Source organism: Falco cherrug, chromosome 13 (genome assembly GCF_023634085.1).
Source record: "Falco cherrug isolate bFalChe1 chromosome 13, bFalChe1.pri, whole genome shotgun sequence".
Taxonomy (NCBI): Eukaryota; Metazoa; Chordata; class Aves; order Falconiformes; family Falconidae; genus Falco; species Falco cherrug.
The window spans coordinates 21,041,829-21,330,186 of NC_073709.1; the positions used below are offsets into that span (position 1 = coordinate 21,041,829).

Consider the following 288,358-nt stretch of genomic DNA (forward strand, 5'->3'; position numbering starts at 1 on the left):
AAAAGGCAAAAGCTTGAAAAGAAAATGTGCTGAAGAACCTGTGCAACGTAGGGCCTAAAGATGTCTAGACTTGGAATGAAATTACAGATTTCTGTTTTATTTTTCCAATACTTTAGCAAATATTGGCAAATCAAACTGTTCAAATTTTCTCAGCCTATTAAACTGCCATCTACACTGAGGATAACGCTATCCTAATGTCTCTCAAAAGAATATCATCACCATGAAATCAAGCACCTTTTTTAAAAAAAAGATGCCAGAATAATGATTTTCTTATGAGAGCCACAAGAAAGCATGCACTTCTAGATAAGGCAGTTCGGTTACTTTGCAAATGCAGGCAGATTTGCAGGCTCTTGTTGTTAGGGGGCATAAATGACGCAAACTGCAAGTCATAAATGTCTGTTGCCGTGAAAGAGTGGGTGCAGTTTTGGGTGAGCTGTGGTGTGATATTTCCATCTGATACCTAGAGCCAGCCAATAGCAGCAGGTGACGAGAGGCTGAAGAGCACAACATGTTCCAGTAGCACCTGAGGTTTGATCTCTGTGGCACACTTGCTGCACGCTGCACAGTAAGCCTCTGTCATTGCTTCATTGCTGCCTCTGAATTTGGTGCATACAAAACAAAAGTACATTTATTTTGTTCAGATGTTCAATAAGTAATGACCATTTCCTTAGAAGTATGATCCACTGAACCATGAAATAGTTCTCAGATGCCCTGGTGCAGGCATTGATGATTCTCTAACATATATGTAATTACTGCTTTTCTTTCTGGTTTGCATTCCATTCAGGAGTTGTGCCTTCTGCAGGATTTCACTCCCTACTGTCTGCAGTACTTACAAATGACGGGGGTTTAAATAATTAGGCAATTTATGTTTTTTTCTCTGTACAATTTAGAAAATCGTAACCTCCATGATCAGACAATAGGTAATGTTGTGTAACCCAGAAGCAGGGTGGTTGTTTCTGTTGCCTTTGTGGAAAAAGAGAAGGTGTGAACAGTGTTATCTCAGGAATTGTAAATGTGCCTACCCATGCTTTTTTACTGTTTTTAGCAGGATGTTCTGTTGAGTGAATGCACTGTGCTGGGAATGTGTTTAGGTTTTGATTTAGGAATGGGACTCAGCTGCTACAAATGAATGGAGAGTATCTAAAATCCAGTTTTGCTCTGGGTTCCTCATCTGTGAAATGTACATCTTTGGCAAATTGGAAAAAACAGTTTTAACAAAGGTGATTTTATAATTCAGCCTTGGGGTACATGGGACTGTGGTGTGATGCTCACTTCACAGAGTCCCCAGAGGCAGAAGATCACAGAGCTCATTTTGTACAAGTGGCTGTAAATCCAGAGGGAACGTTTTGTGACAGCTTTCTGTAGATGGAGCAGTCTGGAAAAGGGTCACCTTCCACTGAATCCAAGCAGAGTTAGTTTAGGGTGTTTAGGTGGTGAAAACTGCATTGTAAATAAGAGTTTTGACCAGAACTGTCCTGCTTACTTACTTCTACACTTGCCGGGTTTTGCACATTATTTTTGGAATATACATGTATGGGTAGTTTTTGCCTCTCTTTTCCTGGCTGGTTTGGTTTCTTTTTCTCTTCCTCTCATAAAATGCAATCGTGCTTTCATGTTCCTAGGGAATCTGAGAACCTCTAAGTGGCAAGAACCACAAAAAAAGTGGCCCTACAGGGTTGTAAAAATTTTGCAGAACCAAGAAGAGGAATGAGTCTGGTTGGGTTCTGTACTTTCATTTATTTCAGGATGCTGCCCAGGAGTGATTGCTGCCATACAGTTATTGCTGCCAACTGAACCTGCTGATGAACTGTGCTATCAGAAGACCTCCTCAGCTGCATGAGGTTGTATTGGTCTAGGCAGTAGACACTCGTAAGTTGCAGAGAGGGGGAACTGTTTCTTCAGTACTTTCTTCTGATATCTTCTAATGCTGGCTGTAACATCCTCTGGATGTTGTGGGTTTCAATCTTGTTTCAGTTTTGGTGGTTATGTTAGTTTGTTGCAAAGCTCTTTTCCTAGTGAGGCTAAATTAATTCGCAAACTGTGAGCTCTAGGAGAATCTAATATCTGTGTTTAATTTGTACCCACTAAATCTGTGTGGCCATATGTGCCTTTTAAATCTCAAATGTGTAATAGAACAACTGAGTGAAAAAAGCTAATTGCAACTTTCTGATCTTCTGACACATTGGAAAAATGTTTTTGTCTTTGACACAAAAGGAATCTAGCCACATTTCTGCAGAAACCCCAGTTCTGGACTATAAGTTAGATCAGTTTATACCCCAAATACCCAGATGTAGGTGTTGCTATAATTAAGATATCACTTGATAATTTTTCTTTTCAGTGAAAGTTCTCTATTTTCCTTTGCATTTCATCATGTACTAGCAGAATTTCTATCTACACATTGATTGCACAATGCAAACAAATGGTAAGTCATTAAAGACAGTCTTTTGAAATTAATATAGAGAAGCAAAGTATATATAAGTAGATTTTTAAAGTGTATTCTCTAGATGGAATTTTGTGACTGTCAAAGAGAAAATGAAAATTGATTATAGCTGAAAAAGTAATTTGATATACTTCGAATGTACAAAATCCTTCAGCTTGTGCCAGGAGAAGGGAGTGTAACTGGCTTATACTTAGTGGGAAGGTGCAAAGCTGAAGTGAGATTTATGTCTTAACTTACACATACTTCTATGACATTATCAGTTGTTTTCCCTACCACATTTGTCTCTTCTGTTTTTTTGGCATATCACTGCATTCTGTACAAAGGACCCCAACTAAAGAAAACATGTAAGATTTTAAGTCAGGCTGAGGCGAGACTGTGCCTGATTAAGGACAGAATGGAGTTACGTTTTGTGGTTGCTATATCCCTTTCTTGAAATACTCTACGTGTATTGAAGAGCTACATATACATGACATCTTTTCCATAGGGTGTCTGAACTGCTCTGTGAGATGGTGCCAGTGCCTCCACACCCTTTGGGAGAAGATCTGTTCCTTTATTTCCAGCAGAAGAGAGGCCCAGGGCCTGTACATAAATGGGACCGGGCATCGGAAAGCTCTGTAACTCCTGCTAATCTGGTAATGCTGTGAAACCACATAAAGGCCAGTCATTGCCTTGTCCTGAACTGCTGTAACAGTGTGCTATGACCAGTTGCAAAGAGGATCAGCTTACGCCAAACTCCAGAGTCATGAGGCATCCAACTTTCACATTGCTCTATGAGCCGGCTTTCTCACTTTACCCCTGTAACCCTTAGCAGAGGTAGATGTGAAAGCACATTTGCTTAGGAATTTAAGACCACAGAGGCACCCTGTCAAAGGCAGTTTTCTGCAGTCCTTCGGAACATACAGTTTGTTTATGATAATGCTGCAGGAGTAACTTGATTATGAGCTATGTGTCTTCACAGGTCATATCATTATTGTTTCAGAAAAGACATTTTTTCTGCTTTCTTCTTCTGGTGGAATCCTGGTGGAAATAGAGTTGTATGGTGTCATTGTTAATAGACAAAACTTGGCTTACCTGGACAACACCACTCTTAATGATCTTGGTCAGATACTACTTTGTCAGTTCATTATAGCTGTGCATTAGAGATGTTAAGCACTCCAGAGAGTTTTGTGTTGTGATTGTATGGCAGAGATCTCCACAACCTCCTCTGTAGTGGTAGAGCCATGCTAACAGCCCATTGCTAAACATGGAGGTAACAAAGCTACTGGCATCTTAGTTATGTCTAAGGCAAAACTGCCCCAGCTGTCAAAAAACCCCTATTGCCTCCTGAGTTACAACTTTTCATATTGCTTTGTGAACTATTCTATTGGCTGGCCTAGATGAAAGTGCTTCCTATAGCAATATAACAGTGCATTTAAGTGAGTATGCATACCCTTCACTTGTTCTAAGGTGATGAGAACTACTATTACACACTAGTTTCAGTGAAAATTCAGGGTCCTTGTTATGTTACAACACTATGTCAATAAATTAAAAGCTTTGGGGGCTACTCTGCTTTAGAGTTTTTGAAGTCTCCTACACATCTATAGCACTGTGTAAATAATAATCTTTAGTCTAGCAATATTAGCTTGTAATAAAAATAAATACATAGTGGAAAGCCAGCTTCAATAGAGAGGAATATCTTTAAGAGTTTTTCTCACACCATTAGGAAGACCCACATTCATTCTCAATCAAAAGAGTGAGACTGCCTGTGAACTTTTAAGTAGTTCCCTTGTTTCAAATTTAATTAAAGTTTGTAATCGCTTGTTGGGCTAACAGAATATTTCTGTAGTTAAAATAGAAAGCCCCACATTAATAACTGTAGTAAACGCAGATGATATTATCCAGCCATGTCAAAACCCAGTGCTGTACCCAACATCACAGCATTAAGAACGTGGCAGTGAAAGAGGCAGTAGCAAAGCATGCTGTCTGCAGCTCAGTTGGTCCTGGTTCCTTATGCCCAGTCCAGGGCCAGTCTGACACCACCACAGCTCTCACCATACACCTGCCTTCTGAGGACAACCAGGTCGGAAGCATACGATGGGTGAGGGAAGCAGTGCTGGGGGTGGTCCTACCTGAGAACAAGGTCAGGATGTGGTGAGAGGGCATGCCCTCCTCTGGGAACTGCCATGCCCTTCTGTGTCTTGCTGTCTAGCTACAGTTTTTGAATTTGCTTTGCGAAAACTGAGGAATATGAACTCTAAAGGACTAGAATAGCAGAAGGTAAATTACATTTTAAATAATTTTGTTTAGTTACTGCCAAAAGCAAGAGAACCTGTGCATTTACAATGTGCAACATATTTACTAGTGCCTTAGGAACTGGAGTGAATAAATTCTTCTCCCTTTGAGAGATAATGCAGAGTATATTCTACTTTTATACTCTTGTCATGGTTTGACCCTGGCCATGACTAAGTCCCATGCAGCCGCTCATTCAATCCCCACCCCCCACAGTGGGATGGAGGAGAGTAAAAGTGAGAAAACTTGTGGGTTGAGATAAAGGCATTTTAATAGGTAAAGCAAAAGCTGCGCAGGCAAGCAAAGCAAAACAAGGAATTCATTCACTACTTCCCATTGGCAGGCAGGTGTTCAGCCATCTTCAGGAAAGCAGGACCCCATCACATGTAGCAGTTACTTGGGAAGACAAACATCATAATGCCTAATGTCCCACCCTCCTTGTTTTTCCCCTCATCTTATATACTCAGCATGATGTCATATGGTATGGAATATCCCTTTGGCCAGTTCAGGTCAGCTGTCCTGGCTGTGTCCCCTTCCAATTTCTTGTGCCTCTCCAGCCCTCTCCCTGGCAGGGCCTGAGAAATTGAAAATTCCTTGACTTAGTATAAACATTACCTAGGAACGACTGAAAACATCAGTGTGCTATCAATATTGTTCTTACACCAAATCCAAAACACAGGACCGGACCACTACTAAGATGAAAATTAACTATATCCCACCTGAAACCAGGACAAACTCTGTGAATGAATGGTTCATTATATAGCTTTACTTCTACATGGTAGAGTATATCACAAGCAGATAATTAGCTCAAGTCCTAGAAAGGGAATCATGATTTGGTGTGGTTCTGCAACAGAAGTACAGAAACTGAGCTTCGGCAAACCTTACTGTGGGTATTTAGGAAGCTACAGCATAGTGACCCCAAACTTTGCACTGAAATTCCAGTGCATATTCCTGTCTGGTAGTAATTTCGTATTGGGGTGGTAGCACTAGTGCTGAGAAGAGCTGGCTGAGTTTGGTGTGGAACTGTGCAGATACTACGTATTGCCCCTCAGCTACTGTTTGGAGCCAAATGGGGTACGTCCCCGGCGTACCTCATAGCACATTGGTCATACACGCACTTTGTGCCTCATAGTCATAACTAGTTCTTCCCTGAGGTAGCAGGTTTTGGTCCTCTTTCACCACTAGTTTGTTGAGACTCATACAGCGTTGCTGCAGAGTTTGTGGCTAAGTCTGGAATCAAACCAGCATCTTTGTGTCCCAGCCTATTGTCCTATTCACTCTCTGTTCTTTGGGGTCTGACACAGCTCTCATCAAACATCGCAATTTCCATTTTGCCATTTCTTCCGATTTTACATTCTTCTGCGCCCCCCCCCCCCCCAACCTTTGCCTTCACTTCTATTTTCCCTTCTTGCCACTCTTATTCAATCTGTAAATATTCAGAAAACTCAATGAATGGCAATACAACATTGTGGAAAAAAACTGTTACAGTTGGATGGTGCTACATAATTTCATTGCTTATTTTGTTAGAGATGATTTATTCTGCTTTATCAGTTTGTGAATAGGTTGCCCTTTTTGAAATACTATTATGTCTTTTTTTGATCTTATAATTGATCCTGTAAATTCAATACTATTTATTTTTTATTTATTAAAATTAGTCTCCTTTTCAGGGGGAAAGCAGAGGATACTGAGTTATTGTAGAGGAATGAAGGCAGGTTAATTAGCATTGATAATATACAACTGTGGGCTGGCTTCAGGGGTGGCAGGTTGGCTGATGTGGATAAGGTGCAGCTGTGGCTGATCCTGTGACAGGTTGGACAGCTAAGGAAGAGGGAGCAGCCAAGGAAGGGGGAGGAGGAAGTAGAAACAGAGAGTGCGTCCTGGGTGAGGAGGGACAAGGAGAAGGCAGCAGAGGGACTGGCATGAAGAGTATGTTGGTATGAGATGGTAAAAAGACCTTGTTGCAGCCGTCTAGTTTGGAGAGTGCTGTGGCAAGTTATCTCTGGGTAAATTTATAGATTTTGCCAGTGTGCAGACTCTTCAAGTTTGGACTGGAAAAAATGTGGAAATGATAAAATGTCATCCAAGATAGAAAAGAAATGGAGGGATTCCTTTTAAGCATGGTCATAAGAAACAAAAATAATCTTTAAAGATCTTCTACCCCTTCACTTTTTGGGGAGGTCATTATAACCAAAGCCAGAAAACTCTGGTTGTAAACTATTGATGAGACCAACATTGAAAGGAAAGAGTTTGTTTTGGAGGATTTCAGGCTCAAAGGCATTAATTTCAAAGCACACAATGTTACTAGTAAGAGGAAATATTACACCTCACTTGACATCATCGCATTGTTTCATGAACTGTGTTTTTGTTTCATCTCCATGCTGGTCTGGGAATGTCTCTTCTTTGCAGGTTAAAATTATGACGTGTTGGCATTTAGCTGGCATCCTTTTGTTTTCTTTGTTTAAAAACCGTGGTCAGAGCAACTTGCTTTGGAGAAATAGTTTGATTTAATGATACTGGCACTAATATTCTACACAAATGTATTAGCAACTTCTATGCTGTGTAGGTGCATTTCAGTTTGGTGAGAATTGGCCCAGCTCATTTGTCCATTCAGTCCTATTGAAATATCCCTACAGAGTCATGTATGGTGCTGTGCATACGTTATCGATAGGAGAGGGAAGGATAGTCTTAACCCCTGTTTTCTGTAGTCTGGTTTATGGACAGCACACTGGATTTATTACAGTGATATTAGTGTTCTATTTTTTCTCTTTCTTTTACCACCGTTTTATCTTTGTGGAAGTTGGATGTAGGAAACAGACTTTTTTGTTTGTAATTTTTCTAGTAATTTTTCCCATCTTTGATGGGAAGCTGCAAAGTTATTGCTTGCCAGCAATAGTAAAATCTTAATGAGGTATTTGAGAAGTCCCAGCGGAGAACCTGCCACATGTAAAGAAAATATAGAGTAAATGCAGGAAATATGTAGGCCAATGCTTTGCTTTATGGATTGTGCTGTCAGACATAACACAGAACTGTTCATTTAGTCATTTGTATGACTGTTCTTGAGAAATATTTTTCATGTAATTATACTTTTCCTAGCAATTCCTCACAGGAAACTAGGTAGCTGGTTTCATCCAGGCACTTGATCAGAGCAGCCCTGCCTTCAGGTCTGTTTTGGAGATTTCACACCTACTTCTAACCTTAACCGATCATGTATTAATATTTGTTTCAACAGTTTTGCAGAAACCTATTCTTTCTAAAGTCTCCACATTTGGAGGTTGTTGCTGAAGGTGAGGGCAGTGAAGGGTAAGAAGCTGAAGCCCCTCTCTCCCCATCTTCTTGATGCGATGCTTTTCTTACTGCTAATTTCTGGGCTTTGACAATGACTGAGCATTCAGCAAATCAGTGCATGTTAGCACCCTCAAACCAAGCAAACCAAAGCTAACTTGTGCAGCTGTAGTGCTTTAAACAGTCTGAAGAGTGACTTACTTTCTATATCAGGGTTATGCTCACACTGCTGTCTGGCAAACTGTAAAGGTGAACGCCCAAAGAGGGGAAGGCAGTGGCCATGGGGTGAGCTGTAAATACAGCAGTCTGTGAATCAAACCACTCTCTCTCTCCCACCCTTTCTAGAAATCTATCAAGCTGGCAGGCTGCCCTGCTTGAAATAAATGTGGAAAATATTATGTAACTTTGCCCCGTGCTCTGCGCTGACAGCGTAGGCACTAGGCAGGTTTTAGTTACACTATCTGCCGTGGCTATTTTTGGTGACCAGAGCCTTCTCTCTTTAAATTTATGTCTCTACTTCCTTTCCTCCCACCCTCTCATTTATTTTTTTTCCGTCGACAACTGAATGCAACTCAACATCTGCAAACAGGAAAAAACAACATCAGAGAAGCTGTTCAAGAGCAGGCAATTCCCTTTTTTATAAAAAAACCTAAAACACAGACAAATACAAACAAAACGAAAAATCTGCTGGAGGAGGGATACATTCCCTCCAACTGTATCCAAGCACTGAAATAGTCTGTCTCGGATCCCCTCCCCTAGAGTTATATGCTGTGTCAATACCTCCCTCTGCTGAAAGCTCTACATTCTTCCTCTCTTGCTTGACTATTTTTTTTCCTGTGACAGGACTTGCATAGATCAGGAGCAATCTGTGATATATAATAGAGCAGCCTGCTTACAGCAACGCAGCTGCCCTACCAAGATTACACACTCTGGGGAGTGCATAAACTTAAACTGTTCGTCCTTCTGCAGCCTGACTGCTTGTACGCTAGAATCTGAGATTAGGAAGAGATGATAATACAGTCAGATGACTTTTAAAAATATTCTTTAAGGAACCCTTGTGCTGGAATTCAGCCATTGGCAAGGGACATTCTGTTTAAAGACAATTCTATGTGCGTGTGCCTTACAACTTCAATTTATTTCCTTCAGTTTTAGTCACTTAATTAGGTTTTGTTCTGGAAGTAGTAAAATTACAGCATGGTTTGCGATTCATTGTGCTGCATAAACTACCATGTAAGACTTTAAGTGTTGTGTTACTCTAACAGATTGAATTATCTTAATGGTTGGAAAATCTATGAATCATTTCAACTACAGCTGGTGTGGTTCTTAGGGAGCTCTAAGTCAAGACTTCAGTTTTTTGGAGGCTGCAGGATTAGGGAGCCAAGATGGACATTTCTCATCTCAGTTCGTTCTCAAATAAAGATTTTAAAGTGGCCAGCAGATTTAATTTTTCTGCTTCAGTTACCCCAAACTGACAAACCAAAAAGGGTAGGGATTCTTTTTAGAAGTGAATTATCTAACTTAGTGGAGAACTTGGCAACTTCAAAATATCTCAAGTTAAGCCCTTAACTTTAGTAGGGGTCTAGAAGCAAAGCACCCTAGTTTATAAAGAGTATTTTCCTTTATGTCTGCACACCCCTTCAGAAATACTGCTGGCATTGCAGGGAAGGCTAATGCACTGCAAAGCAATAGCTAAGCTGCAGCAGTTCAAAGCTTTTTTTAATTAATAATCCTTAATATTTCCTCATTCTTTTCAGCTGTTTCAGAGGCAGTTGAGTTTTCCCTGTATTTGATGGCAGATGTCAACAACCACTTTACATCAACCTTGTTTTGGAAGAAGTACTAATCAGGTCGTTCCTGTTAACTTTTTCATCAGCACTTTTTAATGTCTTCAGGGACTTTAGTAATGTTAGAGGTGAGAGGAGGAATAACTCACCCAAGCAAATAAATATCTAAGGAAAAAGAATAAATTCTGTGTACAGACAAATTCTCCTGATTGGGTGGGGCCAAGAAAAACAACACACAAGGCAGGGAAAAATAGAAGGCAGACAAAAAGGTGCAAGAAGGAACACAGCTGCAGGGAATAAAAACACTCAGGGGAAGGTCATATAAAGAAGAGAAGAAATCATCATCACCTGGGTCAAGTTTTCAGGAAGGAGACCTGACAGTATAAAGAAAGAAATAAAGAAATACTTGCTACAAAACTGATGGTAGGAATTAAGCTTTGGAGGAAGAAAGGTATGTTTGACTAGAAGTATGCTGTGAGGCTGAGGTTTTATGGCTCCTTCTAGCAGGAGAAGGCTTGGTCAAGGAAGCATAACTTGAGTAATGGCACCCTGTAGAGGAAAAGAGGTGACAAAGCTACTTGTGTGATTCATTAAGTATCAGGGTTTTTTTTTATGGAAGTTTGCTCATTCTTAATTACTGTGCAGAGTGTTGTATCTTTTTTTTGCCTCATATCTTGGATATTTATAACTGGTGAAAAAATATTAGCAAAACTACTAGGTATATGGAATAAAAATCTTGGCATGTGTTTGTACTTGATGCTTCAAAATGATATATGATGTTTAGAGTTTATTTGGATATTAAGTCACTCATACGCACGTTCTGTAAGATACCAGATATGTATGTGATCTCCTGAGCCAAACCTGAGAAGGAGAGGGGCAAAATTACTTGATAAGGAAAAAGGGATCCTTACTGATTTTTCTGGACTTCAGGGGGTTTTGGATATGCCAAGATTTCTAGCATTACATTGGATGTTATTGCTAAAGTAAACCGCATATTTTTACCACTGACTTCTTGCTTTTTTCCCCAGATTGTGGTGCACAAGGGTCATTTAGAAAGAGACATGTAGCATTGACTGAATTGTTTGTTAATTAATACATATGCATTGCTGAATATTTGGGTAGTGCTCTGTGAGATATTTAGATGGATGCCATTGAGACAAGGTCCCTTTCTGTGCTTTGGAGTTTGCTTAGCTACTGTGAGTGCTCAGAGTTAGATTTAGATGGGGGAGGCAGGCTACAAAATGTGTAACAGGACAGTCAGAAATGCACCTGTAACACTGTGGGTATGTAGTTGTTTGCAGGGAGCTGAGTGACAAAAGCCTAAAGCAGTGACTCAATGGGAATCTGCTGCTGGCTTTGGGCATTCAGAGCTAAGTTCAATTCTGTAAGCTCTGGAAAGTTTCCCCATGTTCCACAAGACTCTTTGGGGTGAAAGTCCTTTATGGAAGGCAGATAAAATAAGGATGTGAAAGTTCTGCACTGATAGTGATAAAAATTGAGTGCGTTATGCTGTTTCAGACAACAAGGTATATATTTCTGTACGCTTTTTTTTCTCAACACAGTGGCTGAAAGCTAAGATGCCTTCTAATGAAGCTATGTTTTAAATATCAAAAATCTCTGAACTAGCTGGACTTACAATGTGTGAAACATGAACGTGCAAGATACTAAGAACAACTTGCTAGGGGCACACTTCTCTTGCAAAAGCAGTGTCACATGTTTATGTTGTCCAGCCATTAGAAAGTAAACAAAAAAACTCGAGGAAATAGAGCATATATTAGAAGGGATCGTTATCAGTTAAGCTAAATGCTCAGCGAAACATGAGACCAGGCAAATCTCAACTGGTTTCAAGTTTTCTTACTGTTGAAACTCAGATCAGGTTCCTTGAGAACTCAAGAATTTCTGAGCAAACCTAGATCTGCTGAATACTTAGAACTCAAATAACAGCTTTACAGTACATGTTCAAAGCACCTGCTCTAACCATTAATAAATCCCCACAGCACCCATGTGATTTAGGTAAGTTTAATTAGCCTCCTTTTACAATTCAGTCTATAGGCAAATGAAGAAGCAGATTTGTTAAGGGTTTAAGTGTGTAGTGATGCAAGTTGAATATCTCATTGGATGACTAACCTCCATAGGTAGGCCTTCTAGGTTCCTATTTGGCTTTTAAGGACCTACAAACCCTTAGTAGTAAAATACTGAGCCAGTTATCTTGGTGAAGTCTGGTTGCAATGAGAGCTAGATGAGCTATCTGCAGTGAATGCTTTAAGACAACAGTATAGGTCCTATTTTTGGTTTGTAAATTGATTTTTATTTTAGTATACCTGACCATTATGCAGACAGGTGAGACATTAAATGGAGCATTTGTGGATGGATAAAGTTTTGTTCTGTAAACGCTATGGTTTGAATCCTGGTGCTATTCTCACTACCCCTCAATCCAATGGCTCCAAAGCCTGGTGAGATGTGCAGTGTTTTGATGTGAATATTTGGGCTGAACACATACCAACGTACATCTTCTGCTAATCGTTTATTTTTGGCAGGGGCCCTATAGAAAAATGGTCTGTATTATCGTATAGAGTAGTTCACTTGGATATGTATAGGTGTGTGTATGCACGCACATCTCCTCTCCCCTCGGTCCCCAAAGGAATTACACAATGTACATGTGCAGTAGAGACAGGATGGCCTCTTCATTAAGTCACTGAGAGGAAGCCAGGAGAGTTAACTCCTGTTCCTGACTCTGTGAAATTTTCTGCCTGCAAATCTGGGAAATGCACTTAGGAAAACTGAGGCACATGAAATCTGTCAGTAAAACAGGAGACTGGAATAATTTCACTGTTGTGTCTGGCATGGCAAAAACCCCATGGAAGTGTCTTAAAAATACTATTAAAACTGACCTTGAAATCTTGAAACACATGTGCCTAAGCACAGAGTATACTTTAAAGATATGCTTCGGGATTATAGAGAAATGTTGGCCCCTGAAGATGTTGCCTTGATTTCTTTTCAATAGCAAAAGCAAATCTGGCAATATCAAAAGACAGGTCTGTATTTATTATATTAATTACTCCTGAAATATTTGTAGAACTCTCTATCAAAACTTAACATTTTTGCTTGAAATTTTTCTTTTTGACATGGGGCAAATGAAAAATGTTGCTTTTACCTTGGCTTTTTTAGTGATGCCTCAATTTGTGTTGTCTTAGCTTTCTGCCAACACAAAATAAGTTGTCTTTTCAAAAGCCATCAGGCAACTAAAACTTCTCTTATCCTTTGTTCTGATTAGTTATATGGACATGCTTTTACCACCTGTAAATGCTTTGGATACTCTATTTTAGAATCAGGACTTCACCATGTTTCTGCTTGTTTCATTGAGGGGGGATTATATTCAAATGTGTAATCCTAGAAGTCCTAGGAGTAATGAAGCATGATGCCCTACGGTTTTATTTTGTTAATATGGTTTGGAAAGTTTTTGTGCACTACGTGTTCATAAACTTTATCTCCTTTCTGTGCAGATTCCTGGGTGTCTTACGATGTGTGAGCTCATTGTTGCTTTTCCATTAAAATGTCTACCAGGAAGTGTCCCTGTTTTCTTAAGGGAATGTCCCATGTATACAAGAAAAAACCTAATGCTAAATGACTTCTCCAGGTTAATTGCCTTAAAAAAAAAAAAAAAGGGGATACTTAGCCTGCCTCTTTGCTCTACCTAGCTGTCCACTTTAAATCTTTAAATACAAAATCTGGAATCACCTAGGCCAGTTAATGTCATGGGAAACTTGCCTTAAAACAGATGAGGTCAATAATGAGCTGTTAGATCTCTGGACTTTTTTCTTCTGAAGCTGTAAAAGACAATATACTTTGAATTCTGTATAAATTCTTGAGCAATACTTCAGGAATACAATTTTTTCTTCTAAAGGAGAAATTAAGGTAGATGTTTAATGGATGACATCTTTTACTAACTACAGCATTTGAATTCTAATTGCAACTTGATCCACTTCTCTAGATCTTCCTTCAGTTGTACAAAATGTCATCTTGCTGGTTCTTTAGCAGCTAGGACTTCAGGCACCTATTTTTGTGCATCTGTTCCTCTGTCAAACCAGAGTTCCAGCTCTGGACTGGCCAACATCAGGTGCTAGGGGGTGAAGCAATCAGCACCTGCCTTTCCAAACACCAGGGCATCCATTCTGTCTGTCTGGCACGAAGATGCTGGGCTGGCTTTGTGTTTGTAAACCTTGATTGATAACTGCACCTGTGCAGCTGCCAAGGTCAGGCTGTCTTTGGAAGAATGTTTTATCACCATGGGCACCTGGCTTGGCGTAAGATTTAGGGACATGGCCTGTCTTTGATGACATGGTTCTGGCAGTCTGAAAAGACTTTGTTGCAAGGCACTGGCTTGCAAAGTCTATCCAGGTGACAGCTTTGCTTTTTGACAGCTATCAGGAACTTTGAACAAGGAAGAAAGTCTACACCCCACCTAGTGCATCAATAGTACCTAATAAAAGATAATGACTTTTTTCCACTGATGAATATGCTGCTTTTGAGGGCTTGGGGTTAAAGAGGTTAAAGATTCCTTGCACTGTTCTTGTTTTGTGAAGCAACTACAAGTATGACTTTCAAGATCAGTGTATTTTGACTTCGGGAGGGGGGATGGTTGGGAAGTCAGGTGAGGTTGTTCAGGGCTTTACCCAGACAGATGTTCAAACCCTCTGTGCATAAAGACTGCACAGACATTTTGGGCAACCCACTTCACTGTCCTCATGGGGTGGAGAGTTTCTCCTTGCACCCAATCTAAACTTTCCTTGGTCTAATTTATGCAAGTTGTCTCTCATCATCCCAACACACATCACTGCGCATCACCTTGCTCCATTCCCTCAGCAACCTCCTCACAGGCACTGAGGAACTGCTGTTGGCCTCCTCCAAAGTAAGCTCTTCTCCAGACTGAGGAAGTTTGCATTCCTCAGCCATGGTGGCCCTCACACTTTTATCAGCAGAGAACTGAAGAACAGATATTTTGAGGGGAAAAAGGGAAAGGGATATTGCGAGGAAGACTAGGGTGGATGGATAGAAAAGATAGCCTTTGAAAGTAAGAGGTTATTCTTTCAAGGGTGGGAGTGAGGAGATACTAGAAGTAGTGGAGAGATTATTTGTAAAGAGGAATTGAGACAGCCAGAGGTAGAAGCTTAATGTGTTGACTGCAGGTGACACAGCAAGGAGCTGGAGCTGCAGAAGATAGTGCAGCTGGGAAAATATGCTTGGCAAGATGAAAGGAAAGGTGGGGAAAGCTATGTGCTGGCACTGTTGTCATTCTTCAAAACTTTGAGCTGAGACTGAGTTGGTCATAGTGATTATCTTCTAGAACTGGTATTGTTTTTATGCAGATATTTAAGTATGCTATAGTTCTTTGGGCTGTGTTTAGCATCCTCAGCTGTCACTTACTGAGACTAAAGCTGCATAAATCTACATGCTTTCTCTTGTGTTACCAGGTACTGAACTCCCAAATATATGCTAGCCTCATATTCCTGCAAGCTGGACTTTCAAAGCACTGATATAAATCTAAAGTAAGAGACTGCCAAGTACTTCCTGAGGCTGCCTCTCAACTCTTCCAGAGCCTTGGCACATCTCTGCAATGACAGTGTTATGTCATTGCAGATGTTATGTTTCCCCCCGCCCCCGGTAATAGTTAGAATGTTCTGCTGTGGTTGGAAGTAAAGCAAGTCAATAGGATAGGATGCTTAAATGCTATGTTGCATTAATCTGTCTTGCAGTATTTTCAGTTGTACTTATACTAAGGCAACCATTTCAGAACAGAACATTTTGTTGCTGTAAGGTCTGGCTAATGTAGGGGTTAAACATATCAGGTTACGTGATATGTTTGAATTTTTTGTGGTGGTTTATGGTCCCTTGATATCCATAAAATCACTGCTTGTACTCGTGACAGGACTGCTAACATACGTAAATAATATGTGCTCCTTTTTTTTTCACTTCCTTATGGGTTATTGGTGTATTGCCCAAAAGTCCAGCTCCAGCGGAAGCAGTACACTGGAAAATATAAGTCTTCCTAGTGATTTGGTAAATAAAAATGTCAATCAGGCTTAGGCAATGATGCTAAAGCTTTACTATAGAAGCTTGTGTCACAGGATAAATATGAGTGTGGCTTTTAACCCACAGTGTTTCAAAGAGTTCCTTCGGTTGGATCAGAGGAATAGCAAGCTATGTTTGGTCTCCATGTATGGATTTGGACAGGAAAATGTAGCTGAGACACGTTTATTCCATAGATTTATAGACTGTGTATTTGAAGGGGAAAGGCAAAAAATGTAGCTATTCTAAAAAATATAGGAAAGGTCTATGTTTCAGGCACTGTTAGAAGATGAAGACCTTTAGTAACCTATTATTATAAAGGTTAGCTTAACATGGGGACAAAACAAACATTCTTTTGGCAAATCTGAGAGCAAATACAAAATGTACGCTCTGCCTAGAGTTTTCATCTATATTATCAATATCACTAGTGCTTGTTATTGTGAGGGACTTCAACTTGTCAGCCGTATGCTGGAAATCCTCTCCAGCACAGAGAAAACAGTCTAAGATGTTCCCAGAGTGTGTGGAAGATAACTTACTGATACAGCTGGGATTGAGGGCAGGAGGCTCTGCAGAGGGTCTGGGCAGACCGGGCTGATGGGCCCAGGCCGGTCGTATGAGGCTCAGCGCAGCTCAGTGCCGGGTCCTGCCCCTGGGTCACACCAGCCCCACGCAGCTGCAGGCTGGGGCTGGGTTCAGTTTTGGGCCCCTCACTGCAAGACAGACACGGAGGGGCTGGAGCGTGTCCAGAGCCGGGCAGGGGCTGGGGAAGGGGCTGGAGAACAAGTCCTGTGAGGAGCAGCAGCTGAGGGAACTGGGGCTGTTTAGCCTGGAGGAAAGGGGGCTCAGGGGAGACCTTACTGCTCTCCACAGCTCCCTGAAAGCAGGCTGTAGCAAGGCAGCTGTCGGTCTCTTCTGCCATGTAACAAGCAACAGGACAGGAGGAAATGGCCTCAAGTTGCACCAAGGGAGGTTTAAGTTGGGTATTAGGAAAATTTTCTTCACCAAAGCTGTTGTCAAGCATTGGAACAGGCTGCCCAGGGAAGTGGTTGAGTCACCATGCCTGGAGGTATTTAGAAGGTGTGTAGATGTGGCACTTAGGGACGTGGTTTAGTGGTGGACTTGGCAGCTTTGGGTTAACGGTTGGACTCCATGATCTTAGAAGTCTTTTCCAACCTAAATGATTCTATGATTCCATCCTGGAGTCAGGGCAGTTCAAGGAAATTTGCACTTTCCCTCCTGGAAAACGTAACAGAATTCTCACTTTAGCAGGAAATCTCTTAACCCACCACACGGTCTAGTCTATACCTGACACTCAAATTCCATAGCTTTCCCAACTGAAGATAGCTGCTAGCAAGAGCAAGAAGAAGGCAAGAGGAAATACAAAGGCTAGACCACGTTGTCCAAATAAATTACACCTTGTGACAGAACATTTTCAACCTGAACTATTTTATGATTCTATTCAGAACCAGACAGAATTGGGACTGAATTTAATTTTACTCCACCTGTTTTTCTTCAGACTGTGCAATCTGCTTTGTCCCCTGTTGTTTTGTCTCCCATTTGGCTATTATTTCTCTGAAAAAACATGTTGGCCTTGTAAACTTGCTTACTCTCTTGACTGTATGCTTTTTTGTGTGTGCTCTTGCATCATGATTATTTGTGTATTGGAGCACTCTTGCATTTTCCGTGCTTATGGAGATAGTAGAGAAAATTGCCTGGGGAATTTTCTGAGGAAAATAATTCTTAGGCTTTGACAGGAAATTTCATGATATGCTGGAAGCCAAATTCTATCCAGATTGCTCATCTGAAGCACTAGCTAAAGATTTGAAGATGCTTACTGGGCTTTGGATAAGGCTTTTGAATCCCGAGTTTTAAATGTAATGTCTTTGAATTCAGTGGAGTTACTCCACCTTGTCACGCAAAATAAATAGATGTATTGACATGACTGGTGAGTTTTGTTTCTTTGGTATAAAAATTCTGGTTCTTCGCTATGTGTTTATGTACTGTGCTGACTATTAATTTATATAAAAATTTCAAGCATTTTGTCCCTTTTCCAAATAATAATACTGGGGCACTGCAGAATGGTATGCAAAAGAATTATCTTGATGGTCTTGGAGCCCCTGTCCAAGCAGATCTTCAGGTATGGCAGTCTGTTGTCATCTTTTTTTACATGGACAATAGCTAAGATTGCTGGCAGGTACTTTGCAATCTATAAGCACCCAGCTGCAAATTCATGACGTCTCACTATTTTAGATAAAATGAGGATGCCTAAAAAACTCTGCTGAAGAGAAGCTGGAACAGGAAATAAAAAATGAGACCATGTGTTCTGGTGTCTTCTTCAGTCTCTTTACATCTAATAGATCTCACCCCTGTTTCCACTGAAGCTGATGACAAAATTGTTTCACTTAATGGAACGTATTTGTCTTAATCGTATCCTTGTTTTAATAATATGTTCTGAATCTATTATCACTTACTTCTAGAAATCCCCAAGAGAGTGAGATTTTGTTGTGGTGTTTGCTGTAAAAAAGAATAAATGAAAGCAAGTTTTTACCCTGGGCAGCTCAGAATTTCGGTGCTGTCATTTGACAAGTAGAAGAGCTGGGGGACCAGTCACTCCCCATCTCCCACCACCCAATTTTCTGTTGGTGTGTGTGTGTTTTGTTGGTTTTTTTTTTGGGGGTGGGGAAGATTTAAAAGCTTGGAGCAACTGGTAGCTTTGGGTCACATGGAGTGATTCTTTCTAAAAATATATATATATATAAAAATAATGTTTGTGATAACACTGGATGAGATACAGTTCATTTAACTGTTAATGCAAAGCATAAATCATGCAACTTCTAGCTTCTTATTCAGTCTTTATATATATATATATTATTTCCACCACTTTCCATTTCTTCTTCTGTTGTCTGTGTGTGAACATTTACATGAAACCTTTACCTTTCCTATCTTCTATTGTTCATATCATAAGGTTGCCCCCAACAGGTACAGTTTTAATTTTTATTGTTGTTTTAGTAGAGACTGTGCAAGAGGTGCTGCGTGCCTATGCAGCGTGCTCCACAGCTCCTCAAGTGTGGCTGTGCCACGAGCAGCACGGTGTAAGCATACGGCATTTTAACATCAGTCCATTACCTCGGAAGTGTGAAACCGCATACAGAAACCAAACGGGTATGAGGTTCAAAATGTACCTTCCTGTTTTTCTACTGTTTTCTGACTTGAGCTTAGAGTGTAAACAGACCTTTGTTTTTGTTCGTTTTGCTTAGCACATGTCTTTGTGGCAGCTTTCTCCATTCAATTATCAGCAGAGAAATGAGACTTTTTTTTCCTTGAGCAACCCTGTAAATATGGCAGACTTCTGCCCTTGAAACCTGCAGGCCAGCCTCAAGCTCTTTGGTGAACCAAACTGACTGACCTCAAGCAGGAGTTTAAGGACGTGTTTTTTTTTTTTTTTTATTCTAATGAATATTTAAATAATATACATTTGTCTATTGTCCTGGCCTGACTCTGTAAAATGAAAGCGCAGTTTTGGAAACTTTCTTAAACACTCAACCTCAATATCCAAGCAATAAGGAAAAAAAGCAGGAAGTCTTTTTAAAAAAATAATAAAAATCTTACTGTATAACTTGCATTTTTCAAGTTTTTAAAAGTAGAATCAGGCCTGTGGTGCTCACCAAAGGTCTGTTGGGTTATACATATACCGCTCCTTTGGAACTGTTAATAGACAATAAAATATTTAAAATCATGCATGGTACATACCTCACCTATACTTGTTTTCACCATCTCTGGCTTTCTATTCACTAGTATTGGTGAACTTTGGTAAGAAAAAACAAGTCGGATGAGTTCATACTAAAATACTGAATACAAAACTGTAATGAAGAAGTTCAGTTTAAAAGAAACGTATATAGTGTAGGAGATTTGCCATCGGCTGAAATCTTGACCTCCACACTGGATGCCTTTCTGAAAAATATGCTTAGATTAGTCAGATGTTTTGGACTTGCTGGGTAAAATTCTTAGTTTATGCAGGACATCAGCCCAAGTGGTCATAGGTTGCTTTGTTTCTGATTCTTGTGTAACTGCCATTGACTTTCAGGCTGTGGAAAACTGGAGGTTGTATGTATTCAGATGCCATATATATAAACTTGCTGCCAAATAATTGAGTAAAAATAGGGGCAATAAAGATTGCAAAAGGAAGCACTCGGTGCCTGGTAAATGAGAGAATGCACATAGTACGAATTACGTTCATGCATAGCCATTATGAGGTAGTTTTCAAACCTGAAATCACCATGATTTTACATATAATATTCCCATCATTTTACATACAATATTCAGTCCCTGTTCTAAAGGCAGGCTAATGCAGAGTTTCCCTACAGGAATCCTCTGGGGTGTTTGCTGTATTGCTGTGCAGCCACCAGTGTGTGTTATCAGCATAAACTGAAAGGGAAGAGTCATCTCTGTTCCACAGACCAGATCTGCAGTGGGTAGAGACTTTCCTGCATTTCTTAACTGTTATTTTTGTAATGTTAACATCCTTTTAGTGCAATTTGGATGCACCAGCAGGACTTTGGAGTTACCTTGGATCAACTGGTAGTCCAACAACCGGTTGTTATTTTGTCTGGACAAGTACAAGTGTGGAATGAAATCTAAATCTTGCTAGTCAGCTCCACTAATATTGATGGATATGGAAGCAGGGGGGAATGTGTTTACTTGGGGTCCTGTTTCAGGCCTTGAAGGAGAATAGGTTTCATTCAGTAAGCCCAAACTCTTCTGCACAGTTTATGCACAAGTTTTCTTGTCTTTAAACTAGATTTTTCTTAACTTGCTCCTAATTTTGTGTGTCAGTCCTTCCAGCCACCCTTTGGTCAGCCTGGCTCTGAGCTCCTTGTTTAACTCTTCTTTTTGTTTCTCCTTCTGTCTGCTCTGAAATCGTAGATCCCTTCCTGGATTGGGCAGTTGGTGTCTTCTCACTGTAAATGAGCTGCCCCCCCCCCCCCCCCCCGATCCAACACTGTCTGTTTCTCACTCCACTGCTCATGTGTCCTGGACCTGTCAGTTGTAGCCCTCAGACTGTATAATGCTTGCTTTCATGTCCACCTTCACCTTTCTGTTTTCTTCTGTGGATCTTTAGATTATGTTCAGCCCCTCTTGATCTTTACCACTGGACTCTGCTACACTGAAACCCCAAAAGCATCATTTCTCCAGACCTTAACCACCACCTCCTTCAGTTGTGTCCCCCTGTCTTCCTCCAAGTACCCCACTGTTTTCAGTTCAAGGGAATATTTTTTAGACATATTGAAGCCCTTCAGGAATTCACTGGTTTAGCAAGAATAGACAGCGTCCTTGCCATCAGTTTACCAAGTAAAGGAAACAGAAAGAGGTAGTACATTAAGAAGTGAAAAAGTAAATCCAGATTCATCTGTCTCTTCTCAGGCTGGCATGAATTCAGATATTCTGTGGCAGTTGCAAGCAGAAGTTGTAAATGTATGGAACATGTTAAAATTTCCTGGTTTGAATAGTATACACAGCTTGAGCCAGTGAGAGATGGCAGTTTGCTAAATGAAGAGGGAGTAGGAAATGTTAACTGCTAAAATACCTCTACGTACAAGTGGAAACTTCATTTTATTTTTCATGTGCAAGAGTTTAGTGTGGCAGAAATGAGGTAAATGTACCCAGGAATCACAATGACCCATCCTTGATGCAAAGGTTTCTCTTGTAAAATGTAGTATTTCTACTCCAAGGTCTAGAAATGTTAAGGGTGCTCAAAGAAAACATCAATAGAATTTGAGCTGTGCAAGACCAGTTTACTTCTGATGCCCCTTGCTCTTAGCAGTAGCTGAGCTTTGAGCTGCTGCTTCTTCTTCTCTTTCTTCCCCCTCCAAATTTGGTTTAGTCAAACATATGGCATGGAAAAACTTCAGCCTTGTTAGTCTTACAAAATTAGAAATTTGTTTTCAATTCATTACAAAGAGAAGTCTCTGGATATAATTAAAGGTAGGACTATGTTTTCCACTGTTGCAAATACCTCTTATGATCTTCCAAGCTAAGTAAAAGTAGAAAAAGACAGAAAATAAAAGAACAAAATCTTCTTGCATTCCGGTTTCCTGCCTTTGGTTACTGATTGGATGGATGGAGGGACATTTGTGTATGTATATGTACTTAGACTGACAAGTTGGCCCCATGAGCTCTTAAAAGTGATCTTCTAAGCCCAGCTTTTTTCTTTCCAAAAAAACAATTTGAAAATTCTAGGTTTATACATTTCAGTCTTTGCTTTGTATTCTGAAAGTCATATTAAAGTTCCTTGATTTCCCTCCCCGCCCCCCACCCCCCACCCCCCCACCCCCGACTTATGAAATACTGAGTTCCATGACTCTTTGACCTCAGGTTGGGCACCCAGCAAACTACTGGTGACTTTAAAGGTTATTCTTTTTGTTAACTTCAAGATTGAAGATAGCGAAGGCTTTCTGGCAGGTCTTTAAAATTTTTTGGTGATATCCATGCAATAGGATGTTGGTTTTTTCACTGCTGTGCAAGACTTATGCAGATAGCATCAGTAAACAGCAGCTGAAGTGTCAAAACTAGTTGGATTTCTCTTCCCCAAGCAGCCGTGTTGTATGTGCAAAGTGCCTGAAAGCTGAAAAGTGCTCTACTGTTGAGAGATTTAATGGCACATGGAGTTCAGCATTAAGTTTTATTGTGAAGGGCTCCTTCAGAATTGAAACAAAATAGATTATATTTCATAATCTCTGCTGTTTCAGGTTTTCTCTTTCTTGTGCTGCTTGCTTTGTTGGTGTTGATAACCTTAGCCAAATTTCTAGAAGGCTGAGGATGTGTCTCCAGGAAACACTGGAGAAAATCTGGTAAAAGTAACTTTACATAAGTATAAATAACATCTAATTTAAATATCCCTCGCTATTAAATTGCTATTCTTACACTGGGTACTTTGGAGGCATAAAAATGGGTTGGTTTTCAGTCATTCATGACCCCTTCCCCTTATTTTGGAGCAACTAATAGGACAAGAAAAGACATTATAGCTGAAGCCTCTGGGGATGAGAAGACGCTATAGCTGAAGCCTTCAGGGAGTACAAGGATTCTGTTACAGTCTCTGCTGTAATTGATTGCATTTGAGAAATGCCATGTGTTAACATCAGAATACATAGGTTTACATTGGTGGATGCATTTTTTCCCCTCTCTTTATCCTAGCTCTAAATTTTTCAGACATCCTTAAGGTCTGAGCTGATACCGCTAATTAGAATGCAGTCCATGAAACTGAGAAATGGTCTTGCTTCAGTTACAAATCCTAAGGGAAAGGGGCAATTTGATCTTGTTGAGCGGAGGGTAGAATGCTGGAGGCTCCTTGGCCAGAAACATGTTTGTTAGCGGAGGGCAGTCCTTATTGCCAGTGTTTGTACTGGTAAACACTGCTGCGTATTTTTATCAGCTCGCTTTTTGACTTTCCCACTTCCTGAGGTGTCTCTGAAAACTGCTACTTTCAAATGGAATAAGTTACAAGAATATTTGTAATGATTCCCTCTGAGCCTTTGCACTGCATGGGCAATAACAGCTATTTCTATTAATATAGGGGAGTTTCCCCAAGACAGTTATTCATACCTCTGCACAAATGTTTTTAGAAAGTCCTGCACAGTCCCTTTTTATATTGCAGTAAAAGTTTGTGGTTTAAACCTCTTAGAGGACGCTTATATATAATAAGACTGAAAATCCCCTTATGTGAATGCTGTTAGTGGCCAGATAGGTTCTTCATATTTTTATTGTAAAGCTGAAGAACTACAATGAGGTGCTGTTTGGCAAAGATGCTAGTTAAGAAAAAGGTTTATAAAGTGTTATGTAATCCATTCAGAAGCAATGTTTCCCTAAATGTCTTCTTTACATCTAGGAATAAGTCTGTTTAAACAGCTTATGAAGCCTCATGCTACACAAGCGTGATTGCTGAAGTTAATGAGCTGTTGAACCCAGGTACTACTCTATTTCAGTAGACAATCTAGAAAAATACAACCAACCCACTGTTTGTTCTAGATTAGTCCAACAGAGTATTGTCTCTAATTGACCAAAAGTAATCCTTAGGAGAGAACTTTAGAAGATTGTATGTTATCTTGTGGAATGACTCTTCAAGAGAAAAAAAAAAAACATTAAAAATCCTCATTCTCTCAACACCTGCTACAAATTGATGTTCCTCTGATTTCAGCAAATTAGATCCTGATTTTTCTTTGACACAGGAGAATCAGATTCCCTTGTTAGATGGGAAAGGCTATTCTGGTAGTAAGGCAGAGAAAGTCAAAAAGGTTCATTTGGTACACAACGTGTCCTGTAAAAGTAACTGCAAAATCAAAACTATGCGAACCTGAGTTTTAGTTACAGCTTTGATACTGATCGTCTCTGATTTTTGGTGAAAGCTTAAACTCTTGCCCCTTTCCTGGCTTCTAACCGGCTTGTATACGCTGGCCTTGTCTCTGAGATTAAAATGTACCAAAGGGAGTGAAGCAAAAGTTGCAAACTAAGTGAAAGAACACTAAATCTATTTTAGTTTATATCTGTCTGACTTCCATTTGCTTAATTTTTTTTCTTTTTCTCTTCTCCTCATTTTTTTCACAAAAGAGTGGAAAGCTGAGATAAAGCCTAGGGATTGTCCCTTGCGTTGCTACAACTTTCCTCTGAAGAAAGTAAGTTGTTCTGAGATTTCTGCAGTTAATCTCCTGGCAATATATCATCCTACCTTCTGAAGTAAAAACTGGATGAAGTTAGAAAGATCTCAAAACCAGGAGAAGGACCACTAGGTCTGTTAGGGCCAGCAGCAATAATCTGAGCCAAAATAACAGTCCAGTTCTGTTGCATTACACCCTTGATCTCGGGGTGTAACGTTTGGCTTTTTGGGCTGTATCCAGTTACCTTGTGTCCTGCCTCATTGGAGATGAATGGTCGATGCAGTCTGAATGACGCCACCAGATCCTACTGTAATTCCAGATTATCTGAGCAACTTTCTTGTAGAAACTTCTGCCTGAGAAACTAAAAGAACAGTAGTGTTATGTGTGCCAGTGATGATTGTGTAACCGTTCAGAGTGGATGTATCTGTACTCTGGTCTCTGTGCATACCTAAGGAGTAAGAGTGCCTGAGCTCTGACGGTAGAGCTGCCTATTGACAAGTGCCAGCTGGTTGAAAATAACATTTTCACAGTATATGCTCAAGAAAATATGTTTGTTTTTTTTCTTTTTAGTTCTTGAACATATTTACAGTATATTTCTCCAAAGATCATTGTTACTGAGTTTTGAAACAGAATATCACTACAACCTAGTTATTTTGAGGAACATGGCTTTTTCTGAAGTTCCTATTCCTGTTAAAATTAACTTTTTAAAGTGGCTTAATTTGCCTTCTGTCATACTCAATTTTACTCTAGGATTGCTCATTTGGGGTTCATTTGGATTGTCACTTGTAAAAATGAGACACAAATGAGGCCTTTGAGTCTATTCCAATTTTAATTTTTATATAAGGCCCTCAAAAGCCCATAGCAGCTAACTCTTATCTCGTGTCCTCTACTCAACAAAATATTTCTAACATTATATGTACCCCCTTATCAGCTATATGTAGTGAAATTAGGTACAGATTTGGTCTTTGCTAGGTAAGCAATTACAATATCAGAATGTTAACACTGTAAGACGTTTTATGGTGATAGAAAGGACAGCAAAAAAATGTATATAGATTTTCATTTACAATGTCTCACTAAGGTCTTGGCAGCTTCTGTTAGCTTCTCATAGCAACAGCAGTGAGAGAGAACATTTGGCTCTAACAGCAATATGATCTCATTATGTGGGACAGGAATATAGAGTGAAGAGACAAAACGCTCTGTACTAATTTTAGGTTTCATTTGAATCTGTGATGTCTTTTAAATTTGTCTTCACAGCATCCTCGTTTGGGTTGAGTCTCTTCAATAACATCTGATTTGAATGGATCCCTGGTGAACAGCATAGCTTCTTATGCTGCTTTGTTTCCTGTTTGGTAGTGGAAGGCTTTTACATTCATTTTGGCACTTTCCTCTTACTGACTTTTTGCATTAATATTGGTCAGAGCAGCGTATCATCTAAAACTTGCATGTGGGGAGCTGCATGTTCAAGCTTGCCAGAGTCCAGATGACATTTTGACTGGGCCCATCTCTAATGTTTTAATCCTATGTGTTTCATAACAGAAAGTAGGAAGCTACAAGCAGTACATCCTTAAAATGCTATTGATTTAGATTAGTAATTTGAATTTTTCCTTTTTTATCATCTTAAGTCCCTTCTAGAAAATCCATACAAAGTCAGTGTAGTTATTCTAATTGTGTAGCATATTTGGTGTTAGTAATGGGTAGAAATTCTGGCAAACGTCAACAGCAGAGCCATACCCAAAGCTAGTCTAGCAGCTCGGTGCTGCTCTGATAGCTTGAAGAACTTAAAGTAGACTGATTTCACTAGCAGGGGATTTCCCAGGCACAGGGGAATCTGCAGCTGGTGCTCTCTCCATAGCTGTCTTGCTCCATGAACACCAAGCTGCAGCTGCTCATCGGGGAGCCTGTCGGGACCAGCCATCAGGCGTGAAACCTAGGGTAGCTTTGTGGCTGCTCTGACGCTTAACTGAGAGTTGTGCTTTTTGTAATCTGTCTGAAGCTTAACTACACTAGAAATCCTGCTTTAAGAGAAGAAGGGGGGGGGGGGGGGGGAACCTCCACAAATTTTTTATTGCAGTGATCCACAGGTGGTTTGGATTACTTGTGTATAATCTGAACTGTTTGAGTTATATAAGAAATATCTCCCCCTCATGCTCTACGATATAAACCCAACATAAAAGCTCAGATTTTCAGAAGGACTTAGGATGTTAGGCACATAAATCCCATCGAATTTTGATGGAATTTAGGGTATTATTTCGTCTCTCTTGAAAAATTAATTCTAAATCTGTGTAGGATTAGAGGAAACTCCCACTGTGAGCAAAACTTTTTTCCAATAATGCACACCTTTTCCTGAAGCTTCTAGCCACTGTTACAGTGTTCAAAATATCACTTCATGCCTGAGGAGTCTGGCAGAAATCTTTTAAAGTTTCCCTCAGTTCAGTAGGCTGCACACTGGTCTAATTTAGAGCAGCAGTTCCTATTGCCCCATGAAACTTTGGACTTGCCTTTCATTTAAGTTAATAGTATAAGAATTTATATAACTATATTAACAGTTGCTTGAGGCAAAGAATATATTAGATAGAGGCTACAACAGTGGGTTTTCCTCTTATTTTTTTGAAATGGTAAATGAGGTGGTTGCTGGTGATGCTTTAATGGACATTGCTGTAAAATGTATGCTTTTCTTAAAAAGTGAACATCCTCCTTCTTCATGACAACATCTCAGGCTTTCAAAATCCTAGGGGTTACAATAGCTGCCTTAAGCAATAATGCCAGTATTTCTTCATCCTAAGGCTCAGTTACCTCACTCAAACAACTGTCAGATGTCCTGCACTACAGAGCCAGCCTCTGTTTGGGCGCCTGCAACTGTGTATGGTCTCCGCTATCGTTTCCTTTCAAGATAGGGCAGTTCACAGGTAGTGTTAAGTATTGTACGAGTCAGTTGCCACATATCTCTCAGCTGCAGACAAGAGCTCTGGTCCAGATACTACTTCAGTTTTATATTGCTATTAGCTATTGCTATCAGCTTGCAGCTCTTTCCCTGTTCCTCTCCTCACTGAGCTAGCTGCATTCCTGTCTCTGAGAGGAGGAATCTCCTGGTGCTGTTTGGCTTCCAAACTATTTACACTGAAACATCCTTGTAGAAATGGAAAGAAGCAAAGGTCACATTAACAGCCCCATGTTGAAGGTCAGCAATACCATGGTAACAGTAGAAATCTACCCAGCTGCCTGCAGAAAAGTTGAACCCTTTACGAATAGGAAATAACCCAAATAAACAGGGAGGTAGATAAAAAGCAGTATCTTACTTCTGAGCCACGCGTCAACTGGAAACGTAACATTTGAGAGCTTGTTGAGTATTTCCTATGCCTAACTTTGAACTGCGCTGCTCAAAATACAAAACTGTAGCAAATATTCAGAAAAATAACTGCCTTGTAAATGTTCTTTCAACCTGAGGCTTTTTCTTTTACTGCGAGCATGTAATGCAGCCAAGTGTTGTTTAGTATCCTTCCTGTGCCTTAAAGTGTGACTTTTATGGGTGACGTTATGTTTATGGGTCTTTGTTCATCCTCGGCCTCATGTACCCCACTGCTGCTTCCTCTGAGGGTTTGCCGCCACACTGCGGGGTGTTAATTTCCTGTTTTGAGTCTGTCACAGACAAATTCAGAGCCTCGATTAAAACACAACACATAGATACATGCTGCTGACAAAGGCACTAATAAAACTCTAAAGTTTAAAGGTGGCCCTGGTGTTTCCTCACTGAGCAGCATGGGGACCTTTCACCTCTTGGAGACATGCTGTTTGCAAAGGTTTCTTTTCTTTTTAATTAGGGCTCGCCTGAATGAGTCTTAGCAAGCTGCTCTAGCATTTGGTGTGTTTGGTTTATGGGCGTATTGACTATAAAACATGCACAGCTCACTTGAGTTTGTGTTGTTTCTTTTTTTTCTTAAAAAAATTCTTATGAAACTTACGGGAACTGCAAAGAAAAAAAAAAGGCTTAAACAGAAACTGTGTTGGTTATGATGATGGGTCTGATGTGTATGGTCTCTGCAAGACACATGTATGGGTATCCAAATTTCCTGACCTCTTATCTTGGTCGCTGAGCCAAAGGGGAGGGGGAAGAGCCAACTTCTTGCTTTTGTGAAAATCCTTCCTTCTGCACTCACAACCAGTAGAGGAAGACTTGCAGAAATCATCCCTTGGAAATTAATTTCTGCAGGTTTTTTCCCCACTTGTTCCTCTAGCCCAGTTTGAAATGTCTTAACATGATTATTTTAGATCATCCTGTAAAGTCACAGATCTAACAAGCAAAGCTCCTTTCCTGTCAATTAGCATGTTTTTTCCTTTTCAATTTCTTGTGTTGTTCCTAGCATTGCTGTGAAAACATGTACCCCCTATATAAATACTGGACATGTGTTTCACAAGAGTGCATTTTAAAGTTGGATTTGTTCTAATGGGGGTCTTGATATTTTCATGTGATTTTGGGAGCTTTCTTTTTTTCTGTTCCAAATGAACTACTCGTTTTTTCTGTATCCTAATGAATTTTAACATTATGAAGTATATGTGAAAACTTAAGTTTCTTTACCTAGTCATTCTGATGTTTGACTACTAGCTTGCATGTCTGCTACAGCTACTCAGAAAGCCAAATACCTCATCATAGAGTTCTCTCATAATCCAGAGGGAAGCTCTTGAGTTTCTCCACTGATCTGTCTTACAGATCTCTCTTGCAATATACCTGAAGTTTAACTAAACTTTGGCTAATTATATATGAAGAAAAAAATTTGTAGCCAGATTTCTTGCAGATGCAGCTGTGCCCCCCTCCCTTATATCAAATAAAATACCAGCCATGTGGTCTTTATAGCCTTCAGATAGAAAGAAAGGTCTTTAAAGTCTTGTATCATCTGCTTCTGTCCACCCCTCACTGGCTATCTTTAAACCTGCCATGTCATCTTTCCCCCTTGCCCTCCAACGTTTGAGCCTCTGTGAACGAATTCCTTCTTGCCTCTCCTGTGTCCCTCCAGTGGTGCCTTGCGAGCCCTGTCCTGGCACCCAACTTTCCTTAGCCTCAAAACCAAGTCCTAGTGTGGCTGTGAGGATCACTTTGGGCCTGCTGCATGGGGAGGGCATCATGCTGGGCAGCGTGAGAGTTCGCCTGTTGCAGATGCTGCATATCACCTTGTACACATTACTTTCTGGTGGAGGAAGTTAGCTTCAAACTGCAAATTTCCTTTGCCTTTCTGCTGCCATGTTTCCTACAGCTCAGGTTCATAGACTTGTGCTGTGCCTGATGGTTTCCTGGACTGTCAGTATATGCTGTCTTGCAGTCGAAGGGAGAAACTACATCTGCGACTTGCTACTCCCTATTATCTGGCCAGTCAGGCCATAATACTTAGCTGGGGAGAACAGGAAAGGTGGTCTGGGTCACACCCTCAGTGGTTGAGTAAGTGACATCTTGTATTTCTAAAGATAACCACCTCTCCAGGCCCTGTGAAGCAAGGCTAAATACCATTTTTGTAATTTTTTTTTTTTTTTAAAGCAGTGCCATGTGCAGGGTAAACTGCTGCAGGTTTTTCTCCGGATCTGACTGAATCTTAATCTAATCTCTTTGAGCTGCTTTACTTGTTGACTCCTCCCTTCAACTTTCTATCAGCTGTGCTTTGTCCTGAGAGTTTCTCTTAATCTCTGTCCAGTTTGCTTTTCTCTTTGATATGTTTCCACCTCTCTCCATTCAGCTTGCCCCATTCCATCTAAATCCTCACCCAGAAGGGAGAAAAAACCAAACCAAAACACTACTAAGACCTGTTGTGTTTTCTGTAGTTGTGTTTGGTTTTTTCTGCAGACTGTTACTGTCCTAGACTGCCCCTCTCTCTTGTCTATTTATATGGCAGTGTGGACAGTCCATGGATAGGAAACCACTCTTCTTGCAAAAGTTGAGTATGCTAGACTTCCTCAGAATTGGTGGATTTTTGGAGCAACAAATGTGATTGTTAGTTTCATGTAAGGAGATGGTATATTAGTACAGACTATGCTCTGTATGTTCAACAAAAATGGAGCAAAGAATGCAATACTACTTCTACATGGCTCCAGGCTTAGTTGAAGCAAGCTCTGAATTCAAGCTCTGAAATTCAAATTTCAACAAAAAAATTTTGTTCTACAAGTAAGCCTAATGTTTTGCTTAAGTGCAGACAGACCTTTGGTGCTTTTAGCCCTCTATAAAACAGTGCAAAAGATGGCATAGCCAGATATGTAGGCATTCCCTCTGTGCAGGGAGTATATTGAAGATGAAAAGAGATGTAATGACTCTGTTCTCCTCAAGCTGTAACTGGAAGGAGTAGGGAGTGAAATGCTGCTACAAAACTTAAGGCTAAGTTATAGCATTCCTAAGGCATTCTTAACTCTCCCCAAGGGTGAGTTCAATATGTTTTGAAACTGTCTTATGTCTTGTCTTTACAGAAGCCCATTTCTGCTTCCAGAATGTGTCATTGTTGCTTGCTATGGCTGAGTTGACCTAAAGATTGGTAGGAGAATTAAGCTGTAAGTTTTCTGAGGCAGCAATTCTTTGATTCTGCACTATATAAATATCAATATGGGTGGCAGCCCATAAATGAGATCTAGGCATGCCTGCTATATGTATGATACAAGTGCTAGATGAGTGTTCTGCATTGTTCAGTCTTTTCTGTTCTGAAATGGTATATTTTTCATTGGTCATGCCTTCAAGTTTTTCATCTATGGGGAACAGTACTTCACAGTGATAAGTGTGGGGGGTGGTTTGGTATTTTTTTGGTGTGGTGTTTTGGGGTTTTTTTTGGTTTTTTTTTTTTTTTTTTTTAGAGCTGGATGTTAGCAGTGTGATAGTAGCCACTATGTAGCTGGGATGAGTTGTGCAAAAATAAGAAACATGAATCATGTTTTAAATGAATTAAATGTGATGAATTCCATATGCAGGATGTATATGCTTCTTTCTGCATTATGAGTAAGACACCGATCTCATGCAAGTCATGGGTTCTATGTTTTTTGCAAAACATCTGTGGCTTCTGACCTTTCCAGGCTTGTGTGAATATGAGTGAGAGCACTGGTGTGCTCACAAACTGTGGAACAATCTTCACTGACAATAACAGAGTAAATCTTGGAATGCATGAGGCAGGAGGCCAGTGGCAACACTGGCACAACAAGAAGACCAGTTTTCCAAGGCATTGAGTTGTTTTAGCTAGACCAACTGAAATGCAGGCATTGTCAGGGTTTTTCGTTTTCCAGGTTATGCAGCTGACGTTCCTTAGAGTTATTCAAGTGCAAGAATTATATGAAAGTGATGCAATGAGATAGTCCCAAGCTATTTCATGTTAAAATCACACCTAGCACAACCTGCGTCTGCAGTGCATGCACTGTTGGCTAATCTGTGAAACAGATCTGTGAGTATTTGCTGTAAGATCTGTCGGTGTGAGTGACACAGAATGAAGCATCATCATTCAAATCCTCTAATTTCACTCCCAGTAGTGGGGCATTAACAAATTCCATAAATGTCAAAGGTGTTTCTCTGTTCTGAAGTAATTTTAACTGCTCTTTGCTCTTGAATCCTTGCCTTGCTTGTCTCCTAGTTACAAAGAGCTGCACTTTTCCTCTCTCTGCCCAAGAGTGCACATTCTTTCTCTCAGAGTTCCTTCCCTGTCTTACTACTTTTTCTTTGTTAAAGAGCTCTCTAACTTTGTTCACGTCTGTTTCTGCTCTTCCCTCACTTCCTTGTAACCAAGCCCAATCACCCCTTTCACAGCTAGCCTTCATGCTTCTATTTGTGGCACTTTACCTGACCCTGTGTGTGGTGGTCATGCTTTCCTACTAAATTCTTTCCTGGCGTTGTCTTTTCTTTTTTCCTTTTTCCCAGAAACCTCCAGTATGGGCCTGTTGAAGTGAAACCACTACCACTCTCCCAGTTTGAAAAAAAACAAGAGAAAAATTATACTAAACTAAATGTCTTGAGATGGCATCTCCCTTAGGTCACCTCTGCAGAGGGGTCTGCACCAAACTCTCTGGAAAAAGAAAGTGTCTTCTGTGGTGTATACATAAAGGCATTGATTTCTAAATGCTTCAGAGTTGATCATATCTCTGCCACAAATGCATGAAGAAAGACACCGTCCTGACTTGCTGTATCTGTGACAGGTTAGAGGACAGACTGAGATTTTTGTGTCATTCTGAGGAGAATGTCTTGCAGCATGTCTTCATCAAAGCTTGCTTGGCTAATGGAGATGTAGCACAGCTGTAGGGTATTTCTGCTTGCATGCTACAAGAACGCTGGTGGATACCTTAAGTTCTTTCAATCCATTTGCACCTTGCAAGCTGAATTTAACAAAAATGTAATTGTTGTTTTGTAGCAGTCTAAGTAGGCAATGCAACATAAAAGCCTAGTGCCAGGAAAAAAATCACTGACCTTACAGAATAAATCTAATGATCTGTAGTTTTACAAGGGTCATTGCTTTGATCATGGGCAGGCTCAAGAAGGGTTGTAGCTGCTTTTCCAGAAGCCAGAGGCAAAATCAGACCCTAAAATTATTTGACTTTTTAATGAATAGTCATTTTTATAATAAGCTATGGTATGGAAAAGGTTGCAACCCTTAAACTTACACACTATGGCCCCCAGATTGAAGAAAGCCTTATAGCTGCTGAGAGTACTTGATATTGCCCAATCAAAATCCTGCCAATATTGCTATGGCAGGAGTCACTAGATGGCAACATTACCTGTCCTCTTACAAATCCGTATGTATGGGTATTGTCCAGCCTTTGGAAGAAGCATGCCTTGTTCCGTGGAAATCTTTCTTCTTTGTGCGAGCTCAGGCCAGCAATAGGGGTGAAGCCATCTTTATTTCCAACCCCTTTCTGAACGGGGAGATTACTTGAATGTTGATAACTGCACGCAGAGTGTCAAATGGTATACCCACCAATTTCTGTGTACGTTACCATGCCAGAAGTAAACGGTAGGAGTGTTTGTGTATCCTACTCAGTAGTGCCTACTGTCAGTGGGGATGTTGTAGTGGGGGATGGATGGGAGGCAGCAGTCCATTGGAGGTGTTTTTGTAGCCCACACCTAAATCTGCCAGCAAATGTGAATTAAGACCCCTTCTAGTGCTTTGGCTGGAGGCTGCGCTGCCAGGGCTTCACATCTGCTGCCTCTCAGAAGCCGAGACTGTCCCTCTTCATTCTGGGCTCAGCAGGTTTTGCATGTGGCTCTGATTTGTGTGAGGTTGATTTTAGGTATGTACCATAGAGGTTATGTTAATCTACCAAAAAAAAAAATAAAAAAAATTGTTCATAGCGTTTCAATTTAGGATTTCAATACCCCTATGAGAAGTGTGGTTAAGAATAGTGCTTGAGATTCAGCTGTTCATGGTTGATTGAGAAATTGGCTAGATAAGGTGTATGATATTAATAAATATGAGTGCTGGACTTAAGCAAAACTTAGGCAAAATAAGTTATTAGAACTCTGCAGCAATACTTTAACAAATATTTTTTGTAAATTAAAATTTTCATTGAAAAAGTTATGACTGGTTCACACAGGTTATCTGGAAACCACAGAGCTGCTGAAGTATGCAAAAAGTGTCACCTTCTCTCTGCCCTTTTTACTGCAGATATTTCTATTAAGTGTTTTTATGAAAAATCTTATTGAAAAAAAAATCTTAGGGGGACCCCAATTCAGAAGAGTCTTGCTGATGCAGTTAATTATTTCCTCTTAATTTATGCCAGAATGCAAAATAAATACAGTTCTGAGAGTAAATGCAAAATCAACCAAAATTTCCTTTAACGAACTTTTATTAAAATATCACAATTGGGGGATATTTATTTTAAATAGTGAAACCTCTATAATGATAAAGAGTATTATTTGGAATAGATTAGTTGTTTTCTTTCTTTCCATGTTGTTCGAAGTTTCCCACTGCAATGAGCACATTGTACTTTTTGTTCTTGCAGCTACATATCCTACCAGGAAAGCCCATCCCAGGCTTATGTGTGGGACAGTCTTTTCTCAACTCCATAGTCAGCAGAGTAAGTCTGAGAAACATTAGTTTTTCCTCACCTGCATCATGTTTTTTATTTGTGAACTGATTCTTCTTGAAGAAAATGTAAAGGTCTATTGTAAGTAACATACTCTTGAAGTGGGAAATGTTAGGCACAGATTCATCTTATAAATAAACAATAGAAGTGCAGATTTATTTTTTTTTTTCCCCACCAAGGAGAAAAAAAAATCCCATACAACCCCTTTGGAGGTCATTGAATTTTATCCTATTATCCTGAAACAAAAAGAAACTTGTGCAATGTAAGCTATAGAGTAATATAGATTGATAGCCACACAGCTGTGCTCTACTCCCCCTCCAGTCCAATAACCTCCTGTGCTGGTCTTCAACTCCACAGACTCCATGCATAGACATTTAGGAATAGCATCTTAAAAGATTCAAAAGAATTTTTTGCTAGTAAGGACGCATCAAAGTAGGGTAACACTGGAGGAGATGCTATGTCTATGAATTGGCATGCTTCCTTTAGCAAGTAGTAACAGAAAAAGAGGGGAATTTGTAAATTTTTTTTCCCCTCTAAAGTGCTGAACACTTACTTTTTCTGGGAGGTAAACGCTCCATAAAGATAGCAGCTGATAATAAAACATTAAAACTATATTCATTAGCAACAACACCCCTATATGAGCTACTTGCCCTATAGTTAGTGAGCTGCAGGGTGCTAGGTCCAAGTGGCATTACCAAAAGCCTGTGCTGAGGACTGATGGGCCAGCTTGCTTTGCAGAGCACCGGGATTTTTCCTGACTCTTATTTGCACTTGGCGAGGGCCCCTGGTGAGCACTAGTGCTGCTGCTCCTCATATTGAGTGAGGAAATTGAAATGTACTCGAATTAGAAACAGATGACTGGAATTTAGAGATGAGTTAAAACTGCTCTAAGCAAAGGGCAAGAGTGATATAATTAGTCTGGCTTGTGACTTATTTGCTTATGGTATGTATTAGAGCCCTTTTTTATAGCTTTAAAAAGTAACACAAGAAAAACAAAAGTAGTGTAGATACAAACATAACTCTTGTATTTGAGCTTTACAGTTCACTCTTAGATCCAAAATGTCCTAAAGGAAAATGCCAAAGCCTGATTCTCTGCTCATCCAGGTCATGAACAGGTATGATTTCACTGGAACCAGTAAGATTGTTTCAAACTGAGATGGACATTAAAGGACCACAGTGAAATTTCTTCTCTGCCTGTTGAAAATTTGGTTAGCCTCCTTGCTTTATTAAGAAAATTAAAATACGTAACAGAATCTGCCCTCCTCAATTTTGTAGAAGCTTGAGTCACTATTTAAGCTGTAGGTCTTGGATCCATCTGTTTTACAAGCTTGAATTTAATGATGGACGACTTTGTTTCTGCAGTGACCTCTTAGCTTTTTTACCAGCACCCTTAAAGAATATTAAAATGAAAACCTTCTGAGGAGGAAAGTGGTCCCCACTGCTTTCTGGATACTTTGTGTAGTGCTGGCTGTGCTCCAGGAGGATGGCGATGCTGACATCCGCTGCACTGTGTTGGCTGATGGAACACTGCTGCATGGCTCAAGGAGCCTGGGTTTTCAGAAGGCATATCACAACTGAAAACAAGATAGTGAAACAAATCCAGGAACAGATTAGTTCAGATGCTAAAGACAAATGGACCTTTTGTACCTAATGCTTGGTTCTCACCTTGTCCCTCAGAGTCCTTAGCTGTTAGCTGAGACTCACTGTGTGTTTCAATAGCATCAGTATGAATAGGTGCACTAAGGCCTCTGATGAAACGAACACAAACCCGCAGATAATTAATTCCTGTTACAGCTGCAGGAGTTGAAGTATAATTTGTGCCAAAGTATAGCAGAAGGACAGAGCAATTTTATTGCTGCAAATTGCAAAATGTTCAGCAAGTTCAGGCTCCTTGTTTCAGAGAAGCATAGGTGAAAGGGGCAATGGGAGCAGAACCATCCACTTCAGTGCCACAGATTCATCTTGTTTGGCCATGATCCGTTTAAGTTAACGGACAGAACTCTGACCTCAGAAGTGACTATGATGGAAGAGATGCAGGTTACCATTTAGTGTATATTGCTTGCTTTAACGCATCGATACTGTAGCTAGGAAAGTTGTCCTGAAGTGGTCAAGTAGTTGTGTGTGTAAAATGTGAGATTATCAGAGAGGATTTTGGCAAAACTTGGGTGGAAACTTGAGAGTGTAGTTTCAGGGCCAGCACGTTTTTTGTTGTAGAGTGATCTTCACAGAAGACCTTCTGGAGCTACTAGATGTTATTGTGTAACAGATTATTGGAGCTAGTAATGAAAATTATTTATTTGAAGTATTTCTATTTTCAGAAATGAAGTTTTGTTGAATTTGTGGTATTTCATAGGAACATAAAGGTTGTAAGCATTTGTTTTTTTCACTGGGGAAAATTTGATCCTTTCCATCCTTCGAAATGTCTGAATTTAGACTTTGTCTTTAAAATGCTAGAGAAGTTTTTTAATGCCTTGCTGGTTTAGTGTACGATACATACATCTAGTACTGTGTTATTTTTTTATGGCTATAAATTAACTTTATTTAGATCTTTCTAGACGCCATAAAAACTTAAGCCTATCACTCGGAATCTCTTTTGTTTCTCCCCTTGCAAAACAAATTCTGATTTCTGACAGCCTTTCCATATAGTAAGGGAATGTAGGGCATGCAGTCTGAGGTGTTTCTCTGCTCTAAGAAAGGGTGTGTGTCTACATGGGGGAAAAAATAGTTGCTTTTCCCGTGAAAGGTATAGGGTGTTTTTGGTAGCAAGTTGAAGCTTGTTGCTGCTGATATGGAGTACACAGTCGCAATATTAACCTGCCCAGAGAGAAGGCATTTGGCTAGATGTATTGCAGCAGTGCTCATTGGGTTTGCTTGTTTATCCCTCAGCCTTTCTGTGTGTTTTCTGCCCTGTTCAGTTGCAGAAGTTACCAGGTTGTCCTGACCCTAGTACAGCTCAGACTCCTTGATGGTGAAGGAGAGTCACTGTATTTCTCCTTTATTTTGCTCCATGCCCGGACTGATGTGCCAGGCAGCTGGTGTGGCCTGACACAGCTGAACTTGTACTGCCCTCTGTTAAGGAAATGCTTGAGGCATTGTCAGCTTTAGGACAGATTTAAGTGTCCGTTGTGCTAATTAAGTTGTGCAAAGGAGCCTTAAAAATGCTAAAGAGCTGCGTGTCTGGTTGTTAGGAATTTTCCAAGTAATTACTAATGTTTGACATTCAGGAACTGCCAGTTTTTGAACTGCTGTTTTGTTATTGTAAAATTATAGTAAGAGATTACTTTGTCTTCATAACGTTCTCTAAAATTGAAAGTATAATTAAAAAAAAAAAAATCAAATTTTCCAGTTTGATGCAATGAAGCATCTGCAAAAATACTCTAGAGGACATGATGATAACCACAGTCTGCAGCTGTTGTGTTATTGAGAGCTGATCTCAGATCTGTGGTCAATGTTGATTTCAATTTTGTACTTCATGTAGGGATTCAACTTTTACTTATATAGTCTTATCCTAAAATGTTGTATCCACTCTTTGAAAATGGGATGAATTTGAGAGTCTAGAAAGAAACTTGTTATAAATTAGGTCATTTACTAAACAGTTCTTAATTGGAAAGTTCATCACTGTGCACTACTCTTGCACACAGGATCTCCAAAACAGAATAGCAGTTGAAACAGTACTTCACCATGCTCAAATTTAATTTGAAACTTGGGGGCAGGCTATGTTTGAAGAGACATTTTTAGAAGCAAGCATGACTTGTTTCCATTACTTATCAGACTGGAACATGGTGGCAGGGTGCTTTCCACCTGAGAAATTGCCCTCTTCAGAGTTTCATGATTTTTTTTTTTTTTTTTTTTTTTTTTTTTTGTGATGATGGAGTTAGGACTTTAATGATCCTGGAACAAAGACAGCTTTAACTCAAGTTTGTACAATTAGGAGTCTGGGTTTGTAGCATTACTAATGATGATTACAGTGTAACAATTTATCATGGAAAGGCACCCAATGATTGTTTGGCTCCTTTTGAGAATCTCAATCCTCATGCATAGCTTTCCACTAGGAAACATCTGTTCCTGAGTGGTCTGACTTTGAACCTCAACTTCCTATCACATCCAAAGCAAAGATGTCGCCTGCTGGTGTTTATTAAAGAAAAAAAAAAAAGATAAAAGTATGCTTGGTTAATAATGCCATGCTTTGGGGATTTCACTTGTCATCTATGGGGTCATGAAAGAAAAACTTCCCCATGATAAGTTATAATTCGGTGTGTTTTTTAGGTTCTCTGGTCTTTCTCTTCTGAAGCACAGGAGACTAACCACAGTAAAAGAAGGGATTTAGGCAGCATACGTTTTCAGGGATCTGGTTCATGTTTTCTTGTAGACATGTTTGGGTCTAAGACTGCCAGCTTTTGGGTCAGATTCCTTTTGATTGTCAGGGTTTATTTAATATTTTTGTTTTTCTCTTCTGTGCAGATGCACTGGACTGTTAATTCCTTGAATAGGCAGAAGGCTGGTCCAATTCAAACAGAGACAAATTATTTGTCTCTGCAATTCAAATACAAAAACTTAATTCATAGCTTCTAATCTGATGTTGCAAACTAATAAGACACTTTGCTACAATGTATGTATACTGGAATCTTGTAAGTGATGGGTTCTCGTGATTTCTGCAAAAATGTCATGTAAACCTCACTGCCACTTCTAGTCTGACTGGCAATCAAACGTGATGTTGCTTCAAGCCTCTCCTTTCACGTGTGCTGAAAGGTCCAAAAGTTGCATGTAAACCTGTGATTAAAAACTTCTATTACACTTGAAGAAAAACATTTCCCAAAAGAAATGGCATTATGATTTTATGGAACCGTCAGCTACAACATAATAGATTTTCTGAGATTTGAACCTATCGATAAGGAAACACATAAACTTCTGCAGAGGTGATACTGTAGCACAGCTTAAAGGAACTGACAGAAAGCAAAAACATAGACTTAATGGTTTGCTGAGTCGTTGTATACTTCCGTTCTTCTATAAGAAAGCTTTCCTGTTAGAAGTCCAATTAATTTTGTTATACTCTCTTAGTCTATAGTTGTGTCAGACCAAAAACATCTATTTGAATAAAGACCTCTGAGTTGGAAGGTGTCTTCAGTATAAAATCTAAAAGTTGTCTAGATTTAGCTTTGGTTAAATGAGAACTAAAATAAAGTTTGTACTTAAAGTCTATTCACAGTCACTGCAGCGCATCAGCAGTTAAGTGCCTTTTTAGAGAGAAGTGATTTATTACTGCTGTATTTGTATGGGGATTCTTGAAAGGGATTTTGAAAGATGCAAGAGAAATAACTGCATAGAAGTAGAGTTAAATTTGTAGCATGGATGCTAATGCATAAAATCTGAAGTTTAGAGGCAAAAATGGATTCTTTGAACCCTGTGCTTAGAAGTGGAGTCCTTAGTGTTTTCTGTTTAATACAAGCAGTAAAGAACAGCTGCTGTTTCAATAAATTGGAGCTCCATCAAAATTTGAGGAAGTGAATATACTGTGCTTGAGAAATGCAGGACAAGAAAACAACAGGGATAGGAATTGTTTTGCCTTTTACTCTAAACCACAATCATGGTGGGGATGGAGTGGAATAAAGGAGGAATGGAGCAGAAAAAGCCCAGAGAAGAAAGACTCTGAAACTGGCCTTTATGATACCCAATGTAGATGGACTGCAGAAAAGCAAAACCTGCAGAGGTAGTCTTTCTTCTGTCTTTTCCCTGCATGATGGGTGCCAGTGCCTTTTTTTTTTTCTTCCAGTTTCTGTGCTATGTTCATACCTCAGGATATATGTGCTTCTGCTACCTGCAAATGAAAGTAGCAGGTAAGGGCTGTATGAGAACGCGCACAGGGGTGAATAAGGGCTGTATGAGAAAGCACACAGCTGGGCCAGATCCCGTTGGTCCATTATATTCATTCAAAACTCAGAGTGTCAAAATTTCCCTCTGTGTAATTGTTACTGGATCTCCCTTTTTTTTTTTTTTTTGTGGGGGTGGGGTGGGGGGGTGAGGGGTAGGGTGGGCAGGCGGGGGTGCAGAGAAGAGGGCAAAAACCAGGTTGTTACTCATACTGCCACCCTGTTCTCTGGGCATGTTTAACCTGGGCATCTCTTCAGGTATCTGAAATGAGCAGTGATCAGGTTTACTGCGCTGAATGCAGTTGCTAATATCCAGTTTCTTAACACTTTGCTGGAGTTCTTCAGAGATTAATGGATAAACACAAACCTACTCATGCTTGTACAAGAATCTATGCTTTTTAAATTCTATATAATATCACCCTAGGGAGACAGAAGGAATGAAACTCACTGTCTAATTCTCAAGTCAGTAATAGTATTTTTGAATTATTTCTCTGTAAGCTTTATAATCAGTCTTTCAGTACTTCTTTATTACAGCTCATTCTAGATTTTCAGTGGCTCCTAATGTCCTTGCCACACTATGCCCCATGCAGGTCTATGATCTGCAGGGGATTGTCTATCGAACAGAGTTTGGCTCTGTATTTTTACAATCTAAAAGCTTCTCTGTAACTACTTACACAAGAAATAGCACTGTCCCTTGTTTTCTAAGCATAATAAAAGACTGAGTGACTAATGAATTGCCCTTTTTTTTTTTTTTTTTTTTTTTTTTCCTGGAGATGTGAAGAATCAAAATTTGTCTTTGTAGTTAGGAAGTTGGATTTTATTGTAGTTGTAGCATTGACTCAGGTTCTTTGTGAAGTCTGTGAAACACTTGCTGTGATTTGAAAACCATCATTCATGTTTCATGTCCCTTCAGTACAAATTTGGTTCTGCTATCAGTATGTCATCTTTGTTCCTGTAATATCTCATGGATTATTATCAATGCTTGAAGAGTCTGTCAGCTAGGAGTATAACGGATCTGTTGCAAAATGGTGGATTTTGAATTTTCCTGGAAAGTTTTCATCTACCTCTAGAAAAAAGTTTATTTTGAAAGTCACTGTTCTCATCCCTCTGACATCCAGGTTGGTAAGTAACCTGTTACAATTGTTACAGAGAAAGAATAACTGTAATACAGGAGGCATGAGACATAGCAGACTGGATGATGGTAAACACCAGTTACCGGTCAATTTATGTTTTAGTTACGTTGACTGTCAGCTACGTGACATAGTAGCTTTAAAAGATTTTTCTCCCAGATATGACCTTGGACATATGTACTTTTTTCCTTGTAGAGTAGTTCTCGGCTTTGTTTTGTGCTCAGAGCTGTGCCATAGCAGTTTGCTTGAGACCTTATGGCAAAATAGGGAAAGACAAAGATTGTGTTTAACTTTTGTTGGCCACGTTAGTCCCAAATGGCTAAACCTTTTTGTCTTAGTCATGGAGGATCAAATCCTGAAGCAGCCCTCACTTAAGGAAAGTAAGGAATCTTAAGTCATTGGGCTGAACCCTGAATTTTGTGAGAGAGACTTGCTTTGGTTTGTAGGACCATGCTGGAAACAAAAAGACTCTTGGCACAATACAGGACTGAATAACAACTTTGAGATTTGGCCCCTAGAAATTTCCTGTTTAAAGAATGCTGGGCTTGGCCATGAACTTCATATATGTGGTGCACACAGCACCAGATGCATGTACTCTTTTGCAAAGCTGAGGGAACTGAAGGCACTCCTGGATTTTAGCAGGATCTGCAGAAGCTCTGACAGCTGATAGATACTAATGTATCTATAGCTTATGAGTTGCCGTAATAACATACACAGTACTGCATAGCAATCAAGTATAATCTGTAGCTTTACTTAGGATAGCTGGAGTTTAAATATAACTATTAATACAAAACATATTTTTTTTCTGCTTTTTTATTTGCTGTGTATGTAATTTTGAAGATATGGAGCAGAAAAGCATGATTTAAAATTCAGAAATATGTGTGTAAGTGTTCTGTGGTTCTTTGAAATAAAGTAAGAAGGATACTGCAGGATAATATTTACCTCACTTAAACTTCTTGATCCTAAGTCACTGCAGAAGCTGCTTTGGGATCATCACCTGAGTATCTATTCTTTAAAAAAAGTTTTCATCTGATTACAAACAAATTACCAGATATTTAAAAGCACATCTGGTATAGCACTGAATCCAGCAAATGTTTAAGCAGAATTGACAAAAAAGCCCAACAAAGCCACCAGGAGAAACTGTCACCCAGCTGGGACAGGAGGAACTAATGGCCAAACGCTCAGCATAGAGGGATTTGGGTAGGACTTGAGAGTGCTTCTCTTTTGTGGTTCTTGCAAATGCCCAAGTGTAGAACCTCACAACCTTTCCACTCAGCATGGAGGTATCAGATGTATAGATTCCCTTAAAATATATGGCAGATGTGCTTTGCACCTGCACAGTATGTTCTAGGGTAGGGCAACTGTTTCTGTTGCATTATTCCAGGCTGATTGGTTGGGGGCTGGTTTAGGGCTCGGGCTGAGCAGCTTTTCTGTAGTTTCATCTGGTTCACATTTCTAGTACTAGTTGGGTTTTTTTCCCAACCAGCTTTGTGTATCTCATAATTATTTCCCTAATATGTTCATTAGAATATTAACGGACTCAACTGAGACCTCAGACAAGCCAGCGGTTGTGTATGTGTACACATAAGGTACATGCATGCACTACCTTGTTATGCATGTATCTCATTACTCAGTCATCAGAAAAAAATAGATTAATGTTACTTCGTTTCTTCTTGGAAAACTTGTGCCAATGTTTCTTACTACATTGTGTTCTTTAGGCTTGTGGTACCTGCTGGTGTTTGGCGCAAGTGGTCCACACCTGACCTCCTGCCTGAATAAGTGAAAATAAAACATTTGGAAATGGTCTGACATGTATGATTACGTTACTTTTAGGGCTCCTGGTGGCCTTTTCAGTTCAAAGCTTGGGAAATGACCATTGCAGACCTGCTTACGAATTCCTTCATTGCCTATATGATACACAGATAGATGCTAACAGGTCATAGTTCCTGGTATCCTCCAGTACTGTTACTTTTATACTCCCTGGCTCTTCTCCCGCTTTTTCTCACTTTCAGGCTTTGCAGTCTTTGTTCTCTTTTGTGCTTTTGAAGACATTTGGAATTGCTGAAGCTTTCTAAAGGAAACTTGGTCCCTACTGGCTAAAATTAAACTAATTTTAAATATTAAATAATAAATATTAAACTAATTAAATATTTTTAAAGTGTTCTGGATGATATTCCTTTTCCCCTTAAGTAAGTAACAGGTTTAAGCATGTTTCACTGTTAACCCTTTGTGGTAGGAGGAGGAAAGCTCTACCTCTGTTGGGCTGTAGTAATAGTGGGATCAGCTGTAGTATGTGATACAAGGCAGGTGTGGTTTCCTACTGACTGGACATGTTTCAGGGCTGTGAATCCCCTTTAGAGATGATCATCTTGCATCACCTCCTTTTCAGCATTTCCTCTTGGCTAACTTGGGTCACTTCCTGCCTCACACTTTTTGTCTGAATTGCCATCTTTGACACTACTTTCTTCTGATGTGCTCTACAGAGATCGTTGGGTCCTAATTGAGGATTTTGGATTTCAGTAGACACAGATTGATTTTTAAGCACGGGGCTGAGCATAAGCTCGCTTACTGTTGAGTCAGGCAGCCTTGAAAACTATATTACCATTAGATGAAAAGTTGTTTCCACTGTATGTGTACTTGAACTGGCAAAACCTCATGAGTACTCAAAAAAAAAAAAAATTACTCTTACCCAACTGCAGGATGATAAAGCAATCTAATTATTTAACAAATAATGTCTTTGGGCTAAGCTGGGTATGCTTTTCCTGACAGTATCTCTTCTCAGATATTTACTGATGCCTTGTCCGTGCTTACAAACTTTGCCAACACTGGCTGAAAGCTTTAAAAATATAACAAACAACAATTTAAGAAAGTACCCTGGAACTATGCTTAGGTTAAGTGATGGTGGCTGAGAAGCCCTTTTGCCGCTACTTCTTACTTTGCTCAGGCAGTGATATATGTACAGAAGAGGACCATTTAGCAGGTGTCAGCTTTACCTCCACTTAAAGGATTTGACAGTGGAGATAGGAGCTCTGCTTAAACTGTCTGCACATGAAGGTTAGATTATATAGGGTTTCAAAATGGGTCTACTAACTTGGTTGAGAAGGGTTTCTTCCACCCATGGGTGCATATTCAGGGTTTATGAATAACAAAATGACCGAACTGCACTGGACATAATGCATCACAAGGTACACTTATACATTCCACAAGCAAAACCAACAGAAGGCAGGAGCATAGTGAAAGAGGAAAAGGAGCGAAAGTCAGTTCCTTGACTTATTGCACCTTCAGGTGATTTTTGTAGGTGGATAATAATATTGGCACCAGGCTTCCTTGTTCCTATACTTGTCATCAAATATATAGAGATGTACTGAAAACATGAGAGAGGCTTTTTAAACTGGGTCTATTTTTTTGAACCCTATTGAAGTGTGAGAAGTAAAATAAATAAAGGAGGACTAGAGAATTAAAGAAAGGAAACAAGGAACTGCAGAGAACCTGAAGGATAAATGACAGTGGAAATGGAATAATATTAAAAATGGATAAAACCAATGGCTGAGAAGGTCCACATCAGTATTTTATATATCCTTCACAGTGAATGCAGGGATTCATTGAGTATCGCACCCTCCTCCAGGGGTATGTTCTAGTTAAGTATTATAATTGTCTCTTGGTTTTCTCCCCCTTTCCCTCATAGGAGAAAAGCAGTGAAATATGGTTTTCTGGCAAAATCTTTAGTATGACTCAATAAAATATTTGCTTTTGTTCTTTTTTCCTGTCCAAATTTTAGCGACGTGAGACCTTTCTTCTGGGAATGTCAGACATGGGTAGCTGAGTCATACTGAATAAAAGGGAAGTACAGTTGACCTGCCATTGTTAAAAGTGCCCTCATCACAGCTGTTTTTGTTACCCATATGAGAGCTTTTCTTTGCACTACTATTCTTGTCTAGGTCTGCCCACTTAATTGTGTTGAAAACTGGTCCCTTTCTGTAAACCATCTAAACATTCACAGTACAAAAAAACTACAGGTGGACTAAAAGCTTAGTTGCAAATCCAAAAAGGTACTAAATATCCAACTTCTGCTTTCATAAATTTCACTGAGGATCAGAGCCCTACTGTGAACTGGAGAAGCAGCGTCAGTGAATGCTGAATTGGCGTCATCCCACACCTGAATAAAGCTGAGAGGCTGAGGGCGGTGATAAGTGGGTTCTACTTTCCTGCACCCTTGCACTGTCCCAGGGCTTCGGGACCCATGACTGTCACAGTGGGATCCAAAGAGGAGTGTGCTTCAGAGGTAGATCCCTCCCTATATTGCCTGCATTTCCCGCAAGTCCCACAGTGAGTTCCTCTTGTCATTAATACTGGAGTGCTGTGTCCATGATTTAGGTGTCTGTCCCTAAGAAATTACTCTTAATAGTAAAGAGCATCAGCTATGGTGAACTATCCAGATATGTTGTATGTGCAGCACTGAAGAAACTCATTTGCTTTTTCATGTGATGCCAGTGTGTGTAATTTATGTACAGCTGGCTGGGAGGAGTTGAGGACCACAAGTAGGCAATATAAACCCAAATGTTACTTGTGTGCAGTTCACCATGTAACAGCGTCTTAAAATAATGCATAGACAGAAAAAACGGCCCCCGAAAGAAACAAGAGTATGACAGAGAAAGATGAGTCATGTTACTGCTAGACAATACTATTCGATTTGTATTTCCTTCCACTAACAAGTGGCAATTTGGTTCGAAATTCAAAAGTGCTGTGAGAGGTTAGCATGAAATGTTATATGAGAAGAGAATTATTAGGATATTTTCAAGTTAGAAGTCTTAGCTTTTGGGGTGTGACATTGCAGATGCTTTGCAACAAAAGGGTAAAGAATATAAACTGTCGACTTAGTTTTTTAGAAACTTTGTTTTGTTCATGCTTTGTAAACCATTTAATTCCCCCCCTCTTACCTGCTTTTTCTAAGGACTTCATGGGTGCAATGGTGTAAAATTAGCTACTGAATCTTTGGAAGGAAGCTCCAGGAAACAGATGATACGCTTTCAGACTAGACTTTCAAAACACTTCCCCAGCAGATCAGATTTATTCTGTATTGGATATTCAAAAGGGAAGTAGTAAATTATGTTGCTGTGTCCCTTGGCTGAGGAACAAACCAATTTGAATTGAATGCATTATGCTGGAGCAGGGAATGCAGTGTTTCTCTGAGGTGGGCTGTGGATGAAGTCGTTCACTTTGTCCTAGATTCTGGAGTGAATGTCCAGAGAGATGATTTCACGTAACACTATAATGAATGACATTTGGAAGAAGCTCCTTCAGGAATGCTAAAAATATCTTGCTCTATTTAGCCTTTTTTCCTATTCTAAACAGGTCAGATGGCTTGACAAGGAAGAATTTGGGGAAAAAACCACAACAAACTGGGGGGTATATCCTTGCATCTGTATTAGGTATGTAGGAAATTATTGGCATGACGAATTCCTAGACCTTCATTGTCATGGCATCTTCAGCTCTGTACTTAAGAGTAGCCTTTGTTCCTTCCTCAAGGAGGCATACCAAGGACAAGGTTTATCCATGTCTCATGTTTTTCCATGCATTAGTAACATCCATACTCATTCACAATGTGTTTTTATTCCATATAACATGACAGTGTGTGGATATACTGAATCATTGCATCATTATCAGGAAGGGATGGGGGTTCAAGGCACACTATTTCTGACCTTACACCTCCCAACACAAATGGCTGCTCTAACTACAGGTTCTGGTCAGATCTCAGAGGTCATATGGGAAGAAAGTATTTATTCCTCCTTTGAAATAACAGATGGGATCTGAATACAGGCATGCAGATCATGGTGTACCCTCTTAGTACCTGCACAAGAGGTCAGGCTGTAACTGAACGTTAAGGTCACTGAAAGGGACAGGTACAAGTGGGGGTATGCTGGCATAAGGGGTTGGGTAATGTGGTTTGAAGTAAAGGTAGCCAAGAGGATTATCTGAAAAGCTGGAGGCCTATACATCTACTCTCTCACTGTGTAAACTTATCTTCATTGTCTAATTTTGTTTGCGTGTGGTTTTTTTTTTTAATTAAAATCTCAGTTGTTTGATATTTACCATTTTTCTGCATGTGCCTTGACTTAGAAATATGCAAACCAGTTTTTCTTTGATAAGAATCCTCAAGAGAATTTGTATGCGACTCAGTTTCTTGATATTTTTTATGCTGTGTCTGGAAGCAGATTCATAGGTTTTTGAAGATGGAGAGGACTGCTGGGATCACCTAGTCAGAAATCTTATGTAAGACTTCCTTGAATTATTTCTGTCTGGAACCAGAGGAAGTCTTTCAAAAATAATAAAGGCAAAAATCTTCCAGTCCTAATTTTAAATAGAGATTTCCTTTATCAAAAATGAAAAAGAAAAAAAAAAAGCTTTGATTTGTTGAGTTTGAGAGTCATTCAATCTGTAACATTTTAAGGTGGTTTAGATTGTTAATCTTCTTAAATTATAACCTCAGTAACAAATTTGGCTCATGAGCAATAGGGTTAGGAGAAGCCAGCATTTCCTATGGATACGTAGCCTTTAAACACCTCTTGCTCTTTCCTCCTCCTTAGTTACTCCTAGATTCCCTAACTCAGCAAGAGACTACTACGCTGTGCTAATTCAGAAGGGTGTATGTGTTAACTGCCCAGATGTCAGGTGGACTTGCCACTGATGGTTTCTGCCTGCTTTTTCTCAAGTGGAAAGCACTGAATAAAACCTCTTGGCCCCAGATTTTTACAAAACTTTATCTTTGAGATATCTCTTCAGCTTCTAAACTTGAAATTGCCCACCAGTTCAAAGCTGACTAGGGATAGGTACAGGCAGAAGGGGAACAGCCAGATCAGTGATGGTCATGTCTGAGCCCCATTCCCTTCTATGTCTAGCTGACACCTGGTAAAATATTAAAAGCTGGAAGTGTGAAAAATGTAATAGTTTTAATTATGGTTTGAATTGAGCCCACAAATTCAGATGTTCCCTAACTTTATCTTTCATGGAAGGTGTGAACTTTGCAGCTGGCTCCAGTTCATGGAGGATGTGAGCATTATCATCTTTGGGAAGTCTGAAACTGGACTATGTATACTGGGTTCTTTCTAATCATATTGTCCACGTCTTTGCCAATACAGTATGATTTTCTCTCTGGGCTTTTCCATGGCAAACGGAGTATCCCATCTTCCAAATTTGTTTCCAAAAGCCAAATGTGTTGTATCATTTCATTTAGTGAATCTAACATAAATTGAGAATTCAGTACCACATGGTCATGGTAGACATAGAATTTCACAGACATTAAAATGTTTTACGGCTTTTGGTTTTGCTGAGAACTATAATTTTAAGAGGCACCAGGCATTAATGAGCATGGAAACTAAACTGCTGCTATACTGTGGAAGGAGAAATTATTCCTCCAGGTCATGGGTGAAGTGATGAAGCAAGAAACTGAAAGGAGTCGACAGCATGCTGCCCATTGGCAATTATTTTTGGACTGTGGCTATAATGATTTTCCATATGTTACTAAAAAGACCTTCCATCCTTATTATAGACAGAACTGGCAATAATAATAAGAATTCATCCCATTACTGAAGGTAGAGTCTATTTGGGCAGTTATCAACATTCATTTAAACTCCTCTGCTGGAGATTTAAACTGGCACAGGCAACTATTACTGAGGTCATAAGTGAGCTGCGTTTCTCTTGCCCTAAGATGGCTAGCCAGTCTCTTGCGCTGCATGTGTACACGCTATTTTTACAGTACTGTCTATTGTTGCCAGTGTTGATGATCCAGAGCACTCCTGCCCAAAGGCAACAGGCTGTAGGAATGTAAACTATTTCATGAGTCTTTGCCTTTTCACACACAGAAATAAAAGTAATAATAGCCTTGGCTGGCTTATGCAGGGGACCATTAAAATAATCAAATAGAGAACATTGAACTCACATGTTGGAAGCCCAATTATGAATGGAAACTTGATTAAAAAAAAGTTGCTGTCATGTCCAAAATAGCAGAAGGCAAATGAATGTTTCTGCCACTGCTGTTAGAACTTTAAACATGCTTTTGCATCTACAATTTAATCCAGTGACAGGGAGACAGCCACATTAACAAGAAACAAGTGCTGTTATCCCCTTTCTGGCACTGACTTTAAATTCAGTCATGTGAGTTGTCCCATGGTTTGAAAGGGAACATGCTCATGCTGAGCATGTGTGATGATGTCATTCTGGATTGGGTCCTATGTACGTACAGGTAAGCTAGGCTATATGAGTCATAAGACCTGTGGAAGGATGTGTTATGTTCTGAAGCATATATGGAAAACTTACTTATCTCGCTTTGCTGAGATCCAACATATGTTATCCTAAGGAGGAGCTATCTGTGCTTTGTGAATTTTGGATTCCAGCTTTCTTTTGAAGTGGAAATAATATGTGAAACTGGTATTTTGGTTTGAGATCAGGTGCACGAGAATTACTATGACTGTAAACAGGTTGACCATTTTTGGATCTAGGGTCTAGCTATGCTGGCTGAAGACACTAATACCTCTAATGCTTCAGCACAGCCCACCAGTTGCAACTTGCAGTGTGCATAGTTCTCCACAGAGACATAAAAAGAAACTGAATTTGCTTGTAGCTTTACTTTTGTGGGTCTTAAGTCAGTAATTGCAAGCACGCAGATGGTGATGAGCACCACAAGATGCTTACATTTTCAGCTTGCCTGGCTCTTGACAAAATTAATACTTTTGTACAGCTTAAGCAACTGGATTTCTCTTTGAAATCTGTAACTGAGCTAGAATGCTAGAAATTCAATTTCAGGTTAGTATTAAAATATTGATGTAATTGAAGAATTTATTTTTTTTCAGCAGGAACCATAATGCTGCCTTTTCCCTGTGCTTGTATGGGTGTTTGGGTGGTTTGGTTTTCAGATCCTGTTTTTCACACGCAACTGTAACGTACACGGTTAGATCTAAGCAGTATGAAGGTGTGGAAGAGCAGCCGAGAGCAGAGATGTCTTAAGATGACTTGTGCAGTATTGTTGCTGAGTGTGACCACAAGGTCGTGTTCATGCTGCTTCTGGTGACAAGTCCTGTTTCAGAGGCTCTGGTTTCTCCTTGGATGGTGGCTGTGGGAGGGAAGGCTAAAAATAGCTAAAAGGTATTGTATAACTTAGAATAATTTATATCATGAATTTGCTGGAGTTATGACCCTGGTTTACATGACATCCTCATAAGGAAGTCAGGGAAACAGAGGATGAGATTCAGTGACAAACTAATTGGAAGGAGGACGTTATCAATGATCCTTTGTCATAATAGTGTGCCCCTGAGCAGGGCTTTGTGGAGATCTCTCTGGAACTTGGTTCTTGAAAAATTACACAATCTGCACAATGTCTTTTAAGTCTGTAGATAACATCCAAACCAAACCTGCTGAAGAATGACTAAAATTTGAAGAGAAATTGAAGAAAAAGTCTGAAGAAATGGGATGTAGCTCAATAGCAGTAAGCGCAAAGGAGAGATGACTTGAACAGGCAGCAGCACAAATGCAGGACAGAACAATGTAGGTAGCTGTTTAGTGGAAAAGTCTGGTGCTGTCATGGCTATGCAGCTGAACAGAAACCAACAGTGTCATGTGATTGCAAGAAGGAAAAAGCAGGTGCTAGAAGGGTGTAAAAAGACATGGCTTTGCAAGCTGCATAAAATGAGCCTTCTGATCTCACATGACCCTCCTGGGTTTAAGTTTTGGGTGCAGTTATAGATCAGCTGGGGAGAAGAACTAAAACAGAGTTTTAATAGATTAAAAAAAGATCTGCTTGGAGTACTGAAATCAAGCTTTCTTTACTTACATGAGAGAAGAATAAGAGGAAATCCTAGATTTGAAGTATGTACCAAGCAGCTGCGAAGAGGCAGGGATCAGTTTGACAACCATGTCCCTGATAGGAGAGGAGTTAACGGACATAAACTAGCACAAAAAGGCTCAAGTCATTTTTCCACTGGTAAAGACAGGCAGATGGTAAAGCAGTGGTAAAAATTGTCTGAGGAAGCTGTAAATTACCTCCAGTGATAGAAATCCATGAGGCAGGAAAGACATAGGTAGAGTTTATCTTGCTTTGGGGCAGTGGAATAACCTGAATGGCCTTTTGAGAACTTTTGCGGGCTAATTTTTCTATTATTCTGTAACCTGTTGCCCATACTTTTTGAGTAGTAGTGTTATTGGACAACCAAACTCCAGAAAAAAATACTGCTTCATGTGCATTTTGGACGAGACATAAGCTGCTATCTTCCACAAGTTACATCTAATGTCCCCAATGTATGCTGACTCAGTGGCCATGTCCAGAAGCTGTGCCCATTGGCACCATGTTTTCAGTCGAGAAAATCCATTACATTACATACAGGGAAAGATACAAGGAAAGTGTTAATTGAATGCTTTCTTTCAGGACCTAATGGATCAAAAACGAGTTTGTTACTTTTTAACCTGGGAAAAATATCTGTATCCAGAAATACTTGGTTACTTTGACATTTATGTGTTGACATTTTATAGAACTAATAACATGTCAAGCCAATTGTAATCCTGTTTAAATTTGGGGTGAAGGGTGTTAAGAAGACTAAGAATTGTCAGAAATATTTGATTCTTGACCTGGTCCAAACAGATTTAATTTGAAGGACTGCGTAACTACTGTTCTTTCATTGTATATACATCATACCTTTGCTAAGCACGTATTTGTGGCAGCCATCTAGGATGACCTCTGTATGGGAGCCTGATGATGATCTGAATAAAAATGGGATGTAATCTGACATGCAGTATTAATTAGTGAACCTGCAGCTTAATGGATGCGAAAGCCAGTGTTTCCTGCAATATTGTTTCCAGAAGAACGTGGGGGGATGATAAAATGCTTAAGCACAGAAGAAAACAGTGCATATGTGCTGGTTCTGTCTTAAAATGAAGACTCATAAAATATCAAGATGAAAAGAACTGGAGAATGCTGTATGATGCATTCAAATGGACTCCAAGTAGAAACATTTGAACCTTTCACAAACCAAGCCATGATTCTTGAGTTTCTGCCATATTCCCCATATTTTTAATCTATGCAGAACGAAGTTGCCTAGTTATAGTGCCTGCAGCAAATTTCTGTCACTTATTTCAACAAAGCTTTGTATTCAGGTTAAAGGTAGATTTGCCATACCAAATCATGAGTATGATTGCCTGTGGGATATCAACTCATGACGGCACTGAGTGCTGGAACGAAAAGGGTTTGTACTGAAAGCTGGTGTTTGAGGTGGTATGTGTGGTGTGAGAGGCAGTTTGCTGGAATACGGTTGCTCCTTCACAGACTCTCCCATATTGTTTTAGGGATACTAACCTTCTCATCTCTTGATCTCTTTTAAATATTTGCAGATTTATAGGCAGTATGAAGGATATTTTGCTCTTTCCAGACACACAGTGTCTTTTCTCCCCTATGTCTGAGGTCCTTATATTTAAAGACAAAACTGTATAGGCTGAGAGAATAGTTCATAGCTCAGTATGTGCATCCTTAGCTTGCTGCATGTCACTTGATCATCCTGGTCTTATGCTAGAAACCAGTGTCTTTTTCAGAATACAGGTGGATTTGTGCAAACTTAATGCTCATTTATCTTATGGCTGCCTGATAATTGTAGTGTATTTTCTACAGCAATGCTAACATTTAGCTAGTTTAATGACTCTGAATGAGCAAACAAATCCATCTTTGAGAGCTGGCAGAACAGGACTGCACGGAAAACTGTTTGTGCTGATGCTGTTGAAGTAACAAAGATGCCTGATATGCCTGGTGCAAGAGTCCAAAAATGTTAGATGAGAAAGCTGCTATCACTAGACCTCAAAAGAAAAAGATAGTTACCATACTGACTTTACGAGACGAGTCCATTCTTGCAGTGACAGCTGCAGGAAACCACGGTGAGGCTTTCCTCATCTCTTCAGATAGTCTCCTGACCCCCGAGTTGGAATCTGTTTGCTCGGTTCTATTGCAAGTTCGGGAAAATAAATTTTTGTAGCAGGAAACTATGGTTTAGGGTGCAGTGGGTGATGTAGGTAGTGCTACAAAACAGGCTGTGCACTCAATGCAGTCTGAAGCCACGTGCTGTCTCCTGCCTTGCACTGAGCAAAAGCCATGTGGTGTGTAATACTGGTGATGAGAGATGATACTTGCAAATAGTCACAAACTAGCACTGCACCTTCCTCCCCCCAAAGCCATTAGAACTGATGACTTTCTTCTAGAGGACAGTAATCGTCAAAGAGCTAGACCTTTAGACATCATAAGCAATTGTAAAGCTCTAAGCAGAAGAATCAGGCCTTGTAATAAGGCATCTTTTTCTGCAATAGATATCACAAGATTTGCTATTGAACAAAATTCCCATGGAGAGCAGTAAGAGACTCTGCCTCAGGGGTGACCCATCTGCCTGACCTGTGAGCAGCATATTTCTTTATATGATGAAAGACACAAGACTTGTACCATCATTAGGAAGCAGGAGCATTTGAAAAGTGGGAGACAACAGGGCCCAAAGCTTCTGCAGAGGGTGCTCAGGTGTACCGGAGCATGTCTGGAGGAGTGATGACTCTGGTACTCCTAAAGCTGAGGATTGAGGTTGTGCTGCAGCTTCTGCATTGGGAAGGTGTTATCTCCCTACACAGAGTTCCTGCTTGGACTGCTTGAAAATCACAGGCTGTGGCTGCCTCTATCATGATTTGCTGAAGCGTTAGCAAGCAGCCTTTTCCACTGACCTCAGGTCCATGGATGTCTCCACCCTTTCTGTTCTTTCTCTGCTTATTGCCTTCATCATGTAAGAAATTTTATGCACATGCAATGAGAAGTAAAACCAAAATCTCTGTGGATGAGACTTGGACACCTATCTTCCGACAGAGCAGTGTTTTTTGATGGTTTTTTTTTAGACACTCCTGAAATGAGTAGCAGCTTATTGCTGTTGAGCCTGAGTAAGCGTTTGAAAGTCTGCTCTTCAAAGGTTTGTCATCCAGTTTATTTTCATCTTCAGTCCTAGCACAGTTGCCAAGAGGGCTTGAAATTCAGGGGAAGTTACCTGTGGTTCTTATGGTATTGTCATTCTCCAATATCAGACTTACTGCCTTCTGAATTTTGCTTACTTGATGGACTGCATGATTAGACCTATGTGAGCATCTTATTTCATTATGAAACACACAAAGAGTATCTAGTGATTTAATAATAAAAAATGCATCTGAACAAGATTTTAAATGCACAGCACACATTTTCTGCTTTAGAGATTTGTGTTGCTCTGAGCCTTTGGCAGATGTACCAAAACCTATTGCAAGTCTGTGTACCCCGCTGTGATATGGGGAAATAAACTGGGAACATATTTCTAATGATACCAGTGCAGTAGTGCATAGCCGATATGTACATCTAATACTGAAGTGAAAAAAACAGTTTGTAACTTGTTCAGTAGGTACTTGATGCAAAGCACTCATGAAATCTAAATGGAGATCAGCAGATTTTGAGATGTACCTGACCATATTGCAAATAGCTTACGCAAAATGTGGTTTTTGAAAGCTGTTACCAAGCTGCAGATTAGGGTTGGTGAGTCTTGTTTATTCTGTATGTGGCTTTTCTGGCAAAGTGAGGAATTGGACTTCTATCTAAAGCCTCTTTAATAAAGCATGGTGTTATTACTTTATTACTTTTATTACTTAATTGTCAGCAGATGCTATTAGGCAGGAACAATTAATAACTATTTGGAAAAAAGAAATCTAAGCCATGGATATGTTTTAACCTCCAGCTGAGGTCCCTGGGTGCTCAGTAGAACAAAAGAAAAAGTGTCTCCTTGCATGCACATTATCCTTCTTCCCTTTGTCATCCTGCATCTCCCTCAACCCTCAGAAAAGGAAAGAATCAAGGATATTTTCTGTGAAAAATGAAATAAGTCTCACAAAGTCTTGAAGGAATTCTAGTTGATCAGTGTGAAGACAGATGAACATTCATGTGACACCATTTCTGCTAAACTATTCCTGTGCTGTATTTTGGGTCCAGTACTTACTAGTTTGCTCCCTTGTTGTTTGGAAAGCTATTATAATTGCTACAGGAGAGTCGGAAGGGCAGAGGCAGTATGTGAAACTAAGAAACAGGCCAACAAAAATTCTTTAAAAGTCTTTTCAGAATAAATGTAGAAGGCTGGAGCACCTGTGACAGTGTGTCTGCAGCGTTGAGGGATTTAACTGGTGCTTTTCAAGCTTTTTAAGTTTCAATAATAGCAGTGGTTGTAAGTGGATGTTTCTGTGGTGTGACACAGGACACAGCCAGTACTAAAGCTACCCCTGCTTTCACTGTAGTGTAGGGCAGCACAGCTTTAATGCACCAGTGTAACAGCTTGCACCCCAGAATTCAGCAAACTGGAAGAATTCTGAGGCTGCACAGTTTACAGACTGTAGGTTCAGAGTATGGAAAAAGATATTTCAGTATATGTAAAGATAAGTCAAAACAATCTGTCAACTAGGCATTTCTGTTTATTAAAGGAAGGGTGCAAAAAATAAATACTTCTCTTGCTGGGAATAATTATCTCCAAATTTGGAACAGCATAACGAAAAGTCTGAGCAAGACCTTCACTCTATTTAAACTTAAGTTACTTTTGTCTGTGCTGCTGGTGTTTTATCTAAAATGCGTCACTGCTCACTGGATTCTTGTGGCTGAGAATAAAGGTGATAACTTGTAGATTAGTGATTTTATATCTGCAATGATATATGCACATGCACATAAACATATACAGAAACCATTGAGACAAGTTTCATCCAGCCAGTTCTGCAAATAATCTGCACAGAGATTTCATTTCTCACTTTGCCACAGTTACCAGATTAGCCTGTCAAATTTGTCAGGTTGCTGTTTACCGATGAACACTTTGTTGTGACATCTAGATTTATAGTTCTGATCCTTTCATTCTCAAATCTTGCCTACAGCCAACCTAAAGACTAAGAAACTACACAGCTGCTTAAATTCAAATGTTCTGCTGGAGTGGAAAGCCTACCTTTCCTATCCTGTCATAGAAAGATCCTGAAGCATCATAATGGTGATACTCAGCCACTTTCATGTTGCAAAAGATATGCCATGCCATGGTGTATGTTGCTAACATTTTAGTATTAAAATAATTATTGCTGAATTTCTGCCTCCTCCATAATTGCTTCTCTGTGAAACAATTTACCAGGTTTCTGTCAGCTTCTTGTGTTACAGCTGGAGGTGGTGGTGTGTGCTTCTGCCTTGCAGTAGATTGCAGCTACTCTGCTGCTCCAGTCAAACGTGGACTGCATTTGTTTTTAAATAATAATATGAAATATAGTAATGTGGATTTTGTGCATCTCTCTTGAATTTCAACTCTTCAGCAGCAGTTGAGAACAAGACCTGCCATCTGATTTACTCTTCCCCCAATACCTGTACACTGAGTGTGCAGTGGAAAGGTAGGAGCAGGAGACATTTTGGGATAGTGAGGGCAGAGCTGTGGATTTTGGAGACCAAAAGAAAGTGAGTTCAGGAATTGATTTCCCCTCTGTGCCTTGGGCAAACATGAAGAATCATAGAATCATTTAAGTTGGAAAACATTTTTAAGATCATAGAGTCCACCTGTTAACCCAGCACTGCCAAGTCCACCACTAAACTACGTCCCTAAGTGCCACGTCTACCTGTCTTCTGAATATCTTCAGGGATTGTGTCTCAACCACTTCCCCAGGCAGCCTGTTCCAATGCTTGACAACCTTTTTGGTGAAGAATCTAAACCTCCCCTGGTGCAGCTCTTGCAGAAATATGGTTTGCTTTTTACCCATAACCTGTGGGTTATACATGTGAAAACATTGTGTTGAATATTTCTAAATCGCATGTGCTTTGGAAAGCTGCAGAAGATCAAGATGACAACAATGCTTGTGTGGAACTTATTTGAACCCGATATCACAGAGATGCTTACAGGACTCAATGGCAGGTGGCTGAATGACCTTGACTTCTGTGAATACAAAGGACTCAGTCCAGTTCTTGTGCTTTCTGCTGGGAATCTTGATGATAGGGATTACAGCTGGAACAGGTTATGAGGCTTTCTGTAACACAGGCCCTTATCCTGTTACAATGCTGTGGGGAGGGCTTGCTTTGGTAAGACCTTTCTAGTACTTTTCTTTCAATTCAGTTCTTGAAGGTGAGGTCACAGTCTGTTCCTCTGCATTTTACTCATGGACATGATCAATACAATACTGAAAACTTTTGTTTCAGTAGAGTTGCCTTTGTGATTCTTTACAAGATCAGAGCTCCAAAGGTTTGGTTGCCTATTCTCTAAAACTGTTTTTTTTGTTGTTTCAAAGTAAAATAAATGAGTAGAGCCACAGATGTAGACCTGTAAATGGATAGACATTTACAACAAAGATTGACAGGATCAAAACAACAAAAGGGTAAATTTAAATCTGCATTACTTTATTCATCAAATAGGCTTTGAAGCATTTACCAGCAGCTTTGAAATGTTGCTAGCAGGCTATTCAAAATAATACCGAACAATGATTTTTCACTTAGAGTTCATGTAAATAATAACAAAAAAACCCCAACCCTCAACTTTTCAGCATTTTTCCCCCTCTTGACAGCAGCAAACCTACTATATTGCTTTCTCACCAGTAACTGAATTCCCCCCCCCCCCCCCCCTTTATTCATCACACTGTTTCTCATTAACAATGTCTTGCTGGCTACAGTCTTCTATTTTGAGAAAACAAAGAGCCTTGAAGATAATTGCCTTATTTAATGTGTGCAAAATTGTGGTAGGTCAGCTTTCTGGTACACCACCCTTGATATTTTCTCTTGACACTTCCCTCTGTGTTAAAAATAGAATGACTTGGTATTGTGGTAAGGAATGGGTGAGAGGGTGAACAGAAGACCTTTTATGAGGTGAAGTCAGGGACATGTCTGCTCAACATGGCAGAAAAGAGATACTCCTCCTAGATGCTTTATATTATAGAAACAGTGGTCAAGGCTGCAAGGTGACTTAGCTATGGCATAGAGGTGACTTAGAGCAATTTCCAAAGTACCTTGAAGGCATTCCTTAACAAAAAAGGGTGATGATGAATTTGGATGGTTGGTTGTTTTTTTTTCTTACCTGTTTACTGCCAAAAGTATTGCGTAGATTTTGGCTGCTGGCCTGTAGCACTCAGACTGAGAGTGCATATTATGAAGATCACACCAAGTGCATAGTTTAAGCTTGCATATTCATCTTTTTTTTTTTTTTTTTTCTTAATGTGTCATACATCCTGTATTTCTGGAGTCTATCAACTGCAATTACAATAATACAAAATGTCCCTCTGTTTTATTTCTTATGATCATTTATATACATAAAACATCTGTGACTTTGGTTGGCCAACAGTGCTTGTGATTTACTTATTCCCTACAAAAAAGATGGAAAAATGTTAGCTAGTCTTACCCAAGAAGTCTTTACTAAAGACTTTTAAAACATCTGGTCAGTGAGCATCTATTTAGGGGCTGAAGCTTGGCTTGGGTTTAGTGGGTGAACCCCAAATCTCCAGGATTTGCTGATTGAACAAGTTCATTAAAATTTGGATGCGCTCTCTGCATCAGGGCTTTGTCTCCCTTTGGACACTTTACATTTGTCTCTGACTTATAACTCTCAGTCTGCTTGGTCTGTCTGCTCTTGAATTGGCCTTGAGAAATTCTAGGTGGCATTGCCAAGTGTCTATCATCTCAAGGAAGGGTTCTTTATTTTTTTATTGTCTCTGTAACATATTGTGAATGGAGGGAAAAAAAAAAAGAGCATTGGTTTTGAAAGGTTTAGAAGTTTAAGGAAACACTCTGCAGATTTATTGAAACAGTTTCGAAAAGCAGCAGCTGCTGACAGTGCCCCTGTACTTGATACCACAATTGACAAAATCACATGCCTTTAATTCAGGGTGTGATCCAAATGGGATTACAGTAGGTCACTCTCAAACTTTGTTTAATTTCAGAACCAGGAACTCTATTCTGTCGATGTTAAAAACATCCTGGTCAGTTCAGGTGTTATCCAGAAGGCTCACCTAATATCCTGCACAGAATAAAGAAGAGGGAAGAATTGGAGCAATTCCTCATGCAAGGAAAGAAAGCTATCCACTAGGTGCCAAGAGACGAGCCGTTCAGAGCACATCTACCAGCTGTTGTTGGGGTGATACAATAGAGAAGTGAATCAGGACAGGCGGTGACCCTGGCTCAAGTTTTAAATGGAATTTAAGCATCATTTAAAGTAGTGAGGCCAAATGACTCTAGGGTCTGTCTGATTTTGGAGCTGATTTATACTTCTGAGTGCAACGCACATGTGCATGCCATGCAAAAAGGGGTGGCAAAAAGATGCCAGAGTTATCAGAGGTGGTGCTGGAAATGGAAAATATGTAGCTGGATGAATGTGGTGCTATAGCAGATCAGGCAGGACCTGCTAAATCAGTGTACGGATGCATCTGTGCTGGTTCATGTTTGTAACTGTGGGACTGGGCTGTGTGGAGGCACTGCTCTGAGTTGGTGCTATCCCAGACTTTTTGAGCTGCAGTGTGGCAATTGCTCTGGTTTGCCAAAATGCTTCTGAAAAATAATGTTCCTGTTCCTATGTGGTTTAGACCTCAATACCATCAGAAGCAACTTATGTGTTTTATAATCTGGGCCAAGTGTTCTTTCCATTTGGGGAACTCAGCCTTTTAACATGTTTTTAACTTGGGGACCAAAATGAGTCAGAAAATATTTCTTAGCTATGTAATTTGCTAAGTAGGCCTTGTCATTGGGATTTTCTAATGTTGTTCACTTTTGAATGTAATCTTGCTGGCAGAGGCTATTCTATTCCAGTAATAAATTACTCTCCAAGGACAGTGACTGTTAATGTTTCCACCATTACCCTTCGTATTGTAGAGGATAGAAGCTGTGTTTTCACCATAAAATGGGCAATTTAGTTTTGGTTTTTTCCTCCCATAAGAATATTGATCTTGAGATAACAAGCCCACTGTAAAACTGAAGCAAAACAGAAAATCACCAGTTTCCCTCTGCCAAAAAAAATCCCCTTCTATTCTTCCCTTCCTCCCCAACAGTGTGACGACAGTTTATATGTCTGACTGTAATTATGCATACTGAGATAAAATAAGCCATGCTTCTTTTCTGTTCCTTATCTCGATGTAAAATCCTATTTTGACATAACAAAAGATATATTTCACTGTTACTGTTCTCTTCACTTAAGGGAGATCCTCTGGTCACACAGGGTGTGGGAGGTTGTTTTAGTGACTCTATATGTAAAGGGACATACTCAATACAGCAACATACAATTTTGGGGCAGCTGTGGGATTGCCAACTATTTCATAGGCCAGTCTGACTGCCTATTAGTGTTTCCATCATTGAAGATCTCTGGCAGGATGAATTCATCCGCAGTGATGTCAAAGCCCAGAATGACTTAATAAGGCAGATGCAGAAGATGGATGAAAACTGCTTTAGAAAGTACTGCATGAAAACAGATGGCACCAGGTGTTGATAGGAAGATGTAAGGAAATCCAAATGGGTAACCGCATGTGGAGCCTACCTGGGTAATATGGTCAGAGTATGTGCAAAGTGAGACTAGAGGGACTCTAGTTTGGCTTCAGAGCCAATGGGCCACTTGAAGCAGGCATGTGTGTGTGGATTGGTTTTGCAGGCAGAAGTAAATCTGAGCGAGAGGAAGGATGTTTAGATGGGCAATTGAGTTCAGAGATAGGCTTTGCTGCTCACGTGTAAACACTGTGCCTCAACTTCCCACTTAAAACACAGAACTAAGAGAGTGCCCCCCATGTCTTAGGTGTATTGTGAGGGTGAGAATGGGTTTTACTCTGACAGGGATTGTCAGAACAAGATTAAACTTTTTTTTAGAAATTATTTTTATTATTTTACCAGCATATTATCTTTAGCCTTCACTTGTGCTCATGCAATCTGCATTGTTACTGCATTTACGTCTGAAGTTTCATTTAAAGTGTTTTCACAATTCAAAATGAAACTGTCAAATTTTTCCCTATTTCACCTAGTTTTGATATGAAACTGCACCTTTCATGGCTTTTTAGATCACAAAGCTCTGCTTGAGGCTGGGCCCCAGCTGACTGAATAGTTATGCAAACATTAGCAAATTTTCCCTTGAGCTAAGTTTTATATTTGCAATGAAATCTAGACTCAGGCAAATTTTGTGTGGTTTTTCATTGCAAACATGTAGGCAATGCAAGAAAGCTGTGTGTTTCCCTGCCTGCCCTCTGGAATGATCTAATTTTTCATTTTTCTCAGGTCTCCTATGTTAATGCCATAGCAGAGTCATCGTTAATTTGCAGTTTAATATCTCCATGTTAGCCATTAGGTAAAGTGTTTGCAGTAATTTTGCAAAGCATTTTTAGTGATTTGGGCAATTAGAGTTTGACTGATGGTTTGTGTATTAAGATTTTAGCCAATGCATGAAAAAGTCTTCTTTTTCTTCTTGGCATAGTCTGAAAACCTAAATGTACTTTTGTTTGTTTACAAGCATGTGTCATTTGAAACAGAAGGCCAGCCGATTAGTGTGAATGTCTAGTCCCCTTCTGCCAGGTTTTATATTTGGGCTGCAGAAGCGGATGGCTCTTGTTTTTGTAGATTGGCAAGAAGTGTAATTACACGGAGCCCTTCCACCCCCTTATGGCACACTTGGAGTGGTTAGTGCCATGCTTTTCAGTCCACGGAAATCTGCCCTCAGTGCAGTGCCAGCCCTGAGCAGTGCTAATCGAACTTCTGCCACCAGCAGTAGTTATAAGGAGTTCTACCTAAAATTCCCCAGTTCAGCCAGTTAAGAAAAATTAATTGCTTATGCATATTAACTGCCTACAGGAAATCTTGCACCTTTCCCACCCCTCTTCCCTCCCTCCAAATGCACAAAAAAGAGTACTAGTAAGCTAGTGCACGAGCTGGTAATCTTGATTTATTGAACTGGAATACCTTTGCCTGTATGTGATTAGAGGCAAATTAGGAATTCTTGTTGGTGCTAGTTTGCAACCCCAGATGACATAGCTTTGAACAGAAAACAGAGCAGAAAAGTCTGCAGCAGTCCTGAAGCTGTGGCTGTTCTTGCCCCGTGCTCTGCCAAAGCCTCCCCCCCTTCAGCAGGGTTTGAAGAAAGCAGCGTGTCCCCTTCGTGACTTCCACACATCGTCTGATCTGTTAGCTTAAATTTCCTGTGGAAGTGGTGCATTTATGGTGAAACATAGGTGTTTGCAATGAAGTGAGCGAGGTGCAGACAGTTTTCTTTTACAGGTCCTGCTGTGGTAAGGAAGTAACCTTGTGCAGAGGAACAGGCTGGGAGGCTGAAGTTTCTTTCTGGCCCTTGTCAAATACTTCACTGAATTTCCTGGTGAAGTACTAGTTATCTAGCAGGACAGTCAACAGTGCATTAGTTTCTGAATTATTTTATCCCTTGCTAGCTAAGGATCTAACTTAGAAATGCAGGAGCTGTGATTCTCCAAATCTGACTGTTTGCATCTTAGTACCCAAGGGGCAATGAATATCCAGTGCTTTCCAGCAAGAAAAATACTTTATGAGCAACTGTTCATTGCACAATGTAACATAGAAGGTATAAATTAGACAGACTGTTGCAGAGAATCAGTTTGTGTCCTGAAGCATAGTATTTAGAGACTTATTTAGATACAAAATTGTCCTATTCTTTTTTTTCATAACATACATAATGTTACTAGCTTAACTGCATTAAAGAGTTCTCATTCATTCGAGCATGTGCACAGTAACCCTCAGTGGGGATTTTGTTGGTTATCCTTAGGCTCCCAGAGGCAGAAATGGGGCTATTTGGACTGGGAGCAAAACAAAGCTCAGAGGACAAATCCTTTATAAACTTACTGACATTATTCTTGTTTTCCAATGCATAACAACCAAATACTCTTGTGTTGCTAGTATTATTTTGTTAACTTCATCCCTATTTCTCCTTTGTCCTTATAGCTAAATGACCCTTCTCTGTCCCAAGTCTTTTACATGAATATGGTTAGTCTTTGAGATTAATGTCCGTCTGATGAAAGAGAAACAGAGGGCATCACGGTGATAAAGCTTCAGGTTTAAAGTTACTTTTGAGTATGCAGCAAATGCATAAAAGCACATAAATACATATATTTATGCTTATTACAGCTTGATATAGATACATGATTTTGTACGCTAGCTCAAACATTTTATGCTGTACACTGGTTCATCAAACAGCAACAGCCCCCTTCTCTCCCTTCCTATATGTTTATGCAAGTGTTTAGGTGATTTAAGTGGTGTGCAATGTTAAGATAAGGGGTAGATGTATGAAAATTCTGTAAAACATAAATAGAAAAGCTTGTTTATTGGTAGTCATGGAGAAAGGCACAGCAGGCCACAGTATGCTAGCTAAATACATGTAGAGCATGTATGTACTCGGGCTGTAGCTGTTAAATGAGAACCTGATTATGCCTTTTCATCCATCTGTCCTCCAGCTTCGCCATGCAGGAATGGGAGGAACTGTAACATGCAGCAGATGTCACTGCAAGGACGTTGTCTCTTAAACCTTCCTTCAGGTATAGAACCTTGCTCTCTTTGAAAGGCTGCAGTCAGCGTCAGCTAGCAATATTGGGAAAACAGGGCTCTGGTGTTTTTCAGCTTTGCTTGGTCTGTTTGCTGTTCAGGTAATAGTGGCATTTTTTTACATGTGTTTTGTTGGTTTGGTTTGGTTTAAGTTTTTTAGCAGGTCTTCCCTCCATCTTCTTTCTTTGTCTCAGAACTCTGAACCCTGTTCCTGCTGCCTCACCTCCAAAACTCACACCTTCCACCATTTTTATTACAGTGGAAAAATCAGAAGCAACGCACAACATGTCTGTATGATTGTTGTACCATACCTGGATTGTCTGCATACTGTGGCAATGTTCACTACTCCACATCAGCAAAAGCAGCAGCCTTTTATTGCTATCACTTGTGTTTTCATGAAGAAGTTAGAGATCCAACAGCATGAGATAAAGTTCCTCTGTTAGAGTACATAATGCTTTCTTGCTTTTGTTCGTGCTAGCTTTGCAAGCTGCTGTGAGTTCCTAAAAGACTTGTAAGTTTGAAATTTTTATGTAGTCCCACACTTCTGTACACAGACTTGAGCTGAGGTTCATACACCTCCACTGAATGACATAAGCTGGAGACAGTTGCTGTCTGCAATCTTTCTGCTATAGGTTCTTCCTCTAGCTGCTCAAATACCAGAGGAACTTAAGCTCTGAGTAGTTTGTTAATGTTTAAAGGAGTTCAAAGATCTCTGGTGTGAAGATGTTTTGTTCCCAGTGTACAGTTGTGTTTCTGTTAGAATTACAGATGAAAGAGGTTCTAACACTTGCAGGATATTTAATGTTTCAGATTAGCATTACTAGCTCAGCTTACTTAGAGGTCATCAGATCACTTGCTTTCTATGAATCTCTTTTTCTGTCTTCCTACACGCACTCTGTTTGTTCCTATGGTTTTTTTTTACTTATTTTTTTATTTTCATCTGCATATATTTTTGCTATTTCTTTGCTGCTTATATCAGAATTCCCCCTGATTTATCATAGTAAACAAAACCAAGGACAACATGGAAAACATCTGAAAAGATTAATGCCAGCTGCAATCATGTCAGCAGTGCAGTTTATATTTAGAGGGGAAGCGTGCTGGAGAGGAGGTGAAGAGTTCAGAGTGGGATTCAACCTGAGTGCTTGGATCCGAGTGAGGAAGGACTGATTGCTGTTAGGATCGAGCTGGCCTTCCCAGCTTACCCCAGATCTTACCCCAAAATGCATGGCTTTATTCCTATAGTTGTCTGGCCATGGAGGGAACTGTTTGTGGATCTCCAAATTACAGATGTCAGCATTGATGCTGACAGAGTGATCACAACACAGAATTCCAGCAAAGCAAGAACAGAGAAAACCTTTGTTGAGTTTTGATAAAAACATAGCTGAAATTTGACCTGTTAATAGGTTTTGAGCCTGTCATATCAGTAGTCTTTGTTGCAATATTTCCTCTACTTCTTGCTGATCATTTCAGGAGAAAAAAAATAAACCAAGGCTTTTTTCAAACATAAAAAACTTTATATTTGTGTAAGAAGAAAATTTAAAACACAGTTAAATACATAATCAAGCGTTTATTAAAAGCTTTTATTTAATATATTTTTAAAATAAGAAATTTAATTAGATATGTTGGTGAGGGAATGTTCTTTCCTTGGTATTGTTTGTACTAATATACTGTTGAAAGGGAAGAATAGAGGTTCCAGTTAGTGTAAAACTGGAAACCCTGAAATAATAGCTTTGTAATATTATGATTCAGGCAGATAAAAATCATAGCTGTTTGTCTTGTTGGCACTGCAGGTAGTCTAGCATCTGGAAACTGGAAAAGAAAGCCATTACCTCAAATGATACCATTTATTAGCTGCAGGAAGTGAAACTTTTAAAAAAGTGACCTGGAAGTACTATAACGATTTTTTTTTCAATTATTATTTTAATTTTGCATTTGGGGAGACTGGGATGAGCCGGTCTTATGCCTTCATAATATGAGAAAAGTAGCTGTCTTAATCACATTGGTATGGTTTTATGGCAAAAGACTTTATAACTACGGTAATATCCATTACCTCTTAAATAAGACTTTTAAAATTTCTAAAAAGATTAAACCTGAACGGTAGCATATATGTTGCTGTCAACCAGAAGAAACAGCCCTTCCTGAGGTTTCGTAGTGTTCCCTTGCTGCACCCCCTGCACCACCCTGTGCGAAGGTCCCTTCAGTGAAGGGGTTAAGAATGTAGAAGGGTGAGTCTTGTAGCTGAATTTATCTTGGTAACCCAAGATCTTCATGAATGTGGAACACTGTTACTACTGCAGCTATTTTTGTATTGGCTTCCCCACCAAGTCCTGACATGCTTTTGTCCATGCATGCTTCTTGAGTTTCACTCCAGGGGGAAGTTTGGGGGAGATCTGGTGACACACAGGCCTCAATCCCTTGCATGCTTACTGAATCAAGTTGTTTATACTTTCCACACATCCTGCTTTTGTTATGCTGGAACTTTTATTTCCTTGTAATTTACTATACTCTTGTGTACTAATTAAGATTGCAAATTACTTAAGCGTTTCCATTAGAAAGCAAAAAACAAGTGTGAGCCTTGAATTTTTGAAATTTTTATAATCTAGCATATAAACAAGCAGGTAAACAAAGGAAGGCTGTTGCTTTTACTCAGAGTACAGTGGATTGATACATTTAGTCATGGACTCCTTGCAGACGGCAAGTACAGATCTGCATTATTGGAGGGTCATGACGGAAGGCTGAGATTTTTCCCTAGATTTGGAAGGTCCTGGCCCTCCTGGTGATCTTCCAAGGGACGATGATTGCTTCTATGAAGACAGTAATTTCTGATCTTTATCATGTGAAAAAATATTAATTTGTTTTATTTACTGTGAATACTGGCTCATACCAAATCCTGGTTCAGAAGTTGGTGTGGACTTGGGAGAAATTTAAATTACATTTCTGCAAACTGTCTCCCTATTCTGTTAATTTTCTTGCTATTTTTTTTTCCCTATAGATTGGGCTAAATTCTAGATCCAGATATGTCCACCAAAACAGTGTTAAACTTCTGTATCCAGCTAGGCTGGCATGGGATATAGCTCTCCCTTCTCATGATGCTAAGAGATAGGCATTTTAACATCACTCTTACCGTGACTATTACATATGGGAGTGTTGCATTGCATTTGCTTAACAGAGTATTGTATTCAAATGCAACTCAACTAATGTCTGGAAGCAGTGCCTTTATGAGCCAAGTGAGCTATTGCATATGCTCAGGCTGATTTTCAGCTCTTCTTCCAAGCCCTGAAGTTCAGGAAGCAGCCAAACAGGAGCAATCTGTATCGGAACAATAAGATGAAAGGTTGGGTTTATAGATTGATCTGATACTTATCAATTGTGGGATTAGGATTGAACAGTGCTGTTGTTACTCTGATATCTGAACCAAAATTTTGATAAATCATTTGAAATCTCCTCTTGTAAGGGAATTTTGAGCTAGACTTTAATTAGATGAAACTCCTTTTATCCAAAATAAGAACATCCCCTGAATTAGATTGTTATGTTGCATTTGCTCTTAAGTGTCAGCAATAAATTTGTAAGGGAGAACAATCTTTGAGATTGGCTGAGGTGGGGGGAGCAGTGGAGGTAGGTACCATTGTCCTTGGTCCTTCTAAAAAAAATGTGTGCACAAGTCTGTGTGTTTGTGGATTGTCTTGCTTCTTTTGGGGGATATTTCTTTTTATACTTCTTGTCAAATGTTCGATTGTACAGAGTGATAATTGGTTTCCATCTTATCTGTGCGAACCAGTATGTGTGTATCACCAGATGTGAATAAATAGTTTGGGGAAACATTTTGGTTTATGCCTAAATAAAAAACTTGTGGCTAAATTATCTTTCAATTTAGCCAGAGGACTTTGAGTTAGTCTGAAAAGGATATGAGTGTAAATATTTTCAAACTATAGTTTAATACCTAAAAAGAAGTACTGAAATTCAGAGGTGTTGAATTTCCATCTTTGAAAATGGATAATGGAATTTTTCTGTCTCTGGAAAAGCAAATTATAAGCTTACAGGTCTAACTCTCTAGGCTTCCAATTTTGAAAATAATGCCAGATACTTCCTCATCTCTAAAATTTATTATCTCTTCAGAAGGAAAGTTGTGAACTTGCATATGCTCTCATTCTGAGAAGTGCTTTGGGATTGGTGGCTATGAAATGCTGGAAAGCCATAGAATAGACTTGTTCAAATGAAAAGAACATTTTTTTGAGCAGGAGACAATATTTTTAACCTGGTCCTCCAAAGCTGGCGTGATATTTGCTCAACTGCTAACGTCACTCTGGTGAAAGATACAGATAATATAAAAAGGAAAAGCAAGTGCCTTGATGAGCTCAGTAGTAAATACATCCTACAATGTCCTATTATGAGAAGACTTCCTTTTTTGGGAAAAAAAAAAAATTCTACTCAGCACAACATCAGCAGAAGTTCCTTTCCTTCCCTTCCCAATTCGGTGTGAGAAGAAACTTCACAGTTTACAAGGCTGTGGTCTTTTCAGTAAGCTGATACAAGCAATGCTGACTGCATGCCTTGCCCAGTAGTATGTGGTCAAGTGTGTATTAATAAAGGAGAAAACTCTTAGTGGTTTGGCCCAAATTCTTTTGGCTCTATAGGCACCCCTGTGCTGCATGTGGGAACCGGAATTGAAATACTCTGAAATCGTACTACAGCTGAGCGCAGTTTCAGACTACTACGAAAGGAAGCTTTTGCTGCGAAGACGGACATCTTTACTGACTTCTCAGCAACCTGATGCTGCTTGAGATCTCCTGCCAATATTAGTGTCCTTCTTGGGGTAAAATTTGGATGATTGTTTTGAAAAGGTCCAGCAAAGGATAGCAGGAGTGGGGGAAGGCAAAATTCCAGTGTATTTCTCAAGGACAATCTGGGAGAGTGCCATTGATTTCCCTCTTCTACATCTCTGTACGTTTCTCCCACCTGAGAGCTCTTTGGTGGGATGTTGCTGAGACAAGAGTCTTGGCTCTGATTTGACAGCTTGCTCAGCTGGGATGAGTTCCTGGGTGCCAAGCTGATGGATAATATGGGTCTCAGTGGTGTAAAAGCCAACTGATAATACCAACAAGAATGAAAATTGCATAAAAATGATTCCACCTTCTGTTCCCTAGGAGGAAAGGGGTAGGGTAAAGAATATGCCACATCTGAAGTTTGTTCTTTTTCTTACAACTTACAAATGAAGTATAATGAAGGCAAGATTTGTTATTTGGTATGATCCTAGTGGTTAATGAATGGAAGTGAAAGCTCCTCAAAGGACTTTTAGCTTTTTATCTTTACTGAATCTTTTAGCCACAGAGGTCATAAGAACTTCAGTTTCCCTGTTTGTCTAGATAGGCTTAACTTTTACTAAGGTGGTAGGGTCTGAGTGAAAAATTGTGAGCTTCAGCACAGTTATTGAAAGATGTGCCCACCAAGGGACACCTCTGAGGGTCTGGGCTTACCTCAGTGAGCATGTGTGGGGGTTTCAGTGCCTCATCCTCTTTGAAGTGAAAATGCTCTTGAGAATCCTGCCCTGTGGCCTGATTTTCCCACATTGCGGACACCTGACAGCTGCCTTTGTGGAGTTGTAAAAGTGTGCTTTAAATGTGAGCCTTCACTGCCCTGGAACATCACTTTCCTGCCTTGTCTGGAAAATGACAGTGGCTTCCCTGTTCTGGAGACCATTATCAGTTTTGTCCTCCATCGTCACGTATCTAAGTACTGGAGTGAATGAGGAACACGAAATCAAAGGATGGACTGAAGTGGTGAATGGGAGCGAAGCATGGGGATGGAAAACTGCACTGGGAGGATGGTACATGGGCTGTTAAAGTCACTGTTGTGAACTTAGGCAGGGCTAAGGCTTATTTGTGTATAAGTCACTGGGACAGCTAGCACGCGTTTAGTACATTGAGTCGTTCGAGTGCCTATGAGGAATCATAGGCACTGCACAGTGCTCTTCGTAACGTAAAGGGAGAGAAATGGATTTGTGTATTAAGTAAATTTGAGAATATATGCTATGGTACTGACACATTCCTCAGACGTTGCATCTACAGGGGGTGCCTTTCAGCTCATACTACCCACCCCTCGAGTGCCAACTTCTTTAGAAAATGTGCTGTATTAAAAAAATAAAACGAAAACCCCACCACCCTCACCCCCCAAACAGAGAGAGCTCTTCAAAAGATGAAAGCTGTTTTGAAAAAGTTGACTACTGGCCAGTTTTCTCAAAAGCTCAGTATTTTAAAAGAGCTATCTTATTCATCTCAGCACTACAGACACAGGTCCCACAGAGCCTGAGCCTCAGAGCAGCTGGAACAGACCTTCAGGTCCTGTGAATCAAAGAGGCTGTCCTGACACAAAGGTAGTAGTGCCAACCTATGCCATCTAAGGAATTGTGTAAAAGCAGGTCCCTTTAATAGAAAGCAAAAATCATGTTCTAATACAGTAACTGCCTTTTGAACCTCAGCTAATTTTTGTGATTTTTCCTTTTGTTGGTTGTTTTGACCTCTTACGTGAACTTGGGTAATGGTACTTGGGGCGGGGGGAGGGAAATCTTTGAAAAGAGGGAAGTAAACGCAAACTATCTATTTTGAAATGATATGAAACAGCTGACTTAGTATTGCCAAATTGCTGTTTTAGAGCACAATTTGTCTGTCCCTAATTCCGTCTTTTTTCTTTCTTTCAAAATGTTCTTTTATAATTGCAGCTTGTGAGATCACGTAAATTCCTATAAGCTTGTCCTTTTCTGAACTGTTACACTATGCTATTCTTTCAAGAGACGTTGCTTAGACACTGCCGTGGGACTCCTCTGTATATATACCCCTCTACTCTTCTCCCCCAGCCTCCCAGCAGGCTCTTTTTACCCTCTTCTGACCCTTTTGCTATTGCAAAGGAGCAGAATCAGGCCCCAGTTGGCCAGTTAAGACCTCCCCAGGTGTAAAGTGGTGCAGTTACTGCTACAATCTCTCTCTCTCTTCCCAAACAAGGAAGCAGGAGGGTCTGGGTTGGAAATCTTTCAGAGCCATCAGCAGTTATAGAAAGCTCTGCTGGCTTCCAGCTGATGTATGGTTCTGGAGTGGGTGCTGCTAGATGTTTGCTAAAACAGCCCCTGTGGCTGAAAATGCACGAGTCCTTTCATGGCAGCAGCTGAAATGGCTGGAGAGATTTAACGTCTCTCTACCCTGTACCAATTGCAGTGACTAACTCCTACTGAAGGCTACAAGCTTCTCAGTGCTGCCAGTTGTGCTTCTTCCGATACAATTACCAATTGCCAATTTCAGTCAAAGTGAGCTGGGTTGGCACAGACCAACATTTAAATTGCTTAAACTGTCCGGGCTTTTGAATGAAACAGGCTAGGGATGACCAGCAAAGCAGCTCATCCAGCAGATCTGAGATGGCAATAACCCTTGGCAGAAGGGCAATGATGAGTAACTGGTGCTGGGTTAGAGCCTGTAGCCTCCTCACATGGCACTGCTGCAACTGGAAGAGGGTGGCTATGGACAGCCCAGACTGTCCAGCTTCTGCCAGTGACCTGGGGGCTGTTCACTGCTAGATCCTTGCCTTTGCTCCCTGGGTAAGTTAAGGGGGGATGCTGGAAGATCATCTCTCTGCTCAGCGTGTTTACCAGGCTATGCAAAATGCAGTGGTGCTTTCTCCTCCCTCAAAATAAACAAATCTTGTGGCACAAAATGCTGTGTGGAGCAATATAGAACTACAGATACTCTGGACAAAATGTCCTCTTTCATGCTGTTCCTAGGATCCCAACCCTTTGCATTGCTGCTTGGCTTTCCAGAGAGAGGACAAAACAAATTTTCCTTTTTCCTTTCTCCTTGCCACCTATTTTGGCAGGTGCTATAAAAGCCCTCCCCTTCACCTGCGTCCACACCCTCTCAAGAACAAAACTTCACTTCAACCTTCTTTTCTTTTCTGAACAGTCTTAAAATCTCTTCCTTTCATGTATAAGCTGACAGTTAACCCTTCTTCTCACTAGCGAGCAGATACTTCAGCAGTATCCTAGAATCCTAAGGGACTCGAATTCTGACAGTACCAAAAGAATTTACAGTTCGAGCCTCTTCAAATGTTTACATCACTTGTTTTTGTGTTTTGCAGAGAACTACTGAAAAAATAAAAATAATCTGGGAGCCCTAATTTGCCATTCCTTATTTGACATTTACATTTCTGTTTCTGTCATAAACCCCGGCCAACCAGGCTTTAATCACGTTCATGTTTGATTGCTACATCTCACAGATCCAATAGCTGTCACAAAGATTATAATGGGAGATTTTCTGCAGCACGCTTCAGCACAGGCAGAGGAAAATCTTCAGAATTTGGCCTGTTGATTCCCTCTGTTGGTAACAGCTTCCTGGGTTTCCCTTCAAAACTTCCAGCCTAATTTTTTCATTTATTTAAACAAGAGTTGAATTGCTAAGCTTTGCAAACATTTTGACTAAAGCTGGTTGCACTGATAGCTTTTCTGGCATGATTTTTGTACGGACTAATCTGTCGTCACTTGCTTGGGCTAGCACGGGGAGTGTTTTGCAGGTTGGGATCGGTGGATGCACACTGTACTCGCCCAGCTCAGCTGCCCTGCCCTGGAATGCCTCGCCCCTGCAGCCAGTCTGAACAAGACCCCAGCTCCTGTGGGGAACAGAGGTGTGAGCACAGCTACTGCTGTGGGGTCCCTTTGACCGGAAGGGTCCTCTTCACCCGTGGTTGGTCCCTCTGCAGTCCGTGGAGAGTACACAGGACTGAGCAAAAGTCTTTAATCTTGTTAGTTACTTCATCGAAAATAGCAACAAGCAAACCATGGTTGGACTGTCAGAATTTTGGTTTCAGTCTTGCTGCTTGAAACTCCAAGACACTCTCATTTCAAGTGAAATTAATTAAAATGTTATCACACACCTGGCATTAACATTTTTTGGGTCTACAGTAAAACTGGAAAGGTGTGTCTACCCTATACACCAGAAGGAATCACAAGACTCTTTCCAGGACAGCCTGAAGCCTGAACTTCTCTAGACAGTGTGTTGGACGCAATAACCTAATGCACGTTGCAAAGTGTGCTTAGAAGTTGATAGTGATATTTTTACATTCTTTCAGGCTTTCTCAGAAAATGTATCTTGTTAACTAGACATCTTTTAAGTCAGTTTTGCTGGTGTCACTACTACACATAACTTGTATGTTTAGGAATTGGAGCAAAAACCAGGATGCAAAAGGAAGTGAGTGCACTGATGGTATCCCTTAGCTAAAACAGCAGATGCATTATGCAGATCAGCTCCAAGAAGGGTAAACATGTGTCCAAGGTCACTGCTTCACCCTTGGCTGACTGAGGTCCTTAGGGGAATTTTGGTTTTGCCAGAATGTATTTAGAGTCTCTGCAAGTTGCACATAATTTCCCAGGTGCCTCTTGTTTTCTGAAGTCCAGCTTGAGGCTCCATGTTCCAAATGGCCTCTTTCATAATCAGCTTTGGCAGACCGTGTTGCAGAAATATTCTGTGTTTTCATGGACCCTCTACACAGAAAAAAACCCAACTTGCATTCCTGAAAAGAGACCGCAAACGAGAAGGGTACTGCTCAAAGTAGAGACATGCATTATCAAGTATTGATGAATTTCTACTGATTTCTGTATGATAGAGATGATAAATACATCTCTAAAAGGTCAATAAAAGGAATAAATGTCACAATTTTAGAAGGGAATCAGCTGTTGCACAATTTCAGCTTGTCTTGATTGTGGGCAAGAAGAATCTCACTACAGTTTTAGAACCTGCCTTGAAGCACTGCAATATTTTTTTCCTCCGCCTCTTCCTATCTTTCTGGAAAAGCTGCTTCCTGCCACCCCAGAACAGTCAGAGCTACCCCTTAATTTACAGTTAGGAATGCAGACACGAGGGAAGGCGAGGGTATGAAATATGGTGTCAAGTTTGTATCTTCTCACATTTCACACACTAAGGAGACAAGCCCCTTTGGCCAGTTGCCATGGGGAATTTTCTTGCAGAAGTAAATAACTCAGAACAGAAAGAACTCAGATTCATACTACCCCAGCTGCAGAATGTCATTAAGTCTCAAAGGATGCTATGTGCATTGTGTGAAAGGAATTTTGTAATCTGGCTATAACTGCAGTTGCAAAACTATGTTTCAGTTTAAACCTTTATTTTGCACTTTTAATTATTGGCTTGTTTCTAGCGTGCTGATTAAAGCACACATTGTCTTATAAATAGTTTCTATTTTTAAACTATAAAAAGGTTTAGATTAGATGTTTCAATAGCAGATGAGTGGTTGATTTTGTTTTGTTTTCTTGTTTCTTCCTATGCCAACTGCACTCTAATCTCCATTTCCTAATTCACTTTTTAAGGATGCTTGAGAAGGGAATTAAATCTGCCAAGCCACTCAAAATATCATGTAGATGGCTTTTTATTTTAAAGTGTCATTCATTATATGACTTCATGACCTCAATAACCTTCAGAAACTTTTGGGGGAAGTTGGTGTTTTTCCTTTTCTCTCTCTCTTTTTTTTTTTTTTTTTCCTCCTTAAAATGTCTGAGAGGAGAAAGCACAGGCTCCTCCTTTCCTCCTTTCCACCACTAGTTAGCCTGTTCTTTCTCCATCCGAGTTACACGAGTGTTGCACCCATCAAGCTGGTCTTGGTATGCATAGGAGGAGACTCATGCTGTGGCTTCATGGTAGCAGAGGACAAAATGGCTTCTGTTTTGGTGGGGTCTCTTGTGCTAATACCTCAGCTCAGACTGGGTGAAGAAATGAGTGAGATGTATGCTTTTAGCACTGATTACAAGTCAGCATTTGAAATAAAACCTGTTGGATAAAATGAATATATGCTAGAAAAACGGAATTTTAAAAGTTGCCATTTAGCCAGTTTCTATATCTCTAGAATAGCATACTATGGCACAACTTATAGCTTTTCTTTAAGTATTTTGGTTGTTTCTGTTAGGTGCCACAAATTGCTCGGAGAAAGCAGTGCTTGTGTAGCTGCAGTCATTAGATCATGGGTTCATACAATGCTTTGCATAAGTACATCAAGCAGCCCATGCAAGGATGTTTTAACTGAGGTGGTCTTTGAACCAACTGATCACTAAGACTGCAGTGACTGCAGGGTGCCTGGCTAGCAGCAGGACAGGGGATGTGTTTGTTGCCCAAAGCCCAGAGACCTGTGCCCCCGCAGACCTTCCCCTTGTCTTGCAGAGTGGTGAGGGCTTGCTGCCAGGCCTGCCTCAGATGTGCTGTATCAGAGGAACCCAGGCACTACGTGCTCCCAGTCTCATGTTCCCAGTCTAATGTTCCCCACCTGTAATCACCTCTCGTTAACAAAAATTTCAACATAAGCTTTAAACTGCTTTGTGCTTTGGGGTCAGAGGGTAAAATTCAGGCCAGAGCCTGCCAGCTTCTAGGCATCCCTTGTCATGGTCAGTGGCTCTGTCAAACTTCCCTGCAACCCAGAGAAAAGAGGGTTAGAAATAAAAATACCACCTGAGTGGGAGGGAAAGCACGTGTGTGTCTGTGTCATTGTCCATCAGCTCCCTGAGCTGTGTTTTGGTGGAACATGTACCGAGCCGTACGCCAGGAGACAGTACATCCTGCTCCCAGCTCTTTCCCCCGACTGTTTTTGCACTCTTCACAACTGTTACTAAGTGAGACCACAGAGTGTTTTTACAGCATTAGCAGAAGAGGTCTGTCCTGCATTTTAGAGCTGTGATCTGTCAATAACCCAGGCTGAAATATAGGTATATGTAATGTCTTTATGTAATCCGAAGAATGTGCCCTGGGATAAAAAGGAATTTTGATGCTGTTCATGTTTTGTTCAATGTTTGATCAAACAGTTTAGCTCATCATTGGATTACATCTCTTCTTGTTTCATTAAAATGCTTGCTATAAAATCTTTAAAGAGCTGCGTTTCTGATAACAGGAGGACTAACTATGTTTTACTTTGGTTTTGGTGTGGCATGGGTTGTGTGGGACATCCTAGACTGGGCACCAAGCAGTGCTGCTTCAGATTGTTCCGCCTAGGCTGAGCCAAGCAAGTGGAAACCTTCTGATCTCAGTGTGGTGGTCTGCCTCTGTGCTCTGCCCTCTGCTACGTCATCTTGGTTAAAGTTGACAAGCCAAAATATTTCTTCTGGATCTGATTGTTATTACTATAATACTGGAAAAGAATACACCTGTAAAAATGACAAATTTTTAAGGAAGCCTTTGCCCAAAATTTGAACAAATGTTACATTTAAGCCATTATCTTCTTGTTTTGCTTTCTATAGAGCTTTATGTTTTATGCTTAAAATGCATGACTGTACGTCGCTGGTTTCAGCAAGATTTATTGAACTTTAAAGTTAGCAATTTCTACCCCAAGTTATTCCCTATGCACAATTAAATGTTATAGCTGAATGAGAAGCCTCATATTCATTTTTGCATTCCATTTAAGCAGCATTTTGGGGTTTTGACACCCTGTTCAGAGTCTTTTGAAAACATTAAGTATGCATTTCCTAGACTCAAAATTTTTAAGGATTACAGTTCAAAAGGTTGATTAGGACAAGATGGTAGAGGTGGGACAGTGCTGTTTGTAACTTATGAATGGGACAGCTGAAAGGGGGTTACACAGAGTGCTGCTGAGGATGGACTTGGGGACTATAACTGGGTCTGCTCTGGAGTATTTCTGTGTCTGCATTTCATGCTATGGGATTCCCTCTTTGGAAATTTCTTTGGCTGTTTAGATTTGTGTGGCAGACCTGTTGAAGACAGACTGCTGCCTCCTTTTGAGAATGTAATGGCCCATTTTCTCTGGTTTTTTTGGTTTGGGTTTTTTTTTTTTTTTCAGTGTAAATCCAAGCTGATATCAGTGTGACAGGAAAATTTGACCTTTAATTTATTCATCAGTTTTTTCCTTGTCTTAGGCTCTTTTGAGTTGTACTCATGTTTTGTCCTGGGAATTACTGTCAGTTGAAGCCCAAGGTTTTGAGAAAGAAGGGGAAAAACAAGGAATTAAATTCTGTCAGAGTTATTTGACTATACTTTTAAAACATGGAGTAAGCATTAAGAAAAAGGAAGGTAATGATCTATTTCTATGAGACAAAGCAAACTGCAGATTTTGAGAAGTGGAGCTGAAGTGCCCCATAGCAGACAAAATTGTTGCTGACGAGTGCTGCTTCCCCCTTTCATATCACTTTGCTTCCCTATTTTTCTTATTGGAAAAAGTCCAGAGGAGGTCCACGAAGATGACCAAAGGGCTGGAGCACCTCTCCTCTGAAGACAGGCTGAGAGAGTTGGGGTTGTTCAGCATGAAGAGAAGGCTCCGGGGACACCTTACTGCAGCCTTCCAGTGCCTAAAGGGGCCTGCAGGAAAGTGGGGAGGGACTTTGTACAAGGGCATGTGGTGACAGGACAAGGGGTGATGGCTTTGAACTGGAAGAGGGCAGATTTAGGTTAGGTATTAGGAAGACATTCTTTACCCTGAGGGTGGTGAGGCACTGGCACAGGCTGCCCAGAGAAGCTGTGGATGCCCCATCCCTGGAAGCGTTCAGGGCCAGGTTGGATGGGGCTTTGAGCAACCTGGTCTGGTGGAAGGTGTCCCTGCCCATGGCAGGGGAGTTGGAACTGGATGATCTTTAAGGTCCTTTCCAACCCATTCTATGATTCATTCATCCCTTTTTAAGAAATTTTTGTAGATTCCCAGTCTGGCAGCTGATGTAGAGTTAACAAAACAGAATTAAAATTTCCCTCATGTTTATGTAGGATGAAATTTTAAAATGTCAGGGCTGTGGGGGAACACAAGGCTGGATGAGACCCTTGGGGTAGCCAACCATGGCTGGGGGTGGCAGAGGCAGCCACCATGCCCAGAGCACCTCTAGCCCCACAGGGCTGGGCTGAGGCGTTTCACTCATGTCACTCAAACCGAGTCAGGTTGCTGTTGTGGTTATTTGGCTGATCTGCTTCAGCTGTTGGGTTGAGTATGTATGCACAGATGAATGTGTGTGCGTAGTGGAGCAAGTTAGGGAGCAACTGCAGAGTGGGTCAGCTGGCAGGCTGCGGGTGCAGGGTAAGCAGTGGGCTGGGGCTGGGCTGAGCAGCAGATTGGTCTGGGAGCAGGCTCAGCAGCAGGTAGGACCAGCTGCAGGGTGAGCAGCAGGGTGTCTGTTTAGCCTGCCAAGTTTACACAAGTGCATGTGGATAAGAAGCTGTGTCCAAAACTTTCAGGATCCTCTTTGACCCTTTCTGTGATGTGGGACAAACCCTGCTTCTTGTCGTGACTTGGTTTTCTTCCCTAAGAGGGAAATACTTATGGAGATGCACAAATGAAAGGCTCGATCTCCCCGCTCCCTCTCCATGCAGTGGTGTGGCTGGGGGCAAGGACCTTGTTCCTCATGGGGTCTGCTCCATGCCCTCCCCACCCCTCACACAGCAGCAGGAGCTGCAAACCCCAGTCTCTGCCACTGTTTTCCAGGGCCACCCTTTACGCTTCCTTGCAGCAGGATTGAGCCTCAGCCCCTCTGCAGAAACCTGACCTCCAGCCTTGCCAGGCTCCCCTCACCCTCCCTCCATCACTTGCCCAGTGCTGCTGCTGGGCTTCTGTCATCCTTGCAGGGACAATGAGTTATTTTGGTTTTCCTGAAGCAGCAGGTTTGGGTTTGGCTTACACACCTATAAAGGTTGCTCTGGCTCTGCTCCTGTCCTGGTTGCACTGCAGGACTCCAGCAACAGCCAGGCTGAGGCTCCCCATTCAGCATCAGCTCCATGGGTGGGCTGGAGGAGATGGGTCAGGGTGGGAATGAGGAGGGCTGCTTGTGCATTGCTAGGAAAGGTCCTGACCATGGCAGGGTACAGTATCTCAGCAGCCTGTGGGGAGTGTGTCATCTGCTGGAAGATCCCTCTGTGCAGTCTCCTGCTTACAGCAGTGCAACACAGAGTCCAGAGTGTGGGGATGGGTTTTAACATTGAATTTTGCTGCCTTGGGTTGGGCTGTCTGTCCTTTGCTGCTTACAGTCTCTACTGCCAGTTTTGGGTAGGATCCTTGAACTAGGTGTTGTCAATAGAGAAAACATGTCTAATACTCTTACTGCACTGTTAGATCCACTGAGTGATGGTAGCAATTTTCCTTCAGTTGAGAAAAGTCAGCGCTGCTTTAAGTAGTTCTTTTACTTATGTGTTAGCATTACTCAGGATATGCTTAGCTGAATGCCATGACACTGATTTTCTTCCTCCACCAGGTTTTCTCTTTCACAGATATGAAACCTTTAGTTGTCCCTTTTGAGAAATGCCACAGGCTTATTCAGAGTTATTTGATTACTGTTGTAAGTAAGGATTTTTGATGTCATGCCTCAACGTGGATTTGACAACACCCAACAAATCTGGATAGCGTGTAACAGTTATCTCAAGTGGCTCGTTATGTTGGTTGGGAAAGAAAGTGTGGTGGTGTTGGCTTGCTTTTCCTTCATCCCAGGAATTAAAGGAACTGGAAATGGGCTGTATGGATTTTGTATAACAAGTTAATGTTTTAAACATTTCTGTTTGTCTGGAATATGAGCTACCAGTACTTTTGTTGTTGTTGCTGTTGCTAAGTTACATGAGAGTGTTTCTGAATGAAGTTGACACCCTTAAAAAAGCTCCAGTGGTTTGAAAGATTTTGCTGAATCTTGTAATCTCCTTTTTTTTTCCCCCTCCCCAATCCCCTCCCTTACTCCCTCTCCTCTGTGCACTTGCTCCCCAGGGTAAAGGGAGATTATCGAAAATTATTCTGTGATAATAGGTCTAGAAATGGTGAATAATGATAGAACACAAATGGGATCTTTGATTAGGATTGCTCTGATGGATTTTAATTTTTTTGTGTGCCCCTCTTTACACAGATGCATCGTCCAGTAGGGTGCATTTTAAATTGTGCATGCTGGCCTCTTCAGTGCATGCCAGACCTCTGAAAACTCGCCCTGCTTTTCACTCTGTAACAACACGTGAGTCCTAAGTAGATCAACTTTTAGGGAATGTTTTCATTCCTTTTTACTGTGGAGAAATTAGTGTATTGCATGGGTGCTTTTAACTCTTTTAACTCTTTGCCTTGGCAGTGTGTCCCATGAGCAGCAGCCCCGGCAGCTCAGCCTCCTGCAGTCTTACCTCCATGATGGGCGGGGGGAAGGAGAGGAAGCTGGTCCTGTTATCAGGATCCTATTATGGCTTTTGCTTTTTAAATTTCTAATGATGCCAGTAGAAGGATTTTAAGTGAAGACGCTGGCCTTTCTCAAGGTGTTTTTACATTTTACAGGAAGAAATTATATAAGCCTACAAAGTAATCTGTCCTTATTGCTGTTGTAAGGGCTGCATGTTGAAATATGGGCAGTGTTGGTTAGGGTGGCTAAAAGATCTGGCTTCTGAAAATATTTCTGAAGCTAGGGAGCCAAGTTTTGTCCTGGACTACACCCACATAACCTCATTCAACTACAGCATCAGTGCTGCAGGACTGGGGAGCCTGTGAGCAGCAGGTCTGTATCAGTGGGGGACAGCAGGGTGGGGCAGAGGAGACAGCCCAAAACGCCTTTCCCCCCAGCCACCCATTTTCCCAATGGGGACATCAGCTTTCTCCACCTTGTCCTCCAAAAACTCTGGTGGTAAATGGGGCAGTATTCCTGAGTATGCGCGTGCCTGCTAAAAATATTGTGAAATGCGTGAGAGGCAGCCAGGTGATCTGGGCAGCGTCACTGACACACTTTGGAGAATGAGCTTGCAGGGAATGAAAGCAGGGTGCTGGCTCTCTTAACAAGACTGAATGTGTTTTTCCGTAAGCCCTTTGAAATCCTTCTGGGCAAAGGCTTTTAATTGTGACGTGCTTAGGAGGAAATTTAAAGCAACTTATGGTAAGGCTGCATTATAGGTTCAAACAGGAGATGTATCAAATACCTGGAAGGAAAGTATGACTGTTTTGGTTTGCAGGGCAGCCCAGATTTTGCAGAGAAACACCGATTCAAAGCTCTAAGGCAGACACAACAGTTTTCCTGAAATAATACCAGCAGTAATCCCTTCAAACATCCCCAAGTGTATTGGCTCACGCACGTTTTAAAATTCTTTCTCCGTTTTGTTATAAAAACTTGCATATTTCTCTCCCCTTCACCATATGAAAATCTTCTAAGAATTTTTTATGAGCTTTTGTAGACTTCAGAATAAGCTCTCCTTCCCCTCCCCTTCCTTACTTTCTAATCCAATTTAGTCAGATAGTTACTTCAAATCCCTCAGAGGCCTGTAGTTTGTTCATTCTCCCACAGTGCTGAGATTTCCCTCCAGCCCAGCTGGCAGGAGTTTTTAGAAATAACAATATCTCAGGGGGAAGGAGCTGAAGATTGAATGGGGTCTTTTGTCCAGGTCTCTATGAAGCCAGATTAATTATGCATTGCAGAACACAGTTTAAAGCTCTGAATTAGGTCCTCATTGCAATGAAAGGAGAGCACAGGCTTGAAAACTGAAAGAATTCCCATTTCCATCAGAGGGACAGACATATAATGACTGAAAGCAGGAAGAATTTTTGAAAATTGCAATTAAACAGTATTTTGTGTTTACCACTCAGTAGCAGTTGTCTTAAGCATTTACAAAAGTGATTCTTTGACATTTTTTTCACATGATCGCTCCATAGGTGGCTGGACTTTGAGGATTTTCAAGTCTTTTCTGTGTTACTAGGCTACTCTTGAAAGTACTTGTGCTTTGATGAATGAGAACGGGTTTTTTTTGGCCAGCACTTACCTGAATAGAGGTCTTTAAAACCTCAGCAGTACAATTAGCAGTTGGTCAGATGATACTGATGGTACAGGAAAAAAGCAAATGGTTTTCTCCTTTACTTCTGGAGATTCTCTAAAGCTGTCTGACCCAGTGTGATGTGCAATAACAACATTTTTCTTGGTTTCCTAATGCACTTTAATTCCAGTTTGAGGAAAGTAGAACTCTTTCACGGATAATAAGTCCATAATGTTATACAGCTGCCAAATAAAAAGTTGTCCACAGGCATTTGTATTCATAAGGGCACTTTCTGTCAGGGTGGGGGATTGTGTTTTGGGTAGAGGACTGGGGCCAAAAGAGGGATAAGGATAAGGAAAAGGCTAACTATGAAACCTCTTACATTAGAAATCTGTAGTACTCTCAGATATGACCAAACTGGGATAGATGGACTGTGAGCAAAATAAACTGATTATTTTCCTTTTTACCATCTTCTTGAAATCCCATATATGGAATAACACTCTGTAGATGAACTATAGCATATTGAGCTCTGAAGTTCAATTAATTTTAATTAAAAATTATAAACTGTAAATATCCAAAGAGATACCCAAATGCATACTTAGAAGGATAGTAGTGTTTTGGGGCTGCCTAAATAATTTACTGAATCACGCTAGAAAATCTGCAAGTAGGAACTTAGTGTTGAAGTCATTTGATACGAATATTATGCAGGAGAAGCATTTTCTACAAAACATACACTCATTAAATCATAGCACTCTTTAATGTTCAGCATTAGGTGATGAACATAAGTATTGTCTATTAGCTGCAATCTGTCCAGCTGTCTTTTGTACTGTGAAAACATAGCAAGTTCCTTGTTATTAACCTGAGTACAATTGGAATCACTCTGGTCACATATGTGAGGCTGGCACAGCCCCATGGGCAAAAGTCCTTTGATTGTCCCACTCCCATGGACGTGCCAGGTTGGAGGGGTCTCTGAGCTAACTGTGGAAATTAATAATGTGTTTGGTCAACATCTGAGGCACGTGGTTTGTCCTAGGTTGTCTCCATGTTACTCCTCTGAAAGTGCAAAGAGTCCATTGAGAGCTATGCTGCCTGGAAGCAATCCCTGCTGTCAGGGCGTAGAGGAATGAGCACCTTTGGCAATGGTCTCCTACGGATTGTCCTAAAGAGGTCAGAGGGCACAGAGTCAGAGCGAACGTGGCTGCATAACATCAGTTCCCAACTAGTGTGCAGTTCTGGAGAAGTTACCTCCACCTGGCCTAATTCAGAGCCACCCCAAGTTGCTATATTTTATAGTGTCGAACGGGGCAGGTTGAGGGGAAGCAAGAAGTGTGCTGTAACCTCTTGCTGAGGTACATCCCAGGCTGTTTTACTGTATACCTCTGCTTCTCTCCACTTCTGCTTTGTGTCTGCTTTGCTCTTTTTCAACAAGAAGCAAAGAGCCTTGTTTTTCTTCTCTCTGTGCTTGTCCTGGAATGAACCAGCTGCAGTAATTAGCACTTCCCAGCTCTTTTCCAAAACTCAAATTGAAACAACATTTCTGAGATTTGAAAGAAATGTGAGTGCTTCCTACCGTCATTTCATTTGCAAGCATCTATGCCAGGGAAGGGTGGAAATAGCTCCCATTAACTTGAAGTGCTTGGTGAATAAAGGCTCCAGAGATGTTAATGCCAGGGATAGAAACACCCAGATCACCAGGTCCGCAGCAGTGGTCTAGCTCTCATTATCTGCCATCTGAACCTTCTCAGCAGTAGGTTTTGGACCACACACCAACTCTGTCCAGGTGGTCTCTAGGAAATATGAACAAAACTCAGGTTTGCCTGATGACTTGAAGAGTAACAGTAAGGCTCACCACACTAGCCACAGTGCTGTTCACAAGTGATCTTTTATGTGTCACTGATCTTGAAACAAAAACCAAAGTTGTTTTTAAGGTGAGAATACATGGACAGCTAGAACTGTCCAGAGCCTTTCCCCACAAAACATCTTCTGTTAGAAAGCTCATCAGGAGGAAACAAAGTGTACTGCGAAGTGTCAGCTTTGATCTGCCAATAGATGTGAAAAGGCTTGCTGAAGAAATGTGCCTCTTTTTAAGGAAACCCTTTTAGCTGTCTGCAACACAGCCAGCCTGCCTGGGAGCTGCCATGGCTAAGAATCTGGGAGCCACACTTGGAGCCAGCCAGCCTCTGGGCTTCCAGGTTTGTGTTGGTGAGTCTGCAGGCTTGGGCTCAGCTTGCCGGGGCCCCGGGATAGCCGGGCTCCCAGCCGCTGGGCTGAGAGCAAAAGGAAGGATCTCACAGTCTTCCAGAAGTGTGTGCTACTTGGTGAATCTCAGTTTGAAAGTCTATACATCAGGGAAGCATTTTCATTAAAATAAAGGAAAAATAAATTTATCCTCCTGCCTTGAACATACAGTTAACAAAGACTGCAAAGATAATGAAGTTAACACCGGGGCTGGGAGTATCAGATCTTTATACCTCTGGTTCTCTATTATCTGAACATTTTGGACAGCCTTGTTAAAAACATTCTAATAATGATATATATTTAATCCATTTCCTCCTCAAACTTCAGGTCTTCCATTTGGAGAAGTTTTGAGTTTCTCCATCAGAAGATCAGACATTTTTTAAGGTTCTTAAAATATTACTTTAAAGAATTAACTATTCACTTTTGAATATCCTATGTAGTTTGAATTCCTGTTGGAATGTATTTATGTCATTCTTCTCATTGTCCAATAAAAAAGAAAAAAGAAAACCCCTTCGAATGTCTGAAAGTGATTGATGTAAATACTTAATATCAGTAATTTTAATATAAACCTGAAGACAGGAATTCTGTGTGTTCAGATCACATGAGCTTCAAAGCAGCAAACCAGCTTTGTCACGAAGACTGATACACAGTTGTCTCTGCTAGTGGGAGAAAAGGAAAGTTTTTAATGATAGTTCGCTTTTTCTCTTCTTTCTAAGTGGGCCTTGAATTGCTTTCCTAAGCCCTATAGGGATAGTTTCAGGTGACCTAAAAATGCTTGCCTTTGTCTAGTTTCATTATAAAATCCTGGACCTTCAGCACTTGAAAATCCGACATGTCCCTTATATGTGGACATAGAGGCTCAGCTGCAATGTTCAGCAGTTTTGGCCCAAAAACCCCTTGTCTCTTAGCTGGCATATTTGCTTTCATGTCAAGATTCATGCTGTTGTGGCTCAATATTTTTTTTTTTTTTGCATGCTGTGAGATTTTTACTTGTATTGCTCTTACTGGACTAGGTTAGTTTCTGAGTTCTGTATATGTGCGGTTGTAAAGAATCAAATATTACAGCTGGAAACTGTGAGATCAGCCTTGTCGCTGCCCTGGCCTCCCATTTACCATGAAAACAAACACAGCTCTCTTCTCGTGTCTGCCAGCAGGAAGGGGGTGGGGAGGCAAGCAGAGGAGAGTCAGGGGAAAGTTTTTTCTTCAAAAAGGAAGGTCAACTATTTTGGGAAACTAAAACCATTCAGCAATTAGAAGAATTCTTTTCTCTCTGCTCAGTGATTACAGAAGTCTGCAGGCAAGCAGTAATTGCTGCAAACACTAGAGCCATGCAGATGGACAAGAGGTAAATGCATGTCTCTGCCTTTGCAGAAGATGAAGTGGACAATGTAATGTATTTTGACTGTGCCAATGGTTAAATTATAGCACAGAGTCTACAAATCTCTGCACTGGATAAGTCAGTTCTTCAGGTACAGTTAGTCAGCTGATGTGCTGAAGGCAGGGACTGTGTGACTGATTGCTGCCCACTGCTTCTGACATCTCCGTGGAACTTTGCGTGTTTCTTAAGGTGGTATCCACCTAGGACAGGAAAGGAAATAGATCCTGGAGAAATTCTTTCTTGCAAGATGCAAAGCAATGAAAAATCGGAAATCAAACCATAAAAAAAAAAAAAAAAAAAAAAAAAAAAAAGAATAAATTCAAAGCTGGGAAGTTCCTTATTTGCCTGCAGAAACTGCAGAATATCTGGTTAATTCATCTTTGTTGTGGGGTCCCTGGGTTAGCCCTGTGCCTCCTACCAGGAGTTCAGATGTCTCTGCACTCTTCTGGTAAGCAAAACATCAAAGGAGTCCGTACAGAAAAATATAGACATGCTCCTCATTACTCTCTTTCATGTGCTTGTGACTGTCCTTAATTTCTTTAGGTTTCACCTTATGCCAATCAATAGTTAGAAAACTCTAGTAGATGGTAGGATCTGAAAATGACCTATTTGTCATTTTTGAAATGACCTATTAAAGTTGTCTGGTCTTCTGCTCTGCTAATGGGTTTTCATGCAGTGAAGATTACCTCATATTTTTTAAGACATTATTCCAAAGCTTTACACTTTTTGTTGAAGATTTTTTGCTTTTCTCAATTACCTTTCTGTCTACAGTTATAATTTGTGCCCTCCATTCCTGGTGTTTACATTGCAAATACTACCAGTCTGCTGTTTACACTCTTCTCTGAGAGCTCTTAGATGTGCTATAAATGCGTTTTCACAGAAAATTAAATAGTACATTACAAAGCATTGGTCAGCTGAGAAACTTCCCTAGTTTTCATCATATGGTTGTGGTAATCTGATGCTCAACTGACTGTTGTATTCCATGTAGGATCATACGGGAACTGTACAAAATTGAGTCATTAAAATATCCAGTCTGCACTATCTCAGGATGCATATGTGCATGCAACCAAAGTTGTACTGATCTTTGCAGCTGTGTTGCAAGCTGTTGTATAACTGATTGTCTGCAATCGCTCCTAGGTGTCCTTTGTTCTTCATTTCTTGAGTTTTTCATCTGATTGTGGATAGATGTGAGGATGTTCTCTTCCAGATGGATTCAACTGTTTGTGTAGTTTTCTAGTGGCCACTCCTCTTTTTTGTTCAGTACAATCTGTGGAAAGCGTAAGTTTCCACTTCTTCCACTTACTTTAGGCAGAACTATTGTACTATAACACAGAAGTAATTTGGCTCTCTTTTTTTCTTCCTACTTTCAGCAAGGGTTTAGCCGAAATACCTAGAAAAGAGATTCGGATCATGCTGTTCAATGTACCTATCTTGTGGTTGCCAGAACGGGTGCCTTTGTGTAGATGTGTCCTGGGAGGCACTGTGAGTCCGTAACACTGGTAGGGAGTTTGTAGCCTTTCCTTTAAGAGGAGTTCCTCCTGCAGCATTCATGATTTCTCATCCACTGGAGCAACAGTTTCCTTTCTCCATCTTGAAGATAATTCCTACTCAAAACGTAGTCTAATTGAGATTTGTGCTGCCCTCTCTATTTGCCTTCAATATTGTATCTGTCCACTGGCTTTACAAGGCAGTGGATGCTGTATTCAGAGAGGAACACAGTAAGGAATGGCCAGCAAGAGTCCTGAAAGAAAGATCCTTCCTTGGTGTTGGATGTGCACAGCCTTTTCAGGCCATGTCTGCAATCGCCTTTTCTTCCCAAAGTTCTCATTGTTGTTACCACCATTTCTGCTTCGGACATGGTGTTAAGTGAAAAAGTTCTTTGGCTAGTGATTATTTCGTTACAGCATTTCCAGCCTTTTCAGAGCAAATTGTGACAACAGTTGCAGCATTGTTGTGTTATAAGTTATTTTTATGTTTTATAATTTTCATTATTTTAAATATACACTATATTAGATAGCATTAAATAGTATGATATTCTATTTTTTGGGGGGGGGTTGTTTGTTTGTTGTTTTTTTTTAAGAAAGGTTGCATGTCTTCTGTAGCATTTTGCTGCCAATAGCATGTAGTAGAGGGGGAAAAAGGGGTATTTGGGAGATCTGGTGTGTTCAGCATCCGAGATAGCTATTTCATTTCTGTCAGGTCTTTTTGAGATCACATATTCTCATTACAGAGAGTTAAAATATTTCGAATGCTACGAGGAGCGGGGGAGAAGGAGGGGGAAATTTTGGCCAACACTCAGATAGTTGTTTCAAGTCTTTCATCTGACAGTGCCTGTGCCTCTCCTGCACTGATCACAAGATCATTAGATTATGTAGGAAGACAATTAGTGAGGCCGATACTAGCCATAAAATCCTCTGTCACATGTTGAGACTACTACGTGTTTGTCAACTCCTACATCATTAAAGTAAATTGCCAGTTCATTGGGATGCATAATTATTCCACCTAGAGTTCATTCTTTTATTTTTTAGAAGGCTCTGTGATGGGACTGCCACTAGGCAGGAGTACTACTGGAAGGTCTTGGAGAAGATCCAGCCAGAGGTTAAAAAATAGCTATTACTATAATCCAAAACATTTATTCTTTCATTGCTCATCTTCTCTTCTCAGATGTCATCCTATGAATGCAGTATGACACATCAAAAAACCCCAGTGAACCCCTCCAACAAATATTTGTTCACAGTAGGTGCATGATTCATGAGGCGTTGTTCTGCCAGCATATGGACATGTTGTTTTTGTCCTGTTTATTATTAACTACTTGGAATCTTATAAACTTCTCTAATACTGCACTTCTTCAGTGTTTATTTTGGAGGCTAGAGATTTTCCTTTATTTGAGATGCTATAAACAATGTACTTTCATGAGTCACTATGCCGTAGGGACTGGTATAGTTAATGTTTTTAATATGAGTTGCTGGCATCTGTAAGTTGTTTCTCACTAATGGGTGGAGATTTCAGGTAGGTTTTCTCACCGTGGCCTAGGAAAGTCCATGGTGTAAGTCTAAGATAACCTGATCTGAAGTGGATCAGTAAAGGTAAAATGTTTTTCACCTACACTTCATGGTCTAAATTTGGCTTTTAATGCACAAATCATTTACTTTTTTCCTTTTTATTTTTTTTTTTTTAACCACCAATAGCAAAAGGCCTGTGGTCAGGGCGTGATTCATCTGAACTCTGTAAACCACCTGAAATTAGGATGAGATGATTGCTCTGTGGTAGTCCCTAATTTTCTCTGTTGAATAGTGTGCAAGAATCCTAGGTAAGGTTTAGAGGAGGTACCCAATTTTACACAGGTAAAAGCAGATGGGATGAATCTTGCCAACAAAGACAGCCAAACCGTTCAAACAAAAGTAAACTTTACTCCTTCAAATACCTTCTCACGCTCTAAAATAGAGTAAGATCTGAAAAGGAAGTAAGGAACTGACATATAGCAGTGAAATGCATTTTAGCACATATTTCTGAGAAACATAGAAGGATTTAATAAAAGTATGGCCCTGAATTAAAAAGGAGTCTGCTCTATTCAACGTAAGTACAAACACAACAGTACTTTATAATTCATTGAGTAGTTGCACAAAATTAACGTGATTGACTTGGAATGTAGAATGGGTCACAAATCTTGTGATAGTTCTGTATTGCTACTTTCTGAGTGTGCAGAAGCCTCAGTTTAGAAGATATTCTAATGAAAATCATCTTGTTTCAGAAAGCAGGACTGAAACTTTAGCAGGGAATGAGAGTCTGCTGTGCTGTGTTCTGAGCAAAATCCTTGTAGTGAGCCTTAACTGATGGTGACAAGAAACTGAGTGGAGCAAACCAGTGAAAATAGCTATTTCCACTACAGTGCTTTTCACCAGTCACCCAGCTTTCCTAAATCCATTGTGTATTTTGGCTGTAAGGCAAGCAGTCTGTGTTTTCTGAAATTGATGTTGGACCTTATGAACATGTTGTAATCATGTTTTGAAGATTAGATACTAAAATAAATTCTCTTCCTTCAGTAATGATTTTGAAAAGCGTCCAGGTTTCTATAACTGCTGTTGAAGTCAATGGTACCACTCAGAAATTGGTTTATTGCAAAGGGTTCATTTCAGGACTGTGTTTTTCACTCTGGTTTATATGGTCATAACTTGCTTTCTTACTCATGTCAGCATGTAAGTTGGTTAATTTCTGTTTTCCACAACAATATTTTAGAAGCATGGGTGGTCGCATTCTCTTCTCACTCCAGACCAACACTGAAGCAACTTCTGTCTGGTAGTACTGTTGATACCACTAGGCCTAGGTACATCATTATGCACCTTATTTAAATTCAGGCTAATTCAGGCATACCAGGCAAGTTTTCAAGTATTAACTAATATTGTTTTATAACTCTTGCAGCTAATCAACAATTTGTTCAAAACGTACTCCAAAACTGCTATATAGGACTTGAAGAATTTCTTGGAGCTTTCCATCATTTGCATTAACTGTGTTTGAGTGTTTCTTTTTGCCATGCAAAGCCAACAAAATCTTTAGCAAATTGCTGTTTTGCGTAGATTCATAGGCAATTGGTGTTATTTTGCAAAGCATGTGCAACATAAATGAGTCATTAAGATTTCAAAGTTTAATACGCTGGAGGGAGAAAATTATATAAACCCTTGTAGCAATAAATATTTTATTTTGCCTATGTTGTGATACTCAATGTGTGTGAGCTTTACAAATCAGAATTTCTGTTCTTTGCTTATGCAGCTGCTGCTTTTACGTGTTTCATTTATAATGCTTTTGCATGAAGTAGCAAGCTGACACTTGCCAGTTTTCTGTTCGCTTTTCTCAGAGCTCTAGATTGAGATGACATAGTCTATGAACCATGTTTGAATCTGTGAACTATGTTTGATTTCCGTAGGCATAGGTCCAATATCAGTATATCTCTGTACTGTTTTGACCGGAAAAAATTCAAAGCATTTATAAAGGGCTTGGTACTATTAACCCTATTTTACAGTTAGAAAAACTGAAGCAGGTCTTGTATAAACTTGTGTCTTGTGGTCAGTTAAGCAGTATTGCCTAGATTTCACCGGGAACTTGTGGAAGAAGGACACACAAGGTTTTGAAGTCGTTGTAGGATTTGAGGTCTGAGTGACTGTAGGCAGCTCTTGTGTTTTGTTTCATTTTTGAGGTATTTCTTATAACTAGGAGCTTGAACCTGCAACACTTGAGTTCTGTTGCTGATTCTCTTATTGACTTGGGAAGATGGTCAACATTTCTCTGCCTGAGAGGTATAAATCAATTTCTGTAGCTTCACTGCAAGAATTAACTAATCTTTGGAGTTGCTAAAATAAAGTGAAGAGAATCCTGATAAATGTTAACCTTCTGTGTTTAATAGTAGTGTTTTTAAGTGTTCCTTTTGTTGAAACAAAGCGTGGTTTTCCTCCTTGTATACGGCTTGAGGCTTGTTAGACCACAAATTAAAAGAACAGAAATCTTGTGAGCTTTGCCTAACTAAGAATTGAAGACTGAATTAAAGCTAAATTGTGCCTGACAACTTTCTATTCCCTTCTTTCTAGGAATCATCATTTTTAATTCTAAAGGAAACTAGCAGGGACAAATAAAAAAACCTAAATCCCTGAAATTGAAGATAAAATTCTTGAAGGAAAAATTCCTCATAAATTTAAGATAATTAAGTTTTCAAAATCTAACCATGTCTGCAAGATAATAAAACTTTCTGTTACTGTTTTAGAAATAACTTTTGTATTCATCTTTCACCTCCTTTATTTCAACACACATGATGAAATACATTGAGATTTACATACAGATACTTTATCTGTTAATCTGTCTAATTGTGCTTTGAAGGTTTCTATCAGTACACTTTTCCAGTACCTTGTAAGTCATTACTTTAACATTAAACACATTTTTCCCAGATATCCTTGCTAGAAGCATCTGTGTTGAAGTCTGCTGAAAGAAGTGGGAATCCTTTGACTGTCATGGATTAAACTTCCCAAGGATACTTTGGCCTAAATTTCATATTTACTTAGATACAATGATATGAATCAAATTTCATGCTTCTTTAAAGAATAAGCTGTTTTTTACCTATATTAGCAACTACACTGGAAACAGAATTATAAGAAAGCACAGTTTAATAGTGTTTAAGCCTGTATCTTGAGGAGATATTTAATAAGGGTGTTTTATACTAATTCTGCAATTGCAATTTTATTTTTTTAAATTTATTTCTTTTATTTAAATTTTATCAAGGAAGCAGATTGGTGTTATTTATGTACTGAAATATTTTGACTAATATTTATACATTCATACAAGGGCATAAAACCGTTGAATACAGATTGAAAGAGAAAGCTGTCCTGCATTATTTCCTCTTTATGTACTCTAGTATAGATACCTTAAATAATTGTATGCTCTTATCTATATGCCTGATTGATTTTAATGATATCAAAGTGGCAGAGTGGCTGCAAATGAAATTCCTCACTCAACAAGTTATCCAAGAAATATTTCTGTGAAAAGTTGCAGAATTTTCCTGAAAAATGCCTCAATTTATTCCATCTGGAGTAAGCACATTTCTGGGAGACAAATTGTTCTGAAATTTAGGTCTTTACTCCCCAAATTAGGTCAGAAAAGCTATTTGGTCAATACTGCGTTGTGATGAATATACCTTTGATGGTAAATCCTGTGTTTCTTTTGCACTTGCCAAATAAATGAGGATTTTCCGAATGATGAGCAAGGAAAACCAGCCTGTTTCAGAGGCATAGGAGGGGCAAACCTACATGTGTCCTCCATTACTTTTCTTTTCCTCTGGCAAAAGCCAGTGAAGGGGTTTAGGCAAGAGAATAGTGTCCTTAAGAAATGAGCAGAAATCTTTGGGAGGGAGGGAGTGAGAATAGATTGAGAGAAAGCACAAAGTGCTGCCATTGGAGAGAGGCGAGACAGCTGAATCAGGGTGATACAGACTTTTCATTATCAGAAACAATTACTCCGGCAAGAACAGCATGGGACTTCATGAAATGTTTTTGAACTCGGATTCCTGATAGGAGCGCATTACATAACTTGTGCTTTGTGAGTGCTGGCAACCAGCAACCTACGGAAAGACACAGCCAGAAGCAATGCACTCAGCTGCTTGCTTTTCTTGCATTTTCTTTGTTTGTTTTTTGGTTTTTTTTTGTTTTTTTTTGTTAAAGAAAAAAAAAATATCTGGGCTAAGCATTAAACAGACAAGCCTATCTTTACCCTTCCCCTGCCCCCTCCATCACCAGAAGCCTGGTTTTCATCACAGGTTAATAAATGAAACGTTCTATCATTTTACTGTGCTTCCCACAGCCTTTTGGTAGGAGTTAACAATGCTCCGAGTCAACATTGCCATGGTGCTTGAAATGTCTTTGCATGTTTGTTCACTTGAAAGAGTCATGGCGATGGGGTTTGAGAGAGGATTTAAACCCAACAGTGTGTACAGCCTCAGAAACTTTGGGATGGTTTTGATCATGTTTGGTTTGACAAAAATCTGTTGGGGATCTGTTGCTATTGTTTTTGTCTTTCAGTTTTATAATAACAATATTTATTTTTTTAAAAAAAGAGCCCACGTTATATATTCTGCTGTCTCCTGAAGTGAGCATTTGTATCATTTGCTGTTAAGGAAATATGTCTAAGTGCTGAGGAATTCTAATTAAGCAGGCTCAGCTGGAACAAATAGCTGGAGGATTTCACAATACTGTTCCGAAATTATCAGCAGGCTCAAAAGCCAGGGAAATTCTCAGATTTTGGGGTTTTACCATGGTGGACATAGCCACTAAATCTTATTTGTTTTCAAATCAATGGGTTTGTAGCCCATGTTATTTCACAATCGCTGTTGGTGGTTGTTCCTCTTTGTTACTTTCTCTTCCATCTGCCCTAGAAAAGATGCAGTCTTAGCCACATGAGCAGAACCTCTTCCACATTTCTAAAATAAGTGTTTATAGGACTAAACACCATAGAATTTCATTGGGTTCATGTGGGTTATTTATGAGAGAAGATTTGGTTCATTGTCCTTGGAGGCAGAGGCAGTCCTGCTGAGCCCTTGAGGGGAGCTGCATTGTAGGTAATTACCAAATTTGTGAAAATTTAACAGTAAAAGCACATATTAAATTCTGCTGTAATATATAATTTTCTGTGTAGTATGCTCATCAAAAAATAACTTGAAATAACTTGAATTTTTCTGTGTTTTGTAACTCTTTAATTCTGTGTTTATATGGTAAACACTTCTTTGTTTTGCTTTCCAAGGGCCATCATTCCCTGCCTGGCTAATCTACTGCTGCTTACAAAAATGACAGTAACGGACCAGGGAGGAACAGCCTTCTCTGGCCCTTTGTTTTCACTCTGCTGGGTGAACACATATGTTTTTCCCTTTGCCTTTTCTCTTTTCTCTTTTTCTCTTTGGGGAAAGGAAACCATTTGTACGCTGCGCTAAGGAAAAGCGATTGAAAAGTGGAAGCCCATACTTTTCTCTTCAGCAAGCGGAGATCTGTTTTCAGTCTGATGTTTGGTGAAAGGAAGCTTCAGAGCTGCAGGCCAGCTGCCAGGAATGTCTGATTTCCTTTCCACCCACTCCTATGATCCTCCCTTTTGGCAGTGATTACTGATGACCACAGCTGTCATGCTAGGTCATGGTAAGCTGTCAAGCAAGGTAGTACATGAGATGTACAAGGCCCAGTCCTTGATCTGTGCTGGAGAACAGGATCTTAAATTGAATCTGGTATCAGGCAATGCATAAGCATACCACAGCAAGCAGTGTCAGGCTGATGTCAGCTTGTCATTCTGGCTTCTTGAGAAGGTGGCCAGGCAGGAGGTGCTTTAGCCAACAGAAAGCTTCTTAGCAGCTTTTTCATAGCTAGTGATATCCTGAAGCCTGAGGAAGGATTGTAATTTAGTCAGAATGGATGTTTGTCAAGAACGGGTAACCTTCCAGCCAGCTGGAACTAGAAATAACGCTTTGGGTTGCTCTCACCCAGTAAGTATGTAATGATGCAGGACAAGTCCATAATCAATAATCAGAACAATAGTGTTCAGGTGCTTGCGCTTCATGCTGCGCTCTGTGCGGCTGACCAACTGTCAACATTATGGATGTGGCTGAAAATCACCACAGAACTGCAGACTTCAGTTCAGAAAATGATGGATACTGTTGTCAGGGACATAACTTCTATAAATAGGACTTGCACTCTACATAAGGTACTATTTTGTTGAGCTCCACATGTTCACTGCCAAGTGCATAAATGTCCTCTGAAGAGGTAGTATTCTACTGTGTTTTATACTGTTATGCTGGCTTCATAATACACTTTTTGCTGTAGCATCTGTTCCTCTTTTAACAGCATATATTAAATAACGTGACTAAAATCCGTTAGCTGTTTGTTCTGTACGCCTTCCTCTAAAGCGGGAGGCATTTGCAGTGGAGTGTTTGTTTTAAAAACGTGTAAGAACAGGTTACTTTCTGTTTCCCAGAGAAAAAAAGGTCAGCACTTGAGGGACAGAAGGTCATAAATGCTGTGATTGTCCATTGTTTTTGTGGGAGTTTATTGCAGCTTTAGGCTGGCACAGTCAAGCAACTTGCCTTCAAAATAGCCTCAGGGTATGTGGATGTAGGTGATGCTGATTTCCTTTGGTTCTCATTTAAGACAACAGGATCTGATCCTTGTGGTCTTGCTCCCCTTGGAGGGTTGATCACCTTAGCAAGTCCCATCTGAACTTCATTTGGTATGATTTACTTCAGAACAGTAAACATATTTTCAGTTCTTTCACTCTTTGTTCTCACAAAACACCTATGGTCTTGTAACAAATCTTACATAAAATTAAGTTTGATTTTATTAAGCTCTTACACAAGGTTGGGAGAAAATTCCAGGAACCCTCTGGACAAGAGCCGGTTTCTTTACAGATTTATCCTGGCCAAACAAGGCAACTAATGACTACTTTCACAAGGCTGGGGAATCCACAGCTACAGCTCAGAGGGGTAAAAAAAATGTAATAAATAAACAAGTCCATCCACAAACCCTTCCTCAGGAAACCAGCATGGGAAGCACAGGCATTTAGAATGACAATCCAGCATGTTCTGCCAAAGCGAGAGCTTCCAAAACAGCTGTAGAAACGGCTAGTTTCCTTGAACGTCTATTTTAATAGCATTATATCCTTAACTGTTTATATGTTAAGCTAATTGTTTTCATGCTGTCAGCTGTATCTATTGCAAGTGTATGAAGTTTTAAACCCACGTAAGTAACCCTCAAGAGGGAGTGGCAGCCTCCAACAAACACTGCTGTCTGCGAACCCAGCTACCTTGCAGCCTCCATTCATTCAGGTAGAGTCGGGTTTGAGGCTGTGACAGAAGCTGTTGTTTGCTCTCCCTGCGGGATACCACGTTTACTTCATTTGTGCAGAAAGTTTTTCATAACTGTCCCGTATCTGGAGCACTCAGGAATGAATATGCTTCCTCTCTTTGAAAAATGGCTGAACTCCCTGTAGAAGAAGAGTTATTTAAATAACCATGTTGCCATGTAGATTATCTCTTGATTTCAGTCCTTGGAGTCCCTGAGCTATCTAAGTGCATATTTATAATCAGCTTGGTGAATGCTCTTTCTGGCTATGTACCAGCGGTGAGTCTGTGTTTCCGTTTTACAAGTGCAACTCTATAATGTAAGAATACGGTATGTCTTGTTCGCAAAATTTTGACCCTTTTTTTTTTTTTTTTAATCTCCAGGAACAGAAAATTCCCAACGTAGGACAAACCTTCTTTGTGTAATCTTATATACTTCCTTTTCTTTGCTTTGCTGTCTTGGACTGCGGAACATAGTTGCTGAGACAGAAAGGATTTCTGTGTCTGACCCTCACTGCCACGTTAGCAAGTTTATCTCTAAATGTATTTGCAATGGGAAGGACCTGTGTTCATACTGTTGAACTCTCCTGCACTCAGAAAACTCAGATTTACTTTTTGGAGCAGTCTTTGGCCTATACTAACTGCTCAGCTGTGGCTAGGAATTAGCTGCAACCTGCAACTCTCCCAAATGCTAGCTGACCCAGACTAAAACTGTGTCAGGGCTGCTCCACCGCTTTAACAGGAAAAGAATTTGATGTTGCTTAACCTACCAGTGTATGTGCAGCTCTTAGCCATAGACCTACCCATCAGTACTGATCAAATCCCTTAAGGGGCTCAAGCCCCTTAAGTGAGACTGAGATGCCTAAATTTCAGCTCAGACTGAGAATTCACAAGGCCATCTGCAGTCATCGTGGTTTCTGAAAGCCCAGTGACACAACTTTGCAGGCAAATTCCTTAGGTAGCACTGCCTTTATTCAGAAATAATACCATCCCAGCAAGGCTGAGTGTCCTGGCATGGTGAAAGCACCATCAGAAGTCACAAAACAGGCTTCCCTGGTTTGACGTCTCCTGAAGGGTCAGGTTTGGTAGGTTTGCTGGTGGTGACAGAGGTGGTTTGAGCACAAAAGTCAGCAGCTGTGGCTGCTTCCATTCAGAGGCATGGACAGTGCTGGTGGTGAAACACTGAGCTGTGTGCCAGAGCTCCCACATGAACGTTCAAAGCCATATCCTCGACCTCAGATAAGAACAACTGACGCTTACGTGGAAGTACTCTGGGGTTTTCTGCTGAGTGGGGGGTATGTGGATTTAGGATCCAAAGGGTGCTGTGGGTGTAGTGTCCTGGTTGCCTGTTTTCTGCAGAAGTCATCTGACTTCTGTGCTATAGCTTAAGGTGATGTTAACACTGGCTGCTTAAAATAGAAGGGTGATCTTGATCTAGTCATCCTCACCCAAAGGGATCTGTGAGGGCCCTGAATACAGGAGGGGTTAATAAGTAATTCCTATGATCAGCAGTGAGTTTAAAGAAGCTCTGCGGTACAGAGAAATGAAAGATCGACACACTTCTCCATCTGGCGCTTCCTTCAGCAGCTTGACTGACTGAGGCCTCTGGCTGCTGGGAATCCCATCTCTCTTCATTTAAATGCTTCCTGATCACACTGGAGGTGCTACCTGGGCTGAGACTGCGCAGTCCGCTCTGGAAGCTGGGCCCCTGTAGCAGAAGTGAACATAATGTCACCATATGAGAGTCCAACTGAAGACACAAACAGCACTGACCTAGGGAAATTGAAGGCAGGTGCCCGATGTCCTCAGATAATGCCTTGGGCCGTGGAGCTGTACGCTCCAGGGTAGATCATGTTGCTGTAAATAAAAAGTGGTGCCTTGAAGTGGTAATGTTCTTGTCCATCTTAGCAGAACTTGTGCTAGCAAACAAGGAAATTCCTGAAAAAATGCTGCAGAGACCTTCACATTCTCCATCAGCTCTTCATGAAAATATCTACCCCTTGCAGCACTTCTCTGCATTTTACTTGTATTGTCAGCCAGTCTTGCCCTTTTATTTGAGAAGTGCATTTCATATCTTCCACATGGGTGTCCATTGAACAACTGCTTCAAGATAGACTTTGGATTAAGTATGTTCTGTTAGTCAAAGCTTATATACTGTTGATAGCAGTAACTCCATAGGGTATCAGAGAATAAGTGGATACCACTTTTTGAAGGCTGTAAACTGGCTTGTGTTGGATAATCAGGAATGAGAATCAATACTCTGATTTGAAAGTTTAGATTTACAGTTGTAAAATAGATCTTCCTAGTTCCAGCATGATATTTCATGTGCATGGTGAGGAGGGAGTGTTAATTAAAAACTGTGTGTAAGAATGAAATATTTTGATAACAGGAACTGTTGTGAAATGTGGGTTGACTGAGACTTTTTAGGATGTATTAAAACATTGAAGAAAAAATAATCATTGAAAGTGCATTAAATTCTGCTTGCTGAAGTTAAATGGATACAAATTTCTGTTTGCGCCTGCTTCAGTAGTTTGACAGTTACCTGGGGTAGGATGTGAACAACATTTAACAGAAAACTGCTTAACACTTTGTAAAGAAGAGCCTTCCGCTAGGGTTAGGAACTGGATTAGAAATGGCTGGATTTTTCATGAAGGAGACATCAGTCATGAAGTTTTATTCCTTTGAGTGCCCTCAAGAGACTAGGCAGATCTGATCTGTGAGGAGTGCTGCTGACTCAGGCTGCTGTGGGAAGGTGTCCAAGGCCAGCCAAGGAAAGCTCTGACCTTCACTTTGCCAGTGGCCGTCACTTGGGTTTTCCTGCCTGGAAGAGAGGTGGTGGGCTGGGGTAGCTGGGAAGGAAACAGCAACCAGAACTATTGACCTCAATCTAAACACAATACAGAAGACGACAATAAACTCCAGGAGGAAAAACCCAGAAGTGATTTACCTAGGAGGAAGTGAGAATATTAAATTCTTTCAAGTAACTTCAGGAGGTGTAATAGAGGAAATCTATTGAAAACACGCAGAAGACAGCTGTCTCTAGCCAGTGAGTCCTGTGACACACAGAAGTGTTGGATGTCTACTATGTAGCTCATATTTTACATATTACTAGATCCATGAATGCTGTGGGATTATTGCACTTATGCATTCATATTGCTTTGAGGCATCTGGAAAATTAGAAAAGTTAGGAACTCTAATAAATTCATCCTAATTTATCTGTTCAGAACATGTTCATATCAATGAGTATACATTGTGTAGCAAAATTGTAAGCCCACTTGTCCAGTGATGGCGAAGATTTTTTAATGTGGATCATGGTGACCTGTGACGAAGTTCCTTTCCTTGAAGGTCTGCTTTACACATTTTACCTAATAGCACTACTTCTCCCTCTCACTCTTCTCTCCTCTTCTCTCTTCCATAGATCCAAAAATATGATGTGTTTAATACAAAGAGGAACGAACTGTAGCTATATGAATTGCCAAAAAAAGGTAGGATTTTGGTTTTTCCTTTTCTGCAGTTTGCACAAGTGTGTTACCTTGGCTTTAGATATTCACAACACTTCTGCTCTTGATGCTTATCCTTTACCGGAGAGTGAGAAGACCTTTGTGCCATCAAACCTCTTTTTAGAAAACATGGTAAAGTGTCTGGAATGCCAGTTTGTAACAGTGGACAAATTATAAACAGTAACTTCCAGAATCACACTCTGAACAGAATTTCTTTGATTTTATTCATTACAGTATTATATTACATTGACACTGTTTTCCATGTAGCAGCAGTGTGTATCATAACCTTATCCTCAGGTTCTTAGACACAGTGATTAACATATGTCAAGGCTAATTCTTATACTCTAACTGCACCTGGCTGACTGACAGCACCTACACATGTGGAGGGGACAGAGCACCAAAATTTAGGTCTCTTAAAGGAATCGTGTCCTGGCAGATGATGAAGATCAAATAACGGAAAGTATTCTCTTTCTCTCCAGTCTCTTGACTTTGATATTTTTATAATTCTTAACCAAGACTAAGTCTTTGTGCATTTTAAACATGAAAAAATACAGAATTTCTGCCTTTTATAAAGCACACATTCATTAAAAAGGAATCTAGAAAACCATCTTTAGAGTAATTCCTTCTATAAGAAAGAGACAAAAAGAACCAACTTATCCTCCCCCCCCGTCCCCTGCAAGCTAAACCTTAACAACAGAATTCTATAATGAAAGTGAAAATAAATTTTATTCCTTTCTCCTAACTTATGCCATATTGCCAGGTAATTGCAATCCTTTTTGTATGTGTGCCTAGGACATTGTGCTCATGTTCAGTGATGTGAAAGAAAACCCAGTGAAATTCTATTTTGCAATATTGAAAGCAGTTCTTATTTCAAGGGAAATAATACAATTTGTCAAGTCAACAGTTATGACTAAGTGTGCCCAAGTACAAGACACACTGAGTAAAATGGTTCAGTTGTAAGCCTCTTCATTTTCTGCCCAAAGCACCCTGAGAAAAAGTGTCTCCAGAATTTACCATGTAGCATATAGGTAAAGGAAGAACATACTGATGACTTACGATCAACATGTCTTACCATTCCATACTTTGGCACATCATTTTTTTTTATTCCCTGTACTAATATTGTAAGTGACTGAACACATGGAAATATATTTTACCATATCTGTATTTCCTTGACGTTAACATTGTTGAGCAATGACATCATAAAATAGGGAACTGAAAACAGCTTTGAGAAAGAATCATCGCTAGGTTTAACTATCTATTGACTGGCCATGAAAGAAAGCAGGGTTTAACATTTTGTTTGTTGCTTGTTTGTCGTCTGTCATTAGGGCTGCATGACCTGTTGGGGGGCCTAGTTCTCATTCCCATATTTAAAAGAATTTCTGAGTGCAGGAGTTCTTCTGGGAAAATCAACGGAATTAGGTGAATGGAGGAGATTTGATTTGAGGGAACTGTTGTGTCTCTCCCATATTTTGTCTCCAATCCTCTTAATTTGGGAAAATCTAGATATTGAACACATAGGAATTTTGTGGCAAGTGCTTAAGATTCAGGCTTACTATGGTTTTAATTCCATGAAGTGTGTCTTTAGAGCTGAGGTAGTCTGTTGGTGTCCAGCAGGTTTGTAGAGTCTAGTTAAGTGGTTAAACCTAACTTTCTAAAAATTATTGTATTAAGTGTGATGGAATGACCAATTTAAAAGTCTCTGGAAAGTTCTGTATTTCTTCTGCAGAAAATATAAAGGTGGGGTGGTTTTTTCTACCTTTGTGAGTTATCTTGACTCTGAGTCCTCACACAAGTGCATGCCAACTAGTAGAAATACTTTGTAATTGCAGGGTGACCTAATAAATAGAGGTGAAAAATCTTTAAAGCTGTTTGCATTCTGGTTTGCAGGCCTGTTGTGTTACATTTTTCTTGTGTACTCTGGCAGCATTTGCTATCTAAGGGAGTCTGCACCAGCTAATGGCAGAATTATCTGTAGTCATGTGGCAGACCTGTGATTATATACTGTTGCTGGAGATCCATCATGGATACAGCCCTGGACCTATACATAATGGTAAACCCAGCATCTATGGCTTCTTGGTGGTGTGTGCTTGAGCAGGAGGAAGATGTGCTGTAGATTTTTGGAAAGGTCATATTCCAGCAGGCCGGGTGCCCTACAGTAGGATCTGAGTGGATATGGGGAGAACGTTTAGTTGGGAGTCTGTCTTAAAAAAAACATAAATCAATATACCGAAGGAAATTTTGTATGCTGTCGGTTGGCATCTACTTCTAGTAATAAATGAGGAAGTAGAGCCATCTGCCAAGTCTCCTGGTCATCTTCTGTGTTTGCCTTTCCCACTGTGCAAGTAGAAATCTATAAGCTCGATATGTATTTTTCATAGTCTTAACTTGCTTTGTATTTCAAATGGTGAATGAAGAACTGTGTTACAGCAAAATCTGGAGAAGATAAAGGCAAACCAACTAAACACTAGAGGAAAACCAGGCAGAGGATTTCATGTTGCGGGGATGAGAAGCTAATACAGACACGTAGCTGAAGTGGTGTACATGTGTGCATGACCAGTGCTTCCAATGTTGCTTCATACTTTTTAAAACCACTGGTACTGCTGAACCAGGTGTAGAGTACAATCAGCTTTATTTTTGATTGTTATAACTTTCTTCATTTGGACAATCTGAAATTAAATACTCCATGTACAAAGGCTCAAACTGTAAATCAGTCCTAGCCATGCATGTAAAAGAAACCTCCTTGTAATCTGAACATCCCACTGCCACAAAGTGGCACTGGCATTTGCTGTGAGATGTTTGGTCTGCTAACAGACTGGAGCAGGACAGGGAGTACGTGGGGGCTTATTGGAATACATCTGAAGAGTAATGGCTTATAAAGACTTGCAATAAATAATAAATGCCCAAGGTGATATTCTTTCTAATGAACATTTTAATGGTTTCTTTTCCCCAGTAGGGAATTCTCAGTCATCTTAATAGAGGCACAGAATGAACTCTTTGTGCCACGGCTGTCTCTCTCCATCACTTTTTGTTTTCTTCTCGCCAGTCCCTTATTGCTGGCTGCCGCTGCTTCACTCTGCCTCCAGCTGTGAGGGCAAAGTTAACAGTGTCTTCAAAACCTGCTGTTTGTTTTCTTTGGTTGGGGTTAAGCTCAATGAGGGACAAAGCAAAGTGCCTCCCCTGCCCACTGGAATGCCCCAGGCAGCAGGGAGAACATTTCTGCAACTCAGCCCTGCTCCCTACATCAAGTATGAATGGGAACAGAAGAGCCAAATCTGCTTCTGCCGTAAGGTGCTGTTACAGGCTGTCCTGCTGGCATGATGAGGATTAGATGTGTAACTTTTTAAACTATCATCCAAGGCAGATTTCAGACATTTTTACATGGAAGCAATGTATCCCCAGGGCATCCATGCTCATCTTTGTCTATAGATTCTTTGCTAGATGCAGGTTTCTTTCTTTTTTTCGCATTTTCTTCCTAAAATTTCCAGAGGCACCCTGCATGATGGAAAACAACTTCATGTTCTGCCTTGCTGATCTACAAAATTCCTTAATATCAGAAAAAACTGAATAGCAGTTCTCTATCAAAGTGCTTTGTATTAAAATTCAGTAATGCTGGGAGATTAAGCGTAGCTACCTTTAAATGGTTAAGAGCTGTATTATTAACTGGAGTTAGAATATTTCCTAAAGGAACCTACAGTCTGGGATGGAGTCCAGATGTACATTTGAGATGGCTAAAATGGAAAGTCCTGATTTTTTATTAGGCATGCCATTCAGAGTGCAAAATGAAGTGTGAGCAAAGAAAGCATGTTGGCATGGCAACAGCAAGTATAATTTAATGCAACAGGTTTTGATTCTGACCTGAGAAAGGAACTATTTGTCCTGAGAGTCAGCTTGTAGCCCATAAAAGTTTTAAAAGACAGCAACTCGTCTTCACTAAAGGCCAGCAACTGGGGAGATGGATACCTCAGAGCTTTTTGGCTGACAAAAAAATCTAATTATTGTAATGGTTGATGTTCTGGCATAGATGTGCAAAAAGGAATTGCTTCAATAATGCATCTATTGCTCACATGATAACCACCTGCAGACAGCCTCTTAAGCACAGGATCTCTCTGTTATGTTTAATGAGGTATGTGATGTTTGTAGAAGTGTAAGACATAATGAGGCTAAGTACTACACAGAAAAATACACACAGTGTCAATTACCAAGATTAAAATTTAGGGTTTAGAAATTCCTGTCTCCCAAATCTATGATGAATCCACAATTCTGTCCCCACTACTAGTTACAACTATTCAGCTGAAAAGACTGAGAAGAAACAAGTATGGGAAAGCAAGCTGTTTTCTAGATTAGTTTATTAAGGCTGGAACTATGGCTGATAGCTTAAATCTGATGCCAGGTGTTTGGTTTTGAAGGACGTGCTCATTTTCCTTTCAAGATTAGGTGCTCTGGATTCCTGAGAGTGGAGCTGGCTTCACAAGCCACATTCAAAACATTTGCCTCTAATTCCATCTGCTGCCACCTCATCTGTCTCCAAGGGAAGAAGTAAATTTACAGGAGCAAAAGGAGAAGTGAACCACTTTCAATTTTTGGGGGCTTGCAGGAAGAAATAAGAAGCACTACATATCTTAAGAGTAAATTTGATTTTCCAGGATTTGCAGTTCACCCTCTGGACTAAAGATGCTTGAAGACATTTGGCTAAAGGTAGGGTATAATCTTCCAGAATGAACAAAAAATTCTAGACATGACTCAGAGGCTCACCATGGAAAGGACTTGGGTTATCCCACTGGAAGTCAAGCAAAGCATAGGCATCTGTGTGCACTTTGTGACCTGAGGATCCTTGTTTTGTTTTCACTTCATTTTTTGCAGGTGCCTTCATAGAACAGTGGGCAAAGGGATTTGTGCTTGCAAACCACATATGCACTAAAGGCAATAAAATCTTCCACTATGTAGATGCCTGTGAAGCAAAGCTTTTCTAGTCTTCTGACACACAGTGCTGTGCTCTTGCTACTGTCAAATTTGAGTGGCTCAAGGTATATGCAGAAACCAAAGCGTAGCCTCCCTGTTGCACCATGATTGGTTGTTGGTCAAGACTTGTATGACCCATTAGCAGCTCTTTCTGTAGTGGGAAAAAAATATTATAAACCACACAAGACTTGAGTCTGGTGCATTTCTGACACTGTGACTGCTGGCTGTATTTGGAAGATGCATCCTAGTTAATATAGGCCTGTCCTGGCCTACATTAAAGTCCCTTTGTCTATACATTTAATATTTTCTTTCATTTAAAAAGAAAGGTGCTTATATTGTTCTAGCATGGCTGAAAGCTTTCAATAGAGTTACACTTAAAATGCATATTATTTGGTTCATATTCTGTTCAGAGAAGGAAGCATATTAGGCAGGCCTGCAAGCGGTGAATGTCAGTGTCTTTTGAAGCAGCATGGGTCACGTGCGTGTCATGACTTGAAGTCCATTGTAGTCCTCTTTTATGTGGTTCTTCCTTTTCTGCTTTTGGTGAACTTTCTGAAATTTTCTCCTATTAATGAAAATTTTTGTCAGAAGCATGCATATGTGAAGTTTTGGTGTTTAATAATGTCACCTAGATCCTCTCCCATTGCCTGCTGAAATCAATGGAAAGAGCCCCATTTCGCCAGTGTCTTGGAAAGTTCTTTGCAGTTCTGATATTTTTCTGATCACTGCATTTTGTCATGTCACAAGTATTTGGAATATAGCAGGAACCAGTGCTACCTAGACTGGGATAAATTTCATCAATCACATGCACTGTAAGTTGCTGCCCACTAAAAATACATCAGGTGGACACTACCCTTGGCTCCATCACAGTGGGATGCAGCACAGGAATGCAGTGGATTAACAATGCATGATGAAAATACTAAAAAGATAGTATTCTTTCCTTCTATTTAAAGTACACTATGTAGCACTTCCTTTGGAGGAACTGAGAAGTAATTATCATCATACCACCATTTCCTCAGTGTGACTAGATTAACAACAGGTTATGGGGGTCCAGAGCTGTGGGATTTAAGCCTTGTTACCATTTATAAATTCTCTCTGTGTCCTATAATATGCTTTCCCATTGCTAAAAGTGCCGTTTCAGGAAATTCCCTTCAAGGGTTGGTTTGATGTGGACTGGGACTGAGGGAAGAAAGCAATTGTCCTATTCCACTATATTAGTAGACAGTTACTTAGTAAGAAGGAGGTATGGCATTTTCTTATCTGTCAGTTTTTTCACTCGTAGTTCAGTAGGATGAACTTCAGGAAGTTCACGCAGGCCACTTCATCTCATCCTTTTACAGGTAGTCAGTGATAGGGTAAAAAGAATGAGGGCGTGGTCATAAATCAACCTAGTTAAAATTTTCTAGTTTTGCTAGTTGCTAAATGTTATTAGACAGAGACTGGAATATTAACCTTATTAATATCAATTAACCATAGCTGCATGGAAAGACGTTTACCTCTTATTCTTAGGACTGGTAATTGTCCTGAGATTGTTCTCCTTTTGTGCCATTACTGTTGCTGACAAGATGACAACTCCTGCTCTGGAATAGAACAGTTGCCAGTCCTGAAGGCATGTGTAACTTGAACATTTCTTAAAGACCTCACTAGTTTTGATTTGTGGTTTGAGAGATTTACTGTCTCCTGTTCCATGTTTCTTGCATTTAGAAATTCATATATGTCCAATAATGCAGGTGGATGTGTTTGGTCTTGGGCTCCAGCCTCAAATATATTTTCTCTTACTCTGTTTTGTTTGTTGTTTTTTTTTAAATCTTTTCCTGCTACTGCAAATTCAGGAAGAAAAGGTTATACACTTAAATAAAGTGTTTTTAATCCTGAATGATGAGTTTATTTGGCAAAAGAAATCTAGCAAGAAACTCTGGATACATTTGCAAGGCAAGATACCCATAAAGATCTAATTCCTTGCAGAGACATCATAAAGTAACACCAGAAGTGAAAGGCCAGCAAAGACATCATGTGCTACATGTGAAAGCCAAGATTATTTTTTTCGCTTTAACTATTCATGTAATTCTGGAATAACACAATTTAAAATGAGATTACCTGAGAGAAAATTTGTCCCTAAACAACTTGTGAAATTTTACTTTCCAACTTTTTTAACATACTTTCAAAAGTGAATATGCTCTTCCAACAATAAGTTTTGCACAAATTCTTCTGTGAAGAGAGGACTTCAGTAATGCTCTTGATCAAATAGAATTTATTTCTGGAAAAATTGATCTACAAATTGGTTTTTATTCTCGTATGACTCATTAAGAACAGTTCATTTTTATGGGTTGTTTTCCTCCATTAGCGGAGACAAACCCCACACCTATACATAGAGAGACTATAGTGACTGTAGTTAGGATTAGTGGGGGTTTTGTTTTAATTATGATGTAGAAAGTTGAAGCAAGAGTTGTTTGTTTTGGTATAATGTGCATTTTTATTTTATTTTGCATAAAGTCTAATAATTCAACATCTTTATTTTCAAGAGTAATTTTGTTGGAGCCTTACATCTGAATGCCTCCTGGTCTTCCACATGACCTCAAATAAAAAGTAGATCATCTATTTTAGTAGTAAATCTGGTCAGGGATGTTGTGCCGCTTCATTTTTAACTGGATTTTAATTTGACAGATGTGTATTTAGATAGCCTATATCATCTGACTGCTGCACAAAACAAGTATTCCTCCAAAGAGGCCATGTATCTTCCGCACCTTTTCCATCTCATTTATGCACATGTACAGATAGTGCTGGCTTTTCAAAAGATATCAATATGAAAATAATGTCAATTTTTTTAATAATCAGAACAGGACATGACTGGAGCAAATCAGGAATGTTTCAAAGACTGTGTGCCAGACCTCCTTGACAAGAGCAGGTGGTTGAAGAATCAACAACATGACATAAGTGCTTTGAGCGTGATCTGAATGAGCATAATTGATTCACTACCACATTATAGCCATATACTTTGTGGGGGCCTTTATTTCTATGAACACTGCATTGAGACATAAATCAGCTTAGGGGGATGTTTCTACTAGTGCTGATCAATGAGACATCATTTATATGTGAGATGCGTGGTTCTATACTTGCTCAAGACCTCTTACAGATGCTGCCCCCTTTAACAGTGAATATTTGAAGAATATGTTTTGATGAAAAAGAACTCAAAAGTCCTTTTGATTTTTGCATAAAATTAATGTGCTGGTACTTGATTGTAAGTTGCATACTTGATGACAAAATCACCAAATCTCTCAGAAAAAGTTGTGCAATTAGTGTCCTAAACATTCGTAAACAACTAGAATGCAGCATAGAGGGAATAGTTAATAATTTGTCAAGAGCAAATTATGACAAAGCAAACTAATTTCCTGCTATCGTGAGGTAACAGGTCCACAGATACAGGGGACAGATTAAGTCTCCTGCTCTTACATTACTTAAGTTTTGGCACTCTCTTGAATGATATTCTCATTGGAAAGCTAAGGAAACATAGTCTTGAGAGTAAATGCAAAGCTGAATGAAAAGTGAAACTCAGGCAATAATTACCTAATTTTATTGTTTAATCAAAATATACTGAGAAGTTTCTACAGGGAGTTGTTCTTGATTAAATATTTTTTAAAATCCTTATGAATGATCTGAATGAGAGGATAACAGTATATGCAGTAAATTTGCATATGACAGGAGATAGGAGGATTCTGAACATGTGGAAAGCAGAGTTAGAATCCCAAATGATTTTGACAAATTGGAGAGATCATCTGAAAAAAATAGGATTAAGCTCAATAGGGACTAATGCAAAGTGTGAGGCAGAAATAATGAATTGCACAAATACAGGATGGGGTAACACAGTAGACAGCAGTTCTCTGGAAAAGATCTGGGGATGAAAGTGAATCAAATTAAACATGAGTTGGTGAATTATTAAAGAGCTAAGTGACCAGCTAGCATGTATATGAAAGCCAGAATGCAGTTGCAGAAGTAACCTTCTAGTATTTTACACTGGTAAGGACTCAGCTTGGAGCACTGTAGCCAAGGAGAACTTGAAAAATTTGAGCTATTAAGCACTCAAAAGAAGATGGAAGGATCAGGGCAATAATTAAGATGTAAAAAAAACCCCACTGTTATAAAGTGGAAGGAAGTAATATGTCCTTTATGTTCATGGCAGACATAATAAGAAATAACAAGCTAAATTACACCAGGGGAGAGTCAGAATAGTTATTAGGAAAATCTTTCTAAACATAAACATAGTGAAGCCTGGAGAGGTGGTGAAGTCACCATCATTAAGAACATACATCTGTCACAAGCGACACAAATATTGATTCTGCCTTGAGGACCAGATGACCTTTTGAAGTCCTTTCCAGCTCTATTTCCTATAATTTTATATCAAGACAGGGATGCATTTTACAACCCTGCTTATCTCAAATAACACCAAATTCCACAAGACTGGTTGAATCACAGGAAAAATTCTTAGTGAACAAGAGCAATACTTACCTGCATACAAGAACTAGATGTGGTGAAGTTACTGTTTAGCATTCTTGCCACGTGAATTGTTTTGTTAAACTTATATTGGCTTATACATGGAAGAAGCTTAAGATCAGCAGTTCAGGTTAGTACAAGTATAATAAAATAAATTGTAACTTCTGAAGTGTTTTTATCTACTTAGGGAATAAGGGTGAGTGTTCAGTAAAATAAATGCTTACTCAGTGACCCATGGAAAGTTTTGGGAAAAGAGAGGTGACTGACTCACTCCACCTTTACGTACACTCCTGCTCTTTCAGATTGCAGCTGTCTCAGGAGGTTGTGGCTATGAGACCCACTCAGAGCACCGCGTACTTTGGTACCGTGCAGTGTGTCCATGACCTGAACCTCAACATCGCTCCCAGCAGAATGGGAGAAATGAGCTGCATAAAACCAGCTTTTTATCACCTGGACTTTGTCTTTGGTTATTCCTCCAGGGCACCTTTTGTGCAATGCAATAGGGTGATTGAGGGCCCAAGGAATGAAGATATAAATGTCATTCCTGTGTCTATCTGAAGCTCTCTCTTTTGATAGCAACTTGATGTTCTGAAGCATTACTTGAGCACTGCTTTCAGTCTGTCATTTGTTTAGGCTGGTGATGCAACACTTAAAGGTTGTTGTGTTGCAGAAATATTGCTGTATCCAAAATATATATATATTTCTGAATATTTAGGGAAGCTTGTGAAACTTTTTATACCTTTCTGAGCCTTGAAGTCTGTGGTAACTCTTTTGTATGCTGCTTCCTTCCAGCTTTATGTACCACATGGTACCAAATTACTGTAGCAGAGATTGGGAAACCTCTGTTTAGCAGGTCTGGTTTATGGTTATGCTAAAAATAGAGGTGAAATATGTAACTCATTTCAAGAACAACTTCTTCACTGAGATCACAGGATCATTTAAAGCTGTCCAAACACTTAGGGTGAGTGTCCAGATAGTCTGGATTTATTAATATTTTTTTTGCAGGAAATTTGGAAGTGGGACAGCTTACTCACTGTAGATGATTCATATCTTCATGTCCTAGTTTGAAGTGGTTCACCACACCATGGTCACAACTCCAGAAGTGTCAGATGATCATCAGACATCACTCCTGCCTGTAGGACTGATTGATTTTTCCAGCTTTCTAGAGTTTTCATAACTTACTAACCACTCCCCCTAAACCCAAACAATTTAGGTTCAAGAACAAACATTATGAAACTTAACAAAATAATTAATATACTAAATTCCCCAATAGACAAAGTTCTTAAAGCCAGATCTCTGGGGACTCAAGTGCAGAGATACTGCGCTTCTCATGGATCTTAAAGCACTTTTCCATGTTCCCTTACAAAGTTTTTATCTTTTCCAGTTTTAAATCTTTTTGTCTAGACAGCAGTAAGTAACTGGCATACCTTTCTGTCAGGAATGGTATGGTTAAGTCTTTCAGATAAATATAGGCTAGATATTTAAATACAAAAATAAATGTCTGAAGCTCTACTTATTAGTAGCATCTGTCTCGTGCTTGATGTGTACTTCTCAGAAATATTCTAATACCTACAGAGGCTATATTTAAGCAACCTTGCTTCTGCTTTGCTGATCACATGTCATGCACTGCTTATATTGTTGATTTTGTTGCTAAGCCCTGCTGTGAGTTCTAGTTTCCAGTGTTTCAGGTTACATGTTTAAACCTGGCCTTCCAACTGTTTCACACTATCCTGTGTGTCCCCATCTACTAAAGCTGATACTCTGGAGGCCCTCCCTTTCCACACTGGTCCACACTGGCATGAAAAATTGAGTGGAAGGAGGAGTTAGGATTACAGATTTTTTGTTTACAATAGTTGTTAATTTTCCACTTCGGAAATGTCACTAAGAAGAAGCATTAGGAAGCACATGTTGGGTGTATGTGGTCAGCAGATCAGCCTCTGCTGCCTTCCCCCTTTCCCGGAGAATTGCAGCCATTGAGGAACAAACCCCAGAAAATATGATTAACCTGGCAGACACCAAAGCTGAGAAACCAAAGAGGACTGGAGAGAAAAGATTCGTCTTTAAAACTCTTTCCCATAAACCTTTGATTTGACACTTTTCATTAGGGAAGATAAGGAAAAAATTGATCTTACGGACCCTCCTTTGGAGGATTATATTTAGGCCTGCTTGCATTACTGGAAGAGAGCTCCCTGTACACCTGTGAGGTTTCAAGTAACTTAAAATATCAGTGACTTCCAGTGGGACTTGGGCTATCCCAGTTAAATTGTGTGCATGATGACATACCAATCAGCATGATAGGGCTTCGGTTCTGCAAGTAGAAACCCCTCATGCACTGTGTTATGGAAATTATTGCTCCGTGCCAAGAAACTGTATGTTACTCCATCAGATGCAACTCCATTCCTCTGACTCTCTGAATATTTTCTCTGTGTGGCTATGGGTAGTTTGTATTTCTTCAATGCAATAACTCTAGAGTCTGTATAAATGTTTTGATGCATTGTAAATTTTTTTGGCAACATGTTATTACTCCTTTGATTGGCGCAGCTACTGTTGTTTACTCTTATATTTAGAGCAAAGAAATGCAAACATCCTTACCATCAAGAAGGCTAGGCTGGGTAGTACTGAAGGTAGGTTGTTTTTAATCTCTGTGCTGCCTGTATTCTGAGCTTATGTTTGTGTGTGCCTATTTTGCCCTCTGGTCCAGCAGAATCTGTTTTTTTTCAGGGTGCAATAAAAACTGTTTTCTGAAGACTTGCTTTTAGGGGGTGAAGGGCAGAGGAGAGGAAAAAATCCAAGCTGAACAAATTCATTTGCTGATGTTGACTTTACCTCAGAAAAGTTGTTTGGTTTTTTATACCTCTACACCAGTTCATTGATCTATGTGCCAAAAAGAGCTGTTTGGTTTTGATTTACAGATTCTACATTGTTTAGGAGATTATAGTCTAATTCTCCTTCTGCTGTGACTAGTCAGGGCATGAACTGCAGCCACAATGATAGGCACTCTGTTTCTGGATTTTAGCATGCCAGGCAAGGAAGTCACTTCAAAGTAAAGCTGAACCACGTGAAGAAGTTGTGGGGGGGAGAGCACTAGGAGGAGAAAATTAGATTGACCTTGGCTTATTAAAGAGTAGTATACACTGACGAATCAGTGAATTCAGGCACCACTAAAAAGGATAGTATGGGGTGAAAATTATACCTGGCTTTTATTAATAGAGTTGGTGTGAAACAGGAAATGGAAGAAAAAGGTAACTTTGAAAAGGGATCCATTTTAATGGGAAAACATTTTGTTGTCAGTGGTTGTTGGTAGCGTTTGTACTGGAGTTCTGTTCAGGGTCTGCTTTGAGATGAGAGCACAGGGAGGAGCCACACTGCAGTTCTCACTCTACATCTGCCTACTGAAAGGTTCCTTGTCTTCAGTGTTTCACAGCTCCCAGAGGGGTGGGATAAAGGGAGGTCCTGCTAACGGACAGCATCGAGGGCAGGAGCTTAACTGCAAGACTTTGAAAATGTCCTTGAAATCAGTTGGTAAAATGTAGTTTATGAATGTGTAAAGCTGCTCTAGTCATTTTGGTTTCATTCATATTCCTTTTTCTTTTTTTTTTTTTTTCTTTTTTCTCTCCCTTCTTCTCAAGGCTGGCCTGAGATCTTAAAAGACACTATAGTTTAGATCGTTGTATTCTAACAACATTTGGCTCTTTCTAATCTCTTACCTTCAGCCCACTCCATATGCTATTACAGCACAAATGAAGTACAAGAAACCCTTGATCGGGACTCTAGATATTTCTTTGTAATAGACAATTTATTTGCTATGTTTTGCCTCTTTCCTTTGATATTTTAACTGATTTCCTTAATTATTTCTGGGACTAATTTTTGGGTTGTTGCTTGCTCAAGAGCAGTCTATTGTGTGATCTAATGACAAAATTTGAGCAGATTAGGCTTGCTAGTACTTGCTTCTATCTAAAACAGACGAGTGTCATTGTGAGGGTTGAGTTTCTGACACAATATTTACAATTATAAACTCAAAAGTTGCTTTCTGTGCATTTTCTTCAATAGCCAATTAAGATTCTTTGTCCTGTTTTCAGTCAGTAAATTTGCTCATTAAAGCATTTTTATGTAACCACTTTTTGATTGAGACATCTGTGGAAAAGTAACTGGAAAAGTGATAACTAAGGGAAAGGTTAACAAGTTAAATCAAACATTAAAAGGCTTCAATTTGTGTAGTATTAAAGCTGTCCTAAGTGTGAAATAATTTAGATCTTGATTCACCAGTTCATCTTCATGCTGGAAACCCTTTGGTTTTGTGCACTACACAGAGGTTTTAATATAGGTGTGTACCTCTGCCCTGTTGAATCAGCCCAGTGTTATGTTGTTAACCTGGAGATCTACTTCCCCTACTAGACAGAGGCCAAGTTTGTGTTATAACTTGAGTATTAATGTATATCAGGAAAGCCAGATTTATTAAGGGAAACTTGATTTAATCTGAAAGCCAAAACACTTCCAACTGGATACACTTACCTCCCGGCTGCACACATGCACATTCTTTACTCCCTGGCAGCGAAGAGCACACGACGAAGCAAAGATTTCTCTGACGTCAGCATTGTAAAGCCCCTTTCTTCTTCCTCTTCTTCTCTCCCTTACCCTTCAGTTTTGGATTCAGGGGTCAGAGAGGTTCAGTTTGGGTACTGAATTACGATGTTATCACTATTTTGGAAAGGAAATGCTGGCTGAAAACATGAAGCCTTTTTTTCTTCCGTTCTACAGAGTAAGTATCCCCACAAGTAAAAATTTATGGATGCAACTGCAGTGCCAAATTAAATGCTATCAAAAGCATGGTAGCTTTAAAATTGTAGAGGTATGTGAAAGACTGTAATCTTTTACCTGCTGTATGTGGTATAATAACATTGATATACGTTGAGCAGCCATTTGGGATTTTATATATCAGAGAGTCTGTGTATTTTGAAATTTAATCCTTGTGAAATATTTGACATCCTGAATGGGATAATTGACATAAGGACACTAATTAGGGAGTTGTAATTCAGAAGGTTCTGATCATGTACTTTATATTGACATATATATTATTCCCCTGGTAACAGTGTTAATGGTGCTTAGACATGTGCATCAGGAAAAGAGAGCATACCCCTGGGAGCTCTGGAAATCAATCTTCTATGTAATGCCATTTTTATAATGCTCTAGAAGGAGTGGATTTACACATTTTCCATTTATTAAGCTGATCATACATAAAATATTCTGGCTTTAGAATAATTTGACTCAGCTGGTGTTTTCATTCTTAAAAAACTGCAGTGAATAATATCTGTCCCTGAAACCGAGCTTTTCACCTCAAGTGCTTTGGAGTTCTCAGCGTTCACTTGAATCCTTGGGTGAAGCTATTATAATCAGCTGAACTGAGTCCTGTTTACCTTATGCCGGGATTATTTCGTCAACTCCTGAAATGCAAAACCTTCTGTGGCAAGACAGAAAAGTCAGTCTTGTGACTGTGGCTCTGACCTAAAGGACGCGCTCTCTCCAAGTATGATTTCATTCAGGTAGCGAGAGCAAGAGCTGCATTAAGAACCAAAAAGATTTGCCTTAGGCAGGCAGGTGAGCTCAGTTTTTTCTCTCTTTTCCTCCTGGTTTTGTGATCATTCTATGCACATAATCATACTGTCTGCCTGACAAACAGAACATTCCTTTATGGCATTTCAACAAATTTGAGAGCTTTTGGAGTCTGTTTCCTTGTCTTTACCAGACTTTTCGACTTTCTGCATGATCATAAGGCTTAAATCAGGAAATAGTTTTGAAGCACTCGTTCGCTATAAGTGAATGCAGAGAATTATTAGTTAATACTGCTTAAGATGCAGTACTCTACCACTGTTGAAGACAGAAAAGCAAAAACCAGGCTAAAATCCAGTTAAAATTGCTGGAGTCTGGCAAAATTTAAAACCACCTGGGGGATATAGATCTCAGTCTTGAAAAATGTATATAGGGATTTTTTACTTTTACAAAATTAAACATTTTTCAGGTCTCCTTGTGTGCAGCTTATCCAGAAGCTGGGTCTTTCTGCAGTACAGCGTGTCCTCTGATGCTCATGTCTGAACGTTGCTTCAGCAATGACTCAGAGTTTCAGCTATTGTTTCACTAACACCAGTTCCTGCTGTGCTGGGGGTTTCCCCTCTCATCTCTTTCCCAAATTATCAGCCAGACTCAATCTTCTTCTGTTCAGAAAATCTGCTGGGAGGCCCCAGATTGGGCTAGAATGGCTACAATATACAATTTATGGAATTCTAGCATTGCAGCTACCCTGCAGAAGAAGTACTGATTATTCATTTCCATATCTGAAGTAGAAACTTCGATTCTTTGAGGCATCAATGAGAAGAACAGTCATTGCGATACAGTGCGGGCAGCACCGCTTTGTCAAAGACTGCGCTTTAGTAGAAGTACCTCCTGTAATCAGCGTATCTTGTAGCTCTGTGTGGCTTCTCTGAAGAAGGGTCATGTTGTCATTTCTGTAGTTCACTTCAGGGGAAGAAAGAGGCAGACAGGCTTAAAAATGTTAAGAATTACCAGCGTAAAAAGATCCACTCAAAGCGTGGGGAAGACCTTCTGCCATTTAAACAGAAATATGGACAGACAGAGAGACACTGTGTCTTGGAAACAAGACATCAAGTAGATTGCTGCAGCTGTGAATTTGAACTGGATGAGTCTGGAAAGAACTGAAGGTATTGACCTCATATGTCCTGTAGCATAAGGACATGGCAAATGGAAAAAGCAACATGTGACGTACAGACTAAGCCAATGATTTAAACGTGTCCACAGCCACCACAGTCAGCCACCTGGCCTGGAACCCATTATCATTTCGTCTAACACTAAGAGGGTTTACAAAACAAGCCTTTCCCAAAACCAGACCATTTATGACATCTCTCATCTGTGCAATACACATGCCCCTGTGATAGGACTGCTAACACAAACTTCTCTGATACACTTCATCTCATCAAGGCTAATGAGAGTAGGTAGCCTTTACACGTGTTCAGAAGTATCCTTGACTTATGGCAATGCCCACATCTCTTATGGCTGCAAACTTCCTTGCATGTGGATATTTCCAGAAGATATTTTTAAGTTGTTTTTTTTTTTTTTTTTTTTTTAACTTTTCATTTGTGTTTCTTAGGGAAATACAGAAACACATGCCTTGTATAAGAGCTTTTTTCTTAATTAACAATTTTCTATATTCATGTTAACTCTACCTTCTTTCTCACCTCATTTACAGTTATTTAATCATCTACAATATGGGTTACACTCTCTTTTGAGAAGAAGCTACATGCCCTTTACCACTCTGAAAAGTGTAGGGGACCCTGAAGTGCCATAAAATAATGGTATTCATCTTAAATCATGTCTTTTCCATATGTCCTTAACCTTGCACCTCAGCAGCAGTCTAAATTCAATTCATTTGCTATTTAGTACTATCCTCAGAGATGGGCTAGGAGGTGGAATGAGAAGGTCTCCTCATCAGCCTGAAAAGTTGCTCAGTGTTTCGCTTCCTTTGTGGTGTCTCAGCATGAGACATATGGATTTCCATTTTAAGTGCCTTTGTGGGCACTGTTGGTAAATTCTGATGTTAATAAATATGATTATCCAGTTTGAGTCTTAAACTTTACTTAAGCTTTTTTGATTTTGTGCTGCTTACAGTGCTTGGACCCTCAATATAACAGCGAACAATACTTTATTAAAACAAGCTGCTGTAGAAAATGTGTGCTTACTCAGCTGGAAGCTACTTGACCATTTCTGCTGCTGCTCTCAAGTTCCAGAGCTGCAGATGGAGTTGGGTTAATATAACATACCTTTTCCCAAGGGCCTGCAATAGGACTTGATGTGCTTTGTGCTGCATATCCTCATCTTCCAAATTAACCTGAAGATAAATGGGGTCTGTTTATTTGCTACTTCTCTGAGACAGTGCATTTGGCTGTCATAGTAGTGTCTGCTTTATATTTTGAGAAAACCTGAGTCCCTAAGGACCTGGTTAACTAAGACCAGAGAATACCCTATGTGCAAAAAAAGTCAATGGAACACTTCAGCAAGCAACATGACAGGGGAAAAAAGAAACAACAGAAAAAACTGAAAAATCTTGTGAGAAATGGCATGTGCAACCAATCTTTAGTTCAATGTCATCTTCTCTTTCTCTAGGAATATGGCATTCAGTTATGAGTACAAAATCACAGAAAAACTGAACAACAATAACAGCAGTGTGAAAATCAACCCAGGTACCCACACTTACTGAGTGGTTCCAGAACATGTGGGAAATTGTGTTGATGGAAAAGCTGATTCATACAATTCTCCCTACCCTGAAAGTACAACAAACCACTCCAGTGTATTCGGAATCTGTCCGCTGAATATGCCAGGTGCTAACAGACAATAGCCTTGACCGTATTTTTGGCAGGACAACAAAATACAATCTTTGAGAATAAAGCTTATGAAAACAAAGCCCATAACACAGGGGGGTGTAAGTTGATCAGCCTTTACCAGAGAGGACTGACAACTGTTACCCTTCTCCTTCATTACTCTTGAGGACAGACTGGAACAGTAGTGGATGTGCATCTTGTGGAACTGCTAGATCTCAGGCTGTGATGCTGAGAGTTCAAGTCGTTCCTGACCAGGCACGCCCCTGGGGATGCCTGTGCAACTTGCCTCTTGTGCCCTGTACTGTGCTCTGTAAGAGAAAGGACAGTACCATGAAAACAAGGTTGTGATGCAGCACCGAGCACCCAAGCCAGAGCTCATTGATACTAAAAGGTGGATTCCTAATGCCCTCAATGGATTCTGAAAAGATGGCAAAACTGTTTTTTAAATTTCTGCTGTTGGAAAGAGGGAAACTGCATTCACGGAGAGACATTGTGGTTCAGTACCTAGCACATTTAGAGGTGAAGTAGCACAGGAAAGTAACTTTTCTCAATGCCTCCAGCTTGTGTGAAACAAAATAGATTATTAGCGTTACCACTTAGGACAAGCTGAAGCCATGTCAGTGACATACAAAACTTGCAGATGAAAACATACAAACAGTGTAGAGACTTCACTTTAATATTGCTTCATTCAACACTCCAAACCAAGTGTTTACATTATGGCTAAAAGTATCAATGAGTCCCTAACTCCCCCTGGTTGGTTATGTATCTGCCTGTGGCAGCTGCTGCAAGACTGATCAACCAGTTATTCCTCAGCAAGACCACAGCATCCTCCCACCTGCTGTTTACATCCCCACCCATTTGCCTACAGGGTTAGGCAAGGAAAGGAAATGGTCTTGCACTACCTATACCTATGTGACACAGTACGGTGTGTTTTAAATAAGTGGTTTGTTGGGGACTGAAGTTAACTAGGGGTCTCTGGTTAACTCTGACAGAAACCACAGACCACACTGGGTCTTCAGCTGCATGTTCTCCATAGCTGAAAGGAGCAGGTAACAGCATCAACTCAAAAGAAGAGTCCCACCCCAAAATTGGATTAAAGCAAAAGAATTTGAGAGAAATAATTTAAAAAGCAGAAACTGTAGGAAAGGACTCCAGGTGACATTGTGTCCATGAAAATTTTAGGACAAGTTTGCTCTTCTCTGTGCATAAACATTGATCAACAGGCTGCTTTCTTTATAAAGCAGTGTAATGGTGATGAGGTGATGGTAATTTTTTTTTTTGACTGCACTTTTTAATGAGATAAACCCTTAGCACTATTACAAGTGTTGAAAGGTGTCAGCAACAGTAACATCAAGAGTGACGGAAACCAGCACTGTTGTATGTTTTTGGTAATGTGGGGAGCAGATGTAACTTTCGACTTTTTAGAAATTATTTTAGATACCATATTAATAATATTAAAAAAAACCCCAACTGTGAAAAGCTTAGTATTCAATGGGATAAAAACAGCTATGGGTGACACAGTTTGGTCTGGATTACAGAAGGAAGTTGAAGAATGCAGCTTCAACTCCAGCATCTAATAGGCTGTGAAAGAACAAGATGTGAAAGATACGTGCAAACAACACATGTGACAAATTCCTTTGAGAAAGTTATTACTCTTCCTCTTTTCCGTTTCATTTAGAATGAAAAGAGAGTCAAACAGCCTGTTCTGTTTTGTTCATATTTGCTGTTTACACTTCCTGGTTAATTACTTTCTATAGTTTAATGGAAAGAAAACTTCAAATACCTTGTTTTAAAAGCTTACATTTGCCATACCAAAGAACTCACAAAGCTCATGCTCATTTGTACCTTTCAGTCAAGAGTAGGATCTTTTGAGAGATCTGAAGAAAAAAGAGCAAACACCAAAACAGACTTTAAAATGCTGCTCATGCTGAGACAACATCAGATAGGAAATGAAATTTTAGCAGTTCAAATAGGGAATATTTCTTCAGCTTCTAGGGCAAGACAGAGTGGCTCAGGAAGCGTGGCATTCTGCCAGAGCAGGGAGCCTCCAGGAACTGAAACAGAACAGTACTGGTGACCCTTAACTGCCTTAGACCAGCTGCTAGAGAGAAGGCAAGCACTGCTGTGTGCACTGCTATGCGAAAGAGAAGAAACAAGAGTACATGGAAATTGTCACATCAGCATTAGGCTGGGAATGTGTATCTTTGCTGGTGGGAATGTAACATTTTCAGGGGTTTTTTTCTGTAATGTTCTTTTATAGTCAGTATCTACAATGATACTTCTCCCCCACCCCCTCTAGAATTCTACCTGTCATTGTGCATTTTCCTGCAAAATGCTGTGCCGTTCTTATCTGATCATAGAGAATGAGTATTGCAGTTGATGGGATCTGACCTTTACAATTACTTAAGAAGTTTAAAGGCATGCTCTGGGGAGTTGGTTTCTCCCTGTCCACCCCAACTAATGGAAAGCATAGACTGAAGAAGAATCAGAAATGGTAGTTGCAGCATTTTGGGGACTCCAATGCTATTCACCCAGACAGGATAATTTCTTATTCCTGACTGTATCTGCTCTGTAAAGAGATCTGAACTGAGTGATAGGGAGCAAATGCATAGTGATTCAGTTGACTAATTGTTGGATACCTGCTCTTCATACTGGCTGAGCTGGAGGGAAGACATCTGCACTGTCCCTGCCTGTGCTACCACAGCCCATGGGCTGCATGAAGCCTGCAAAGCAACGTGTTGGCTGGGCAGCCCAGAGTCATCTTGGGATGTTTGCTGCCTTCCTGGACACCAGTCAATGTACTTTTGCCTCTGGATTGTGGTGCTAGCCAAAAGAAAAAAAAAAATAATCAATGTAGCTAAGAGGAAGAAGCAGGCTGTGATATTGCAGATAGGTTCACAGGGCATTTGAGAACAGGGATATTTCTGTTGGAGTAAAAGAGGAGGAACCAAACAGCCAAATGTTCAGTGGAGGACATACGCTTGTTTAACTTGCACAGTGCTGACACACAGTGGAGGGTTCCATGGTACCCTTTCTGAAATTCACACCAGCCCCCGATAGGAAAAGAAACCCGCTTTCTGAGTGCAGAGACAGCAATCAGCAACCCTAGAAGGAGCAGCAACTGTTGAGCCAGCTACAGAGAGGGCTAACCAGAAAATACTGAAAGCAGAGATCAGACAGATGAAAATGGAGCAAAGAAGCTGCAGGGAACAGACAAAAGGATGCAGCCCAATGGGCTGTCTTGAAGGCAGTTTTCTCTTAATCCAGAGTGACCTGGATTTGGTGCTACAGTGGCAAGTTTTCCTAAAACATTATTAGCCCTGAATGGGCATCTGATTCCACTTTCTTAATTTTCACTGAGATATGTTCATTAATACCACTGAGGAATGCTGTTTTCAACATACTTCTACACCTAGAAAGTTATAACTATACATACTGCTATATAATTATCTTTTTGGAGGGGAAGGGGCAGACCCACTACAATTAATTGTTGAGCACTTCTTATCCATATCACCTGGATAAGAATTATACAGCATGGTCTTTTTTGGAAAGTCTTCTTTGCTCACCTGTATGAGCATGATGCTGCTAGCTTAAATGGATTTCCTTCTGTTTTGAAATAAGTCACATGAGAAGATACTCCTAATGTTCTTGTCCAAATTGATAGTGCTGCATCCTACCCTGGGAGCCACGAGCATTTGCTGTATTCTTCAGAGATATATATTTGTAATTAGTCATCCATATGAGGGGACTGTTTAAGACAAGCCTTTTCCCCAAAGCGGTTAATTCTTCAAAATGAAAATAATCAGATAATGAGTTCATTTCCGATTTCACATTTAATGCCAAACATTTTTGGGTAAACAAGATATGCTGGCAGAGCTCTGCTCTCATTGTATGTTTTTTATTAACTGGGAAACAGACAGTTGATTTTTATCCTCGATATCAGCTCAAATAAATTAGACGTGTTTTAGAACGAGAGACTTGTGCAAACTGGCTGGCTGGTTTCAACGTGGGAGCCCATCGGTCGGTCTGCGTTTACTGCAGCCAGACCATGCTAGTGAGAATTAAAAATCTCCAGAGACCCAGCCTGGGAATCTCCCACTTGATGGAAACTTTTACCACAGTAACCTATATTTCTGCAGCATGAATATCTGAGGTAGCAAAGAGTCTCTCTCTGGCAGCTTTACCAAAGCAGACAGGCCCAGTGTCTGAGCTGCTGTGCTGCTTCTGCTGACAGCCCCTTGGCAGTGTGAGGGAGCCCCTGACCAGCGCGGTCACGCAGGACAGCAGATACTGCTAGGCATTTTGGGGTTGTGTTTTAAAGAGGTTGGGGAGGGAGGTGAGAATATAACAAAGCATGGGACCCATACTATTTTTCCTCCCTGGAGCTCAGCTTTGGTCAGTGGACTTGCTGTGGTTTTACAGAGCTGCCAAGGAGAACAGAATCTGGCCCTGAGTCTGTGGCCCCTGAAGCTTTCAAAATCAGTTCGTCTTTCCAGGCAGGAGAAGTTGAGAAGAGAGAAACCGAAAAGTTGTACTTGGAAGTGATATTTATGACATACACTATGTCAAAAGCATTTAAAGAAGATTATTCCTAAGATGTCCCACATTTTAGCAGTCAAAGTATTCACAATAATTTTTAATTTTGAACATTGTAGATTAAAATTCAGATTGATGCCTAATGTCTCTTGTACATATATTCTTATTTGTGCACAATGAACTCCAGTGTGTCTTGAAGAGACCGGTCATTCATAAACAGAGCAAAGCTGTCTTCCCCGTTGATCCTTTATATTAGCTTAGCGCTTAGGTTGATGGTGCTAGCTCCTCTCCAAACTGAGAAGATAAAAACAATCCCTGCACTGAAGAGCTGAAGAGCTCTTGATCTAAATGTACAACAGTCAGGAGATGGAGACAGACAAGGGGAGGGAGTACCAGTGCAGCAATATTGACCAGCACAGCCTAAGTGCAGCAGTAACGGCAGTGCAGTTAAGGTTTTAAATGGGTTTTGTAGAAAAGAAACATTTCAAGGTAAGATTTGAAAGAGCGCGATGTGGCTATACTTACAGATGTTTATCTATTTTTAAAAAACAGTGAGAAGTGTCAGAGAAAACAATTTGTCTAAATCCAGGCTGCATTTTTAGGAAGTCATAATTGACCCCAGAAGTCTCAAATTCAGATGCTGGACAAAAAAAAAAACCAGTAGATTTTATTGAGATGATAATTTTTTTGTGATGTACAAAATAACATCCGTGACAATGGAGGGTAAACAGCTATGTAGGTGCAGCTGGAGGAAGACTTCAGCTCTGCAAACTAGACAAGTCTCAGCTCTGACAACTTTGCCGTGTAGCTTTTGAGGACTCATTGAACAAAAGTCACCTGCACTTTTGCAGGGGTGCGGAGCAGAGGGAGTCTAATGCCCACAAAATAAAGCCAATGAAGACTGTAATTTCAGGGAGAAAGAGTATTTGCAGCATGGGCTCCAGACAGGAGAAGCTGGGGTATTAATAACATGTGACTGGAGGCAGTCTCAGCAGTACAGCTCTTGCTGTCAAGAGAATAGAGGAGTGTCTTGAAAGAACTGCTCCTTTCCAATCCTCTTGTTAGAGGGGGAAAAGTGCAAATATTTTTTTTTCTGCTGCCATTCTGAGGACGAAGCCACCATTTGCATTTTCCGAACCTAATGTTTAACTTTCAGGTGACAGGAATACAACACTTATTAAGAACCTAGTCTCAGCCCTCACACATATCCTAGTTAACACTTTTGTGGCTGAGTTAAATGGTAAGTAAATCTAAGCTGCTTTAAGTAAGAATCTGGTAAATTACAACCACTCTGCTCAAAGAAATCCCAACCAACCAACCAGTCTTCAACAAATGAAGATATGTACCTCTTTTGTTTCCTTTATAAGCACCTTCTCAGATTGTTTTCTTTATTTTTTCAGTAAAAGCCTGATTTGGAAAATCATTGTCTAGAGTCTGTATTTGCAGAACAGCAAGTAGGGTCAACCTGTATTGTCCAGTGTTGAGAAAAAATAACCTTTAGAGAAAAGGAAGGCAATTTACCCTGTTGTGAGTTACCAGGAGCTGTTGTGCTGAAGGAAGGAAACTTTCTTGTGGAAAAAGTTGCCAACATAGGTCAACGGCAGGGGAGCAGCAGTGTGGTACTGTGGGTATGGTTTCGCTAGAAGAACCATTAACAAATTCAGTATGTGCTCTGCTTTTCTGTTCCCAAGAGGTGATGGTTCCGAGCCGATTGATAATGGCAGTTGTTTGTTGCAGTGCTTCAAGGTTGCTTCAGCCACTTCAAGCCATATGCTTAGTGTTTGGGTAAAGAAGTTTGAATTCAGTTAGATGTCTACCAGTTTTCCAAATAAGCAATGATAGGCTCTGGGCCTCATATGCTCTTGATCAAAAAGTGTCTTTTGTCTCCTATGAAATTTCTGGTCCACACTTGTTTCAGAGCTTTTTTTGTAATCTGTTTGTCTCCATTTACAGCAACTTTAATACTGTGTGGTTTTTTTCAGTGAAAAAAGCCTGTGAGGTGAGGGAACATTCAGAAAAGACCCAGCTTCTTTGTGGGGTCCTTTGACGAACTCCACTGCACAAAAACCAAATGTTATACCTGAATGGGTTGATATTTTTTAAATGGGTCTTAATGCTTTACTATTTGGTTTGCCAGACTGTTTCAGCTGTGAAGGTATATTTGGTATGAGCACCTCATTTCATCAGATAGGAATATCACCATGTTGTATAAGCTTTTGTGGACTTCCACATCCCTGTCACTTCAGAATAGGTATGTATGAATTTGAGCAGGAATACCCTGTTTAGACCAGCCCCCTGCCCACTCCAAGGTCTGCCACAAAGCAAACGTCTCCCTGCCCAGATTCAGAGGAGAGTGCTTTCACTTCCAGGAGAAATGGCTTAGTACCAGCACTGCGACCTCCAGCTGAAACATCTAGCACTGGTTTGTCCTTCAAGTGCAAAGCCAACAAGGACTCTGCCGCAGTTTTTGAACATATTTCCAAGTATGGCAGGGCGCATCGGCAGGCACATAATAGGACTTTTGGCATGTATTACACTGTGCTCAACAACTCCACTCTCTGATCCAAACATGCCCACCAAAAATAACTTAAATGAACAGCTTTTATTTTAATTATTCCAGTGTGGGACTCATGAAGTTTTGCCAACAATCTGGTTTGTAAAGCTTTTTGTATCTAAGCACAGAAACCCGTAGTGTGTAGCTAATCCCCCACTGGGATTTTCCTGATCCTGTCACAGGTCTATCCGGCAACCTCATCTTTACCTTTTGCTTGCTGTTAATGCTGCTCGCCCCAACGACTCCTTGAAATATTGCCCTTTCTTGGCTCCTGTGACTCTTCTTTCCCAGCTATCCCCCCTAATTTTATGTTTTTCAGCTCCATATTTGGTGGTTGTTGGTGGTTATTTGGTGGTTCTGCAGTAGTTCTGATCTCTGCAGGGATCTCTGCAGAGATCTGTATGTAGATTCTTCTCCCCTGCTTTTCACTCACTGTCCAACCTACCACAGGGTAAACAGCTGCACTTTTGCCAATGACCTGCAAATCTGCCTTTTCCTATCTGATCTGTTTCCTTTTGTCACTGAGTCTTTCTGTTTTCTTCCTCACCTGTTACTCTCTTCCAATCTCCTTCCCTTCCTCCCTATGTCATAAACCATAAAGCAAACATAAGAAAAAGGACATCCCTGTGGTTTGATGCGATGAGCTGCTGGGTTCTGCAGAACACTTCCAGGGCCTGAGCGGGTTGATTATGGTAGTTCCTTTTTCTTCTTTATGTTGGAAAATTTGTATATAACTTTTCCTTTATCAAACTCTGTGGGGAAGCACATGCAATTTAGCACATGGCAATGGTACAGTACTTAAGGAAGTACTTACTGATACTTTGTAAATAGCCCCAGAGAGCAAGTAAACTGTTGTTTTAGGAAGATCAGATGTGAAAGACAAATATAAAATAGAGGTGATATAATGTTCAGTTTAGGCTGAGTTCATTTCCTAAACAGACCAAAAGAAACAGCTTTAGAAGGAAGAGGAGGACCTTTCCAGAGCAGGATAACCTGTAGCCTGATAGTTTTTAGCACAGGTGTGGATAATGCAGGTTTGGAACCCTTCATGTCTAGAGGGAGCTGAGCTCACACCTCCTGCAGTCTGAGGGAGAGCTCTGGTTGTAGCGGATCGTGTAAAACAGGCCTGGCAGCAACAGCACCCGCTTCTCTTACTGTTTTGGTGGAAGAGGTATGGATAGCAGTGGAGGAGGGTGGGGATCCCTGCCTTGAGATAGATGGCTAAATTCCAGAAAGGCTTAAGCTAATTCCAATACCCTCCACATTTCCTAATGGCTACTTTGGGCAGCTCCAGCTCAGCCCTCTGTTTGGGGTGTCTATCTTCTCTGCTCCCCAAAACTCTGCCCAGCATGCAAGCACACTCCTAGCACTCAGGAGCTGCAGTTTTTAGTGCCGTGGGACCTAAACACTGCTTGTGTCCAGAACAAAATATTGATCTGTATTTATGTAAATGCTTAGCTCTACAGGGTCTGGTGCTTGGTTACCTTGATAAGTGCTACGAATAGTAACAATATGGACTATATGATGCTTATATGCAGCATTCATATAACTTTCACATGCCATCTGTTGCAACATCTATAACACAGTGCTTAAATTTGTGAAGGAAAGCTGGGGGAATGTCTTTGCACCAAGGACAGACAGTATATTTTTGTGAGAATCCCTTTGCATTCAAGATATTTTCAAATTCCTGCTTACTAGCGTGCTACTCGGTGCTTGACTAAACCTGAGACGCAATATCTAAAACTGGTATTTTTTTTTTGTCTGATGTTTGGACTGTACTCTGGTTCTGCTACCTTAAGTTTCTGTGCATGTGCAGTGGGGAGTATAAAATGGGAAATTTTCAAAGGTCCGGTGGGTCCTTCAGTGGCAAATTACTTTTGAAATTCTATTTGGCATTTCCATAAGGCCCCCAAATATTCTTGGCAATTTACAATAGTCCTTGTCCCAAAGCATTTAAAATACATCTCAGATGTGCTTAGAATAATAAAGCTAAAAACAGGGAGAAAAAAGGAATTAAATAATTCAGGATATAGTTAGATCAGTGATTATTCAGACATTCATTATTTTATTTTTAAGGCTTAGATGGAAGGACACTTTACTTTTAATTATTTTTTATTGACTCACAGATTGTGATAGTGTAAGAACTGTTTCAAGAAGTCAGATTTGAACTAGAGGAGGGTTTCACATGAAACATGAATGTTTTTGAGAGAAAGAGTAATAAACACTAGACTTCATTATCTAGTACAAATACTGGAAGCAAAACAGTTCATTGATCTTCTCATCAGTTTCTTTTTTCCAAATATATGAGTGTATTTGCCCACCTGTGATTAAAACTGTATAAACTGTTTCCGACTGGTTAGTTTAAATAAAACAGAACAAAAAGCTCTGTTTTACAGCAAGCAGAGAGATGCTGCAATATATGAGCAAGTATCAGCCAGCGGCTGTTTTGGAAAAAAAAAAAGCATAAATCTGAAATAATGGAAGAACTGCTACTTTAAAAAAATTTAAACTTTTAAAAAACAACATGGATCATGTAGATTTGGTGCCTACTCACTGGAAAGTCACCAAATCTCACTTGTTTTGCTTGGGCCTCACTCAAACATAACTGGCCTCAAGCTAGTAAGCAAGCCAGCAAATGTCCTGGCTTGTAAAGAAATCTGATCCAACTCTGTAAACCGAACCCAGCCTAAGAGCGGTGGTGAAGGGAACATATGGAAAATTAATGACAGATAATAGAATGGTGGGACAGCCTTAAATAAAAAAATAAATAAATAAAAATTGTTATTAAGTTTATGCAACAATTCCAGCTAATGGTCTTTTGAGTTAAGAAAGTTACAGAGTAGCTGAGTGTTGTTTTTAACTTTGCCAGCACCTAAACTCTAGAAATGGCTGCTGTGTTGTTCTTGCTCCTCTGCAGCCTGAAATTCCCCACTGCACATTCTTAATTGATACCTGTAGCAGAATTACTTTATAAGCTGGTTCAGCTGCAACAGGCTCTGGGAAGCACAGAAGTTCTGGTCCCACCTGTTTAAATAAATGGGAGCCTCAGGAACAGGAGTGGATTGGAATTTGCTTGGGCTCAAACTGGGTGTAACAGCAAAAGCCTGGCTGAGAGCTACAAGCCTGGCCAAGCACTAGGAGGAAGATGTAAGTGCAGTGTGTATGTTTTCTTTCTTCTCTGTGGACCTCCAGGCATTTTGCAAAGATAAGATGCTTGTGGTACAGTGTCCCAGATGGGCAAACGGTCCCAGGGAGCTTGTAGTTGCACAGCCCCTGTCTGGTAGAGGGAGTGGGTTTCACAATGGAAAGGAAAGAATTATTTTGAGGGAAATGTATTTATTTCTGGGATACTGAAATCACATTTCTATTTAGCTGATGGCCTGGGGATGCTTACCTAAGGTAAACTTTGAAACATGGCACCATAGAGCAGTTATTTTGTACCAAGAGAAAAGTGATCTTTTACCCTCCTGTTCTTCCACTTTTGTTTTATTGAAGACCAGCTGAAACATTAATATTTTTCCTGCCTGGACCCTAAAATGTCCTTCTCTCCTTTGTTTCTGAAGAATCACCTGTTTACAGTGGAGGAACATCAAGCTGCCTTTATTGCTGAAAAATTCAGGTGTCTTCATTCCTAATCACCATGTCCAGCCCCCCTGCATATTTAACAGACCATGCAGTTCTGAGGTGGCCTGGATGATTCTGTTTGGTGAGCTGATGCCTCTCTTGCTGAAGGTTTCCGGTACATTTTAGGAAAAATAGCAAGGATGTTAGAGGGAGAATGATAGGTGGTATTCTCCATCTCTTTATTGCTAAGTGACTTGCTATGGCTGCTGGATTATTGTCTTTGTCTCCTGGTGAGTAACCTAGCAGGAAGAGCCCTAGCTTTTATTTTGTGGTTGTAACCTCTGTGCAGGAGAACATTTGTTTGTGTTACTTAGTCTTAAATTTGTCTTTTCTCTGTTCTTTTATAAGACAAAATGAGGACTGTATGCTGTAATCCTTGCGAAGCCATTCCCATTTCCAGGGAATTTATCATAAGAGTAGCTCAACATTTAGAGTATTCCCCATTCCTTGCTCACACTTGAAATATGGAGCATTGCACACCCTGTTATTACATAAAAGGCCACGTCAACTGAAATGGAGTGGCAGCAAAAAGTGTTTCATACATGGCTGTGAGAGAAGAGCAGACACTTACCCTGCTGAAAAGTAGCAGTATTACCAAACACATTTCTGGCTGCACCCATCCTGCTCACGTGAGCAAATGTTGAGGTTGATTTGCCCACTCAGAGAACTTTTAGGGCCAACAGCTGGGCAATTCACCTGGTCATTTGAGTGCTTTAAAAAACAACCAAAACCTCTTGTTGTGCCATTCAACATACTTTTTTCTTTCTGAGCCTGTTGCTCTATGCCAAGATAATATCTTACGGTCTGTGCCAGAAGAACCTTGAGGAGGCTCTGGAGAGGGCCAGGCTTGCCACAGACTCCTGAAGATCATGCACTGGGGGTTTCTGGCATCAGCTCTGAGCCTCCCTCCCTGGTGTCTCAAATCTCAGAAGAAATGGATTTTTCAAAAAAAGCTTTTCAGTTGCCTGTCTGCATCTTTGTTGCAGTTTAAAGAAATGTACTGGGATCAGGGTGTAAACAAACCAGTGAATTCTGTAGCTTACATTAAATAGATGATCACTTTAGATCATCATAAGGATTCATACTAACCATAAAAATTGATGTCCATAAAACTAAAAAAAAATTGCTAACTTGTATAGAAAAAAAAATGAATACGTAACACAAGCATGTAAATACACATTATATATACACATACATAGCGGCAGTAGTAATACCAGTAGTGCAGCAGAAAGCCTTAACTGTGTGTGGGGTGTGGGGGTGATTTAGCAGGCAATTTTTTTTCCCTGAGAAGTAACTTTCAAACCACATGGCTCAAAGACTGGGAATTGGTATCAGTGGGGAAGGAAAGAAATAAGAAATGTTTAGAAATACCAATGTTTCCAAACATAAATATTTCCATTTCTGGTTTGATAAATCTTTTTAAATCCTTTCAGGTTCCTGTGGAGGAGTACAACAGCCCAAAGGTAAGACTTATGATGTAAAAGAGTGTTTTCTGTGACCTTGGCAAACCTAAGAGCTGACCGAGAGAGGTGATGGCTCCAGAGTGCGCAGTGCATGTTTTGCTTTTCTAATGTCTAGAAGATTCAATACATCTGAAATATAACAAAAAAATTTCCTGCGGGGCAGTGGAGATGTCCTACTGACAGGAGGGAGCTGTATTCTTTTCTCATCACCTCATAAACAGTGGGGTTCCGACTGAGGATGTTAGGTAATGCTTGCCATATACAGAACTCAAAGAGGGTATTACTTTCATTGTATAACCCTTTGAGATCTGAGGCGGTGTTGTTTAACAAAGCATATTGTTTTTCCCTCTTGCTTTTACTGAGCTTTGATGCTGATTTTAGAACTTGACAGCTGTGTTTGGACTTGTCTTACATCTCTCATACGGGGAGGGGGGGGTGGGGGGCAGGCATACAGATGTTTGGGGCACCAGGCAACATAAACTGTGTGGAGGGAATAGAGTGGGGAGGAATAGAGGCAAGGTTTGCCTTGGGAAATTGTGGGATAGGACCACAATGATGAACTTCTAGCCATCCTTCTTTTGGGAGTCTCCTTAGAGCTGAATGAGGTGCTGGTCCCCTATACCCTTGCCCAGGAGAACTGTGTGCCTCGGAAAGGGACTCATTGCCACCTAATGCCACGGTAGAAAGGTGTGCGGTCTGGCTAGGCACCGTGCTTTGGGAAGATCCCTGTCTTCGCTTGGGATTGTGATCCCAAAGACCTTAAGAGACTGACAGTACTGCTTGATCTTCCCTGTAATGCTCTTCATTGTGACACTATTAGGTATGAGCATTTTGTGTGGCAAGATAAATAAGGTGAAACAATATCTATTACGAATAGACTCTGAAAAAGTCAGAACTTGTTACAGCTATTGTAATAACTGAAAAGAAAATAAACTATCATTACTTTCAAATCCCTAACATCAAACTAAAGTTAATTCTTGCAGAATATTAACCTACTAACCTTTTTCAGTTCATCCCTTATGGCATAAAGAGAGCTATAAAGAGTTCATTTTTGTTCACTAGCTGAGTTTTTTCAGATGGTCCATCTTTGAATAATTATGAATACCTGGTTCAGTATCTGAAAACTGTGGTGTTCCCCCGTCTCTACAGATACCTGAGGAGAATGTCTTGAATAAGTCAGTGGGACTGCACACAGGGAACCAAAGACTGGGGCAAAAATAGAAAAAGAGAAGGAATCAAGGGACATTCAAAATTCTGATGAAATAAAGAAGTCTGGCATAATCCTGATCAAGGTCTGAATCACTCTTTTTTTTCTTCACTGTCCTATTTAATGACAGAAGACCCAAGAATATTCATTCTTCTCAACTTCTGCAGGACACCATGCAAACAAGGGCTCTTCATTAATTGTGTGTCACAATATTGTTTGTTTGTGTTTGTTTTGCCTTTGGAAGAATGATCTTTCCATGGTGTTTGAGTAAGTCACAGCACTCTCAGGAGAGGTCTCCTGAGTTTCAGCAAGATTATAATCTAAAGGAAGATGCAAAACCCCAGGTCCCTTTAGATGTTTCTCTCTATGCTGTTTATGTACATTCTTGTTTCCAAGCCAGAGTGAATCTTACAAGTACAGAGCCTCTGTAGCAAATCCCCTGTAGGAACACCACCTCCCCAGACCAGGAGCATGTCTGTTCTGTAAATACATTTCCCCCACTCTGATATGGGATGTCTTCACCTTTGTTTTCTCACCTTCTCTTCAGAATTTGTTTGCCTTTGGCCACGGAAGAATGGGACATGTTGGGCAATCCTTGCCACCCATTGAATTAATTTTGATTGAGTATCGGAAGCAAGGATAATTCAATGGCTACTATTATTAACCATTTCACGACTGATCAGTTTAGCAGGAACGTGAAAACAGTGTACTTCTAAGCCAACATAATATTATCTGTCACTGATTTGCATCATTTGTGTCCTCTATAAATGGAAATTAGCAGTTCATAGGCCTTATTTGGGCACTGCACACAGAATGTGCATATATTCTCGCAAAAAAACCCCATATTACAGGATTGTTGCTTCTAACCTAAGATGTAAACCAAATACACCCGGTAGCTTAGCCCCCAAGTTTGGGTCATCTTAGAGAGGAAATATCTAAAAGTTATTCAAGTATTTTGCAATAATTAAGAGCCAGAACCAAATTTCATTGCTTGCAGTGTTCTTCAGTTCCAAACCACTGTGTCTGGTAGAAATATCTGGAATGTGGAGTATTGTATTTAAAAACAAAGCAAAAGAATCCTTAATAGTCACTCTACCATTTAGCTAAACAAAATCCTGTACCCACACCATTCTGGAAGGGAAGAGTGGTGAGGATGGGAGAAGTAGTGGAAAAAAAAATCTGAAGTAAAACCGTGTGTACAGTGACCAGAATTAATCACTTTGAGGTTTGGAACAAAGATGAAAATATAAATTAAACAAAACTGCCTTTATCCCACAAAACATTTAAAATGCTAGTTACAGAATTCGGAGGGTCCAGTGTTTAGTTCCAAAGAAAACTGTATGAAAGGCCAGGAAGCCACTTCTGCTTGGTTACCCTTACACTAAAGATCAAAGCAGAAAGGTATCTCATTTCCATGTATAACTTTGAAGTATTTTGTAAAGAAAGTCAGAAAATGGATCTTAAGGGTAGTTCTTACTAGCCTGCCTTGCATCAGAGGAATGTGTAAGAAAACTATGTCTCTTTCCTGGAAGATGTACCAGTATGTATTGTAGAGCAAACTTCTTCATTTGTCTCCTGTAATTTTTGGTTTGTAAAGACCAAGAAATTCAGACAGGTTTTTTTATCAGCTCGGGATCATTTTTTTTCCCCTCCAGTGTTCTCATAAACCTTCCATATGCTTCTACATCCATGTCTTGTTTTCAATTTTGGTGAAGGTTTTTTTTTTTTTTTGAGTCTCATAAAATTCTAATTTATTGCAGCTTCTTTTTATGAAATGGAAAGGGAAGAGGGAAGGAGGGAAGTATTCAGATAGCATGTGCAAGGCAGTCCCAAGGAATGCATCTGTGAATTTTAAATGGTCAGTTTATCAGCCCCTGCTTCAGTTATTGGCAACAACTTTTCCTTGTGTGTGTTCTCACTGTGTGCATAGAAAGACTAAGTGACTAAGCGGACTAATATACACTCATTTTTGGGGGTATGGAATTCAAGTGCTGAACTTCTAAAACTTTTAAATAGGCCATACTAATGCATAAAGTGCATCCTGAGAGATGGCAAGGAGAACCTGCTGTCCCAATGTGCCACATCTGGCACTACTTGGTAATAACTTCTCATGCATTTTTGTGCATTACAGTCCTTGAATTCCACTCAAATCCAGAAGAGGAATGTTAACTTATTGAGTAGCTGCTGGTTTCATCAGCATAAATGAGTGCATGTCTGGTAGGGCAGAAGCCAGAGCAGAAGATCCTAAGGTGCCAAATGAGTATACCAAAATCAACCTCAAGCAAGGTCTGAGTAGCACCCGAGAGCATGGTGAATGCCCAGATCTATCTGCTTCTTGTGCACATGGACTCCTGCACACAAAGGGATGTCAAGGGACAGCCTAGCTGGATGTGCCTGTAGGGAACAGAGCACCAAGTATATTTGAATGTATTTCGGTATATGGGCTTATGCATAAATTGATTTGCATTTTTACATTTGCTCTTTGCTTGGATAGCAAAACTGGTCTACAAACTAATATCCCTCTGCTTAAACAATGAGGTCTCCTTTTCAGTCAGCAAACTGTCTGCATCCACAGCAGAGTGAGGGGAAATCGGATAGAAGAGCTTCCCCTCGATATGGTGTGCTCCTATAGCAGTCAGTTCTCACTGGCCTGCTGGGGACTGATTTCCATCAGTGAGCACCATTTGTTGAATACTTGTAAGACATGCCTTCCAAGATAGCAGCAGTACATCTCTCTGGAAGTCACTGATGACAGCTGACCCTTTCCTGGGTCAGGAGCAGAGGGTTTGCCTTGGAGGGAGCAGGAATACTTCCAGGCTTATATCCTTCCTGCTCTGTTCAGAATTGGATCAGGGACCAAACTGGACCAGAAATCCTGCTCTAGAGCAAGATTTCTACACAAAGGAGCAAAGCATATTTCCTGCCAGCATAGTTACTTTTCTTTGTCTTTCGCTAGTGTTAAGTTGATCAACCTGAATGAAAACCGCATACTTAAAATAGTGAAGAATTGGGGCGCTAATGCGTTATTGTGGTTCAAAGTTTCTGTGATATGTCAAGTAGTCCCTGACTTCAGCAAGGAACTACATCACTTTTACATAACTACGTAACGCACTGAAATTTTCTGTAAAACCTGTCCTGAGTTATTGGTATATTGCACCAGCACAACCTATATAGACAAAGGTGTCATCTGCCAAAGTGAGTAGTTTAAGAATTCTGTGCAAATGACATGTATACTTTTGCATATGTTGTATGTTTGATAGACATATATATACACACATGTGCAGGCATTCTCTGAACATATTCTTCTTTATGAACCTCTTCCCACTCTCTACACATGATTGTATATGTTAAGATATGTCAGTAGTACAGCACTTGTGTTGTTCAAATGTTTGGAGAGAAGATCTTCCTGGAAAAAGTTCATAGGGGTGGGTCAACGTAAACACTGAAAGAAGAATCCAAGTCCCGTAGCACATTTCAAATCTATTCTTGCTGAGGCTGTAAGGAAATACGAGAGAAGCTCTGCTGCAGAGAAACTGCTTGTCACTGGCCTTTTCCCCCCCCCTAAATAAAACCATAGAATAGGCTTTTAACTGCTTTTTCTCCATAATAGCTACTTAACCCTGTTCACTATCATTAAGGGGAAAAAAAAAGAAAATTCCAAGCAAAATTCCTGCTCAGAGTAAAAGGTATAAATTAAAACAAAGTGCGCAATGCACACCCTTTTCTTTCCTTCCTGTTTTGTTTGGTGTTTTCTAGCTCTGCTTTTCGGACAGCTGAATGGGGGCTGGGAAAGTGTTTACAATATTTTCACATGATTGAGATGGCAGAGTTTTTGCACTCCGTGAAAGGCCTTCTGTTTTCAGATGGCATTGAAAGTTTACCGTCTTTCCAGACAAAAGGAAGAGAGCCCATTGCCAGCGGATGAGTAATGGGCATGGCCTCCGCACAATACCTCCTATCCAGTCCTAAATCTACATGGTGTTCTTAGGCTTCCCGGCTTCTCCAAAGCAACCTTTGTCTCTGCTCTGGGAGACCAAAACTGCTCGTTGGGCAAGTGGGGATGCAGCCAAGAGGGGAAGGCTCAGTGACAACAGTTGCTCAGTGCTCACTGCCCAGTATCTGCCTTCTTACTATGCTACTATAATAGCTGGAAACCTATCAACAATTGGGCATCTTCTATACAAATATGCTGCAGACCATCTGTATAGTTTTCAGTTCCAGAAGATTCCAGTAACTGACTAAGTTTTAGTACATCTTTTTTTTTTTTTTTTTCTTGTTAATCTGATGGGCTGCCCTGAGATAAGTGACTAAAGCAAAAGCTTGCCTTAATCACTTTGAAATTAAAACTGCACAGAAGTTGCCAATTCCCGTGTTTGTTTTCTTACAAGCAACTTGAAGCAGGCATTTTCCACTGTTAATGTATTTTAGGTTCTATTAAGTAATGTGTTTTTTTGTCAGAAAAATATTTTGGTGAAAATGATTGCTAACATAATCTTACAAAATGTTAGAACAGACAATTCTAAGGTTTGTCCAGAGAATCTGTGTGCTGCTTGGTGTTATAGAGACCAGTAGGTAATTTTTTTGTTGTTTCCCATTTAAAATTTCCTAGAGCTTGTCCATTTAGAATTTATCTATATGTATGTACGTGCATGTAGGCTACATGTGTGGGATGTGCGTGTGCTTGAACATGTCTGTCTACCATCTAAAAGAACTTGCATTTCACTCTCATGTACTACAAAGGGCACGAAAAAGAGCTTTCTAAGAATAAACTAAGCATTCATTAACTAAACTTAATTTTGACTGTGTGCTCAGCTAAGAATTGTCAGTATTAATTTCTTATTCTTTCATGCTAATTTGATGTTGCCCAGCGACTGGTTTATTGTTGTCAGGAAAAGAGATGCAAAGACATAAAGGATGCTGGATTTCTTAAGGGTTGGTTGTAGCTGCTATCAGCAATTCACTGATTAACCTGTAGTAACCTATAGTGCTGACAGTCCGGGGTATACAAGCAATGCATTAAAGTTATTAGCAAAACTATTTTCTAAATTACCTGAGTAGAGTTTTCAAGGTAGCTAATTCTATTCTTTGGACTGGGCGCTTTTTTTTTTTTTCTTTTTTTGAGGAGTTAACTGTGTAAAACAGCATTAAAATAATTTGGCTTCATTTCCTCTGCTGAAAGAGCAAGTCAGCTGAAACTTAGACTTTTTGCTGAGAGAGGGGGAAAAAAAAAAGAGGTAGTTTTTCTTTTAAAGAGCATGACCATACACATTCCACTCTGGTGCCTTTAAAGGGGACTTCCCTGTTTTAAATGCCCTCGAGCACAGAAATACCAACACCTCTTAATTGTTTAATATATTACAGCCTAAAACATTTACAGAAGTGCTTTCCAAGTATTTCACTGTTCCAGGTGCTTGGTCCTGCACCTCCTAAAATAATAGGCTATTTCCCCTCAATTTTCATGTGCTTGGTGCCACAACGAGACATATGCTCTGTATCAAGGGAAGGGGAAGTGAGAACTAAGTGGGACTGCCTGACATTGATGCTTACACTTGCGGCATACACAGACTTCTCTATCTTGCGTCACACAGCTTGTAAAGAAAAAAAACCAACACAGTGGCCTGTACTTGGACTGTGAGATCCAAGGAGAAAAATATCATATTGTTAAGCATTTGAATGTCACTCTGCAGAAAGACCCCTTATTACTGTGTCCTCTGAGCAGCACCACAAAAAGAATAATAGTTCTAGTGATCAGCAGTGCTGAACATGCACCAGTCCGTGATACAGCCGTCTTGTGGCCATCTTAAAGCCATGCTCCATACTGTATTCATTGTTGCGTGGAGGTGATGTCAAGCTAAAGTCTGATGTTTGTCACATGCCACCATGCTTCAGACTGAGCAAAAAAATGTATTCTGAAAAAGCATGACACCTTATTTGATTCAGTGGGGGCAAAGTAAGATACAACCATTTGCTTGGCCTATGCTTAACTAATTTATTTTTCAACTTCTTTACTAAAAATGAACTCTTGCCCGCTGGAGAAAAAAATACCTTAATATAGAAATACACAGGGCTCCCTAGGCTCCTGTGGGACTCTGCCCTGACATAACAGGGTCCAAGGTACTCCGTCAGTCTTATTATCACATTGTACTTCTGCTAAGAGTCTCAGATGTCGCCTGCTCACAGGCTGTGCAGTTCGGACATCCACATGCCACGAGCACGGGTAACCTGAACACACAATGATTCAGTGCGTGGGCACAGAGTGAAACTGGGCAGTCAAAGGGACGTTGTCTGGAAATACCTGCAAAAAAAAAATCTCCCTTCTCCTTGAAAATCCTCCCTACTGTAATGCAGATAGTTTAAGGAGTTGGGGTCTCAAGCCCTTCTTCTGATAACTCTCTGTAAGGGAGCAGAAGCTGGACACAGTTTCCAGTAAGGAGCTGAAGGGAGGGTAGCTCTGGCTGACCCTAGGGAGGAGATAATGTGAAGTTAAACAATTCTGTGAGCGGGGAGGACTGAATCTTTCTGTGGCTGCAGTTTCAATCATGCAGTTCCCTGCTAAGTTGCCTGCCATCCCTTTGAACCCACGTCTCCCATGTGACAGAGCAGTGATCTGGCTGCTGAGCCACTAGACTAATATTGTCCTTTTAATCTCACAAAAATGTGTTATAAAAGAGTTTGATTCACATGAGAAATTAAGTATAAGATCTGTCCTCATAAAGACATTATACCATGAATGCTCTCTTTCTGCTGGCTGCAAGAATAGGTGGCTCAAGGGTGAAAGGCTAGCATTTACATTTAAATACACCTATTGGAATCACACAAACAGAAGGCTAAAACTACTGCTCCCTCTGAATGCTTTTAGAGTTGCTGCTTTTTTTACACAGCAGCATCTTTTTCTTTCTTTTTTTTTTTTTCCCCGTCATAAAAAATGGGAAACGAGATCCTTAAGAACCCATAAATTTAAACAAAGAAGGTCTTTGTGCCTGCAGGATAAATGGATGAACCTTTTCAAACTAATTATTTTACTTTTTTCATCTGTATGTGCGGCTCGGGAGGTGAAATCCAGATATGAACCAGAGCTTTCTCTGCTGTTACACTTAACTGGTAGTGCTGGCTGGGTGTGATGCTGTTTACATTTCCCAGAGAAAGTGAAATGCACTTTTTTTTTTGTCTGCCAAACCCAGACTTACCCTGTGATAAAACAGAAAGCTCTTTACCACCTAGAGAAAACAGAAACTGAAACAGGGTGGAAAGAGCTCTTGGTGCCAGGGTGGCCTGGCAGCCAGGGTGCAAGCTCAGTGAAAGACACACACTTGACCCAGGGCTTCATCCCTTTCCTCTCTGACATCTTCCTCCCCTCCACACAGCGACAGAGGCTTACAGGCTGGAGTTGCAAAATCTCTGGGGTTGCCTTTGCCCTCTGGGGCCTCTAATTGAAACTGGGGGTGGTGGAGGTGGTGTGGGGGGTGTGGGGGTGTGTGAAGCTCTGTACTTTCCTTGAATTTTTCCTCACATTTTTTGATGGCTCTTTTATCATGATTTTCAGCCACCCAAACAAGGGCCAAAACCAAACAGCATGAATAAAAGCCTTTAAAAACACAATGTAGCTAGAAACCACCAATCAGGAGCTGCATTCTGAACAATTTTTGCACACAGTCCATAATCTGTATGAAATTACCACATAACATATAGCTAATAACACTAATCATTAAATATGTTCCAGATGCCTCTGAACAGTGAAGAACTTAAAATCCAGTTCTGGATGTGGCAGTTTCTTAACATTTGGTTAATAGTTTTTCCTTTGAGTATGTATGTAAAACTGTTGCCTTAATATATAACTTTGGACAGTGGTCAGTGCTAAAGCATTTTTATAAACTTAATGAAATGGGCCTTAGAATCTCTTCTAAGTGGAGTGAAATGGTCAGATCTTCAAATTGCATGCAGAGAAAGAAGCAGCGAATGAGTCTGTATGTCCATGTTCAGTAGCCTTCCATGGGTCTTTTTTTTTTTAGAGCATAATTGTATTTTGTTTGAATTTTTAATAGTTTTGGCCTTTACAGCATTGTATGGCTGTATAAAACAAAACAGAATGTCCCTCAGTCTTCCTAGTCCATCATGCATTAGTCTTTACTAGTACGTCATACAAGATCTTATGTTCTGAGAAATGCTGAATAATTATTTCCTGTATACTTTCTTCAATTTTATTTCAAGTACTTATCTTTTTTTCCAAAAGAAGGAATCCTCTGTGACCTAAACTCTCCATGTAGAGAAGTTTTTCTCCACATGAGATAATCCTTGTTGCACCCTGTTGTAGCCCTCCTCCTCCTGCTAAGCCATTGTGGAGGTGAGGGGTGTACTCAGTAACCACCATGAACTTATGAAATAGCAGAATGACATCCTCTGTGTTGTTCTCCTTTCCCTTCCAAATGACTCCTGATATCCTGTGTGCTGACTGCTACCAAGCATTAGGATGATGTTTTCATGGAGTTTAAAGGTCCACTGTAAGAAGGAATTGTTCTTCTTACATGGAGATATAGGGCCACATTACCTGAATTCAGAGGATTCTGTGTCCTCTACAGGGCAGTTTAGACAACCTAAATTTCATGCTGATGTTTTGATCCTACAGTGCAATGAAGGTGCCTCAGTGTTCCTGAGGGAGAAGTCCCTTCCAGCCAGCCAACAGCCAATATTGTGTACGTCAGCCCACTGAAAATTTAGGTAAAAATTATCTTCTGAGGAATAAAACACCAAGTAAAGCTCAGTTTTAAAAAGTGGAGGGGATGGTAGATGCTCTGCAGTTCTGGTTCCTGGCCTCAGTTTCCTGTTTTCAATAATAGCGTAACATGAAATATCAAGTTACTTCCAAGAGAAAAAACCAGAGTCTATCTGCTGCTACTATCTGATAGGTTACTCCTTTCTCTTGTTTCCTTAGTGGATACTTAAGTGTTTCTGAGGAAATGTGGCAACTTCCAGGTCAAAGAAGGAAGCCTGTAGTTGCTTTTGAGTTCTCCTATCATTAAACTGTGTGGCCAGAAGATGGTCCAAATGGCTGTTTGAGGTTAGAATCAGACACCTCCATTCCAATTCAGGCAATATTACTGGATATGGGCCAAGAATTTATGCTAGAAGTTTGCTATCGTTAAGTTATATCAAGCATAGCTCAACTGAAATCAAATACTTATTTACTAGCTTAAGGCTCTCATTTCACACTCTGAATGAATAAAATATAGCCTGACAAAACAGAGGTTGTGAGACAAGTGCAAGCTCTACTTAGAGGTTAACAACTTGATTTCTCTCTCATACCAGTTTTACGGTCATTTAGCTCCATTGACTTCAGCAGAATGAGTCCTGATTTACAGCATTGCTTCAGAGCGGGTTTAAAGCTGTGTTATACAATAGCCATGCTGGTGCCAGGTCTTTGGGAGCAAAGCATGTTTGCATTGTGCATGCCACTACTATCGGTTCTGAGGCCCTAAAGCAAATCTTTATTAATTTTTGATCCATAGACAATAGATTCTTAATAATTTATTTGGGTTTCTCATTTGTTGCCTTACTTTTATGATTTAGTATCAGTTATGGGTTGGTTTCTTTCCATGATTTGTCATTTACCAAGGTAACCCTGGGGTTTCATATTAAGTACATAGGTTAGAGGTTTACAACAAAGTTCAGATTTATGCGCATTTTCGGTAGGAACAGACACCCTCAACCTGAAATTAAATCTCAAAAAATGCTGTCAAATTTAAAAACAAAAAGCTAGCAACAAACAAGATAGAATTAGTTATTTTAGAAACTACCTGGAAACTAGTTTATCTCCTGTCACCTCTCCCAAGTGTGATTTTAAGTTCCCACACAACAGGCTACCTTCAGAGTCTGATGTGCACCACCATAGGAGGTTTCTGTGCTGCTTCTTACCTCATACTGTCTTCCTAGTGTAGAGCAGGCAGGAGAAAACCTCTGAGTGAATCCATCTGATCAAGGAATGAGGATCTGTGTTCTTAGCTTGACTCGAGTTGACACAAAATATTTTTACTGTGGGAAAGCTAAGCAAGCTGAACATGATAAGCCTGCAATCCACTGCTAGGTAGATACAACTGTGCCTGTTGGAGCTTTCCTTTAGGAACTTTAGCTCATGTGCACTGAGGATGTGGAAGAGCCGGTCTGTCACTGGGAAGCTGTAGGAGGATCTTATCTTCTTTGTGAGCCAGCCCTCACCTTCTTATCCAGTGCAATGGCCATGTTCTTTGGAGAAGAGATCAGCTAGCCTTCTCCCTTCTCTTTCCCCACAAAATAATCTGCAGTGACGCAGAAGCATCAGGAGTGCAATGCAGTGGTGAAAAGGACTTGCTTCCTGAGAGATTTCATTGTTTCTCAGTTCCCACCAGCAGAAACTTTAAACTAATGATCTTTCCAGAACATGTAAGCCAGCTGAGCCCAACATTCATGTTCATGTTGTGATGATCTGATATTGTGTTATGAGTATTTCTAGCAGAGACTGTATTTTGCAACATCATATTAAGGATAATAGTCAATTAAACCATATTCCCTTTTCTCCCTAAAACACAACCTCCACCATAGTTATTTATGCAATAGATCTTGGGGTCTTCAAGACCTTTACAAATGCCAAGGTTAGTACAAGGCAGACTTTGCATAAGGAACCTGGCGGCTCTGGTGTCACCTCTGTACTCTTTCTTTCCCCCCTCAAAATCCAGGCTTTAGGGAGGGGATAGAAATTTTTTCTTGTGTGCCTGGTTTGCTGGGGGAGAGCCACATAGCTGTGGTCTGTTTGCTCAACATTAGCTGTGCTGCCCAAGTGTGAAAGCAAGCATGGAGGGTAGATTGTCCCTGACTTCTGTGGGATCTGGAGCGGATCCATGAGGAATGCTACTGTTTTCAGCACTTCCCTTGCTCTGCCTAAGACCACGCACACTGAGATATGAATGTTGTTGCAGCTGCCACATACTATACATAAGCCACATGTTTATGGTTATTGCTTTAAATGAGAAGGTCTTTGTTTAAAATGTTTTCTTCCATCTAGAACCTACCGGGTTTTGTGTGATACTTAAAGAGTTTCTATTTTTAATGTTGTTAAGAGTGTACCTGGAATTTACATAATATCACAGTCTGTATTTATAAAAAAACACCAACCATATATATATTTACGTACAGTGCAGACATCTTTACAGTAACAGGGAACCAGCCCCGAATTAATTGAAACAAATTGACCTATTCATTCTTCAATTGTTTGTATCATTTTATGTTGTGGTCTGTTCGTTAATTCTAGGTCTGCTTCAGTCAGCTCCCAAAATAACAGTGCTTTTCTTTGGAATATAATGAATTGTGTTGCGTTTATGAGAGCTGCATGGTTAAAGCACGTTATTCCTATCACCCTGCTATACACCATGTCACACTGCCAGTGTTTGGACTGAACATTGACTGCTGGCTTTGCAAGACTGGAAAGAAAGACCTGGACACTCTGCCTACATCTAAACTATTAAACAAAATTAGTCAGAGACTTTTTCTGGAGGCCAACTGGCATGGAAGAGCTTGCATTCACACAGTTAAACTCTGTTACCCTCCAAATCACAGTGACCACATCCAAAATACCTATTGGAGAAGGTCCCTGAACCAGGTTAATACCCAGGCTTTGCTTTGGCATTGTCTGGAAGAGCACAAACAGGTTTGGGGCAAAACTATGCCAGGGACCAGTTTAGTAGTATGACCAGTTTCAGGCCTGTCCCTTGCTGGTCCAGTTTAGTTTTTTTAGTGTCAGAGTGAAACCTCAGTAATTCTGCCAGGAGTCAATGGAAAACCCCTATTGGCCTCATGGACCAGAAGCCACTTGGCCTCATTGACCAGAAGCCACTGGGAAATATAATCATTAGTTCACCTCCTTCGCATTTGAATTCTTTTTCTCTCATTCTGTTTTTTACCAAATGAGTGCTGAAATTAACATTCTGAAAGTGTTATAGAGCAATAAAATTGGGTTGTTGCCTGCTCAAAACTTGTTAGTTTTGAACTACCAAGAGGTTTTCCCCACAAGCTGAGGTTCTGGAAAAGCCAGCTTCAGCTTTCTTCCCTGATGGAGGATCTCCTACGGCTTTGAGCAAGTAACTAAGATCTTCTGTGACTCAGCACCCTATTTGGATTAAAGGGTAAAAAGCTGGGAGGTGTTGAGATACAAACACACCAGGTGCTCGAGGTCACACACACATGCTAAACTGGTGTGAACATAAAACTCCCTTTGATTTCTGTGGCAACTTTTTTCATGTGTCTGGGAGGGGAATTTATTATAAATCTTGCAAAAATGACATCAGTGTGTTCACCCCTGTGTCATGATGTTTTCACAGTCAGAGCACTGGAAGTGGGTTCAGATAAGCTTGAAGCCTCCTATAGTGTGAGGTAGAGCACCAGCTCCCCAAGCTGTGTTTCTAGGGCTAACTCTGCACCTGGTACATCAATTATCCCATGTAACACTGTCCTTCACAGCACTATGTTATACTTCTGCCTGCAGCAATATAAATAAGAATCAGGCAATTCATGCTATCATCTTTTTCTCTATTCCAAAGATAAATGGCAGTGGAAGGCCAAGTAGGTTTAAAAAGCTCATCATAGAAAATGATTATATTAGGCCATGCTGTATCACCGAGATTACAGAAAATTACCTACATGTATTGAATTAAGCCATGATTTTCCAGTGATCTCAGCAGCAGCAGCAGAATTGGGACATTTTAATCATTGTGTTATCAGTTTAGTAGGTAACTACTATACTGAATTGCTGCTCAAAATGAAAAACTGTATTGTTTTATCCATAAGGTTTCTGGTTTCTAGCACTAGCCTTTACTTTTCTTAGAGCTCAGACATACGATTGAATTACTGAAGCTGACAAATACTGATTTCAATGACATTTAAACTAACACATATTTTGCCTCAGGTTTGCAACAGACTAAGAGTGTGCTGTTAATTAATGTGGTCATTTGATGTGCAGCACCTTGCTGAACTATGAGAATGTGATTGTGTGCTTTTGCCCAATGTTCCTTTTAGGGTAAAAAGACTCTTTTGTTTCTTAATTGACCTATTCGTGAATCAGTCCCATAAAAGAGGCTATGGAGCCTGACATGTACGTAGTCATACCTGGCCCAGGCTATGCAAAACTTACTTAATGAAAATGTTATGAAGAAAAGGATAGAGTTGTAGTCCAGAATTATTTACTTAGAAATTTATAATTTTGTTCTGAGCTGGATTTTGAAAAGCAGGAATTATGTCAAAGCAGAGGAGGAACATTTGACCTAATCTACCCTTGTCTCCCTTTCCCTTCCCATTCCATGTTGCCCTTCAAGACTGAGGCACTCTCCCATGGATGCTTGCATGTGGCAGTGGCTCTACTCAGACCTAGTGAGAACATTGCATCAGTTAGGGTTTGCAAGGCCATAATGTGTTTATTTTTGCAGTTTGATCTTGCAAGAAGCTGAGGAGGGCTTGCATCTCCCTCCTACTGATAATGGTAGTGTTGAAAGTGCTCAGTGCATTCCAGGGCAAAGCATTGAAGGCTTCCTTTGGAAGTACATGTAGATTCCTGGGTCTTCACTGGGGGAAAGCCTGGGCGTCCATTAAAAAAAAAAAAAAACAAAACAAAAAAACCCAAAAAAACCAAAAAAACCCCAAAACAACAAACCACCAAAACCACAACACAACAGTTGTAGTGGTCCAAACAAAATATAAAAATCCCAGTCTGGGTCCAAGCACTCAGTTTGGGGATCCTCTGGAACTAGACAGGGGCTCGAAGCTTGACCCAGGGGCTAGTATGTCCATGGCCTTTTTGTGAGCAGAAGGGTTCAGGATCTGCCCATGGGTGAGTGGGCTGTAGCATGTGAGGACATAGCCCAGTGGCCCAGACAGGTATTCCCTGCCTGCTGGCAGAGAGTATTGCCACAGGCTTGATGCTTATTCACACAGCTATGCAGCTGTCACCCCACGCTTCATCTCAGGCTCTTTTTGACCCTCTTTAGCTTTTTTAAAGCTGGAACCTTTCAGCTTATATTCTCTCTCTAACAATTTGGTCTCTTTTCCCCCCTCTCTCTCCTTCCACAACTGAACTTGCTTTGCCAAACTCCCCACTCTACCATCTATCCACCCCATATGTTTATATTTTCCTGTTGCTGAGGCATGTTGTGCTGACCTGCCTGGACAGAGCTCCTTTATCATAGAGATAAACATGATGTCCCCTTCACATAGAGTTTCTGTCATGTGTGACCTTTCATCTTGAACTGCCGTGACCTTTTTTTTTATTAATGCTGTACTGTGCCGCTTGCAGAAGCCAGGAAAGAAAATCTTTTGTTTCTAGATAGAATACTGCTAAAGGACATGATACGGTCTTGTTTTTAATCCAGCTAATTAAAATCTGCATGTGCAGTGTAACTGAGAACGCAGCCTTCGCCCACCACTTTCCCACAGGCAGGGAATAAAGGCCTTTAGTGCAGCAGCAGCTAGCCACCCTTGGATAACAGAGAACAGAGCCCACAATTCATCCCAGCTTTCCTTATCATATCCGCAGAGGGCTTTCCCCTCCTTCTCTCCCTCCCTCCCTCCCTCCCCCCCTCCCCCCTTTCTCTCCATGGAATCACTTACTCTAGCTATGTGCCTCTATACATCACTTCAGAATGTAATCAAGTTAAAAATATGTTAGCTTGCATTTATCTATGCTCCAGTGAGTTCTGAATTTAATTCATTTGTAGTAAGGAAAAAAAAAAGACGAAAGAGAAAGAAAAGGAAAAAAAGAAAAAGAAAAAGACGAAACAGAAAGAAAAAAGATAGAAGGGAAAGAAAAAAGAGAAAGAAAATATTCTATTTCTAATCAAATGTCAAACGTATTTATGTTAAAACTGTTCTGGCAAGAACTAACTGAATAGCGCAGTTTAGCAGTTCACACTTTCGTACGTTCATTATGTAGGTTTTTTTGGGTTTGCTGGACGGTTGTGGTTATTAGTAAGGCTGCCTTTTGTGTGTGTGTGTGTGTGTTGGGGAGAGGGTGCCATGGAATTTTTTTTGTGAAACATTTCCTTGGTTAGTTTTTCACTTGTTGCTTTTTGTTGGGTAACTGAAGTGGGGGAGGGACGAGGAGAAGGAGGGTAGCTGGGTGGAAAGAAGCAGTGAGGGCAGAATGGGAAGCACTAAAATTGAGCCTCCACCTGTTTTCTTTCTTCAAGTCATGTTTTATATGATGATGATGAGGTCAACAGGGAGCATAAAAACGTGCCAGGAGATTCAAAACTTGGAAGGAGATTGTACAACATGAGTAGAAAATACATTTCAGTGCATTTAAAGCAGCCCTCCCCGCAAGCTCCCCCAGCAAAGCACACAAACAGGCTTTCTGTGGGCATTCCCTGGTAACCCACACAAAGAGCTGTTCAAACAGCTGTGCCTTCAGCTAAACACCATCCACAGGCTGCTGCTGTGGAAAATGCCAATTTATGTGTGCTAACGTTCCTAACTCAAATTCAGTGAAATATACTTACAATTATTAAAGGAAGGGATTTCAAGACCTGAATAAATATGCAACATCTCAGGAAATTAATTACTTTATTTGTCCGTAATGAATAATTCATATGTATGTCGTACTCAGGGAATGATTAAAGAGATATGAAAAAGCAGAGTTTTGAAATCTAATAAAGCTTATTAGGTGACACCAGTCTAACTAGAGCCCCTAATGTAACTTTTTTTTAAATACCTATGTTTTTTAAAAACAGGGAACAGAACAACTAAAAGACATCAGAAGTACTGTGCTGGCCAAATATATATAAAGAGGTTATGTTGATCAAGTACAATAATGCTTTTCATCACAACTTGGTTATCTTATGCTGACCTCTATATGCACAAAAAGAGATCTGATATTTTTTCTGCTTTTAGTGCCTATGGAAGGATAGCATTAAATGAGAAATAGCTATTACTATACTTATATAACTCTGATATATTTATATAACATAATTAAATTACAGCAAGCATAAATTTTTATGTACTCTGGAATTAGTATCTAATTAGTAGAACAGTGATAACCAAGAAGACATTTATCTGCATTTTATCAATTTAAGATTTTCTTTTTTTCTTTCTATTTTGAGGAATATATTCAATAATTGCTCTTTGATAGTGACATCTGCTTTGACACAATAAAAAAGATGTTAATATCAAGTTACATATTTTTATAAAATGGATGTTTGCTTATCACATAAGCAGTAGAGTTTACCACCTTTAGAAGATGGGGCAGGCACCTCAGGAGGACTACAAGGAAATCGTGAGGTTAAGTAGGGTAAAGATTAGAAAGGCGAAAGCCCAGCTAGAATTCAGGCTGGCCACTGCCATAAAAGATAAAAATTGTTTTTAAAATACATCAGAAACAAAAGGAGGGCCAAGGATATTCTGCATCCTTTATTGGATGTGGCAGGGGACTTTGCCACAAAAGATGAAGAAAAGGCTGAGGTGCTTAATGTGTTCTTTGCCTCAGTCTCTAATAGTAAAACCAGCCCCCTGAGCTGGAAGGCAGGGATGAGGAGCAGAATGAAGCCCCCATAGTCCAGGAGGAAACGGTCAGTGACCTGCTGCTCCACTTACACACAGGTCTGTGGGGCCAGAGGGGATCCACCTGAGGGTATGGAGGCAGCTGGTGGAAGAGTCTGCCAAGCTGCTCTCCATCATTTATCAACAACCCTGGCAAACTGGGGAAGTGCCAAAAGACTGGAGGTTAGCCAACGTGACACCTGTATACAAAAAGGGCAGGAAGGAGGATCTGGGGAACTACAGGCTTGGTCTGACCTTGGTGCTGGGCAAGTTGATGGAGAGGATCATCCTGAGTGCCATCACCCAGCGTGTATAGGACAAGGCGATCAGGCCCAGCCAGCACGGGTTATGAAAGGCAGGTCCTGCGTGGCAAACTGCATCTCCTTCCACAACAAGGTGATCCACTTCGTGGGTGAGGGAAAGGCTGTGGATGGTGTCTCCCCAGACTTCAGTAAAGCCTCTGACACCATCTCCCACAGCTTCTCCTGGAGACACTGGCTGCTCACGGCTGGGACAGTTACACTCTGCGCTGGGTAAAAGGCTGGCTGGGCCGAGCCCAAAGCGCGGCGGTGAATGGGGTCACATCCAGCTGGCGGCCGGGCACAAGTGGTGCTCCCCCGGGCTCAGCACTGGGGCCAGCCCTGTTAATGTCTGTATCGGTGATCTGGACGAGGGGATCGAGCGCACCCTCGGTCAGTGTGCAGGTGACACCAAGCAGTGGGGAGCGTTGATCTGCCTGAGGGCAGGAGGCTCTGCAGAGGGTCTGGGCAGGCCGGGCCGATGGGCCCAGGCCGGTCGTATGAGGCTCAGCGCGGCTCAGTGCCGGGTCCTGCCCCTGGGTCACACCAGCCCCACGCAGCTGCAGGCTGGGGCAGGGGGCTGGGAGCTGCCGGTGGGGAAGGGCCTGGGGTGTGTGGTAGCCAAGAAGGCCAGCAGCTCCTGGCTTGTATCAGAAACAGTGTGGCCAGCAGGGCCAGGGCAGTGACCGTCCCCGTGCTCGGCCCTGGTGAGGCCGCACCTCGCACCCTGGGCTGGGTTTGGGCCCCTCACTGCAGGGGGGACGCTGAGGGGCTGGAGCGTGTCCAGAGCCGGGCAGGGGCTGGGGAAGGGGCTGGAGAACAAGTCCTGTGAGGAGCAGCAGCTGAGGGAACTGGGGCTGTTTAGCCTGGAGGAAAGGGGGCTCAGGGGAGACCTTACTGCTCTCCACAGCTCCCTGAAAGCAGGCTGTAGCAAGGCAGCTGTCGGTCTCTTCTGCCATGTAACAAGCAACAGGACAGGAGGAAATGGCCTCAAGTTGCACCAGGGGAGGTTTAGGTTGGATATTAGGAAAACTTTCTTCACCAAAGCTGTTGTCAAGCATTGAACAGGCTGCCCAGGGAAGTGGTGGAATCACCATCTCTGGAAGTGTTTAAAAATTCATAGATGAGGTGCTTAGGGACATAGTTTATAACGGTTGGACTTGAACTTAAAAGTCTGTTCCAACCTAAATGAATCTATGTAATAAGATTTATGAAGATTTTTGTATTCTTTTTAGGTGTGCTAATCCTAATAAATATGGCATTTTTTTATTGTTACTTAGCAACCTTTCTTAAGCATTAAATGTAATTTGTATTTGGGGGACACATAATTTTTATGGGCAGATGTGATGTTGAATGATGTCCTGTAATTCCATGTAACTAATAACATAAATTAGGGTGGTGATTATTATTTTTGTCATTAATAATTGTTGTTGTAGAGCCCTTCTTATGCAGAAGGCACATAACAAGAGCTGCAAATTGACCACATTGCTACGTTAGTCACACATGACAAGCAGTATGGCATAAATTCCCTCTCAATGTTACTTAAGGATGCTGAACATCAGGGAATGCAAAGGTCAAGCTTAATAATGGGGTGTAAGTCTCAGTTCCCCAGAGTGAACATTTAATGTATTGAAAATTAGGATGCCTTTAGTAAGTCCCTAAACAACTTTATGCACTCAAAACTGCATCCAAAAAGTTTAGTTTATGATAGGACCCAAAAGTGTTTAGGAGGTTGTTCTCAATACTATTAATGAAAAGGGGATCAAAACAACATTCTTTAGTCTTGCACATAGGACCTGAATCTGCACTTCAGATGTTTTGGTTCATCTGTGTCATTAGCAACCATTTACAGGGATTCCTCATTGGTGATACTGTGGAAAATAAGACTGACACAAGGGCATACCTGAATTTTTGTAGCAAATAATTTTTAAAGTTTTCAATTTCCATTTCAAAGTTTTCAAATTTTCATAGTTTGTACCTCTACTTTTTGTGTCACTACCAATCTTCTGCATAGCAGGTATATACTGGTCTTCCAGAAAAAGAGCAAATTCTACATTAAATGAGTTAAGAAAACTCAAAAGGTGGACACGTCAGAGATGGCAATTATTTAAAATGTTCAGCTATGTCTGCAGAAAGCTGCCTTTAAAATGACCGTTCTTCTTTCCTGTACTAACTCATATCAAAGCAAGCTCTTAAATCAGTGCCAAAAGAAGTGAAAAGAATAATTGTGTTTAAATTTCATTTGACACTGCAAATTCCTCTCACAGTCCCATTCTCAGACTTCACTGCATCCCTTCCAAACAAAAGTCATCTAGTCCAATTGTGCAAGAATGTTTTATAAGGCTGTGAAACCAAGGGTTGGTTAACTACACCCTTTCTACAAACGATGAAGACCGTGGCAGTAATGCTTCATCCGAACTGATGATTCAGGGGGACAGTAGGAGGCAGCTGCTGAATTGCAAACAGAAACATGACTCACCCTCTCTCTGACTTTTAATAAACCCAAACCAAAACAATAATAAGATTAGAAATTACTTTCCCTACCCTCAGAATGGAGGAAGAGAGCGGCAGCTCATCTGTTCTTGCAAAATAGCTAGGTAAGTTTGTTACTGGTGGTACATGGTAAATAAACAGAAGAGTAATGCTCACCAAATAATCATGCCAAAGTAAGGTTTTACCTACTGAGAATAATTCTGAATAAAAGTGAGTTGGGAACTTGGGATTTAGCCTACTGCTATCACAGTAGTAACACCAATAATACTAATAAGTAGTTATTAACAAGGAAAACACAGTGCTAGCGCTTGTTATAAATGGTTAGCTATCAGCAGTGGGAAGCCCATGGTCGTAGTGGGAGCCCAGGGCTGGTTGACCTGCAGGTACTTGGCAAATGGAATGTGGTAGGGACACCACCGCATCTCCTGCCATCAGCAGGCTGAGCGCAAGATGTAAACTACCAGACAGGTAGTACCCAAACAGGGGTAACTGCTTATTCATGGTATTGTAAAGCTTTCTTTCTACCCATTTATCCTCAGTCTGTCAGTGAGGTCCCAGTTTCTCTCTGGGACACAGTTAAGTCCAGAAGGAGCGTGGCGAGCTCCTATTCAGTTCAGTGTAAAACTGAAAAAGCAGTGCTTCTGAGCACTTCTCCACCTGTATTAGGAATCCTTAAATCCCTTCAAAAAAACCAACAACTGAAATCTGTTTTTCCAAATTCAAATCTGATTCTGTTGCCACTCATATCAGTTGGGTCAGCATGCCCACTTGCACCAACACCCAGGTTTTCAGCTTTCCTTGCAAAGAAACAAAGTCCTGGACTGTACCTTCTGCTAACATCAGGAAGGCAGTTTTGGACAGGTAGAGTATCCAAACTTTAGTTTTCTAGAATTGTGCCCGTTAGCAACTAGCCAGAGTTTGGCCCTCTCAATCGGTTCACTGCCTATAAGGATGGCAGTATTATTACATTTAACATCAATCCGAAGAAAAGTAACAAAACAACAGGTTTTGCACATTTCCTGGTACCAAGGGATTACCATTTACTGCTGTTGTTATTTAGAAGTACATATATACATATATGTAGCCTTTTTAATTCTCTGAAAAGAAATGGGAGCTGGATTACACCTGAGCAAGCTAGCCAGACAATTATTAATGTAACTAAAATAATTCATGGTTCATACCACTTTTATGACTTTTTTGTATGGTAAAGATTGATTCATTTCTCTTAGACAGTTGATATGTATATGCATGGTCCAACACTTCTACTTTGCTCCCTGCCACCACAGGAGGACTGGGATAATTTTCACATTTGCACCAGGTCAGGTATGAGGACACTGGTAGCAGTGGCCCTTTTGCTGCCACTGCAACATTTTTTGAGTTCCAAACAACTGAAATGTGGTAGATGCATCCCTGACAGCTTTAACATATTGGGAGAAATGGAACATCTCGGGAAGTTTTAGTTCAAAATTTAGCCAGCATCAGATCTGGCATAATTTTTTTTTTTTCAGAGATGAACATGTGAGTGCTTAGAAGGAAGAACTCCTGGAGACATGTAGTTGTTGAAGTTCACCTCTGATGTCATCTTAGGGCAGCACACTGAAACAACCCACAGGTACAAGGAATGCATAAAGCCTATAAGCTCTTTACCAGGTGGAAAAGCCATTCTGTGACAGCTAAGGATGAGATGAAACAAAAAAGACTAAATTCAACAAAGCACACATATGCACTTTCTGAATGAAGTTAACTGAAATGTCAAGGGAATAATCTGAGTGATAAGCAATATAGTGAGGCACACAGTAAAACCAACTTTCAAGTGTGCTTCCAGTCAGTTTATTGCTTTGAGAAAACATAATTTCAACTGTATTTTTTACACCTGCAAACTAGTTACCTGGATTAGCCTAATACCTAACATGTGCCCTGTTACTTTAGTCTCCTTACCAGTGCTGCCTGGGCTGACACCTGACTTTGGTGCTTAGAGCTCGGGCTCAGGCTGCTGTGTGTTTTGCTTATGGATTGCATCATTCACAATCTTATTTCCTTAGCTTTGCTTTCAGAAATCTATCAACACCCCCCCTCCCCCCCCTTTTTTTTAGCTCTTTTTCTTCTGTAAAATGATACCTGTCATGTCTTGAAGCTCGGTAACTGTCCTTTATGTAAGCCTGCAAATTCTGTTCAAAATTCTTTGAACTTTGTTTAATCCCTTTCTCTGAATTAGCTACTTTTCATTTATAGCCACAATATTTTCCTTATGTTCTATCTCAAATGCTTTGTTTCAGTTAGTAGGACTTTTAATTTCTTACTTTGTTCTTTCTTGTATTTTAAAGTGCTCAAACCTTTCTGATTCTACTTATCATAGCCCTTGCCTTAGACATGCTTTTTTGGAGCCTCAGCTTCTCACTTCATGTATTTTCCAAGAGTTTTTTTATTTCAGTGATTACTGTCCCAATGGGTAGAGTCTCTTCTGGTAAGTAATTTAACCAAAGTTAGGGGACATTTGTGTCACTTGTGAGTTTAGGATTTAATTTCTTTTACCAATAGGCAAATCATCATTAGTTTCTACAGTGAAGATGAAAAGTATGAGCCATTCAAGTTAAACTGAGGGTCTGGAGAGACCATAGTCTTAAAAGCAGTGAATTTAGGAAAAAATGTAAACTTTCTTAGTGTGATGAAACATAATACACTCTTGTGAAATGCATTTCAAAAAATGAGAAGTGCTAATTAATCATGCTTTCAACTTAGTATATGAGTTCACTTTTCAGCTCTGACCTTAACTAAATTAGGTGGCAAACACTGCTTATTACATTACTCTTTAAAAAACATAAATTAAAAAATCTTTATATTTTGCCTTGATGAAGATCATAATGTGAATTTAAACAGTTGTAAAACTCTTCCTTCAATTACATCATTTACTCCTGCAATGACTCCTACTGAAGTCCCTGGGAGTAAGGGAATAAACCACCCAGCCCATGAGCAGGGACAGTTGCTACTCTTGTTCTTGCCATAGCTCTGTCTTGCCTGATATCCTGCTTTGTCTCTGCCAGGTTTTTTATGAAAATGAATTATCCTTTGTCAGTATGTTGTTGTTAATTTAAATAATTCTTAGCAGATTAGTGAGACACAGGTTTTCTCTGCAGAAATCCTGCTGATTAGACTCTGGCATACTGAACATCCAGTTATTATTTTGCTTTTAAAGACCATTTCAAAGTAATGCCTTGAATAACCAGTAGACTCTTCTAAAAAAAGGTAAAACACTTGCTACCTCCAGTATCCTAGAACAGTGGTTGCTTTCATGCAGTCTAAAATTTTAATTTTTCCACAACTTGTATGCCTTGTGGGTCTGGTAAGTTTTGTTTGTTTGTTTCATATATTGACATTCCAAACTCTCAGGTAGCTGTTCCTCTTTATTCCAAAACAAAGCAAATGGTACAAAAAAAAAAAAAAGAAAAACCCAACAAAAAACAAAAAAAAGAAAAAAAACCAAACCAAAAACCAAGAAGGTTTGAGATTAGTAATCTCCTCATGTTCTGAGCAAACAAAAGTGATGCAGGAAAATAACTCTTCAATAAGATGCCTCAGCTTCTGTAATTGCTTTCTTTAGGCCTTTCTGATCTAACATAATCACTGTTGTGTAAGCCTTTTACTTCTGATGGACTTACTGATTTTTTTTTTCACTAGCTCTCAGCTTCTGATAAACCCTTCAATTCATGCCCCATCTTCCTGTTTCTGATATGCAGAACACATGTCAGAACAACTGCCCTAACTAGAGATGAAAAATAGTGAGAGAAACTGCAAGATGTAAGAAAGAAGTACAAACACGAATACAGTATGAGCTTTAGAATGTTAAAACTGAGAATCTAGAGATTCAGTTGTCATGTAAATGAATCTGAGATATTTTTTTTTTTTGTTCTTGTTAATATAAAATTCTTTGGGTTGTAAAAGATTCAATGAACACATGGCTGTTTCTCATTAGTGGTGGCTGTCACTAAAATGAATATGTTGCTGAGTGTTCAGTTTCTGGGAAACGTGGTTGAAACATGAGCAGCTCTCTCAATGCAGAGCTCCGAGTCAGATGTTTTCAGAGGGGATGTTCCCCATTAAGTAATGACAGAGAACCATACGGAACACATTACAAATCGAAATACTGATTGATGAAGTGCCTGTGGTCAGCTTTCTACAGAAATGAGAATTTTGAACGTATTATCACGTCAGCATGGAACTGATCTCACGTACAATTGCATTCTGTTCTCATTTCTTTTTTGCTTTGCAGTCTCACACGTGCTGTTCCAGATCACGTTTATAGCCAGCAGAACCTCGGACTGAAGGAAATAAACCATCAGGTTTGAGCTCTGGTGTTTCATTGTTTTAGCCCAGTTCACAGAAGCCCAGTAAGTCTGAGTTTGTTCTGGTAAGCTGTAAGTTCTAAGTAAGTTCTGGTTTATAGCTGGTAAGCTATAAACTCTTTCTCCGTGTAGCAGACTTCTCCCCTCCTTCCCAAGAGCCAGGAGAGGGGCCTTGGAGATTGCTGGAGCATGCCAGCACTGGGGAGGGAGAACTGGGATCACCTGGTAAGGTAGGGTAGGTCCTGTGCAGGTTTGAATGTATAGACTAAATGCTCCACTTTGCTTTCCCAAAAGCAGATGCTTTGCTTTTCCCACTTAGCTCATTTGCAGTTCAGTGAGGAAAATCAACTGGTTAATGCTGACTTCAGGGCAAGATTGCTTGGTTTGTTTGCATTCAAGTTACTTATTACTCTAGCTTCAAGTTCAGGTTTGTTTCAGATACAGTGACCTCTCCTGTTTTACACAGAAAGCAAATAGGGCTGGTCATACAAAATGTGTATAGCTATTCACTGTGTACACAGATTGCAAGTGAATGCACGTCTGAGTCACAGCACATTTAAAGAAAAATATATGGTCAAATGGTAAATTTAGAAACTGAGGTCAAAGTATCTAGCTCTTTTTTTGCCAAATGTTTCTTAAATGGTGCTTCAGTAAAAGCCTGAGCAGGAATAGACTGAGACACATATTTAGCACAGTGTTATGAACACTTGAGTATTTCTGTTTCTGAGATCACAGCATGATATTATTACAGTGTTAAGGCACATCAGGTATGAGAGCCAAGTCTTGCTTATGCCTTTGCTAATGGAAACTCATTCAAGTGAATAGAGTTGCTTGGTTTACATTAGCACAGCTGAGGCCACAGGTTGGCCCAGTACCTAAAAACCCGAATATAAGGGGAAGTAAAATCAGATGTCTACTGTGCCTAGAAATGTGAACGGTGGACTGGGTCTAAAGAGAAATATCAGGCATTGCATTAATTACATGGATAAATTTTAGGGTCTAATTTTTCATAATCGCTGATTTCAGACAATCAGAACCTGATTACTCAGAATTGTTACGAATACACAGCCCTTAGCTGAATTGTCTTAAAACTAAATCTTTGAGGCTTACAGCAAAAATTGTAAGTCTCCTAGCCTTCTTAAATTCATGTGAGGTTGTTTTTTTTTCTTTTTTGAAGAATCAGCTATGGCAAACTGTTTTCCAAGGATCTAATTTCCACCCTTCAGACCTCTACCTTCAGATGTTCTTGAAAACGCAGAACAAATGTACCTTGCTGATAAGCAGTTTGTTAGTTTTCACTTTGTATTTATTCATGGCAGAAGTCTGTATTGGTAAATAGGCAAACAATAGTGTTTAAGTGCTTAATTAATTCAAAGGATAAATAAATGTAGAATAAAATGAGGAAACGTATACAAGCAGCTGTTCAAGGATATCAGATCTTAAGCTATCCATAACATTTTTTCATAATTATTTCAGTGTTCTTCCTCTGTTATTAAAAAATATAATGCAGACATTATAATGATCAGTAATTAGCTGAGATTCTACTACCTTCCTGATATTTTTTCATGAATTACTTAAAGTCTTTTTGATAATGGTGGATAGTCATTGGCAACAGACACAGACTTTTAATGGGGCTGAAGGGCTTCATGGCAGGAGGAATGCTAGGAGAGCTGCAACCATCATTCAGATCACCTTCCTTATGTACAGTTTTCTTACCATACGAGAAGACCCTACCAGTCTTCATGGCTGAGCTTCCTCCATACCTTTATACCAGAGCTGTGAGCTCTGTTCTCAGAAAAGATTGTTGCTTTTTACTTTTGGTACCATCCAGAATGCAAGTCTGGGCTTAGATGGGTGTTGTAGTTTAACCCCAGCTGGCAACTAAGTCCCACACAGCTGCTTGCTCACTCAGCTCCCTCTGTTCCTGAGGGATGGGGAGGAGATTCAGCAAAAACTTAAAACTTCTGGGTTGAGATAAGAACAATTTCATAATTACAATTGTTATTATAATTATTATATTTTAATGAGAGAGAGGGAGAAAGGAATAAAAGCCAAAAGGAAAAAAAATCAAAAAACCCTCAAGTGATGCTCATTACAATTGCTCACCACCTTCCGACCAGTGCCCAGCCAGTACTCAAGCAGCAATTGGCAGGCTTCGACCGACTCCTCACAGTTTATGTACTGAGCATGACATCATATGGTATGGAATATCTCTTTGGCCAGTTCGGGTCAGCCGTCCTGGCTGTGTCTCAATTTCTTGTGCCACTCCAACCTTCTTGCTGGCAGGGCCTGCAAGACTGAAAAATCCTTGACTTAGTATAAACATTACTTAGCAACAAATGAAAACATCAGTATGTTATCAACATTATTCTCATACTACAAATCTAAAACACAGCCTTGCACAAGCCACTGAGAAGAAAATAAACTGTGTGTGATACTGAAACCAGGACAACTGGGCACAGATCAGGAAAGACTCACTGAGCTGGTATCTGGCATGAGCTTCAGATCTCATGTTATCCTGTAAGTCTTGGAGGATCAAATACTCCAGAGTCCTCACTGAGACGGCTTCGCCCAGCCTAAAATGAGCAATAGGAGCCATTCTTACTGGGACAAGAGAGCAGCTCAGGTAAGGAGAGGGAAATGTTGACGGCATATTCTCAAATCTTGTGTGAATCTCCAGAACTGTCAGCATGAGATATTCCCATAGTACTCTGTTTGGCCTGGGACAGATGACTGAGTCTTTGGTGCCAGAAAAGATTAGTACTGGACAACTGGGTGCCAGCTAGCATAGGCACACAACCACGTTTCTGGCAGTGTATCCAGACAATCGGTTTTATGACTTCTAGACTTGTTCTGCAATGGCATGAAGCAAGGGTTCCCTGTCTCCTAAAGCTGCTCAAACCAGGGCTGAGCAGGCTTGTCACACAAACCCATGGCCATGCATTTGAGCTGCCCTCCTGAGCTGGAGCTAGCACTGATGTGAATGCATGGTGAACAAGCTTAGAGAGAGATCAGTCAAATGGGTTTTCTGCAGGCCAAGGCCACATTTTTCCTTCTAGCACCAGGCACCATCAATCTCATAGACTATAACAATGCACTTGAGGTTTTCCCATGGATCAGATAAAACAAGGAAATTCCTCTTTCTGCTTCCACTGAAAGTTTCTAAGCTTCTGGTGGGACCTAAATCAGGGAATTAAAAATCTAGATATTATTGAATTTATGTTCTCCAGGACTCAGTTTGTTCTTGTATACATGAAGATAACAGCATCATTTTGTCTGAGATAAAAAAGCTCAGACATCATTATATATATTGCTGTAGCTGTTCTTACTATTTTCCACAAGTATAGGTTATGGAGAGAGAAGATTTGCCAATATAATTAGCATTATTACAGATTTCTGTTTCTTTTTGTTACTGTATCTTCAGAATGGCTTTGTCTGATTCTGTTCCTTTGAGGAGGATTGCTTTATCTTTTTAAGTTGCCAATTCTTACACATTTCATCAGTCTTAAAAATAATATTTTCAAAATGCTCAAGTAACTTAAGACCTTGTCTCTTTCTCAGATGTGATCTGGTGCTTACATGTAGGCCTGGAAATGCTATTACCTGCCAAAATTCTAGTGAAACTGGTGTGATATAGACATCTAAGACTTCTGAGACTTTTGGCCCTTTTGGTCTCCTATAGAAGATCTGGCACCAGTACAACCATTTAGGTTACTGGTATGTGTTATTATTGAAAAACATCCCAGTACAACCACATTTATAGACATAAAGACATCTGATGTTGTTGCTTCCCTGTACTGCTGTTTCCTTTCTAGATTGAAATAGGTGATACTTCTAAGAGTGCCAGTGTAACTGCATCAATATTAAATGTTGCATTAACTATATCTGACATCTTGTTGAAAGTTGTGATATAGGCTCCTAAGTGCTAGTCTGTTTTGAAACCAAGTTTTAAGGTCTAATTCCACAAAACTTCTTTGCTGTCTTTGTAGATTGGGGCATTTTTTTATATTTGACTCTCCTGAAATTTTTCACAGTTCGGTTTATGCTGCCAAATAAGATCAGGATTCAGACTTTGGGTAGGACTTTGGGTATTGTTATTTCTGTCTCATAATAACGATATGACAAGGATTAGGAACATTGTGAATGTAGAGTAAGGCTTGCAGCTTTTGGAGCAGAACTAGCTTTCACCAGAAGTGAGTCCGTGTTTAAGTTGCAGTTCTTTTATGGGGCTTATTTTGAGCTTCCTTAGAATTTGTGAGCAGTCATCTGAGAACTAATCAGCATGGCTGCCTAAAATGTAAGCAAAAGTTTTTAGATGTGGTGGGCAGATCAGATTGGATATGAGTTCTAAGAATGCACAAAATTAAGTCAGCTTTATTTAGCAACAGAATGGTTACTGCAGAGTGGTAGAACCACACGTGACTTGTCTCCAATATTGCAACACCATTAACCAGAGAGATTGGACACAGAGATGACTGTTCTTGGCCTTGCTATGAATACCAGTAAGATGTCTAACCATTGCCAGTCATGCTGTTTCTCAGCTCATGTGTTAATCATATACAGAAAAAAAATAAAAAAAAATAAAAAAAAATCAAAATTCTGGTTTTCCCTACTGTCACACTGAGTAGCACCTAACTTGCAGCTGGTGGATTTCCACAGGCCACTCCAGGACTCCTCCCATCAGAACACCACACCTGGTTAATCATGTCTGGCCATCAGGTAGTAACTTTGGGCCTACTGGTTCAATGGGAAAACTGGTTTGGACCCAAGCTTCCCTATGACTGTCACAGTCGCAGTGTCTCTGTATCATTCATATATTGATCTCCAGTCTCTGTCCCATTACAGTATTGATTATCTAACATTAATAATTACTTTTTTTTTTTTAGTACCATGGAGTTTCCACTACCTTTTGCTTTTCTGGAATCATGTGGGACACCCACTCCTAAAAGAATCCCCAGACCCCTTCTTTTTATGTCCATCTTCTCTGTATGGTGCAAACCCATCTTTGCTAGAAGGGCCAGCAGTTGTTGAAACCTCATCATGCATTATACAGTTATATTTCTTTTTATCCCTCTGGGGTTTTTTTTGCTGAATTGTCTGATTACTGAAAAGCATGAAAGACAGAAGGAGAACATTAAGCAAAGGTGGACTTCTTTCTTTTTCTCAGGGCCACTCAGCTCCCAAGAGATCTGAAACAAGAGTCCCACTTCTGAGTCCCACAGCAAGAGTGTGTTTTTCTGTAAATGCTCTCTCATTCTCTCTTGGTCTCACTTGCTTTAAAGCATACATCTGACACAAATTAATCTGCAGGGTTTTTAGTCATTTCCCATCCGCTGCTAGGGCAAATTAGACTTGCTGATGTTGTTTTGGCCTAACCCTGAAGCAGCATGAAAGGAATGGCCCAGAGGGAGAGCGAGCATGTTCTCCTTGGCTCTTCTTCCCTGTACTCTCTGGCCTGTTTAACAAAAAAATGAGTTCAATTGGCCTGAAAGGCACTGGGAGATTGAAAACCCCTCTGTAGTACCTTAAAGAACCAAAATTACTTAATTAATGTGGAGGCCATTATGTGCGGTTACCGTATGAATAAGTGGACTGCCTGAGTTACAGAGCAGGAAAGAGGAGAGGATATCTGAGGTCAGCCTTGTCAGGGTAAAGGAATCCTAAACAATGAGGGCATTGGTTTAAGATTTGAGGAAGAATTTGAAAAAAAAGGCCCTGAGAGTGAAATTAAATGAAGCATGGGAGAGTATTAGTGGAGATTAGCAGTGCTGTGAAGGAACCCAGAGCAGACTGCCAATCGCCCCTAAGCACAGGCAGCTTTAACTGGGCTGCTGCAGACAGGAATTAGGCAGTACACTGCTGGAGTTTGACTGAAAAGTATTTTCTTGAGCAATGTTAAAGAGTTTCTTTTCCATCCCCCCTCTCTTTCATTGACTTCTGAAAGTGAACATGCCCCTTTCGGCTGCATTTATTTTTTTTTTAACCAGGCAGACTTATGACAGAAGTAGAAAAAACAGAGTCAAGATTTTAAAAGCACTCTGGCACTCTCAGTGTGAATGTGAGATTCACTTAGTAGCAAAGGTTGTCATTGTGAACATACTGCTTCAGATGTGAAGAGGACAAAGCCTACTGAAACTAATTAAATTAATGGCTGTGTTTATAGTTGAAGTTGGTGAAGAAACTGATGACATGCATTTGTTCACATATAGAATAAATGGATGGTTACTTGTTTAGTGAAAATTAGATTATTTTTCTGAAATATAAATACTTACAGTGATGTAAATTTTTCAGAATTCTTTGATGCTATTTTGAGATTTTTCTCTCTGGAGTTTATCTTATTAGCCGTGCTTTCTAGAAAGCAGTACCTGTGGTAGAACAAGCATCCACAGGACAAGAACCAGCTGAAGGCTGGCATATTTCAGAAGATTTTGGCTACAGTATTTATTTTGTCGACTTTCGTTTCATTCACTTTTTTTTTTGAAAGAGTATTCACTGATGTGTTCTGGAGCAACAATCCTGACTGCTAGATATGAATTCCTAGCACTTTTCTTACCAGCTACAAAAAAAAATTGTTGCTAAAAGCAAGGGGAGAGAAAGTGAATCATCCCTCTGAAAATACTTCTATTGTGTGTACGTTTTCCAGAAGACAATGGACTAGATCTTGAGTAACATTTGCAGAGCTATCCACAGAATCCCAAGTTGAGACCTGCCAGAGCTTTTAGCAATTCAGGGATCATATTTAGACCACATCCTTCAGTTATAACTAATGAACCCAGTTGACTGTATGGATTGGTAGTGTCTTACAGCCTTGGAGAATAGTCATTCAGTGCTTTGGTGTTAAATGCTGCTGTACGGTGATATGCAACAGCTGGTTGTATGGACATAATCTTAATATCCATCTTTGGAAAGCAGCATTGTATCCTTCTTTACCTCTTTATTCCTAAAGACTGAAAGTAATCTTGTATTTTACAACAGTAACTCTCAGTCACTGGGGCTTAGCCTTCCAAGGCAGCTCTGGAGGTGGCAAGAGAACCTGTGTGCCTAAACTGCCTCTGAGGAATGAACTGAAAAGCTTAAGTTGCCTAGTGAAGAAGCATACTTAAAACTTCACTGGTTCATGTCCCTAAAACATTTAGGTGCCTCTGGGAAGGGGGTGGGAGTGGAGCCCTGACTGTTAATAATACTAATAGTTTTCAAGTAACACTGAAATTGAAACACTGACTGGTGTTTTAAATTGAAGTGAATTGGTGGGATCCACACAAATGGTGCTTCACTGCATATACTGCATTTCAGAAGCAGATTGGATGACATTTTCCAATGTTCCCTCTGCAGCAATTGTTTCATTCCTCTGCAAAAGAACAATTTAAGTAATTGAATTTTCCCTCAGGATAGGAAAAAATTACCACCCTCCCAGCCTCGTTTTTGTTTTCCCTTCTATTAATTTAATTGAAACCAAAATTGTTTGAAATATTAAATACCATTGGAGGCCTCCCATTACTAAGGCTAGAGCTGTGTGGGAAATGCTTTTCTAACCTGCAAAACTTTTGCATTTTCCTGAACATTCCTGTTCTGCTCTGAGATAAAACCAAGCCCCTTTAAAGGCAGGAGTACGTGTGCTTCTGTTTATGTATGGGTGTTAACATTATGAGAGTGGTGTGTAACCCCCTGAAGTTTCAACTTCAAAATACCTTCCTTTTTTTTTCCTGACCAAAGAAAACAAAAAGAAAAAATAAGAAAAAAGTGAATTGTTCCATGATTTCATTCTCTATCCAGAGCATGAGCAGGCTTGTTAGCAGGGCACTGCCTTTCAGCTGAGTACTCTGCAGGTTAATATAAAGGGCATCAGAAGTCTGAAATTAGTAGGAACCAACACAGAGCATGGCCCCACAAGTGCTTAGCCAGACTGCCTTCCAAACATACCTTGCAGACTGGCTGAGCAAGAATTAAATTCCCCTTGGAAAGCAATGTTGCTTTGGGAGACTTGTGACTCACTAGTCACCTGGTCTGTAGCTGTCATGCAGGACTTCCCTGGTAGTTTTCCAAGCTGGGCCTGACTAATATGTTCTGCCTGGTCTAATGAAGTGCATGCATGTGGCTTAAGCTGGACTTTGCAGCGAAGCAGAGGACGTGCGTTCTGGCAGTCAGCTGCGGGCCCAGCTGAGGGGCAGAACTTTACCTGTTGTACCAGAGATGAGGCCAGTCCCACATCATGGCATGTGAATTTAAGACACAGCAGAAACAGGTCAGGAAGCCCTCCAGACAAAACCCCTGACCAAACCTGTTTTGTGTTTCCGCAATATTATTGTTTTTTTACATAAAAAAGAAAATCACACCATATAAATGAGAAACAAAGATAGGGTTGTTTTTTGCTTAACTCTAGAGCTAAAAAAGCTGACGGAGGAATAGCACGCCCTTTAAACAGCCTGCATTGCTTCTGGTAACAGTAACATATGTGATACTCCTGCTAGTTCTGAATTGACCATGGAGTTACTCAACATATCCTCCTGTATTGCAGCACTGATTGCTCAACATATGGCCTAAATAGAGTTCACAGCTGAGTGTGACTTTCTGTTAATGTAATGTATAATGACTAAATTTTGCCAAGTATTAATCTAATCAGCACTGGAGGACACGTTTAGTTAAGAATGCTTTTTTTCTAAACATGTTGCAGGCAATATATTCCTGAACCATAAACTGTCCTTGTTTCTCCACTCCCATCTGAATAAAACACAGTAACTTTTTATTGAAAGATTTTTGTGTTACTTCAAACAGACTTTAACCCTGACACTGCTTCTTAATGAAATCTAATTACAGAAATGTGATTTCATTTTGAGAGGTTTTCTGCTGTCCTTGCCAGTTCATAGCAATTAGAAATCCTTTCCCTCTGAGCTCACATAGAAGAGAGACTCATATTACTTAAACTTTCAAGTCGCCTTTTTCATGTGTGAACCACAAATATATTAACTTTCAATGATTCACAAATTAAGCTAATAAAAATAAAAGCAGGGAGGCTGGTAGCTTCATACTTTCTAAGAGTTTGGGAAGGTTTTGTTGTGTTGGGTTTTTTTATTTATTTTAAAAAACTGGAAACCAAGTAAAGTCTCAAGAAAAAATGAGCAAAAACTACATAGTTCTTTTAAAGAATTCAGAATAACTAATCCATTATTAAGATTCCTTTTATTGGCTGGTGTTCCTTGTAATCGGTTAAACTACTTAAGGAAGTATTTCAATGCAATCATTAGCATAGAAAGCTTGTTTGTGCCTTTTGATCATTGATGCTGTCAGGGAAGAAGTTGGATTTTATTATTCTTGAGAAGGATGAGTAGAGTTCTGACTGCCATCCATGCTTCTTGCTTGTAACATAATATATCTAAGATCCTTAAGTTGCATATAGATATCATCTTACTTCCTCTCATCAAATGTTTTCATAATAAATGCCCTTTTTGTACTATTTATTATACACTATCCAGTGAGCTCCTTGGGAATCAAATAATTTAGAACTAAGGGGGAAAGAACACATTCTCTTTTTTGTTGACTATGTGGACTATATTATGCCCTCGAGATAAATACTAGCTTTGGGATTTTAATGAAGTATCTGACTTTCTATGATTCAGTGTGAATAGTTGTAGGAGCTAAATCATCTGCCATCTGGATTTCATCTGTTCATATTTGACCTAGGTCAACAAGGTCTACCAGAGTAGGGATAAAGAGGTATTTATGCAAAGAAATGCATCAGCTAGTTTTGGTTTGGCAGGTTTACCAGCACGTTCTTTTGCTATGAAAATTGAGAAGAAATCCTCTCAGGTAAAGCTTTCCTATGTTTCTAGTGCTTCCAGCCTTGAGACACTGTTGCCTTACTGGATTTTGCTTTTGGTTCTCTCAAATCAGCCCAGAGGTGAGATGCTTGCCATGAAGAATGTCAAATTAAAAGCTGGCTGGTCTGAGAACACTTTAAGAGTACCCAAAATAGTCCATGGCATTTGTCACAGGCTAAATTCATTCTTAGTAGTGAGCAAGTACTGTAGCAGTGCTTGGTCCTTAGTGACACCTGGTAGCAGAAATCAAGGGATTCTAGTTTTTAGCCTAAATTGCTTAGAAACTATAATTATACTGTCATGGATATGTAGTTGTACCTTTTCTGGACTGAAACCAGTGAGAACTTCATACTAAAGAAATCCATTATGGGTGCACACGTGAAGCTGAAATTTTGATCGGGAGAGAAACTGTACCATTTGTAGAGTCCTCCTGTCCTGGGTAGTGGCCAACAGTCAAGCTGACTTTGAAAAGTCTGTCAAAGGTACTGTCAAAACATTCTTTGTTAGGTAGTACAGGGACATTTTATGTTAATATGCTTCGGAGTGAGGCTAGAAAGTAGTTTTTAAAAACACACTTGTTACTGATTTCAAAACTGTGTTTGGTGAATCATTAGCTCACGTTGTCCTCATAGGTAATCCCCATTATTTGGGCTGACTTTTAAAATGCTGATGGGAGCACACCCACATAAGCAGAGCTGAGCGAATAATGAAACAGTGAATAATTTATCTGATACATTTTAGTTACTTTCAGGATGTTTGCAAGAAAATTGATTTGGAAGGGTTAATATTTTACATTGATAAACAACTACTAAGTCCTGGAAATAAAAGCTGTGCTGTCTAACTGCTCTCTGCCTACGTGTGCGCACATGCAGCTCTGGCACGCAGGCTGGCAGATGCAAACGAAACCTTCCATTCTGGAAAGCCATGTCTGCCACTCTCCCCCTCCCCCAAACCCTGCTTTCTGCTGATATGTTTGCCAGTAAAACCCAACCCTGCGAACATTTGCAGACACCAGCCACAAAAACAGGCCAGGCATAGCAACAGTTAAAGATTAATAAAAAAAAAAAATATATATATATTAAGAGCCACAGAAAATAGGTGGGGTTTGTTGTTTGGTTTTTTTTTTTTCCCCTCTCAGCTGTCCCCTTAGGAGCATTTTACTGGGAAGGAAAGTAATTTAGTTATCACACTGCTGTTATAGGGTGCTGAATGTTTGATTTAGGCAAAACTTACAAATTTGGTTCCTTATTTCTGCTTACACACACTTCATAATGTCTTTCAGAGAAGGCTTTTTAAAAGGCTTTTGAGCCATTGTAACTAAATTGCATTGAAAAGTTCGGGCACCGTCATTCAGTTTCCAGTCATGGCCACTGCAATTTAGACCGTAAAGGAAAAGAAACCTGAGGAGGGAGGCTGTTTCAGAATGAAAAGCGTGATGGCTGCCCACTCTCAACTATTTAGTCAGAAGTCTTGTTTAACAGTGTCCTGAGTTACAGGAATTCTGCATTTAGCAGCCAGTTCCCTCCACCCCCTCCGCCCCATGTATGCGGAAAGCCTCCATCAGAAATCATGGGGAGAAGAGAGTTCCACGAGGTGAGTGGGAGGTTATCCCTTATTATAAACGTATTATACTAGCACTTTATTTCGAACCCTTTTGCTCACATGCATGATTTGTGCAATATGCTCCTTGACTATCTATCTGACCTGTGAACTTATGTGGTGAGGAGGAAATTCCTGGCTTGGGGAAGTGGCTATGGTATTAATTCATATAAAGTTCCTATGTTAGTCAGAACAAAAGATAATGCTTAACTTGCTGACTGCTCAGGCCTCTGATTCTGTAATGTACAGAAAAGTAGATACACACTGCACGCTTATCAAAGAGGGATTAAAGTTGCGTATCTAAAGCGTTGGGACAATTCTCTCTGGACCCAGCTGCATTAGTTACCATCAGCATAGCAATAAATAAGTCTTTTAATATAGATGAGAAAATGTTAGAAAACTTTACTACACCTTGAAAACACATTTGTGGGCCTAAAAAGTTTCTTCTGACTATACCATCTGGCCCAAAAAGTTTCTCTCTCACTGTACAAACCCTGCCTTAGCAGTATCCCAGGTTATCACTTCTAAAGTCTCCTTGCAGAGCAGGATATATGTCTCCATGTGTTTCAGCACTGGAAAGCCCCAGTTTTGAGTGGGAGCCATAATTAACACTACTACAACTACATCTCAACAGCTTTCTGTGCAAGGGAACCCGCTGTCTTTAGTTCAGTCTTGATCTCTGTGCCTAAATTAAGGGCTAACATTAATTTGGATCCAGAGTGAACATGGTTGTCTTACCCTCAATGAATTCCAAACAGTAACACCTTTCCATCACTTTCCTAGGTAACCTCATACATAACTTTCCTGTTCATTTATTGTTCCTCCCAAAAGTGTAAAAAGAAGTTGTTAAATGGAATTCTTCAGAATAAAATCAGGACTTCTACTCAGTCTGAAGCATTACAGCTTCAAATCCTAAAGGTGGTTTGCCCTTTTTCGTGGCCTGAGCTTAAAGAGTGTATACATGTCCAGATTACTTTTATTAAAAAAGCAGGTTAGACTGCAGATGCATTACTTGGAAGAAACATAACAGTCTGAAAATGTGCAGTGTCCTGCCCGTACATTGCTTGTCCTAAGGTAGCAAATCTGGCATCTTAAAAGGCAGTATGTGAATTTTGTGAATTTGATAGGTTTCTCTGTTTAATTAAAGGAAATTATTTTGCTAAATTGCAGCTTTTCTGGCTGATAGAGCTGCAGCTGTCACACAAGAATTTCTGCTTAATGGCTATTTGAAGTAGGTGTTGAATTATTTTATGTTCTTATTTCAGTGTGAGATTTCTATTTTTAAGAAATAATTAGACAGTGGTTACATTCTGTACTGTTATATTTATTACCACTTTAAAACTTTGACTTAATCAAATTTTTGTAGTCTCATAGGAATTATCAGGGTGATTTATGCTGCTTTATGTTCTGTAACTAGTAACAGACACTGGTCCACATCTCCCTTCTGTGCTCTGAGCACTTGATATGTGATGCTTTTTTAGCTGGCTTGGTTTTGTGCTGTCCTGAACAAATATTTCCGCAGTTGTCTACCACTGGATTTAACACCATCAGTGTAACACCTGATACTGTCCTGACTTGCACGGATCACTTTCAAGGCTTAGAGTCCCTGGCTACTTTTCTCCCACAGTTTACCAGGCCATTTTTGTAATATCAGTCTTGGAAACGTATCTGGACCCAAACTGCTTCTTTTCAGACACTTTTGAGTGGTCCCAGTGATGAGCTGGCAGAAGCAATCACACCGTGCAATAGAAAATCGGTCCAGAAGGTGCATTTGACAAAATGGTATTTTAAAAAATTCTCTTTTTCCCATGTCCAACTGCCTCATCATGTCTGTTTGGCTACATCCTTGTAATCTAATGAAACTGCTAGATTAAATATTTGCAATGAATAATTCAAACCCCTCTGAATTCCCCAGCTCTTTACCTTCCCCACAAATTTCCAAATTATTTGAAGAAATAGATTTACTCCGTGGTACTGTTTAGCAGTCCAGATGCACCAATCCCAAGCTGAAATGGTTATGTTTCAGGAGGAATGTAACTGTTGAAAGTACATGATTATTATTTTCAGTGAGCATCTTTATTTCATTGAGGATGAAGAGAAATAAGAATATAAATTTGGGTTTACATTTTGAGTTATGTATGAGGCTTAAAAATTAACAGGGAAAGTTGTGAGTCTGGTTAATATCACAAGAGAGGATCTGTATCAAGATCTTTTCAAGCAAGTCACAGCTAAAATTATTATCATGTTCATTGCTTTTCTGTTACAGCTTTTCCATGTCTTTGAGTGCAGTAAGGATAGGTTGAGAGTTGCATTTCATTTTTTATTGCATTTCCACATCTCATAAAATCTACCATTATCTGTTTCCCCTAAAAAAAATATGCAGAAGAATCCCATGTCTACTTTCTGGTCTGTTTACATGCTTCCAGAGATGTTTCATCACCAAAAAAGCTTTTCTGTTTACAGATTCCAGGTATACAACACAATGCACAAATTGCTACCCATGGAATAAATTCAGGCATGCAGGTTGTATAATTAACTCCGAGACTTCTAAATTACGTATTGTACTAATTACATATAAAGAAGCTAATTACATGCTAGAATTGTTTGTTGCTGCTTGTGCAAATTCACAAAGCACAGAACCTTCTTTATCGTACCATGATTCTACAGCTATCAACCTACTGAGGTTTGATGATTCAGAAGCAATGTTTCCTGAGGTCAAAACAGGTCATTGAAGTATCCTCGGAGATATAAGTTGTGGCTTTTTTACATCCTGACTCAGCTAGGTTTCTGATTCTAGGTTCAGGCTTACGACCTCACTTTGTTTTCCTGATCAGACTACGGAAGTTGCAAAACCCTGGTGGAAAATATACATAGGAAAGCCACATTTTCCATATAATTTTATTCCAGTCACTGAGATTGCCTTGATACTAGTGTATTTCATTAGAAGGTTGGATAGTTTCTGTTACTAAAATAATGGAGTGATATGAGGGGAACAAAGATGAAGGTATTTTCAACAGGATATCTTAATGAAGGTGAGAAAAACAGTTAACACACCATTTCAGGTGATAATTGTCCCTTTTATTTTCTAACCAGCACTTAGCCACGTTACTGGGTGGAATCTGACTATCACCACACTTAAAATGAGGCAACAAGCAACTGCAGGAATGTCCAGATAGAAGTGCAAAAGCAAATATATACATTTGTGCCTATCTCCTTGATCTTAACACCACAGAATCTAAATATCTTATCCGAGAACACCATGCCTTTCCAAAATTCACTCCAAAGCTGGAAAGATTGCGAAGGGATGAATCACAGAAAATTCTTGCCTTGTACTGACATTGTATTCCTGTGCCTTGTGAACTCTGGGCATCTCTTGTCTACTCTTTGCTTCATGGGGAATGATACTCTGATATAATGCTTATCTGTATCAAGTGGAGGGCAGACCGAAAGCAAGGATAATTGCAGTGAACAATATATATTTTCCTCAAAAGGACAGTGGCACTGTCTGTGGCACTTACTTGAAAGAGGTAATAGGTTGGACAGACACACATAAAGGAGGAGATGTCCTGTATTTTTTCATCCTGTGTTCAAGTTAATCTCCCTAACCAATGAAATGCACGTATGTAACATTTGTGTGAGTATGGACTGTATGTCTAGTATGCTCAGTGGTCATCCCTGTGTTTTGGCAAGAGGTTATTAGAGATTCCTTTAAATACTGAGGATCTGGGCCCTTAACCCTATGACCACACAGGAGAAGACAGAATTACCTAAATGAGATTTTAATAAATAACAAGTAAGTATGTTAGACTAGGGGCCATCAATGATCCAAGTCCTTTCTCCTAAAAAAAGCCAGCATCATTGTGTTAGCATTAGAACACCCTCTTGTGATTGAAAACACTTGTAAGGCGGTGCCAGCATGTTGCTGTTTGCATCCAAACAATAATCAAGATCTCACACAGTGATGATTTGTTGTCAGCTATTTTTCCCCACACTAAACAAGTCTGACACTAGCAGCCCACAAGTTAATTAACTCAAGTATCTGGCATGGGAATCTACATTATAGCTATCAGAAGAATATCCACAGAACTGAAATAACCAGCCAATTGGACTGATGCTCCAGGAAGATGAAGAGTGTCTCCTTGAGGTAGAAAAGACAGGTGAATGTTGATAAACAGGGTTTCCACACCCCACCTCCCCAAGAAAATTATTTCTCAGGTTTTTGTTTGTTATTTTTTTTAATCTTGAAAGAAAATTATCTGTATGCACTGAGCCGATGTGTTAGACTGGATATTTTTCACTTGTACTTCTAATTTCTTATTACTTTCTATCTCTCTTTTCAACTTTTCTCATATACCTTTAGCCTGTTCTTAACACACAGAACCAGGTTCTGGCATCAGTTTGCTTTTAGTATCTGCCCAGGTTCCTTGATGAGAGAAGATTGTGGAATACCTTGCTATTCAAATACTTTTTGTTGCTCCCTTAGGGTACTGTTGGCATCACATGTTCATGGGGCAATCAGAATTCAGAAACAGAAAAAGTTTTAGGAATTCAGCACTATTGTCAAAGCATTGCAGTAGGTTAGAAGAGTTGAGCTGTCTAAGACAAAAAGGTAACAAGAACAAACTGAGTTAATAGGACATTAATATTTTGACAGCTTCTCAAGTTGCCCATATTTCTGGGTTTTTTTTTCTGTATATCACAGAATTAGAAGAACACTCATCTGTTTTGCTATCACTCCCACTGTATTCAAGCAGAGCTATGGATTCTCAGTCCTTTTAAGAGTGGGGCCTGAGTTGTCTTCTAAGCAGAGAAAAATGCTGCAATATATCCTCTTGCCACTGTAACAGTGAAAGTGAACTTATCTTTTTTTTTTTTCTAAAAAGATACAATCATGTGCCTCATAACGAGCGAGGAATATATGTAGACAGGTTTATACAGAAAGCCTAGTTTAGTAACCATAGGCAGGTCCCAGGAGAGCCAATGGAGGAATATATTTTTTAATTAAAGCAAATTAGATCCCTTCTGTGCAGACAGGCAAGAGCTGTTGGGTCCATACCCATTAAGGAATTTAAGCATTTGGCTTGCAGGGTCATATTTACACACCAAAATTAAATACTTATGAGCACTGTTTGGTAGAGAGTTGCTTTACTCAGTAAGAGGTTCTTGAAAATCACAGGTGAATCAGAAAATATGCAGAAGTGAGGGCTGCTTCTGAAAACTTGCGGCTTTGCTAACTGTGTCTCCACAAAGTCAGGTGTTTCTCACCAAAGTTCTGGTGCAGTGATCTATTCCTATCTATCTTTTGTGTAGCAGATATTGGCATAGAGTAAGAGTTCAAAAAGATATTTCTCTACTTTCACAGCCAGAAGAGTTAAAGGTGAATCATTCTGTTAAAACTGTATTTATTGTGAAGAAAAGGAATACAAGATTCATTAACTCCCAAGAGAGTATAAGCAGTGGGATAATGACTCCTCAGACCTGCAAGGAACATTACACCTTTGGAGCATGGAAAGCCTCAGTAGCTCTATAAATTGGTAACAAGCATATTCCAATTATAATACCATTGGCTAGATTAAGAATTCTGTTTTGGGGCTTGGACCACTCATCAGTTACTTAGAAGGGAGTCTACGCTATCATTGGAAAGCACCATTACATCAAACAACATGTCTACTTGCTGTCAGTTGTATGAACTACAGTAACATTAATGTAACTGCAGCAGCATTAAGCTCATCTCAAGGTCTGAGCATATTTTCCTGCAATCAGTGCTGCAGTGAGCTAGAAGGGAAGAGAGTCAGTCCCCCTTTTGCCTACTCCTGAGCTCTTAAACCACTATGAGTGGTCTAGTATTGATAGCCCCCAGCTATCTGGTGCTAAACTGGGTCTGATCCATTCTGGCCAGTCCAGTTTTTGTTCAAGGGAAGCTGGATGTAAATGGTTATGTGAAGTTGCACCTTCTGCAGGTTAGAAGTAGACTTCAGGCTGGCTTTACCCATTCACCCTCTCCAGATTCGAAATCATCTCGGCTGCTTGGCCAATTTCAAACAATGACAGAACAAAGAAGGGGGGGGAAAACCCCAAACCAAAACAAACTGCCATGAACTTGAACTCTTGTTGTCTTGCCACTGTTTAATTGGGGGTTGACATAAAAATTTAGTTGTACATCTGTGGCAGTGTTAAATTACATTTATTAAGAAATAACTTTTGCAGCAATGTGTAGACTTTCTCTTGATCACTTTTGCACTGAGCTATAAGGTTTCACTACAGCATTCCTTTCCAGGTTGCTGCTGTTCAAGCTGAGTGTTAATCATTAAGTGAATTTCTGCTTCTGCTGGGTCTTCCACAGTATTTTCATTTATTTTTTTTTTATTTCGCAACCATTGCTTTCATCCTGCCTTGGGTCATTTACTGTTATTCAATTTATCCACTCTAATGGAGTGGCAAATGAGACTGGCATCGAAGGTATGCTTGCTGTTGATTCCCAGCATATTTTAGGTCATAATTGCACCAGAGGGCATTGTGAGAAGGAAGTTCTTCCTTGTAACATTGTATGCCTGTGAGCTATATGGAAAGTGATCATGAGTAAGACTACATTGTGTGCAGGTCACTAAATTAACGGATTAAATTAAAGGAAGTTACTTTATGTGGAGTCTGTCCATTGCATGTGTCAAACCTGAAACGTTCATGTTCAACAAAACCTGGCACGCTATTATATTTTTATAGATTTTTTTTTTTTTGTCAGAAGATAACTTCTGAAAACAGCATGCACTGCATGCAACAGTGATTTTAGAAGGTCCCATTGTTTCCATTTGCCCTTGCTTGCTCTCTCCCTTGCACATGTCTTAGCCCACACATTTAAAAGTTCCTAGCTAGATTCTGCAAGTCCATGGCTAGGAAAGACAAAGGCCTCTCCTATAGGTGCAAGTGTCATAAAGCTCAGAGGCACAAACTCCTCTGAAGGAGTTGCCACCCATTTTCAGACTAGCCACAGTTGCAACTATTTGGGCTAGGTCTGTTGAAGCCTCCAAAGAAATGTCTTTAGGAATTGCACATCCTGATTGCAGCGTGGACATAATGTGAGTCAGCCATGAGACGTCCTGCACGTATTGTAAAACCACACAAGGATTCAGATGAGTATGCACATCAGGGTAGTAAGTGCAGTCGTGCCTTAATGCACATCTGTGCCTAGAGGCGTGTTGTGAAGTGTCTTCAACAAGAAGACCCCACCAATATTTTTACATCTTATGTTAAGTTCTCTAACAGGCTGATGAATGATTTAATAAAGTTTTTTTTAAGTTTACATAACTATTCTGTAAACAAAGTGCCACATACTTCATAGTTTAACACTAAGGAAGATAAGATGAGGACATGCCGGTAAAGAATATCTTCCCATTATGTTTTGGTTTAAAGTTGATTCCTGTCACAATGTGTATTCTAATACTTTACTGAAAGCAAAATTTTTGTCAAATTCCTCTCAATTTCCAGGAAAAGATAATCTAAGATACGCTGTTAACTTCATCCAGAGAGATAGGAATAACATCAGCTGGAGCAAGGATGAAGCAGCACAACTCTCCTCTTAACCTACGATTGTCATTGTACATACATGAATACTGCATTAGAGTAATTCTCAAAGTTAAAGAGATCAGAATCCAACATGTGTTAACATCTTTCATATCTCTACATTCAGGTTTCTGCAAATGCACAACTCCAGATAAATGAGGTAAATCAATTAGTTTATTCATGGATAAACAAAGCAAATGCTAATTCAAGAGTTCCTGTACTCTGCAGTTACAGCACATGGACAAATGGAAACAGCTCCATCTTGCTAACTTGATTGTGTGTTGTGCTTATAAATGTTTTAACTACAGTTCCTCAAAAGGACAGAATACATAGATCTCCATGTTAACCGCTCCTTGGGGGAAAATGACTGTGCTGAGCAAAAGTTGTGCTGGTATGGCCCAAAGAGCACCAGCTTTGCATACAGGGAAGTCAGTGGGAGTGCAAGCGGTTTAAATATAGGAAAAATCTAATTGCCAGTAATCATGCAATTACTTAAAATTAGTTAATATAGCTCTGAAATTAAAAATTAAAAATATTTCACATTCAGGCAGTGATATATAACCTTGGCATAAGGATGTACTTTTGGCAGAAGTATACTGTAAACACACAGTAAATGGAAAGCCACTGCCCTAAGGAGCTATCAGTCTTGGGTTCATTACAAGATGCAATCAGGGAAGGAAACAAACAAATAGATGAGAGCTGAAACAGAGAAGGATGTGGGAAGAATAGTGCAAACATGCTCTTTCATAGACATGCTGTGTGCATAATATCACAGTGAGCTAGGGGTCGTCCCTGGGAGTCTCCTGCTTCATATTGTGGCTTATTTAGGCAAAACTCCCATGGACTTCAGAAAGAATTTTGTCTTAAACAGAACCAAGGAGGGGAAATTGGGGCTTGTCACAAAATGATGATCAGTATGTGCAAATGAACCAACGTGCTTCCCACTATGCTGGCTTGGTGTTGCAAAGCAAAGCAAAGCTTGGGAGAAACAAAAAAGCAGCTTTTTATAATTATAGATCTTTTTGAGTTAGCCTGAGCCCTCCCCTTTCCTTCCTTTACCTTCCGCTTCTCCTCCCAAAATAATAACACATTTTACCAATAATTTTGAGGAAGTCTCAGTGGGCCAGATGGAATTTAGAGAGAGGGATCTAACAGAGTTTCATTTCATTCTTCCTTCTCCTGCTTTTTCTCCCTCCCATGATTTTCTACTTGCAATTTCTTTCTTTGGCTTATTCACAACGTGAAGGCAGTAAGGCAAAAATAGAAGTTAATGGTACTACCACTGTTTGTTTCTATTAACGTTTACATGTGAAATGAAGGCATTTTGGAAGAGAACCAGACTGGCCAGTAAAACCTTTCACCCTCGTAAACTGTACATTTGGTTTGACTTTGGCTTAGATCCCAGAACTTGTCACAAGCTTTATTATAAAGCTGTAGTTCAGCTAGAGTTTTGTTAGCTTTATTACAACAGCTCCCCTCCTCAAAAGAAAAAAAAAAAAAAAAGCACAAGCAAGCAAAGCCTTTGTTCATTCTGAATGCTTTTCAGATTCTGGGGAAAATATACTAGAAAATGCAATTAGCCAGATAAACTGGTCAGCATCAATCATCAGAAAATAAATGAAGTTTATCTACAATTTACAAAAATTATACATCACCTCCTTAAAATAGTCCAAGAGTGACTAATCATATAAACAATAAGGCAGCCACCAATACTCCAGCATGTTACAACTTCTGAGAAAGCACAGGCCTAGCACTGCCAAAGAAGAGGCTACAGATCAACTGGAGAATGATATGGACATCTGGAGAGAAGATGCATGCTACGCTTCAAGAGGAGATCTTTTTTATATATATATATGCTTTCCTAAAGGGGTAATTTAGCTCTGCATGAATTCACTCAGAAAATATATAAGGAAAAAAAGAAGAGGAGGAAAAGAAATGTGTTACACGATATACAATTATAAAACTATTAGTATCATCCTGCTTTCATGCATCCTGTGTCTTTCATGCACAGAACCCCCTTGGTTCAGGACCAAGTTCACGTAAGAGCAGTACGGGATTTACACAGTGGTAATAGGATTTAAGGGGACTGCTTTATACCATAACTATTAATGAATTTTTAAAACCCATTACTGCAGACTGAAGAGTTATTGAGAGGATACATAGAAGTGCTCTGAAAGATCAGTTCATAACACTTGGTTGGAATTTGAAACATGGTCTTGTAGCTCAGGGATTAATTTGAGACACAGAAGATCTAAGTTTGCCTTTTGCTTCTGTCAGTCAATTCCCATGTAATCCTTGAGTAAGTTGCTTACACTACCTATATTTCAGTTCCCTGTTGAAGAAACGGTGACCAGAAATTCTTATTTGAGTCTAGTTTAGGCTGGTCTAAAAAGTTTAGATTGATCTTCTAGTGTAGAAATTTTTAGTCTTTGAAAACTTCTTGGGTCAGGAACAGTTAATCAGCTATGTGGCCTTGATTTTGATTGGAATTTATAGAAGCCAGATTCATAAAAATTATTTGATTCCCTCAAAATGCAAACAGGCACATCAACTCAATTTTTTCACAATACATTGGTGTCTAATTCCAACAGAAATAATTACAACCTTACACTTTTCAATGTAACACCACAGTGTTGGTGATTTCTTGCTCATCCATTGGAAAATGCAAATTCACAAAATCTTGAAGTTTACTGATAACCTGTTGAGTCCCATGTCTTCTTCAGTTGTTGCTGTCCAGGGCTGTCTGGAATCAGGGTACCCAGGGAGCAGGTCTACTGAATATCTCTCTTCTCATGCAAAATGTTCAGTGTTTGTACATGAGCAGTACTTTTTGTGAGGGAAGAAAATAATTTTTCTTATTACTACTCTTGGAAAGCAAGCAATTTGGGTCACCAGCAGTTAAACCCAGCTCCCATGCCAAGGCCATGGCTGGTAATGGCTGCAGGCTGCCTTGGTATTGTCTGAATCCTTCCTGTGGAGCTGGGCTTAAAAGCTTCACCTTGGTTTGGACCAAATATGGGCCTGGTAGAATCGTTGTCATCGCTGGTGAGTAAATCATACACAGAACTTGTCCTTTTTCCTTCCTGGAGTACAGCATTGTCTGATGTTGCTTTGCTATGGGTCATCTAATACAAAGTTAGGCACCCTGCTATACTAGTGCATTAGTGATGTCCATCAGCAGCCTATTGAGGTGAGAATTTGTGTAGCAGATGAAGGTTGTATGCAAATGATCATTAGCTTCATTCAAGGAGGAAAATCAGTTACGTACAAATACTTTGCTACTGAATTTAAGTTCACAAGCAATGTGTGGAACTCTCAAGAAGTCTTCGGTAAACATTGGTTTGCAAATTTTGATCTGATAATCAGGAATTTTTAAGCTGTACTTGAAAGTTTGCTAGAATTACAAGAATGTAAAAGTAAAATTATGAAGGACTTGCATCTATCAATAAAAGAAAATCAAAATGCAGCATGAAACTAAGGGCCCACTGCTCTGTAGCATAGCATGTATTCTGAGAGGGGTTGAGGATGAGGTTGTTTTAACAGTCAGTAGGAATCAGAGGCTCAATACCTCTAAAACTCTGTCTCTGTGCTTTACATTCTTACTGCTTTCTTTGAGGGGGAGGGAGGTTTGAAGGTCACAGAACTGATCCATTTGCATAACCAGAACCAGATGATGAATTACTTTTTTAAGGATTTTTTTCCTCTGAAAATTTTATCCCAGAAAAGCACGAGGACACATAAAGTCTGTGGTTGAAAGAAAATTATATTAAGATTACAGAAATACTGTACGTCACAGTGCTATGGGAAGTGGCTTTCCATTGTTTAGCATTAGAAAAAGAAATACTAACAAGTCAGCCTACACAGCTGGGGCTTGTGCTGTGTAACAAGTTCCAGATAAAAGAGTTTTATAACAAACCTTTAAATATTGCGCCCAAACTGAAAGTATATATATTGGGATCTCAGACTGAAAAGAAACCAGTAAGCACAATTAACGTTCAAACTAGATTAACTGTCATTTTAGCTTAACAAACCTCCTACTCCATTCTTTTATGCTCCCCCCTCAAAAAAATTTGGAACTCATCACTGGAAATATCATCTCAAAAATTTTTCTGCTTTCTATTATTTAAACCAGAGATGTATGTACTCGTTTGAGCAAAATAAGAATGAATCTAATTTTTTTTCTTAAATCGGAAACAGATCCAGATGAGGATTTCAAAATTATGAGAACACTTTTTTATTTAGATTTTGTTGCATATAAGTGGTATGTTCTAGGGAAAATGCTGATTATTGTCAAATGTTGAAGACTAGGTCGCAAAGCCCATTGAAGCCGCTGGGAAAACTGCGAACAATTTTGACGTGCTTTGAATCAGGCCCTTTCTGGAACAGTCCCTGGACATAACACATGGGATGGGCTGAAACATATCTCATTATGCTGCTCTAAAAGCTCTGTTTATCATGGCAAGCTGACAGGTTTGAGCACCATCATCCGGTCTGTTTCCTTCCTTGCAATTTGTTTGGCCCAGTTTTGGCCTGGGCTGACGAGCTACTCTCAGATAATGACCAAGTATCATTTGGGTGATATTGCGGACCTAAGGCTCTTCCCAAGAGGTACCGTGCATGTGGCAACTGGATTTAGGCACAAAGAGGAGGGTGGTTGTGTGAGTCCAGACCATACTAATGCCATTCATCCTCAGAGATGGAGAGTGGTTCTGGACCCTGACAGGCCAAAGATTTAGCAGAAGGGAGGCCTCTGTCAACTTCTATTCAAAAATCACTTTTTTTTTTTTTTTTTTCTCAATGAATTGTATCTGTTTTCAGCTGGGTTTACTCCAGAACACTATTTTTGTAGTTTCTCATTTCCCTTGTCATTTCTGCTAGCCTTTTTTATGATGAGAGTTGATCACAGCAGCAAATGAGTATAGAGAACATTAAACAATACTGCGATGGACAGAATTATAAAGCGTTCATGCTGTCTGCTGCAGGTCCTCTTCTGTGTGTATAAAATCCCACACGTGAGTGTATTTCCAGCCGCCAGCCACACTAAGCCTGGATGAGGAAACACAAAAGGGCTGGTGCCATACCAGGCGTTTGCTTCTCCAGAGCTTGGCTGACCTCGGCTGAATGCTACTTTGCAGCCCACCATGGGGTGGAAGAGAGAGGACAAGCAGCAGTGCCTCATCCTCTACGCTCAGCTGCTCCACAGCTCCCTTAGAAAAAAGCAAATCCTCGGCTGTTTTTCTTCTGGACTGCTTTCTGGTGGTTTTGTCTTCCTCAGCACCAGGAGCTGATTGAGTCCAGTACTTCTAAAAGCCCCATTCTTCATGAATGCCACTGAATGGGCTTTTTACAAGGTAAAGTTTGACCTAAGGCTTTCGATATTCTGAAAGGAATCCCTTTTACAACGAGTGGCATTACATTAAAAAGGTTCTGTTCTCTTGCTGGAGTGAGATTCGAATTGGGGTTTCTGCAATTTTTCTGTCTACTGTGGCTTTGATACAACACAATCCCCCTGATGCTTTTGGTGCTGATAAATAAATTTATTTATATATTGTGCTCTACATTCTTGGTACTAACTGAGGAAACAGAACAATAACATACTCTTGTCGATACAAGCACTGCCCTGGGAATTGACTAATTAACATAAAACTCAGCCCTGCAGGGACATTTCCAGGTTCATTTTTTGCTGCCTCAGCAAACTATAGGGTTTGGGCTGTTAACTACTTTCAGATGCTCTTTGTCTTTCAAGAAAGAAATAAAGAACATCCACATTGCTTTAGGCAAGTTAATGATTCTACAGAACACTTACCTTTTTACCATATGCTTCATGGCAGATTAAAATCCTGAAGGAGCTAAGGATTATATACCATGTATAGTCCTTTGGCAGAAAAACATGTATTCTGAACTAGAAGTGAATGGCTGAATGTAACGTTTATATTCATTGTTTTTCCAGAACTGCATAATGAAGATGTCTGATTTTACTCAAAATAATCCCAAAGCAGAAGTTTTGTAGGTGCTTTGGTTTCTCAGGGTCTCTTAAGGTTATGACGAGAAGTTCCCAGTGACTACTGAAAAAATTGGAGATACTTGCTTAACCACTTCTGTAAAATTAGCAGGAAATCTGGCCTAACTTTGCAAAAAGGAGATGCCTAAAATTTTGGGAAGCTCTTACTACTTGTCTTTTGTGTGTAAGCATATTTGTTTATGTGAATTATTTACTTTTCATTCACATTCTTTTCCTTGGACAAAGGTTTCTTGTCTATAAGAAAAATATAAAAGAGAAATTAATTTGAATGAAATGAAAAGTTAATCTCACAAGAAAACCTCATTGATCTTATTAATTTTCTCTAGAACTCCAGAGCAAATTGCTCTCCTCCTTGTACTGCTTGTCTGTTATTAATCAATTATCATTGCACATGTCTACTCATTGCTGCAAGTTATGAATGAACAAAATCACGTCCTGTGGTTCAGAGAAATCATCTGTAGAAAGTAACAATAGAATAATTTTCTGTCAGAGGGTTGAAAACTGTTTGATAGGTCCTCCAGTGCTACAGCTAAAAGGACTCACAAGTGACATTTGAATGAGCACAAATACTTTCAAAGTGTTTGTAAGAGCAGAAAAAGAAGTGTAAGTGCAAAGTGCCTGTTTGAGGAAGCTGACGCCACAGTACATGCAGATACATGCAGTATTCGTAGTTCTGTTTTGTACACATATTTGCTTGTTGGTGCATGAATATGCTTACTTTGTGAGAGCATTTCGGGCACGATTATCAAAAGATCATGCATGTATATATGATTGTGTGTGCCTATCGACTCAAGTTATTAAAGTTGCCCGAACCTATCTGATCCTGGTATATAGGCTTCACAAACTTTACTCATTTGGAATAGAATTTTACATGATGTATGTCTGCCTGCACTTTTTTTGCTGCAAATTTTAAATATAATAGTTCAATACCTGCTAAAAAAGGAAGAATAAAAATGAAGAAAACATACTGTTTGTTTCACTCTTAATCAGAATCCTGGAAAGGTTTAATCTGTGTCACTGTGGTTTTTAGGTTTCAGAATAGCCAACGTGAATTGAGGGGAACTTTGAACTGAATTAAGAGAACTTAGATCAGGAAGGTGGGGGAAAGTGAAATCTGCTATGGAGCCAGCAGGTAGCCAGGACTGTCTGGGCAAGGTGACTCCTAAGAAAAGGAGAGACTCGCTGTGAGATATGATCGATCACAGAATGAGGAGTCACAGGCAGGGAAAAGGAAGGATTGCTACAGCAGTATTTTGAAGAGTATAAGGTAGCAAATGTAAGTCTGGGGGTGATCAGAAAAACGCAGGTCTTTGTGCCTCTCTAGCACTTGGAACGGCACCAATTGATTGTGAAAGTCACTGAAAATCTTTATTTCCTCTTATCCCCATCCACACCAGCACTGGCAATTTACTACTGCCACCATCTACTATGACAACTGTTGTGCTAGTCACACAGATCTGTGTGATGGATTTCAGTGTTTCCAGCCCTGCTGATTCTGGGAGTCAGCAAATGCAAAGATGCTAAAAATATGCTGATGAAATCTTAGTGTTCTTCTTTATTTCCATGCAATTAGATACCACTCTCATGATCACTACTAATAACTTTTAATTAGTTTAGTCTGCCTTTACTATCCTGAAAAGGTTAAGGAAAGCTAAGCAGAGGCAACTAGGTTTTATTTAACTTTTCCCTGGAGATGCTTCCCTGCACGCAGCATCAGCGGTTGTCTGTCATATAGCTACAGTACACTAAAACAGAGGGAACACTGCATTTCGCCTTTATTGTCAGGAAGTGTCAAAAGTATTAATAGCATAAATTTTGCTAGCTAGCTAAAATTCTCACACTGCAATCTTGTGCATCAGCTTTTTTTTACCACAGATGGTCATTTATATAACACTGCTGGAAATTGTGGCCGTGTTCCACAGCAACAGGAAAATGGGATACATCTGCACTGCGTAGAGAAAAATACAAATGAACTAGAAGCTATGCAAACATTTAAATTACAGGGAAACGGGACTGCGATAAGCCCTGGACTACATGAGCAGGAAGAGAGTGTCAGCCTCACCCATGCCCTGAAAAAATGGTCACATTTATGGGCTACCCTATTGTACTGAGTGGAAGTTTGTTTATGTGGGACCTTCCTTCCCTCAGGACTTCCTCTGAGAGGAAATGTCGTCACTATTCAGTAGGGGTCAATTGTTATGCATTCAAAACTCAAACATAAAATAGTATTACTGAATGCAACAAAGGGGAAAGGAATAAATAAGATTTCTCCATTTACATACTTAGAAATGTTTACAAAAGTTGTTCTTGTTCACCAATACTCTCAGAGAGCTGAGAAAAAACCAAGTTGAGTAGCTAGAATAATATTGTTTTACAGATACCCTAAACACTACTCAGTATTTGATGAATCTCACTTTTTCAGCTCTGCTACTTCTCTATGGCTCATGTGGGAACATGTTTTAAATGGAAGAAGGCTAAAAAGGCTGCAGCTTTAAACCTGGGGTCTTCTGTGAGTAAGAGGCTGTCTGGTCTGCGTCTTGGACCAAACTGCTTTGAATCTGAATTGCTCTGGATGAGCACCTTTCTGAGGCCATATTTGCAGCTTAGATGTTCTTGAGTTTTATTTTTTTTATCGTGATAAAGCAGGAATATTATTTGAGATAAAAGAGCTAATATTGGTGTTGCTTTCCCTTTGTCATTGTGTTGTCAGTCAAATGAAACAAATCTGGAAGACAATTGTGGGTGGGGAATATGCTGAGCTCTTGAAGTGATAGAATGGCTGAGGTTGGAAGAGCCCTCTGCAGATCATCTCATCCAGCCCCTTGCTCTGGCAGGGTCAGCTAGAGCAGCTTGGCCAGGACATTGTCCAGTTGGGTTTTGAGTATCTCCAAAGGGTGGAGCCTTCACAAGCTCTCTAAGGAACTTGCTCCAGTGTTTGGTCACCCTTATAGTAACAAAGTTTTTTTCTTATACTTAAATGGAATCTTCTGTATTTCAGTTTGCACCCGTTGCCCGTGTGCTTTTGTCAAGCTCACGGTAACTATGCTGTTTTCACACCAGCCATACTGGAAAGGGGTTGAGCACCAACCAGACAAAGACACACTCACAAGAGCGGTTAGTAAACCCTAGTCTGTTCCCCACTCACAAGGGGCAGTTAGTAAACTTTTCTCTCTTAAGTGAGTAGACTTTGTCTCCAGATATGTGTTAGCTCACGCTTTTATACCCATTTTGCATTAGGCTATGGGACACCTGAAAACAAAGGAACGCTGAGAACTGAGCAGGGTCCAGCGCAGTCTGCAGGGCACATTTGTGTCCAGAAGAGGCACCACAGCCACGACCAATGTTGAAGTCTCTTGAATTTTCACCATCCATGAATTCTTCCTTCTTACATGGTCTATGCTAAAGGTAAGCTGCCTGTCCTGATTAAAGCTGTTAGATGAAGCACCATAGTCTACAAGCTGATAATATCCCTGCTAGAAACCTGGTTGAACACATTTAAGCCAATTCCTCCCTCCTTCTCTCCTTTCTCTGCCTCCTTCCCTCCCCTCCCCCACACACACGCAGGCAGGACCCAGGTTCTCAGTCTGTCAGTGAAGGGGCTTTCATTTCACACATGTAACTTCTGCCAAGCCGAGCAGTCGGCGCAGCCCCAGCCCCGGCTCCGGGCCGTGTCCAGGCCACCAGCCCCTTGCATCACATCTGAAAGAATGTCGCCTGTGAGGCAGAAATTCCCACCATGAGAATCTCGCCTCTGTGTTGCACAACAAAGGCCACCGCATTGTCTCCCTGGTGAGCGGGTGTTAAAATGCGCATATGTTGCCAGGGCTCTTGCATACGAGGGTCCATTTAGGAAGCAGTGGTTTTTCCCGACCGTTGACTGCTCTAAATCCCCTCATATTAGCACATTAGCACACATGCGGGCCTTCTTATCAGATTAGCTACAGTTGTCACAGATTAGTTCACCCTGTGAAGGAGCCGCAAAGGTACCTTTGACCATCCATTCAAAAGAGCCAGAATGGTTTTTTTTCTTGTCGTTGACCATCAGAGTGCAAAGCAAAATACAGGGAAACTCTCACTCTCTCTGGTAAAAGGATAACTAAAGGATAGGTGTTCGGGTGGACTACACAGCTACACAGAGAGACATTAATGGATACCTAATATTCATCTAGACAATATTTATTTAACCCCTTAAAAACATTTATGTGTTTTCTTTCCTTACCATTGTCAATAGTCTTTTGAAAAATGACCTTTCTGAAGCTCAAAGTTGCTTTTTTAATGTTTTGCTTCTCCTTCACCCACCCCCCCCCTTTTTTTTTTTTAAATTACAGTTAATTTGCAGTGTGGTTCAGTGATCACTATTCTGCAGATCAGGGGTAGGGGAGAGGAAAAGACTTGCTAGTAACTACTTACAGTATTTATTTAAACCATCTTGCTCCTTAAAAGGTTGTGATAGCTGGTAAAACAAACAATGACTCAAAATACCTTCAGCATGACTTCCAGTCTACCCAGGCGTTAAGACTGAGCCTAGAGAAGACATAACACCTTGGAATTGTAGTAATAGCAGAGATTTCAACAGTCTGTGAATGAACTTGGTGGTAAAGGAGGTCTAGAAAGTTACAAAAACATACAGCTGAAATCGCTGGTTAGCATTCACACCTTTGGCACAAAAAAATTATGGAAGGAAATTGTGGTGAGGAAGGAATGAAGCAATTCCTTACACCTCTGTGCTTTCTAGGGGAGGTGTTCCACATTCTTGCTGCCAGGTGTAGCACATTACTGTGCTCAGCTTGAGCTTGCCCACCTCTGCAAATGAGCTGTACTGCCTGTTTATGGGAGACAGAGGAGATAAACCTAACTGGTATTCTCTTTGTCATACAGGTGAACTGTGAGAACAGACCTGTGACCTCTACTCATTGGTCTGGTGCAGAATGTTTTACCTAGGAAATGAAGAAGTCAAAAACTGAACCGTGACTTCTCTGACTGCAGGTAACCAAACTGCATTATCGTTAGTAGGACTTTAATTGATAACTCTTCATTCAGCTTCTTCTGCAAATGCTGGAGCACAATCTTAGCGGTATTGTTTACCAGTATGTTTCTCTGCACAGGCTTAAACCTGGCTGATTTGATGTGCTCTGTTTGTAAACAGTAGAAAGTACAATAGATCATTTGTAAGGGTGCTAGCACATTACTAGAGGCTGGATTTCGGTGCTTCTGAGCAAACAGCCTGACTATGTATTCTCGAGTGCATGCAATCTTGCTCTCCTAAGACTACAACTTTAGGCTCAGAGCAAGGACTTTTTGGTCCTGGAATGATTTCTGACAGCTAAAGCCTAAAATACTCCCAATCTAGTTTGACTTGCTTTGCAGATCCTGTTGAAGTGCAACAATATTTCTGCTACAGTAATTTTTATTTTATTGTTTTGAAATCATAGTGTCACACTAATAAGAAAGGACTGTGAAGGATGGGGCAAAACCATCCCTTACAGCCCTATGTCAAGAAAACTGATGTTACTGATGGTGCTTCCCAGCTCTAAATTATAAATAACTCCAATTTATGGTCTAGATACTGAGACAATAGCCGTAACAGCAAAGTGGGGCGTATGTGGGAGAAATCAAGCAGTTGCACCTTCCTTTTGCTTTAAGTGGCTGCATCTTAGTTGACGAAAACAGTCTCCATGCTATAAAGTTACCAGAAAAGTTCATTGTGACATCTGTTTCTTCTTTTGTCAGATAGGACAGTAAAACCTTACATTATTAATTTCCTGTGTTGTTTTCTGATAAAAAACATCAGTGTTTATATTTTTATATTTCCACATGCACCTAGTTCAGTATGGTCATTTTAAAATTCTATTTTTTTTATTTTTATAAATATATATATCTATGGTATTTCCTGATTTGTTCCAGTTTTGAATTTCTCTTTTGTAAAGGTGTGATATGAAAACGAGCAGTGAAAGTAGAATTTTAGTTTTTGAATTATTTCCCTATCAATCTAGAAATTATTTTCTGTGTTTCTCTGAAAAATAGTTTTTCAGTCCTCCACTGACACCTTTCAAACGCCCCCACTGTGAGTGTATGTAGTTTATGCACTGACTTCAGTCGTTAATCTGAATTTAGCAAAGCCATTTTGTTGACGATCCTTGTGTCTTTATCCCAATGCAAGGAAATATCTGCAGAGCTAAAGGCATAAACCCACACTAATTACATCTCTCCTGCTTCCTTAAGTAAGCACATAACAAGTCTGGCCCAGAGTATGGGTCTTCTGTTTCTATTAGCTATTGATACTGTGCTGTCCCAAGTGTCACCTGCCTTGCCAGTGTGAGTAAAGACGAGTCTGAGTTCAAGAGACCCTGTTGAATGTGAAAGTGCGTATTTTCACACAGTCCTCTTGACTAATTGAGTGTGTGCTGTCTGCACGAATGTATTTTGATGCTGAGAAAGTAATTCAGAGTATTTTCCAGAACTCGGACTCAAATCCACAGTAATCTTCCATGCTCCTAAAGAAAAACTCAACCTCAGTCTACTAAATGTTTGATTTTGAGCCTAAATGATTAAAAAGTCTGTCTTGCTTGCCTTGAGCAAAACAGACTAGAGTTGAGACCTGTGGCATTTTATGCTTTGATTCATGTAACTAAGTCCCTGGCAGCCAACCCTGCATCTCGCTTCTTTTATGACATGACAGCTTTCTCTCCTGCAATCCCAGGCAGCATGGCAGCCTGGTCTGTGAGTTACCGATACAGTCACAACATATAGCATGGGGGGTCAGAAAATGGTGGGGAGGTAATGCCATTTCAGATGGAGATGGAGAGCTGCTGCCTGCTGTCATCTGTGCATGGAGAAAGAGCAAGGCTGGACAGCATGCTCCCTGGCAGGAGTCAAGCATCATTGCCTCCCTCCCTTGGCCCTGTCACCTCCCTACTTGCTTTTGTCACCTCAACTGGTCTGGCACACTGGTAGTGAAGCAACTCGACATGTCTGTGTGACACACAGCTTTGACCCTTCTTCAGTTACTTGATGCAGCTTATAAAAGAAACTTCTTGGCTTTGGTCATTTTATGACCTTGTCAAAAGCAACGCACAATTTTATTTGAAATATTCATGAACTTTAAAAAACTAATTTCTATCAAAATATTAACAAAACATTATTGATATTTTTTGTTGTTGTTGTCCTTACTTGTTTCAACAAGAATCTCCTTTATTTTAAGACACTGGATTAACAGACTTCATCAAACCTGAACAGTAAATCAATTATTTTAAATACAGGAGAGCTGCTTCACTTACAACAAGTCTTTCCCATGTTGATGAACGCCTGCAGGCTTCATGGCTGCTGGCCTGGTCTGGGGAGTCTTGATCTAATTGATAATGTTGCTTATTTTAAGAATACTGGCTATGCAAATCCTGACGCTCGGTGTACAGATTTGCATTCCAGTACTTGGGGTGCTCTGTAAGGGTGCACATGGCTGGTATGCTGACTCTCAAAGCACAATGGGAATTATGGATATGTGTCTCTGGGCCAACAATTATTTCCATGTGCTTGCTAAATGAGTGCAGGGAGGGAAAGCTTTCCTCTTGTTTAGTCTTTATCACTGATTTCAGTGCTGTATTGCATTTTAATGCAAACCTCCCCCACCATCACTACTTCAACCCAGCCATGTCAGATATCTATTTGCCTGGCTTTCATTAAAACACTAGTGCATGCATGACTAGCTCTAAGTTCACAGGGCCGGAGGGCATCTTTGCTGAAGCTGGAGTTGTTAGTAAATTACTTGCTGCACTTTGTGAAGCGCTAGAAGTAACTAAGCACCTAATGAATGAGTACCTAAACAATACAGTTGGTCAAACTATTCCCACTATTCTTTTTTGCTAGTGGAAGTAAATAAATAGTAAATGTTTTTTTCAATTGCTATATATTGTTGGCAGCTCAGACTCGCTATCATATGTGTGTAGGTTCACAGGGCTAAAGAATATCATACTAGTGTTAGTGCCCTGTCTAGCTATCAAAAGCAACAGGTCTGTAGGCAGACTTAGGCTTTCCCTTCTGGCAGAATAGGCTGGGCTACAAAAATAACAGTATGAGAGCAACAGCTGGCTTAGTCACATAATACTCTGCTATATAGTCTGGATTTCTTGTTTTCATTTCACTTTCCTTTGTTTTAGAGACAAAAAAGGAAGCCCTTGGGGGAAAAGACTTCCAAGTTTATTGCTTGACCAAAGTTAGCTGACTCCAACATCAGCAGCCTTTATTAACTGGAGCTGTAACATTTCTTTCTCTGAATGTAACATTGACACTGGCCCCTCTGTTCAGCCGCAGAACCAGTACCAAACAGACTCTGGTGCAGGGCAGCAGGCTTTCTCATGCAGCTTTCCCAACAGTTGTAGTGTCATCTGCCATGGACTACCCCTAGGGTTAATAGATAAATCACTCTGTACAGGCATAAACATCCTAGACTCTGCCTTTAGACTGCCCAATTAGGTATCACTCTGTGCTGTGTGGCTTCTATTTTAGGAAACGGTTTGAGATCACCAAACTGTTCTTCGCATGGAAGCAACAAGCATTTGCAAGTGCCAGCTCTACTATGGTTTGAAATCTGTGGCCTCTATCAGAGACTGGTAGAGCTACCATATGCATGGGAAAGGGGAGAGCTGGATTTGCAGTGGCAGCTCCTCTGTCAAGTGACAAGTACTCCTACTTATCCCACTCCTACACTGGACTGTGCTAGCTGAGGGCAGCCCAGTTACTGAGTCAGCTGCAACAGCCATCTCGGTTTAGTGCACCGTTCTTATGGAAAAGAAACAGTGATCTCCTGATCAGCCATATCAATAGGTAAAGCAAGATAGCGAAGAAAATACTCCCTGCACACATAAAGCAATTTAAAAATTATTGCTGAAAAGGACACTTTTTAGTTCATAACACTGGCCCCAAATTAGACTGTATTACTGTCGCTAAACAGGCCATTTCTATTGCTTCAGTCCTTTGATGGAAGATCACATAAAAGGACAATGAAATGCAGAGTAACACTAGAAATTTTATCCAAGGGTATACTGTATATTGGTGATAGATGACTAAAATTTTTTAAGCCTTCATAGCATTATGCAGCTCAGCAGAGTGTGATACACTGTCTTCTTTCTTTTGCTTTTTATGGCTGAGCTATATGAACAGCCACCTGGGTCCCTGGAGCAGCAAGTTAGATATTTCGTCTATAAGGTCACTTTTGTTATCATATATGGTGTTGCAAGGAAATTTCCAACTTAGTTTCAAAATAGCTTTAGCAGAACATAAGATTCAAGCCAAGAAAGCCGCCTCCTCCTTTTCCCAGCTTCTGTCAACACCCGATCAGGGGTCTGCAACCTAAACCCAACTAGTGTAGTTGGCTAGCTCATTTTTTTTATTTCTCCAGGGACAAAAGCAGACTTCATCACTAAGGTAATGTCCCTCCCTTCCTGCAGTGATTGAGGTCTAGAAACCTTCCTTTTAGGTGCATCACATAATCTAGATTTTTGCTTTCTGTACTTGGGTTAGGCATGCAGCATATATTTCAGTTAAAACAAACACTGCTCCCAATATATCCGGCTTGTTCTTTTGACACAGTTTCTTGAACGGATTTTACTTGCCAGCTAGCCATCAAAAGGTTGGGGAAAAGATAAATGTTTATTTGGCTAAGCTGTACTGTGCTAGATACTTCATAGTGGAGCCACTTTTTGTTTTCTCATACTAGATCTAAAGTGTTTTGCTATAAATTTATCCTTATAGGTTTTTTATTTGTCTGAGTCTATGTTAAAAATAGAAACAGGTACTGATCATTGCCTCTATAGATCTGGTTGCTGACAAACTGCAAATAAGTCTTCATGCAAGATCACAGATCAGGCTCCTCTTCCCTACTCAGCAGGCAGCTGAATCTGGATGCAAGTACTGGATCCCTGAGCCCTGAAGTTTCCCTGTGACTGGTTAGGCTCAAACAGTTTTCTTTGGCCTTTCAAAGACTTCTTGAAGATCTGTCTTTTTTCCTCCCTAGACTTCAGTCATGATACTGTTTGAGGTGTTCTTATTTGGAGAGGCAGCTGTTCATTGATTTTCAGGTTTTCTTTTCTCTGATACCAATCAGCTGATTAATTTTACTCTGACATCTTCAATAGTACACCAGTTTCATTAGATACATGAAATTCAAACTATTTTATAGAGAGTCTACATTCACAACTGCCCCATCACTCGACTAGAGGGTCATAGAGACAAGCCTAGTTTTTAGAGGAATTGAGTATCAAAGAAATCAAAGGGAGCCCTGAATTTTCTAATTTGACATTTTACTGATATTGCAGGATAAAGAGCACCACGTTCTTGTCCTTGCTCAGTTTTGTAAATAAACACCTCTATATACAAACTGAAGTGCAGAAGCCGGACGTTGAACAAAATTGAACTCAAACTGACTGTGACAGTGGAGGAAGTTTAGGAAAAAGTAGAAGGTTTTGGGGAAGATAATAGGTAGTGGCAGAGATAATTTATAATGCATCTTCTTTCTGAAAAGAATTTTTAAAAAATCAAAACAACAAGAACAAAAAAAAAAACCCAGAAAAAAAAAAAAAGATTGCAGTGGAGAAGGTTGCTATAGTGAGAGTAATCTTACGACCTAATGTGTGAGTGCTCTCAAAAGACTGGATGTTCCAGTTCAGTGAAGCAAGATGGCCCCCTGCAGTATTGTTAGCCCCCTCACAAAGAAATTTTGCTTCTGATCTAGGAACATCACTGTACAAAACACTAACAAATCTGCTGTGGTTTACCATTAGTTTCACTCAAAACACAAGGTTAACATTCTTTGCTTTAAAACATCAGTCAAAAATAGAAGTCCTTGGTTACCAACTTTACTCCCTATGCTTTCATACGCCTCCTGCATGGTTCTGACATGAGACTGAAACAAAATTGGTTTTAGAGTAATACCTCCTTTGCTCTCTCAAAGTTGTGTGTAAAGTTTGCAATAGGGTAATAGCAAAGACTAAAAAGAAAGTCTTGCCAGAGTTCTGAAGCCAGGAGAGAAGTAAAACTTCTTCATTCATGAGAAGGTGAATTTCTGAAAAAAAGTACTGTGCTCCACATGCATTTGGAATAGGAATGTTGATGTGCATTGTGTGCACGAAAACCTTTTTATTTCTTCCATCCTATTACATTTCCCTGACATTAGTGAGAATAAGATAGCATACTCTTTTGAAAAGAGGGTTTCATAGTATATTGGTATTTTGGTAACGTTTGGGGCTTTCCAGTTATCAAATTCTTTTCATGGACACAATAAATCAGTATAAATCATGTGTATTGTTTTTTCTGCTTTAGAACTTGGACATATAATGAAGCTGTATATATATAAACAATATATATCTGTAACCCGTGCCTGATAATATGCAGCAAAATGCAGAATTTACTGTTTGTTTAGTTATGAAGGGATACTCAGTTAGCTTCCCTCTGAAGTACATGAGATTTCTTTGACTGCCATCTGCAACTTAAAGCATCGATCCAGGTCACACATTTCAAAAGCTGGAAAAAGGAAAGGAGGACCAGATAAAAAGGGACTCAAATATTTCATTAGCAATTAAATGCAATATTTCATAAGGTTTGTGGAGTCAAATAAATTCCTTCCCTAATCTTGTTTCCTCTCCCCCCACCTCCGCCCCTGCTTTCTATGCCTCTATGATTTCCATCACTATTACATGCAAGGCAGTAATGCTATGCCTAGTGTTTGACAGAGACGTGCCAGATGACCAGAAGTAAAAGCATTAGAAAAGAAGGCTGTCTTATAATAACTCTAATTCATGCTTTAGCTTGTTCCCATCAGATTTCCAACCTAACTTGGAAAATAAAAATGGGCTTAGGAAGTTTGAATGAGTGTAAACTTTAACAAAAATTAATTTCCTCTCTACCTCTAAATGCTGAACTTAACACATCGCTCACAGAAACGCACCCAAGCTCTAAAGAATCAGTGTTGTGAGGTCTGTGTGGCCTTCTGCAGGCTGCTTTGGTGTGGGAGCTTGGATTGTTTTTGACCCTGTGACACTGAATGGCCAAGAGCTTCCATGCAAGCACAATGGTGCTGTTAGTGCCCATTACTAAAAGCCTTCTTGTTTCTTTCAACTGCTCACAGGCCTCCTAAACAATGAAAGAAATCCATACATCATTAATAAGGAGATTTAATTTAAATTCTGCTCTAAGAGAATTCTCAGATATCCTCCTCGTTTATTTTTTTTTTTTTTTTAAGTGAAAATTGCTGAAGTCTGATGTAAGGCAGAATCTTAATTTAGAGAAGTGTTGGGCCTTGTTTAGGAATGCCTGGAAACTAGTGGGAATTGTAATCATAGAGCAAACTGGAAAGCAGTACTGGTATACCAGTGGGCAGCTCCCATGGAATGAAAGCTTGCTGAGCATGGAGATATGTCAGCTAGTGAAAAGAAGTCTGTGAGCCTTCCTGTAAAATGATCTCTTTTGGCTTGAGGGATTCTATGACTTTTGTATTTCTAATGATGGTAACTTTATTTTTATTGCGACTACTTGTATTCAGAATTTCTAACATCCATTTGTCCAAATGGACTCATTTTCACTAAAAAAGGAGTTTTCTAAATTCCAACAGAAAGTTGACAAAAAAAAAAAATGGAACAGGATAGCCCATATTCACCTTTGTACTGAAAGGCCATTAATATACACATCAATAATTTTACTTCTAATTGTGAATACTTGACACAGTTAAAAATCAGCCAGTACAAAAGAATCAGGGTTATCTGTCACATGAAAATAATGTGAGTTAACTTTGCCTCAGCTTTATTTCTACTGTCTTCACTGGAATTAATTACATGAGGAATGAATGCTGATTAGGGATTTCAAAAGGTTTTATTCTGCTGTCGCTTTGAATTTGAAACCATTTAGTCATTTTGACATTTTTTAGGAAAATAAATATCAACAACAGAAGATTTCAGAGAATCCTTTAAGTTGGACTATATTGCATGAGAGATTAGTTTATATTGTTAGGATCAGTCCATCTGCCCGAGTAAGGCCAGAAACAACTAATGCTGTCTTCAGTGTAGATAAATGTTAACATCTTTAAAAGTTTAAAACAGATTCTAGCGCACATGTAATCCAGAAGGAGCCAGAATACTAATTATTAGGTGGAGAACAATAGTGCCATGCTCATTCTTCACAGGTTCAAATAAACATGCTCAATTCTTCGAGTGTGTTTTTGTAATGCAGCAGATATCTGTCTGCGTATCTATCTATGCACGCACACACACAAATATATATGAAAATGTTTAGCAAGAGACAGAAAACTCGAAAGAGAACTTCCTTTGCCATTATATTTAATTGAATGCTGTTGAATTAGAGTTATTCTGTAGTTACACTAGACTAACTCAGAGCAAAGTTTCTGTTCTAGCAGGCAGAAATTTTGTTATAGAAACTGAATTCTTACTCTAAACACATTCCTAGTACAGCTGATACATAATTCTTTTTAAGTTAGATGAATCAAATGGCTCATATAAAGCTTTTTTATATATATACAGTTATCTATAATATATATAAATAAATACAAATTTGGACATATGTATTATAGGTATCTCTCCAAGTCTGCTCTCTGTTTGTATTATGGCTTCCAACGAAGGTAGTTGCCAAAAAATTCCAGAGATCTCTTTAAGGCGCATCCAGTGATTCTTTTACCTCAGCCCCCCTGGTATCTGTAAACCTGAGCAGGGTCTTATCAAAGAAGTCACATTCAATTTAAAGATTCTTAAATTCTTTTGCAGCTGCTTTTAACATGATATGAGGGGAAGACACATCCTCAGGCCTCTGTGGAAACCTTTCTGTTTCTGGGATTCTGGAGCTTGTCTCTATGTCAGATTTTCATGCTATAAGTTAGCAAGTACATGATTACTTTACAGAGCAGTGAAATAGGATTTCTTTGCCATAAATCAGCTTAAAACAGGGAATTAAGGATACTCCTTTGATTTAATTTGTTTTGGAAATTTAGGATAGGAAAAAGTATATATACTTTTGAGGATTAAATAATTCTTTGGAATTTAGGTATGTCTGCATTAACATTTCAGTGTGGGTCAGGACAGTGCTTTTAAAGTGAGTATCTCACTTGTCGCCAGCTACCATGTGTTGATTCACATCAGAGATACCACAGACTGAATTCTTTTAGGATGTCTTTAAGCCAGAAGATACAAACATAATACACTCCAAACCACCAACTGGCAAATCAATTCACACTTGAATATTCCTTTGAATGTGTAAATAAGTTCATGTTGAGCATGTATAAGTCCTTTCTATGTTTGTTTTCACAAATATTTGAGCAACTGAGCCTCATTAGCTAGATCAGTATCAGAGCCTCGATCACAAACTCACTTGAATGAATATGCATGAAATCACCATTAGTTTTGCATTTAGAGTAATTATTCTGCACACATATTTAACCAGGAAATGGACAGTAAAGAAACCACTCAACTCATTCCCTTGAGCTCAAGTGAGAAAGGTATTTCAGGCCTGATTTCTACTGCCTTGTATCTTGTATATTTCTGCAAAATGAGTGTGAAACATTATCCATTCTGTTTTGAAAACATTTCACAACAATGAATAATGATGTTTCAGTAAGTAGTTACTTTATTCATCTGTCTGTACCTAATTCTTGCTTATGCTTAGAATGTAAACTTTTGAGAACAGGGACATACCATACTGGTACTATGCCGAGCAGAGTAGGATCTTGTTCAATGTCTGGGACTCCTATGCGTTGCTGCAGTATTACAGTGTAGTTTTGCAATGTTCAAGATGCTGGAGAATCAATCATCTCATATTTAGAATCTTGCAAATTGTAGAGGATTTATATAATCAAACTATATGTTAATATAAGACTTAAGAGAATACTGTTCGCTACAAAGGACAATCACAGATATTAATTCCATGAGTAGAAAGAAAGGCAAAATTTACCAAATAAGACAGAAGTTAGGAATTATTACCTATGCTCTGGTAAATACGTATAAGGGATGACAATATGATCATGTAATACTGTGACCAGAAATGGAGATTCTAGTATGGGAAACATTATTTTCTGCTCCCTCCCTTCCTCCTATCCTTCTCCACCCCCACTCTTTTGTTCTTTGCCATTCAGTGTTTTGGTTCAAGTTAATTAAAGATTCCTGTTGCAGCCTCCTGGAGTGAAATTCTGGCAGTATGCCCAGTGCTGCCATAGTCATGTGTAAGCAGCCCCTCCAGCGAGCTCCATAATGTCTCTAAGAAACTATACAAAGAGGAAGAAAGAAACTGAATCCAGATGGAATGGGAAATCAGATATTTCTTCCATTTGTGCTGAAATCTATGAAGGCTGCCCCATAGGCTGAAAGAAGGTAATTCACATACTCTGCAGTCTCAGGGAAAAGCATGTTTTCTCCCCCACCCCTCCGCCCTTCATTGAAGATGAATCTGTGAGAAAGCTTACAGTGAGACTGCAAACTCAATAATGCAAAACATGTTTTCTCAACTCTGCTTTACTTTGCTAGCTACAGAAAGGTGTAGGATAGACCTGTCAGGGGAACACAAAAAACAAACAAAAAAACTCAAGAGTGACTCAGGCACACAAAGACTCGTCCTAATGACAGGGTTAGGAAAGAATATGATATCCAAACCAACATTTTGACACACAATTCATATTGAAAAGAGGACTTAAGGCATTTTAAATGTCCATCAGGAGAGTAAACATGTCTAACACCCTAAGCAATAACCACATCCTGAACTGCTTGTTGTTAAAAGGCCCATTAAAAAGATTACAAAAATGTATAGTACATGCATAGTAATTTCTTGTATCTCACAGGCATAACAAAAACTAGAAATATCCCTGGAAAAGCACATATGTGGTGTACTTTGTGCTTGTGACTCTTCATCAACTTCAGTGCTTGGTTCTTAAAACGTAGCATGACACTTGGTTGGTAATTACGGAAGAATTCTCCTGTGGATTAACAACAGTATCATTAGAAATCAAAACTGTGGATATTTGCAAGTATATTTCATATATAAATTGCAATTTGCTTCATGGCAGATTCTGTGCTCGCTAGGGATATTCTGGAATTTGGTGGGGCAAAGGAATAAATCGTGGAGCAATCTGCAGTATTGCTTGGTTTCTGTATGCTTTTAATTTTATTGTCAGCACCATGTGAGTTTGTTGCTCTCTGATGGCCTGTTTAATTTTTCAGGGTTTTGATTGTTTGGGGGTGAGAGGTGTTACATGAAGGTTAAACTTTGGCAGGGCAATTATGGAAAATAAGTCTTAAACTTAACAGCTGATTTCTGTGTTAAAGGACTAACTTTTAATTGTAAAACATCAGAGCAGAGTGATTTCTTGGCAGAGAGAACAGCCTGTCGTAACAACAAGAGATGCCCATTTGAAGTGCAGACTTTGGGCAGAGGTTACGATTCAAGGTAGCAGAGTTTTAGCTGACAGTTTAGAGCAATACTTCAGGTGAAATGAACCCAATAATTGCAGTGCAGATTTCCCCAAATAGCAGGTTGACTGGAATAGCTCTGGTTCCCTGTGACAAATTGGATGTTGTGTTACCACTTTTTTTTTAAAGCAACAAAAACGGTCTAAAAAGCTGTCCAGGTGAAAGGGGTAATAGATGTATGCTGATACGTGTGTGTGTTTCTTGCCCTTTCAAACCTTTGAAGCCTGGCTGGGGTCAAATTACTCAAGCAGAACAGCTCTGTTGACAAACATGTGGTCTTCAAAAAACAATCCCAGTATGAGAGGTGCTGCTAATTTAAAATAACTGGGGGGAGGGAAAAAAAAAAAAGAGGGAAAACCACACCAGCCTACGTGAAACCCAACCCAACTGCCACCTTCCCTGCTAGCCTCCTTTTGTAAGCCTGCCTTCCCTGCCGCGTGAATCAGCCATGGTTGGGGTTAAATGGGTAGCTTTTGTCTCTTCACAATGGCCAAGAGTGACAGGTTGAGCTAAATGATTTACTGGTGGAGATGATTTGAAGGACAGAGCTGGGCAGCCTTGGGAACACACGCACAAGAAAAGGACAGTAGCGAATCAGCCTCTCCTCCCCCTCCCGCTTTCACGGTTTTGACTGAAAGATCACAGAGCGAGACTCTGACAGACACAAGGACCATTGAGAAGCTATTTTTATTACTTATCCATGGCAGCCTTGCTTTGCTGAGAACAGACCTGAGGTTAATTAACCTTTTCTTTTTTTTTTTTTAAACGTTGTTGTTTTTCTTATTGGGGATGCAAGCCTGTAAGTTGGCAGGGTCACATGCCATGGACAAAGGGAAAGTCTCTGTGTGAGACTTTAGTGCAAGAAACCTCAACAAACCCATCCCCAGCCAAAACAAAGCTCTCCACACAGAAAGGCGATGCAGTGGGGCTGCAGCAAAGGCAGCTGCTCAGAGTGGAGCAGTCCCAGCTGTTGTCAATTGGAATGTGCTAGAAACAGTGCCATCCCCCCCTCACCCCATTAAACTGCCCCAGCGGTGATGGTACCGAGCGCTAATATGGATCCCAGATTGTTTCCTGAACACTGTTTGATCTGGCTGTGTGGGCGGGAATGAACTGGTCTGTCGGGATGCGGAGCGTAGTGGAGCGCTGGCGTGCTGTGTTTTGCCTGTCTACCCACAAGCAGGCCAGGCACTCGGGGACAAGATGGCGGCCCAGCCGTGGGCCCTCAGCACCAGCTCAGGGGAAGGCAGCTGTGAGCCTCCTCTCTGCCTTCAAAGTGGGAGTGGGGCAGGTCGAGCAATCAGCTGGCAGAGCCCCTAACACAGCTGAGGCTGGCAGGGAAGAGACATGGCAGAAAACAGCTGGGAAGCACCCACTGGCCATCATGCCCACCCTCACTTTGTTGGGGCACCCACTGGGTCCTGCGTGCGGCCTACTGGTCCAGCAGCCCCCAGCACCGTCCCCAGGGAAGCTCACCTTCTCCCACTCGCAGCCCCGCTGGCTGGAAGGGACCAGCTGCAGGGCAAGCACTACTCGCTGTCCAAGGCAGTGGGCAGAATGAGGCCCAATCTATAAAGGGGACCCACAGATGGCAGCCCTGTGGCCTTTCAGTAAATGCATTACAATGCTTTCTTCAGAAGCTGTCCCTCTGAACAATCGCAAGGAAAAGTGAAAACTTTTCTTAATAGGAAAAGGACCTTTTCAGACAGTTGCAGTGAATTAGTCTGGAAAAAACCCCAAAGGCAGGGCATAGAAGATACTAAGGTTGGGTCTATGGGTAAATCCGAACTCATAAGAACCCTATTAGTTGAAAAAGGCAATGCTGTCTTCCTATTCCATATTTCATTTGGTCAGCTATTTGTGAGTTATTCCTCAAGTGCAGTGGAATAATGCATCCTGTCACAGCTTGTAACCTGAAATTGTCATGTCATCATTTGGTTCTGAGAAACCGGTAGCAACAACAAAAATTCTTCAAGTACTAATGCAAAAATGTAATTTTTCTAGTGTCTAAAACCTAATGATATCCAAAATCCTGTGAGTTGCATCCTGTGAATGTGCAGCAAAGCTTTATTCTGATATATTCAGCTAACTTCAAAAAAAGTCACTCAGCATCTTTGCTAGTTAGGGAAGAAGTTTTGAACAGTAAACCCACTGTGGGCAATAACATAGCTTTCTGCTGGCTAGCTTTCAATCATATTCTTATTTTTATAGTAATTTTAATGAAATCTTGTAGTTATTCAAAAGAAACAATAGGAACATGTGAACATGATGGCAAAGCAGCATTTCATATCAGGAAGTCTGAAAGACATGACTTGATTTAATGGAAAAGTGAAAGGATCTATAAAATGGCAACTTTAGAGAACAGAAGTGCTTACTGTTAATCTCTTGTACTGTAGAGTTGTAGTGTGCTGTCACATGATACATTTCTAATGGCCTCTTTAATGCTCTGTTGAAAATAAACACGTCTGTTTTAAAATACAAAGAGCAAAACAAACTAAATCTAAAAATACAAGAAGGAACTATGGTTGGGTTTTGGTTGTTGGGTTGTTTTTTTTTTTTTTCTGTGAAAGAGAACAGTGTTCGCAGAAGATGAAGCAACTCTAAAAAAAGCTTACCCGACAGGCTTCCAAATATGGGTTTGCCACTGTAAGGATAATGGCAGGTGAAAACAGAAGAAAACTTTCTCTTCCATATCCTTCTAGCCATAATCTCTGTCACTGTCCCAGTGTGCATGGGGAGTCCTGGAATTTACTTCCTTCTTGATATCCCAGCAGACTAGGAGTACTTCAGTACATGTTGAGTAGTAGAAGGAATGGGTTTCATAAATCTTACTCTTGACCGGCTCTGTATTAACAAATGCAGTCAGAAAGATCTTGCAATTATATTTTGCAACGACTTCTGTCCAGGCTGACTTTCTGATGTTTCTCCAAGCACTTTTCTCTCTCAACTTCTGCCTCCCCACCTCAAGTCCTAGAAATGCTGCTATAAGTATCATAATCTCCAGAACAGAGTAGGTTCCCCATTTCATTCCTTATTATCATGTTATGCCAGTAGCATCACAGTTCTGCTGCTTCTCTGCTGTTTGTCCACGCCTGATGAATGCCGTGGCTGACCCCAGCTGAGTGACTAGATATAATCTGTTGGCAAACAAAAAGCATGGAATAGGACTGTATTGAGTCACCTAAAGGAGGAACAAGACTGAATCCCTACAGTCAGGGGGACGGAGGACAGTACAGGCTTCATGGGCTCTGTACTGCAGCTTCCCCCAGGCAGCTGGGCAACAGAGACCCCTCCAGCCACCTGGTGCTCGCCAGTGGCATTGGGTGGCCTCTGATGCTGACATGGGACTTGCAGGTTGGTCTGTTCCCAGCAGGGCATAATCCTGGAGCACTGCTTGGAGCCAGCACTTAGTGCTTGAGTATTACCAGCCACTTAGTTTCTTCCCATGTTCAACAATTATTTCCTTCTAGTAGATCTTTCAAAAGCCTTTCTTTACATTACAATTCTTTCATTGCCTTATAAGAGGTTACGTCACATCACAAGACCAAAAAGCACAGTGCAGCTTAGTGTAACTTGACCCTGATCTGGCATTTCTTTGTGATGTGTCATGTCAGAAATGTAAAGAAAAAGACATTGTCCTTTTCCTATTAGTTTGGGCAGCCATGTCCATTACAGGTTGCCTTACCTTCTGCCTAGAAGATGTGTGTGGTCTATGAGACTAATGAGGATTCTGTACTGGAAGTAGGAGAAATCATGTTTATGAAGCTTTCTGGAGAGTTGCACGTGAGCTTAATAGGAAGCGGACTCTGAGTTAGCGCTGCTGGGGTGGTTGTGGAGAAGCTGGCAAGAAAGGTCAGCATTTACAATTGTTGCTAAATCAGAATCAAGAGTGACGAGGGAAAATATGATAACACACTGTTTTGTCATTTCTGTAGAGTTTCTTTTTTGGCTTACTGAATTTCAACTCCTTTTGAATACACATTTTCCAAAAGGGATTTGAGACAGCCAGGAAAGGCTGAAATTACCCATAAGAATTTGAAAAGCAAGAAATTCTAGAGCATCCTAGACCCAGTAACAAAGTTCCTCCTTGTAGAGAGCCTAAGCAAGAGCAGACAAAGAGGACCTGTTATAGCCTAGACCCAGGCCTGATCATATTAAAAGGAATCACATCTGTATTAGTTTTTTCATGTGTACACAAGAAATTATTATCCCAACTCCCAATGCACAAAGTGCTGACCTGTTGTTGTTTACTGTGAGGAGTCTGTCTTTTATGTCCTCGTAGCTACAGTTTATTTACATTGAAATATCACACTCTCAAGAGCCTTGCTGCTCCCCCTGCAAGGATCAAGTACTTCTTGTTTTTAAAAGAAGACTTATCACTTTATCACCTTAGGGATGATGAGCACAAACCCCTGTTTTAAAAGGCTTATGTGATAGTAGGAATTGTGGATGGCTTTGCAGAAAAAGCATTCTAGGGGGGCCTCAAGTGCTCAGTTTTCAGTCCCGCTACTAAGCTGTTGAGTGACCTTGAGCAACTCACTTCACATTGCCGCAGCTTTGTTTTCCCTTTGATTCTTTCATTTATTTGTTTAACTTGCAATGTGTTGGAAGCCTTTCTATAGCATCCTGTGAAATAAGTCCTGATCTTATTTTGGTTGTTAGATGCTGGTACATTAAAAACAGTAAAGATAGTTTTAAGCACGTTATTAACTCTTTCCCATGTCCCTCTATCTTAGCAAACCACAGTGTCTTACTGAAGCATGTGGCCATTTTTCCTGAAATATTCTAGCAGCACATCGGTCATTTTGGGTTTCTGCTGACAGAAAAGCCTTAGGTCAGTCACATTCATTATAAAATTATGATGCAGTTGTACATATATTTTACAGCTTGAAGTCATAGGTAGTTGGATCAGTACAAGCAAGGTACTAGTAGGGCACTGGCAGAAAGAAGTAGCTGGCACAGGGGAAAGCAAGAATTTCTGTGGAGGTCCTCACAGGGAAAATACCCAAGTAAGTATGTAACAAAGCTGTACTGCGTGGGTCTTTAGATGCAAGGGGAGTTGGAGCACGATGAGTTAGGGGGAAAAAAACCAACCACATAGTCCATTAAAATAATATTTTGAAATGTGTACAAAAGTGGAAATTGTTCTGAGTTTCCATACTTACCTTCTCTGCAGGGAATAACTATTCCTATAGTCCAATGATCCAATGTCCATAGTCCCACAGGTCCAATGGTTAGCAGTTCTTCAGCTATCGGGTCTCATGCTTTTGCAGAAGAGATTATGCTCTGTATCATAATCTTCTCTTATCATCTATATTTTTCTCGGGAAGCTCAGGTATATAAGTGTACGTGAGTCATACCCCAGCTTACAATGGTATTATTAATTGAAATGTCTTGCTTCCAGTGACGTTTGGCCTTTTTCTGTGGAAAAAAGGTGAGACCTTTGTGGTTGCTACATATTACAAAAAGTATTTGAATGAATAGGACTGTTGTTATTTTGAATCTAACATCTAACTAACACTGGGTGCTTTATTTGGTAGCTCTCTTGGCCAGAAGAGGGGAAAAAACAAACAACCCCCCTCCCCCCATACCACCCCCAAAAAAACCTTTATATAATGGGTATCACCGCCAAAAAAAATTATGAAAAGCACCTGCCAGATTGCTTGTGAGACCAGGATATATAAAAGGCTGGACTTATGTAATTGGATGTTCAGTGGACTTATTAAAGTTCTACTTTAACAGGTGATTAATGTTACCCCAGAAGTGCTATTTCTCTCCATTCACTATAAAGGAAGAATAGATGGTTAATCCAGACATAGACAGCAGCATTGCAGATGGCTGTGTTTGATCAGATGAATTGACCAAAATACTCATACTTCAGACAATAAATTCCCAAGAGGTGTGTGAATTTTTTGATTCAAAAGCCTGTTAAAGTCTCTAGTCATCCTTTATTATCTCTGAAAATATCTATTCTTAAGTCATTCAAAGTAGAAACGGGGATTTCTTAGTGTTTTTCTACCTGTTTTCTAATTGTGAGTCATTGTCTCCCTTACTCATGGGGTCCTGTCCCCATTTAGCTCATTTAAGTGCATCTATGCATATGTGTACATGTGTGTAGGGGCAGTAGTGGCTCAAAGCTGCCTCAGGATTGTGAACAGAATTGATTTCTTATGCTTTGTGGATGGGGCAGCAAGAAGGGTTAGAGGTCATGCCAGAACAGGATGGGAGATGGTGCCAAGCAGGAGGGGAAAAGGGTTCCCTTTCCTTTCTCAGGTGTAACTAAAAGTGCAGCACCCTTATGCCCTCCTCAATGGTAGCAACAGCCCAGTGACCACTTTTACTGGGACTGGAGCCAGCCTGTTGAAAGTGCATGTCCATGGGCTCTGTAAGCATAGCTGTACAGGTATTTTTAGTCCTAACATACTGTTTTCTCTGTTACTCTTGGAATAAGTAAGGATATTACAGCTTTTTCTTAACATTGAAGGATTTTGACATTGATTATTTTCTGTATCAGAAGATTTAAATTAAAAATCACGCTGTCTTCTTAGATGTCTGTAATGATGGCCATGGATTGGCACATTTAAATTCTGTCAAGGACAGATGCGCTGGCTGCATATTACTCAGGCCTACCTGGACATAGAAAGTCCTAAGTTGCCTTTTTGGGCCACAGAGTTCCCAGGATGTCTAAATACAGATTTGCTCTCATGTTCAGAGATGTCCCATTCTGAGCTGGCAGTCACAGAAGTACCCCCTCACCTCTCCTGTCAGAGCTGCCCCGCTGTCTGTTCAGGCAGGTAATGCAGAGAATGGAGACAGCCTGCATGGCAGTTGGGATGGATGTGCTTGAAGTGGATTCTACTGAAAAGTAGCAAACATTTCTATGATTCTGGCTTTCAGTTTTCAAGGTGTAATGAGATCCTTTTAGTGTGAATGTGCTATAAATCCCTATGATCTATTTTAGCTGCATTACCAGAGGCAACATTTTAAAAGCTGCAAGTCAATCTGAAGTTACATCAGGGATATCAACAGTATATGAATGTGCACCTTTAAGTTAGCATAATTAGAGCTAACAGGTAAACAAACAATAGGTTATGTTATTCTTAGTGGGCTTAGAATATCTTTCAATCATTAAATATAGGCTATTACGTTATTTACAAATATTAAACAGTGATATTTTTTAAAAAGCCTGCCCTTCAGTTAGAAGTAAAATGCTTTTTTCTGTATTTTTTTAAATGTTAAAAAATAAGAATGACAAGAGAAAACTGGCTGAAGAACTCCAGGCTGTGCCCTTCTCTGCACAGCTTGAGCTCTCCCTATATTTATCTGAAGCAGATGTTCCAGGCAGGATGCACACTGCAGCCAGAGGTGAGGACAGAGGTGTACAGGACTTGAATACATTTCAGTACAGCTCCCACATCCTGTTTACACACAGTCGCTGGCCTGAGAACAACACAGGGATAAAAAAAGGAAGGTGGGGGGATGTGATAGGAAGGAACGGTTGATTGGAATCACGACACTAACACCACTGCTAGGCATGCATATCGAGAGTGCTGTACATTTGTGGTTCTCTTTGTATGTGCCGTTGCCAGCAACATTTTCTCTGCTACTTTTGCAGCTGCTGATAGGCATGCTGTCTTCTGTCATAGGGAAGGGAAAAGGAGGAGAGGGAGCAATTAATTGAAAAAAAACCCCAAAAAACAGACAGGTCACCTGCAGAGAAACTATACTTTCTCTTCGATTCAGCAATGCTACCCAGAGTCAAGAAAAAACACAGCTGGAATTCACTGAACCAACTTTTCTGTCTCATTAAAATCATGGACTGATTTTTAATAGTAGAAAGGCACTTACTGAATCACTGGTGGGCAATGAGAAATATTAATAATGCTAAGCCCCATTTAAACAGTTATCCTGCTGGAGGATGGATTTTTTCAGGCTGGAGGCTAACAGGTATTTTGATTTCTACACACATGGAGCTGTTAAAAACCCACTTTCCTGTGCACTGGACATGCATTTTCATTTTATGCCTCATTCCCAACCTACTACACATCATCCACATGTATTCCTGTTTAATGCTAGGGAGATAAGGAAAGGGCGTACTTTCCATCTCACTCCTGCCTGCCCACCCCCCCCCCCCCCCCCCTACATTTAAGCAAGATCACTAAGGGACAAGCTTTTTGTTGGCAAAGATTCATAAAGCTGTGAATGGCAAAAAACCAGCAGTTTTTCAAGGTTATTTTTCACAAAGTTCACAACAGGGGCTGGGAACACTGTGTATCTGTTAGATGTCCTGTAATACTATATTCTGCAGAGACTGGCTACTGGCTTCACATCTACACGGTCATGCACACATACAACATGGTGTAGTTTGAAGGACATGTACTTTCCTGTACTTAAGTGGTTTGAACTTATCAACACCACAGATCGACTGGTATCTCATCAGCTCATGTTTTAAAATGCTTGAGAGGCAGAATGTATGTGAGACGTGTTTAATGACAGAAATAATTAACTAATTTGTTTTCTTGGAACAATATAAAAGAAGCTCAAAACTTATTAAAAAGTCTGGAAATCTATAGTATTGTAGGTTATTTATTTATTTTATCTCCTACTACTTAGAATTTAAAAATGCTAAAATCCCAGCGTGAAAGTTTCTATCCTCTCAGACCAGACCATATTAATTTCTTTACCACTGCCTTTTTTTTTTTTTAAAAAAAAAAAAAAAGAAGAAAGAAACCATCTTAGAGCTTGAGACTCTTAGAGCTTGAGACTCACTCCTCTTTTTTATACATCAAGTTCCAGCAGGAGACAGAAACTTCTAAAGTATGCACTGAGATAAGCTACATTTCCCTGGATGCCTTGCTTTTCTTTGCCCTATTATATTTGGATTATTCTGTTATCAAAGCAACTACCATGGTATTAGGCCTTGATTTTCTTATGTCAAATCATCTAAAAGACCTGAAATTTGGGATCAAATTGGAAGATAGAAGGAAAATTTTAAATTCTGCTTTATTCTCAAGCATTTCTTCTAAGCTTCAATCTATTTAGCACTTGAAATCCAATCTTCAGATAAGGAACAGCCGTCAATCTCTCAGTTGCTTCCCATTTGTTTTTGTACAAGACAAACTATCAAGTTCCTTTTTCCCTGAAAAGACTATAAAAAAAAGATGAATTAAGATCTTACTGTATTATTACTAGTAATCCCAGCTCACATTTACATAGCTTTGTAATTACAATGTTTGTTAAAAGCTTTTCAAGCTCTATGTGGAAAAGGTACCACATCTATGCTAAAAAAAGCACCTATGCCAGGGTCACGCAGAGGCTGCCTGAAAAGTGATTAGTTTTGTGTTACAAAAAGGTTTAGAACACGGTGAAGCACTGTAATTGCAAGCACAGACACTATTTGGGGAAGAAGTCTATTTTATCTTTCTTGATACTTTCTGTTTCTGTATCTTTTACAGTATTTCATTGAAGAATCTGGTCTTTTGCACCAGTTTGGTGGTGGCGTCTTCTTCCTGCTGGTGTAAACTCATTCTTAAAGTTAATGAAAACTAAAAAGTCATCAAAGAAAAAATTATTACTGGCGTTACTGGTAGACAAACAGCAATATACTATTTTCTAACTTAACCTTTGGCCTTCAACCAGGGGGTATGCTTAGCAGCTTTGTGTATTACTATTGCCACTTGGAAATATTCCCAGGATGATCCCTAAGACAAAGACCTTATGAATGACAACATAATATCAAAGATGTGTGGCAAATGGAGAATGACAGTCATATTAATGGTGTAATACTAATAGCCCTTTTAAGTCAAAAAGACACTAAGAGATGAAAAAGCACTAGGGAGACAACATGAGTATCAGCTTAGTGTTGTAACACAAGTATGAGTTTTAAACCAGAATCCACTTCTATTCATCTTTTACTGGCATTTCCAAAAATGGTAAGATCATTTAGGATAAGATGCTTAGTAAAGATATGCAAGATAGCATTCTACCTATTAGTAAAAAAGGAAACTCGGCTAGGCAGCATGAACTTTGGAAATGGACATTTTATAATGGTTTTCAGCAACTGACTATCTAAAGCAATCCTCCTCATTTGGAATAAAATAATGAATCATAGCAAGATCAGAATACAACCATTTGCCATCAGAAAGGATTTCTATATCATTTGCTTATGGCAAATAGAGAAGATAATAACAGCAAGATATCAATATTTCTTTGCTGTTTCCCATTTCTACATTGCATGCCCAGAGGTCCTAGTTTACAAAGTAGAAGTTGAAAGAATTTCAGAATTGGCTTCTATTACTGTTTTGACTTTTATTCTTACCTATTTATACTGAAATGATGCACTATGGCCAGGATTCGTACCTGACTGTGCTGACAATCTTATGAGATATGAGATGGATCATTCTTTTGTTTCAAGAGCCCTGTTTTCTCATGGTTGGAATAGTTACTGAAAAGTTTCCGTAACCACCCTATCGATTCCAAGTAAGCGTCTTTGTGTTTAGCATTATAGGAAATAACTTTAATATTCATATATACCTCAGGACATCTTTCTCCTTTTTGTATTATTTATCTTGCTTCACCCAAGCTGTGTCCAAACAGTTTCCTGTCTTTGTTTTTATATCCAAGCTGATGCTTGACCTGTTGTCAATTCTCTGTTCTCTCAAATTTTTCTTATGTCTCATACTACCAATAAATGTAATCAGCTACAGTATCTTCTTGTAACCTCTTTCTCTTTGTGACTCAGTATTAATTTTTTTTTAACATATAAACCCACTTTCAGTCCCTTTTCTTGATCATGATGTTTTTTTCCTTTGTCACTAGGGCTTCACGTCTGAAATCTTCCATTTCTCATACAAAATAAAAAATGTGAAAGTGGTGAGGGAATGTTATATGGCTAGCTCATGCAAAGGGAGGATGAAGTCTTGAATGAGTCAAACATTAAGCTGGACAGTTTTGTTGGCAGAGTCTGACTGGGGTGTGCTTTATGGCCCGCAAACAGTGTATATTCACCAAGAGGTGCATCTCAATGTCTATGGCAGCCTGAGCTATCTGAATCACCTTGATCAGTAGCCCCACTTAAACACGGGATGAATTATGTGAAATAGTTTACGTTTATATTTGAATTGTACAATAAATACTTCAGATTGTAGAATTTTTGAATATTCATTTTGTAAAATCAAACCAAATTGATTGACAGTTGGAGAAAATAAGTGTTTTTACCAAACCGAAATATACTATCAATGTTTCATGGATAAATACTAGCTAATTATTAACTCTCACGTGTCCATATAAATTTGTTCAGTGAGGTTCCTGTGTAGTTGATAACACCACTGAGGTAGAATATAAATATTTTAGTAGTCCAAACAGCCACAAAAGCAATAGAAAATTGGAGGCGATTGTCCCTTACCATTGTTACCCATTTCCTGGGTAAGCTGAGGAATTCTCTTGCTCTTTCTTCAGTAGCTGAGGTGATGAGACTGAACAGGGATAGCCATCACTTTGGTGGAGGCTTAGTAGTTACAAGTTATGTAGAAAACTCTAAAAGCATTTGGCATTCATACCAGTCTGCAATAATACTGAATATTCTTCATTCTCATGAAGGGGATAACTGCTTCAATAATGCTTAATGTTCAGTTTACAGTCATTATTCTGGAATGGGAATAACTCAGAAGTACAAGTATGAATCTAGCACATCTGATGACAGCTTTAATTCCGTTAATAGCGAACTTGGCTGCTGTGAAAATTTCTTATTCTTATTGCATTTTTTCTGCAATCATATCAATTGACAGTGCACTTGACTCAGTTTAAGTTATGAGCAATACATTATTCATATTGCTCACACCCTCTGCTTGGGAACTTTACTTGTAGACTTAATTTCATGGTTAGTGAGTTCACTGTAAGAACAGTAAGGACAGATAGACAAAAGACAGAATAATTTCAGTGTGTTTAGCCTTGAAGAGCATTCTAAAATATAAAGCAAGGAAAGTTAGCAAATGCAGTGCTGCAAGTAGAAGATTACAAGCTCTGCCTGCAAAGTTTTCCTGTTTGATTGTCTTACAATTTTAGTGCAGAAAAGACAGGTTATATTCTCAAAGCAAAAGGAGTTGCCACTATATTATTAATTCTGATGAGCGCCCAATATTTGCACTTCATAAATCCAGAAGGAGGGTATGACCTCAAAAGATCATCTATTAGTACCCCCATTTTCTGCCATTTCAATTCCAAGCCTCTGTCCCAAATGCAGAATAACTAACTAAATGTAGCTGATCTCTAACTTCGGTTAATGACACTTTTGATCTATGTGCCAGGAGCTGCCTTCTCTTCTTGCCTGATAAGATAAACACATCCTGTGAAATATATTAAGGTAAAACTGTTAATAGAGCAAATTATACTTACTATGCCAAGTCTTGAACAAAACCCTATTGTTAGCCAAGTATAGGTGCCTTTGAAAGAAGTAAATGCATAGTTTAAATGCACCATTAAATGTAAAGCTGAGGATATATACCAACCAGGTACAGTTACATGCATGATAACATTTTTGAGATTTATTTTAGTAGATTATTTTTAGAAAACTGCATTATAATGCATCAATGACTAGGCATTTTTAACAATACTGATCTTAGTAGTATTTTAAAACATGGGGAAATGTCATAGCTAATGGCATTGGATTACTTAGCTTTTTAATTAAGAAAGAAAAAGCCGTTGGTGGCTTTTGTAAAATTTGCATGGTAGGAAAGAGGAAAATAACAAAAAAACCTTCTGCAGTGGAAAGCTAAAATATCATAAAGAAAGAGGTCTGCTTTATATTTGTGATTTTAAAAAGATTAGTCTGTGTAGAGACTAGTATTGTTCAAAAACCATCTGCTAATTGGGGAATGGTACATGAAGGTCTCAGCCTCCTCTTCTGTGTTTTGTCATGCAGTTTTCCATTTTCTGTCCTCAGTACATTCCACAGTTTCTGCATATTCAGAGGATACTCAGCCATGTCAGCCTTCAACACACAGCTGAATTGGTCTTCACAAGGTGATCATTCACACTACACGCACCCTTGTCTAAATCTGTAACATCCACATCTATCTACCTGTACCTGTACCTAATCTGTCTTAGCTTTCCTTTAGCCACCTTATTTAGTTTTACGGATGAGATGTTACAGGCTGCCTCCTTAGGATGAGGAAGTAGATGAAGCCTTGTTTAAACAACTCAGGAAGCCTCTGTATGACAGACCCTGGTTCTTATGGGGCACTTTGCTTTCCCTGTTATCTTCTGGAAGAGCAACAAGGCAGGTTATAAGCAGCTATAGGTACTAGGTGACCCAAACAGGGATGACACATAGCTGCATCTGCTATTCACTAGCAAGGCAGAACTAGTATGGCAATACTCAGTTGACAACCTTGGCTGTAAGGACCACAAAATAGGAGTTCAAGATCCTGAAAGAGTAGCAGTTTACAAATCTTGAACTTCAGGAAAGCAGATTTAAGCTTATTCTGGAAACTAGTAGATGGGGTGCCATGGGAGGGAGCTTCACAGTGTAAAGGAACTTAGAAAAGTTTGCAGATCCTTAATGACAGTATCCTCCAGGTCTGGGAATAGTCCACCACAATACACAGGAAGGCAAGTAGATATATCAGGAGACCAGCTTGTCTAAGCAGAAAACTCATGAAAGAGTTCCAGGACAAAAAGAAGTGAAAGCTCAAATGGAGATGTCAAAGGGATGCCAAGGGGAAACAAGAATAGCCTTTAGCACTACATTAGTTAGTAAAAGGCTGAACAAGGAAAATGTGGTCTTGCTAAGCAGATGACTAAATGGGTAAAAAAATGGTTAATTAATCAGGCTTTGAAGAGCGTGAATAGTGGACTGGCCCTGCCTGGAGCTGACGTAAGTACATCAGGGTCTGTACTGGACCTGATCTGTTTAGCATCTTTAACAAGGACTTGCCAGAGGTGAATGGAGTCCATGTTCACTGAGTTTGTAAATGAAAGCAAAATGAGTGGACTAGTCAATAAAGTCTAGGGCAGAGCTGCCATTCAGAGAAACCTAGACAATTGGAAGAACAGACCGACAGGTACCTTCAGAAACTCAGCAAGGCCAGATGCCAAGTCCTGCATCTGGAAACAAATGAACTCCTGCAGCAGTACAGGATAGAGACTGACTAGGTGAGGATCATCTCTGCAGGAAAGGACTTGAGGGTCTTGGTAGCAAGATAGACATGACTAGTAGTGCACCCTGGCACAAAGGATACCAATAACATTCTGGGCTGTATCATCTGGAACACAGACAGCAGATCAAGGGAAGTGAAAGAAGTCCTTTGCTTGGCACTTCTGGGACCACATCTAAATACTAAGTGTGGTTTTGGGCCGCCCAATATGGAAAAGATGCAGTCTCTGTCCTTGGAGGTTTTGAACACCTGTCTGAATAAAGCCCTGAATAACCTGATCTGACCTCAAAGCTGAGCCTACTTTGAGAAGGAAGTTGGACTAGAGATCTCCTGAGGTCCTTCTCAGCTTGAATTATTCTCTAGTCCTATGATTAGGAGGGACAGAAAGACAAGGCTTGGAAACAGAAAAGAGAGGGTTCAGATTTGAAGGAAATATGTCCTCATTTCATGATTCTGCCTCCTACCTTCTGCACCCTAGAAAAAAAAGTGCAGAACTGACTTCCCCAGCTAGGTAAGCAGGAAAGACAATCGCCTTGCAAAACAGCTGCCAACCTAAAACCCCTCAGTAGGGGGGAGGTCCCAGGAGCACAGGGAAGTTCAGCCACGATCCCCACACTAACAAAAGGGAAATGGGTGGAAGTAAAAGCCAGCTACAGCTTTCCACCCAAGAAAGGTGTGAATAATCACTAGGAAAGTATTTCTTCCTCAGATATTTGCATATTAGCACCTTGATAACACTAAGTCTGTCTTTCCTATTAAGGAAATTTGCAAGGTTCCAAAATGCGATTTATTTTTAACACACCGTTTTATTTTGATTTTAGGCTGTTCCTGGGATTATACTAACAGTTTTCTCTTAATTTGTCTTTCAGTTTTGCAGAATGACTAACATGAACCTAGTGGCATCTGGCATAGTTCTACCAAATATAGCCTACTGATGGGATGGGAGAAAGAGATGCAGCATGTTACTGTATGTCAGACTTTCTTGAGACAGTTTCAGGTTTATTTAGCCCTTCAACGTAAACAGCAAGAAGAACGAGTAAGTGGAATCTCAAATTTTTAGAGGTAAATTTTCCTTAATATAGATTTTCCTTAATACTAGCAGCTCTGCTGTTATCTCAGCCGTGTATCAGAGGACATACTAAATCCTTGTTTGAAAACATATTTTCTACAGCCTAAGTTCAATGGCATAAAATAGAATAGAGAAAGAATAGCAGAAGGTAATGTGTGGCCAGCCATGTGATGCTATGAACAGTGTAGTTGCTTGTAAGTCAGCTGGGTACTTACAGCAATTTCCCCTGTGAGAAGGGCTATTGGTAAACACTACTAATAAAACCTTACAATAACAGTAATAATATCTTTCATTTTTAATAGTCTTCGATCCTAAAGAGGCAGCTAGTTTACTGCATGTTTTCCAACTAAAAAGGGCATTCATGTTTTATGGCCTTCATCCTATTCATCCTGCTTGCTGGCTGTTTAAGGAGAAGGAATAAACCTGCAGCTCTGGAAAACCTAAAACTGCTTCCCATTTCTATATTCCTTCTTTATTGCAGGGTCTCTGCAGGCTGTCCACACAGAGTGCTGTAGAGTGACTCTGTTTATCTCCAGTCATTGATATGATATGACACGGTATTATGTCTCTTAATGTTTGTATTATATTAGATCCTTTTATATTAAGATCTCCAGACAAGTAATCACATTCCATTGTGCTAGATGCTGTGTAGAGGTTTATCGGAATAGGCAGTCCACAGTCCAGAGAGTCCATAGTCTAAACCAGACAGGGCACTGGAAAACTTAGACATTTGATCCGATGAGAGCCTCAAACACAGGAATAGACTTTAAACAACTTACCAGATTCATACAGGAAGTCTGTGGAAGAATAGGGAACAAATAATTTCTGAACTCAGTTCTGCTTTCACACAGGATAAATTTAGAAAAGTTCAATTCTGTACTTGGGTCATGAAACAACAGAAAGTAAAGCATTGGGCTAGACTCCCTGAATGTCAGGATCATCCAAGGTTTATAAATGCTTGGCTTTAGACCAGAATATTCTAGACTATAGCCATTCATTTTCTAAAATAACTTGAGGAACCAAAAGATTTTAGCCCCAAGTTGATAGATACTCCTCTAGATAGTCCTCTAGATAGTAGTTTCTTATCAGGCTGAAGTCTATCCAGTAAATATAATATTTTACGGGAAAAGCTCTTCAAATTAAGCAGTATTTGCCATCTTTTCTTTAGATTGTTCAGCAAGATTTTAGACAGGTATGAATAAGGCTTACACAGTCTTCTCTAGACCATGTTGCAGTGCAAGCTTTCCTGCAGCCTTCACACAGACGAGAGGCTTCCTATGGCAATGCCTCAGCTTCCCCTGAGTGAAGGGAGTGAAACAGTGACACCCCTTTAGACTTCACTGCACCCCTTGTCCCAAAGTGATACCGATTGAGTCTGGGCTTTGTTTTCTTGGTTTCAGCACCCTCAAAGATCCAAACACTATGGCACACTTCTGTTTGCAAGAGGACCAAACCCAAAGTACATTAAAATGGTACAACGCTGCCTAGCAGTGATTCTGCCAAGGAAGTAACAAATCAAAGAAGGTCAGGAGAAGGTTCTAAAACAAGATTGATTTTTCAAATAAAGTGTATTTAGAAACAAATGGCCTGATCCTTTTGATTAGGCTTTTTGGGGCCCTTGAGGGAGCAGGAGTTTCTTGCTTCTGAGCTGATAGGATGGTAGAATTAGAGAGGTCAGGTGTCTCAGTTGCAATTTTCCATTTAGATTTTTAGGTCAGCCAGAAATTAATAGAGCAGATGCCACGCCAACAAGACTCACTTCTCTAAACCATATCACTGCTGCAGAAGGGTGTTGTGCTGAGCCAGCACCATTATGTTCAGGTAATTCTCCATGCAAAGAAAAGCCTCAAAGTTTTCTTTTGAAATCAGTCTTATGACTCCTGCAGCCTGAAAAAAGACAGAAGATACATACCATAGGCTAGGATCAGATCCCTATATAAATTCAATGTTGAGCAGTTTGAATGCTGACCCAGATCTTGTCCACAGTAACCTCAGTTTTCTGACCTTAGAAATCATTTAGGCAAACTTAGATGTCCAGCAGCATTCTGATGTCAGACTGGAGGAGGAATATGAAAAAGGAAGAGATCTAAACTGAATTGAACAGATATTTTAATAAATTTCAAATTTTAATGAGTTCCAATACTGAATTTCAACACAGCTATTAATATTAGTTCAAAACTCTTCCAAGTGGTGCATGTAAAGGCGATACACCTTTCACCTTTAGAAAAAGTTTTGCTTGCGAGTTTGCTGTTGTCTTGGCCTTCCAAATACCAAGTTATACCTTCTCAAATGTTCATGAGAAATGTGTCTGTAGTGGAATTTCTTTTAGATCAGACTTAATACTTGCTCCATCCAAATGAAAACAATCTTGTCTTAAGAAGCTTTTGAATTCTTCGAAAGTGGAGGGCTTTATAAATCCACAGCTGGAACAAAATGAATTGCAAACCTTTAAAAGACAGATTAAGTTTCCAAAACATGAGGACAAGTATGACCTTACTGTAAAACTATGTGTTTTAGCCTATGGGTAAAAGTGGTCATGAGGGGATTATTTATGTTTAGGTGTGTAAATAAATAGTAAGCCTTTGGACACCCTTCTCATATTTCCAGTGGAGCCTGCCAGCAGTCTTTTATTTCTGTTATGGCTTCAGGACATTAAGACCAGGAACATAGCTCAATTAGATGTTGCAAAAGCAAAAGTACCTGTGGTACCTCTCGCCTTCACATCTAAGGGTCTTGATTCAGTTGAATGTGCTTTACTTAAATATAGTGATAGTACCACAGCACTCTGGTATGCTGCTCCCAGACTAAACCATTGCTCTATGTAAAGGCAGCAGAACTGGGTTCTTGGTATTGTATCTATCTGATCATGAGAGAACTTTAATCCTACACTGGTCATGACTGTAGCTTGGAAAGAATTCTAGGGAAATTGACTTCATTTGTACAAATACTTTGCTTTGTTTTATTTGGCTGTAGAAGGAGTAAAACCATGTTGGTTATACATAGTAGATTTTGTAGAGACAAAATACTTCTGAAATAATTGAAGGTGAGCTGTAAAGACAATCAATCATGAGAAAGGCATATTCTTTTAACATTTAACTTATCCAAATCCCTTTCTGAAGTATTTTTCCATTATTTTGAAAATGTTAGAGCAATAACAACAAGAAATCCCACGCTATTATATCTTCTGAAATGACCATAACCAATCACAGACCATCATTGTTTTAATGTCTTCTGTGATGAGCATTTTTTTACACAAGGACAAGATTAATGCAGTCTGATATATATATATATATGTATAAAATATTTGTGCTTTGCTGGAAGCTCCCTGCGTGTTTGAAAGTGCCTGCCCTAGAGTGTCAACCCTGTGCTATGCCCTGCATAGTACTTTTTTGTCCAAGTTTAGGCAGAGTGCCATAAAAATGCCACCTCAATCTTCTATGAAGTTAGATGTGATAGCATACAAGCACTTGGATGCTTCAGTATCCATCCTTTTGCATAATACTCCACTAACTCATCCAGCAATTAGGAGTTTTGTGCTTTCTTCAAGTCAGGAATGCTTGAACCCATATCTTTCACATGTTAGTGAAGTGCTTAGGCCACGAGGTATTCTGGTTAACTTGTTCTCCACTCTTTCTCTTGAAGTGCAGCCAGAAATGCTAGCATCATGGTCCAGAAGGAGTACAGCCAAGAAGAAACCTGACTCTAGCTTAAGGTTCAGATGTTCGGTTAGAAGGGGAAAAAAACCCCAGGGTTGCCAGGCACCCCTCCTTAATATGTGTGCATATAATATAACTGTTAAAACAATCTTGAGAGCAGAGTTAAGAAACATAAGGCAGCTTTCTTGGGCTATTTATTAAGGGAATGCAAGAACACTCATGTTTTATTCTGCCAACACCAAATACGATGCAACATCAAAGGTTAAAATGTGAAGCAAAAGAAGCAGTTGTGTAAGAATTTCAGAGTATAGTTATCAGAGTGCTTACAGGTATTCATTCACTGGGATATGAATGCTGCGTACTGTTCAAAGAAATAATTAAAAATAATCTTTACCCTGAAAGAAAAACAAGGAAGATTAGGAAATGAAGGTTAAGAAGAGGAAGATGACTTGCCTCAGATTAAAAAAAAACAAACCAAACAACCAGAAATAGAGTTAAAAAACTATCCCACTTTTCTGGCACCCAGCTCAGTGCCCAGCATGCCATACATACTGTATTTCCTTACCTGGATACGTTGTCATGTTTGAGATAAATTCCTGAAACCTCTGTTTGGACAAAGTCTACTCTTTCATGCAACTAGTCAAGCTATTAATGTTTTGCCTCGAGTACAGGGCTGCGTAGAGCTCCTCATCCCATGACGAGCCTTTTCCAATGAGAAATACAAACATTTTTTGACCTAGAAAGAGATTTGAGAGTTTAACCATAAAAATCAATAAAAATCTGTTTGTGGGAGAATTTTGAGTGGCCTGATGGTAAACAAAAGAACTGGTGATTTAAATCTCTAAACAGCTCCTTAGAATGGACTGTCACACAGACTTTTAGAATATAGACTATATACATATACATATAGATGTGTATATATACATGGGCAAATTCTGCTCTTCATAACTGAACAATATTCCCACTGAACAGCATAGCATTTGGCTCTTTCTGAGAATACCATTCTCTATGGAAGAAGTTAAATCCTGTCTGAAGTGCAGAATATCTTCTTGGACCTCCTTCAGCTTTATTGTATATGCAGCTAATAATTCAAGATTCAGAAAATAGAAACAAAGAAGAGGAAGCTCACCAAACATGGTTTTGCTTAAGAAACACAGAGAAAAAAATCTCCCTAAGGTATTACTAACATTGAAAGATGATGGAAATTCTTGACCTTTCAGCAGTCAGGATTATGGTTAGACTATACTGTATATGATATAATCTCTTAGTGGGACATCTTTTTAAGGGTCAGCTGCTCAAAGAAAAGGTTAATGTTTACTGGCATGCACAAAAAGGGCCCTACAAAACTTCAGCCAACTGGAAACCCTTGTCAGTTGGAAGTCTAATTAGATTAATTAAGTTTAATTATGTATAATATTTAATAACAGTTAAAGAGAAGCTAACTAATACATTTTAAATATCCTAGTCTTAAATTTATTCTCAGCCTAAAGTAGTCTATGTCATATGTACCAGTTTGAGTACTGCTGTTTCCATAGAATATATTAATACATTATGCCAAAACAGCCTTGTCTAGCATGAAAAATATGATGTGTCAATTGTTTGGTTCAAAAACTGAAAGAAAGTGAATAGTTGCTATAGCAATTATTACATCACGGATTATTTGATATATTATAATGATTCAGAACAATAACGGCTGAGGTTTTAAGCATTTTTGTCACCTGTAAAGTAAAAGCAGGGGAGGGCATATTCCTGAAAACTTAGAAACTACAGCCTTACTGCTAACACATGGTTTGAAATTGAATTCTGGACTGACAGACAGAAAATTTTCTGTCCTATTTCCAAACTGAGCGGAAAAAAAAATTCATATGGAAAGAAAGAATCAAACACATTTAAGACATATAACTATGTTTTCCAAGCTGTTCGTTACGGCTCTGTGAAAACACAGTTCTTCCCAGTTCAACAGCAGGTGTATGAGCTCTTCCTAGAACATTGCTACATTATAGATGTTTGACTTTGAAATTACCCAATGCAAAGAAAACGTAGAGCAATTTTTTGATCTGCTCTGTGTTGTGCCACACACCTTTGATTGGTATCATTTTTCTTTATAGCCCACTGGGCTTAGGTAGAGCTTACTGGAAAAACTACTGCATTTTTCCAACTGATAGGTCTGGACCAGAAAGGGCAATCTTCACTAATCACTTGTGAATAAAGTAACTGCTGTGTTAAGTATCAAACCAGAGAGGGATCTGGATCGTAACTTAAAATACAGCATGCACTCCTGTCAGAAGCTTCCTCAGTTTTTATCTTCACTTTTCCTGTGGATCTTAATAACTAAGTCTTAATGGTAGAAACCTGGCACTAACAAGTTTAAATTTATACAGGCAGCCATTCACAAAAGAAGCTCTGTTACTTCTGTAGGGAACAATAACACTTGACAGGGCTTTATGGATTTCCAAGGATTTTGGCACAAGTGGAATCTAACAGACAAGATGAGGCTCTGACCTGTACTTCTGATGTACTTCAGACCATCAGGGAGTGGATGGACACTGTAGGACAAAACATGACATTGCAGTTATCACACAAGATAGTTGAGAGGTATTGGTTCAAACCAAGCAGACTGCCTAAAAAACATGTGTCTTCAATTATTTTTATTTCTATACTATATTCAATTGACTAAATTATATATTTCATGTTATGTGTGCATGGAGGGAGAAAGCTTTTTCCATTTTCCACTATTTCCATTTGAAATTAAATGAAAACTTACTTGTTCTCTGGAAACATGCATGATAATATAAATAAAATGCAGCAGAATAGAGTGCAAGAAGTGAAAGTATCAAGTTCTCATGAATAGATGAAACCTCTTGTTCCCCCCTTTTCCAGTTCCTGTTTGGTTGATTTATTTCTGTTCCTTGGAAAATTCCTTACAACGTGACCATGAATCTGATCAACATATTTAGCTCACAGGAAATAACAGAAAGAAAAAGACTGAAAGCGATTTCTTGATTAGAAGAGCTATTTCTCTGCCACCCCTACCCAGATACCTTGTCTTCAGCCCATCCTAATTCAATTAGGAATAGCAGTAGGAATGTCTCAAATTACTGCAATTGCTGCAGTGAAAGGGGAGGAAGATGATAGAAAAGTACATACCCCTGACCTGTGTGGGACTTATCCAAAATAACGCAATACATGTTATAAAAATAGCTGTTACCTGTACTACTATGTAGTGGTGATAGCTGTGTGGGAAATGGCATTTATAGAGCACCTTTGACCACTTCACCTGAACCCAGATCACTAATTCCTCTGGCCTGGGGCGATTTCCAACACTCCCAATCTGTCAACAGTTCCAAGCAGCTGCCATTTCAAAAATAAAGCCAGCCTTTCAGACAAATGTCTTCTTCCTTCCCCCAAGATGTGACATTATGCTTTTCTTTACTCCTCCTCTCATAAATTCCACTGATGTGATATACAATCAGTAACCAGTCCTTGAAAAGCTGACTGAAGAAGTGGCAGATCCAGTAGCTGATAAACCATCTTAACCTGAGATGAAAAAAGTTTATTCACACTCACGATCTGGGACTCCTGATTATAAAGAAACATGGGAATCATTTCTGCCTGAAAAAAAAAAAAAAGAAAAGAAAAAAAGAAAAAAAAAGTAAAACATTATACTCAAAAATGCAAAAAGGGTACATAAAATCTAATTTTAACTTTTCCCCCCCCGAGACTTTTGTCTGTATGCTTAAGCAAATTCTGTGGGACGATATTCTATCTTTATTGTAACACTGCAGTCAGTGGAATTTAAATTAAATTTATATGTGAGAAATGATGACAAGGGACTGTTTAAGTGAGGAAGGGACAAAACACTCCTTTGATGTCATTTGCTCCAAATTTCCACCCACAAAATTTCTGTAATTTTTAATTCAGCCAGGACTATGTCTTTGGGAGTCATCTGGGAGTGAAACAAGATCAACCATAGGTATGGGATATAAGGAGGTTGTGAGACTGTGGACTTCCTTCACAAGGCAGAAGGATTTATATTTATTGAAGGCCACTTCCCTCTGGTTTGGTTCCTCCAGCACATCTTTGAAGTGGGAGAAAGATCCTGCAGCTTTTAAAATGGTATAGTTAGCTTTAGTACAGATCTCTGCCGTCCCTGCCAAACCGTTTCTATGTGTGGAACTATTTAGTTCAAATACTTCTGTACCATGGTCCCCTGCACAACTCAAACATGCCCTGCAACACAGTGTCCAGAACAACAGTTGACATCTTATGCTTTCATATTAGCCTATAGTATACTGTTACAGAGGATAAATATACGTACATTCAAGAGAGGAGTTTAAACTCCTGTAGACTCTCAATAGCAAAAATGTAAGATTTTTTTTTTTTCATGAAACAGGTTATTTTTTATTTTCTTCCAACTGTCTGGCATTTTCAACTTGAGGTAAACTGGCTATCCAGTTGCAGAGAGACAAAACAGCACTACCAATAAAAGTGTTTAAAATATGCTAAAAAGTTTTAAAATTATTTCCCCTGCATTCCTGAGAAACACTGTACTACCAACTAAATGATGGTTTGAAGTTTTACTTGTATTTATTTTTCTGTTATTTGAATCTTTAGGACATAATATGATCATTCCCAATGAGTGCCAGCAACATTTTTATGTAACACCAGGAATACAGGTAGCTGTAAAGGCAAATGCAAAAATAGCATATTAACTGCCGTGGACTTAATCTTACCAGATCTATTTAAATGGTCATTTTTTGCATCTGTGGATCACAAGGCATTGGATGTGGAACTCTTGCCGCAGCCAATTCTACTTACTTCTCCGATGAATTCAGATGGTTTGCAAGTACTCAGCTCTACTGAGGCTGTTAACAAGGACTTAAGCCTTTGGAAGTGGAAAAATTTCCTTTAAAAAGGGAATTATATAGAACTGGACATTTATTATGTAAATTAATAACATTTTAGATAAAGATCCTATAGCAACCGACAGAAAATACAGAGGTTTTGAACCATCTTACAGTATTTAATAGATAAGGCTATGTTTGGTATACAGCATATAGAAACTTAAAAAGAAACTATACAAAATATTTTTAATATCAAGTCCCCAAAATATGTTATACTAGTTTATGTGGGTCCTCATTAAATGCTAGTATAAATAGAACAGTTTCATTAATGTCATGCTATATCAGGCTTTTTCATCCCCAGGAGACACTATTTAGGAAGATAAATTTTTCTTCACAAACTTTTCACTAAAGCTGACTAAAAAGATTTTCAAGACTTCCCTGGAAACAATCTTTTCTCTTAAAGAGCAATTGATGATATGAGTTATCCCAGACCAAGTCCTCTTCTCACTTCCTAAGCTTTTTGATAGACCTGTTTGGAAACTCCAGTCTGTACTATCCAGATATTGTGCAACTATGCAGTTTATCTTGTTGTATTTATCTACCTAGCTGTGGATAAGAAAACATGGTTTTTCTTTTATCTCAGCACTAGTGAATGGAGTTACTGTATTAAAAAGAGTAATTCATTATCAGTCAGTTAAGTGAAATTACTTTAGTCCTGACATGTCCCAGTTTCAGAAAGGTCTAGTTGATGCATAAAGTTTTGGTAATTGGATAATCTGTTATTGAGTGGGAGACACATTAATTCACATGGGAGAGCGAAACCAGAAGTGGTACAAATTAGTTACTGCTTCTTTATACAACTGCTATGAGAAAATAAAACCTCTGTTTAAAAGAAAAATATCTTTTGATGTTAAATTTGATTCTGTATCAGCTGAGGTAGAAACAGCCAAATTTCTACTGGCTAGAGTATCTCAGGACTTCATTTTCAGTATTTCAGGACTTCAGAATCACAGAAGCTAATACTGTTAGTTATATGGTGCAGCAAAGTTGGCAGGAGGTTTTTTTTCATGAGCAGAGTCGGTTGTTCAGAATTTGAAAGGAGTTGTATATCTAACAGTGTTCAGTGAAACATCCTAATATGTGACTGATTTTCAAGAATTCACCAGTACTCAAAAATACTCCTGAGAATTTATTCTGCTTTTAATTACAGAGCTGAGACTATGGGGGTTCCTAAGGTGGCCACTATGATTTCTTGTGTGATAACCCTACATTCCCTGAAAAAGGAAAAGGTGTAGAATAAGCAACAGTAAGGTGTGGTGATGAGAGCCTGAGTGGTCTGCAAGGACTAGGGTCAAAATGGAAATGGCTTTACTTTAGAAGCTTCTTAGGTGACGAGATTAAAGAGCTGAAAAAAACAGTAATCTGAGAGAATTTTTACACCTCTCTAAAAATATAAGCATAGTCACTGTGGATTTATTATGACACCTTTATAACACCACAAAACCAAACAACATAAGACCGCCTACTTGGCCACCCTTTTTAACCTCTGAGTACAGCTGATGTATGCTTGATAGACACCAACTATGGAAATATTTCACAAGGGGCAGAGAAGTAAGGTTTTCCATGGAGCTTATTGTTTTCAGAAACTATCTTGGCTCCATAAATAACTCTGGTTCAAGTAAATGTAGAGGATGCTCTGCAGCTATTTACCCCTGTGCTGTAACCTGGGGAGGCTGCTGACTGGGCTGACAGTGCTCCCACACATGCCACAGAGGAAAAAAAAAAAAAAAGAGTCAAGGTACACAGCACAAGACCTCACATGAGGAAAGGCTTCTTAGAGGAAAGGGGGCTCGGTGAGTTTCCCACCCACTCCTCAGCTTCTGCAGTTGAGATCATACTTTGGGACACAGTTTGGAGAAAGTTTGTTTTTTGCTGCTGCTGCACTACGAGCAGGTTAAGAGGATGCCAGCACCTCGGAAGTGAGCAAGCTCACATCCACAGAGTCAGCAGAGGCATTATCTGGAGGACTTTTGATGTGAGGCCCCTTTTGCTTCAAACATGGATGGAATTATGAAGGGGACATGCTAATGTTTGCTAACCACAACAGAGCTGCCCCGTTTGACACCACACAAACTGATGAGACTGTAAAAAGTCCTTTGGGGCTTTATGAAAAATAGATCCTTGTTTTAATTCTGTTCTATTAGTTACTGCTTCGTATTTTTTTTTTTTTTTTAACATCCTCAGGGGACATCCACTGATTTAGCTCACAATCCTGTGCAGTTTACAAGTCAAAGTTTACTTGCTGTTAGCACAGCGATACCACAATGCTGTGTGAGAACTCAAGGCTTTTTGTATTAGTGGTGCATACAGAAAGCTTAGAGTTTACCATGGCTCACATTGTCAAAGCCTTTTTTCTTAGCATTAGATCCACCAAAACATCTGTAAGCCTGCCCCTCTAAATAAAAGCGCCTGACTTTTAGAAGAGAATGAAAGCAGCTCTTGTAGATGCTGTGTTTATAGCATGTCATATGGTACAGCTTGGTCAGAATATTTTTGAAGTTAAATAGTGTTTAGAGAAGTTCCAAAACAAAAATGAATCCAAGAAGAAAATTCCAAATAAAAGATTTCTGGTTTGTAAAATATTGTCAGCCCTGCTTCCTTTGAGTAAGGCTAATCTATAAAAAATGGCTTTGCCTGTGTGACTCTAACATAGGGGATTGATTTAATTTTCTTTTCCAGCTGAAATAATTATACTTGTACAGCCATGGAGGCTTGGTGCTGCCTTATTTCAAGGGCAATCAGTCCCATTTGGGAAGGATAAATGTTTGTACTGCAACTTGTAGGCACACAAGGATACACCCCCCAATCCCCTCGTCCATGGAGGGAAAGTTTCCCAAGTGCTGGATTACATACTGAGATACCTCTACATCCAAGAAAGCTACTTGAACATGTAACTACAGCCTTGTTCCAGCTTTGCCACAGGTCAACACAGGCTTTAGAAAGTCAAATATCTTTAGAGGGAGTACTTTGACCATTCCATTCCTCAAGTACAACACTAAGCTAAACAAAAAGTGAATATCCTCATTTAGCATGTTTTAACAATCTGCCCAGGAATTTGATATTCCCTGAAAGCAGATGTATAGTTTTCTCTTTCTGTGCTTCTCTCATAAATTCATTCCCTTTTGTTAAGCTGAATGCTACATGAATTATTTTTTAAAGCTACAAACTCCCAAGCAGGCCTCTTATTAATCCCACTAAGTATTGGACACTTGTGCCCAGATTCCCCAGTCAAACCACAACTCACATGGACTTCTGCATCTCTCCTTTAGCGGTGATCTTGGGAGTTCCCATTTGTGTGAGGAAGGGCTATTTATCATGCATGTGACTGATAGTGCTTCACCTGAGGCTCATGACAGTGTTTTAACGAGATAACAGTCAAGATCTGTTTTCCTTAAAATGGCAAAACAAATTTCTAGCTTCTATGATTGCAGGAAATATTTTGAGAGTGTGGAATGTTCCTGAAAACTGCAGAATCCAGAAGTCCAATAAAATACTTTCCTTCTCTTTGTGTTTCAGGGTTTTAGCCAGTTTCTTTCTTTAGCATTGTTTTTTTCTGTAGAGAAGCTGGAGGAATGGAAATCAACTCATTCTTCTACTTAAACATTCTTTATACTTTTTGAGGCTGACAATGAGCTTTTGCTAGCCTAACGTTCTGACTGTAAGTGAAATCAGGGTTGTGCTGATTTCACTATAACTGAAACAAAGGGCAACTAGTCTCCAAACAGCAGCAGCTACCAACCCCTTCCCAAAAGCAAGTTAAGGTCAGTATGCCATGGTCTATCAGAACCAAAGTAACTCCTTCCTTGTAGTGCTGGAGTGAAAAGAAAAGGCTGGGGTGAGACCCTAAGAGGAGACACAGCCTGACTGACAGTCTGAGTAGTGTTTGGTGGATCAGAGGAATTTGCAGTGCATGTGTAAAACTATTTTCCTCTCTGTATTCCGAGAGGGGTGCAAGAGGTTTTCCTTTTCTCTCTTATAAATAGCCCTGCAGCCTGAAGGTAAGGGTTTAATGCTGGACATCTGAGACTGTGCATTTCACATTTAATTGTTAAGCAGCTTGCCTGTATAATTTTAGATGTAATTGTTTTTTTCCTCCTTTTATTTTTTTCTTTCTTTCTTGCATCAGTGGAAACAAAATATCAGAAGTATGGGAATATTGGAGCAAGTGGAAAGAGTGAAAACGGCCATTTTCCTGGAATATAATATTATACCATTGGGGGTCAGAAGCCGATGAAGCTAAACAATGACAAAAGAGAGTGCCTTTATACATACATTTCTTCTTGTTCCTTTTTGAGCCATAAAATGTTTGAAGCTACTAATTTACCGTAAAAACCCAATTATTTTTCTACCCTCTGGGAAGCTGGATTAAGATTTAAGCTACTGTTGAATGATTGTTTTTTTTTCTATTATTATTATTATTTTTTAGTGCTGTCAGTATATTCAGTGCCTGTTTAAGTAAGGCTCATGTTGCTCAAGAAAGATTGCAACAGACTTTTCTATTGGGTGTTTTGTACACCCAAGAAACTACTGCTTGTAGCTAGCAGGAAAGATGTGAAGGACTGAGAAGGGAACTTGCTAGTCTGTATTTAACTGTACTATTTTGAAATAAACGTTTCAAGAAACAGTCATTTACACAGGGACATAGGGACAAGAAATTCTAAAATTAAAAAGGCTTCAAATAAAACAAGTCATCCTCAGAGAACCCACTGGGAATCATTCATTTGAGCTCACCCACGAAAAATTACTTTAGTTATTTACAATGCCAGATTCTTGGATTACAACTTTGAGATATTTCTAGATATTTCTTTAGCAAAAGGTGTCCCCCTCCCCCCCTTTTTTTCTAAAAAAAATATTAAACAAGTTTCCATTTTAAAATCACAGATTTATTTTCTGAAGAAAAGAGTTCCTTACAAGTATAGCAAAGAAGTTAGATTTCTTTTTTATGGAGGAAAAAGGAATTAATACGTCTGAAATATGTATTCATTGCTTTAGTTTTGTGTGAAGTGGTAGCTTGAAGAATCACTCCTGATTAATTGCAAAGGCTAATGAAATTAGCAGGCCTTCTCACATGTTTCAAGTTAAATATATGATCAAGTGATCTGCTTGATCTGACAGGCTGTACTCTTCAGTAGTTCCATAAAACCTCTTTAGCTGGTTTGTCTTTTTGTTGAGAACAGATGTAAAGCCCAGTGAACTAAAGCATTTCATAAGTTCATTTCTGTTTTACCTTATTATTAATGCAAAAACCAAATATTAAGCAGAATAAAATGTTTTGTCTTTTTCTTCTCTTTTGGCAGGTGGGAGGGTGGAGGAAACAATTTTTCATTTAGGAATCTTCTTTTTTTGTAATTGTGACATACAAAAAGACAGTACTTAGCACTCTGAATCACAGGAGCTTTTTGTCTAACTTTGTCAGACATGATACGAATTTTTCCAGGCTATTTGGTTCCTAGAATTGTGTAGGCAAATCAAGATGGCTTGTCTGCTCCAATTTTACAGAGTAGTCAGGAAATTTGTCGTTTTCCTTTGTCCAATATTCCTTTTTATCTGGAAAGTCTGGTTTTGAATATTAGGAACCTGATGCTATTTAACAGTGTTAATAATTTACACTTCTTGGATCTTTTTCAGGTAGTTCAGACTTCAGACCTTGAGAAAGCAAACTTTTTCACTATTACAAATAAACTCCAGTTGACTCACCATCTCCAACTTCAGTATTTGTCATTGCAATAAACATTAAACAAAAGCATTACATTTTATTTACCCTACCTTTCTTCCAATACTATGAAAGAGGCTGCTCTGAACTACACAGTAGTAACGAAATTCAATGTTAGCAACTTTCTCCCTCAAAAAATGAGGCTGTAAGCAACAATAAAGTATTTACATTATACTTCCTACATATAATGTTCTTCCCTCGCAAGCTGTTTGTGCCTGGCAAGATGCCCCAGTCACCAGCCCATGAAATTCACAGACACTCATTCGTGCTACCACTGAGTAACTTAACTGTTTTATTTTGGCTGAGAAGAGCGAGTTTCCAGCTGGACAACAGTCTTTAGCACTTTACATATACTGGAAGATGCCACATAACAATGTAAAAGAAAAAAAAAAAAAAGAAAAAGAATTAAAAAGAAGTTACTGAAACTTTGGCTTGGTACCCACAACTTACAGTAGCTTGTTTTGTTGGTTACAGCACTCTATGGAGAGGAAACAAGAATATGTGAGGTAACTCCTCTGATATTTTTGAGGTCCGAATAAGAAATTAAAAATGAAATTAAGAAAATAAAAATGGCTCATGTAAAAATAATAGACCTCTGTGTTGTCACACAGCAGCATCTTTGCTGATCATCCTGTGTGTGACAACAAAGGCACCACCACACCACCTAAACTGATACCCAGTGATCTTTACCTTCCTCATGATTCAAATGAGCCACTCCAGAAATCCCTTTCTATGCATCTTTTCAACTTCTGCATTAGCTGCAAGTCTTTTCTTTTATGTAAGGCCTGGTACAACACATCGAAGCCTATAATACTGCTTTATGTTTTTTCAGCCTCTTGTGGTTTGAGAGACCTCCTAGTCCTTTTCCATCTTTTTCACATGCTGCCTTTGTACCAACTTATTTACTTTGTGTAAGTTGTTGATTTTATATTCTTTACATTTACAAAACAACCAATTCCAAGTCCTTTTTCTCCGTTCATAAAACTGGAGCTGCTGCTGCTTTCCAGTCCCAGGAGAGCATCTTGCTCACAGAAGTTATCTTTTTTCACCTAAAACCAGCAGCACACCAATTCTTAGTTCCTTAGTTCCCTTTCCTCTCTGGCCAGGGCGGTGAGGCCAGGGCATGCCTCCCCACCAGACTAAAGGGAACTCGCTGTGTACTTCTAACCTTCCCCTCTCTTGGTGCACTGGGTGCCTGCTTTACCGCCAGAGAATAGCTGGTAGTAAGGTTAAACATGGATAGCAGTGGTGACATGATTACGCTGCATTAGAGCCACAGGAACATTATAGTTAAGGTCTGTCATCTTCATTATGCTCCTTCAGCGCCCAGTAAAAAAAATAATAATAATAAAAAAAAATAATAATTCCCGGTATCCTACTGCCACTCGGATCTCAATATTTTCATCCATTCTCATTTTGCTGAGAATTTTTCTTTGGCCTCTTCCTCAAAATATACTTTTGTGACACTCCCATAAAACCAGAAAAGAACGGTCAGGAAGGGCCAGAAAGAAGGAACTTGCCCCACCCTGCCATCAGGCCCGAACAAAGCCAGAACCTGCAGAGAGAAATCAGAGGAGTGAATGACCTGACTGCTAACTCCAAACCCCCAGTTCACCTACTTGCGACTTGCTGCTCGTATGAATATTTTTTCATCTGTACCTTATGCAGTTTAACTCGATAGCAAGTTCTTTGGTGCAGGGACCTCATTTACAGATATGATTTTGGAAACCAATGATTCTGTAAAAACCACTGGCTAGCTGAGGAGGACCTAAAATGGAGCCTGTGGTTTTTATGGAAGCATGAGCATGTATCTTCTGGAAATCAGACTACTCAAAAAATTCATATTTTCCAGTCACCCTGGTAAGTTCCAAGACAAATGATAGAGTTTCTTTCAGGAGAAGATTTTAAAATGCAGATAAGACAAATACTTGCTTGGAATGTCCTGGGTATAAGCAGTTCCACTAGTGGTTTCCAAAGTAAGGCTTCTGTCTTTTTCCGTAAGATGACTGCGAGAACTCCCTCATAAATCTCATCTGCAGTTTCTTTACTATTTTTTAAATTTTGCAGAATGTCTGAAAAATATGAGAATAGATTACAAGTCAAAAATTGGATAATGTAATTACAAGAGGTGAAAAGAAATTCTGGAAATTATGACCTCACTCATGAATCTGATATTAATCATGTTCAGTAACAAAGTTCTGAGAAGAAAACAAAGTGATGGCTGAGAGATAGTTTAACAGCTATGAACAACAATGGTTTAACATCAGTAACAACCAACAAAAAAAAAACCCAACCCCCCAAAAAGGAAACAGAGCTAAAACAATCTCTATTTACAATTCCATTCCACAACAAGTCTCAGTGGAGCCTTTGGGACTGTGGTCCCCATATTTCAGTCAGCCATGTGTTTCTTGAAAAATTTAGATCGGAAGATTCACAGAGTCCTTAACTGTTCTTAGCATACTGGCTTTTGTTCTTGCTTTCATGCCTTTGCCCAGCACCTCAGCAGTTAGATCATTCTTTTGGGACTTGAAAAACCTGGGGTTTTTTTCCTCCCTTTGTCCAACAGAATTCTGGTTTAAAATTTCTCTCCAAAAATTTCTGGAGGGTGCCTTGGGGAAATCTGGGATGAGAGAAGCCTCTGAAAATTTATGTGGAAACTGATCCATTTTGAATGAAATAATTAAATACTTGTTAAGCTGTTGGCCTTGAGGTTAGGGAACTTGCCTGGAAGGGGAGAGATGAATATTTCAGACTGCTCTAATTAGTAGTTCACTACCTTATGTTAAACCAAGCAGGGAACAGAGCTCTAGAATTCTCCTTCCAAGTAACCCTTACTTTAAAGTGCTATTCACACATTTCTTTGTTTTCCTACTTTATGTGCCACCCCGACCTAGGTGAGGGGTATGAATACAATGTAACTCTAGGGAAAGATGGAATTTTGTGCTCCACGTTTCCTGTTGCTTGGCATCGGTGCCTCTCCAGGCGCTATGTCAGATTTTGCAAAGCCTATTTTCATGTGCTTAACTCTCCCCACACAGCCTTGGTACCTAACTAGAGTCTGGTGAATTAGGGTATTTCTAAGTTCTTTCGGTGGATTTCACTTCTAACTAATTATTTTCTTACTCTTTATCCAATCCCTATTCAACTAAAAATGAATCCCTTTGCTAATTGTAGCAGGACATGGAAAGCATTTTGCTTCAGCAAGGTATATACGAAGATTGGAAGCTGTGAGATTACCTTTCTGCAGGACCCTGTTTGGTCTAAAGGTAGGAACTAAAGTTGGAAGTTTAACTGCATATAATTCTTTGCCCTCTCATTGCATGTCAGTCACATTGTTTGAGGTCATTCAAATTCATTATGTAGAAAATACAATTATATTCTTTCCTGGGGTTTCCCGATTGCTGAAATAGCTTCCACACTACCATCTTCTGCAAAATCTTTCGTAGACACAAAGTATTTGGATGGGCTTTTTCTAGTAAAACTATAAATAGTTTTTCCTTGTTTCCCCCAAAGGCAAGGAAACAACTGTGCCCTCAATAGGTGCACAGTAAAAAGCCACTGAAGATTATTTTCATGCTTTTTTTTATCCCCACAGGTGTATAGTCTTGTGAGATGGTGGATCCATCTTCTAGCCTTTTTTTTTTTTTTTTTTTAAATATATGTATTAGATTACATTGCAGTGGCTGGCACTGCTAATATTAACACTGTTGGTTTAGATGTAGACGTCATGCTATGCAAAATCATTCAGTGTTAGATATCCTATGTTTCCAAAAGTTATGTTGGCTGCAGGAAATCTAAACAAATCTTTTTTTAACAAGTGTCGTTATGGACAAGGCAAAAGGACCTTAGAGGTCTGCAAAATTTTGAAGTTGTACCCATCAGACTCTGAAAAATAGAGCTATTTTGAACTTCCTGGAAAAACAGAGAAGATACAAGTATGAATTAACATGTTACTTCATTTGTCATCTCATGGGAATCTAATACCTGGGGAACATTAGTTATCTAGGCTGAAAGTAATGAGACAGGCTCCTTCATCCAGTACTACTTAGTTTATATTGTTGCTTCTAGCTTACAATGTTGCACTTAATTACACCACAATAAGAAATTACCTGTCATACAATAATCTTCATTGCCCTTCCCTGAAACTGGTCTTCCTTGCAGCTGTGTAAAGCCAAAAAGCTTGAGCAATTTGACTCTTGTCCTTGGATATCTCAAAGTTTCTGCTTACCAAGAGTTTCAGTTCCCCCTCAAAGAAAGACACTAAATTTCTTGGGTGAAAACAGCAATAATTATATCATCATTGTGGTCCCATGGGGATGCATCTAGGATCCGCAAAGCCAAGGAATCAAGAACTTTGACTGAGAATGAAAGTGATGACTCACAACAGATTCTGCCCTGTTGTCTACGTTACCTTGTTTATAAAACATTTTTCAAAATTTGCTAAGAAAGCAAACTAAATAATGTTTTAGTGGTGCTCATACTGTGAAAACCCAGGAGCCAAATTACTTTCCATCTTCAGAAGAGAAAACAAAATAAAGATACAAAGAAGAAGGTCTAAGGGTTCCAATATTCAAGCCTTCCTTTTTCTTCTTTCCCATTTCTTCAGTGATTCTTCCAGTTCCCACTGTCTAGTACTAGGTAATCAGTGCTTTGCAGAACTGCTAGCACTTAGAGCAGGGGTCCTCAACCTTTTTAACCAGGGGGCCGGCGCGTGGATGAAGTGGCAGGCAGTCATCTGCGGCTGCTTGGTTTCCCCCCCCCAACCCCCAGCGGTGTGTGTGTGTGTGTGGGTGTGTTGTGTTCTGTAAATTCCGGGGGCTGGACTGAGGACCCTGGGGGGGCGTAGTTTGAGGACCCCTGACTTAGAGGCTGATTTCCAGAGAAAAGGATGATATTCATTTCAGCTGAGGAAGAAGGCAATAACAGCTAGAAACCAAAAAATCTCGTCTGGTTCATTAATAACATTGTGACGCTGACATGAGCCACTAGTTATATGGAAGACTCACAACAAAGAATAAAGAGGTGGTAGACAAGGAGGATGGGCACAAGACCCAGAAGAGAGTTACTATGCATGTAGTTACTATCAAGCTAAAGCCAACTAGGCCTTAACATATGCCCGACTGCATTAAAAAATCGTGTTTTCTGAATGGCAAAATTCTGCTACAGACACAAAGCAAGAAAAACAGAGCTTCTTACTAGGTTAAAATGTCTCCAGATTTCTAACCTCTTCAGGAGAAATGGTATGGCAGGTTTAGAAGTGAAAGTTGAATACACAGTCACAGAAAAACAGTCACAGAACATTGTTTTAAAAAAATCGCTGAAGCACAGGACAGGAATATGTGACCACATCACTTTTTTTCAGACTGTGTTTAAGTGAACACTGAATCTTGGAACAAACCCAGTCAACTGAGGGCAAAGGGTTTCACAGCACTATTCTCACCACCAATCTGTTTCATCTTCTTTTTTTCTTTTTTTTTTCTTTTTTCTTTTTTATTTTCTTTTTTTTTTTTTATGACTGGGACATTTCTGTCTGCAAGCTGACCCATTCCTTAAGCATATGTATATGTCACTTAAGGATTTAACAGTCAGAGACACTGAGACACTGTCCAGATCCCTCTTTGACATTTCAAGAGACAACTCCAAGAGGCTGAAATACTACTGGGATTTGAAATAGCATGTGCAAAGAGCCTCCATTTCTTCAGCTAGTTAAAGTGGTTTGTTTCTATAATTTCCTATGCATTAAAAATAAATGTATAACAAGTAATATTTTAAAGTAACTTTCTGTTATACTGCTGGCATCATCTCCAAAACAGTCGTATGTCTTAATGACATTCCATTTATTTAACTGCTTTTCTCATTAAAAACACTGCCTGATGGTACTGATTGCTCAACATTTGACTCTCTAGATTATACAGATCTGCCTGTTCTGAAGAGACAAAAAACCCAGGCAGAGCAGCAACCCCAGAGAAGGGAAGTTCCCTGCTAAGAGTTTATCAGGTTGAGGAACAATGTGCGTTGCCCGATGTGCTTATTATCCAGGAAGTTACTCATCATTGTTAGTTATTCTTACTGAAAATACTAAAATAATTTCCAGTACTTCATCCAAGAAACTATGTCCTTCACCTAACAGTAGGTCCAGCTTTACTAAAATGGCCATGCATGATTCTGCACATAGAGGATTTTTTTTTTTAAATTAGAATAAGCTCAAAAGCTGAAGAAGTACTTTTTACTTAATTTTATTTTATTTAGCTGGAAAGCAAATTTTAGCAGTGCCCTGAATGGGTTTGTTGCAACACAATTTAAAACTATGCACCCTGAGAACCCTTGGTTTTTTTCTCTCTTCATAAAGCTGGTGTAACCAAGGCTTTGTACTCTAAGGGCAGGCCTCCGAGCTAGAAAAGAGCAGGAAAAAATGTTATAGAGCTTTCTTATACTCCCAGTATGAGAACGCTGTTTGCATTTTAGCTCTCCCCTAGCTAAAATTTCGGTTGTGCCTTTGCAATGAAGATCTTAGGCACCAACAAAAGTTGGTACCCTGGATTGTGAAAAGACTGTCGGGGTACCCTTCCCCACATGTGCCAAAGGATGGTGAGGATGTGAAGGCCCTGTGGTGGTCAGGAACCCTCTGAAAGCCTGCAGTGATGGCGCTGATGAAGAGCTCCCAGCTGCACCACTCTCAGGAGGGCCCTCAGGGGTAGTTTAGAAGCACAATATAGACCCAGTCATAATGCTCCAAAGATGGCTGCCAGGTGGAAATGCCCCTCCAGGACATGCATTCAAGGTTTTATTTGTGAAAGGTCCCATGTGCTATTAATTTCCAAGCAGTACATGGTGGCCTGAGGCTCAGTGGGGAGAAGAGCTGCTGTCAGCCCCCAGAACACTCTGAGCATGCCAAAATGGCGCCCCAACTCTGGGGGTCTCTGCTGCATTTTGCAGGAGACGCACCCTGAAAAACGCTCAGCAGAGTGTTTCTATCCACAGAACACACACTGTGTGTCCTGTTTCTTGCGTTCATCTTTCAAGGGGCTCTGCTGTGTTGCACATGACACATCATGACTTCACATGCTCTCTTGTGAAATCGCCTGATGCTGATACAAGGAAATTCAAGGAGCTGATCAAGAAATGGAGACTACAGGTTATTGCCTCATTTTCTGACTTTGTTCTGTTCATGGACCACTCTGTGTGCAAAGATCAGGGTTAAAATACGGTTCAACAGGTTGCCATTCGGTCTCAGTGATCTGCAGACCAGGCAGACATGAGTAACACCCTGAGACTGGAGCAGTACAATAATACAAACACTCCAGTGATGTACCAGGTGTTGCCTGAAGGCCCCAGCTTTCAGATGAGACCTTCAGCTCTTTATCTGAGCTCTAGTGTTTTGCAGATAAATGATCATGCTGCACTTTTGAAAAGAGCACAGGGACAACCATAGATTTCTAACATTCACTTTCTTAACACATAATATAACATGCAGGGCTGTTACTGACTGAAGCTTGGCTGTTAATGTTTGCCTACATAGTCACTGTACTTACCAGCACCTAATTCATCTGAAAGCTGTCTTTAGGATTTTGAGAGAGGTTAAATAAAACTAAATTACATTTTTCCATTCTCTCTCACATATAAATCTCTATAAGAATAAACCAATCTGGTGCGTGCAGTTTGAATGCAAGCTTTGCTCCTGAGTGATTTTAAATGAGAATTTTTCACACCCTTATTTAGATGCAATATCATTTCTGCCTTCAATGTTAATAACATAGTCAAAGGGACTGGAAGTTTTGCAAAAATCAGAGATCTGAATAAGGAATTCAGCTTGTGTACTTCTCTTGCAGCACTTTCCTGAATGTGTGCATCTGTGTGTAAAGCAAAGGCTGTGCTGGCAGCAGAGCTTTCCATGCTAACATTTCTATCCCCGTTTGTTATCATCAGACCCAAATGTTACTTCTGCAAGCGGCAGTTAACAAGCAGTGGTTTAATTCCTCTGGAGCCTGTAGGCTGTTCCCTGCAGAATGCAATCTCACGTTAGGACTTACTTATTTTAAGAGTTTGGAGAACAAAAAGATCTTGACAGCAAGATAAGCATGACCTCAGGGAACTGGGGGTCCCAGTCCAAGTCACTTTCCTCTGCTGATTATGGATTTGGTGAAAACCAGATTTAATTTCTATGTATTATCTTTGTAATATCTGACAGAGTGCTTGAATGCAAAGGCAAATAAAGAGGTTCACGTGCTGAGTTTGTAGTTTGCTGGGAAAATAATAAGGCCACCAAACTGCAGTAATGTACAGAAAGGAATAAGAGATGGTGTTTTGAGAAGATGTGTTTTCCAATTACCCAACCATTTATCACAGGGATTATTTCATTTTAATATGTTGTCTTACCTGACCAGACCTTTCATTCTCCTGAATGAAAATCTAAGTCATGTAAATCACACATATATGCATAATGTACAGAATGGTCATTAACTGCAAATCTCACTTGTGCGAAATTTTGTGTATCGGTCGATTTTAACATTTTTTTTTATGTTTCATACATTTTTTGCCTAATAATAATAATAATAATAATAATAATAATAATAATAATAATAATAATAATAAAATTTAAAAAAACCAACAAGCCCAACAACTTAATGAAGACAAACATTCAGTATTGATATAGAGTATCAGAGAAGCTTGGAGTTTTCAATGTGTGAATATATTGGCCTGGGAGTATCACTACTCAATTATTATTTGTTTCCAAAAACTGCAAGCAATAGAGCTGGGCAGAAAATAATGTTGAATGCATCTGCAGTCTGTCTCAAATTATTTTTGGTAATCGTATCACATCAAATTTTGGAATTAAAAAAACCCAAAACAAACAACCAACAAGAGGAACATAGTACATAGTGATTTTCCCAGAAAACAGGATTTATGTGTAGATTATAAACTGAAAATAATAAATAACAATATGTTATTTGATATAATATATTATTTCAGTGTACAAGTAGGTAAAAATACCTAAGAAACTACTTATAAATGTTGCAAACTTTTCAGCATGATGAAATTCTATGTGAGAAATGTTCAAAGTAACAAAATTCTTAAAGAGATCAAAAAAGAACAAAGAGATTCTGTAGAAACAATGGACCAAATATATCCAAGGATAACCCCACTGAGATCAGTGGAATTGCACTAGGGATATACTTGGCCCAGTGACTCCAGAAATGATGTTAATGAGGAACCTTAACACTACTGCTAGAAAAATCTCTATTTAAACCATGCTGTGGCAGTTCATGTGAAAAAGTAAATGGGACCTTCACATGAACTGCACAGCATGTGAGTGTGAATCAACAGGCTATAATAAATTGGTTTGGTTTCCTTCTCCCAGACTTAAGCAAATGTATTATATTGTAGCATTTGAGATGTTATAATGAAGGTTATGTCATTATTCCATTATATTCAAAAAAGCCTGATTGTCTTCAAAAAAGGCCTGATTTAGAAAAATATTTCTTAATTCTTATAATAAAGAATCTGTAGATCAAATATAATGAGTGATAAATCCCTATTAAAAATCCCTCGTTTCTCTAAAACTTGATCTCATGGATGTCAATAAGCTCTGGATAAGGAAATGTTTTGTAAAATAAAGGCCCCATTTTTTTTCAATGGAAAGCAAACCTGAATAGGTTTCTAACAAAATTTTACTTTCTTACAGAAAGAAGCAATGATTTAAAAAGTGTGAAGGAATGTATTATCTGACGTCATATGACATGATATATCCTGAAACTTCTTAAAAACACAGAACTTGAGCTACCAGAGAAAGGAGTGACCTTTTCAACTTAAACTGCTGATCATAAAAAAAAGTAAGACAGGATGAAGGTTATTTTTCATTTAGGGTAAAGTACTCACAAATAACAGAAGCTGAAGCTGCCTGGATTGCTCTGGCCTGCCTCGGACTGAGTGCAGCTCTTACAGAAAGCTGTTCACCAGCAGATTTGGAGGCACTTGACATTTGCTGTTCCTAAGGACAAACAAGCAAAATGAGATGCAGAAACATAAGATGGGCAGCATCCCCAGATGAGGGAAAGTAGTGGAGACAGGATCTCATGGCACCCACTGATGTGAGAAGCAGAATCCAGGAGCAACATCCCCACCCCTATATATAGCTCATCTACATATAACGTACCTGATCCTGCAAGCTGTTTTCTGTTTGAGGGCTCTTGGGCTTCAGTCTCCAGCAAAGAGCAAAATCTTGTTTCCCAATCTAGTGACTGTTTGCAGTGAAGTATTCAAACTTCAACCCCCCCCCCCCCCCCGCCCCCCCCCCCCCAAATCCAAAAACCCCCAGCAGTCTGTGGGCATGTGAAAGAGATTATAAGATGTAGTGCCTGTGCACTGGGATGAACTTCACTGCACTGTACTCAGTGACCCCAGACGTCACTTCCAGTCCTCTAGCCCTGTGAACTGTGGTTTCATTCCAGAGATCATTGAAAAAGAAATGCAGCATTTCACAAATTTCATCTAGCACATTCAAAATTATCATGTCCTGACATTTCAGCTGTTGAAAAGAACCAGGATTTACTACCTCACGTGAAAAAGACCAGAAGGCTTAAATGCATAACAAAGTAAAGCCGTGATATGAGACAGATGAACTCATTTAGATAAAATAAGACAAGACTCAACCTTCCTCTGAACTTCAATTTGAAACTGAGTTAAACCTCTCATTGAAGGAAGATAAAAAGTTAGCCAATTTATTTGTCTTTCAGTTCTCTTTTATACTTAAGAGAATGCTATTGAAGTGCTAGCTGAGATTTTGGGGAGAGCAGTTCCTGCTGCTGGTACAGCTTCCTGAGTGATACTGAGCCAGGCACTCGGTCTCTCTTGCCTCACTTTCCAGTCACAGTCTGATGTTTGTCCTCCCTCTCCTTTCTGTCTGATGTATGTACTTTAAACAGAAAATTTAGAATGAGAGCTACCTTTTATTATGTGATTACACAGTGCCCAAGGTCCTTCTCTTAACTGTTGTGTCCAATGTGTTTGCAGTACAAATGATGTTGATGAAAATATTTTTCTCTGTATCCCCCAATGTCACCTAGATGGATAAATGTTTTTGATAGGGATATATTCTTCATGTGCTATCCCTTTGGTTTGACATTCTGAATATAACTCCTTTGAATTTAAAAGTACTAGGAGAAGAGACAGAAATGTTGCATGCAATTTTGCCTGCACTATATGAACCCCATGGTATTACCATGCCTTCATTCAGAAGTTAGAAGCAAGCAAAGGCAGTGACTACATTTTAATCCATACTTCATAGTAAGCAATTATCATTCTGCTATGTGTCATTTCCCTCTATATTGTTGCAACAATGCTCTGGATTTTTGCATGAATCCTTTGGGTTCTAAATGTCCCACAAAATATAATGGAAAATATTTTTACAGAAGAAAATGTTATACAACCCAGCATGATCCCACTCCTCACCATTTGTTCTAGGATTATTCAGAAATGTTAATTTCTCTGTCTGGATTTCACAAATAGCTCAAACACCCCCCAGCTGAGCATAAAAATAACTTACTTTTGATGGAAACTATCTTTTGGGTCCTTTAAGTGCTGTTTCTAAATTGGCTGTTTTGGTCCTGTTTTGAGTTGTCATGTATGGCACAGAAAGGAGCTGGCAAAACACCTTAGTTATTCCTACAAGTCTTCATTTGTGAAACAGTCTTTAAACAAAACCAACAGTATTTAAACAAAACCAACAGTCTTTACCATAGCTCAGGATATTAGGAAAAGTGAGATCTTGAAGACATGACATCTCTAGATTTCTTCAAAGGAAGGAAACACTAGTTCAAGCTTCTCAGTCTTTTTGTAGGGTTTTAAGAGATCTCTTCACCTTTTCTTTCCAATGCCGGTGTTCCATCTTGTCTCCCACCTCTAAGGCACTTAAGAAAACCCTTGCACTTCTGTCATTCAACAGATATTAAGCTGGTCAATAGACACGTGGCATAATAACATTCCAACCAGCAGATTCATGATCAGATTTATCAAACAAGCTTATTCATACTGCAGGAGAGGAGCAAAACCCAGTAAACACATAATAAATAACAGAATTTACACTCTTCCCAAGCTCCTCAGAGTAGAAGGAACAAGGGCAGCAAATTACTCGGCACTCTTAAGGGATATTAGAATTATAATCACATCTTTTGAACCCCACTTCTATTCCCTCTTCCTGAACAAAAAATATCCAAACACAGACACAGAATAAAGCCGGGTACAGATACTGAGGCTAGATTTTAGAAGAAATTAAGTGACATTTTGCATTCCCTATCAGTATCTTTAAGAGTAAAACAAAATATGCAAGAAAACAAGTCTGAAGATCAGCCTGAATATCACTATAAAAAAATTCAGTGCTTGGAGGCATTGCTGAAACTGGGAAGATAAGGCACAGAAGATCTATTCTACTTAGAATTTTGAATGGGCAAAAAGATTATCTAATAGCACTCATTACATACTCACATGATATATATGTAACAGTCGGTTGTATTTTCCAGAGTCCTACAAAAAAAGCAAGTATTCTCAGTGAAAGCCTACTGGAACAAGTAGTTAAAAGCCTGATGTTAAAGAGGGGGTAAAAAAAAAAGTAGAAAATATGAAAGAAAAAAAAAGATATTTGGCTTAAGGATCTTCAATAATTAGCATGTGTAGTGTGACACAGTACTGTCTCTGCTTGCAATGAAGTATTTATAGACTTTGACAGGTTTTTTGCAATTGTGCTGAACAATGTTTGAATGCTACCACCATCCAAATACAAGAAGTTATTACAATAACAAAGCGTTGTGAATCATACCGTAATTATCTTCTAGCCTGCTAATAGTAACTGTTAATAATTTAAATGTCTTGCTACATCTCCGTGCTTTATGCAGCAGTACTTAAAAATGTTCCCCTGGCAAAGTACACTGCTGAGTTTGTCCGTCACTATATAGTTAAATACTAATTTGAAAATGTATCAGAAAATGACTGTAAAGTGAGTAGGTCAGTCACAGTCGTTCATGGAAAGGCAGGAAATATGTTAAGGCAACAGAATATAGATTTTCTCTAACATTTAGGAAAAGAAGCATAAAATCCACTGTAGCACAGCATCTAAACCATTACAAAACTGTCTGAACTGTAACAGCAGGCTGCAGGGCAATATTTACAGCTAATTCTAATTATTGTTATTATGAGTATTCAACTCTGGTATTTTTGTTTCCTTGGAACGACTCCACCAAATGATTGAAATTATAAATTTCTGTTCTTATATAATAATTTCACCTTACACTATTATTAGGATGTCAGCGCTCATTCTTGGTCACTGCTTCAGTTTCTGGGTAGTTATGGGCAAATTAATCCTCACCTTTTACAAATGTTTTCCCTGTTCAGTTGAAAGAGTACACTGAAATAGATTTCATTTGTAGTGACATTAAGGAGAATATTTTCAGTTTCTGCTACATTCTATGCTATATTTTGTTTAATTTTTATTTATTATTGGGGCACTTGGTGATATTGTGCTGAAGCTTCACTCACAAAAGAAGAAACAGGTTTTAACTTCAGGAGAAATAGTAGAACACTACATTAGCCTGTAAAATTAGAGAGCAGTATCCACAAAAGGAAAAGATATTCTTGATAAAGGAGAAAAAAAAATCAGAAATTCCAACCCAGAACAGGATAGAAACGGATCTATTCTGCCAATACTGCAAGGAAAGCGAATAAAGGAGAAATTGGGAAAAAAAAATTGCCTTGCTTCTCATAAAATGGTTGAGGTTAGAAAGGACCTCTTGGAGATTGTCTAGGCCAACTTCCTGCTAAAAGCAGAGTCAATGGGAACAGGTAACTCAGGATCTTGTCCAGCTGAGTTTCCAATATCTCCAGGTACAGAGACTCCAAAATCTCACTGGGCAACTTGCTCCAGACTTTGATCACCCTTGCAGTAAAAATGTTTTTTGTTACATTTTGCTTAATGGAATCTCCTGCATTTCAGTTTGTGCTCATTGCCTCTTGTCCTTCCAAAGGATGCAACTGAGAAGAGTTTGCCTCTTTCTTCTTTGCATCTTTCTTTTGCATATTTGTACACATTGATGAGATTCCCACCATGAGCCATCTCCCCTTCTCTAGTCTCAACAGACCTACCTCTCTCAGACTTTCCTCACACATCAGATGCGCCAGTCCCTTAATCATCTTCATCTCCTTTATCTGGACAGTCTACAAAGATTTCTTACTCAAATACATGTTGTTTATGCATATTGCCTACATTTATACATATATTACATCAATTTTTAAAAATAACCCCACACTCCCTTCAGGGGGAATACTGTAGGGAATGCTAGAATTAGATATGCTTGTACAACCCATGCGGTATACATATTATTATTTTTAAGCTATTTTGCGAGGGAGGGAGCATGAGCTGTCATCCATTCAGTCTACAAATGGGCAAGCCATACATATTTGTTTCCTCTTCACTGTTCGGTCTGTGGTTCAAGGCCCTATTTTAACATTTATAGCCAAACCTTGGTCTGAAAAAAAGACAGGTTTTTTTCCACAGACTTTTCAGTGTAACTGCTTACTAGTGTAAGTAGCTGTGCCACAAATGTTCACAGCACCCCTGTGAGGCAAGGTAGCATCTCTACTCCCATTTTACAGACAGCCTCTGGCCTAAATTTTTAGAGAACTTCACATTTAATTGCACTTTAAATGCCCCCACTGACTTTGGTTGCAGCTGCCAGTGCTCAGCACATTTGAAAATCCAGGCTTCTAGGACTGCAGACTGGCTTGTCCAACACAATTAGCTTAATCATAAAGCACAATGTTTTTATCTAGCGAGATAACAGTTTGGAACGAGGGAAAATCCTATTCAGTGGAATCTTTATGGTTACAGCTCCCCCGTATAACTGTCCTTTCCACACTCCTTTGTTTCTTAACCACTACGAGATAAACAGCATGTGGTAATGAAATATGAAATGCATGCATTTTACTGAGCAAATCTCTCACTGGAAATGTGAGGTCTTTGGTTTGAAAATAAACATGATTCAGGGCTCAGCTATGGAAGTGTATTTGCTGCTTCAACAGCCAGGTCCCACTACCCTTGCTCAGTCAGCTCTTTTACACAGCGTTAGCCTGATCTTACACTTTCCCTGTGACAAGTTTCCAGAAGTAAGTGTGAAAAGGCAGATCACTTTCCACTACCCACAGGAAACGAAATGACCCTTCTGTTGTCGGCTGGATGATACATGAGCTGTATCCCTGCAGAAGCCAAAGCTAGTACAGACTTGCTCTCATTAAACAAAGCTAAATATTGGAAGCACATTTAAACTGCAATGTAGGAGCTGCATAGGCTCCAGCTGAACTTCCAGAATTAATTCTGTTGGCTTTAAGCTATTCAGCCTTAAGGCTGAGATGCTGGATGATGCCACTACAGGCTTTACTTCTAATTCATAAAAACGAAAGGAGGGTGAGGCTAAAGTAGCTATAAACTGCACTTGCTTCTTCCTAATCTTGAGGCATGTCAGGGTTTCGACAGCCTATTGTAACAGCTTTAGAGAGCCGTTTGCATTTATGGCAGCCTTAAGACGGCTGCCCACCATTCAGAGAGTCCCACCACCTCCGCTGTGACAGCAAAGTGCAGATCTCCGGCCACGTTTAGCTGTAGTCTGTTTGTCCAGCCCACGAGGCTCAGGGCCTGTTGTTTGAGAGGCTGTGTCTTTCCTTGCTGTCACAGCTTAAATCCGTACCAAAGCAATACTTCCAACAAACCTTTCCTGAGATGGGATGAGAGGAAGGGGAAGGTGGTTTTTGTATTGCTCATTGGATGGCCTGCCTCAGCCAGCGTTTCTTTGACTTCCCAGGCACATGGCAAAAACCATCTCCGTCCTCATTCGCGCACTGCCCGTGCTGCTCTACTCAAGTTATGCCTAGGATGGTATATTAATAGGTCGCCCTTCTGTGTATGTTTAATTTCTGAGGCTGATGACCCGAACATGATATGAACACTGACAGACTGTAATTGTATAAACTTGGGGGGGAAGTTAAATAGTCATAACAAAACCAGTTGTCAAAAATAATAAGATTTTCTTTTTAGTGTAATAATAGTGTCATTAATTATTAAAGAAGAAAAAATAACAATGAATCATCAAGGCTAAAAGTAAATGAGCCTGGAGACTGCAATTCCTTCTTATATAGGAGTGCCCTCTGCAGTCTAGTTCCTGGGGAGTGATGCTGTGCCAGCTCACACAATGCAGTGCCAGGGGAGATCAGGAATAAACTTGGTCAAAGCCAGTGCAGTAAGTTGGGATTTGGAGCCATAACGAACACTTGGAGTATGGGATTCACAATACTAATACACCATTCCCTAGACTAAATGCTAACCCCTTTCCTCTGATGGACCAGCAGAAAGACCTGTGCACACTTTAGTGGTATTTTTTCAGATGTAAATGTTGCAGCTAAGAAGTAACAACTTTTATCGTTGCTGCTTAGACATGGGGCATTTTACTCTGTGTTTTAAAGCTTAGCAGAAACTGTAAAGTGATCTTCAGGAATGTTCCTCAAAGGGGACATTGTCTGTGTCCTTTCAAGATTTTAAGCTCTAAAGCTGGTCACATGCTGCCATAATATTTTAATGTCATTCCTAGATGGCAGGTAGCAACTTGCTTTTCATCAGTGCCTTATGTAAGTAACCCCAGTGTTAAGATGTGACCTCATTTCTAAACACACAGGTTTCTCCATCAACTGCAAACTTTACAGAAACATCATTTCTGCTTTTATGATGCTTCACAAAAATTACTATTTTTAATTAAAAAAAAAATAGTTAGTGCAAAAGAATATTTAATTTGGGAGGGGAAAAACCCCTAAGACTCTAAAAGTTTATACTGCCTCCAATTACTTTTCATGCTTGACTGTGTGGCAGGGAATACTTCATTATGCCAGGTCACCAACTTTGACATCTCTAACCTCACAATAATAGTCCTTTTTGTAATGTTTGAAAATTGAAAATCAGTTTAGTTTATGTTCTCACTAGGTTCATGGCTCCATTGCCTAATATATTGCTGACTTGTATGCCAGCATTACTCCCTAGTGAGGAATATTAAATAGCCACGGCATATATTAGAAGGGGTGAAAAGGTCCAGCTCAAGTCTGCTGTGTAGCTCACATTCGTTAGTGCTTTAAAAACTCAGTAAGTTGCATAATGTTTCCACTTATCCATGAAATTGTGGTATGATTCATATCATTGGCATCTTTAAATGATTTGTAGTCCACTATTTAAGTATGTATTCCACATAAATAAATAGTTCCTGGGTTTGTATACACGACTTGTGCTAGTCAGTATCATAAAAGAGGCACAATAATGCCTGACCTTTATTACTATAGCAAGAAGTTCTTCCATCTAATGAAAAAAGCCCAAACAGCCAACAGGAATGGCGTAATACAAGGCACCTCTGTTTGGAAAAGGCAATTTTGGAGCTTATCAAAAGGTGAATGTTATTTCCCTCCATCGAAAACTTCTGTTCTTTCCACTCCCAGTATTCTCTGTGCCTTCTAAGACATTCATGGACTCTGTTGTTAAAATTATTGTTAGTACATGCAATACAGAGTTTGACTGCTGCTACCTGGGTCGCTCATTGATGCTGCTAGCTCCTTAGTTCTATTTGTGAAACACATTAGACTAAAACCCCGGCTCTCCAGGAGACTTGCTTTTCCTCTGAGCATACCTGCCCTCAGTAATATATTGTCTTGTTGGCTTTTTTTCTATGGAGTAATGTTGCAAAATGTTACTTACAGCCTCCTGGAAGCTGAAGGATGATAGCTACTCAGAAAAACCCCTGCTATTTCCCCCACCATGTTAAGTTTCCAAAGTCTGGTAAATTATTTACAAGAAAACTGAGGATGCTAAGTTGACAAGAACAAAAGAAATGCTGCAGCAGACCCAACAATAGATGGGCTCAGCCAACAGTCTTCTAAAACAAATAATCTGGCCTGCAGCTTTGGACTGTTCCTGAGGAGCCCTTTGGGAATCACTTATTCTTCCAGTCACATTTTTGGGAATGCCAAAGGAAGTTTCACTGAACTACCATCAGCCAGAGAATTCAGTAGCTACCATGTTCTACTCTCAGGACTTTAACTGACTTTCTGGAGCAAAACATGTCCTTAACACTCCTTATTGTATGTTTGTGCGACCATAGCTGCTGCAGGCAAACCTGTGTGTGCACCTGGCCTGCAACTATAAAATGTGAAATGTGGAGTGAAGCACGGACACAATTTCTTTTATAGAGAGGTACAAGACACAGAATGGTCCAATATCAGGTTTTGGTAAAATAAGATACAGGTTCACTGTCTCAGCGTACGTGCATTTTGTGATGGATGCTACCATTATACCATGAGAGTCTGTGATTTCTCTGTGCAGACCCAAGTCATGGAGCACCACTGTTGTGACGGCATCTGTGGCACAAGCCACATGCTCCTCGTGGCACCATTCTGCAGGACAGCCAGCAAGGAGGGCCACCAACAGGAAGACTGAGGGCCTAATGGGGTGGTTTTGCCTTCTGCAGAGCACATGTGGGGCATTACAAGACAGCACTTGTGCCCGGTGGGGTTCCTGGTCCTGCCAGTCAAGAACCAGTTGAGGTCTGTTCTCACTACACAGGTGGGTGAAGGAAGGTCTGTGCTGCGTTGGAGCTGCCAGCTGTCATGGATGTCTGACCACGGTTACAGTGGGGACACAGCTGCAGAAGGGATGAGGGGAGAGACCATGCCTTCACCTCTGAGACCCCTGCTCCAGCCCCAAATCCTTGTGAATTCCTTACCCAGAATGTGTGACAGTTTCATTGTGCTTTTGCTATCAATACACTGTAAGATGCATATGGTATCTACCCTAATGTGGGTGTGATTAGATCTTTTAAAGTCATTGGCACCCTTAGCATAAGTGAAAACACTAACTATGAGATCACAACCTTTTAATTAGCTGTATGTTGTCATAAGCTTGGTAAAAGAATTACTGAGTGAAATTATACAAGCTGATGTATGAGTCAGATGAGACAGTGATCATAACAGACCATCGGTCTCAATGTCTACGAATCTGTAAGAGTCCCAACTAAATAAGAGAATAAGATCTTTTATAGTTCTAATTTCTCTGATATCTTTTGAAAAGAAAAATGCCTACGCTTAAGAAAAGGTACTTTCTGCAGAAAAAACCCGTTGCATACTGTGGGTTTTTACTTCGCACAGTAAGGTTCTTCTTTTTTTTCCCTTAACTCTTTTGTCTCATTTCCAAAAGGTGGAAAGCAAAGCAACAGACAATCCATATACACCACTATTTTGTTTTATCGTAATGATGGTGGTCATTTTCAACTCCTCTCAAAACATTTAAGTGTTTGTTGGAACTCTTTCACTGAAACAGACAGCCTAATTTGTCATATTGACTTTGGTATAGAAATTTATATTGATATAAACTGCATTATGCTCTTGAATTTTGATTCCAGGATGGATACACTGTTTCTTTGTGCTATCTCCTCTTTTTTTTCCCTACCTTTTTTTTTTTAAAAAAATGTGGTTTTCCTTTTCTCTGTTGTCCATGCTAAATCACTTCATGGACATACAAGTCATTAACATGCATGTGGGTCTCAACTGAGCAAAACAAGTTGCCTGGTATGCAGGCAGGCTTTTTAGCTCAAGTGTCCCAACTAAATCTCCTCTGTGACATTGTGTAGGCAAACCCTGAAGTCCTGCAGCATGTTCTTCATGCACTGTCCTGCACGGATGACCTTGTTCACTGCAGCTGTGCCCAACTGCGCTTCCCTTGCAGTCTGCCTTATATCTTCTGGGTTGATGGCATGCGGCTCTGGCCCCACCTCTTTCGTGGGAAAGTAAGTTAACTCTTCCCATGGAAAAAATTGCCACTTGTTCTAAGTATCCTGACCCAATTCTGACTTCCTTACATATGCGTCAGAATAATTTCCTTGAAAACTATGATTTCCTTGGTCAGCAAGGTGAGGATATGGTCCTCTTGCTCCCCCTTTTCACCGTCTAAAACTTACATATAATACACACAAACAGTCACAGACCAGACAGAGCAATGGGCTCTACATGGGCACAGCAGCTGCCTTTAAATGACACACTGGTTCAGGATATACGACATGGCAGGCAGAAATGTTCAGATATAACTACAAACAAATAATCAAAATCATTACTGCAATTTGAGAACCAGCTAGAGAGTACTTGGACATAAATCATTCTGTGTGAGCAGAAACACAAAGGAAATATTGCTCAAATGTTGGCTGGCAGCCATCTTAAAAAAGGTCAGATTTTTTTTTTTAGGTGAACCATATGTAAAGACACAACACTTCTGGCTAACATCTTTTTTTCCCTTGAAGATTGCAATATTTTCAGTCAACACTGTGGTTTTCCTGCACATTAGAATGTGTATTTATGAGATAGATAACAGCTCAAATCCTCATTACTCTTCATAATTTCACTATTATAGCTGCGGTACATGATTTTCCCAGCCACAACACTCCACTAATCTGCCAGTGAAGGAGTCCCCTGTCACGTCGGAGCCCACTGAGCATTCATGTAAGGATTATTTGGGGAGGACTTAGGCCTGAACAAGGGGAAGGACCGATTCCCAGCAGCCTTGGGATTTGGGGACCATGAGAAGGAGAATTAGTCAAAAGGCTGCCTGTATAAATTGGGACCAAAATCGCTGTCTGGTTCCAGTTTCCCACTTACCTGTTGCACTGTGCACGCTATGGCAACTCACACAGTCGGGCTCAGGAGGTCTGGTCTGCTGCGATGACTGCAGGAGCAGTATTGGTCCACAAAACTTGTTACTTTGCAGAACTTTATGAAGTTCACCATCATGTTTTCTTCTGTTGGCCTCAGGTGCAACACAGGGTTTTGTAAAGGAGCAGCCTAGGTCATTTGTAGGGGTCATCACTCAATGTGCCCCCAGGAAGCTCCAGCGAAAGTGAAGGGCAAGCAGGCATTAGCAGAGGGAGAAGGGGCCGGTGTCTGGGTCAGTCACAGCATGAGGGTGTCAGACCTAAACTGACAACATTATAGACCCAGTAGCTGCAAGAATACTTTTCTGTGATTAGCACTCTTTTTTCTGCTCCCCCCTGCTTCAAAGGGATAGAGGGGAAAGCTATCCCAGCTCATCCATCCACCCTTCTGGTATCAGTGCACAGGCAGGGACCCCCGCCCCCCCGGGGGGCTGTCCCTGCAAGGCAGAGAGGCAGGGAGCTGACTCCCAGCCCTGTTTGGAGAAGAGGATGTGCCCCAGCACCCTCTTTAGGGCAGGATGGCAAAGTCCCCCCTGGCTTTCAGCTGTGCCCAATATGCACAGCTCAACCCTGTTACTAGTTTGCAGAAGGTGGGATTTTTGCCTTCCTACATTCCTGTAATACACTACCCCACAGCAGAATGACGCAAGGTCCAAAAACCAGCAGCCTTCATATATTTGTCAAAATTAATGTTAAACTACGAAAAAAGTCCCCTTTCTAAGGATGTGGGTATTCTTGACATTTCTTTAAAGCAAACTGCAAAGCACTCTGAACAATGTTCAGAGTCCTGATGAGGCTTCAGTAACTTAATTACACTTTATTCTCTTTCTAACCCACCCACATACATGTTTTACCAATTTAAACTTTTTATAGATCCTCCTAAAGTCTTCTGCTGTGCTGAGCTCTTAGCATCACATTCGTTTTGTTTTTCTTGCTTCAGCCCTTGCTCAAGTACAGAGTGCCTTCCTATGTCTGTGTAATACTGTGCAAGACAGTTTCTGTACCTCAGTGTGAAGCAAAGCGAAAAGAAGGAGTAGGGAAGGAGAAACACCTCTGTCTGGCTCTTCTGTATAAACCACACAACACTGATTTAGGAGCTCTGGGTAGAGATAAAAGATGCTAATGGAATCATACACTAACAAAACTTAAAGCACTTACGACTTAAGTAACTTGTCACAAAGCAAAAAGTGTCACAAAGTGCTAATGGTACAATTAGGTCCAGATATACACTCCTGCAACTGTAAAGAGGGGAGCTTGCTTACAGACCAAGGCCATATTCTCTGTGTTGGACAGAGTGATTAAATTAGCATATAAATATTAATATGATTATACAATGTACGAACATATTTAAAATGAAGCATCTAAAGTCATACCAACTTACCTTTCAAATCAGGAATAATCAGAACCATTTTGAGCCCTATTATTTTCAGCTGTGAGACAACAGCTGATTCCAATGGGCTCTGTATCACTGAAAGCCTGTGCAGTGTTTTGCAAGACAAAGTTCAGATTCACGCTAAGATAATACATTCATTCATCTTTGAGAGCTTCTTCCCCAGCTAAAACTCTCTTTTGTATTTGAGTAGTATAACAAATCCTCATCAACTCAAAAGCATACTCCCTAGAAAAGCACTGAATTTCAAGACTAAGAGCAAAACTTGAAGTCTTAGGAAGAAAAATAAAACTATGAATTTTCTCAGTGGATAATTGCCACCTTCTTGTGAAGAACCTTGTGCTGAGTGGAGCTGATTATAAAATAAAAAGAATGAGTTTCCTGGAAATACAGAAATACTGTCTTAAAGGAAGATGTTTTTGAGATCTAAAATACAAGAGCTGAATTCTATTTTCAGACTGAAATCATAAACTAACAAGATTTACATAGGAAAGAGCAATGTGCAAAATGCGTGAAGTTTTTCTATTAAGGAAAATTATTTCTGGCGGTTGCACCACTTGAGATATGGGGCGATGGAGACATGAGCAAATATCTTGGCATCACTTGGTGTGAGCTTGGATCTCTGCCTAGCGACATTTTTAAAATGAATCAAAGCTCATCTGGCATTCTGCTTAATCTTTAGCTAATGCATACATTGGGGCTCGGGGTTCCCCTATGTATTGTGATGTTACCAATGTACTAATGACAGTTTCACTTCAGTGTGTCATTTAAAGTGGGAAATATTTGTGAAGCTATACCCACAGGTGGAATAATGAACATACCAGGGTGACATTCATTTATGTTGGTCCTGATTACGCCATAGGAGATCAGAATACATTAACAGCTTGGGCATAATAAACAAAGCACACTCCATGCTCTTTCCACCTGAGGACATACACAGCCCTCCACAAACTGATTTCCATTAGAGTTTACCGTACGTTCAGCTGAAGAACATAACAGTAGATTCTGCTGGAGGTAAGTGTTGAGTGGAAGATGTGAATGTCTGTTTCTAGTTTTACGTGGGGTTATGCATTTCTGAACTCCACCCAGAACTGCACTGGGATACAAGGAAATCAAACCCCAGAATTAGCTGTATGGTACTGGATGGAATAATTTGTTCATATAGAGGGCAGATTATTTTAGAAAATGGCATTAGTTTATTCCCTACAAAACAGGAAAGACTCGCTTCAGACAACTGAAGGAAGCAGCAATTGCCCTTTTTATTCTTTCTTCTCCCTGAGGGGATATAAGGCAATGAGTCAACTTTGATTCTCCCCTCAGTTCCACTGTCAGAGAGGCTGCCAAGTATATATTGGGTTCCCAAGGGCAAAAGGCCTTCAAGCAGATATTTGTGATACTTATCCCTGTGGCTAGTGCTGAAAATTAAAGACACATGATGTTCAAACCCAAAACAACAAGCAGAGCTTTCCAAAGACAACCAGCTGCTTCACTGGGAACTGCCAGAGCAAATAATTAGGAATTCAGCAAGGCTATTCACACGGCCTCCTTTCTCGTTGGATGGTTTGGTGTTCTCTGCCATGAGGGGGGACAACTCTGATATTTCAGAAAGATGATAAGAGTGATTAATCATCACTGGCTTTGTCCAGCTGGGGAGGTAAGGGAAAGGGTATGTATCTGTTTTGAAAGAAAAAATAACTGAAGCTTCCTCAGTCAGCAAGGCAGTTCATGAAAGACACATTTCCTAAGTACAAAATGTGACTGACATTCTAACTGAGACATTATCAATAAAGGAAAGCTGTTCAGGAGGTTAACCACCACTATCAAAACTGAGAGGAACTGGCACAATATGCTTTTTTTCAATGGTTTTCTAAACGAAACTGAGAGGGATGGACACAAATCAAGTTGCCAGATTCAGCTTTTTCCTGCTAAGCTTCATGTAGGTCCAAATACCACTTTGCTGCTGTGGACTAATCCGCATAATAACTCAATCACTGTAGTCAAATTAACACAGAGGCAGACTGTGGAGTCATCTGTGCTCAGGACAAGCACTCTGGATTTACCTGGGTAAGACTGAGAATTGAACCTGTTCCATAAAGTAATCCATCTCTTACACAAGCATGTGAATGAACTCCAAAACTGACATTGCTAGACTTCCCAAGAGTACAGTATTTCTGTGTACCATCTTTTCAGCTTCAGATGCACTTGTAAACCACTGTGCTTCTTCCAGTGAATATCACTTCTCATGCTTTGGGGCTAGGTAAATTGATTGTTATTGACTAAAACCTACAAAACTGAAATAATCCTAGAGTTCAATGTACAGTTCTTCGCATACGTCAATTCCTTGACAGAAATTGTAGAAAATGCTACAGAAAGAAGAACAAAACTAGTTGTGGGACACAGCTTTAAAGCTCCATAAAAAGTGTTGCCAGAAAAATACCATTTAAGCTGAAAAAGACAAAGATTTTTGAAGTGCAGTAGTTAGCAAGGTTAATAACAAAGTGAGTACCAGCTGCGTATCAGATGCTCAAATTCATATCAGTTTCTTCACCTATGGATGGCGAAGTATAAGGATGTGAACTTTGTCTAAACCTCGTCTAACTCTTGACCAAGGCAGTGACCAGACCTCAGCAGGGCATGACTTTCTGCAGTTTCTAAACTTCCTGGTTCTACCTGGGTTGAACACTCTCAGAAAGATAATCCTTTCTGCAAAGTTGTTAAATGCTCCTTGCTGTTTCACCGAGTGCTATCTTATCACCTGAGAAGTCATACTGAGTATTCCACCTCCAGTTTCACAAATAAGTCTAGTGCTTGGAAATGAAAATCCTATCTCAGATTTTACCAGAATATCATCACAGGAGCCTAAATGCAAATTGACAAGAAGAGTGCATATCACCAGATGTTTAACAAAAACAGCTTTTTAATTTCTAGCCATTCAAATACTATTGGTTTGAAAAATCATCTGAGAAGTGAGTTTGATGGTATTTGCACATTCCTTCAACAGAGATAAAATATGGGATTTTATAGCTAAGGGAGGGATAGAAAACAAAAATGTAAATGACTGCAAAAAATGCAAAATGATTGTATCTGTATCTACCTATCTCTAATCTATAATTTTATAGATAAAGCTAGGTGAAAAAAAGATTAAAAGATGTCAAGGAGAAAACTATATTAATGCTCAAGTTAAGAACAGGCATCACTGACTGCCTGATATGATTCTCCTGAAGACCAAGATTGTTGTAAGAGATCTCCAGTGAACTGCCCACAGCAGAAACTGGCAACTTAACCCCTCTTCAGTGTATATCTGAACCAGACTGTTACTGAGGCAGTTCTCGGTTTTGATCAGAATCGCTGTTTTTATTTCCCCTTCTGCTAATAATATTTTGCATACTGCTGAATAGTTCTATGGAAAATATGGGGTTTCAGTTACTAAAGGCAGGCGAATTGACAGTTCAGCTTAACTACAGATGTTTGAAAACCAAATGCTTTTCATAGAGGTTGTGTGAGAAGATACCATTTCTTAAGTTAGCATCTTCTTCAAGAGGGTATTTTTCCTAAGTTGACCCTTCTTAAGTAGAATCTTTTTGGTAGTCTTAGAAACTCAGCATATGACCAAACAGGCCTTCTTTTCTTTTCTAGAGTAGTACCTTCTGAGCAAGGGTGGAGAAATATGTAGCATTTTGTAAGGGATCTTTCCTGAATAGTGCAGAAAGAGCTGTAGGTGCTGTTATTTGTGAGCAGGCAGGGAATGATGGTTTCTAGCAAAGCTTTCAAAAGCTCTAAATTCACTCTAAGAAAACTTCTGAAACTTGGACTTTTCCTGTGAGCATGTGATACACATGCCTCAAAAACATAAACCCAAAGAACCCGATCAAAATCAAAACCACCAAACCAATAATAAAAAGCCATTCATTTGGAGGTATACTGTAACTAAGATCTGTTTCTGGAAAATGAAAACCAGCTTTGCACACTTTGTCTGCATGCATAGGCTGCTGAAGCATGCATTTTGGTTGCCTCTGTCTGAATACACTGCATTCTGGCAATATGGCAAGAAACCAATAAGATAAAACACACCATGAGATCACATTTTGTAAATCAGAACTTTCCCAAAGAGTACTAGTGACATAATAGATCTAGAAATTAGTAAAAAGTATCAGCAGTTTCCATCTTTAAAAGCTCAGTTTATCTTTTTTACCATAATGTAAATGTAAATGAAATTCATAAAAGCTGTGAGTGCAACAGTTAAAGCAGCGCTCAAGAACTGGTCAGGATAACCGGTTTAGGGATCTGGATGACTAAAGCATTAGATCTGAATACTGATGTAAATGGATAAAATTCTGCCAGTGTTAGGCAACCATAAATCTGGAGCAATGCTTCTGAGGCCCTTGGGAATTCTGAGATGTTATAGGAATATGGCACAGCTCAAGATCTGCCCAAAATCACTGTAATGCTATCACTGTTCTTAAACTACATGAGAATATATATGTATTTACAGGCACAGGAATGGCAACATTAGAGACAAATTAATAAAAATAATAAATTCCTTAACAGAAAAAGAAAACAAAAGGATATTCAAGCTTGAGTGCTTTGGAGTTATAAACTAAAAGAACTAACCAAATTTCCATTTTCTTTCAAACGTCCCACACACCTAAGCCTGCAAGCATGTTGTGCTCTTAAATTATCTCTGGGTGTAATGCTCACATAAAGACACAGGCTGTAAACAATGAAACATAATTAAATTGGTTTGAAAAATGCCTGTCCAAGTACTTATGATTAAATTATTTCATCTTTAGATTGGGGCAGCAAGTTTCCCAGGATTGCAAATACCTATATTGTAACATGGATCAAAGTGTTTGCCATGTAAAATGAGAAACAGGCCAGTGCAAAACTGACAGAGTTAATCCGTGGTATACACTTTTCCATCATAGTAAATGCTGTTTCTGTGCAGTGAGCCATCAATAATCTCAATTCTTTTTCCTGTAAGTAATGCGGCTCTGGTTAGATCAATTTGTTCTTTCAGGGTTACTGTACTTTAATTTGCCCTGTGCTTTATACTTCCTCTGCAAGCTGCAGTTTAACAGGTTTTATGAAGATGCAACTATGTTAGAAGAAAAATATTGTTATGTGTACATTGTGAAGTTCTTGAGACACAGAGCTTTAATCCCCTGTTGGCTATATAGATGAAACTTCACAGTTCCTGTACCGCTTCAGAGCATTGCTATGACATTTTAAAGTCACCATGAAAAAGTGTTCCTTTGTGGCAAATACTTACTCAAGCTAATGATTTTTCTTTTATTTTTTATTTAATTATTCTCACTGCAAAGCTCCAAAAACATGATAAGGAAGTAGTAAAATTACTGATTGCAATGTCTATCAATAGTGGACTGATAACTTAGGCCTGTAACTCCTGTGCAAACAGTTCGTGGAGCGAAAAAAATACTTCACATAACTTTAACTCGGCAAACACTACCTGTAGAAGCCTGAGCCCGGGCTTGCAAAGCTCATTTTAAAAATTAACATAGTCTGTGAGATACTGCACCTGAATTAGCTGTTGCTTTCAGAGCTCAGCAATCATTTGGTACAACCACTTGCACAAGCTCCTGCCAGCTCTTAGGCTTACCAACAAGATCTGCTCTTCTGGATGTGAGAGACTGTCCTGTTAACACATCATTAAAAGCCTGAGATTTACACAAATCTTTGCCAATGTACAAGCACAAAATGTGCTCAGTCCTCTGTGTGTGTTAGTACGTGACCTGGGGAATCCAAGATAAGGTCAGTAATTTTTCAGTGTAAGTAGGCTGTTGGGGTGACATTCACCTGCGCCAGTCCTAACTTGGCATATGGAAAGGCTATGTGTAAAACAGGGACTGCAATCTAGATTTCACCATACCTTTCATTATAGACCAGACTCTTCTTCCTCTCCCTATTTATATGAACTGTACAGAACAAACTTGTTTTTTTCAAAGAACAATCAAGGATCTTCCTCAGTTACCCACCGCCTCTCAAATCATATCAAAGTTTTCATAAATTGGCAAGAAATGCAAAACTATTAACAACATCCTAAAGAGGAAAAGCATATTTCTTGCCATCCCTCAGCGAGCTGGAGCCCATTTTGATAACATGGTTAGCTTCCAGCTTTACAAGCTATTAAAATTTTTTTGGCTCTGGACTATAATCAGACAAAATGAACAAAAGAGAACACAATTATCATAGCAGTTTTGTTTCTGGAATTCAAATCCTGCCAGCTCCTTCAGTTTTGCAAACTGACACATTTTCAGACTTCTTTGTGATAAAAACCTCTTTGCAGTGTTTCCAGTGCCAGCTGAATGGCAAATTCCCACTACAAGAGGAGCAATGGATAATAAAGCTTACTACCCTTCTCCTGCAGCAAACTGCCCACCTAGTCGTGAGCCTCCTCTGCAGTTTTGCCTTTGGCTTTATATTTGGATCTTTATTGCAGTCTAAATGCTCACTAAAGATGAAGCATTTTGTCTTGAAACTGGCAGAGCTGTTCTCATTCCTCCACTGGTTGTACAGAAAAAAATATTCTGCACTTTGCACGAAAGCTCAGTACCTCATTTGAAAGGACTTCCTCTCATTTTTGGGTCATTTGCTTTAAATATATGGAACAGTAGAGAGGGAGCGAATGAAGGAGACTGAAGAAAACAGTTTAAAATTAATTAAGACCTAGAAAATAATGAAAAAAAACCCAAAATCACATTAGAGATGGTTTTCTGGACATAGCTTCTGTTCAGTCCTTCTCCAGCCTGGATTCATTCTTCCAACAGCAGCCCAGTGGCCATTGACTGTCTGCTCCAGTGGCGTTCACCCAGATGAGGTGCCCAGTGCTCCCAGGCCAGCTTGCAGAAAAGGCTGAAACTCTGTGAGGATCTGAGCATTTTTGCAAAGGTCTGAGGATCCTAGCAGACTGGGCGAAGCCAGAGTCTCCTGTCCTGCAACAGCAATAGATTCTTATGTTGCTCGGGGCAGGGAAAGATCAAAAGCAGTATCTAGGCTGCCTCAGGAAGAAGGAGACTAGATTAAGAAGACACCAGTCCCATTTAAATTGCTAGATCAGAGTGGATGTCTTAGAATATTCATAGGACATAGGGCATGTTTTGCAGACAATGTATATGGAAAGCGCTGTCTTTTTCTGAAGCTTGAAGAACGTGGGGGTAGGTACTTAAAAACACAACATGCAAATAGCAAAAGCAAGTAGATCAAACCTAAAATAAAAAAGAGAAGTAGTGTGACTTTCTTTGTATGCGGTCAAAGCTGTAAGTTGTCTTACTGTTATCTGAATGGGATCAGACATTGTTGGCATAGTAACATGCAAAAATCATGTTATTATACACGCACACAGTCTGTTTTACAAGCTAATACTTTGCAATACTACAAATCACCATTTCCCCTCCAAGATCTTTCCTAAACAGTGAGTAATCTAAAAGAGTAGCACAAGGAATTTTACACCAGATGAGGAAATAAAGAGGATTCATGTGAATGTTCGTTCCCAAATTAAATGGGAGGGTGCAGCAGAGATACTGCAGTTTATTCAAGCTGAAACTCTGCTTCAGTCCTGTGTGACCTTTCTTGGGGAATTCACGGTAATTATTTTTTTTTATTTTACAGAAATAAATCTAATTTAAAGTGTTCTGAGACATTCAGAAGTGGAGCAAACAAAACTTCTGACTTGAAAAGCTCAGAAATTAAAATCTGTCAATCAGTGCTATTAACTAACAAAGTTAGAGCTGTCCTCCCATTCTTTTCTCTCTAATAAACTACTGGAAGACCAGGTAAAGAAGCTACGATGAAGGCATTTAGAAGTTACTTACAAACAACAGTGAAACCCACAGGCAGGTGTAATCCTGTGGACAAGGGCTCCCTCTGTGCAAAGATATTCCCTGTCGCAGGACAGAAACAGTGTGCCACAGTGAAAGGTGCCAGCAGTGGGAGGAAGCACATAAAACAAATTAGCCCTCTCCCCTTTCTACCAGTAAATCCATCTGGTAACAGCTGTTACCTATCCAGTTTATACAATCTCTTCTCCAAAATCTTTGATGTCCAGAAGACTGGAAAATCTAATCGTGTCTTGGGAAAGAGAATAACAAAAATATTGAGCAAGTAATAAAAACACAAACAATGCTCTTATTGCAATACTTGCTGAGAAAGAAAGTTCTTCAGATCTGGTTAGTTAGCAAACTCTTTTATAAACCAGTCATGAATGGATGAAATTTACTATTCATGGTTATGGAAATAAAATTAAAAACCAACTTGCTTCATTCAGCAGTCTTGAGAACAATGATGTATTTTAATTTGCTTTGGGGAGGACAACTAGAAAATGAGAGCATTGAAGCTTCCTCTGAGTCTTCAGCGTACACAGCCAGGGCATAGTTTAGCCCATTAGCCCAAGGGCCTGATTCTCCATTACATCAGCTCTAATGGAATGACACTTGTGCAATGGAGATGATAATGAAATAAATAAACAGGCTGCAATATCTCTGCTTCTACTGTACGACCAAACCGGCGGGTTACACTGTATGCCGGGAGTTCAGTGGTAAGGCACCAAACGTGGAGCAGCTTGGCTGCTGCCTGCCATGTGATAGCTTCCCAGCAGAGAGGTGGCATCCCCAGAGGGGCGTGCACGGAACTCAGCCCATGCTGGGAACACCTAACTCCTCTCTTCAGCGCTGAAGAACAGACTGGAGATGCGCTACCCATGACATATGCCCTACAGTAGTTAAATGAAGAATGAGAATCCTCTTCCATCCCTTTTGCCCCAGGAAAAAAGTGGCAGCATTACGCAAACAGGCGCTGCTCGGGGCATGCACGCAGGCTGCTGCGCATCACCGCTCACTCGTGCGGGGGGTACCGGGCTGTCTGGTGCTGGGGTCAGGCAGGGCTTAGCCAGCTGCGCGGGAACAAACAGTAGCTCCTCCTGGAAAACAGAGGGAGGGGACCAGCCTCCATGCAGCTGTTGGATCAAGAGTATAAGAGTTAGGTTAGGAATGCCAATACGCTTTTCCTGTGTGGATCCTGCATGCACACCCATGGTACCTAGCAGAGGCCTGAACCTTCTCACAGGGTGGACTGCTCTCACTGCTGCAAAATAGGAGTGGCACCCGTACCAAATCTGATATGCAAACTGAGAATCTGAATTTTAAATATTCATTTTAAAGCTCTCCCTGTATCACCATCCCATTCACCCATAACTCCTGTGCATGCAAACCACTCCAGACAGGCACCTTGGTTACATGTCAGACAATACCCCCAGAGAGTTATTGTTTCTCTATTTGGAGATTATTCAGTACAAACTCTCATTGTCTTATTTTTCTTTTAAATCGCTACAAAATGTCTCCCTTTTTGAGGGGGAGAGAGGTAAAAGGGTTTTTTAATTTTTACACATTTTAATTTTTAGAGGAAATAACCCCTCCAAAGTCCAAAATCTTTCAAAGACTGACTTATGTGGTTTGTGAAACTTGTGTGCAAATGCTCTTTATAACTTGTACCACACTCTGCCTCCTTCACCCTCTGACACGTAGCAATAAAACTGGATTCAAAATGAGACTGCACCATGGTGAATTCATTCCCTGAATTGCATCGTACGTTTCAGCAATACACAGCGTGGGAACACGTCGTTTAGCTCTCGCTTTGAAGAAATTGGATTTGCAAAGGTCAGCAGCGGCTCGGCCCATTTCTCAGCAGATCTTTGGCTTGCTTTTCATCCCGGGACTGGCAGGGAGGAGGTCAGAAAGGAATGACAAAAAGAGCGAGCTTTTTGAAGTGAGCCCAAAGAATCTGATCATGGTCTCAGCAGTGTGGAGGTTTCTTTTGCTCAGAGCTAATAAATAGGTAGATTTTAAACCACATTTATGGGAATAACTTTCTAGGTTTACTTTACGTATTAAACAATTCATTATTTTGGTATAAACTAAGAAATGCTTTCCAGTGTAACTTTCAATCTGGCGAGAGCTGCCTGAAGCTAATCCACAGAAACAGCCTGCTGGCCCTCCCTCATCCATCCCTCTTTTTGTGCAAAAGGGAGCAGCCAGCCTGGAAAAAAGGTGGAAAGAGGCAAAATCATCCCCCAGTGGAAGTGCGAAACCCAGGGAGTCTGTGCTCTGTATTTCTCCTTTGAAATTCATTTCCCAGTTGTTTAGCTTGCTCCCTGGCCAGCGTACTGAGACAGAGGTAGCTTCATTACCCTTTCGAGCTGGAAAACTCACAAAATACTTTGGCCACTCTCCACACCTTATTAACATAAACTGGAGTTTCCTCCCACTGCTGGCAGGGCAGGGTGCTGGGAATGTGTGATCAAGGCCTTTCGACGGCTGTCGCCAAGGTTCGCCTTGGGCCGGCAGTGAAGGATTACTCCTGGATCTTGAACAGGGGGTTGCTGCAGGCACTTGCACCGGAAAGCCACAAAAGAGGGAAGGAGGTAGGGAAAAAAGAAATGAGGGCAGGTTAGAAAGGAATCCAAGAATACCAGCAAGCCTGGGCTCATTCACAGGTCCTTCACTTGTAAATATTAAGCATCTCTTGCAGAAATATGGTACATCCAGACCGAAATGTGTCTTCTAGAAAACTGGGAATAATAGACTTACTTCCTCCATTAGTGTATGTTTTCAGCAGGTCCTTTTCATATGCCTTGATTTCTCTGGCTTTAAAGCCGTGTAAGGGCTTGTGGTGTGGGGAGAGAGTAGAGAAAATAGCTCTAGCTGCTGTCACAGGTGTCTCAGCTGTAAAAATTTGCTTTTCCTTGGCTCTTCCAACAAGTAATGCTGCAGCATTCTGGCATAAAATATAATTTAGAAAGTATCCAAATCACAGAAGGCCAAAACGTGATGCCCTGTAGGCTCCTGTTAAGTAGTCAGTACTAATCCAGGTGAATTTCCCCGTTATTAACCCAGCAAAAGCTGAACTCCAGCCTTTGCCCCAGCCAATTTATTTGACTCTTATTAATTCCCTTTGGAGTCCATCCCAGGGACTCCCAGAGATCTGCCTGCTGCAGAAGATGTCAGCACGAATACTTCAGATCTTGAGAAACCCGCTGGAGGGGAGCATTGGCAGCATGTGTAAAAGAGGCACAGGGCAGAGCGTTTCAGGCACAGTTGAAAAGAGAGTGGCTATCGTCAAAGTGACAGGTGATTGATGTTTCTGTGACCTAACAGGAAGTAATAAACACCGGGTTTAGGCTTTTAGTGGGGAGAAATGGCTTGTTCACCTACTGCTTCATAACTGCATCAGGTTTCCACTAATATCTAATCATCTCCATGTAAAAATGAGTCTATGGAGGGCTTGCAACAAGGCTGCCAAGGACATCGTGCCAACTCGATTCACGAGTGTCACATTACCACAGACCCAGGCATACCCTGGAGTTTCTCATTACCTCACGTACCAGAAAGTCTTTAGCTGAGCCTTCACTTTCCAGTTACAGATGAGGAGGCAAGTAGGGGATCTGACTAAGGCTCCCTGGCTAAGGGGATCTCTCTTCAGAAACAGTGCTTTGTTCTAAACATAAGATCCCATCTAAAGGTTTGGTTAGAGAATCCGTTCTAGGAATATAATTTTTAATTTGATTGATTTCCACAAAATTTGCCCTGTAGGAAATTGTCATTTATGGACACATACACATCATTTGCAAAGTCTGCATCTGTGTATGTGCAGGTAAACATGCATCTGACATGTAGCTCTTAGGCATTAGGAAGTGTCTGGATTACCTGTGCATAGCCATTCACGCTCAGTCATCACATCCCGGAACTAGTTTCTTCTTTATGTTTAGCATCCTTTTGTCTCTCTCTTTTCATTTTTTAATACACGTTTACGTGTGATATTTTTATCAACACTTACGTCAGCTTCCTTCAGTGGAGAAAGGTGTCCTTACTGCACCTTTCACATATGAAAAAGCTTCGTAACTGAAAACACAAAGTACTGGTTTTAGCTTTCTTTTTTTCAAAAACAAACTAAAGAAAACCAGAAGGTTAAACAACTACAGTTGAGGCTACCTTGCTGAGCTGCAATAAAAAAAAGAAAAGATTAGTCTGAACACACATTTTTTTATTAAAAAAGAATGTACCTAAATTACAGCTGCTGACCATGTAGTCATTCTTTTTATGAGGTGTTTCCCTATGCCCATATATGATTTCCACATATAAATTCCCTGTTGGTCTGAAATCTCCTCACATGAAACTGGTGTTTTTCTTAATAAATTGCCCACAGAATCTGTATTTCATCTCGGACGTAAAAAGTTCATTAGGGAAAAAAAGCATCCCAGTGTCCTGGTGGAAAGCAGTAACAGACACTATCCAAGCTAAAAAAAAGATTTGCCTGCTAACTGTATAGCATTTTCCCCCTGCTTTCTACTTAATTATTTTCCATAATTTAATAAGGTTCAATATAACATAGCATACTATAATGGTGCCTGCAGTAACAACCACTTAGTCCAGAGCAGAAAAAAGCAATCCTGTTTCACTGAGGATTTCAGCATGTTACATTTTGTTTCCTTTAAAATTCTCTTGGAGGGGGAATGGACACCTAGCTCTGAAACAATCTGTCTCCAAGTGCAAAAAACCTGGAGTCCTCGGCTTTGACAGAGCCTGTTTGACAGGATGCCTTTGAACCACGCAGCGTGGAAGGCTTGGAACTGCTCTGGGTCTGCTTACCAGGGTCTTCTCACCAGGGAAAATCACTGGAACCAGAATCAGATGTTCCATATGGGATACTCAGTTGTAAATCTGAGAAAGCATTAGAAATATGGAAATGTGAAAAAATTTCACCAGAGCACACATTGAAAACGAAAATCCACGTTCATCATTACCATTAGAAAGGAGGCAATGCTAAGCTAAACCGGATGGTTGTGCATTAAGGGTCATCTGCTGCTCTTACTGTAGAAGTGCAGCTGACTCCTGGAGAAACCAGTGAGTTCAGCAGAGACAGGGTGAAGAATGTGCTCCTAAGAGATTCCTCCTCCTAGAGAAAAACCTTGGTTTGACAAACTGTTGGATGTGTGTCAGAATGTGACAAATGGGGGACACTTTGAGCAACACTTCACTGAACTAACGTAGCAGAGTGTGGTCCCCAAAAGCACAGTTGCTTTCATTTCCATAATTTACTTTCATCTGTCTTTTTCAAAACCTTCCCTAATTAAGCTTAATTGCCATGCAGTCACACATTAGTGCAACATTCTGTCCACTTATGGACCACCCATAAAATGTTTCATAGCACTGATCCTGGAAAGTGGTAGATTGCTTGTTTTGTTTTGTTTTCTAATGTGCATAAGTGCCTATAATGCATAGTGATGGCTTTCTGGGACTGATACTTGACTCTGATTATCATGAAAAGATGCTCCGTTTATATCAGAAAATTAGAGAGGTCAGAAGGGTATTTGTGTTTTGGGAAAAAACAAGCATTTGTGATGATTTGGAAACAAATATCTTTGGTGCAGAACTCAGACACATGGATTCCCAGCTCTCTGTAATATTTAACTCCTCAGGACAGTTATGGGCCAGACAATAACAGCTTGGATACCCTCAGTTTCTGTGAGTTAGCTAGCTTCTCTGCATCACTTAAATCTTAGTGACTTAGACTCACAATAAGCAGTGATCAGATGACCTAATGAAACTCATGAAAACTTGAGAGATGGACAAAGGTCTAGCCTGGAGGACACCTCTAAATAGTTTGTAGGAGCTGATCCATAACAGAACATTTAGAAATAGCAAAACAAAATAACAGCAGCACAGAGTCGCAGGGAAGCCTACTGAAATACGAATGTAAGCAGCTGATTACTCATTGCTAAAACTATGGTTTATCTGACTGCAGTAGCTCTCATACCTTTGAAGCTAGGAAGTCCCCTGAATTTCTAGGGTGCTCAAGTGAAAGCAGCAGGTACCAGGTACCTCAGCAGAAAGCTGCTCCCAGTATGCTTACAGACAGAAATGCTCAGCCAAGCTGGGTGGACTCGAAATTTGCTTGACTAAAGGGACAACAAGCAAAAAGACAAGCAGAAAGTAGCGTTAGATAATAAAATCAGAATTTTTGGTAGCAATCAGACAACATCATATTTTCTAGCACAGAGGTATAACATGAGGGAATTCCAGCCTCATGCTGGTAAGAGTTGGAGTTTATACAATATGACTAAAAATTTCATTTACCATTTGTACTGGCTTCTCTTCCTTATGGTTTCTGAGCACTGTGGGATGATCCAAATATTTTTGCCACTGCTAGAAATACTTCTCACAGTCCAGAAATGAAAAAGAGAAGGAGAGAGGAAAGAACAAGATTAAGGTCCAAGTTATTTCTACATTATTAATAAGTGATTAAGTTACATATAGTCCTTTCCAAAGCTTTCAAGCTTTGTAGATGTATATGTTGGAAAGGGAAAAACAAAAGTAGGAATACCAAGAACTATCTAACCAGTAAGGACTAGTTGCACATGTAATTTGTTTGCTCGATTTGTCCAGACTACACAGTAGTAGAGATGCACATTCTTTGAAAAAAGTAGGGCTATTACATTATGCCTGCGAGACAAAAGCAAAATAGAGAACAGGAGATACACACATTATTGCCTGTGAGCCCAGAAACAAGTTCTGGTGATGATTTAATATTTTAAAGTCAGGGAAAATAATTCGTTTCAGTCACACCTTGAATTTCAATAAAGAGCTCCCCCCCCCCCTTCTAGCTTAATTGAACAATGTATAATTTTTATTTTGTTTAATAAAAGCTAGAAAATTTTAAATGACACAAAATTTCTTTGAAGTTTCTTTCTTAAAAATCACACATACAAACGCTCATCATCTGTGTTGATGGTATCTTTGTCCCTTTATTTACCACCCAGCCCTAGCATTCTTTCTGGGTGGGAAAAGTGCAAGGAAAAGAGTCATGGGCAAACTGAAGTGACAAGCAAGCTAGAAAAACAGAGCAAAGAAAATTAAAAGGGCGTGCTTGCTCTGCCAACTATGCTGCAGGATACCACGGATATCATAGCTGCATTGACTTAGTCCTACAGTTTTAATTGGTCGTTACAGAGGAAATCTGACATATATTAAAGAGAACCCCCCCAGCTCAGAAATGCTGGAACAAGTTAACATGTTACAATCCTACTGACACCACCAGCATCATGCCCAGGGAGAAACTGGTGTCATCTTTTGTTTTGTCAAACAGAATTCATTCCTTCAGTCCTGAATTCTCTTTCAGATGTTAACGTGTCTAGATGGCATAAACACGGCAATGCTGGAGACTGCCATACAACGGAGGCAGGCTTACCTACTACAGGTCCTCAATGTCTGGGGTGCAGCCTAATCTAAAGGGTATAGGGAGTAGGGCTAGGATATGTATGTTGTGGCAACGTACATACATGTATGATATGGCAATCTGGAATGGTCTCGTGGATATTTACTCAGAGAAAGCACGGTGCCACATCTCTCTGATTATTTCTATGCATCTTTTTCCTTGCCTTTAAAAATAAGCAAAATATCCCATCTCTAAAAATACCAACTACTCAAAAATATACAGTTCCTTAGGGAAATGAGGTTACAACACAATTGCGTTGTACGAATATTTGCCTGTCATCTGTTTGCTCTTTCCCCCCAAGTTTTAACTCCGTGTTACAGAAGGGCAGAGGTCTGAATGAGTGTCCAGTTCAAGTCCTGTGCAAAACGTGGACAGCCCATGACTGCGCATGCAGCGGCGCTGCCCTGGCTGTGCACACAGCCTCTCCTGCCAGGCACTGGAGGCACGAAGGACAGGGAGGGCTGGTGGTGGTGGGGAGCTGGACAGCAGACAATGAGGCTGAAGAGACAGAAATCCATAGGAAATGAGGCCTCTTTAGTTTGGCTGACTGTGGGTCAACTTGTTAACTGATTTATACCATTTTTCCCTCTCAGTTCTTGAGTTCTGCTGAAAATTATTTTTCTGCCAATGATGCTTTCCAGGAAAAGACTGCAGCACTCACTTCAAAACTGACAGTATCATTTATATGCTGAACAAGGGGGCACAGCAAACAAGCTTTTTCTTATGTTTTGCTTTAACCTTGCTGATGCCTTTTCAGTGAACTATGAGCCAAATCCTTCATTTCGCTGATTTAACAAGTATGTAGATACTGACATCCCCAATCCCACTTTTCCAGGTCAAGATCATGTTTCCTTAGAGACCAACTGAGCCTGCAGACCTCCAAGTCTATTTTCTCATAAGTGCTGGTCCCATGGGTTTTAGTGGGAGAGCATGTGTGGGTTGGGGGTTCGGTACCTACCTGTGTATGGTACACAGTTATATTTAATTCTGAGATGCAACTACCGTTGATGGTTATAACCCTCTCCCACAGAAAGCAATATTAAGTACAAGCCCTATTCCTATGGACTCACTTCAAGTGTGGTTAATCAAATGAATTCATATGCTGTAGGTTTCAGTACTCCTCAGAGTAACAAAAATCCAGTGACACCAACAAATTGTGATTAAAAATGCAGGAAACCTCATCAGGGAATGATTGCAGCTTTCCTACTTTCTTTTGATTAATATGTAATTCTGGTACAGACAGAAACAAGGGTGCAGTTGAGGCTGAAAACCCCATTTGTTCTAATGAAAGTATTTTGCTCACTAACACTGTTACTACTCTGAATAGGAAAGGAACGGTGAACTCCACTAATTTAAAGAAACCTCAGCTTTTTAGGAAACCAAATCCATACTTAGGGTCCTAGGCAACAAACATCAGTTACCTGATGTACCCCAGGACAGAAACACACATTGATGGTTACAGACAGTAATATCATCTCACAGTTTGTCTGGATGAAAATTTTTAAGTTTGTATCGTTGATGTGCAGATCACTGCAATCTAAATACATACAAACCTGGGAAATCTAGTCCAGACAAAGAGAAGCACCTTTCCACCTGGGAGGAAATAATAAATGCTGTCACTCACCCGGCAGGTGTGTGGGGTGAGAAGGGTGGTTGGGATACACGTGGTGCAGACAGCAGTCAGGAGTATGGCTTCTGGGGAGCCAGCTGTGCACCCTCCCTGGCGGTGGTAACTTGCTGGGAGCCCATGGTCCACCTCTGTGCTCTGCTGCTTATGGCACCTCAGAAAGGGAGAAGGGACTTCAGTGCATCCATTCATGTTTCTCACAACATCTTTAAATTTTTGCTTTGGCTGTAATGAAAATCATTCATTTAGAGTAACAATGCCTCCAGCCCAGTGACTGCCATCCTGCATCTAAAACTACAGTTTTAGAAAGATCATCTCAAATCTAAAGTCTGAGTTAGCTGCGATAGCAGAGAGACAATTTCTGCCATTGCTTGCTCAAACAACTAGGCAGAGTTACACTTACTGAAGGCAAACTGGCTGACGTAGTTTCTGACACAACTGGAAGTTTCTTTGCTTTCTCCTTGTTTCAAAACCAACTGAGATCAATAAATCCTTTCTATCCTCTAGCAAGGAAAAAACCACAATGAGCTGCTGTAGCTTGGGAAAATATAAACTTTGAGGACCTACTTCTGATACCATTTCAGAATTGCTTTAATGGTTTGCCTGCTGTCCTCATTGTAATGGTTTGTAACACTGTCCAGGAAAAATATACTGCAGCAGTGTACTTATTCGTGATGAAAATTCCACATGAGTAACACTCAGGAATATTAGAAACAGCCCATATGTATATGCACATATAGTTCAAGTTACAACTTTTTAAAAACAAAATCATAAAAAAACCCTGTCTTGAGCCTCATAGGCATAGCAATGCCACCAGACTAGAAGTGTATAATTTAGCATATTTAAATGTATCTTTATAAATATTCATCTGAATAATTTTATCTGCCTCAAGAATGTAAAAATTATTCGAACAATAGCTCTTTGGCCTTGAGGTAGACTTCAACAGTTAAAAAAAGGCCAGAATCAAAAAAACCCCACAACACCAACAATAACAAAAATATTTATTTTTTCTGCTGAAGCCATTACCCAACTTCCCAGAACTAATCCTGAACTCTGCTTACTGCTAGGACTGTGCTGTAAGTACGGCAAAGGGCAGACGAGAGCACCAGACAACATAAACTGAAACATTGACTTCAGTGTAATGGGAGAACCGAGCCCTGCCAGACCCTGGCGAGCCTGAACTGGTGCAGCTTTTACCGGCAGGTCACCAGGGAAGGCTCAGCTGTGGGTACTGCCCAGGCAGAGCCCAGGGTGCCCAGCACCCCAGTGCTGCCGTGCTGCCGTCAGCCTGGGAGGGGGAAATAGCGCAGTGATTGCGCTGTGTGACTTACAGAAAGAGCAGGCTCTGCTTTGGGAAGGGACAGATCCTCCGGACCCACGGAGCACTGTGGGAACCGCTCTGCCACTTTTATGCACGCTAAGCAGGCCCGTTCCCCCACACAGACCCAAGCTCTTCCATGAACGCTGTATAAATAAGGTTATAAAGCTACTAATGTTCTTTAACCATGAAGAGATAATACCAACCATGAAACCTGAGGGGCTTTTTCTTGTCTCCTGCACATATGAAAGATGGCATTAAAAGAGATTAGTTTAAACCACTTGCAATTTCCTTTATGCAATAAAAGATTTTCTTTGCTTGGAATTTTCCTATTTATGGTGTGTATTTGGACGCAGTCTAACATAATACTTCCCTCAGTACCCTGGCTTTTAATGATGCTAGCAGTATTTGAGCCATTCATCAAACATGACAATTGAAACAGCTAGGAGTTAATGGGAGCATGAGCAGTTTGACAAACAAAGTCTATTTGACAAGGCTGAGGTCAGGACCAAAAGAACTGCTCTTGGTTAAACAAACAGAAAAGCAACAAAGTAAAAGCAAAATCTTTGTAGCCATTTATCAGCTTTAAAAGCCGTTTTGTTATAAGAAACATAAAGTGAAGCTGCACACAGAGATGGAAATTAAATGGGGTTGGAAGAATTCATTTGGCTTCTTTTTTAGGTGCAATTAAAAAGCCCAGTTAAAACTGAAGAATTACATCCATAAAACTGACACACAACTACATAATAGCTAAACCTACACTTTAGAGCTACCTGCTTCTGAAATGACATTATTTAAAGAACCCAGCCTTTTCCAATATAAGAGACTGATTCAGGTGGCATTGAAAGAACAATATGACAAGAGACAATTTTCCTTACATCTCTGAAGCAGGAGAGCACCATGAAGGCGTGCTCAGGACCCACAGCTGAGAATCCATCCATTGCTGCTTCAATAACAAATGTACCTGATATTAATCTGTGCAGGGGGCCTTCCAGGAGAGTCTTTGCAAAGCATCAGGGTTTTGTGTTTAGGCACAATATTACCTGTAGGAAATTCCTGGATGTCAAATGAATCCTGGAAGCTAATAATTAGTGTGCCCACTAACTTCACCCCTTCACTTGGTTCACAGACCATCTTTTTTTTTTTTTTTTTTTTTTTATTTGGGGAGATTAGTTTGGGCTCATCTTTTCTTCTTCTCTCTGTCCTAGCCCCTGGAGAGTCTACGAAAGGTAGAAGCACTGAATCCATTCTTGTGCTCCCTGAGTAAAGTGGCTTTTAGAGCATGCAGCACACATATTAAAATAAATGATAATGTCTCTACCCTTTTAAGTGCATATAAGCATGCAAAATCAAATCTATACTATCTTGGGTTTGGCCTTGCATTTTATATACCAAAGACAGTCTCCATGCGTTACAGTGCTGAGTTCAAGGGGAACAAGACTGACTTTCCCATGATTCAGCTTTTCTGCTGTTTAAATTTGGGAGTGATAATATTCTCATGACTAGATAAGACAATACAGATTTAGGCACTCACAAATTCTTGGGTATTATATCTGTGCAGAGTACTTTTTAACCATATGCCTACCATCACCTTCTGTAACTGTTGATATAACTGTCCAGAAACCACCACTACCATTAGGGAACTTCCATCAGAAGAAAGTAATCTGGCAAAACTCAGTAAGCTTTTGCAGTCCTAAAGTTTCAGGAAAGGCCTTTATGGCTTTTGGGCTGGACCTGTTGCCAGATGAAAAATCCCTTTTCTTTTGAGACTTCTCCATCCTTCCTATTGCTTTCATGCTTTTACAGCTATTGGCAGTTTAGAGACAATAAAGAAAAAAGGCATGTATCAAGGCACAAAGACAGTGGAATTACTAAGAATAGTCATAAACTTACAGATTAATTTTGTGCATCTTATGTGTTTCTCTAATAACTTTTCATTTTTTCTTTCATAAAGAAATTTGTACAACTAATATATTTAAAAACTCCTATTACTGTTGGAAAGTCATGAAAGACTTCTTTTCCTGGAAGTGATTGATTATAGTCTGGACAAATGAAATAATTTTCCCTCTTCTCTTCTCATTATGCTTTGAGCAAAATACCCATTACAGGAGCACTGTGCAGCCATTTAGAGCTAGGAAATGTATTCCATTTAGTCTGTCAAAACCAGTTTAACTGCTGTCTTAACTCTGCCTCTTTTCCAAACCTCCTTTTCAAGACTACACTAATATAACCTAATTTTGACAGAGCATTCTGGACACTGGGCTGCTCTGACTCGAGCTCTTTTCCATCTGGAATGGGCTTTTCATCTGCTTAATCCCAGGGCTTTCTGGTTAGTTTTGTGTAGTTGTTTTGTAATATACAACCTACAGTGGTCTTATAAAATAATTTATAGCACTCATTTGGACCCCTTTTTGGAACTTTCTGCTGGGGGGGTGGGGTGGAGGGTGGGGGAAGAGAATTAAAAATCAGCCAAACAGAGCTCAATCCTAGTTTTACTTTTCAATAAAAATGTTTTTACCCAAAATACTGGCATGGATGTCTGAAGATTGCACCCTCCTTTCCAATGTCAACAACACAAATGCCTTTTCTAATGAACATAATATTACTTTGTGTCATGGTTACATTGTGTCTGAGTTTTTCCCTGTGTTCAAAAGCATATAAAAATACATTTAAAATGTTCAAAGTGACAAACATTTAATGATATGATTTTATCTAACATTCAGTAAAGCAGGATCCTGCAACCAAGCATAAGAAGAGTGATGCTAATTTTAAGATGAAAGTTCTAAGTACATGCAAAGTATACACAAATTACATTAATAACATATTGTTTTACTCATGTAGTCACAGAATAGCCAGGTCAGAATTCAAAGATTCAGGAGATCCTTTACAGTCTCATATCTCTTGTAATAAAATAGAAATAAAATGAAAATCCGCAAAGGTGGGTTTGTTACCTACTTAAGTATTAGTTGTTTGTTGGGGTTTTTCTAAACGCTTCTATGATCAGTGGTGTGCTAAACTGCTTAAGGAAATCAAGCCCATTCATGCTTTTACCCTTTTCTTAATCAAATTGAGTTGGTGCTGAGAGATTTTCACTGCAACAATAGCAAGTTTTCTCTTCGGTCTAGTCCTGGTGAGGTAGAGGTTTGGATAAAGATTCTACTTTAAACTTTGCAATATTATTGCAATAAAACAATAATAACAAAGTCATTATTATTATTTTTATTATCATCATCATCAATAGTAGTATTGCACTGACAGCCTACAAAAATCCTTCCCAGAATTCATCTTCACACCTTCTCCATAGCTGGTCTCCAAGAAAGACCGCTGAAGAAAAAGAGAAAAAGCAGTACACGAGGCACAGGGAGTAAGAGGGACAGGAGGACAGAGCAGTTTAAGAGTGGTTTAGGTGAGCTTTGCTTTGGCTAACTCCAGGGTAAGACTGTCAGGTGCTAATGACCAGGCTTTAATTATTCCCCAAACCAAGATATAAGAAAAGATAGATACTACAAAATATGAAGTGCATCTTCCTGGTTCTCAGGAAGCAGTATTCCAATTTTTGTTGTATTTTACTTTAATAGTAATCCTTCAGTACGCACCAAACACACTTATTTGCTATATCTATAATTGAGTTAGTGCATTACTAAAAAACACTACTTTTGTGTCACATCAGGTTATGCTGACTAATAAATCTTGTCTTTGGAAAAAGCAAATCTTTTCTTTTGGAAAAGCAAATACTGAAGGGAGCATTAGAAAACATCCAGAAAAAAGAAGCTGCTGGAAGTTTATTGCCCCTAATCCTGTTAATAAAATAGGGTACTGGGCTCATTCTTCTGCAAATTTTTCTTACAAGGAAGAGCAGTGGAGAGAGGGGAGAAAGTGACCTTCTGATCCAGAGGAAGGCCCTAGCAAACATGTGTTCCTCCAAAGCATTTGACTGTTAGTATTAATGGGGATATCCTTCAGAGAATGACACAGATGTAAGACTTGGGGCGTGCTGCACCATAAGCTCTGCCTTCAACTTTATGCAATTGAAATAGCAAATTTTTACCTACAACCCAGTAAATGGCTGTAAAAACTGCAAGGCAGGAAGAAATCAAGTCCTGATATCGTAAACAGAAAAAAAGTACACTTCAAACCAACAAATAATGAGGATTTAATCTTACATATTGCTTGCCTGTTCAATAAGAAATTCGGAATATAATCTGTATTCATAAAGAAATCAGATAGCTACTGTCCAGGTCTGTGTACGTTATCCATATATGAGAGAGAGATTGTGTATACCACACACATAGGCTACAAATATATTTTGCAAACTATTTGCAGGCTGGTCCTCAATCTTCTGCCATATATGAAAGTTACATGCCTGTTAACTCAATGGCTAAAGCTGTATTGGAAGAGAAAATATCAGGTTTTCTATCAGCATTTACATGCCTTGGCCATGTAAGTTCACCACTGTACTAGAGCTGAAAGAAATACCAGTACAAGAGTGTTCTATGTCAGATCTCAAACCACTAATACAAAAGGGTGTAATTTATCAGATCCAAAGGAAAACACTATCTGACAGTGTCCAAAGTACTACTATTCATTACATATCTAAAGACTGCTGATCAATAGACAGCACTATGCTCTTTTGTTCAATAGGTTCAAGCTTAACTGATTTTCATGGCTTCTTGAATGCTTTTATGACTAACAAGGCATGATCCACAAAGTGCTTTGTCACCGATGTACACATAATCTAATAAAGTGACAGTAATAAATCACAAGTATCATTAATAAATCACCAACAAACAAAGCAGCACGCTGGAAGCAGTGTGGAAAACACACAGATATTCCTCCAACTACTTTGATGAGTAAATGGCTTAAACACACAGTATTAGTTAAGAGCTGCAAGTTCAATTCATAGTAAATATATACATTTGAGCTGTTGGAGATTTTCTATTGTAGTTGGCAAACACTCCTATGTTTCTTCAGGGCGGGTTCATAGAGGAAAAGAAAAAGATAAAAGGAGAAAAGGTAAAAAAAAAAAAGGAGAGAAAACAAAACTCAAATTGAACAAACAAATGCTTGGAATGCAAGAATATAATGCAGTTTGGTGATGTTTACATGCCATTAAAGTCACATTTTATGCCTATTTACCTTATCATTTTGTACCTCATAAATGCCTACAGTAGCTAAACCTGTTAGTGGTGCCACTTCAAAGAGCAGTGCCCCTAGGAACAAGATCTTTGAGGTTTAGTCTGGCCACAGTGTGGTTAAGGTTATCACGATGTCTCTTTAAATCTAGAATCTAGTTGGCATAAGTCCATGAAAAGCACACATACCTTCAAGTATGAAATTCAGGATTCATTTACTTACCCTTCAGGTGTGGATTTAATGAAAGCTGGGCATTTAACATGGTAACAAGCTTCCGCAGACTTCACAGAGAAATCTAGCTCCAAGATACATACAGCAGAAGCAAAGCAGTCATTTTGAACTCATCATCACTACCAAAAATGCATACACTTAACAAGTATTTACTTGAGGTGGAATCCTAGAAATACAAATTTGTAGCTGTCACACAAGTTAGCTGGTTGGGGTTAATGCTAGAACTCAGCAGCACTTTCTTCTATAGTGAATGGAAAGCCAAATTACTTAGCTTTGGACCATCTTGAATTAAACCCAGAAGGCTAAGCTGTTTCTTTCTCTTTTAGTTCCTAAATTTAACATAGAAGTGGTAAAATTACAAGAGGAAGTCAGCTTCCCTGGAATTTTTGCCCTGACCAAAAACTTCTGTAAATACCACAAAAAAGCTTTTTACTACAGTATTTGCAATTCAATATTCTAAGGCTTTGCTTGTTCTGATAAAAGGGTCATCTGAATTCTTGAACAGGAATGTGAATCAAATTCCAATTAAAATCTGTAGGTGCTTTTCAATCACTTCTCTGGTGACCCTTGAGCAAATAAATGTTTGTGTCAGTGGCTTGAGGCAAAATACATAATTAGAGCCAATACTAAAACCGTCTTTCCTCTCACTCAACCTCAGAAACAAAGTCTGATTCAATACTAATAGCCATGGAAAAGAAATAAATAAGGTGGTGGCTAATACCAGAGTGAGTAAGGCCTTTCCCTCTGAAGACTAGAGGAGGGCCAGACCAGGTCTGTTGCAGTGAAGGGTACAGGTATTATGGATGGTTATTTGCAGGCAAAACTCCTGGACTCTGAAGTCAACCATTCCCTTTTCATCTATTATTATACACAAATCCTTAATAAATGCTCAGTATTTTCCCTTTAGGGTGGTCAGGAAAACTGGCGAGGCAGGGCGCAGGAGCTGAGGTAGGTGGGGAAGCCACCGAGCTGCGCGTGGGAGATGTGCACCGCTGGCACACCAGTATGCCCCGCTGCCCCCGCACAGCCGCCAGCCTTTCTGTGGCAGCCTCAAACAGCAGCCGCCACATCCAAATGGTGAGATCTGGGAGCTTTAAATGGTTGTCTGTGGAGCTCTCTTTAGAACAGCAGAATGCTGACAGCAGTGGGAGAGGGGCTTACCCCTCCTGGGAAAACGCTGCGGGTGAAACGTGGGACGTGGGGCCAGGGCAGCAGCTCCCACAGCCATGAGTTAGACCTTGTTACCTCTGTGTTTGTTTAAGGAGAGCAAAACACTTTTGCTAAATTTAACATGCTTCTACATACTATGAATTTTACCAAAAGAAATTATTGGACAAAAATGAACTACTTCTTGAGAGAAAAAATAAGTAATATGAAAAAGAACAAAGACATGCCATTCAAAAAGAAAAAAAGAGAGAGACATTAAGGAAGTTAGTGTCAATAAAACAAACCTGAGGTTTAAAGCCATGAAGCGTGACCATCACTCTCTCCTCTTCTTCAGCATGTGATTTTATTTTTGATCCAGAGGTCACTGCTTACTTTAAACATGACTCTGCCTCTTGGGCAGAGGTGGCCTTGTGGGGGCAGATACTCAGCTGAATCACAGATAGATACACTTGAAAGAGGGTATTTATAAAACTGCTAAAATGTCTAAACACTTTTGAAGGTAGAGTTAGGTTGCCTGCTGACATTTGGTCTGCATGAACTTCCCATACAATCATTTGTTTTAAAGTGTTGTCCTTCATTAGTTTAATTATTCACTTCAGCCACAGAATTACTGCCTGTTTTAATGCTTTTTTTCATATCTGCGTAACAGCAAAGAGCCCTCAAAACCTTACCACTTGCCTTCTCAGGACAAACCCCTCCACAAATGCTTCTGATTGCAGTTAAGTTTGCTAATGTTCATCTCTTCTTTTTCCTACCCTCATATGCTTGTCCCTTTCCCTTTAACAAAGGTTTAAAATAGAAGATGCCTTTGCTCTCCCCACTCTAAGACAGCCCTTCCCAACACCTTCCAGGCAGGCACAATATACAAAAAGAAACTTTTTCCTCCTGTGCAAAAGACACTGTAGGAACAAGATCTAATATAAGCAATACCATCTCCTTTCCGTGCCTCAGTCTCAATATTACCCTTTGATTTTTTTCCTTCCAGGATGCTTACTCACAACATCCCCCCAATGCCCGCGCCATCGCGCAGGGAGCCTGTGCTTCGCAGCTGCAGAGGGCAGAGGCTCAGCCCCAGAGATGCGGTGCAGCAACACAGCGCTGCCCTCTTTGATCTCCCGCTCGTGCCCCACCATCCAGCATGACGCTTGCCTTGCTCTAGGGGTGAAGCTCACCCCATGCGGGGGGGCCCACACAAGGCTTGCAATGCTGTTTAACCCCACGGTTGTGCCGGGGATGGAGGGAACGGCGGGAGACCTGGGAGGATCAGTGGTGCAGGCGAGCCCCCGACGCCCCTGCCCCATGACACCGCAGTGCTCGGTGGCGTCTGCTCTGGCTCCAATTAAGTCAGTGTGGAGGGGGATCTGAGAGGAGGTTAGGGGAGGGTCTGCTGGACCCACACTCCTGTGGCTATGTTGGAAACGAATTCCTACATACGGGGTGCAGATGGGCCACAGCCCCTTTTCCAGGCTGCAGCCTGCAAATAAACTTCGTAGCAGCTGGGGAGGGGAACCACCAGAGCCTCATGTGCTTTAATGGGTTCTGTGTTTCTGTGTATTCCCTCTCCTCACTAACCCATGCAAATCCTTCTGTAAAGTCCCATAAACAAAGCCGTGGATATAAATTTGAATGAGAAACTTGCCACCAGGGAAAACGGTGATCAGGAAAAATACAACATACCTTTTTCTCCAAGACGTGTGTTTTGGTGTGTTTTCTTGGATTAAAAACAGATTTTACTGGTTTGAGCAAGCAGGCAAACTTCTGACCTTTTTTCACATCATAACCTCCCCCTCATGCGCTGCTCCCTAACCTGTCCTAAAATAGCTGAGTGGAGCATGGAGCCTGTCAGCGAAGGCGACCTCATCGCCCGGCGCAGATGTTTGTCAGCACGGTACAAACACGTCCATCTCCAAGACCTTGTGCCCTGGTCTCAGTCCAATGAAGTAGTCAAATGTGTGATCAGCTTCACGTTTTCAGGAAACAGGACCTGAAATCAAATGCTTCCATGAATGCTTTTCTGAACCAGCCCCACAGAGCTCAGTACTTGCTGGTTTGAGATGCCAGCATGCCCCAGAAAAAGTTTGTTGCAGAGAGCAAGGATCTTCTAAAGCAAAACATGATTTTTACAGCTCCATATGGAGTTCAAAGTTAGGGGAATCTGCATCATTACTTTTCATTTAGCCAAGTGAAATCAAGCTGAAGAATACTTCCTACTTCCAAACCTGCACCCAAATGCAACCTGGGTGCCACTTTCATTAGTGAAATAAATTTAATGAAGTCAACATGCTGACTTCTTTTCAGAGGGATCTGTGCCTCTGAAATTAATCAATTTCAATCTGTCAGATTACCGAAATCTTTGAACCTGGAGTTAAATAGCGAATGCAAAAAATGAGGTACCCAGTATCTGAATTATATTTGAAAAATCATTTTTTAGGCAAACTGGCTGCATTCTAGCCAGGGGCTCTAACAACACGTGCGAGCATCAAGGTATGTCCTTGCATGTGCCTGCAGATATGAACAGGTAGGGACAGAAGAGAGTGGTTTGATGCTGCACTGTCAGTCTTTCTGTGAGAAACTACTTTTTTCTTCTGAATGCACTCAATTCTTGGTGACAACCAGCACACGGATTGATTTTATGTGGTTAATATAGGGTCACCAAGTAGATCTCACTTCAGTTTTTTTATTCAAGTGAATAGACAAATCCATGAGAGTCATCTTTCTGCTGTTCCAGATTTATGCAATAGCCTTAACTTCAAGTTCTTGTTTCTTTTTTCTAGATGTAAATGTAGTAAATATGTTATTGATAGAAATGTTGAAAGAATAGTAAAGACTGAATCCATTTGTTGTCAAGATTTCTTCAAAAAATAATGAATCACAGTAAATTTGAGATATTTAATCAAGCAGCAGTCTAGTACTATTCCTGACAATTACGATGCTGCTGGAAAAATCACATCATTGCCCACACTAATTCTGGTTGTTTTCTCTTTTAGCATTAAAATGAGAAGCCAAAAATATAATTTAATTTTTATAGCGTCTGTCAGTGGTTTATAAACCAGAGTAAAACAAAACTGATAATCCAACCTTTTGTTTGGTAGTTTGGAAAAGTAAGACAAAAGAATAGGAAGGGATGAAACAAAAAACAACTCCCCTTCCCGAATCAAACAACCAGAAAAAAGCAACAAGAAACAGAAAACATGTTAAGGTAGTACAGAATCTAGGGCCAGGCAGCTGCCCCTGATCCATAAGACTTGTTTTTCTTTTCTTGGTTAGTTTTAAAACCCATTTGGGATTTGCTGTGTACACGGGCCAGTGTCTGTGAGGATGCCAGTGAAATATGAAAAGGACTGAGGAACAAGCCATTTGAAGCTGTAACTACTGAGCTCTTTTCTGTTTGCTTTGGCTGTTGGAGCTGTGGTAGGTGTTTCCCATTTTTAGCCTTCACACCTTTATTACGTTTGGGTTGCACCCTCGAAATATTCCAGATGCTCTGGATGGAGACTTCCTCTTGGCCAAAAGAAGAAAAGGTTTCGGTCTTTTATGGATTTCCCCTCTACCGTTTGGGAGACTTCACCTACCATCACAAGGGCTGAGCAGCGTGGTGCTGGTGGTCATGCTTCCACCGGCTGCCATAGCCTGGAACCAGCGACCTGTGAGCCCAAGTCTTCAGATCCTTCTTGAAGAAGAAAAAAAAAAAAAAACCAAACCCCAAAAAACCCAGAATTGGTAAATGCTTTCAAACTGGATGCATGATAAAAGATAATCTTTTAATTTAGACCTGTAAGAACAACCCTCCTGGCTACTGCCACTTGGAAGTCAGAGGTAACCGAGATCAGCAAAACGGGTCCATGATTTCGCCCTTCCTGTGGCTCTGTGAAGCACTCTCTGCGCCATCTATGCCAGGAAAACCTTCCACCCTGCTCTCTGCCCTCAGCACGCTAGGGCAGGAGTCTAACTGTAACACACTTCAGTGCAAAATTTTTTCGCCAGCTCACCTTCACTCAAGAGCTCGCAATTCACGTTCTAAAATGTTACTCGTTAAAACTGCCTACAGAAAATACTTTGAAGCAGTGACCATCACACCAATGCTAGTCTTCTGACATGAAAATATGAGCATAAAGCTGGAGGGAAAAGAGTCTGTTTTACAGTGGAGCTTAAAACTGGAGGGAAAAGAGTCTGTTTTACAGTGGCTGCCTGCAGCTGACAGCTTACTGTCTGGTTCAGGTTGACCCAGCTTGTCACTGAAGAGGTGGGTCTCCCCTGCAAAGCCACAGCATCAAGCATTAGGATTGTTTATCACCCTCTGCAGCCATACAAAGCAGCGTAAGGCCTGCTGGCCATTTGTTCTGCAAAACATACCATCATAAGAGCAAACACTACAAGTACTGGAGGCCGAGGTTAGAACTGCAGAATGAATTAGGGATGTCAGTGTCCATACTGTGCCTGCTGCGCTCGATGGGGACCTCCTCGGTGGGGGTTGCCGTTAGTATCTGCATTTCACTTTCAGACACACATTACACGCTTTAAACATTTTCTCTTGGCTCTCGTTATACTTGGCTAAAAAATCTTGAACAATGTTAAAAAAAAATGGGGAAAAAAGAGACACTGCACCTCTATTTCCATCCTGTAGCCCTAACTGGCACGCCTGCCCTGTGTTTACTTCCCTCTGATGTAAGGTAGCAACATGCATTACTTAAACACAACTCTCTCTTGTTTCTTTCCCACACTTTCCTGTTTCCTGTCTTCCATCTCCTGTTTTTATTTGGTTTTGTATCCTTTTATTTTCTCTTTCAGTTCTGCCTGATTAATTTTCCATCTCTCTCTGTTACTACCTTGTTGACCTTTTTTCATAATGTCGTAATACTTCTCTGAAGTATTACTACTTCATTTTACCTGTCCATCAGCTCTTTCACCATTTTCTCTCCTTTCATTTTCCTTTTCTTTCACTTCCTTTTTTTCTCTCTCTGACTTTTTAAATGACCCTTTCTCTTTCCCACTTTCCTTTTTTTCCTTTCTGTATTCACTAATGTGTTTCAGAAAATAGCATTTCACTCTCAGCTTCTTCCCTTTTTCTCTGTGGCAGGCTAGGGTGAACTCCTGCTCTTTTTCTGGGGAAAAAAAAGACAGTCGAAGGTCAGTGGAAAGATTAAGAATGTGGAGGTGATGCATTAATGAAAAATACTGGGTTACCTCACTATTCATGTAGATACTAGCACAGCTTTTTGCAAAAGCCATCTCTATAACATAACGATTCTTGTGTGTATTTTCACCTTTAATTTTGGAGCTATTTTGGAGCCATCAGCAGCTATTTCTTAAAGGATCCTAAACCCACCTTATAATTCATACAGACAGAACAATGGTGTTTTCTATAACAATGGTATTTTCTCTGGGGTTTTCCTGTCATTTCAATTATAACTGAAGACTGAATTTGGAAGCGCCATTTGTAGAATACAGTTATCTAGAGTGGAAGTTTGTTTAGGACAGTGATAACTCTTAAGTACACTTTGTAGGAATTATGAACTAACTTAGCTATGATTTGTAGCTACTTTCCTTCCTAAGTAGAACAATAAATTGTTTCTGTGACTGCTGCAAACTGCAGAATACAAGAGGAGGCACAGAATCCCTAATGCATCTTCGATACGCTTTCTTTCTCCCTCTTCCATCATGCCAAGCCATTTTGGCTCTGTGTCATTCTCTTCAATAACATTTCACAGATACTTGTGTTTTGACCATGGATGGGTAATCATCAAATGTTTTTAAGTTAGGGCAGCATTAGCACTGCAAAAGTGACAAACCGTTTCCCTTCTTGAAAGACTTCTAGTTCCCTTAGGCATCAGACAGTAATACAAGAAGCTGTAGTTCTGACATGATCTTGCCCCTCTGGGGCACTTCTAAGCCTGTCTCCTTGGGATACTTGTTCTTTCTTCCCCTGGTGATACCTTCTTGTAGCATTTCACCTGGGTTTCAGTAGGGAAGCATTCTAAAAGTAGCCATGGAAATTCTATAGCTTTAAAATGCTAAGCAAACCAGAGACCACCAAGGGCAGTTTCATCCAGTTTAGTAGAGCTGGCTTGTAAAATCACAGCCATTTCCCAAACCAGCTGTTAAAGCCACAGACAGCAAATTCTGTTCTACATCACATTGCTGTCCTCAGCAGGTACTGTGCTGCCTGCACTTGGCATGAAAATGCCACCACCTCCTCCTCTGCCCGTTTAAAGTCTGTAAGAATCAAACCCCACGTGAAAGTGTGCATGGGGGAAGAAGATGGACCAGCCTGCTGGGGCCCCATTCCTGACCTGCATCCATGTCTTCTGGCCCCACACTTGGAAACAGCTGATAGGTCTTGGACAGCAGTGGTCCCAACCAAACCAGGGTGCTTCAAAGCTGCAGAGAGACTGGAGACATGAAATTTTTGAACATACCTGTTCACTTGTTGGTCACAAGCACAAATGATAACGAGCATCTTTAGGGTTTATTCAGCTCCCACTGAACTCCCAACTTTGACATTAACTTGACTGAGATCAGAATTTAACGTTAGCCTACAAATACCTAATAATTCAGTCCCCTTCTCCTTCCCCTCTTCACCAAAACTTGCATCTAACCACAGTACTTGATGGACTGCAATTAAAAATACAGTTATAATACAAATAACATGGGCACTTGATTTTGGGAAATAGAAAATTTTCACTGAAACAATTTCAGAAGTATGGGACAGAATAAAATGACAATCAGTTCTTCTGCAGGCTCTTGTTTAGGCAGGATAGGAATGTCAAATCATTGTGAAGTTTTCCACAGAAACTGGTAGCACCAGATTTGACAGTAGACTTGCTTTTCTAGTTGACAGACATTTGTCTTAATTTTTACCCTGTGATGTGTGTTACCAACCAATACAGCAAATAGAAATATTTCCAATTAATTTTCTTTTAATCTACTTAACTCCTAGAAATAAATTCAGATCAAATATGGTGTTGAGGCACAGCAATGTAACAAAGCATTGCTGAGCATAAAAATCTGTCTTTCAAGGTACATTTTTCTTCACCATTTTTTTCTGCAGCCAAAAAAATAAAATTAAGAGACTGGGAGGAAAACAGAGTGAGGGAATTAGTACATTTGACTCAAATACAAACAACCCACAAAATATGTTACTAATCAGGCAGATTCCCATCATCCTAGTTATCATCCTGGGCCATACTGCATGTGGCTTCTCCCCAGATGTGCAGGATAGAGAGGAAGCCATTCTAGGACTACACACAATGTTGATTCTTTGAGGACATACAAATGGGACCTAAGGACCATCCTGGCAGGGGCTGTGACTCTCAGCATCTGCATTTCACACAGTGCACAACTGAACTGTGGTACTCGCTGACACAGGATGCTGTAGAGACCAAAGTGGATTCAGAGAAGGATTAGACAATTTGATGAATCAAGATAAATCTATTCCAGACTATTTGACAGTCAAGATACATCTATTTCAGAAACTCCCTCGCAACTGCTGACGCAACCTGGAAGGGGACATAGGTTATATGGTCTGGTCCTAACTTTTTCCCAACGTACCATGTAACATCAGCAAGAGGACTCAGGGCCAGATGGGCTATTGGTCAGACATAGCTCGGTGTCTAAGTAGAAGAAACCAATTAGTCTTTTGTTTATTGCCTCCTTTTACTCACTGCCATTTTAGATTGCACTCTCTTCTTGCTCTGGTTGTGGGAAAGGTTTTGCTATCAGTAAGGGGTTATCATTTCTCTATCAGTTAGCTATCAAAGGTTATCGCACATGGGGCAGAACCTTTGATGGAGGCAACAGAGCTTTGCCAGCAGAGCATCTGAGATAATAGTGATATATGCAGGTTGGAAACCAATTTTATTTATTTTTTTTTTTAGGTGCAGATGTCAGTGACTTTATTTAAAGAATTCCTACATGTTTTTCTTCCTAAACTTGAACAAATAAAATTACTGGACAGCACTGATATTAAATTCCCAACAATGAAAGAACTGAAAGCCTTTGCAGAAGCTCTTAAAAGTTTATGTTGTTTCCCATTATAACTGCTAATACTACATGATTGGCTTGTTAATATAGCTAACTCACCAGCAGCATTCACATTAATTTTCACCTTTTACTATGTAATGGGAGTGCTATTTATTAGCCAGACAGACCACTTTTAGTAATATTATAGGAACAAAATGTGCATTACACAACAAAAGTAGGCTACACCTGCAGCTGACCATTTCTATATTTATGGCTGTCTGACATCTGTAATGAATGGCAAATGGAAAATATTTGTTTTTTCTTTGGCTTTGTAATTATTTTTTTCGTGTTTTAAAAACAAAAGCGGAATGAAATACCTGGCATTAATTAGGGGTTTTAAATAACTGCAAGTCTCTTGCCAAGGTGCCCTGGAGAAACACAACGGATCCTTAGGGCAGTGCACAGGAAAGAAATCGTTAGCCAACCTTAACTTTCACTGGAAAACTTGACTGGAAAAGCCCAGATTACATTACAGTTCAATTTGTAATCACATCCAGCCCCTTTCACTTCAGGTCTCAAGCACTACAGCCCTTCATTGTATGTGTATAACTTTAAGATGGGGAAGGTACCATGTATTCCTAACAGATGACCAAATGTTTTGCAAACTTTGTAACAATCTGGTGGACTTCAAAGGTGAATGAAGTTAGGTAATTCATGCTGTAATGTTTCATCTCACAGATGTCATCTAATTATTATTAACATGCAGAACCTATTTTTTCTCCTCTTTCCCTCCCACCAATCATGCAACAGTTTCAGTCACCATACAAAGAAATCCTTTAAAAAACAAATTAAACTCAAGCTGAAACTGTTCCAAGTGGTCCATAGTACAAAATTCTTATCATTTAGAGATTTGAGAATTTCTCTTTAATTGTAGCAGTTGTTATGTAGCTAGTCACTGATGGGCTTCACTGAAAAGATACAATGATAAAGAACATGATTTCAAAAAAATTAGATCAAATTGCCTGCAGCATACTCTGAGATGAAGGAAATACATATTGAGATACACTTTTTGGAGCATGGAACAACCAAAGCCAAAACAGCCGTTCAGAACAAAGCTGGAGACACGGACAGTGAGTCTGAGAACAATGAGCCTATTACATAGACGCTCTCCTTCTGAATTGGAATTGGATATTTTCATTTTATCTTAAGGAATCCTTGATCAGGTAGAAATGAAATGATGCCCAGATTTTAAGGAAAAGTCACGCTGACTCTATTTGCTTGATATTATTTTCTTATATTTAACCAAGGACTTTCTATCAAAATTTGGCCCGTAGGCTTTTCTCTGCTCTGTGGAAGGGCAGAATATCGCTGTGGAAAAAAGCCATAGTGAGCGTGGGTTTCATGAGAAGCGCAAAAGTCTTTTTAGAAAGAGTCTGTTCTTTCTATGGCACTACCTTTGGTCAGCTGCAGGTAAAGTCATTTCAGGGAGACCAGAAGGAAATTTCCCCATTGTGCTGGGGAGAACCCAAAACACTTCAGCTCAATGGAATTTCACATCAGCTCTGCAGTACCAGCTTTTAAAACAAATCTTCCAAAGGTCTGCCTTCAGTTTCACTGTTTGAAATTACCAAGATATATTCTTCCCAGAGGCAAAACTAGGGGGATTTCCCATTCCCACATTCTTCTGCTATTCAGCAAAGCGCTTTGTAACTTACTGACAGGGCATATATCACCCTCTGTAAAGATGCCAATACTACAGAGATGGTAGGTTAATGTGACCATCGGAATCTTTCAATCACAGAGTGATTTGGAAAAATGTGAAATGAAAAAGAACAGAAAAAAATCTAAACATAAAGCCAGATTAATTGTTCCTCAAAGTTAGTAAATATTGTGTTTGTCCTCATGCTCTTTGTTTTAATGAAAGACATTAACTGACAGTGCCTTGCTTAGATTTTCATTTCAGCTGTTACCAACCTGCATTTTTAACAACTGTTTTAGTGTGCACCTTCATCTGAAGGATTTTATCGTCATTCTAGTGCATGGGAAAAGTATCACTTTCCATCAACTTCCTTTTCAAAACATCACATACGTGTTTCCCTTTGGTGTGTCTGCAGCACGGTATGAGGATTTGATAGACAAGGTATTAGCAAGGCTAATCATAATTTAATGAATGGAAACTCTGCCTTCAGCTCATCCTCATGGGGTTGGTAGTAGGAGTGGTTCTTTTGTTACTTCTTTTTGTTGTTGTTGAGGACATTCTTGTGGGTGCAATTAAATTGGTGCCAAATTACCTGAAATAATTTGTGGTTATTAAACAAACCAGTCTCTGATGTGGAAAGCACATTGTTCCCTAGCAGTCCAGAGGCTTGAATTTTAAATTTTATTTTTATTTTTTCACAAGAGATTTTAGTAACTGATCATTGACAGTAATATTTAATCTTAGGTGGTGGAAGAAAAGACTAAGTCGTGACACAAAACTGCAAATAAGATCTGCAGCTGGCACATCACATTACATTATAACTAAACAAAAACTATCTCATGACTTACAAAAGCTCTTTAAGGAGGCATCACTTGCAAGGTTAACTATAGCGGCTGACAAAAAAGATGAGGTGCAAACTATCATGCTATTTCCCTTAGACTGAATAATGTAAAAGTATTCTGTTTGCTCAATCTGTTTCTCCATTGGGTATTTGTTTATATTTATCTTATTTATAGAAGTGGGATTCTAAAATTGCTAATAATTTCTATTTTTTTCATATACCAAAACATGAAGCCTTTGCATTCAGTTGTTTGACCAACTGTTTTTTTTGTTACATAAGAAGGGCTCATTTCTCCAAAAATATGGGTTTTCATAAATGCAGAGTTGAACTAATAAATTATTCTACCCTTTTCTCACAAAACCTGCCTTTCTTGGCCTTTCAGTGCATAAGGATTCTGTGTCTGTACTCATAAGTATTATTCATCAGTTATGTGTGACAGTTGCTTATGGTTCCTACTGCTTGGCCTTTTGAGGTTCTTTAGATATCAGATTTCTTATTCCCAAGGGTTTTACCTCTTCCAATGTATTCAACTGGAGGAATTCTATACTCAACAATTTACATTAGTTAGGGCAAACTGAGGTGTGTCTACATTGGCCAGTTATCCTATATATCAGGACTCATGTCTTTTCTCATTTGTATAGGTCTGAGCCACAAGTAACTCAAGCAATATCAAATGGCATGAAGTCAATACAAAACTGACTTAAGAGAGGAACCAAAAGCCCGTGTTATCCTGTGGTATTCCTGGGGCAACTCCATTAGCACCAGTTATTTGAATCAGGTCTACACTACTGCAAAAGAGAATTGAAAAAATGCCCCACTTGAACACGTTTGACTGCTTGACAAAATTAGCTGGAAAATCCCAGCTAGTCTGTCAGGGATTTTTTGACATATCCCATAGGAAGTATCCATTTAAACACAGTCAATACCTTTCCTAGACACTTGTCAATCTGTTTGGCCAAACAACATTTACACAGTCAGCAAATTAAGATGTAAAAGAAGCTAATCAAGACCTCTCCAGGTACTTTCTTTCCACAAACAATGTACAATGCTTAATTTCCTACCAGGAAATTATAGCGTCTACTGAGATTTCAAGATCTGATTAGTTTCAGAGGCTTGGGGTTTTTTTTAAAAAACCCTGTAATTCAAAATAAAGATATAAACATTACAGCCACCCTATGCCTGAAATCTGGAGAAACCTGGTTACTGCAGCCCCTTTGGGGAAAGAATGGGACCCTTTAGATTTTTACTGATAAGGTATGAATAACATTCTCATAAAGCTCAAAGATTGCCCAGATATATACATTTAAAATAATTATGGTAATTAAATAGAGTTGCAAGCAGCTATAGCTCCAGGCAACACCAGTTAAATGTAAAGAGAAAACATCTTCTGCATATGTTTGTGATTTATGTAATTACATGCTTCTACAAGCTACACACCATTCACTGGCAAACAGCCATCTCTTCTTTCATTACAATTTAGCCACAGTAAGTAACATACTTCATCTGTTTGAAAAGCTCCACTTAATAATGCCACTGAGGATGTATACAACAACACTGGGGAGTGAATGTGAAAAAATTAAATGTCATTTGGTTGTGTGTGTTAAAAATAGCCTTTGTGGGCCTGTTTCTGATGTAAATCACGAATGACTCCATTTTAGACAACTAAATTACACCTCATGTCAAGAAGAAATGAATAAAACCCAAGGTGTGTTTCATGTATGAGATTATGTGTTTGCTCTTGAGAATTACTGTTTTTCTGAGTGTAGTAATTTTTGAAAATTAATCAGTAACTGGGCCATTCCGAGGCAAGTCCTTACCATGTCCAGTGAAAGGAGAACAAATTAAAATGTTACCTGAACAAGAACGGATTCAAAACTCATGAACCCTCCCTAGTGCACAGGCTTCTCTCTGCCAACAGCAGCATAGACAAAGGATTTCCCTAATATTTCTGAGATCTGGCCTTTGGACTACCCTTACACACTCACTAGAAAGTTTTAGTTAAGCTTCAACTAACATTTTCAAGGAGTTAAAAAGGAAAATGAAAAAAATACTTTCTTTTTTTTTTTTTCAGATTTCATCAGACTTTCAGATTTCTTACCATTCACAATTACACTAGAGTCCATGGTGTTACTTATAAAGTACGCTCTTCAGAATAAAAGGCATCAGACTCTTGTGGTTTTATATAGAGCATTTCCTCAGCTCAACTAGTTTCACCAGACACAACTGATATTGCAGTTTTCTGTAAAGCCTGGTTTAAAGTATCTGTATCTGTAAAGCATAAAAAGGGATACACTGTCTGGTTACTAGAAAAGTAAAAACACCGTTGTGCCTGTAAATTTGCACACAATTGATGATAAATATGATGCTCTGCTTATGCAGTTGCTTTTCTATTTAGGTGTGCAATTGTGTGTTCAACTATTTCACATTTTAAATCACACAAAATGTCAATGTTGTCATTATGGAAAATATTTCTTTAGTATGCTCTGCTGCCCATGAAATAGTGTCTAAGTACATAGTTAAGAGATACAATATACTCTGTACACAAAATTTACTGTATACATACTCCATACTATAGTGTGATATCCAAGACCAAGCTGAAAACACATTTCTGCTGAGCTAGGAAATATACAATAAGTCATGAATATTTGTCCCCTCCACAACTTTTTCATTTCAATGCCATATGCTATTATTTGTAACATACTTTCTGGCTCTCCATTCGATCTGTAAAGGATTCCAGACTAAGATGTTTTGATTTTTTTATTTCATTCTCTGCCCCCCCCTGACTGCCAGAGGTGAGGAAGCTCAGCACCTCGTGCACTGAAATGCAGGGGTCCCTGCCCCTCTTGACAGACAGTGACCTGAAAACCAGCGATCAGATGACTGAAAACCCTGTTCTGTTCCCACCACTAAATTCCAGAACAGCTCTGTAGAGTCAATCTGTCTCTTTTGCTCATGGAATAAAATAGTTATTCTTTTACTGTGTATAGCATCTTCAACAGAGAATGTGAAAATTTCCCCATGCAACTGTCAGTAGTCTGCCAATTGGGATATTTACCTATGACAGGAAGAACCAAGCCTCAGTTCTTGCTCCACATCACCCTGACATGAGACCCCAACACACAAGACAAAACCAGTTTTAGTTAAGGTAATTTCATAATTTTTTCCTCTATGTGTTGCTGCAGAACAGCACAGCAGTAGCCTGTGACCGAGCTCTTAATGCACTGATACAATAAAAGAGTAATAGAAAGTCACAACAAATTTAATTATAGTCAAATCTGTTACATGTATGCTTGGAGTATTTGTGCTCCTTACCTGCTAGCCTGCAGAACATGATACGTTACTTACAATTTCTGGCACTGTCTAAGGGCTCAGATGTACCAGCAATACCAGTTCTTCCCTGTGGCACTGCAAGACACTGCTCATGCTAGGACAGAAGGATGTGGTGTGCCCAGAAATCATGGCAACTCTGTGCAGCCCAGTCACAATTCTGCAAATTAGGACCTTAAAACCTATGGAAAAAGAAGAATTGAGGATGTGAGTCTCAAAAATAATAACAGAATTAAGAATTTAATAAGGTTGAGATGCTTAACACTCTTAAAACCTTATGAAAGTCATAGCTAAGAATAAAGCTTTGTGACACCTTTCTCTAGATTTGTCACAGAAGAGAAAATGGTGAAGAAGCGTGAGATCGTGACAGGTCAAAGCCTCCTTGAACATCCTGGACACTTCCTAACAAATCTAGCTATCTCTATGTTCAACATGAGTGGAAGTTTCTGGGTGAGGGGACTGGAGCCTGTAAGACGAAGTAACACTCAGTGTTTCAGTTGGCTCCCAAATTGCAGGCATTGGCCAGCAAAGACTCCCAAAGCTGGAGCTCACAGACACTGAGTGACCTATTGTTTTCTTAGCCGAGACCACCCGTTTCTGGATTTTGACTCCAGGAGAAAATAAGATTCTGGTAACCTTGAGGGCACATTGCCATGGTTTTGTCCCTGTTGTGGCAAGAGAAAGGCAGTACTCTATTTTACCTTTTATTTTCTCCTTTGGTCTGCTATACTTTTTTTACCAGATCTCTGGGGATCCGAGCAATCAGGGACTTTTTGTAAATTAAGAAAGTAGATAAATAGAGGCTTTTAAAAAGGCATTTCCCCATCATTCTTTCTAAAGGAAAGCAGGTGTTTGGCTCAAAGGGACTTGTTCTCTCGATAGTGCAGTAGGAGAATAAAACGGCATTGTCCCCTAAAGCAAAAATAAATAACTTCAGAAAACATGAGAACTGAGCCCTTGGTGAGGAGGTGAAATGGGTGTCCACCCTCATGAACTAATTTATAACAGCAAAGATGTCAGGTGACATATGCTGAATGAAGAAATGATTTGTGGCTGAGAAAAGCTTTGCAGAGATCCCAGAGGCTTGGCCAAAGGCAACTGTATCTCCATAGAAGTGATCGACTGCCAAACTAAAGAGTATTGTTAAGAGTCTCATGTGGGAAAAGGGGGAGAGCTGCATTTTCCAACCATGCACCCAGTTATCCATAGCCTTTGTCAGACCGTGCAGCCAGGATGAAAGCATGCCAGGCATTTAGCCTATTCACTGCATGCCCTTTGGAAGGACACATAAATCTTTAGGAAAGGTTTCAGTACTTTAAATACATCGCAAACAGAAAAGTATCAGCAAGCCAACTTTAGAAAGTGTGCAGCAAATGGGCGTCTAGCTCTTCAGGTACTTGGCACAAAGTGAAACTTTACGTAGAGGTATTTAAAACTTGTACCCATGCGCTTATCTGCAAAGCTTCCTTACCTGTTTATTCTTCTAAGAACTCCAGTTTGCATAGTCAGAGCTTGTCATTCTCGTGGCAGAGGGAAGGCCATAGAGCCAGTTTGTGCAATTTAAATGAAGCATGCCATCTTACACATTCCAGTTTAGCGGTTACCGCTTGCTGTGAGATTGCCACGTTTGGGGCCAGATCCACAGAGCGCACAACCAGGCAGCTACACTGCTTTATGTCAGCAGAGGATCAGCCTGCTGAGTCAAGGCTGTGTGATGCTTTGTGTCATCCACATGTCCTCCTGCAATCAGAAAAGCAAAGAGGTGTTGCAACACAGCGTAGAAACACATCCTGCAATTCAGGTTGCAAGGCATGGGCAAAAGATGTCAGTAGTGATATAAAATTGACAGTTTTGTGATGTGAGTCTCTATCTATTGTGGGAAAAAAAAAACAACCAACAAAAAAACCCCACCCAACAAAAAAAGCAAGTTAATATTCCAAATTTAAGGGTCTTACCATTCCGGTTTACAGAGCTATATTTCAGCCTACTGTAACGTGTTGCACACCAGAGGAATTTAGCCTTTGACCTGATTAGACACTAGAATCATCCAGTACCACTCTACGTGTGAAACTCTGCATAGCTCTAGTTATTGAAACCCTGAAGAAAAAGGCCAGAGGAGCTACAGAGCTGTCAGGTGTTAAAGTCAGAGGTATCTGCTCCTTATATTACCCTCTGCCTCCTGAGAAAAAATAGTTCAGAAATCATATACGCTTTCATGGGAAGACTTTCTAAAGGTGAAAGGCAGAAGAAAGAAATAGATTTGATGTCTAAATCCTATCAGTGATTATGAAAATCCCCCCTTTGTCTAGAGTTAAAGCACTCGAGAACCTAATGAAACAGATTTTAATTATGATATTTGGGAAATTACAGAGATCTTGTTATTGCTGTTGAGAGCAGCTCATTTTCTAATGATGTTGAACACTAACACACAAAAAAGGTAACGAACATGAATGCTAGTACAGCAATGAAAGAAAAGCTCAGAGTTAAATGCACTCAAGTCAAGAAACACCAAGACATATCCATACAAAAATGCTGAATGTCCCATACCACTGT

General features: G+C 39.9%; 1 long non-coding RNA gene across 1 annotated transcript; it reads left to right on the forward strand.

The window, feature by feature from the left end:
- The first annotated feature begins 93,355 nt into the window (after nucleotides 1-93,355).
- LOC114015296 (uncharacterized) lies at nucleotides 93,356-233,324 on the forward strand. Its single transcript, XR_003559145.2, has 11 exons — nucleotides 93,356-93,470; nucleotides 99,148-99,214; nucleotides 129,211-129,240; nucleotides 151,293-151,396; nucleotides 154,052-154,121; nucleotides 182,116-182,231; nucleotides 182,355-182,522; nucleotides 183,996-184,103; nucleotides 210,591-210,757; nucleotides 228,238-228,329; nucleotides 229,225-233,324. It is a non-coding gene; the product is annotated as an uncharacterized LOC114015296 (long non-coding RNA).
- Nucleotides 233,325-288,358: the final 55,034 nt, after the last annotated feature.